General features: G+C 48.6%; 1 protein-coding gene, 1 long non-coding RNA gene and 2 other non-coding genes across 4 annotated transcripts; 1 reads left to right on the top strand and 3 right to left on the bottom strand.

Annotated features, from left to right (window-relative positions):
• Positions 1-14,372: 14,372 nt before the first annotated feature.
• SLIT1 (slit guidance ligand 1) lies at positions 14,373-246,841 on the bottom strand. The gene is made up of 37 exons (XM_029060451.2): positions 246,373-246,841; positions 224,078-224,149; positions 221,666-221,737; positions 215,044-215,115; positions 106,442-106,513; positions 103,174-103,245; positions 100,859-100,930; positions 95,738-95,901; positions 92,041-92,188; positions 88,539-88,610; positions 87,984-88,055; positions 85,263-85,334; positions 83,368-83,511; positions 80,742-80,905; positions 79,867-79,890; positions 79,520-79,664; positions 75,124-75,198; positions 74,811-74,954; positions 74,044-74,187; positions 72,550-72,716; positions 69,804-69,936; positions 66,828-66,896; positions 58,943-59,014; positions 55,046-55,117; positions 54,607-54,678; positions 39,784-39,947; positions 35,572-35,696; positions 34,137-34,234; positions 28,512-28,651; positions 28,014-28,107; positions 26,944-27,081; positions 23,774-24,011; positions 23,300-23,430; positions 21,218-21,372; positions 19,633-19,921; positions 18,226-18,497; positions 14,373-17,302 (listed from the first exon to the last, which is right to left on the bottom strand). The coding sequence occupies exons 1-37, from the start codon at positions 246,555-246,557 to the stop codon at positions 17,061-17,063; spliced, it is 4,656 nt and encodes a 1,551-aa protein (XP_028916284.1). The 5' UTR covers positions 246,558-246,841; the 3' UTR covers positions 14,373-17,060.
• On the bottom strand, positions 110,288-110,425 carry LOC114810649. Its single transcript, XR_003758344.1, has one exon. It is a non-coding gene; the product is annotated as a small nucleolar RNA SNORA7 (small nucleolar RNA).
• LOC114810160 lies at positions 163,944-179,861 on the bottom strand. Its single transcript, XR_003757882.2, has 2 exons — positions 179,781-179,861; positions 163,944-164,317 (listed from the first exon to the last, which is right to left on the bottom strand). It is a non-coding gene; the product is annotated as an uncharacterized LOC114810160 (long non-coding RNA).
• LOC114810925 lies at positions 238,245-238,383 on the top strand. Its single transcript, XR_003758614.1, has one exon. It is a non-coding gene; the product is annotated as a small nucleolar RNA SNORA7 (small nucleolar RNA).
• Positions 246,842-251,498: the final 4,657 nt, after the last annotated feature.

The raw sequence follows: 251,498 nt of genomic DNA, 5'->3' as shown, positions 1-251,498 counted from the left end.
GAGGACTTCTGCATTCAAAGCCAAAATGTGATTTCAGCTCTTAAAGAAATGAAAGCGTATGTGGCTCTGTGTGCATGTGGGTGTGCACATGGGCGAATGCATGCCCTTCCTCAGACGGGCTTGCTAGCGATGAACGAGTCTTGGTTCTACTTGGAAAGTCCATTTTTTACCCATTCCAGTGGCATAATGTAGACATTATTCAGACATTGCAGGATGCCTCTCTGATGGTCTCTTGCAGGGTTTTGGAAACAGACAAAGCTGTGAGCTATTTAAAGGTCAAGCAATGCTCTCTACTGGGGGAAGCATCAAGAGAAGCTGCTGCCATACCAAAAAAATAAAAATCTTATTGGATATGCATACCCCTCCTCCCCCCGCTCAACAATTTTCATTGTAGTTCATAAATGTGGTATTTCACACGGGTTGACATGGAAGCAAAAGAATGCAGATTTTAAGCCTCTGGAAGGCGTGACATTGGCTTTATCTGTGTCTTTTTAATATCGCTTGACACTAGGATGGATACATTTATTTTGAGCCTTTACAAAAGAAGATTAATTTGTTTAAAACCCTGTTCGAGCTCCTTTTCCCTCCCTCTGCCGTCAGAATAGGATTGGGTTGATGGCTTTTGCCATCACTTTACTCTTATAAAAATCCTTCCATCAGAGATGCCTGAAAATGTTTTATATCAACCCACACATATTTTTTTATTGGGACAGAACAGTACTTCGCACATAATAAGCGCTTAACAAATGCCATCTTTACGTTTATTGTTCCATCAAGATAAAACTGACCTTCTCTTTACTCCGAGGAAGTTTTACTGAAGCGTTGAAAGAAGTTTAAAGTACTGCAATCATGTGGAATACTGTGTAGTGTGAATTTCAGAGTTACCAAAGCTTGAAACTGGAGGTGTGAAATGAAGAAACGATCAAATGATCTTTCCCTTTTTGGTATGATTCTGGGGGGAAATTCTTTTTTTAAAAAAATCCCTGGGCTTTTTACTGCCCAAGAGCTTCCTAAGATATTGAGATTTCCAAGTGTATATTTTGACAACCCTTTTTCAAGATTAAGGTGCACAGAAGCTGCAGTGCATTTTGAGTGAGATGTTTTTCTTCTGTCTTTTATTGTGAAATCATGGCTTTAAGAGTGTTCTAATCACCTGAAATGGAAAAGATCCAGGATGAAGTTGAAATTACAGTTTGGATAGCCATTCCGTCAGGTGTGGCGGCCTCTTTGTACACATCCGTGGGAGGATTTTCTGTCTGTGGCAGTGCTGGAATTGGGTGTGTGAAAATTCCAGTTCAGGAGCTAGAAATAACTCCAGTTCCTGAAATGTTTTCCTTTACTGTCATTCAAGCTTCGGTTTCCCAGATTAGCCCTTCTTCTCCATTGCGGACTGCATTTGTAAAAGGTAAAAAATGTATATGTGTGTGTGTGTGTGTGTGTGTGTGAGTGTGTATGCTTGCATGTGTTACTTTTCTAACATTTTAATAGCTCCTCACCCAACAATCCCATGTAATTGTAACAACACTGAAGAATGACTACTGTTTGATGAGAATTATGATTTAGGATATGCCTGGGGTATATCTCCCTTTTGTACTTAGCTGGCTCTCTGACCCATTTCAGCTGGGATATGCACAAGGAATGTATGAAAAAGCTATAACCGCCCCCAAGCCCTTAGCCCCCTCCTCCAGCCTCCGTGCGCTATCGGCCATATCTCCACTGGGGTGCTGCCCTCCTCCGTATCCATCTTTTCAGTGTCTGCCTTCAGTCAGCTCTCCATCCCATAGGAAGGTGTCACTGCCGGCCGGCCACCAGGCTTCCCTTCACCTGCTGGGCAAGAGGGCGACGGGGTCCAGTGGAGTGGCTCGAGAACCACAGCCACGTCGCCAAGGGTCTGAGCACTCGGCTAAGCCCTTGCAGCTTCTGGGGGGATCCTGGGTAAGAAACCCTCCAAGGCTTGCAGGTCACTGTGGTCCTGCCACCGACACCGACTCCGAATGGATCGCGGCAACGTCCACTTCTTTGTTCCACAGCTGTCACCTCCTCTTCTCCCCTTGATTGTGGAGACGGGGATGGGTGGCGGTCTCCAGCCAGAGGTGCGGGAACTTGGGATGGAACTCCAGTGGCTAGAACCCCTATCTCTATCCCTGAATTTCCCAGCTGAGAGACCCACCTTCCCGCATCCAAAATTTCACTCAGCGGGAGTTGAGTAGTCAGCCACTCTGATGTCTTCACTTAAGTAGAGGCTGCTGGGAACTGTGCCAGTTCAGACATGCCTAGAGCAAGCATAATCTCAAGTAGCATCCTCATCTACTAGACTAGATTAAATACCTCAGAGTACATATTGTACCATCGTTCCCAGAGAGAAGTTCTAGAGACTGTGACACGTGTTTTTAAATGGCAGAGGGTTTAGCTATATCCTTGAAGTGTATCACTGTATTCAGTTATAAGTTTCAGTGACGACCATTCAGACGTGCTGAAAATACAAATTCTGGATCGAGCGTAATTGGAGGTTCTCTTTAGTTCAGAATGCACAGGCTTGCTCTGTCTCCTGGCTCATCGAGGCCGAGGTGGTCACTGTTAGGCCTGGGGAGCAGGTCCAGGACGGCCGGGCTCGTGCCCTGACCGTGTCGGCAACACCCGTGGGTGGCGTGTGCGCACACGTGCCCTCGGCCCGTGTTCCGGCTGGCTGGGACTCATGCTGATGCTTCTCATCCAGAGAGAGAACCTCATCCGGGGTCTGGGAGAGATCCATCTGCAAGGTCAGAGCCAGGGCTCGTGCCACCTCCAGCACCCTGCCGTTTTGGGTTGTCTCGGACCCATCGTCATTGGGAGAATTGATCAGGGCTTATTGCTGCAGTGTGAGGTCTGGGTGCATATCAACTTTGGTTTCTTAGCCCACTCTGTGTCCCACTGTCCCTCTGTGGGTGCAGCTGTCGGCAAGAGAGAGTCCTATTTCTGAGTGGGTGAGGACCAAGGGAGGGTGGCCCTGGCCCCCAGGCCTGGTGGGTTTTCATATCCTTATCCTTCTTTCTTATATTTTCTCCCGCCCATCGGCCTTATCTTTCCTCTCACCTGCCTTTTCCTCTCCAGTCTTCGTTTCCTCTCTCTCTCCTTCCCTCCTGTCTCTTTCTTTTCTCCCTCTCTACTTCCTACTCTTCCCCATCCTTTCTCGACCCCTCTCCTCCCCATCCATCCTCATACCTTTTCCCTTTTGTATGTCCCTTTTGGCCACTCTGCTCTTCTTCTTGCATGTTTATATGTGAACCCTATCTGCTGACATCCATTTTTCAAAAAATTAGATGTTTTCCCCCTCTTAATAATGATGGTATTGTTAAACACTGACTGTGCCAAGCACTGTTCTAATCGCTGGGATAGATACAAGGTAATCAGGATGTCCCACATGGGACTCACAGTCTTAATCCCCATTTTACAGATGAGGTAACTGAAGGCAGGAGATGTGAACGCTTCCTTATAAAATCTGCCACTCCTAGCAGCCCTCCAAGTGAACTCTGTCAGCCCTAATCCCGACGAAATCGGAATTCAGATGATCAAAATGATTGACGAGGGTGTTGAGATCAATTTAAGTTGAAGGTAATCCATTGGTACGTGGTGACTACACCTTTTTCTATCTGCCTGTCATCGAGGTTCCATCACACTTGTGACTTCACAGCTTGTTTGTTATTCGAAGAGAGTCCAGGAGTTTCTATAAGAAGGAATTCTTAGTCCCTCTCAAGAAACTTTGGGTGATCTCATTCTCAAACCTACTTCATTCAGTCATATTTATTGAGCGCTTACTGTGTGCAGAGCACTGTACTAAGTGCTTATTAATTGACCCTCTTTCATGGATGGTTGAAAAGAGGACCTTTGTACTGCAGCCCAAATTCTGCCTAGAAAGTGACAACTTTAAAGCTCCTTATTTGTAAATCCTCTTTTTGGCAATCTGGGTTGAGACAAACATCGTTTGGCAGCAAGGGCTTTCTTGAGCCTCTGGGCTCCTATGCCTATTTGAACGGGCCCAATGCGTGAGCAGAGGCATAAGGAATATGATTTTCAGTCTTGGGTCTCAGTAGGAAAACAGGAATGTTCAATTATTGTTCTCCGACTCGAAGAGGTGTGCCACTCGGGCAGGTGAGATAGGAAACACTGGTTCAGATCAGTAAACTCATCTTTTCCTGGGCTTTCCCCCATGAGCTCAAAGGTAAGTTCATCAATGTATTGAATGGAGTTGCAGATTGTATTAGGGAAAATCTTTTGAGCCAAATAATCCAAAAGCTGGCTTTGCTAGCACCTGAATTCTGATATTTGATATTCTCGGATATTTCATTTGAATTTTACCAACACGGGGGCTGGACAAGCAGTTCATCTGCAATCCTGGATATTTTGTGTTTATCGCGGAATCGTGAAGTGTTACGGAATCGGGTTTGCGAATGACCTATTTCTGAATTCCATCCATCTGGAGAGCACATGCTCGATGCTTCCCACATCGCTGAGAGAAAAAGCAAAGAGAACTCTTTGAGTGCAAGTGTTTGGGTGAGGATTCAGAGGACTTTTTGAGGAGACAGAGTAGTTCTTCAGGTCTCCCTCTGATCCCTGGCCTCTAAATGGCAGGACATGCTGTATTTACTAATCTCTGTGAACAGAGCTTCTAGGATGCTCCATGGTGGAACGTACTTGGACAGAAAAATGAACTCCCCTATACCATCACAGCCTAGGTCTCTTCAAGCCCCGGGAACCACTCTCCCCTCAGCGGGAAGCTGGAAAGGTCCAGCCACGATTCTTAAGTGGGAATCTGGTGGCCCCGTTCCTTGGCTTCTGCCCAGGAGGAACTTGTTTCAGGATTGCATCATTACCACTGGGGAGTGCTGCCAGGAGCTGGCTTTCCTGGGATGGCACAGACTCAGCAATGGAGAGATCTCAGGTCACTTTGTCCTTTAGTGGTCAGACTTAGGCGAACTTGTGGAATCATGGAAATCAGCTTGGCAGGCGGCATGTCTACCCAAAGCCCTAGAGCCCCCCAGATGGCACGAAACACTTCTCCCTGTACCTCACCCGAGGTCGTGGATGGGCTCACCGCTCCCTCTCCCCGTCTCCCAGAACAGGAGGTCTCTCCCGTTTCCCCAGAACCAATTCTACCAATTGCCGGATTTTTCTCCTTCGTCCGGTGCTACCTATGTGCCGGGCTTGGTTCCGCACGGCTCCTGCCTGTTCAGTGCGCCATCTATTTATTGGCAGTGTTTGCCAGGATCCTGCAAGCTTTGGGGAGGGAGGAAAAGGGATTTCATAGAAGCTTATGCTTTCTTTGCCAGTTATTAAATAACCTCAGTCCACGCATTTTCCAAACTGCCAGGCAAAATTAAGTTGGTTTTCACAAACTGTGAGCTCAGAAATTGTCTTGATCTACATCTTGGGTTTTGCCTATTTTGGTGGGCGGGAAGGGGGAGAGTAGTTTTATGGCATCGCAGGCTTTATTGTCTACGGATTTGGGATCCACTGTGTTCTCTTCATGCTTGCCCCCCCTTTAGTGTTCCTGAAAAATCCTTGCTGTATTCCTCTTTTCTCTTGAATGCTTTGTCAGTGAAATATGTATATACAATGTTCATATCTGCTATATGTGTATATATGGGTAGTGTGAGAGTACAAGGTGGTGGTTTGTGTAATTGTCTTTATTTTCATGATTCAAGGATAAATTTGTACTCTGTCGAGAGTCATAAAGCCCGAAGGAAGCTGTACATGGATGTTTTGCAAATTAAAATAAGTCTGGTGTTGCCCCTCTCCAGCTCTAAACTTAGTGTATCTTATCCTTGACCCCTCTACTCTTCTTTCCACATCTTCTTTGTTTGCAAATCCATCTATCGCCATATCTAACATTGCCCAGACCTTGAACTCTTTTCCCCTTGCTTATTGCAATTCCTGTTTCCTTGGCTTCTTACAGCTCTGTAGACTCTTTTCAGCCATAAAATGCTGCTGTTCCTCTCACCCATCCTAAAGGCGTGAAAGAATAGCAGACCCGTCTCCGGCCACCTCCAGTGGCCCCTGATTTCAGAAGCCTCCCGAAGGCCTCTCCGTTTTTTTCAAAACTCAATCGATCAATCAATCAGTGGTATTTAATGAGTGCCTACTGTGTGCAGAGCCCTGTACTAAGCACTTCCGCCGACTCTCCCCATCTAACTTGCTGCCTCTCTTCCCTTCATTTCCGCCACTCGTGTACCTCCGCTTCCCTTCGGCCTCCGCCCCCCCCCCCCGGTTTGCCCCCTCCTTAGTACTTTGGGGGGAGGGGGAGGGTGGGTTGGGATGTCACCCCAGTAGCCCTTGCAGATTGGAAGAGTTTCCTGTGTTGTGTCCTCCCTGAACACCTCCCCTTCCAACGATGCTGCGGCTCAGCGTAGACTCTTCTTCCCCATCCGCTCCCCAGTTTCTCCGTCCCTGTTAGTCACCGGATACCTTTTCCTAGTCTGCTCTGTTTTCCTCTCTGGAATCTGTACCCCGCATCTTCTGGTGTTGAACGCTGTAAAGCACATGGTGGCTAGTCTGTGGGAAAGGCAGTATACCGATTGGTTTGCATTGAATTGTGTATGTATACCATAGCGGACGGCGGGGTGGGGAGGGGGATGGAAGTAGAGGCACTGTAGTTTCAGTCTGCTTGTTTTGCCAGTACTGTTGTGTTCTTAGTGATTCTAGAAGTCTATTTTTTAATGACTGTGTCTCAGCAGTTATGACTTCAAAATATATGTGTATATACATATTTATACATGCCACTGTGGAGTTGATTTCGCTGTGTAAATAGTGGAATATTCCTGTTTGAATGCTCCTATCGAAAGTATTTATTTTAAACAATATACATCGACTATGCTATTAGTCAAAAGGGCTGTCACAAAAAGCGTTATTTTTCATGGCAACCAAACACCGCCCCCCTCACCTCCCCAAACGCCTGCTGTCGCATGAAGCCTTTCTCCCCGAAAACCAGCATTGACAGGGAGGCTTGCCATCTTCTATCCTGCTGCTCGCCAGGATCCTTTTCAACCAGCTCGTCGGTCCCTGGAGAGATTGGTGGATCCCTCGGCTGAAGGGGCTCCCCAAAGACTCAGACCTGGCAGAGAAAGAATCTCTGAGACCCTGCTGCCTCCGGCTGCTAGCGTGTATGGGATCCCGGTGGCCCGGGCACGCTCCAGCCCCAGTGGGAGGAGAGGAGTCTGAACGGCAGCCCCCAGGGAAATCTGCTTCAAAATGGCGGCTTTTCCCCACCTCGCTGGGAAATGGAGAGACCAAAATGAAAAGCATTAAGATGATTTTCATATCCCGTTAGGTGGCTTGGTCTCTGTGAAAGACCCCTGCCTCACTCCCCTCCCTACATACAGGACTCAGCCCCCGTCACAATCCCTAAAAGACAGCTTCGTCCTCCTCCTCCTCCTCTTCCTCCTCCTCCTCCCTCCTCCCTCCTCCCCAGTGCCGTGGCGTCTCCCCAGAGGGGGCGAGTGTCTGTGGGGCCTGGTCCAACCCTACCCGTCGCCTGGTGGTTGTGAATTGAGTCCATCTGTTCTAAGATGTTTTCAGCTTTATTTCTCAGGAGTCCCGGTTTGCATAGGGATCACCGGCAGGTTTTAGTGGAACCGATGATCCTGTTCGTTTTCCTCCCTCTCTTCCTCATCTCCAGGCTGGAGTAATATTCCTAAACCCCTCCCCGCCACCCCTTCCCTACCCCCTCCCTCCTGGGGACAGGACATTCTACAGGAGCCTGCAACCCCCGGAGCACAGGAGGGGGCCCATAGGGATCGTATTTGTCGATTTGGGTCACCGTTTGTATATTTCCTTGTGGCGGTCGGTCAGTTGGTCTCCCTGGGCCAAGTGAAGGAGTCACTTGGACCGTACTGCTGGAGAATGTTTTTCTAAGGCCCTCTTTGTAAGCAGACCCGATTTTAAAAATGAAATGTGAATGGTTAATGCAGGTGCCGTGGGTTTTTAGCACTGAGCTAGGTAGACGTTCAGAACTTTTTTAACCTTTGGGAATAAGATAAGGTAGTTTGCTCTCATGTCATGTTTGCAAGAAGTAATATTGTAAATAGGTTTTTTATATTTATTACATGTGCTGTGTGCAGATTAATGTTCTAAGTGATGTTGGTTGGCAGTGTAGTGTTATAGAAGCAGAGCAGAGGATTGAATTTAACGCAGACAGTTCAAGCTTCTAAAAAAGATGGGGTGGGGAGGAGGGGAAAGGGGAAGCCAGCCAGGAGAGCTGTTAGGGAGCTGGGTGGATCTGGAAAACAGCCTCCAGTCTGGGCTTTAACTCTTCTCTCCATCTCATCCGACAACCTTCGAGGCGCTTTCGGGCCGGTGGCCTGAATTGGTCGGTGGTCAGCACACTGGTGGTCTGCAGGACAGTTTTCGATTTTAATGTTCTTTTTAATGTTTCTTTCGCAAGCAATAAGATTCCTGGAATCAATCATGTTTACCGTGTCGGCCACGAGGCCCCCCGCGGTCGCTGGGGAGGTGGAAACCGGGGACGAGGGGCGGGGGAGCGGCGTTATTGCCAAGTCTCTTGCTTTGGCTGGGAGATGGGGTTCTACGTCGAATTTCTGCTTCCCTCTGGATGCACGTTTCCAACTTCCCGCCGGCAGGGATGAGCGTGGGTAGGCGGGGTCAGCAGAGTCAAGGCCCATCCAGTGAGGAGAGCCGGGAATTGCCAGTGGGCGAAAGATCAAAGGGGATCCAAAGCCAGGAGGCGGTTACTCTGAAGGGGGCGGTTTCGAGAAAACGAAAATGGCTCATGAGGAAAAGTATGCCAACGCAGCTGGATCGATGGCATTTGAAACCCACCCCGTGTCCTCCAACCCTCTTCCCTTCTGGTTCTGCGTCGTGACCATCGGTGTAGGTAGAGAGTAGAAGGTGGAGCTTTTCCACCCCCCCACTCCCGTCTTCGTCCTCCCCCTCGACAACAGGACACTTAGCCACAACCCCCATGACCGTCCATGACTTTGCTCGAGAAAAACCATTATGTTTAGTAGCAATGATGTAGATTGTAGTCTTTTTGATATGTCTACTCTTTTGTATTTATATAAACGTGTTGGGGGATTTTTCACTAACGTTTTTTAGCTTGAAGTGTCTCACGACCGTCCCCGTGGGCAGAAGCGGAGCGTTCCTCTGCTCGGTCCGTGAAACCAAGCGATAGGGCAGAAAGCGACCCGCCTTGGATCACTGGGGAGGTGACAGCATTAACGTGAGTTCTGGGAGTCCTTTTCAGATGGAATCTGGCCCTCAGCTCCGGACGTCTTGTAGCTTTCTCTCGCTTCCCTAGTTGAAGGGAACTTTCCTTCCCCATTGCTCTCGCCCCACAACCCCCGCCCCCCGCTCCCCACCCAATTCCGCCTTTTCCCCGCCTTCCCTTCTGGGGACGAGTGTTTTTTGTAAAATGAGCTCCTTAATGACAAGTAGCTTTAGATTGTATTAGCATTAGTTAATCAGGTGAAACCATGGCATTATGTTTCCGTATCCACGATGACAAAATTCAACCTTGGTCTGGACAAAGCTGAGCCCAAGCCGCCTCTTTAGGCCTCGACTGAGGTCTCTGATGGGGGAAGTAGCTGGGATTTGAACCCCAGGGATTGTAACTGAGCTCAGGGGGCTACTATCACTTCCTGGAAACTGAGGTGACATTGAGGTTCTTCGGCTAATCCAGCCCATCTTTCTTTTAGATCCCGGCTCGGAGTCTCGGATTTTCTGGGTGTGGCGGGGGAGGGGAGAGGGACACCGGCATGGATTCCAGGGAGCCTGAGCTTCACCTCTGCTGTTCCCCTAAAGGTCTTTCAGGTTCCTGCTCATTTTGACATTAGTGAGTCTCAAGGTCCCCTGTCTCTCAGATGGGCTTTTTTTCACTGTTCACCCCGCCCTCCCCCTCCAACCCTCCACACCTCCAAGTCCGGTACTGTCTAGATGATTCTAGCCCATGTGAAAGCAATCCCCTGCTACCTGCAGAAAGTTCAGTGATGAGAGAAGCATTGGGAACTGGCGATCTTGAGGACTGGAACCTAGCTCTTGGGCCTGGATTTCCGTTACGTTAGTGGGGATAGGAAAATACTGCATCTTCAATGGATGGAAATTAAATGTATGCTGTGAATTGTTGGTCTGAAGCATTGAAAAAAAAATTCATTAGACAATGTTTACATACCTCACCTGAAGAACCTTTGAGAAAGTGTATATATAAAAAAATTATATTAAGTTGCTTTAAAACAATATGTATAGCTATAAAAGTTGGAGTTAACTTTGAATACGTACCAAGGTTAAATATTGAAATTTTTGTGGAATTTTTTGTGCTTCTGTGTTTTATTTTCCTAATAGACCATGTAAGAAATTGTGTTCTTGTTACTGGTAATGGGGCCCTCACTGAAATCCAAACTTTTTCAGGATTTCCTTGGTCGTTTTCCTTTCTTGTTTGATTTGGGGAGCGGGAGGGAAGGGCTTCTCCATCACTGACATCTATCCTATGAGCTTTCTAAAGGCGCTTATTTTATTGCAGCTTATTAAACATTTCTTTGATATTAAAGCCTGTCTGTATAGTCACTGGGGTGTTGTCGGGACCTTATCCATCAGTGTTATTTATCGAGTGCGTACTGTGTGTGGAGCACTGTCCTAAGCACTTGGGAGAGCACAGTACATCAGAGTTGGTCAACATGTTCCCCTCCCACAGGGAGTTTCCCGTCTAGACCCCAGCATTCAGCTGCCGTGCCTTTCTCCCACAACTTACCCAAGGCCAGAGGAGCCGAAGCTGGAAGAAGCTGAGCAAAGCCAAGCCCGGCCACCCCCTGGGCCACTGGCCACTTAACCGTGACCAAGATCACGGCCGGTCAAGATACAGGGTGGAAAGCTCTGTCCCTGGACCATTTTTGACCAAATTCTTAGGAAAAATCAACTGGCCTAGATGGTTAAATGACACCAGGGACTAAAATCAGGGCACCTAGGCCTGGAAGCCACAGAGCAGCTCTCCCTACTTAGAAGAAAGGGACAATATCGACGCTTTGAAAGCCTCGGAAGGCGATCGCACCGTCCCCCGGATAACCCTAGTCGGGCATAGCGGCCTTGTCCAGGAGACCACCCCCCCATGTCGCCTCCTGCTTCCCTCCCCACACTCTCGCCACCCCCATTCTGACCCTGTTGGAGATTAGTGGGGGGCAGAGTGAAGCCAGGTAGCACATTTTGGAAATAAAACCAAGAGTTCCAGTCATGTGGTGCAGGGCGAAGCTCCCCACAGTTTAGGCCAGAAGTTCTGGTTCCTATTGCTTCTGGATCAGCGGCCAAGTTCCCTGAGTGGTAATTAATCAATGGTGTTTATTGAGCGCTTACTGTACTAAGCACTTGGAAGAATAGAATAGAATAGGTAGACACATCCCTTCCCACAACGAGCTTACAGTCTGGAAGGGAGACAGACATCAATAAAATTAATTTATGGACATGGAAGTAAGTGCTGAGGGGTTGAAACGCTTAACAAGCAGATAGAAGTAGGGCTCTCTCTATCCTTACCCAAACACCTCAAGCCTCACGTGGTGGAAAAGAGCAGCACTAAAGGCCTTGAAAGGCAAATCTCCCTTTGCTACTTCGAGCTGGGCTCTCCTAGTTAATAGTTTTGTGCCGGGATAAAAACAGCATTAGAAATTCCTTCCAAGCAGGCAAGCAAATTAGGACACACTCCAACTCTGAATCGACTAGGACGATTTTGCACAGACTCTCAGATGCACTGCCAGCCCGCGTGGAGGGGAAATTCAGCTCGGCTAATATCTACTTCCTCTCTTCGGGTGCCCTGCAACACACTTATTTCAAAAGATTAAATTGTCTGTTCTAATCGTGGGCCGGTTCTGTTGCACGCTATTGTTGGGGTCATTCAAATGTTGATGGGCATAGCGGTGTCCGTTCGTGTGGAAACATTCCTGAAACTCAAGGTCGGATAAGGCCACGACATCTCCCTTTGCTTGTGGATTCCACTCCCGCCCTCTCCCTGAGTTTTCCCAGATGAGCTTCGATCCAAGATGAGCTTCGGCACTCCAGCGGTAACAATGACATGCTCTGTCCTTTCTGGAAAATGGAGAGGACACTCTGAAAAGGAGCACAATGCCTCAAATTTTTCTCCCTTAGCCACTATGTTGCAAAAGGTTTTTCCAGAGGAGGGATCCAAGCTAATATCCCAGGGTTGTTCTTGAGAATAACAATAATAATAATAATAATTGTGGTATTTGTTAAGCGCTATGTGCCAAGTACTCAAAAACTCCCTCTAGACTAAGCTCGTTGTGAGCAGGGAATGTGTCGGTTTATCATTATAGAGTACTCTCCCAAGTGCGTAATACAGTGCTCTGCACACAGTAAACTCTCAGTAAATACGTTTTACTGAGTGACTGCAGTAGATAGAAGATAATCAGGACGGGCACAGTTCCTGTCCCAAATGGGGCACATAGTGTAAGGGGGAGGGAGAACAGGTATTGAATCCGGCCAGATTTTACAGATGAGGACACTGAGGCCCAGAAAAGTTGGGCCTTGCTGATGGTCCCACAGCTGGCAGGTGGCCGAGTCCGGTTAAGAACCCAGAGCCTGTACTATCCAGTCCTGTGCTCTACCCACTAGTTTCATTTTCTCTACAAGAGTGATCTCAAAGGGCTGATAGGTTGTAAATAAGATGCCTGGAATCAATCACGTTTACCGTGGTGGCCTCAGAGGGCTGATGAGTACCCGTGAACACAGAGACACCAGCTCAGACCGTGAAAGTCTTTAACTTTTAAATGCTCAAAGGGATTGGGTGACTTCCCCCAGTCTCCATCCTTCCCACACCTCAGGTGGGATATTCAACGTTAAAGGAGTAAAGAGGACTCTAGGCAAAGAACGCTCAAGAAGACAATCCCTCCCCGGGCATCTGTCATCCAAGTCTTGGTTGCCTCTGAGTCTGAGCTTTTAAAGCCCTCAATCACCTTGCTCCCTCCTACCTCACCTCGCTACTCTTCTACTACAACCCACCTCATACACTCTGCTCCTTTAATGCCAACTTACTCACTGTTCCTCGATCTCATGCATCTCGCCACTGACCAAATCCTGCCTCTGGTCTGGAATGCTTACCCTCTTCATATCTAACACACAATGACTCTTCCTTCAAAGTCTTATTGAAGTCACATCTCCTCCAAGAGGCCTTCCGTGACTAAGCCCTCTTTTCCTTTTCTTCCACTCCCTTCTGCATCACCCTAACTTCCTCCTTTTATTCATCCGCCTCCAACCTCACGGCACTTACGTACACATTGGTAATTTATTTATATTGTCTTTCTACTTCTCTAGACTGTAAGCTCGTTATGGACAGCGAATGTGTCTGTTATATTGTTATACTCTTTCAAGTGCTCAGTACAGTGCTCTGCACACAGTAAACGCTCAATAAATGATTAAGTCATGTTGGATCTTAAACCACTCAGTTCATATCTCCCCCCTCCTCAAGAACCTCTAGTGGTTGCCCATCCACATCTGCATCAAACAGGAACGCCTTATCATCAGCTTTAAAGCCCTCAATCAGCTCTTCCCCTTCTTACCTCACCTTGCTGACCTCCTAATGCGAACCAGCCTGCCCACTCTGCTCATCTTATGTCAACCTACACTCTGTCCCTTAATCTATCCCACTGCAAACTCCTTGCCCCTATCCTTCCTCGGGCCTGGAACTCCCTCCCCCTTCATATGAGACAGACCACCATGCAGGGAAGCTGCATGGCCTAGGAGCCAGAAGGACCTGGGTTCTAATTCCAGCTCTGCCACTTGTCAGCTGGGTGATGTTGGGCAAGTCACTTCACTTCTCTGTGCCTCAGTTACCTCATCTGTAAAATGGGGATTAGGACTGTGAGCCCCATGTGGGACAGGGAATATGTCCAACCCTTCTATCTACCCCAGGGCTTAGTATGGTGCCTGGCACATAGTAAGTACTTAACGAATACCACAGTTATTATTTCCCCACCTCTAAACCCACCTAAAATCACATCTCCTCCACGAGGCCTTGGCTGACTCCTCCCGCCCTTCACTGTCAACCAGATTTGACTCCGGATCCCTTAAGCATTTTTGATACTCACTCCAGCCCCATGGGCCTTGTGTCAATATCCTTATACTCCGCTATTTCATCTATCTGTGATTTCTTTTAATGCCTTCTCCCCCTGTAGACTGTAAACTTTGGGGCAGGTATCACGTCTACCAACTCTCCTTACGTTGTACTCAACCCCGTGCTTAGCACAGTGCTCTGCACACGGTAAGTGCTGAACAAATACCATGGATAGATTGATTAATCTCCGAGCCGGGGACTCCTCTAGCGAGGACTGACAAAGAAGGGGTGTGCTGTCCCCACAGTCGCTGAGAAAATGACACAACCAATGTAGAGTCTCTGAATGAATAAATGTCATGTTCACATGAAAGACAACATAGACAATATCAAACATCTTCTAAAACAATACTGCCTCTTCTATGGAAAGGACAATCATTGGCTCCCTCACTGGCCCATCACAAACCAGTTTCTTTAAAAGTCAGAACACAAACCAAAGAAAACCCCCAAACGAATCCACTTTCAATGTTGCTGCTGCTGCTTAGCATCTGAAAACAAAAACAAAATAGAACACTGTCGGCTTGCCCTTAACATATAAAAATACTATAACAAAATGAAATACAAATATATATTAGAATCTGTAAGTATTCTGTATAAAGAGATACTTTCAAAGTTAGGCTACAACAGGCAAAAGAAAACAGAAAGTCCAGCCTTTTCCATTTTCTACCACTTTTCCTTTAATAGGTGAATCTGCCCGGGAAGCGCTCTCGGTGCCCCGCTGGGATGTCCAAGCCCCCCACCCGAGGAAGCCTGCCGTGGATCATGGTTGTTGGAGGACTTGCCCCTCTCTTCCCTCGCTCTCCCCTGGGGCGGTTTGGGCCAGAGGGGGTGTTGCTCAGGGGGCCTGAGGCGAAGTACAGTCAGTTGATTGTATTTCTTCAGGCCCTTAACCAAACCGATTGTGAGCTGTGGTGGTGGCCAGCGCCCCGGAACCCCTCTCCTGGTACAGTCCTCTCTGGGCGGGCAGTAGTCAAGGCTAACTCTCGGGAGCCCCGGGCCATCTGGGAGCGGATCCTCTGCTGTTGGGCACAGGGGACCTCAGACCTTCTAATACTTCAGTAGGGTTGAGACCAGGGATAGTGTCTGTCGGCCCCTCAGCGGGATCCCCCCAGGAGCTCTCTGGGGTCGGGGCAGGGAGGAACATCCCTCCTCGAGCTCGGGGCTGCTCGCCCAGGTCTCTGTCGGGTGCACATTCCCCCAGAGACACGGCTAGGAACTGCCTCCTCTCTGTCTCCGAAAGAGAAAATTCCTTATTCAGCGCCCTGTTCTCCAAAGTTTCAGTGGCCTCCAGCCTGTGGCCTGCCCGACTGAGCCCACCCCCAGTTCAGCCAGCCTCCCTGTTGCTAGAAACGGGAGGGCGGAGGCCGGCGTCGGTCAGGCTGAGGTCGAGGTCAGGGTCAGGGCCCAGCCCGGAGACGGTCCACAAAGAAGCAGGTGCGCTCCTGGCTCCTCCCTGGAGCCTCCTTACCCTTCCTTCTCCCTCCCCCCCGGCATCTCTCCCTGACAGACATTTGGCTCCAGCCTAGCCAGGCCTAGGAGAGGAGGAGAGTCCCTGGAAATGAGTTGGGGCTTTGCTCCACTCCCTAGCGCTCTCTCCCCAGCCCGGGGGCCCTCCCCACGGCTGCAGGCTCTGCCCGCCCCAAGCCTCTGCCCCACTGGGGACCGAGGGTTCGGAAGGAAGCCGCCGGCGAGGAGGTTGGGAGGGCCGAGGTGGGCATGGGGGCCCTAGCATCAGGAAAATCCGGGTGAGCTCCAGAGTCACAAAACCACTTCCTTGTCAGAGAGGGTCTGAGGGACAACCCAGCAGCTGCTCCTCATCCTCTGAGCGGCGGCCGAGCCCGCCGTGAACACCCTCCCTTGGCCTGGTGCAGCTGTACACGAAGCATGGGATGGAGGAAAAAAAGCAACCCAAAACACAGATGGATGAAGCTGTCCGCCTTCCCCTCCCCCCTCCCACCCTGAGATGAAACCAAGTGGCCCTCGAGGAGCCTTCGGCCGGCTCCGGGTCGGTTTGCGCCGGGCCGAGGGGGTCCGGGCCCGAGAGGCTCCGGGCCCGAGAGGCTCCACCGTGGTTTCCCACCAGCACCGACCGGGCCGGCTGTAACACTGCGCCACCGCACAGGGTGGGGGAGAGGCAAGGAAGGGGGGGAAGCAACCACAGCGGTGGGTGGGTGGGTTTCCAGCCTGAGCCCATTAGAAAGCACTTAAGGCGGCTGGATGCACATGCCCGACCACATCTATCCCAAGGGAGCTGGAGGGAGGAGAGAAGGCAGAGGACCGGGAGGGCGAGGGGGGTGTCTACGGGAGTAATCCCGCCGCTTACGTCGGCGAACCCCGAGGGTCTCTGGCCAGGGCAGACGGATGAGTGGGAACGAAGGGTCTGGCGGGGAGGGCCCCGGCCCCCGCCCCGGGGTAGCTCGCCGCTCCGGGCGAGGAGGGGCACCAGCGGCCCAGGGGGTTCCGCTCCGGCTTGGGGTCCGGCGGTCAGCTGGGCACGTCTCCCCGCCTCCTGCAGGCTGCTTCCCAGAGGTGTCGGCTGGGCTGGGCTGGCTCCGTCCACCTGTTGGGAGGCCGTCCCGGCTTCGAGGTTCAGCAGGACGTCGCTGGGAGGGTTGGCTTTGGCTCCTCCCCAGATCCCCCAGCGGGACGACCCCAACGTGAAGCTTGATGCTGGGTGCCACCCCCGGCCAGGGTTCCAATAGCACAGGGCAGCTCTCTGGGCAAAGAGGTCTTGCCCTGCCACCAAGCCCCCGGCCCGGCATTCCTTTGCCCGACAAGGACCCCCCTGCCGGGCCGCACCCTTCGACCTCTCCAGCCGGGCCCGCCCTCCCCCGGGCTTCCGCTTGGCCTCTGACATTCGCCGCAGTGGTTGCCCTGACCCCGTATCCCCTTTGCCCCCGGTGCCCCCCACACCCCGTCCCTCCCCGCCCCGGTCCGGTCGGCCCCGTCCGGGCTGGTCCGGGGGCTACATGCAGTGAGCGCAGCCGCACTCGGTGGGCTTCTCCACCTGGTCCACGAAGGAGGAGCCGTCGCTGCACTGGAACGTGACCTTCCTCCGCTTCGGCCGCAGACCCGAGCAGCGGCAGCCCTGGCCCACGCAAGGGCCCCGACACTCCACCCACGACAGCGGGCGGCTGCTCTGGCAGATGGCATAGCCCCTCTGGACCTGGTGGTAGTCCCGGACGGGGTCCCCCCGGCACTCGGACTCTGGATGAGACACCAAGACAAAGCCACGGGGTCACCTCTCCCCTCAGCCCCCCGTCCCCCAGCCTCCGGCGGCAGGGGATGGTGTCAGAAAAAGGCCTCGAGCTGGGCTCTGCACAAGACCCTCTGAGCAAGGGTCCGGCGCCTGCCCGCACCCCTCCCCGCACGCGGCCCCCCTCGCCACTGGGTCTCCCCTCCCCACTGCCGGCCCGACGGGGTCGGGGGACCCCCGGCTGCAGCTCCACGGCATGGGGGAGGGGATGGGGCAAGCTCCCACAGGAGGCTCGAGGCCCAGAGCTTTTCCCGGAAGAGAGAAGACCGAGTGGGGCAGCCCCAAGCCCGTAGATGGGGGCGAGGGGAAGGGAAAGAGCCGGGGTGGGGGGAGCCCCCTTTCTGGAGAATTCTTGTTTGGGCGGCAGGGAGGTGATGCAGCAGATGCCCCTTGGGGCCGGGCATGCCGAAGATGAGCTGCCCAACTCCCGAACGGGGGTCAGAGGTAAGGTGGGCTGGACAAGAGCATCCAGGGTGAGGCAGGAGAAGACGCTGGAGAGCAGGGAGGAGAGAGAAGAGAAGAGGAAAGAGGGAGAAGAGAAGGAGGAGAAAAGAGGGAGAAAAGAAGAGGGACGAGGTAGAAGAGGGACGAGGGAGACGAGAAGAAGAAAAGAGGGAGAAGAGAAGAGAGGAGGAAGAGGGAGGAGAGGAGGGAGAGCAGAAGAGGGAGGGGGGAGAAGAGAGGAGGGAGAAGAGAAGAGGGGAACGGAGGGTAAGAAGGGAGGGGAGGGGGTGCCCCTCCCCCCCAGAGAGTGGAGTGGGGGGGGATTCCGGTGTGTGTGCTTTGTGTGTGTGTGTGTGTGTGTGTATGCATGTGTGCCTGTGTGTAGAGGACCGAGGTTGGCAGAGGGCTGGCTAGGAGGGGGGTCCCCGACCTTGCTCACACAGGTCCCCGGTAAAGCCACTGTCGCACGCGCAGCGCGCGGCCCCATCGGCGGAGACCTGGCAGCGCCCATGCAGGCACCGCAAGGCTGCGCAGGGCTCGGAGGGCGTCCCCTGCTGCGTCCCCTGCTGCGTCCCCTGCTGCGTCGCCTGCTGCGTCTCCGGCTGCGTCCCCGGCTGGTTGCACAGCGCCCCCCGGTAGCCGTCCTGGCACCGGCAGCTGTAGGACAGCGCGTCCAGGGCTGTGCAGGTCCCGTGGGCACATCTGCAGGGCAAGAGCACAAGGTACAGCGTGGGCTCAAGGGGCTTGGCCCGCTGCAGACACCCGCAGCGGACACCCGGAGCAGGGAGGCACCCGAGAGCTGGAGAACCCTAGGGAACTGTGAAGCAGTAAAAATAATGATGAAAATAATCGTGGTATTTGTTAAGCGCTTACTATGTGCCAGACCCTGTCCTGAGCGCTGGGGTGGATACAAGCCAATCGGGTTGGACGCAGCCCCTGTCCCATGTGGGGCTCACAGTCTCAATCTCCACTTGACAGATGAGGGAACCGAGGCCCGGGGAAGTGAAGTGACTTGCTCAAGGTCGCACTGCTGACTGAGGAGGAGAGATCGTGAGCCCCCTGGGGGAGCAGGAGCTGTGTCCAACCCGATGACTTTAATTCTACCCTAGTGCTTTGGAAGGGCCTGGCAGACAGAAAACCCTTAGATACTGCAATTATTATTATCATGTGAGATGGGGAAAGGAGTTCCTCTAGGCTGTAAACTCATTCTGGTCAGGGAATTTATCTGTTATACTGTTCTCTCCCAAGCGCTTAGTACAGCGCTCTGCACACAGTAAGCACTCAACGAATATCATCGACTGAGTTCAGCAGCCGTTTCCCTATAAAACTTGAACCAGACATACTGAGCAGGGAGGATGGAAGGGTGGAGGGACAGAGGAAAGGACAGGGGGAGGAAAGGAGGGAGGGTGGCTTAAGCCTCCTCCTGCCCCCTTGGCCCTTCTTTGTCCCACTCCCAGGCCCCCAGCTTGGCCCTGGATCTAATAGATTCCCATTCCCTTCTGTGTCGTCCCTGCACTAGGGCTCACGCCCTCTATTCACCCCTCCCTCAGCCCCTCGGCCCTTCCGTACCTATCCATAATTTATCCATTTATATCAACATCCATCTCCCCTCTAGACTGTAAGCTCACTGTGGGCAGGGAACGTGTCTACCGACTCTGTTATACTGTACTCTCCCAAGCGCTTAGTAGACTGCCCTGCGTGCAGTGAGTGCGCAATAAATCTGGCTGATGGAATGACCAAACATTCAATGGTTGATTAAGAAGCCCAGGTGGGAGTCTCTGGAGATGGGCCGGAATGGGGCGGGGAGGGAGGGAAGGGCCTCCGGGCCGTGACTCACTTGTGCCCTTGGCAGGGGTCTCCGGTCGGCTGGTCGCAGTGAGGGCCCCCCCACCCCGGCTGGCAGTGGCACACGGGCCCGGGGGCGGCGTTGGGCTGGCAGATGCCGTGGAGACAGTAGAGCTTCCGGCAGGGCTCGCAGCCCGGCACGACGCCCGGCTTCATCTGCGTCTTGGTGAAGTCCTGCAGCTCGTTGTTGATGTACAGGTTCCGGATGCAGCCGTGGAAGCTGGAGCCGTTCAGGATCTGCCACAGGCGGAAGGCCGCCGAGTTCACGTCGACGGGCATCCCTGGAGGAGGAGTGGGTGGGGAGTGAGCCGGGGCCGCCCCCCCAACTCCCGCCCCCAGCCAGGGACGAGGACCGCCCGCTTTGGAGAGCATCCGCTGTGCCCCTTAAACCGTGAGCCCCACGCGGGACAGGCACTGCGTCTGACCCGGTAACTTCTATCTACTCCAGCGGTTAGGACAAATCTGGGCGCGTAGTAAGCGATTAGCAATTAGTAGTTTTTTCATGGTATTCGTTAAGTGCTTACTGTGTGCCAGGCACTCTACTAAGTGCCGGGGGACATACAAGCTAATCGGGTTGGACACGGTCCTTGTCCCACATAGGGCTCGCAGTCTTCATCCCCATTTTATAGATGAGAAAACTGAAGCATGGAGAATAACAATAATAATAACAAAGATAATAATAATGGTACTAATAATGGTACTAATGGTACGAATGGTACTAATATGGTAATAATGGTACTAAATAATGGTAATAATGGTACTAATAATGCTAATAATGGTAATTATAATGGCTAAGTGCTTACTATGTGGCAAGCACTATTCTAAGTGCTGGGATAAATACACGTTCATCAGGATGGACACAGTCCCTGTCCACCCATAGGGCTCACAGCATGGCTTGGTGGAAAGAGCACAGGCTTGGGAGTAGGAGGTCGTGGGTTCTAATCCCAGCTCCGCCACTTGTCAGCTGTGTGACTTTGGGCAAGTCACTTAACTTCTCTGTGCCTCAGTTACCTCATCTGTAAAATGGGGATGAAGACTGTGAGCCCCACGTGGGATGACCTAAGTATCTACCCCAGCGCTTAGAACAGTGCTTGGCACATCGTAAGTGCTTAACAAATACCACTATTATTATTATTATATTATTAATTCCCATTTTAGAGATGAGGTAACTGAGGCCCAGAGAAGTGAAGTGACTTGCCCAAGGTCACACAGCAGACAAGCGGAGGAGCCGGAATTAGAACCCAGGTACTACTGACTCCCAGGCTCGTGTTCTATCCGCTAGCCCACACTGCTTCTTCTAATGGCTATTCATTCAATAGCATTTATTGAGCGCTTACTATGTGCAGAGCACTGGACTAAGCGCTTGGAATGGACAGATCGGTAACAGATAGAGACAGTCCCTGCCCTTTGACGGGCTTACGGTCTAAGCGGGGGAGACAGACAGACAAGAACAATATTCTTGGTTCACGTTATTAAGAAGACATGCTGTCCCTGGGTCCCGGTGTGAATTGATTTAAGAAAGTAGCATCCCTTCCCCTGCCCCTCCCCCCAGCCCTCCTGCCTCCCCGGGGCCTCACCCCCCACGTAGAGCGGGGCCTCGCTGTTGAGGGTGTAGTGCTTGCCAAAGTTGTCCATGGTCATGGGGCTGCCGCCATCGATGGAAAGATTCACCATCTGGTCAAAGGTGACCAGCTCCACCGTGTGGAATTGTCCATCGTTGATGGTCTCGGCACTGGAAAGAGAAAGGGTACCCCCACCCCCAGGCGCGGCGGGGGTCGGGGGTCAGCAGTTTTACCCGTCAGCCCCCACATGGACCAAGCTAGCGGCCTTGCCCCGGTGCTGCCCCATCTTCCAGACGAGGTAAGTGAGAAGAGAAGTGATTTGCCCAAGGTCACACAGCAGACAAGTGGCAGAGCTAGATTAGAAGCCAGGTCCCTCTGATTCCCAGACCCATGATCTATCCACTAGACTAGGCCACTCTCCTCCTAATGCTACTGCCATCACCACTCCTACTAGGGTCATCTGAGGGTGGGTCGGCAGGAGCCCAAGCTGTCTTGAGGCCAAGCCATCAGAGAGCTCACCTCCTCCAGGAGGCCTTCCCAGACTGAGCACACCTTTCCCTCTGCTCCCCCTCCCCTCCCCCCGCCCTCTGTTCTTCCCTCTTCCCCTCCCCTCAGCACTGTGCTCATTTGTATATATTATTTATTACCCTATTTATTTTAATGGGGTGTATTTCTCCTTGATTCTATTTATCTTGATGATGATGTCTTTTTTTGTTTTGTTCTGTTTTGCTTTGCTATCTGTAACCCCCGTTTAGTCTGTGAGCCCATCACTGGGCAGGGATTGTCTCTATTTGTTGCCGAATTGTACATTCCAAGCGCTTAGTACAGTGCTCTGCACATAGTAAGCGCTCAATAAATACTAATGAATGAATGAACGAATGAATGAGCCCAGACCACCGGAGCTCGAGCTGTCTGAACCCAGACTATTACGATCCCGGACCGTCATGAGCCCGGGCCATCAGAGGCGAACCATCATAAGCCCAGGCTGCCTGAGCCCAGACCATCATGAGCCTGGACCATAATAATAATAATAATAATAATAATGGTATTTGTTATGTGTTTAACTTTGTGCCAGGCACCGTATTAAGTGAGAGGGCGGATATAAGCAGATTGTATTGGACAAAGTCCCTGTCCTATATGGGGCTATGGGGCTTTCAGTCTCTATCCCCATTTTACATATGAGGTAACTGAGGCCCAGAGAAGTAGAGTGACTTGCCTAAGATCACACAGCAGACAAGTGGCAGAGCCAGAATTAAAACCCATGATCTTCTGAATCCTAGGACAGTGCTCTATCCACTATGCCATGCTGCTTCTCTAAGCAGCTCATCAGCTCATGAGCCTGAGATGTCTGAACCCAGACCGTCATGATCCCGGACCACTTGAGCCTGGTTCGTCATAAGCCCAGCCCGGCTGAGCCCAGCCTGTCACGAGCCCGGACAGCCATAAGCCCAGGCCGTCTGAGCCTGAACCGACATGACCCCGGACCATACCCTGGACCTTCATGAGCCTGGACTGTCTGAGCCCAGACCGTCATGAGCCTAGGCCGTCTGAGCCTGGACTGTCCCGAGTCCAGACCGTCATGAGGCCGGACCATCATGAGCCCGGGGCGCCTGAGCCCGGATCACTGTGAGTCCAGACCATCATGAGTCCGGGTCATCGGAGCCCAGGCTGCCTGAGCCTGGACCATCGTGATCCTGGACCATCCGAGTCTGGATCACCAGAGCCCGGACCGTCATGAACCCGGGCCGTCTGAGCCCAGGACGTCTGAATCTGGACCGTCATGACCTCGGATCGTCATGAGCCCAAGCCGACTGAGCCCAGACCATCACAAGTCGAGACCATCACGAGCCCGGACCGTCTGAGATCGGACTATCGCGAGCCCGGGCCATCTGAGCCAGGGCTCGCAGGGTTTGGCCCTGGTGAGAGCATACCCCTGGCCGGGGGGGGCAGAAGAAAGGGACCATTGAGCTGGGGAACCCCCTTCGTGGGTGTCCTTCGAGGTCAGGGCGGAGCAGGAAGGGGAAAGCAGAGGAGGTGGAGGAGAAGGAGGAGGAAGGAGAGGAAAAGGAGGAGGAAGAGGAAGAGGAGGGGCGCTACCTGTAGATGGCAGAGCTGGGGTAGCTGCCAGGATCGTAGCTGACCCGCACGTGGCCCTGGTACAACTCCACTGCGATGTGGTCGTTGTCGCCGTTGTAAAGCAGGATCCCGTTGTCTTCCGCCGTGGACACCTGGGCCGCGGGGGGCGACAGCGAGGACGGGAAACACACTGAGCGGCACGGGACTGGCCGCGGGGCTGGCAGCGGGCCGGCACGGAATCGGGTGAGAGGTAGCCGGGGGCTAGTGGGAGGTCGGTCCGGGACCGGGCCAGGGGCTGGCGGGGGACTGGCATGGGACCGGAGGAGAAGGGGGCAGGGATCCGGCACACAAGGACAGCATGGGACCGGGTTGATCGGAGTTGGGCGGCAAGTGCTTCGAGGGCTGCCTCCCTGGCCGGACCCTCCCTCCACCTGCCCTCTCCATCCCCGCTCAGGTGCTGCCCCCCGGGCCCACCGTCCCTCACCAGCCCGGTACCTGCAGCGTGATGTTGGCCCGCGGCCAGTTCTGCAGGTCCGTGAACTGAAGGTAGGTGTCCCGATCCACAAAGTTGACGCTCAGCAACTTCTCGCACTCGGGCCCGCCGAAACCGGGCCGGCACCGGCACACGGGCCGGCTCCCCAGCATGGCGCAGTCGGCTCCGTTCTGGCAGTCGGCCCGCTCGCAGGGGCTCAAGGGCGCCCCGGCCCGGGGAGGCATCTCACACAGCTGCCCGCTGTGGAGAACGGGATGGTTCAAGGGGGCGCCGGAGGGACCGAGGGACAGAGGGTGACAGGCTGGAGGGAGGGAGCCAGGACCGGGGTGACGGGAAAGAGAAGACTCTCCAGCTCTCTCTGCCAAGTTTAAGGAGAGAGAGAGGAACTAATGGCAGAGAAGGGGGCTTACTATGTGCCAAATCACTGTACTAAGCACTGGGGGAAATACAACACGAGAGAAGCAGCATGCCATGGTGGATAGAGCACGGGCCTGGAAGTCAGAAGGCCATGGTTTCTAATTCCAACTCTTCCACTTGTCTGCTGTGTGATTTTGCGCATGTCACTTCACTTCTCTGTGCATCATTTACCTCATCTGTAAAATGGGGATTGAGACTGTGAACCCCACATGGGACAGGGACTGTGCCCAACCCAATTTGCTTGCATCCACCCCAGCGTTTAGTACAGTGCCTGGTACACAGTTAAGCGCTTAACTACCATAATAATAATAATTATTATTATTAAGATAATCAAAAAATTATAGAAATTGGAGGTAATAATACTTGTGGTACTTGTTAAACACTCCTATAAGCCTTCAGGACATCTCTACTTGGATGTCCCACCGACACCTCAAACTTAACACATCCAAAACAGAACTCTTCGTCTTCCCACACAAACCCTGGTCTGCCTCCAGACTTTCCCATCGAGGTAGACAGCATCACCATCCTCCCTCTGTCATTCAATCTGCCAACCTAACCTGTCTCCAAATCCTTTCCTGTCAGTTCTACCTTCATAATATCTCTAGAATCTGCCTCTTCTTCTTCATCCAAACAGTTAATCCAAGCAGTTATTTCCTACCTCTAGTATTGCATCAGCCTCCTTGCTGACCTCCAACACTGATCTACTCAGTATGCCTCAGTCTTGTCTTTCTCGCCACCACCTTGCCCTCATCCTCCCTCTGGCCTGGAACCCCCTCCCCCTTCATATAATAATAATAATAATGTTGGTGTTTATTAAGCGCTTACTATGTGCAGAGCACTGTTCTAAGCGCTGGGGTAGAAACAGGGTAATCAGGTTGTCCCACGTGAGGCTCACGGTCTTAATCCCCATTTTACAGATGAGGTAAATGAGGCACAGAGAAGTTAAGTGACTTGCCCAAGGTCACACAGCTGACAAGTGGCAGAGCTGGGATTCGAACCCACGACCTCTGACTCCCAAGCCCGTGCTCTTTCCATTGAGCCATGCTGCTTCTCAACAGACCGCCATATCCACCATATCCAACAGACCACCACTCTCTCCACCTTCAAAACCCTACAAAAATCGTACCTCTTCCAAGAAGACTTCCCTGACTAACTCCTTTTCCCCACCCTCCCTTCTACATCCCCTATGCACTTGGGTCTGTACTTCTTAAGCAGTTTGATTCTGGGCAGCAACTGTCATTCTTTACTGTTGTACTGTACTTTCTTAAGCACCTAGTACAGTGTTCTGCACACAGTAGGGGCTTAATAAAAATGACTGAATGAACGCTCATCCCACTCCCACAGCACTTATATACATATCACTCTACTCTGTCGGTTCCCCTAGCTCCCCACCTGTAATTTATTTCAATGTCTGTCTCCCCATAACCAAGTGCCTAGTACACCTGTGGCCAGGGAACATATCTACCAATTCTATCACATTGTATTCTCCCAAATAGTGCAGCAATCTGCATACAGTAAGCACCCAATAAATATGATTAATTACAGTGTTCTGCACAAAAAGTGTTCAAGCAGCCCGACTGATAGAAAGAGCATGAGTTCTAATCCTGGCTCCACCACTTGTCTGCTATGTGACCCTGGGCAAGTCACTTAATTTTTATGTCTGTCTTTCACTCTACACTGTCAGCTCCCTATGGGCAGGGAACGTGTCCACCAACTCTGTTCTACTGTTTTTTCCCAAGTGCTTAGTACACTTCGCTGCCCAAAGTAAGTATTCAATAATGAAGCAGCTTGGCTTAGTGGAAAGAGTACGGGCTTGGGAGTCAGAGGATGAGGGTTCTAATTCCGGCTCCCCCACGTGTCTGCTGTGTGACCTTAGGAAAGGAACTTAACTTTTCTGTGCCTCAGTTACCACATCTGTAAAATAGGGATTAAGGCTGTGAGCCCCACGTGGGACAACCTGATTACCCTGTATCTATTCCAATGTTTAGAACAGTGCTTGGCACACAGTAAGCACTTAACAAATACAATTGCCTGATTCTCTGTGCTATGGTTACCTCATCTGTTAAATGGAAATTAAATCCTCCTCCCTCTGACTTAGACTGTGAGTCCCTTGTGGGATAAGGGCTATGCCCAATCTGACCATTCTGTAGCTACCTCAGTGCTTAGTACAGCTGCCCACACCCCCAGACCATCAATTCCCCCAGTAAAATCGGTGGGCAGTGAAGACAGGGGTTTCTCCCAAACCCACCAAAAGCCAGACAAACTTGTAGCTTCCTCTTTCAGAAGCACATATGGGTGTGCAAACCCTCTGCCTGGCTGTGCACTTTGGAGCAGGCAAAAGGATGGATCTGTGGAGGGTTCTTGGAGTGCTCGATCTGGGAGGGAACATGTCTGCTAACTTTGTTGTATTATACTCTCCCAAGTGCTTAAGAGACTGCTCTGCACATAGTAAGTACCCAATAAATACCAATTTTCGGTTGGTGGATTGAGCCAGGCACTGCCATCCCACCGCAGAGAATACTCAAAGGGGTCCAGCCCACCCCAAGCCCCAGGCTCAGTCCCCTTGTCCTTTTTACAGTGAAATTGGTGTTCTTGGGGGCAGGGAGGTTGGAATGAGTTTGTGGGAGGGAAGACTGGTGAGAGGGTGGGGTGGTGACATCCACAAGTTCTGAGCAATGGGGTGGGGGTAGAGGGGCTCTCTGGCACTCCCCCCGCCCCCCCGCTCTTTGGGCTGAGGACAGAGCCCCCGACTCACCTGTAGCCTTCCGGGCACAGACAAGAGTAGCCATTGACTTCGTCCACGCACTGGGCTTGGTTCTGGCAGCGATGGTCTGAGCAGTCGTCATAGTCCACACTGCAGTTGTCTCCCACGTAGCCTGGGGCACACTCGCACCTCCAGACAGAGAACGGACCCTCAGTGAGTGACTCACACTCACACACTCGCATGCTCACTCCCCTGAGCCTGAGCTTTCCTGCCTGGGCCCAACAAGCACTGCCCGGGCACTGAAAACATGCAATCTGGTAGACCAAAGACCAGCCAGCCCACAGGGGAGAAGGGGATGAGGGGACAGTGCAAGGAATCCCCAAGGAATGAAACTGTGAGGAAGCTGAACTGCGCTTGGAGTGTGCTCGGACTGTGTTTGGAGTGTGCTCGTACTGCGCTCCGACTGTGCTCGGACACTCTTCCAGCAGCAGAAGGGCACGGAGAGATGGCAGCTGGCTTTTCTGGTTTGGTGCAGCATGAACCAGTATCCCCCCCCTTCTAGAGGGACCCGGGCTGCCCTCAATTCCTCCCTGTGAAATGTGGAGGGGAAGGCTTTGCTTGTACATGGGGAGTGGGGGCTGACAAGGGGATAGGAAAGGCAGAGGGCTTATTTCAGGGCTGCTGCTCTATAGAGGGCATTTAATTCTAGGATGCCCATGCACGTGTGGGAGATAGAGAGAGTGTGTGTGTTTGTGTGTGCATGTGTACACACGCATCCTCTCTCATCTTGACAACTGACCTCAGAGGATTCCTAAACCCAACTGAGAGTTTACCAGGTCTTGCCCCTGGGGATGGTCCTGCCCTGTTCTTCCCAGTCCTCACCACCTCTTCCGCTACCCCTGCTCTTCTTCAATACTCTCCTTTGCCCCCTCCCCTGCTCGCCCCGTGTCCCTTCCTTTGCTCCCTCCCCCTCCCTTTTCCCTTGCCTCCCTCTTATTCCCACCACCTCCCAAATCTCAGAGAAGCTTGGGGTGTTGACTTTGAGCCAGCTGGAACAGAAAGTCAGGGAGAGGGCAACCCCAGGGCAGGGTAGGGCGGGGCAGGTCAGCAGGAGGACTTACTTGGGCCCCTCAGCCGTGCTCACGCAGCTGGCCCCATGCTGGCAGGGATTTTGCTCTGGGGAACAGAAATCCATCAGCCTCTCACAGGCCTCTCCTGGAATCAAGAAACCAAAGGAAAACAAGGGGGGATGGGAGAAGCAGAAGGAGGAGGAGGAGGAGACCCCCCGGCAGGTTAGCTCCCCTCTGCACCCATGAGATCCACAGGGCAGAGCCAGACCTGCTGTCGCTGCTGCCATCCCCAACTCCAGGATTCCCAGAGGGAAGGGGGAAGGAGATACCCAGCCTGGCAATGAGGGAGAGGCTTCCAACCAGGAGTCCCCACTGTGACCCAGGGAGATGGATCTGGGGTGCCCTCTGCCATCGGGAGTGAGGCCAGGGAGAATGGGTGTGCATGGGTGGTCGTGAGAGACAAATCTGAAGTGCCACCCATCCCCACCCTCCTGAAACACTCCCGCAGGTCCCCCTGGGCCCAGTTGTCCCCCTCCTCCATGTCGCTACCTGTGTAGGGCGGGGGGCACAGGCAGGTGGAGTTCCCGACTCCGTCCACGCACAGGCCGCCGTTCTCACAGTTGTGACCTTGGCAGTCGTCCACGTTCACCCCACAGGTTGGCCCCTCGAACCCCTTGGCACAGGCACACCTATGGGCACAGGAGGAGAGGCAGGCAGGGGAGTGGGCAGGGAGTAAGTGGCTTTTTTACTTTTTAATGGTATTTGTTACATGCTTACTATGTGCCAGGCACTGTACTAAGTGCTGGAATAGATAGAACCTGACCAGGTTGGACCTAATCCATTTCCCACACATGGACTTAATCCCTTAATCACAGTCTTAATCCCTGTTGTATCGATGAGATAACTGAGGCCCAGAGAAATACAGTGACATGACCAAGGTCACTAAGCAGACAAGTGGCAGAGCCAGGAACGGAAGCCAGATCCTCTGACTCCCAGGTCTGTGCTCTTTCTACTAGGCCAAGCTAATGTGGGCAGGAAATGCATCTACCAACTCTGTTATGGTGTACTCTCTCAAGCACTTAGTACAGTGCTTTGCCCACAGTAAATGCTTAATAAACACGATTAATTGTAGCGGCAGCAGAAGTAGTAGTAGCAGAAATGGGAGGTTCAACACACTGTTCTAAGCACTCTACACAGTGCAAAAGAAGCATAAGGCATACTACACACATTCCTTGCCCACAGAGATCTTAAACTCTAAGGTAGGGGTTAGAGAACAAACATATACTTAAAAAAGGGGAAATATGAATGAGTACACTGTACAGTTGATTATGTGTGTGTGTGTGTGTGTATATATATATATATATATATATATGTATATATAAAGTGCTGAGGCTCAGGGTAAATAAATGAATGTCAGGATCAGAGTTGGCTGATGAGTTGCTGTGTGAGCCTGTCTTTTAGACTGTGAGCCTGTCTTTTAGACTGTGAACCCGTCTTTTAGACTGTGAGTCCGTTGTTGGGCAGGGATTGTCCCCATCTGTTGCCGTATTGTACATTCCAAGCGCTTAATACAGTGCTGTGCACACAGTAAGCACTCAATAAATATGATTGAATGAATGATCTGCGGTGTTGGGATTTAATCAGGGAAGGCTTTTTAGAGGAAGTGGAGTTTTAGGAGGGCTCTGAAGGTGTGGAAGACTGTGGGCAATCGGTCAGAATAGCCAGGGAGAAGGTTATTCCAGGCCGGTGGGGCAGTGTGAGGGTGGGGACAGAGGCAGGGGAATGGATAATGAGATACTGCTAGAAGATTGGCTTGGGAAGAAGGAAGAGACTCAACTGGAGGGTAGCAGCAGCTCAGCCTTAGGAGTCTGGGAATCGGAGGACCTGGGTTCTAATCCTGGCTCTACCACTTGCCTGCTGTGTGATCTTGCGCAAGTACTTAACTTCTCTATATCTCAGTTACCTCATCTGTAAAATGGGGATTAAGAGTGTGAGCCCTATGTTGGCCAGAGACTTTGTCAAATCTGACTGTCTTGTATTTACTATAGTACTTAGCATGGCACATAATAAGCACTTAACAAATACCGTATTAAAAAAAAAGATGGGAAGAGTCGGTGAAGCCAATTGTGAGGTTTTGCTCTATGTGGAGGGTTTTGAGGAAAGGAGAGTTGTAGGCAGTGTGATGCTTCAGGGAGGTGATCTGTGCAGCAGATGCTGCCATGGGGAATAGAGGTTGCAAGCGGGAGAGGCTGGAGGCAGGGAGGCTGGGGGCCAAGCGATGGTCTTGTCGTGTTCTAGTTCAGTCAGTCAATTGCATTTATTGAGCGCTTGCTGTGTGGAGAGCACTGTACTAGGCACTTGAGAGAGTACAGTATAGTATAATAATGATCTACAGGGGCAGACACATCCTCTGGAGGAATGTCAGGCAGGGCGATCGGGATGGAGAGAAAGTCAGAGAAGAGTATTCCTTAACACACTAAGGGAATGACCCCATGGAAATAAAGCTGAAAAAGCCATAATCAATCTATGGTATTTATGAAGTGCTTACTCTATGCAGAGCACTGGACTTGGGAAGGTACAGTAGGGTGAGTAGACATGATCCCTTCCCTGAAGGACTGCTGGGTCAGCAGTCAGAACTGGGTTTAGAACCCAGGTCACCTGATTCCCAGGGCAGTGGTCTCTCTCCACTGGACCAACCACAGGGTTAAAGGAAGAATAGACCATGATGTTTCCTGCGGGGAGGGAGGATGGGAGAAGTTAACTGACTTGCCCATGGTCACAGAGCAGAAAGTGGGAGTCGGGATTAGAAACCATGACCTTCTGACTCCCAGGCCCGTGCTCCATACACTACACCGTGCTGCTTCTCAACTATGTGGGAAAGAAGACGAGTTCATGGATCCTCGAAAGCTGCCATCCTTACCTGCCACAGCAGGTAAGTGGCGGAGCCGGGATTAGAATCCACTATTCAGACTCCCAGGTCTGTGCTTTTTCCACTAGAGCCCACTGCAAAGCTGGGCAGGAGGGTCCTGCAGGCTCACGGTGAGGATGAGCTGGGGACACAGAGTCCTGAGCAGGCAGAATCCACCCAGCCCGAAGGAAACACACTTGAGTGAGAGCTGCCAATTACTTCTAGGGCAGAAGCCCAGTTGCCCCTCACCTCCAGGCAGAGTCTGCTCTGCTCACCCTCACCCTGCCATTCAGCTCCAGGGCCCAACTTCCTTCCCCTCCAAAATACTGAGAACTCCCTCCTCCTTCTCCTCTTCCTCCTCCATATCTTCCTTCTCCATCTCCTTCACCTCCTCCTCCTCCAAATGCTCCTCCTTCTCCATTACCTCCTCCAGCTCCTCCTCCTCCTCATCTTCCTTTTTCATCTTATCCTCCATCTCAAACTCCTTCTCCTTCTCCCACTTTCCTCTTCCTTTACCTTGACCTTCATTGACTGAGCCCTCTTTTCTTCTTCTCCCACTTCCTTCTGCAACTAAGCCCTCTTTTCCTCTTCTCCCACTTCCTTCTGCACTGCCCTGACTTGCTCCCTTTATCCATCCCCCTCCCAGCCCCACAGCACTTATATGCACATCTGTAATTTTATTTATTTATATTACTATCTCCCTGTCTATACTGTAAGCTCATTGCGGGCAGGGAATGTGTCTGTTTTATTGTTATATTATATTCTCCCAAGTGCTTAGTATAGTGCTCTGCACACAGTAAGTGCTCAATAAATAAGATTGTCTGACTGATTCTTTCTCAGCTGGCCCCACCTACCTCCTGCTCCAGACCAGCTCTGCCTCTTGCCTCGCCCCTGATCAGCGGGGAGAAAACAATTTATGCTGTGTTTGAGAGACGGGAAGGGAAAATGCTTTGATTGAGCAGGGCTGCAAAACCCCAAAGGAAAATCTATGCCTATTGTCAAGATGTGGGGTTACCAAGGCGACAGGACGAGAGGACTTTTAGTATTTTATTATTTTTTTTTTTACATCTGGTAATTTGGGTCTGAAGAGACAGGGTCTGGTCATTTCTGCCACTTGATTCAACATCCTTTTCCAGGGAACTCATTTTCTCTTTCCCTGCTGGGGATTTATTTTCAGCAACCAATTTGGTTCCCTGGAATGGTGTGCAGTAGAGGGCTTCAGGGAGCAGTTACCAGGTCAGTCTGGACCAGATCCAGCTGGGTCTGAGCCTTGTGGTTTCATCTTTTCTCTAGACTGGAAGCTCCTTGTGAGCATCAGACTTTCAGTCAGTCAGTCAATCGTATTTATTGATAACAACAACAATAATAATAATAATGATAATGATGGGATATTTGTTAAGGTCTTCTATGCCCCAGGCACTGTACTAAACACTGGGGTAGATACCAGGTAATTGGGTTGGACACAGTCCCTGTCCAACATGGTACTCACAAACTAATGGCAAGAGCAGGGGCTTGGGAGTCAGAGGATGTGGACTCTAATCCCGCTTCTCCCACTTTTCTGCTGTGTGACCTTGGGCAAACCACTTCACTTCTCTGTGTCTCAGTTATCTCATCTGTAAAATGGGAATTAAGACTGGGAGCCCCACGTGGAACATCCTGATTACCTTGTATCTACCCCAGCACTTAGAACAGTGTTTTTTACATAGTAAGAGCTTAACAAATACCATTATTATTATTATTATTCATTATATTATTATTATTAATCCCCATTTTACAGATGAGGTAACGGGGATTTTGTCCAACCTGATTTGTTTGTATCCACTTCAGCGCTTAGTATAGTGCCTGGCACATAGTAAGCACTTTACAAATACCACAACTATCATTATTATTCTTATATATGCATCTTTGAGAAGCAGCCTGGCCTAGTGGATAGAGTAGGAGCCTGGGAGGAGGACCTGGGCTCTAATCCTAGCTATGCCACTTGTCTGCTGTTTGAACTTGGGCAAGTCATTTCACTTCTCTGGACCTCGGTTACCTCACCTGTAAAATGGGGATTAAGCCCTTGAGCCCCATGGGGGACAGGGACTGTGTCTAACCCGATCGACTTGTATCTACCTCAGAGCTTAGTACAGTGCCTGGCACATAGATAACACTTAACAAATGCCATATTTAAAAAATCACCTTGGAAATCTATTGCTACCCCCTGTCTGTACTTCATCTTAATGACCATCCCTTCCACTAGACTATACGATTCTTAAGGGCAGGGTTCATGTCTACCAACTCTATTGCATTGTTCATTCATTCATTCAATCGTATTTATTAATAATAATAATGATGGCATTTGTTAAGTGCTTACTATGTGCAAAGCACTGTTTGAAGCACTGGGGGGATACAAGGTGATCAGGTTGTCCCACATGGAGCTCACAGTCTCCATCCCCATTTTACAGATGAGGTAACTAAGGCACAGAGAAGTTAAGTGACTTGCCCAAAGTCACACAGCTGATAAGTGGTGGAGCCAGGATTAGAACCCATGACCTTTGACTCCCAAGCCCGGGCTCTTTCCACTGAGCCACGCTGCTTCTTCTTTATTGAGCGCTTACTAAGCACTTAACTAAGCACTTGGGAGAGTATGATATAACAATAAACGGACACATCCCCTGCCCAGAATGAACTTATAGTCTAGAGGTGGGTAGACAGACATTAATATAAATAATTATAGATATGAACATAAGCACGGTGGGGCCCGGAAGGGGGAAGAACAAGGGGAGTATTGTATACTCCCGAGCACTTAGTACAGTGCTTTGCACATAATAATATATCATGGGTTCTAATCCCCTCTCTGCCACTTGTCTACTGTGTGACGTTGGGCAAATCACTTCACTTCTCTGTGCCTCAGTTCCCTCATCTGAAAAATGGGGATTAAGACTGTGAGCCCCACATGGGACAGGGACTGTGTCCAACTCGGTTTGCTTGTATCCACCGCAGCGCTTATTACAGTGCCTGGCACATACCAAGCGCTTAACAAACACTATTATTAAGTGCTTAGTACACTGCTCTGAACACAGTAAACGCTCAGTAAACACGACTGACTGAATAAACTCTCAATGAATACTACTGATTCACTGAAATGCCCTTCCCAAGCATTCTGTGGAGCTGCCGAGGGCAGGGGTCGAGCCCGGGCAGCTCCACCCTGGGGATACCCACCCCCGGGGGCTCAGAGAGGGGACAGGGAAGGAGGGGACGGGGTCCCTCTTGGCATCACTCACGTGAATCTGGCTCCCTCTCCCTCCAGGGCTTGGCACGTCCCGCTGTTCTCGCAGGGGCTGCTGGAGCAGCTGCTCAGGGAGATCTCGCAGTCTTTGCCCTGGGGAACACCACCAGCACAGGCACCCCCAGCAGCAGCAGGATGAGAGGCAAACCCAGACCGTCTTGGGTGAGGACACACTACGGGCATCTCGGCACCCCCCATGCTCCGAGGACAGGCAGGAGCTGGATCGGACCGGAGCCCGCTTGGAGGTAAGCGTGCCTCGTCACCCCTTAGGTTCCTGTGCTGACCAAGTGCAGCAGAGAACTGAACCCCCAAGACCCTGCCTCCCTTCCAGCAGACACCAGGGACCGGAGCCCGCCTGCCCACCCTCCACTGCCCTGAGCAGGGGACCCCTTGAAGGCAGACTGGCCCCGGCTTTGGGCAGGTAAAGGCTCTTAAGAGGAGATTTTCCCCATGGAACCATGACCTCGAGGAAAATCCGGGGGACTCCAAGCCGAGAGGTAGCTTGCCCTTCTCAAGACACATGGAAAACTGCATCCTCCTCACCCCACCCCTCCTGACCTGGCCACGCCCCTTGCATCTTTCCTACGATGGTCGTGTCACCTGCATCCTTCCTGCTCACCCCTCCTGACTCAGCCACACCCCTGCATCTTTCTGCCCCATCCTTCCTGTGATGACCACACCCCCTGAGAACGAGAGAGAGGTCACCTCTCTTGAGGAGACAGGTTGTCAGGGCTCCCTGCGATAATAGTAATAATAACTGTGTGTTTGTTAAGCATTTACTATGTACCAAGCACCATATTAAATGCTGGGGTAGGTACAAAATAATCACGTCAGCTACAGTCCCCTGTCCCACAGGAGATTCACAGTCTAAGTAGGAGGAAGAATAGTAATTGAATCCCCATTTCCCAAAAGAGGAAACGGAGGCACAAAGAAGTTAACTGGCTTGCCCAGGGTTATGTAACAGGCAAGTGGTGGAGCCAGGATTAGAACCCAGGTCCTCAGACTACCAGTCCTGATCTCTTAGGATAAGTGGCTTCTCCAATCTCCCAAGGTGGGGAGAGAACTTGTGTCTGGCCAGAGCTGATTCAAAACACAGAGAAGCTTACTTCACCAATCCCGACTCCCTCCCTCCCATCCCGAGTCCCCTGGGACGGGAGTCTCTTAAGTCTTGAGACCCCTGGACTCTGATTCCCCTGGGTCCCCAGTTCCCTGAACCCCAAATCTCCTGAACTCTGAGTCCTCAGAGCCCCAAGTCCCCTGAGCCCCAAACCTCCTCAGCCCTACATCCCCTGGGCCTTGTGTCCCTTGGGTCTCTGGTTCCCTGGGTCCCCAGAACCCTGAGCCCCTGAGCCCCAAATCCTCCGAGCCCCAAGTTCTGTGAACACTGAGTCTGCTGGGCCCCAAGCCCCCTTAGCCCCTTCCCCTCTTACCTTGTAGCCACTGGGACAGGTGCACCTGTAGAACTCGAAGGGGTCATCCTGGCAGACCCCCTGGTTTCGGCACGGCTCGGACAGGCAGGGGTTGCACTTGGCTTGCACAGCCAATGTGGGAGGCCCTGAGGGAGAAGGAAGGGGAGACGGGAGAAACATTAGGCGCCTCCTGGGAGCCTTGGTCACGGCAGGTGCCAGGTCCGTGCCTGCAGCCAGAAGCCCGGCTGCCATCTTCAGCCCTGGGTCAAGACAGCCATTGGAAGAGAGCCAGCCGCTTTCACCTTGCCGAGGCCACTGAGGAAAACTCACTCATCCCTTCTCGGGAACAACAGGGCAGCGGGCCCCACTGGTTCCCGGGTGAAGCCACGGGCTACTGACGCTTCAGTCCCTGGACGACCCTGCCAGGATGCAGCGTGTCAGCAAAGGGGGACCTACAGTAGTCTGTGTCCTGCAGTTCAGACCCCCACCCCGTCTGAGCACCGAGGGGTGATCTACTGTCCCGCCTCCTAATTAATTATTGTATGTGTTAAGTGCTTACTATGTACCAGACACTGTACTAAGCACTGGGTGGGTGCAAGCAAATTGGGTAGGACACAGTCCCTGTCCCAGGTGAGGGCTCACTGTCTCAATCCCCATTTTACAGATGAAGTAACTGAGGCAGAGAGAAGTGATTTGACTTGCTCAAGGTCACACAGCAGACAAGTGGCAGAGCTGGGATTAGAACCCATGATCTTCTAGAGAAGCAGCGTGGCTTAGAGAAGCAGCGTGGCTCAGTGGAAAGAGCACGGGCTTGGGAGTCAGGGGTCATGAGTTCGAATCCCAGCTCTGCCACTTGGCAGCTGTGTGACTGTGGGCAAGTCACTTAACTTCTCTGGGCCTCAGTTCCCTCATCTGTAAAATGGGGATTAACTGTGAGCCTCACGTGGGACAACCTGATTACCCTGTATCTACCCCAGCGCTTAGAACAGTGCGTGGCACATAGTAAGCGCTTAACAAATACCAACATTATTCTGACTCCCAGGCCTGTGTTCTATCCAATATACCACGTTGCTTCTCACTACCCCATAATGAGTCCCCGACTCTTCTGTGTGCAGAGCACTGTGCTAAGATTTAACTAGGGGGAAAGTACTTTGAACTTTTGAAGATCCTGGAGAAGCACACCAAGGGACACATGGGCGGGCTCCACTGAGCCAACGCCAGTTCTCAGAACTCGGGTCTGAAGTACCCGAGCATCTGGGAAGCAGCATGGCCTAGTGGAAAGAGCCGGGGCCTGGGTGTCTGAACGTCATGGGTTCTCATCTCAGCTCTGCCATCTGTCTGCTGTGTAGCCTTAGGCAAGTCACTTCTGTTGCCGATTTGTACATTCCAAGCCCTTAGTACAGTGCTCTGCACACAGTAAGGGCTCAATAAATACTATTGAATGAATGAATGAATGAACTTCTCTGGGCTTCAGTTACCTCATCTGTAAAATGGGGATTAAGACCGTGAGCACTATGCAGGACAGGGACTGTGTCCAACCCAATTTGCTTGTATACCCCCCAGCACTTAGTACAGTGACTGCCACATAGTAAGCACTTACCAAACACTATTATTATTATTACTGCCTCTGTGCAGCACCATTCAGGTCTTGGGGAGCTTGCAGAAAAGGAGAAGAGAATTCCAATCTCTTCTTGGGTTAAATCTGCCACTAGACCTAGATGGCCGTGGGGCACTGGACACAGACAAGCTAACCTTGTCTAATTCTATCCTTCTCACTTTACCTCCTTCTCATCTATCTTGCCACTGATCTCTTGCCCACATCCTGCCTCTGGCTTGGAATGCCCTCCCTCCTTATATCTGAAAGACAATGACTCTCCCCACCTTCAAAGCCTTATTAAAGGCACATCACCTGCAAAGGGCTTTCCCTGACTAAGCCCTCCTTTTCTCTTCCCCCACTCCCTTCTGTGTCACTCCTATTTACTCTCTTTATTCATCCCCCCTCCCAGCCCCACAGCACCTCTGTCCAGATCTGTCATTTATTTACTTATAAGTATATAAGTATATTATAAATATACTTATACTATATTACTTATACTTATACTATATTACTATATACTTATACTATATACTATAATATACTTATAAGTATATAAGTATATTATAAATCTGTCTCCCCCTCTAGTCTGTAAGCTCATTGTGGGCAGGGAATGTGTCCGTTTATGTTGTACTGTACTCTCCCAAGAGCTTGTACTAATGCTCTGTACACAGTAAATGCTTAATAAATGCGATTGATTGACTAACAAGTGCCAGACTGACCTAAATCAGGGCTTTGGCGAACTCATGTTCCAACAATCCCTACCTACTCCTCTAGAGTCTCGTTTCTTTTCATCTCCAGACGACCAGCAGTTTCCCCCCTTAGTCCCGCCCCACCCCCTGTCCCGAGAAACTGGCATTTGTGATTAACACCAGACACCCGGCACCATTTCCCCCGGAATCAGGGTCGAAACCCTCACTTTGCCCAACTGAGAGTGCTGGCAGCCGTGCCCCGTTCGGCCTCTCTCAACCCACACAGAGGGACCAAAGAGCAGTCCCGAGTCTCTGCGGCAGGGAAGGAATCTTCCCAGCTGAACTCCAAGTGCCTGCAAATAAGCAGATCCCCAATTCCAGTGGCACTGACTCTGGGCTGACCGTCCACATGGATCCGGCGCCTTCTGGAAAGTCAGAGTCCACCTGTGGTCACAGTGTCGGGCAATCCTACTTCATTCAATCGTATTTATTGAGTGCTTACTGTGTGCAGAGCACCATATTGAGCTCTTGGGAGAGTACACAAGGAGCAGCTTGGCTATGAGGAGCAGCGTGGCTCAGTGGAAAGAGCACGGGCTTGGGAGTCAGGGGTCATGGGTTCGAATCCCAGCTCCACCACTTGTCAGCTGCGGGACTGTGGGCAAGTCACTTTACTTCTCTGTGCCTCGGTTACCTCATCTGTAAAATGGGGATGAAGACTGTGAGCCTCAAGAGGGACAACCTGATTACCCTGTATCTACCCCAGCACTTAGAACAGTGCTCTGCACATAGTAAGCGCTTAACAAATACCAACATTATTATTATTATTATTATTCGTCAGCTGTGTGACTTTGGGACTTCTCTGTGCTTTAGTTACCTCAACTGTAAAATGTGCATGAAGACTGTGAGCCCCATGTAGGGCAACCTAATTATCTTGTATCTACCCCAGTGCTTAGAAAAGTGCTTGGCACATAGTAAGTGCTTAACAAATACCATCATTATTATTACAATACAACAATAAACAGATACAATCCCTGCCCACAAAGAGCTTATAGTCTGGAGGAGAGACAGATGTTAATATAAAAAAATTAAATAAATTACAGATATGTACATAAGTGCTGTGGGACTGGGAGGGGGGAAGAAGAGAGGGAGCAAGTCAGGGTGATGCAGAAGGGAGTGGGAGAAGAGGAAAGGGGGGGCTTAATCAGGGAAGGCCTCCTGGAAGAAATGTGTCTTCAATAAGACTTTGAAGAAGGGGAGAGTAACTGTTGGATTTGAGGAAGGAGAGCGCTTCGGGGCAGTGGGAGGAGGTGGGAGAGGGGTCGGTGGTGAGATGGGTGAGATGGAAGCACAGTTAGCATTAGAGAGTGAAGTGTGCAGGATGGGCTTAGTAGGAAAGTGGCGAGGTGAGGTAGGAGAGGGTTAAGTGAGGGACGGCTTTAGTATCACCCACCGGACTGGCCGATGGGTGATACTAAACAGATCCTCCAAGGTCTCTGAAGTGGGCAAGCCCCCAGCGCCCAGCCCTCAGCAGGAACACCCAACCAGATTTCCTGATAACGTCAGCAGACCCCAAGGGGACCACCCCCTCCGGCCTCGGCAGTCAAAGCCTGAACCCGGCCACTTTTGCAGGGAATGTGAAAGGGGCACGAGCCTACCGACTGTTATATTGTACGCTCCCAAGCACTTACTACAGTGCTCTGCACAAAGTAAGCCATCAAGAAATACGATTGATCGATTTTCCGCATTTGGCTGCGGGCGTCAGACCCAAGCGAAGTTGGGCCCTCGGCCCAAGTAGGGGTATGGGAAGCAGCAAGCATGGCCAGCATACCAACAGAAGAACTAGTGCTCAGCACCAGTGGGCACTCGATTACTGCCGTTGGCAGACCTCGTTCGCCAGGGCTCAGGGGAGGGGGAGGTGCCCACGAGCGACCCTTCTGCTCCACTCACCTTGGCATTCAAACTTCTTGGCGGGAGTGGTGAGGAGCAGCTTGCCCTCCATTTCTGGGGGACCGGCACAGCGGGCGATCCCAGGCTCCTTGTAGCCGGTCTTGACCCAGCTGGACAGCCAACGCAGATGGCAGTTGCAGTAGAGGGGGTTAGCCCCGATGGCTCTAGAACCAAGAGCACAGAGAGGCTGCTGGGTGGCACAGCTCCCACCAAGCAGCACAGTGTTCACCAGGCAGATCAGGCCTCTCACACTGCCTTCCTCCCGGGGCATTGCGGGAGCAGGGCAGGTCTGATGCTTCTGTGCAGGTGGACTTTCCTAGTAATAATAATGATATTAATCATAGTAAAAATAATAATGATATTTGTTAAGTGCTTACTACGTGCCAAGCACTGTTCTAAGTCAGTTAATTAGGTTGGACACAGTTCCACAGGGGGCTCACACTCTTATCCCCATTTTTACATGTGAGGTAATTGAGGCACAGAGAAGTGAAATGAATTGCCCAAAGTCACTTAGCAGACAAGTGGCAGAATTAGGATTGGAACCCAGGACCTTCTGACTCCCAGGCCTGTGCTCTATCCACTAGGCCAGGCTGCTTTCCTCCCCCAGTCAGCCCACGGTGTCTGCTGTGTAACCTTGGGCAAATCACTCGACTTCTCTGTGCCTAGGTTTCCTCATTTTTAAAATGGGGATTAAGACTGTGCGCTCCCTGTGGGACATGGACTGTGTCCAGCCTGATTAGCCTGTACCTACCCCAGAGCTTAGTTCAGTCCCGGGAACATAGTAAGCACTTAACAACTATCATTAAAAAAAATTAATGAGCTAGACGATGGCTTGCCAAGTTGGGTTACTGAATTTTCCTGTGGGTGGGGGTGGAGGACTGGCATCCTGGAAAAGATAACTCCGATTCAAGAAGACTGTGCCAGCAGGAGAAGTTATAACAAGGCAAGTCCAGGGTAACTCATTCAAGGAATAAAAATGAACTGTCCAAATTCAACGTTGGGCAATACTGGCTTGGCCAGGAAGGTGGGTGGAGGGGTTAGAATGGACCAAAAGTTTAAATAATTTTAAAATTTGGATGGAGCTCAGAAAAGAGCAGCAGAAACAGCTATAGGTTTGGAAAAAATCCTCTAGTCTGTATCGTATTTTCCCAAGCGCTTTGTACAGTGCTCTGCACCAAGTAAATGCCATTGATTGACTAGGACCTAAGAAGAAAAACTGAGAGAGAAAAAACTTGATAACAATGTTTAAGTCTCTGAAGAGGATGCCAGTGAGCGGTTGTTTTCTGTTTGTCCTGTGGGTAAAAGGAAATAATCTTAAATTTCAGTGGTAGAGACTTAGGATAGACATGGGCCTTTAATTATTCATTCATTCATTCAATAATATTTACTGAGCGCTTACTATGTGCAGAGCACTGTACTGAGCGCTTGGAATGTACAAATCGGTAACAGATAGAGACCGTCCCTGCCCTTTCACGGGCTTACAGTCTAATTGGGGGAGACGGACAGACAAGAACAACGGCAATAAATAGAATCAAGGGGAAGAACATCTCATTAAAACAATAGCAATAAATAGAATCAGGGTGATGTACATCTCATTAACAAAATAAATAGGGTAATGAAGATATACACAGTTGAGCGGACGAGTACAGTGCTGAGGGGGTGGGACGGGAAAGGGAGAGGAGCAGAGGGAAATGGGGGAGAAGAGGGTTTAGCTGCGGAGAAGTGAAGGGGGGGATAGAGGGAGCAGAGGGAAAAGGGGAACTCAGTCAGGGAAAGCCTCTTGGAGGAGGTGAGCTTTAAATAGGGTTTTGAAGAGGGGAAGAGAATGAGTTTGGCGGAGGTGAGGAGGGAGGGCGTTCCAGGACCGTTGGAGGACGTGGCCCGGGGGTCGACGGCGGGATAGGCGAGAACGGGGGACAGTGAGGAGGTGGGCGGCAGAGGAGCGGAGCGTGCGGGGTAGGCGGTAGAAAGAGAGAAGGGAGGAGAGGTAGGAGGGGGCAAGGTGATGGAGAGCCTCAAAGCCTAGAGTGAGAAGTTTTTGTTTTGTGTGGAGGTGAATAGGCAACCACTGGAGGTTTTTAAGAAGGGGAGTGACATGCCCAGAGCGTTTCTGCAGGAAGATGAGCCGGGCAGCAGAGTGAAGAATAGACTGGAGCGGGGAGAGAGAGGAGGAAGGCAGATCAGGGAGAAGGCTGACACAGTAGTCTAGCCGGGATATTACAAGAGCCTGTAGCAGTAAGGTAGCCGTTTGGGTGGAGAGGAAAGGGCGGATCTTGGCGATATTGTAAAGGTGAGACCGGCAGGTCTCGGTAACGGATCGGATGTGTGGGGTGAACGAGAGTGCCGAGTCAAAGATGACACCGAGGTTGCGGGCCCGAGAGACGGGAAGGATGGTCGTACCATCCACGGTGATAGGGAAGTCAGGGAGAGGACCGGGCTTGGGAGGGAAGATGAGGAGCTCAGTTTGGTCATGTTGAGTTTTAGGTGGTGGGCAGACATCCAGGTAGAGACGTCCTGGAGGCAGAAGGAGACTACAAGGTTGCATGGGGAATTACTCCCCATGCAACCTTGTAGTGGGGCTTAGTGAAAAGAGCCCGGGCTTGGGAGTCAGAGGTCATGGGTTCTAATCCCGGCTCTGCCACTTGTCCCCTGTGTGACTTTGGGCAAGCCACTTCACTTCTCCATGCTTCAGTTACCTCATCCGTAAAATGGAGATTAAGACTGTGACCCCCATGTGGGACAACTTGATTACCTTGTATCTACCCCAGCACTTAGAACAGTGTTTGGCACATAGTAAGCACTTAACAAATACCATCATTATTATTATTATTCAAAAGTATATATTGAGTGCTTACTATGTGCAGAGCACTGTACTAAGGGCTTGGAATGTACAATTTTGTTGAGGGCTATTTCTTTCTCTGGGGTCTCTGCCTATTCGCTGGAAAAGGAACATGGCTAGTGAAAAGAGCATAAGACTCAGGAAATCTGGGTTCTACTGGCTGCCAATGGCCTTCTTTGTGTGACCTTGGGCAAGTCACTTAACTGCTTTGTGTCTCAGTTTCCTCATTTGTAAAATGGGGATTCAATAACTGTTTGTTGGTTGGTTGGTTGGTTGGTTGGTTGGTTGGTTGGTTTTTATGGTGCCAGGCACTGTGCTAAGTACTAGGGAAGGCACAAGTTAGTCAGATTGGACACAGTTCTCATCTCACATGGGGCTCATAGTCTGAATCCTCATTTTACAGATGAGGTAACTGAGGCCCAGAGAAGTGAAGCAACTTGTCCAAAGTCTCATAGCAGATAAGTGGCAGAGGCCAAGATTAGGAGTCGGGTCCTTTTGACTCCCAGGCCCGTGCTCTATCCACTAGACCATGCTGCGTCTCTGTTCTCTATTCTCCCTCCCCTTTATCCTGTAACTAACTACCCAGCCTTTTAGCACGATGATCAGCACATAGAAAACACTTAAATGCCACCACTACTATCATTATTATTATCAGCGTGGCTTAGTGGACAGAGCACAGGCTTGGAAGTCAGAGGACATGGGTTCTAATTCCGGCTCCACCACTTGTCTGCTGTGTGACCTCGGGCCAGCCGCTTAACTTCTCTGTGCCTCAGTTACCTCATCTGTAAAATGGGGATGAAGGCTGTGAGTCCCAAATGGGACAACTGATTACCTTGTATCTGCCCCAGCTCTCAGAAGAGTGCTTGGCACATAGTAAGCGCTTCACAAATACCATCATTATTATATTATTATTATTAATAAAGATCCCTGAACTTCCGGGTTATGCAATATTGCAAGTCATGGGCAGAGGAGGTTGAAGAGGCTTTTCCCTAGGAGATTTTCAAGGAAAAGGTATCCTGAAGTGATTGTTTAACTGGAGTTCGGGGGATGGCTGGAAAATCACACAAGATTTCTTCTGGGCCTCAGAAGGGAAGCAGCATGGTTCAGGGGAAAGGACCCAGGCTTGGGAGTCAGAGGTCATGGGTTCGAATCCCAGCTCTGCCACTTGTCAGCTGTGTAACTGCGGGCAAGTCACTTCACTTCTCTGAGCCTCAGTGACCTCGTCTCTAAAATGGAGATTAAGACTGTGAGCCTCGCGTGGGACAACCTGATTCCCCTGTGTCTATCCCAGCGCTTAGAACAGTGTTCTGCAAATAGTAAGCCCTTAACAAATACCAACATTATTATTTGTCTTCTTCTATGGCTTTGCTGCAGGCCAAAACCAAGACAAAGCTACAGTGCGACGCTATGCCCACTAGAGGGCGCAATGCTCTCACGAATCTCCCGCCTTCCCCACCAAATCCTGGAGGTCCCTTCCTAATTCCCAGGGAGGGAAAAGGGGCCTTACCATGCACATGACCAGCCCCTCGTGCCCTCAGGAATTCCGTACCCTCCTCAGGGCCCTTTAAGGGCCCCCGGTTCGTTGGGTTTGCATCTCTATCAAACAGCAAAATTAACCGCCTTCCATTCTCTGCACTGGAAAAGTGCAGCCCCCAGCTTGCCCAGTCATTCAACTGACTCGACCTGATCCTGACCCTTTGGCCGGATTTCCTGGGAGGCAGGAGGCAGAAGGACCTGGGTTTTAATCTCAGCTCCGCCACCTTTCTGCTGTGTGAACCTGGGCAAGTCACTTCGCTTCCCTGGGCCTCAGTTACCTCACCTGTAAAATGGGGAATGAGACCGTGAGCCCCATGTAGGGCAGGGACTGTGTCCAACCTGATCAATTTGTATCTACCCCAGTGCTCAGTGCAGTGCCCGCCACATAGTAAGCACTTAAATACCATAAAAAGCTTCGATAACAATAGGAACAATAATACCTGTGAAATTTACAATTACTCTCCCCCTTCAAAGCCTTACTGAAGGTATATCTCCTCCAAGAGGCCTTCCGAAGCCATTCCCCATTCTTCCTCATCTCCCACTCCCTTCTGCGTGGCTCTGACTTGCTCCCTTTGTTCTTCCCCACTCCCAGCCCCATGGCACTTATGTACATATCCGTAACTTTATTCGTATTGACATCTCTCCATCCCCCCACCCCCACCCCGGCCAGACTGTAAACTCGTTGTGGGCAGGAAATGTCACTGTTTATTGTTGCACTGTTCTTTCCCAATATTTGGGGGTGGAGGGTGGCATCTGGGTCCAATGGGGAGAGGCTGGTTCTAATGCCAGTCTGTATATGGAGTCAGAAGGGTCAGTTAGCTCTTCCATGTGGAGTGGACTCATTCCCCTCCCTTATCTCTTTAGATTGCGGCCAAAACCCCACCAGTTTACAGAGAAGTCAAGAGAAAATCCAGACACAATATGGCAGATTAGAACCCACACTTCACTGCCAGGATAACAAAAGGCCAGTGACAGGGGTCATGGGATGAGCCTCACCAATCTAGACTGTGGGCAAGAGGCCAGGGCAAATGGTTAATGGAGAATCATTATTCTATAAACACTGCACCTTCTCGAGGTTTCTGGAGCCCATCCAGGGCCATTCTATCGCACCATCTGGAGGGCTTTTAGAGCTTCTCGAGGGGCAATCTACTACACCTCCTGGGGTCGTTTCGGAAGTTTTTTGAGAGGCAGAAGTACCAGTTCACAGGGGATCAGTGTCAAAATTCAGGTTCAGGTTAAACATGCATTAAGCCAAGAGGAAATGAGATTAAATGGAAAAAAATCCCATTTTGGGAAGAAGGTAAGCAGCCAGGATTAGCAGGTCAGTAATCAGTTTAGAAAAAGGAGATGAAGGGTCAAGAGGTTAAAGGGGAAAACGGCACAGAACAGCCACAGTGAACTGCGACCCAGGAAGACTGGGGAGAAGAAAGAAAGGGGAGATATGGCAATGGGGAAAAAAAGGGTAACCGCAAGGGAAACTGAGACCGGAGAGCCCAAATTCCCAGGTAGCAAGGTTACAAACTGAGTTCTGGTTGCAGAGGAAATCACCCAAAGCCCCTGGCTCCCACATGGCAGCTGGGTTTCATAAGCCGGGATCTGGAACAGTCCAATCCCAGCAGGGAAGCAGGCTGACCTCTCGTTCCCGGAGCCCAGTAGGCAAGTCGGTAATTGATTGAGCTGGCAAGACCCTCAACCACAACTTAAGAGTCTCCAGACAGGGAAGGGAGGGAACTGACCAGCTCCGGTGCCGGTTGCTGCCCATCCTGAAAACTGACCCCCATAAGGTTGTGGCATGCTTCCTCTTCCCAGAAGGTAATAAGTCCAGTTGCACTCCAGTGGGTTCTTCTCTCAGTATAGCTAATTAATCTATGGCATTTAAACACATGCTCTGTGGAGATAGTGAAACCCCCACCCAACCAAGTGCTCCATCTTCCAGAGTCCTTCACTCCTCACGTGCGGCTCCCTGCCGCCCCAGCTTGGGAAGACCTATAACGCCCGCCAATGGGACACCACCCTCTGCTCTGGGTTCTTTCTTGAAGAGAGGCTGCTGGATGCATCTTTCAGCGGGATGGGTTTCCTGTCTTCTTCCAAGAAAAGAAGTTCCAGTCCATTCCCCAAGGGCCCCAGACTCGACTCCATGCTCCTGTTTAGGGGGTGTGGGGAGCCAGACGACACCGCCACGGGCTCAGCTCCCTGGCAGCAAAGCAGCAGCCGTAGCTGGCCTGCCCCTCCGAGGGGCCAGAGCGGAAGGGAGAGTTGAGCCGAGGGCCAGGTCAGAAGGTCCTCTCACCCCTCTTACCCCCAGTGCCAGCACCTGTCCACGAGGACGAGCAGCCAGAGATCTGCCAGGTCCATCTAACGACTGTGAGCTCGTAGTAGGCAGGGAATGTATCTGTTACACTGCTACTGTGCTCTCCCAAGTGCTTAATGCAGTGCTTGGCACACAGGAAGTGCTCAAGAAATATGATTGACCGCCTACCTGACGGTATGGCCCCCGCACACCTCCCAGCCCAACACCGACTGCCATCAGCGGCGGTCGAGGGGCCGTGGCCCCGGCACATCCCACGACTGGCCAACTGGGCAGCAGTGGCAACAGCAGGCGGCGACGGTGGCCCGGAGATGAAACGTTCCTTCGGGGCCTTGAACGACCTCCTCAGTGGTGCCCGCTGGCTGGTCCTCCCGGGCTCCTGGGCCGGGGTGAGCTTCCGTCCCATCCCCCCAGTGTGGTGAAGCCGAGTTTGGTGGTGGCCAAAGCAGCAATGCAGGAGGAGGAGGAGATGGACACCAGGGAGGGGAAGGTGCTGTCCTTGGAGCTTTCTATGTATGGAGCAAGCACTGTACATAGCCACTTAATAATAATAATAATGACACTTGTTAAGCACCTACTATGTGCCATGCACTGTTGTAAGAGCTGGGGTAGATTCGAGTTAATCGGGTTGGACACAGTCCTTGCCCTAAATGGGGCTCAAACTCTTATCTCCATTTTATCGATGAGGTAACTGAGGCACAGAGAAGTAAAGCGGCTTGTCATAGGTCACACAACAGACATATGGGGCAAGAAGAACCCAAGTCCTTCTGACTCCCAGGCCCGTGCTCTATCCACTAAGCCACGCTACTTAATAATGTTGGTATTTGTTAAGCGCTTACTATGAGAAGCAGTGTGGCGCAGTGGAAAGAGCACGGGCTTTGGAGTCAGGGCTCATGAGTTCGAATCCCAGCTCTGCCACTTGTCAGCTGTGTGACTGTGGGCAAGTCACTTAACTTCTCTGTGCCTCAGTTCCCTCATCTGTAAAATGGGGATTAAGACTGTGAGCCCTACGTGGGACAACCTGATTCCCCTGTGTCTACCCCAGCACTTAGAACAGTGCTCTGCACATAGTAAGCGCTTAACAAATACCAACAAATACCAACATTATTATGTGCTGTGCCATGAAAATGAGGCCCAAAGAAATTAGCGCTGGGGTAGATACAGGGTAATCAGGTTGTCCCACGTGAGGCTCACAGTTAATCCCCATTTTACAGATGAGGTAACTGAGGCACAGAGAAGTGAAGTGACTTGCCCACGGTCACACAACTGACAAATGGCAGAGCTGAGAGTCGAACCCATGACCTCTGGCTCCGAAGCCCAGGCTCTTTCCACTGAGCCACGCTGCTTCCCTTCACACTACTTGAGCATGCGCAATAGAAAGGACAAAATCCTTACTTCTAAAGGCGCTCTTTCTTTCCCCCTCTTTTCTCCTCTCCCACCCCGATTAGAGTGTAAGCCCGTCAAAGGGCAGGGACTGTCTCTATCTGTTACCGATTTGTACATTCCAACCGCTTAGTACAGTGCTCTGCACATAGTAAGCGCTCAATAAATACTAAATACTACTACTACTACTCTTCTCCCCTTTCCTCTCCTCCCCTTCTTTCCCCCTCCCCCCTCCATCCTCCTTTCTCCCTCCCCCACTCCCCCAGTTCCTCCCAGGTTTGCTTCCATGCTCCAAAAGAGCAGTTGGCCCCCTGCCCTCAGGCCAACAGAGAAGGAGCCAGCAGCCCTTCCTAGTCAGGGTTCTCCAGTGGCAGCAAAGGAGAGGATTGAGGCCATTATAAGGTCTATCGAATTGTACATTCCAAACGCTTAGTACAGTGCTCTGCACATAGTAAGTGCTCAATAAATACGATTGAATGAATGAATGAATTCACCCAAAGCCTTGTTCATGACTGGATTCACGATCGGCTGCACTCCCTGTCCACGAAGCCGTGCCAAGTCTCCAAAGTTTCCAGAGAGCTTCCAGAAGGGGCCGGGCCAGAGGTCAGAAGTCACCTGGCTAGTTAGAAATGTGCACAGTGGCCAAACCTTCCTGCAGCCTCCACACGCTTCCCGAGGCAGAGAACCGGGTGCCTGATCTTTGGGAAAAGTTTGACGTGTTTCAACGGCTGGGGCTGGACTACCAAATGTCAAAATTAACCCAGGTTTGTACATGGTTTGCAAAAATCATTAAGCCATAAAAATTATCTGACAAAACTGGCTTTGCAGAGTGATCTGATGGAAAGAGCTCAGGTCTGGGAGTCAGAGGACCTGGGTGCAAATCCCGGGCTCTGACACTTAATGGCTATGGGATCTTAGGCAAGTCACTTCATTTCTCGGTGCGTCAGTTTCCTCTGGAAATTTAATACCTGTTCTCCCTTCCCCTAAGGCTGTGAGCCCCATCTAGGACAGGGACTGTGTCTGATCTAATATTAATGATAATAGTCATCATCGTAGTATTTGTTAAGCTCTTACCACATAGCAAGCACTATATTAAGCATTGTGTGAGATACAAAATCATCAGGTCCCACACGGGGCTTCCACACGAAATCAAAGGTTAAAAGGTATTGAATCTACCTCAGTGCTTAATAAAATGCTTGGCACAAAGTAAGCACTTAGTATTATCATTGCTGACCTCTCTCATATTTACTAGTCTGAACCCTCTGCCTTTAGGAGAATATAAAGACAAAAGAAGCCCTCCACACCACTTCACCTTACCCCTCCACACTCAAACATAAAACTTCAGCAGCTTCAGCCAGCAGAGCCTTCTTCGCCCATTGATTCCCAGGCAAACCAAACATAATAATAATAATGGCATTTGTTAAGTGCTTATTTTGTGCTGAGCACTGTACTATGTGCTCAGCACTGTACTAAGCACTGGAGAGAACAAGATGGGAGAGGCAGAGTCTGGATCCGCTCTAGTCTCTAGACTGTGAGCTCGTTATGGACAGGGAACGTGCCTGCTACTTCTGTTGGATGGTTCTCTTCCAAGCACTTAGTGCGGTGCTCTGCACATAGTAAGCACTCAATATATATCACTGATTGATTGAAAGTCTACCAAGCCCTGCTGCCTGACTGACCTCAGGCCCAATCTAATTTCTTTGGGGCTCGTTTTCACGGCACAGATAACGGCAATCTGGACAATCCCATGCTGGCTCTTGGAGAATCACAAAATGGAAATCCTTGCACACAATAAGGGCCGTCAGGCTGGCTTAAAAGCAATTAATTGAGAAGTCTGGTTTGCGCAGGGCTCTCTAAAATTACATCCGAATTGATCTTTATTGTCCCACTGATCATTATTTATCACTTTGTTTCTTATAAATTAGATCTGGCCACTGGCCCAATCTCCCCGTTCTTCCACAGACAGTCTGAATTTGCGGAAACAGTAGGGTCGAGGAGAATGCTCAATTTTGCTTTTGACACACAGGGATTAAGTCTCACATCTCTACTTTAATGACCTCTAGGCTGCAGGCAGAACCATCCCATGGTTCCTGCTCCTTTCTCTTCCCTGGATTTTATGTTCGCTTCCAACACGGCTGCAGGGGTAAAATTCACAACCCAAGAAATCCAAACATTGCAGTTCTCAAAGTCATTCATGTGGACCGACAGGCTGTAAATATTATGAATGGAGGCAGCATGCTGCATTTAAGTCTGTCTTGTATCACGCTCAAAATGCACTCTTAAGCTATTCTTTGGTATGGCTGCTGCATTCTACTAGTGAGGAAACTGCAATAATAATAACAGTGTCATTTGTTAAGCGCTTATTATGTGCCAAGCACTGTCCTAAGCTTTGGGGTCGATACAAGAAAATCAGAAAGGACATAGTCCCCGGGATTCATAGTCTAAAGTGGCGGGAAAACAGGTATTGAGTCCCACTTTTGCAGATGAGGAAACTGAGACTCAGAGAAGTTAAGTAACTAGCCTAAGGTCACACAGCAGGTACATGGTAGAGGCAGCACTAGAAGCCAAGTCCACTGACTCCCAGGCTGGGATATAAATTGTCCTTAGTCACAGAGTATATTAAAGACAGCAATCCAAAACAGTGCACTCTCCACTCGCTTTTGTTCTCACTCTTGCTTCTGCTACGGGTTTGCGGATAGCTGCGGGGCCGGGGAGCGACGAAGTGGATTGGGGGGAAAGGCCGCAGACCCAGCATTTAAAACAGTGCTTGGCACATAGTAAGCGCTTAACAAATACCATCATCATCACTAGCTTTTTTGAGGTCAGGGACAGTGCCTTTACGTCAATTGCATGTTCTCAACAAGGGTCCAGTTCAGTCCTCTGCACACAGCAGGGGCTCGGTAATTCCTGGAGATGATGCTGATTTTTTAACAAAAAGCTGGGTCTTGGGACTTCTCTCCCTTTAACAAGGTCAGGTGTTTTTTTAAATGGTATTTGCTGAGCGCTTAAAATGTTTCAGGCAGTTTCCTAAGTGCTGGGGTAGATACAGGGTAATCAGTTGACACAGTCCATGTCACACATGGGACTTAATAATAATAATGTTGGTACTTGTTAAGCGCTTACTGTGTGCAGAGCACTGTTCTAAGTGCTGGGGGAGATACAGAGTAATCAGGTTAACCCACAGGAGGCTCACAGTTAATCCGCATTTTACAGATGAGGTCACTGAGGCACAGAGAAGATAAGTGACTTGCCCACAGTCACACAGCTGACATGTGGCAGAGTCGGGATTCAAACCCATGACCTCTGACTCCCAAGCCCATGCTCTTTCCACTGAGCCACACTGCTTCTCACGGCGTGAGACTTCTTACAGTCAATCCCCATTTTACAGAGGTAACCGAGGCACAGAGAAGTAAAGTGACTTGTCCAAGGTCACGCAGCAGACAAGTGGGGGAGCTGGGATTAGAACCCAGGTCTTTGCTCTATCCACTAGGCCATGTTTACTTCAGTTCTGGGGAGAGACAGATTTCTCAGCTTTTGGTTTCCTTAGAAACCAGAAGCTCGGTATCTATCCCAGTTTTTACAACACTGCTCCACACATAGTAAGCCATAAATACCATAAAAGAAAAGAAACAAACAAAACTGTATGAAAGGGAGATTGGGCCCTAGGAAATCAAGGGGAAGGAAATATCAGGCCCTCCCCACCCCTCTGTTTCGAATCCCCACACCTACTAGGAAGCCAGATGCAGTCTATGGTGTAGGAGCAGCAACTAGGCGAGCTATTCAGCGCTTACTTTGTGCACACACTGTACTAAACACCAGGGTAAGTACAAAATAATCAGGTTAAACACAGTCCCTGCCCCACATGGGGCTCACAGTCTGAGTAGCAGCGTGGTTTAGTGGAAAGAGCCTGGGCTTGGAAGTCAGAGGTTGTGGGTTCTAATCCCAGCTCTGACAATTGTCAGCTGTGTGACTGTGGGCAAGTCACTTGACTTCTCTGTGCCTCAGTTACCTCATCTGTAAAATGGGGATTGAGACTGGGAGACTGGGAGCCTCACGTGGGACAACCTTCAAATTTATCCTTTCCTGCCTTAACTCTGCCCTCTCCTCCGCCAGGCAAAACTTCTTCTCCTCCCTCATCGACACCCATGCCTGTCACCCCCGCCGATTGTTCCGGACCTTTAACTCTCTCCTTAGGCCCCCTGTTCCTCCCCCTCCCCCATCTCTCACCCCCAATGATCTGGCCACCTATTTCCTCACGAAAATCAACACGATCAGGTCTGAGCTCCCCAGAGTCACCCCTCCGCCTCTCCCCTCCCCCCCACCGACCCCCTCCCCTACTTTCCCATCCTTCCCTGCAGTATCCTCAGGAGATCTCCTCCCTCCTCGCAAGTGCCACCCCCTCCACCTGCGCCTCGGACCCCATTCCCTCTCACCTTCTTAAAACCATTGCCCCTGCCCTCCTCCCTTCCTTAACTTCTATTTTTAACCACTCGGTCTCCAATGGCTCCTTCCCCTCTGCCTTCAAACATGCCCACGTCTCCCCCATCCTAAAAAAACCCGCTCTCGACCCCACCTCCCCCTCCAGTTATCGCCCTATCTCCCTACTACCCTTCCTTTCCAAAATCCTAGAACGAGTCGTCTACAATCGATGCTTAGAATTCCTTAACTCCCATTCTCTCCTAGACCCCCTCCGATCTGGCTTCCGTCCCCTCCGCTCTACCGAGACTGCTCTCTCTAAGGTCACCCGTGACCTCCTTCTTGCCAAATCCAATGGCTCCTACTCCATTCTGATCCTCCTTGACCTCTCTGCTGCCTTTGACACTGTCGACCATCCCCTCCTCCTCCATACCTTATCTCACCTCGGCTTCACGGACTCCGTCCTCTCCCGGTTCTCCTCTTACCTCTCTGGCCGGTCATTCTCGGTCTCCTTCGCCGGCGCCTCCTCCCCCTCCCATCCTTTAACTGTCGGAGTTCCTCAAGGGTCAGTTCTAGGCCCTCTTCTGTTCTCCATTTACACTCACTCCCTCGGTGAACTCATTCGCTCTCACGGCTTTGACTACCATCTCTACGCAGATGACACGCAGATCTACATCTCCGCCCCTGTCCTCTCCCCCTCCCTTCAGGCTCGCATCTCCTCCCGCCTCCGGGACGTCTCCACCTGGATGTCGGCCCGCCACCTAAAACTCAACATGAGCGAGACTGAGCTCCTCATCTTCCTTCCCAAACCCGGTCCTCTCCCAGACTTCCCTATCACCGTGGATGGCACGACCGTCCTTCCCGTCTCTCGGGCCCGCGATCTCGGTGTCATCCTTGACTCGTCTCTCTGGTTCACCCCACACATCCTATCCGTTACCGAGACCTGCCGGTCTCACCTTTACGATATCGCCAAGATCCGCCCTTTCCTCTCCACCCAAACGGCTACCTTACTGCTACGGGCTCTTGTAATATCCCGGCGAGACTACTGTGTCAGCCTTCTCTCTGACCTCCCTTCCTCCTCTCTCGCCCCGCTCCGGTCTATTCTTCACTCCGCTGCCCGGCTCATCTTCCCGCAGAAACGATCTGGGCATGTCACTCCCCTTCTTAAACAACTCCAGTGGTTGCCTATCAACCTCCGCTCCAAACAAAAACTCCTCACTCTAGGCTTCGAGGCTCTCCATCACCTTGCCCCTTCCTACCTCTCCTCCCTTCCCTCTTTCTACCGCCCACCCCGCACACTCCGCTCCTCTGCCGCCCACCTCCTCACCGTCCCTCGGTCTCGCCTATCCCGCCATCGACCCCCGGGCCACGTCCTCCCGCGGTCCTGGAACGCCCTCCCTCCTCACCTCCGCCAAACTGATTCCCTTCCCCTCTTCAAAACCCTACTTAAAACTCACCTCCTCCAAGAGGCCTTCCCAGACTGAGCTCCTCTTCTCCCTCTACTCCCTCTACCACCCCCCTTCACCTCTCCGCAGCTTAACCCTCTTTACCCCCTTTCCCTCTGCTCCTCCTCCTCTCCCTTCCCATCCCCACAGCACTGTACTCGTCCGCTCAACTGTATATATTTTCGTTACCCTATTTATTTTGTTAATGAATTGTACATCGCCTCGATTCTATTTAGTTGCCATTGTTTCTATGAGATGTTCTTCCCCTCGACGCTGTTTAGTGCCATTGTTCTCGTCCGTCCGTCTCCCCCGATTAGACTGTAAGCCCGTCAGAGGGCAGGGACTGTCTCTATCTGTTGCCGTCTTGTTCATTCCAAGCGCTTAGTACAGTGCTCTGCACATAGTAAGCGCTCAATAAATACTATTCAATGAATGAATGAATGAATGAATGAACAACCTGATTACCTTGTATCTACCCCAGTGCTTAGAACAGTGCTCGGCACATAGTAAGCGCTTAACAAATACCATCATTATTATTAAGTAGGAGGGAGAACTGCCTCATTTTACTGAGAAGGAAACAAAAACAGTGAAGTGACCTGCCCAAAGTTACGCAGCTCACAAGTGTCAGAGCCCGGGATTGGAACCCAGATCTTCTGACTCCCAGCCCCGGGCTCTTTCCACTCCTGCTTACCTATTTACAGACACACCTCAAGATTCTTGCCTGAGCTGTAAACTGTGCTGCAAAACTGAGGGGCTGGAGAGCAAGGACAGTCTGGTCAGTCAGTCACTGAGTGCTTACTGTGTGCAGAGCACTGTACTAGGTGTTTGGCAGAGTAAATATAATATAACAGACGCATTCCCTGCCCGCAACAAGCAGGTCCGGGGAAGGTACTCACAGGTGGGAGAGAGAGGTGACGTCGGTGAAGATGCCCTCGGGAAGAGTGGAGATATCGTTGCCGTGGAGGGACCTGGGGAGACGGAGAGACAGAGCGGACCATCGATCCCACAAGCCTGGAGAAGTGGAGGTACGGCAGCACCCGCCCCCGGCACACCCCGAAAAAGCCTCGGTATCGAAGACCGCGGATGACTGGTTCAACAAGGAGCCTGAAACGTGGGCTTCCTTCGAGCCGCGCCTCTCGTGACGGCTACCAACCAGCTGGCCTCGGTGGCCGAGGGCCCTTCCAGATGTCGAGTCAAGGCGCAGGCAACAGAGGAGGATTCAGGGTAGGGGCGGGGAATCTTTCTAGTTGGGCCAACAGGGATCTTTTCCTGAGGAGGCAGGCGGGGAGGTTGAGGCTGGCGGGGGTGGGGGGGAGCGGGTGGAAGTGGACTTACAGAAGGCGGAGGGAGCGGAGCCCCTCAAAGGCCAGGGGAGGGATGCACTGCAGGGAATTGTAGCTGAGGATCCTGAGAAGAAAGAAGCCACACTCGGTTATGTCCTTGCAAGCCCCCACCCCATCCTTCGGTCCCTCTCTCCTCCCCGGAGCTGGGGGGGCTTTCCCCTGGACTGTGAGCTTGTTATGGATAGAGAACATGTCTGCTAATTCTGTTGCATTGTACTCTCCCAAGCGCTTAGTAACAATAATACTTATGGCATTTAAGCGCTTACCATGTGCCAGGCACCGTGCTGAGCGCTGGGGTGACTACAAGCAAATCGGGTTGGACACAGTCCCTGTCCCATGTGGGGCTCACAGTCTCAATCCCCATTTTCCAGATGAGGTAACGGTGTCACAGAGAAGGCAAGTGACTTGTCCAAGGTCACATAGCAGACAAGAGAAGCAGCGTGGCTCAGTGGAAAGAGCACGGGCTTTGGAGTCAGGGCTCATGAGTTCGAATCCCAGCTCTGCTACTTGTCGGCTGTGTGACTGTGGGCAAGTCACTTAACTTCTCTGTGCCTCAGTTCCCTCATCTGTAAAATGGGGATTAAGACTGTGAGCCCCACGTGGGACAACCTGATTCCCCTATGTCTACCCCTATGTCTACCCCAGCGCTTAGAACAGTGCTCGGCACATAGTAAGCGCTTAACAAATACCAACATTATTAAATACCAACATTATTACAAGTGGTAGAGTCGGCATTAGAACTCATGACCTTCTGACTCCCAGGCCCTAGCTCTATCCACTATGCCACACTGCTTCTCTACAGTGTTCTTCTGATCATAGTAAGCACTCAATAAATACTATTGATTGATTGAATATAAGCTTCTTGAAGGCAGGGATCGTCTACTGTAATAATAATAATGTTGGTATTTGTTAAGTGCTTACTATGTGCAAAGCACTGTTCTAAGCACTGGGGAGGATACAAGGTGATCAGGTTGTCCCACGTGGGGCTCACAGTCTTAATCCCCATTTTACAAATGAGGGAACCGAGGCCCAGAGAAGTTAAGTGACTTGCCCAAAGTCGCACAGCTGACAAGGAGCGGAGGCGGAATTTGAATCCATGACCTCTGACTCCAAAGCCCGTGCTCTTTCCACTGAGCCATGCTGCTTCTCCTATCATCACCCCCATAGATGCTGAGCTCTTTGAGTATAGGGGCTGTGTTTTTTTTAATGGTATTTGTTAAGCGTTTACTATGTGTCAAACACTGTTCTATGCACTGGGGTAGGTTCAAATTAATTAGGTTGGACACGGTCCCTATCCCACACAGGACTCATGTCTAAGTAGGAGGGAGAACAGCGTGGCTTGGGGGAAAGAGCACAGGCCTGGGAGTCAGAGATCGTGGGTTCTAATCCCAGTTCCGCCACTTGTCGGCTGTGTGACTTTGGCAAGTCACTGTACTTCTCTGTGCTTCAGTTACCTCATATGGAAAATGGGGATTAAGACTGTGAGCCCCACATGGCACAGCCTGATTACCTTGTATCTGTCCCAGCGCTTAGAACGGTCCTCGGCACGTAGTAAGCGCTTAACAAATACCATCATCATCATCATCAACAGATATTGAATACCCATTTTACAGTTAAGGGAACTGAGACACAGAGAAGTTAAAGTGACTTGCCCAAGGTTGCACGGTAAGCAATTGGGAGAGCCGAGATTAGAACCCAGTTCCTCTGACTTCCAACAGGCCATGCTGCTTCTGCGGTTATATATGAATCAACCCCAGGACCTAGCACAGTGCTTGGCCCAGAGGAAGCACTTAATAAATAGCCTAACACACAAAGCTTGCATGTTGTAGGTGCTCACTTGATACCACTGGAGGTGTTAGCAAGGACAGTATTGAGTGAGCAGCTACTGTGCACCGAGCACTGTACTGAACGCTTGGGGATGTGTATCCCGCTCTACAGGAGTTTCCAGGGAAACAGGGAAGATGAGGCACAGGAGATGTCAGAAATAAAGGGACAAAGGGAGTGTCTAACTGCAGCCGCAGGGGGCTTTAGGAAGCAGTTTGGCCTCACGGTTAGAGCACGAACCTAGGAGTTAGAAGGACCTGGGTTCTAATCCCAGTTCCACCTCTTGTCTGCCCTGTGACCTTGAGCAAGTCACCTCATTTCGCCGTGCCTCCATTTCTTCATCTGCAAAAAGGGGATTCAGCCTGTGAGCCCCATGTGGGATGGGGACTGTGTCCAACCTGTTTATCTTGTACCCACCACAGTGCTTAGTACAATACGTGGCACATAATCCACGCTTAACAAATACCATTAAAAAATAAAAAGATGGGGGTGCCGGCCCTCCAAAGAGATCGGCATTTGCTGGCTCCACCGTGGGATCACAGGCATCTCTGAGAGCCCGCTGCCCCATGGTCTGTTTAGACGGTCACCCGGGCCACAGTGGGGCTGGTTTCTGGACCCTGCTACAAGCAGGGGGAAAGAACCCAGTCCAGCCACTGGCTTGTTGGGTCATCCCTGTTTATTTCTCGGGATGTTCCGAGCTTTTGTTTCTTTCCCTGGACCTTCGTGCTACCTCCACTATTCGTTCTGTTGGAGGGCGACACATTTTCACTGTTGCAGGTTGACCATCCTGAGCAAACTGTGTTCATTTTGGTCAACGCTGCGTTTATCGAGGAGAATCGAAATGACTTTGGCTCTTAAAACAACTATTGAACATTCGCCGTTCAATAAATGTCCTCGGCTACATGAGACATTTAGGCTGATGTAACCCTGGACCAACCGACAGTACACAGAAGGCCACAAAGACCCTTCGAAATGAAAAAATGTAGGAAGTCAAAGTGGTGGATAATAATAATACTAATAATAATTGTGATACTTGTTGAGCTCTATGTGCCAAGCACTGTACTTAGCGCTGGGGTAAGTATGGTGCAATCAGATCAGACATAATCCCTGACCCACAGGGGACTCACAGTCTAAGGGGCAGGGAGAACCAATTTTTTTTTTCTTTTTATGGTATTTGTTAAGCAATTACTCTGTGCCAGGCAGTGGGGTAGATACAAGTTAATCAGGTTGCACACAGTCCATGTTCCACATGGGGCTCATGGTCTTCATCCCCATTTGACAGATGAGGTAACTGAGGCCCAGAGAAGTGAAGTGACTTGCCCAAAGTCACACCACAGACGAGTGGCAGAGCCAGGTCCCTCTGACTCCTAAGCCTGTGCTCTTTCCACTAGGCCACGTTGTTTCCTCCATCGTGAATAGCTTGGCAAACCCACCTTAGACACTAAATTCAGGCTACGAACTTCACACTTCAGTCCCGTGGCGGTCAGGAGAGAAGTGGGGAGCGGGGTGTGAGTCTGAGGAACTGGATGGATGTCTTTGTGTTTAAGGTGCGGTCAGGGTGGAAGGGAGACAGGAGGAGAACAACACTGTGGCTTACCAAAACATTTTGGGGGATTAAAAACTTTGGGATTAAAATGAATTTTTAATCAATCCATCTTAATTAATAAACACTGTGAGCAAAGCACTGTACTAAACTTTTGGGAGAATGTAGACCCTTCTAGACTGTACGCTTGTTGTGAATGCACGGAATGCATCTACCAACTCTGTTATATTGTTACAGCACTTAGTGCAGTAAGTGCTTACACATAGTAAGCACACTAGACTGTAAGCTTGTTATAGGCAGGAAATGTCACCGATTATTCTTGCATGGTACTTTCCCAAGTGCTTAGTACAAAGGTCTGCACACTGTAAGTGCTCGATAAATACGACTGACTGAATGAATAAATTGAATGAATCAATAAATACCATTGACTGACTGATTGATGGATGGATTGAGAGAAAAATACAACATGATTTCCGAGCTTGTCATGAACCCTCCCACTCAGCCTTCCATACAGATACTTACAGGGTGGTGAGCTGGCTCATGTTGGTGAAGGAAGAATTGCTTAAAGAACTGATCTTGTTGTTACTCAAGTCCCTGGAAAACAAAAGCACCATTTATCAAAGAAAGAAAACCAGCATATCCATTTCTGCTTGGCATTTCTACCTTTATTCCCCAACCTCTCTATCCCTTTGTAGCTCTTTCTTAATGTCCTGAAATATTCACTCCCTCCTGTTGTCATCCATCTCTTTCTTCTCTCCTGCTTCTGCTCCCTTTAGTATTTCATAATAAAAATTGGAGTATTTGTTAAGGTGGTTCATGTTGGGGTACCTGTTTTGTTTTGTTCCGTTTAGCTTTGCTATCTGTCTCCCCTATTTAGACTGTGAGTCTGTTATTGGGCAGGGGTTGTCTCTATCTGTTGCCAAATTGTACATTTCAAGTGCTTAGTACAGTGCTCTGCACATAGTAAGCACTCAATAAATGGAAGGAAGGAAAGAAGGAAGGAAGGGAGGGAGGGAGGGAGGGAGGGAGGGAGGGAGGGAGGGAACTGCTTTAAGAGCTGATCTGGTTGTTACTCAACACCCTGGAAACCAAAAGCATCATTTATCAAAGAAAGAAAAATATCCACCACTGCTTGGCATTTCTACCTTTCTTCCTCCAACCTCTCTGTCCCTTTCTAACTCTTTTTTAATGCCCTAAAATAGTCATACCTCTGCTGTTGACATCCACCTCTCTCTTCTCTCCTGTTTCTCCTCCCTTTAGAATTTTATAATAAGAATTAGGGTATTTGTTAATATGTGCTTACTATACGCCAAGCACTGTGCTAAGCTCTAGTGTAGATATAGTACAATATAATCCAAACACAGTCCTTGTCCCACAAGGGGCTCACATGCTAAGGGGGAGGGAGAGCAGGTATTGAATCCCCATTTTACAGATGAGGAAACTGAGGCACTGAGGTCACAAAGCAGGCAAGTGGCAGAGCCAGGACTAGAACCCTGCCCTCCTTACTCACAGTCCTTTCCTCTTTCCACTAGGCAGGGTGATTCTCAAGAAGTCTTTTTTTAAATGGCATTTGTTAAGCTCTTACTATGTGCTACGCACCCTTACTAAGTGCTAAGGTAGATACAAGCTAACCAGTTGGACAGAGTCCCTGTGCTACATAGGCTTCACAGTCTTAATCTCCATTTTACAGATGAGGTAACTGAAGCCCAGAGAATAATAATAATAATAATAGTATTTTTTAAGTGCTTACTATGCATCAAGCACTGTTCTAGGCACTGGGGTAATAATAATAATAATAATGATGGCATTTGTTAAGCACTTACTATGTGCAAAGCACTGTTCTAAGATACACGGTAACCAGGTTGGCCCACATGGGGCTCACAGTCTTTACTCACAGTCCTGTGGCTAAAGGGATGGAGAGGAAAGGGCAGGCCTTTGAAATGATGAGTCAGTCAAGTCTATACAGGACATGAGGAAGCCAATTACCCAAACTAATTAGCACTGAGGTAAATTCATCCAGACCTCAACTGATTTATCAAAATTGGTTTTGGTTCTCAAGGGTGGGCCCCCTCCAACTGTGGGGGACGGAGGAAGACAGACTGGAAACTCCAGTGTGAAAAGCTGAAAGGCTGACCGGAGATATGATTGAAGTGGACCAAACCATGAAGCGGGAAGACGCAAAATGGTCGGACACCAAATCCCACATCAGCAGGACAGCAGAATGAGGCGGCACGGGCCCTATTGACGTCTGAAGAGGAGAAGTTCGAAACAAACAAAAGGAAAGCATTTTTCACACAGCGGATGGTGAACATATGGAGCTCATTACCACAGGAAGCTGTGCAGACCCAACACTGTAGGTTCAAGAAGTGTTTGGCTCAATTCCTTGGTGACTAACGGGGAAAAGTCAGAGATGTGGAGGAAAAAGTTAAAATGTCCAGTAATCCATAACCAGCAGGGTGGATCTCAAAGAGAGGATGTCCTGGGTTCTAATTCTGGCTCTGACACTTGCCTACTGTAGGACCTTAGGCAATTTACTTAGCTTCTCTGTGCCTAAGTTACATGATCTTTCCCCTGACTTTCCCATCACTGAAGATAGCAACACCATTCTTCCTTTCTCACAAGCCCGTAACCTTCATGTTATCCATGACTCCTCTCTGTCATTCAACCCACATATTCAATCCATCACTAAATCCTGTCAATCCCACCTTCACAACATAGCTAAAATCTGCCCTTTCCTCCCCATTCAAACTGCTACCATGTTAATACAATCACTCATCCTGTCCTGCCTGGATTACTGCATCCTCCTCCTCCCCTCTCCAGTCCATACCTCACTCTGCTGCCCGGATCATTTTTCTACAAAAATGTTCAGGACATGTCATCCCACTCCAGTGGCTGCCCATCCACCTCTGCATCAAACAAAAACTCTTCACCCTTGGCTTTAAAGCAGTCCATCGCCTTGCCCCTTCCTACCTCACCTTCCTTCTCTCCTTCTACAACCCAGCCCATCCGCTTTGCTCCCGTAGTGCTAACCTTCTCACTGTGCCTCCATCTTGCTTGTCTCACCCACTGACCCCTGGCCCACATCCTACTTCTGGCTTGGGACACCCTCCCTCTCAAATCATACAGACAATTACTCTCCCCTGCTTCAAAGTCTTCAAAGGCAAATCTCCTCCAAAAGGCCTTCCCAGACTAAGCCCCACTTTTCCTCATCTCCTACTCCCTTCTGCATCACCCTTTCCCCCTTTGTCTTTCCCCCCTCGCAGCCCTATAGCATTTATGTACATATCTGCAATTTATTTATTTGTAATGATGTCTTTCTCCCTCCCCTCTAGACTGTAAGCTCATTGTGGGCAGGGAATATCACTGTTTATTCTTGTATTGTACTTTCCCCAGCACTTACTACAGTGTTGTACACAAGGTAAGCGCTCAATAAATACAACTGAATGAATGGACAGAGACTGTGTCTGACCTAATTAACTTGTATCTACCCCAGCACTTAGAACTGTGTTTGACACAGAATAAACACTTAACAAATACTGTAAAAAGGAGGGTTAAGAAGGATGATGATAATTGTAGCATTTCTTAAGCAGTGACTACCTGCCAAGCAAAGTAATAAGCACTGGGATAAATAGAAAATAACCAGACTGGAGACAGTTCCTGCCCCTTATAGGGCTCCCAGTCTAAAGAGGAGAGAAAACAGGACAGAGGGAAGGTCCAGAAGGTGAGTAAAAGACAAAGGAGGGGAAGGTGAGAGGAGAGAAGGATGAGGAAAAGCAGGCAAACTCCCCCTCCCCCTCATCCCCTCCACCCTGGCAAGCAACAATAAACTGAACCCTTTGGTTAAACACAACAAAGGACCGTGATGAATCTCTTGGCAATCCAGGGTAATCCGCCTGCTGTGTGTACACAAAGGAGCAATAAAAATTCCTTAGGGAAGAGGGGAGTCTGGATGGCTCCAGAGGCTCCAATCAATCAAAAGTCTGGGTGGCTGCTGGGACCCTTCCCTGACCATAGCAAACCCAGAGATGGGCTTTCGCCACAACAGCAACGACAGTAGTAAGCGCTTCACAAATACCATTTAAAAAAAAAGACTAATGACAGTAATGATAATAATAATAATAATTGTGGCATTTGTGAAGCACTTACTATGTGTCAAACACTCTTCTAAGCACTCAGATAGTAATAATAACAGAATTTATTAGGCACTTACTATGTGTCAACCACTGTTCTAAGGGCTGGGGCAGATATAAGGTAATTCGGTTGTCCCACATGGGGCTCACGGTCTTAATCCCCATTTTACAAATGAAGTAACTGAGTCACAGAGAAGTGAAGTGACGTCTCAGGTCGCACAGGAGGCAAGTGGCAGAGCCGGGATTAGAACTCACATCCGCTGACTCCCAAGCCCACACTCTTGCCACTAGGCCATGCTGCTTCTCTAGATAGAAGATAAACAGGGGTATTATCAAGATAATCAGGTCGGACATATTCCCTGTCCCACGTAGGGCTCACATTCATTCCTTCACTGAGCGCTCACTGTGTACAAGGTACTTAGAAAGTGCTAGGGAAGAATATAATACCGGATAAATAATACTGGCCCCTGGCACTCAGGGGACTGGACACATGACTCCTCACTATTGGCTTCAAAGCTCTCCATCACCTTGCCCTTTCTTACCTCACCTCCCTTTTCTCCTTCTTCATCCCAGCCCAGCACACTCTGCCCCTCTGGTGCCGCTAACCTCCTCACTGGGCCTCCTTCTCTCCTGTCCCGCCGATGACCCCTGGCCCACATCCTACCTCTGGCCTGGAACGCCCTCCCTCCTCGCATTGGCCAAACAATCACTCTTCTCCCCTTCAAAGCCCTATTGAAGGCTCACCTCCTCCAAGAGGCCTTCCCAAACTAAGCTCCCCTTTTCTTCAGCTCGCCCTCCCTTCCCCTTTGCCTCAACTTGCTCCCTTTGCTCAACCACCCCTCCCCACAGCACTTGTGTCCGTATGTACACCTCTATAACTCTATTTATATTGATGCCTGTTTACTTGTTGTGTATGTATCGATAATTCTATTTATTTATACTGATGCCTGCTTACTTGTTTTGATGTCTGTCTTCCCCTTTCTAAACTGTAAGCCCAGGGACCATCCCTATTTGGGCAGGGACCATCTCTCTTTGTTGCTGAATTGTACTAAGTGCTTAGTACAGTGCTCTGCACACAGTAAGTGCTCAATTAATATGAATGAATGAATGAAATGAATGAAGAGTGCTTATGGCTGATCCATAGCCCCTTTCAGTCTCTGTTCATACTGGGTATGAACAAGCTAAGCCCTCATTTCCCCTACTCCTTCTCCCTTCTGCATCACCTCTGCATTTGGAGACTATTCCCCACTCTAGACTGTGAACTAACTGTGGGCAGGGATTGTCACTGTTTATTATCAGATTGTTCTTTCCCAAGTGCTTAGTACAGTGCCCGGCACGCAGTAAACGCTTAATAAATATGATTGAATGAATTTATGCCTGAATTCACCCCACCCTCAACCCCACAGCACTTACGTACATATGTATAATGTAATTTAATGTCTGTCTCCCCCTCTAGTCTGTAAGCTAGACTGTAAGCGCGAGTAGACTGTAAACCCGTCAAAGGGCAGGGACTGTTTCTATCTGTTACCGATTTGTACATTCCAAGCGCTTAGTACAGTGCTCTGCACATAGTAAGCGCTCAATAAATGCTACCGAATGAATGAATGAAAAGCTCCCTTCTTTAAAAATAGTATTTGCTAAACGCTTACTATGTGTCAGGGACTGTACTAAGTGCGGGGGTACAAGCAAATCAGGTTGGCACCGGTCCATATTCCACATGGGCCTCACAGCCTTAATCCCCCTTTTACAGATGAGTAACTGAGGCACAAAGAAGTGAAGTCACACAGCAGACAAGTGGCAGAGCCGAGATTAGACTTTTGTAGGCAGGGAATGTGCCTACCAACTCTGTTACACTGTACTCTCCCAAGCGCTTAGTACAGTGCTCTGCCTACAGTAAGCACTCACTTAATTGATTATGTTGGTCTAAGAGTGTGTGGGCTGGAAATTAGTTTTGGTATTCTCCTGACCCATGCTGCCGAGAAGCAGCATGACATACTAGATAGAGCACGGGCCTGGGAGTCAGAAGGTCATGGGTTCTAATCCCTATTCCACCACTAGTCTGCTGTGTGACCTTGGGCAAGTCACTTAACTTTTCTGGGCCTACTTCATCTGTAGAAAAAAAAATGGGGATTGAGACTGTGAGCCCTACATGGGACAGGCACTGTGTCCAACTTGTATCCACTCCAGCACTTAGTACAGTGCCGGTCATGAGTTTGACTCCTGGCTCTGCTACTTGTCAGCTGTGTGACTGTGGGCAATTCACTTAACTTCTCTGTGCCTCAGTTACCTCATCTGTAAAATGGGGATTAACTGTGAGCCTCATGTGGGACGACCTGATTACCTTGTATCTACCCCAGCGCTTAGAACAGTGCTCTGCACATAGTAAATGCTTAACAAATACCATCATTATCATTATTATTATTATTGTCCTTCTCTCAGGCAGGAGTTCAACTAGCCCAACCAGGACACATGAGAATCTCTCCGGTTTCTAGAATCTCCAGAGATCCCAGTCTGATCTCTGATCTCGGGAAGCAGCATAGCACAGTGGAGAGGGCTCTGACCTCGGAGTGAGAAAGTCAAGGGATCTAGTCCCAGCTTTGCCACCCGTCTGCTGTGTGACCTTGGGCAAGTCACTTGACTTCTCTAGCCTCAGTAACCTCATCTGTAAAATGGGGATGAAGCCTGTGAGCCCATGCAGGAAAGGGACTGTGTCCAGTCCAATTTGCTTATATCCACCCCAGCACTTAGTACAGTCCCTGGCACATGGAATGTGCTTAACCAATATCACAGTCAATTAGAACCCATGACCTTCTGACCCAGAACATCATGCTCCTTGTGGGCAGGCCTAGCATCTACCAACTCTGATGTACTGTACTTTCCAAATACAATGCTCTGCACACAGTAAGTGCCAATAAATACCACAGATTGATTGCCTTTCTTCAACTCCACTTAAGCATGGACCAAGTAATGCTCCAACTTCTATTTGTTGAGTTCCTCCTACTTCCTATGTATGCTACCCTGCTCTTGGGCCTTCAGAACTCATCGTGGGAGGTTTGGCTCCATCTCCACCGCTCATTTTTCTTTCACCTCCCGCCTTCCTGCCTCTGAGTGGTGGTCAGCCCAGCATACTGGCCCTCGGCCAACTCAGTGACCACGTTCTCCTTCCCTCCAGCCTCAGGGATTAGTGCTAGAATATGCCTGGCCCAACCTCACTCCATGGGCCACTGTATTTCTCCATCCTCCCGGGAGGGATTTGGGGAGGAGCCAGGAGCGGGAGAAGGGGGATGATTCCTCCAATGATAATAACAATAACTGTGGTATTTGTTAAATGCTTACTATGTTCCAGGCACTGTACTAAGCCCTGGGGAGGAGACAAGCAAATCGGGTGGGACGGAGTTCCTGTCCCATGTGAGGCTCAAAGTCTCAATCCCCATTTTACAGATGAGGTAACTGAGGCTCAGTGAAGTGAAGTGACTTGCCCAAGGTCACACAGCAGACAAATGGGCAGAGCTGGGATTAGAACTCATGATCTCTGACTCCCAGGCCCAGGTTCTATCCACTGCACCATGCTGCTCCACAACATGGACCAGTTCCCCCACTGCATCTCTCCTAGACTACTGCCCCCAGCGTGATCTAGTAGATAGAGCACGGGCCTGGGAGTCGGAAAGACCTGGGTTCTAATCCCAGCTCCACCACTTGTCTGCTGTGTAACTTTAGGCAAGTCACTTAACTTCTCTGTGCCTCAGTTCCCTCATCTGTAAAATGGGGATGAAGACTGTGAGCCCGATGAGGGACAACCTGATTACCTTGTATCCACCCCACCATTTAGAACAGTGCCAGCACACAGTAAGTGCTTAACAAATACCATTATTGTTATTATTATTATTATTATTATTAGACACATCTGTACCCCTAACGGCAACTGGCAGACCCCAAGCATGGCATGGTAGGGACAGTAATTCATTCATTTATATAAATGTCTGCCTCCCCTCTAGACTGTAAGCTCACTGTGGGCAGGGAACGTGTTTGTTTTATTATTATATGTACTCTCCCAAGTGCTTAGTACAGTGCTCTGCACACAGTAAGCACTCAATAAATATGATTGACTGACCCTGCATTGCAACACTAAGCCATTCAGACTCTTCTTTTGCCCTCATCTGGATCGGGGTGATCCAAATATTCTAGGAAAGTGTGGGGAGGGGAGGGAGGAAGGAAAGAAGAAGGGGTGGTGTGGGGATGGCCTGGGAAGCAGGGATGGAGAACCCAGGGATACTCACACCAGTTGCAGGTATTTGAAGGTGGAGAGCTGTCCTGGGACTAATGTGAACTGATTTCCGTCCAAATAGCTGAAAGCGAAAAAACACGCAGGTGAATGCAAGCTAGAAAGCAAGAAAATGTTCTCCTCGAGCCACTGGATGCTACTGATTTGGACTTTTATTTGGAGTGACCGTTCACGTCTCTACGTCGTCTGTTTTGTTTCCTCTCTCCTTATATGTCTGTCGCTGGACCCTTCTCCACAAAGGTTAGAGATTGAGTCTAATTCTCACTGGGGAATTCTTTCCCAGCTCTTGTTTCATTCTCTGTGCACTTAAAATAAATAAGACTATTACTACTATTCGTCGTCATCTTATACTGTTGAGTCGTGTCTGACCCATATTGAGGCCATAGACACATCTCTCCGAGAATGCCCAACTTCCATCTGCAGTCGTTCTGGTAGTGGATCCATAGAGTTTTCTTGGTAAAAATCTGGAAGCGGTTTACTGTTGTCTCCTTCCGCGCAATAAACTTGAGTCTCCGCCCTCAACTCTCTCCCACGCCACTGCTACCCAGAACAGGTGAGTTTTGACTTTTAGCTGATTGCCTTCCACTCGGTAGCCAATTCCCAAGCTAGGATTGGAATGGACAGGCCTCTGCTTCACTCTCCCTCCCGTCGTCGTGACTGGTAGAGTACTGGAAACTCTCCAGGTGCCACCCTGAGAGGGGACTTCTAAGATTACTACTTCTTATACCCTTATACCATCTGGCTTCTCTGACCTCTGCCCTTTTCCCCACCCTCTCCAAGTCCCCAAATACTGCTCCCCCAAAGGACTCCACCCAAGTGGTGATGGGGTCCCAAGATGGAAGAAGGGAAAGGGGATCAGAGCAAGATGGCCTGCCAACTCTACTGGACTCTCCCAAGGGTTTAGTTCTGCACCCTGTAAGCGTTCAATAAAATAAAGCAGAGAAACCGCATGGCTTAACGGATAAAGCACTGGCCCGGGGAGTCAGAAGAACCTGGGTTCTAATCCCGCCTCTGCCACTCGTCTGCTGTGCGAACTTGGGCAAGTCATTTCACTTCTCTGTGCCTCAGTTCCCTCATTTGTAAAATGGGGATTAAGACTATAAACCCCAGGTGGAACAAGGTCTGTGTCCAACCTGATTAGCTTGAATAGTAACAATAATAATAACGATGATGGTATTTGCTAAGCACTTATTACGCATCAAACACTGTTCTAAGCGCTGGGGTAGATAACAAGCTAATTAGGTTGGACACAGTCTCTATCCCACATAGGGCTCACAGTCTCGACCCACATTGTACAAATGAAGTAACTGAGGCCCAGAGAAGTAAAGTGACTTGCCCAAGGTCACATAGCAGACAAGTGGCCGAGCTGGGATTAGAGCTCACGACCTTCTGACTCCCAGGCCAGTGTTCCATCTACTACGCCATGATGATCATGACAGAGATGATGATGATGATGATGGCTCCCCCTCCCACCCAGACAGCAGGTCAATCAGTTAATTGTATTTATTGAGCAATTACTGTGTGCAGAGCACTGTACTAAGCGCTAGGGAGAGTACAGTGTGACAGACAGTTTCTGCCTGTAATAAGCTTATAGCTTAGAGGTGAAGAGACAGACATTACTATCAATAAATAATAATAATAATGGTATTTTAAGTGCTTATTATATGCCAAGCACTGTTCTAAGCACTGGGGTAGATAGAAGGTAATCAGGTTGTCCCACCTGGGGGTCAGTCTTAATCCCCATTTTACAGATGAGGCAACTAAGGCACAGAGAAGTTAAATGACTTGCCCAAAGTCACACAGCTAAGTGGCAGAGCAGGGATTAGAAACCATGTCCTCTGATTCCCAAGCCCGTGCTCTTTCCACTAAGCCACACTGCTTTCTTGCTGGTCTCTCTTCAGGGTAATTTAGATTGCGAGTCCCCCGGGGCCAGGTCAAAATGGAATGTTTTGTATGACATCGGGCACTGTGACGGTACTTAGAGAAGAAATTGCATAACGAATGACAACATAGATTCAACGCTGCTGATCTGGAGATTCTTCATCTATTCAAAAGCTGCTGCCTAAGATGGCTCGGAGGGGAAAGGCTTTTTTTTTCCCCAGCAGAGTCGGGAAGGTTGTTTCAGTTGGGACCGGACTTTGGGGGTGGGAGAAGCCCCCCAATGATCCCAGGCTTTGTCTTTCATGTGGCTTATGGCCTCTGCTTCCCTGGCCAGGGGAGCCCGGGGGTCTCTGGGAGACAGCTATATCTGCTCAGAACTTCTCTCTGAAAATGGCTTTTCCAGCCGTCAGGATACCCCAAACTTGGAAGCTATAACAATCACAATCTGTCTCTCCTCCTCCCCTGGCCGCCCGCCTCTTCTCCCTTCCCCAACCCTGATTCCTTTTTTCGCTGAAAAAAAGTCCTCATGGGGCTTGAACTTCTTCCAAAAGATTAGTAGGGAAGACAGAGTTGGGGTTTCCGCCACCTGTGAGCCCCCACTGCCATCCCTTCCCCAGTCTCTGTCTCTACCCTGACTTCACACCATGGAAGCACAGCATCACGGCTCCTCCTGTGGCTGCCCTGGATCGTCTCTTCACCCCACTCCCTGCTGCGTTGGGACCACTGCCATCCTGCTGTGCCCTCACTGTGGACCCTTGAGCTCCAGGGCTGGAAATCATCTCCCACCGTTCCTCCCATCCCACCACACTCCCTGTGGCCCCTTGGCTCTCCTTTCCAAGAATACGAGCCAGCCGCTCCCTCATCACATCAGCCCACCTCCACTCAACCGATTGGCTCAAAACCCAGCTCCCTTGCCCGACTCCTCCACTCGGCCCTCACATTGGTCAGTGGCTCAGTTCTAGAACATTCTCTGGCCTGCAATCTCCCCTCAGCCTCCCCTCTCCCAGCTTCCTTCCCCTGGAATCTCCCACAGGTCCCAGGAAGGGGTGGACCTCAGAGGTGCCTCCAGAGGGTTGCAGGGGGGACTCACAGTTCCGTGACGTTCTTGGGGATGCCCACGGGCAGGGCGCGGAGGTGCTTGTTGCTGCAGCGGACGACCGTGTCCAGGCAGGTGCATTCCTGGGGGCACTGGGGGCGTGGGACGCAGCCCACCTCTTCCTGCCCTGAGAAAACAAAGGCAGGGTCAACCCGGGGAGCGGAGTGAGCCGCTTTGGAGGAACTTCCATCCTGGACTGTCAGCTTCTTGAGGGCAGGGACTCTCCCAACACTTAGTATTCCCAAGCACTCCCCGTCCCAGCCCCACAGCATTTATTATGTACACATCTGTAATTCATTTAGTTATATTAATTTCTGCCTCCCTAAACTGTAAGCTCCTTATGGGCAGGGGATGTACCTTTTATATTGTTATTTTTTAGCCTCCCAGGAGCTTAGTACAGTGTTCTGTACACAGTAAGCACTCAATAAATACCACTGATGACTGATTTACTGAGTGCCCTGCATAGAATGGGCACTCACTGAATGCCACTGATTGATCAATTGCCTCCCCATCCCTTCGTCCTCTCTAACAGATCTTTTTTTATGGTATTTATTAAGCGCTTTCTGTGTGTCAAACACTGTTCTAAGCACTGGGGCACATACATGTTAATTAGGTTGGATACAGTCCCTGTCTCCGTGCACTGCCCTTGATCTTGGATTAGCTCGCTCCATTCAGCCCTCGGTCCCTCAGCACTTATTTACATATGCATATTTTTAAATTTATATTCATGCCCGTCTTCCTTTCTAGATTGTAGGCTAGTGGGCAGGGAACGTGTCTACCAACTCTGTTATGTTGTTATAATTATACTTATAATTATTATAATGGTATTTGTTAAGCACTCACTATGAGCCAAGCACTGTAATAGCCTCTGGGGGAGATACAAGCCATTCAGGTTGCTCACAGTCCCTTTCCCACAGGGGACTCACAGTCTTAATCCCCATTTTACAGATGAGGTAACTGAGGCCCAGAAAAGTTGATGATGATGATGGTGGTGGTGGTATTTGTTAAGCGCTTCCTATGGGCCAAGCACTGTTCTAAGCACTGGGGGAGATACAAGGTTATCACAGTCTTAATCTCCATTTTACAGATGAGGTAACTGAGGCACAGAGAAGTTAAGTGGCTTGCCCAAAGTCACACAGCTAAGTGGCAGAGCCGGGATTAGAACCCATGATCTCTGACTCCCAAGCCCAGCTCTTTCCATTAAGCCAGGCTGCTTCTCTTAGTTAAATGACATGTCCAAGGTCACACAACAGGCAAGTGGCAGAGCCGGACCAAGGTCTTTCGGACTCCTGGGTCTGTGCTCTATCCACTAGACCATGCCACTTCCCAAGTGCTTAGTAATAATAATAATAATAATGATTTTGGTATTTGTTAAGCGCTCACCATGTGCAGAGCACTGTTCTAAGCTCTGGGGTAGATACAGGTGATCAGGTTGTCCCACGTGGGGCTCACAGTTTTAATCCCCATTTTACAGATGAGGTCACTGAGGCACAGAGAAGTGAAGTGACTCGCCCACAGTCACAGAGCTGACAAGTGGCAGAGCTGGGATTCGAACCCATGACCTCTGACTCCGAAGCCCGGGCTCTTTCCACTGAGCCACACTACGGTGTTCTGCACAGAGTAAGCACTTAATAAACAATTGATTGATTGTCCTTCATGGAGCTCACAGTCTAAGTAGGAGGGAGATCTTGCGTGGTCATTGTCCCATCACTTGCGAGCCATTCAATCATTCATTCAATCGTATTTATTGAGTGCTTACTGTTCTAAGTGCTTGGAAAGCACAGAGCACTGTACCAAGTGCTTGGAAAGTATAGTTCAGCAACCAAGAGCCATTTTAACTGTGCACTGTGCTATGCTCTGGGATAGATGCAATATAATCAGGCCAGACATAGCCCCTGTCCTCCACAGGGCTCACAGTCTAAGTAGGAGGGAGAACAGGCAATGAATCTCCATTTTACAGATGAAGGAACTGAGGCACAGAGAAGCTAAATGACTTGCTCAAGACCACATGGCAGGCAAGTGGCAGAGTCGGGATTAGACCCGGTCCCCTGAGTCCCAGGTCCATTAGGCCACGCTGCGCAGCGTGGCTCAGTGGAAAGAGCACGGGCTTTGGAATCAGAGGTCATGAGTTCGAATCCCAGCTCCGCCACTTGTCAGCTGTGTGACTGTGGGCAAGTCACTTAACTTCTCTGTGCCTCAGTTACCTCATCTGTAAAATGGGGATTAAGACTGTGAGCCCCACGTGGGACAACCTGATTCCCTTGTGTCTACCCCAGCACTTAGAACAGTGCTCGGCACATAGTAAGCGCTTAACAAATACCAACATTATTATTATTATTATTCTCCCCGACTCAGTACCGGCAGATGCTCGGTAAGCCTGCGCCGCCCCCTTGGTTTCCCCACCAGCCCGAGGGACCCTCTCCTGTCCATTCCAGACCCGGGTGGCAGGGCCGATCCAGGCTACAGGTGGATCGGACAGCGGCCCGAGCCACCATCTCCCCGAGGGGCCCTTGGCTTAGTGAGTGCAGGTGAAACAGAATCTGATTTGTTCAAACGGAATGAGAACTTTGCAAATCCTATGGACAACAGACTATAAACCTCCCAAGCGCTTAGTACAGTGCTCAGCACACAGTGAGCACTCGATAACTACGACTGAATGAAGAAGGGCCAACTGCCGGCCAGAGGTCTCAGCTGGATGGGTTCTCTTCAGCCCGCCCTCCATCAGGCGCCGGTGAGTTACCTTCCTCACACCTGAAGTCTGGGAAGGCCACGTCCTGCAGGGGGATCTGGCGCAGGAAGTCCGGGTTCTGGCAGCGCGGGTTCCCGGTCACGATCTTCCTCCTGCGCAGCCAGTCCCCGAGCCAGGCCAGCTGGCAGTTGCAGTTGAAGGGATTGGCCAACAGGTTCCTGGGCAAGAGGGGCACATGCGGCCACAGCGTCCTGGTCCTCCGCCACGGGAACGGGGACACCGGGCCCGTCTGCTGGGCTACCACCCCCGAGCCCACCCTTGCCCCCGTCCACTCTCTGTCCCCACTCCCTCACAAACACTCACACACGGAGGCATTTGCACAGCTCCTGGATGCAGGGCCCAGGGTTGCCGGGGGAGGTGGGGGTGGGCGGCGGGGCTGGAGAGAGAGGAGGGAGGAGGGCAGAGAGGGGAGGTGGGCCAGGCGACAGTTGGTGGGGAGGGGGAGAGTGCGGCATCAGCGAAGGGAGAAGGGAAAGGGCAGAGCACAGCCGGGCCAGGCAGCAGCAGGGGTGAGGAGAGTGAAGGAGTAGTAGGATGGCTCCTTGGAGGTGGAGAAAGGAGAAGGGAGTGGGTAGAGCCTGGTACGGCAGGCAGATGGGGGAGCTGAGCAGCAGTTGGATGGCTCTCGGGGGCAGGGGGAGAGGGGTGGGGATGGAGGGAGGGAGGGAGGGAGGAGGGAGAAGGGAGTGGACAGAACACAGTTGGGCCAGGCAGCAGAAGAGGTGGGGGACAGTGAGGAAGTAGTGGGATAGCTCCTCGGGGGTTGTGGGGGCAGGGACAGAAGGGAGAAGGGAGCAGGTAGATTGTGGGTAGAGCAGGGAGATGGGGGAGCAGAGCAGCAGGGGGATGGATGGCTCTCGGTGGGATGGAGAGAGGGAGGAGGGAGAAGGGAACCTCCCCCGATTAGACCGTAAGCCCGTCAAACGGCAGGGACTGTCTCTATCTGTTGCCCACTTGTTCATCCCAAGCGCTTAGTACAGTGCTCTGCACATAGTAAGCGCTCAATAAATACTATTCAATGAAAGGGAACGGGCAGAGTACAGTTAGGCCAAGCAACAGCAAGGGTTGGGGAGAGCAGGGCAGCCTTGGGATGGAGACTGTAAACTTGTTGTGGGCAGGGAATGTGTCTGTTTATTGTTACATTGTACTCTCCCAAGCGCTCTGCACACAGTAAGTGCTCAATGAATACGAAAGAATTAATGAATGGATGGATGACAGGATGGATGGCTCCTGGGGGGACAGAAAACGGAGAAGTGAGCGGGTAGAGAGGGGAGAAGGACCAGGTAGCATTTTGGGAGCAAGGCTGCAGTGGGATGGCTCTCGGGGGGATGGAGGGAGGGAGGAGGGAGAAGGGAGCAGACAGTGCAGTTGGGCCAAGCAGCAACGGGGGGTGAGGGAGGGAGGGGCAGCGGGGTGATGGCTCCCAGGGAAGGGGACGGGCAGAGCGGAAAGACAGGGCCGGGTGGCAGGGGGAGCCTGACTCACAGGGTAGAGAGGGACTGAAGGGTGTCGAAGGCCCCCGGGGAGATGGTGCTGATCTGGTTGTCGTAGAGCGAGAGGAGGCGGACGTTGCGCAGGCCGGTGAAGCTGTCGTTGTGGATGCAGCCGATGCGGTTGTTCCTCAGCATCCTGCAGGGCACAGGGGCCCCCGGGGAGGACCGGGGAAGGAGCCGGGGGACACCGGAGCTTCACAACGATGGCACTGATTACTAGGCCCTAACCACTGTGCTAGGCGCTGGAGGCGACGTGAGAAAATCGGATCACAGTCCCTGTTCCACACGGGGCTCCGAATCTAAGAGGGAGGGAGGGCGGGTATCTTGTCCCCATTTCACGGGTGAGGAAACCTGAGGCCCAGAGAGGTTAAATGATGGCCTCGGTTACACAGCGGTGCAGGGGCAGGGCTGGGATCAGAACCCAGGTATCCTGACTCCCAGTCCCCCGCTGTTTCCACCCAGGCTTCCTGTTCTCGTCCTTCCACCTCCAAGGGCCTGGGTGCTCCACCCAGTCTTTCCCCCTGATGAGACAAGCTGGGGCTCCCATCCTCAGAATGGCTGTGCCCCTCCACCTCCCCCGGACGGCCCTTAATTCCTGCCCTCTCTTCGCAGGGACTCCACAGGATGACAGTTCCTGTCTTCTGGATGCTGCCACCATAGGCCTCCCCAACCCAGCCCCATCCCCACCTCCTCCGTGCCCCAGCACCCCATCCCACACCCCTCCCCGCTCCCTGCCCCAACCCCTTGTGCCGCCCTCACAGGGTCCTCAGGCCCTCCAGCCCCCGGAACATGCCGCTGCGGACAGAGTCCAGCTGGTTGACAGTCAGATGCAGCTCGCTGACCGAGGCCGCCCCCTCGAACGCGCCATCTTCTATCTCGGCCACCTTGTTGTTGCTCAGGTTACTGGAGGGGCAGGAGATGGACACCAGGCCAAGCGCCCCTTTGGTGGGCATTCAGGCTGGCCCATTCCCCTGACCCTCTGCCCTGACCCAGACCCTGGACCGTGGGCTCCATAGTCCCTGGACCCCCACCCCCTGACTCCGCCCGACTCCTCCTCTCCTGGGACACTCACATTTTCTTCAGGTGAGGAAGCTTTTTGAAGATCCCAGTGGCCTCCAGGACTGAAATTTCATTGTTGTTCAATCGTCTGGGTCAGGCAAGGAAGAGACCAAAAGGCAGTGAATGGGGGAAGGGGCAACTCCTCTAGTTTCAGCCCATTTTTAGCATCTTCCCCCGTTTAGACTGTGAGCCCATCATTGGGCGGGGATTGTCTCTATCTGTTGCTGAATTGTCCATTCCAAGGACTTAGTCCAGTGCTCTGCATATAGTAAGCGCTCAATTAATACTATTGAATAAATTAATGAATGAATCTTCTGGGGAAAACTTTTAGAGAATCAGTGTGGCTCAACTGTTTGATCTCCCTAATAATAATAATACTAATTATGGTACTTGTTAGGCACTTGCTATGGGCCAAGTCCTGTTCTAAGCACTGGGGTAGATTCAAGGAAATCAGGTTGTTCACGTGGGGCTCACAGTCTTAATGCCTATTTTACAGATGAGGTAATTGAGGCACAGAGAAGTGGCTAGCCCAAGGTCACACAGCAGACAAGTGGCAGAGCCGGGATTAGAACCCACGACTTCTGACTCCCAAGCCCGGGCTCTAGAGACGAGTCCGTTTTCCCCTCAGAGCTGCAAGTGACAGTTTGACTCTTCCTTCAGGGAGTGAGTGGATGAAACCACTCGCCCTCACAACGCCCCCCATAAGCCAAGGAAAGGGGGAGGGCCTATGTCATGAAAGTGGAAATGGAGGCACTGAAAAATGCAGCGGCTGACCCAACATGGCCCAGTGTCACCCGGCCGACCGGCCGACGGCAGAACCTGGACCAGAACCCACGTTTGCTCATGCTCACAGACTATGCGGCCTCTCTTTGATCCACTGTCCCAGGAGGCAGAGCTAGGAGATAATACTACTAATAATAATATTGGTATTTGTTAAGCGCTGGTGGGCCTGAGCCAGAAACAGAATTGCCAACATAATTAGTGAGTCCTCTTTCTAGGTGCACAAAAGACAATAATAGACTCTGTAAGTTTGTCCTGTAAGTTCGTTAATAGCAATAATGACAGTGTTTGTTAAGCACTTACTATGTGCCAGGCACTGCGTTGTGGGTAGGGGATGTGCCTATCCACACATGCCTAGAATTCCTTAACTCCCATTCTCTCCTAGACCCCCTCCAATCTGGCTTCCGTCCCCTCCACTCTACCGAGACTGCTCTCTCTAAGGTCACCCATGACCTCCTTCTTGCCAAATCCAATGGTTCCTACTCCATTCTGATCCTCCTTGACCTCTCTGCTGCCTTTGACACTGTCGACCATCCCCTCCTCCTCCATACCTTATCTCACCTTAGCTTCACGGACTCTGTCCTCTCCTGGTTCTCCTCTTACCTCTCTGGCCGATCATTCTCGGTCTCCTACGCTGGAGCCTCCTCCCCCTCCCATCCTTTAACTGTTGGAGTTCCTCAAGGGTCAGTTCTTGGCCCTCTTCTGTTCTCCATTTACACTCACTCCCTCGGTGAACTCATCCGCTCTCACGGCTTTGACTACCATCTCTACGAAGATGACACGCAGATCTACATCTCCGCCCCTGTCCTCTCCCCCTCTCTTCAGGCTCGCATCTCCTCCTGCCTCCGGGACGTCTCCACCTGGATGTCGGCCCGCCACCTAAAACTCAACATGAGCAAGACTGAGCTCCTCATCTTCCCTCCCAAGCCCGGTCCGCTCCCAGACTTCTCCGTCACCGTGGATGGCACGACCATCCTTCCCGTTCCGCAGGCCCGCAATCTCGGTGTCATCCTTGACTCGTCCCTCTCGTTCACCCCACACATCCTATCCGTTACCGAGACCTGCCGGTTTCACCTCTACAATATCGCCAAGATCCGCCCTTTCCTCTCCACCCAAACGGCTACCTTACTATTACGGGCTCTCGTTATATCCCGGCTAGACTACTGTGTCAGCCTTCTCTCTGACCTCCCTTCCTCCTCTCTCGCCCCGCTCCGGTCTATTCTTCACTCCGCTGCCCGGCTCATCTTCCCGCAGAAACGATCTGGGCGTGTCACTCCCCTTCTTAAACAACTCCAGTGGTTGCCTATCGACCTCCGCTCCAAACAAAAACTCCTCACTCTAGGCTTCGAGGCTCTCCATCACCTTGCCCCTTCCTACCTCTCCTCCCTTCTCTCTTTCTACCGCCCACCCCGCACGCTCCGCTCCTCTGCCGCCCACCTCCTCGCCGTCCCTCGGTCTCGCCTATCCCGCCGTCGACCCCTGGGTCACGTCCTCCCGCGGTCCTGGAACGCCCTCCCTCCTCACCTCCGCCAAACTGATTCTCTTTCCCTCTTCAAAACCTTACTTAAAAATCACCTCCTCCAAGAGGCCTTCCCAGACTGAGCTCCTCTTCCCCCTCTACTCCCTCTGCCATCCCCCCTTTACCTCTCCGCAGCTAAAGCCTCATTTTCCCCTTTTCCCTCTGCTCCTCCACCTCTCCCTTCCCATCCCCACAGCACTGTACCCGTCCGCTCAACTGTATATATTTTCGTTACCCTATTTATTTTGTTAATGAATTGTACATCGCCTTGATTCTATTTAGTTGCCATTGTTTTTACGAGATGTTCTTCCCCTTGACGCTGTTTAGTGCCATTGTTCTTGTCTGTCCGTCTCCCCCGATTAGACTGTAAGCCCGTCAAACGGCAGGGACTGTCTCTATCTGTTGCCGACTTGTTCATCCCAAGCGCTTAGTACAGTGCTCTGCACATAGTAAGCGCTCAATAAATACTATTGAATGAATGAATGAATGAACTCTGTTGGACTATACTTTCATTCAATAGTATTTATTGAGCGCTTACTATGTGCAGAGCACGGTACCAAGTGCTTGGAATGGACAATTCGGCAACAGATAGAGACAATCCCTGCCCATTGACGGGCTTACGGTCCCAAGATCTTAGTACAGTGCTCTGCACATAGAAAGCGCTCAATCGATACCTTAGATGATGATGAAAAATGGCAGAACAAGTGGACGAGAGGAGGCTTTGGGCTATTTTCCCTGGATTTCAAGCTGCTTCCCAGCAAGGAAAATCCATGGTGGGGAGGGTGGGGCAGGCGGGGCGGGAAGAGGAGAAAACAGTCCAGACACATCTCAGCGTCAGAAAGGATTCACCGTCTCTTAGTAATTGCTTCAGATTATTAGTTAACAATAATAATAGTAATAATAATTGTATTTGTTAACCACTTGCTACATACTATTCTACAGTTGAGGAAACCGAGGCTCAGAGAAGTGAAGTGACTAACCCAAGATTACACAGCAGGTGAGTGCCAGAACCAGGATTAGAACACTGATTTGCCTACGTGCATATTCCCCAGCACTTAATAGAGTGCCTGGCACATAGTAAACACTTAATAAATACCATTATTATTCGTGGCTCAGTGGAAGGAGCACGGGCTTAGGAGTCAGAGGTCATGGGTTCCAATCCCGGCCATGCCACCTGTCAGCTGTGTGACTGTGGGCAAGTCACTTGACTTCTCGGTGCCTCAGTTACCTCATCTGTAAAATGGGGATTAAGACTGTGAGCCTCAGGTGGGACCTGATCACCCTGTACCTATCCCAGTGCTTAGAACAGTGTTCAGCATATAGCAAGCACTTAACAAATACCAACATTATTATTATCACTGCTATTATTATTATTAACCCAGCCCTCCTGACTCCCAAGCCCATGTTCTCAGTGGAAAGATAACGGGCTTGGAGTCAGAGGTCAGGGTTCGAATCCCCGCTCTGCCGCTTGTCAGCTGTGTGACTGTGGGCAAGTCACTTAACTTCTCTGTGCCTGTTACCTCATCTGTAAAATGGGGATTAAGACTGTGAGCCTCATTTGGGACAACCTCTTTACCCTGTCTCTACCCCAGCGCTTAGAATAGTGCTCTGCACATAGTAAGCGCTTTATTATTATTATTAATATTATTCTGATCTTTCCACTAGGCCACGCCGCTTCTCACCCACAGTTGCTATGCATTTTGGGGATTATTATTTAGGGGATTCCCCAAGGTGGTGGCATTGAGGGGATTTGGGGATTGCACTGGGCACCGGGTACGGGGCACTGTGTGGACCATTCCAGCATGCACAGTGTGGACCCAGCTGCACCAGGGCCCTGGTGACTCCCATGGGAACAGAAGCCACACAGCAGGCCTGTTAGTGTTCCAAATGCCCTGGAGCATCTCATCCAAGATGAGATGGGAAGGACTGGGAAGAGTGAGAGGGAAGGAGGAGGAGGAGAGAGAAGGGGAGTGGGGGTAGGGTGGGAGCAGGAGGGGAGTGGAGGATTAGGAGAGGAGGGAAGTAGGGGAATGAGTGCAAGAGAAGAGGAGAGGAGGAGAAAGGGGAGAGGAGAGGAGGGCCAGGTTGAGTTGGCAGGGTGACCCCTCACAGCTCGGCCGTAGACTGCGGGATCCTCTCGGGGATCTTGGTCAGCTTCAGGTTGGAGCACTCCACCACGTTGGACTCGCAGCGACACTTGTTGGGGCAGATCACATCACTGTGACACTCGCTGTTCAGCTGGTAATCCTCCGTACCTGGCCCAAGGGGCGGGGGGTAAGGAGAGACAGATGTGAGGATGGGGCTCGGGAGGATCAGGGCCGGGGAGGGGCCCGGCCCGCCCAGTAGCACAAGCCTCACACACAATCCCGCCGCCTCCACTTCATCCCCTCACTCACATCCCCCTCGCACCCCTCCGGCCCTCCTCTTCCCCCCTGAAAAATGGACCTGGATATTTACCTGGAATAAAGTACTGCTCCTTTGCTGGGGAGAAAAATGTGAAAACACAGTAAGGCGAGAGTCCAGGACTATCCCTCATCAACAGCAACTCCTGAGGGACCCTGGGACCCAGGGCCCAGCCCTTGGGAACATGTAAAAGGAGGACAAAAATCCCCATCCCTGTCTTAAGAAGGTTCCCATCTAATGGGGCCCCCCAGCTCTGTGGCTCAGGATCTCAGGGCTCCCAGAAGCAACAATCAGAGCTCAGTCAGGCAGAGGACAAGCCAGGGCCAGACTCACTCTCTCAACAGCAGAATTAATAATAATGGGGTATTTGTTACCTGCTTATTATGAACCAAGCATTGCGCTAAGCACTGGGGTAGTACAACCTAGTGCCAGTCCTGACCCACTCCAAGATGACTTCTCTGACCATTCCCTCTTTTCCTCTTCTTCCATTCCTATCTGCATCACCCTGACTCGCTTCCTTTATTCACTGCTCCCAACAAGCCCCCAGCACTTATGTACATATCTGCAATTTATTTATTTATATTACTATCTGTATCCCCCTCTAAAGTGTAAGCTCGTTGTGGGCAGGGATTGTGTCGTTATACTGTACTCTCTCAAGCGCTTAGTACACTGCTCTGCGCACAGTAAGCACTCTATAAATACGACTGACTGACATGAGGCTTCCCATCTAAGGAGGTAGGAGAAGAGATTGGATCCCATTTTGCGGCTAAGGTATCTGAGGCCCAGAAGCCATGTGACCTCTCTGCTCCCGACTGACTAGGAATGCTGCTAGACAGGGGCTGGTTAGCAGGTCCAGTGGCGGCTCCCCGAGGGCAGGGCTGCTCTTTCAGCCCCGGGTAGCCCCGAGTGGCAACTGGCCGGCAGGTTACCTGAGCACCGGAACTTCTTGCTCTTGATCTGCCCGATGCGCTTGTTGGCGAGGCGTCGGGGACTGGCACAGCGGGCCCCGCTGGTCTCGATGGGGTTGGTCCGCAGAAAGTCCGCCAGCCACTTGAGGTGACAGTCACAGATGAATGGGTTTTGAGCCAGGTGTCTTTCCAAAATGGGAGCACGTGGAGAGAGCGGAAATGGTGTTATTGGCCCCGTCCCTGACCTTCCTTATTGATGCACTGCATTTTCACAGACCTATAGCATCCTATTGACATGATGCTTTTTCACACAGAATCCTAGGGCTAGGGAAGAGATCTCACTGGCCAACCAGTCCACTCCTCAGTCTCTGGGAAGGTCTACACAGCATGACGAAGTGGATAGAGCACAGGTCTAGGAGAAGGAAAGTCATAGGATCTAATCCTGGCTCTGCCACTTGTCTATTTGACTTTGGGCAAGTCACTTCACCTCTCTGTGCCTCAGTTACCTTATCTAAAAAATGGGGGATTGAGACTGTGAGCTCCACATGGGACAGGGACTGTGACCAATTCAATTTGCTTGTATCCACCCCAGCTCTTAGTACAGCACATAGTAAGCTCTTAACAAATACCACAATTATTATTATTATATTATTATTCTGTCCCAGGCAGAGCCATCCTGTTTTTCAAAGACCCTGATGGAAGGAGGGACCACAGCGACAGGGCCCTGAATTCCCAGCTTTCCAGGACGGAAGCAGTGGAGCGGGGGACGAGGGGAGGTTACGGGTTCAGTTCGGAAGGCTCAGGTTCCCTCTCCTTCCCAATCCCAGTGATCCTGACGAGAGCCAGGTGGAATCGATCTGTTCCGGTCCAGAGCTCTGGCAGGAAGGGTCTCGGTCTCCAGATCGGGAAGGGACCACCTGGCCAGCTGCCCAACCCCCGCATAGAATTCATCACATCTCACATTACCCAGCCTCTCCCCGGGGACCTGGTCCTTCTGAATTCCTGGATCTGGACTCGTTGCTGCTGGACTTCATGGGGATGGGGAAGTCCAGGCCCTCCCCGGCTCCCATATTCCCATACACAGACACACACGCACATCTGGCATGGCGAACACTACCCCAGCAGGGGACAAGGCAGACTGTGGCTTGGGCCAGGGGTGGGGATTGGGCAGGTGAGAATTCGCCACTGGTTCAAGTAAAGGCTCTTGATATGGGTCAAGTCCCTCCTGGCTTCTGGCTGCCAGACCTCTTTTGCTCTTTGGACAGCTGCTCCACACTGAGCAGATGTGCTGGCTGAGTCTCCACACAACGGAGGCCGGAGCTGATGGAGAAGTCACCAGGATTTGGGGTGGGGCCGGGATGGGGGAGAGAGGGGATGCCATTTCCCCTCTAAAGGCATGCCTGACCACTCAAATTGCCCCCCTGCCTCAGCCTGAGCTTTATTTACTCGGTGCTTGCCCAGTTGACTTATGAGCTCTGCTCTGAGTCTCGGGCAGAGCGCAGTCTCCTAAATAATAATTGTGGTATTTGTTAGGTGTTTACTTCATGCCAGGCATTCTACTGCTGGTGTGCATACAAGCAAATAGGGTTGGACGCAATCCCTGTCCCACATAGGACTCACCGTCTTAATCCCCATTTTACAGATGAAGAAACTGAGACACAGAGAAGTGAAGTGAAGGTCACAGAGCAGACAAGTGGCGGAGCCAGGATTAGAACCCGGATCCTTCTGACTCCCAGGTCCACGCTTCTCTAAACCCTAACCCCGCCCCACCCTCCCCCAGGTCCCACTTCCCTGCAGACTGGAAACATCCCCTTTGTTGCCCCCAATCTGAGGCCCCACTAAAGAATTTTTCCCACCCAACCTGCTTTCCTCTGGGTTTGAATGGACAAAGTCAGAATGTTTCCCTGAGGTCCATAATCTCCTCTTGTCTTCGGGGTCTCTCTCTGGTGCTTCAGCCTCGTCACGGATAAATCTCTTAGACACGGTAGGTGATCTGTAGCTGAGTAGGCCCTTCCTACCCTCCAGAAACTTCCGAGGGCTGGGTGAGCTCTAGGCGCGCACCTTTCTGAAGACTGAGAATCTGAGTCCAGATGTGGGCCCATCCCTCCCATCCCTGTGGAAAAGGAGGGCTCAAACCCCAAGAATGGCAGGTCTGCAAGCCCAGGCACAGAACCGCAGGGAAGCAACATGGCCTAGTGGATAGAGCACGGGTGTGAGAGTCAGAAGAACTTGGGTTCTAATCCCGGCTCCCCAATTTATCAGCTAAGCGACCTTGGGCAAGTCACTTCACTTCTCCGTGCTTCAGTTCCTTCATCTGTAAAATGAGGATTAACTCTCTGAGCCCTATGTGGAACAGGGACCGCATCCAATCTGATCAATTTGTATCTACCCCAGGGCTTAGTACAGTGCCTGGTACATAGTAAGTGCTTAACAAATACCAAAAACAACAAAACAAAAAAAGCAAAGCTGCTCAGGGACCAGGTCTGGTTCACTCCTGATCAGTGTCGGGGAGAGGAAGAGCTCAGCCCAAGGCCAAAAGGCTTCTAGGCAAAGGTGGGCAGCTCTCTCCTCGTCACCCTTGGGCCTCTGGGGGGCTGAGGAAAATGGAAAGGAGGTGGAAGAGAGGAGGAGCGGGCCGGCCACTCACAGGGTCTGGATGGCCCGCAGGGAGGTGAAGGTGCCCTTGGCCAGGCTCTGGATCTTGTTGTCATACAGGGAGAGCAGGGACAGGTTCTGGAGGTCCTGGAAGGCGTCGGCCCGGATGCAGTTGATCTTGTTGGCGTTCAGCAGCCTGAGGGGTGGACAGATGAGGATGGACAGACAGAGGGAGAGAGGGCAGGGTGGTAGGAAGGGCGCAATGCCCCTGAGGGAAACTACCCTTCCCCCGATCCCCTTCCTCCCTGACTGCGAACCTCGAGTGGGGCAGAGACTGTGGGCAATCTAACTTGTTTTTACCTCAGTGCTTAGAATGGACTTGACTATAGTAAGTGCTTAACAAATGCCATTACTACAATTAGCATTATTATCAATTACAACACTAATGATAATTATTATTATTATAACATTTATTATAACATAATAAATTGAGAAAGAAGCAGCGTGACTCAGTCGAAAGAGCACGGGCTTGGGAGTCAGAGGTCATGGGTTCGAATCCCAGCTCTGCCGCTTGTCAGCTGTGTGACTGTGGGCAAGTCACTTAACTTCTCTGTGCCTCGGTTACCTCATCTGTAAAATGGGGATCAAGACTGTGACCCTCATGTGGGACAACCTGATTACCCTGTATCTACCCCAGCGATTAGAACAGTGCTCTGCACATAGTAAGCGCTTAACAAATACCAACTTTATTATTATTATTATTAACATATAAGCTCCTTGTGGGCAGGGAACATGTTTACTAACTCTGTTCTATTGTACTCTCCCAAGTGCATAGTATGCACTCAATAATTACCATTGATTGTTTGATAAATAATAGTTATTATTACGGTTTTTACTGAACACTTACAATATCTGCTAAATGCTGAGGTAGATGCAAAGTAATCTGACTGGATATATAGGGGAAGCCCAGCCTAAGGAGGAAGGAGAATAGGTGTTTTCTCCTCATTTGACAGAAGAGAAAATTGAGGCCAAGTGCTACCAAGTGAGTTGGCCAAGGTCACACAGTGGGCAGGTGGCAGGACAGGGAGTAGGACCCTGGCCTCCTGACCCACTGGGCAGCTGAGCTGCCTTCCTAGAGAGGCCCATTCAACTTTTAGAACACCGGGAAGACCTAGGTTGTGACTGAGACTTTCCTGACAGCTGGACTGAGCTTGAAATTCTGCTCCTCTAGCCCCAGTGCCTTTCTGCCCTCATCGTAACTGTCATTGTCCTTGTCTCCTAGTCATTTAGTTGTCACTTCCCTTAGGTGTCTCTGTCTGGGGTCCACTCCATCCCCACCCTAGCTCTCCGAAGGTGAATCCCTGGGGGCCTGGGACTAAGCCTATACTTCGGATTTTGTTTCCAGGGCTCTGGGTCACCCCAATTTGCTCCCTTTATTCATCCCCCCTCCCAGCCCCACAGTGCTTATGTCCATATCTGTCATTTATTCATTTCTACTGATGTCTGTCTTCCCCTCTAGCCTGTAAGCTCCTCATGGGCAGGGAATGTATCTGTTTATTGTTGTATCGTACACTCCCAAGTGCTTAGTACAGTGCTCTGCACATGGTAAGCGCTCAATAAATACAATCAAATGAATGGCCGACTAGTACAGTGCTTACTAAGTCCTTGCTTCATCACCCTGCTCCCGGTCCCACCATTCCCACAGAACACTCAGCAGTGAGGGGATAGACCCTCTCGGCCCAGTGGGGGCAGATCCAGGCCACAACTGACTTGGCAGAACCAGACGCAAGCAGTGGCAGCAACCCCAGCACCAAGCTCTCTTCTACCTTCCCTGAGACCCACCCTGGCCCCTGGGATCCACCGCCATACCCCCACCCCCAGTGGGATCTGCCCTGGGATGAGGCCGGGAACACTGCCCCACGGGAGGGCTGCAGGAATGCTCCTTACAGCAGTTGCAAGGTGAAGAGGCCCCCGAAGACCCCTCTGGGCAGGTCTGTGATCTTGTTTCCATACAGCACCCTAAAAAAGAAGCAGAAGTGGGGATCAGAGGGCACCTGGAGCATCCCCTGACCCCCTCAATTTTCCCACTCCCAGGTTCTAGCAACCGCAAGTGCTCTGCGCCCATCAGACCTCTTCCGTCTCCAGCGGCAGGATTCCCCACCCCGCTCTCTGATCCCCATCACGGGGCACCCATCCAGGACCAGAAACCAAGGGATCAGGTTCTTCCTCTGGGGTTCCCAGGCGCAGGAGTGTTTGGAGCATTCTCTTAGGCTCTCGGAGATGGTGATGACACACAGAGAGCTAAGTAAATCTCTACAACTCAGCCCCCACGCTTCACTCCTCCAGTGCTAACCTTCTTACTGTGCTTCCATCTTGCCTGTCTCACCTCTGACCCCTAGCCCATGTCCTGCCTCTGGCCTGGAACATCCTCCTTCTTCAAATCTGGCAGACAATTACTCTCCCCCCATCAAAGCCTGTTGAAGGCATATCTCAACCAAGAGGCCTTCCCAGACTAAGCCTCACTTTTCCTCATCTCCCACTCCCGTCCGCATCATCCTGACTTGCTCCCTTTGCTCTTTCCCCCTCCCAGCCCCACAGCACTTATGTACATAATGCTAATTTTATTTATCTGTACTGATGTCTGTCTACCCCAATCTAGACTGTAAGCCTGTTGTGGGCAGGGAATGTGACTGCTTATTGCTGTATTGTACTCTCCCAAGCGCTCAGTACAGTGCTCTGCACACAGTAAGCGCTCAATAAATATGAGTGAATGAATGAATGAGAGTCTCCCATGCACCTCAGGCAGGCCCCACCAAATCACCCAGCCAGTCAGTCAACTCTTCAGAGCTGGGGCAGGACCTCCCTCAGTCACCATTCAATCAACCATTCAATCAGTCATATTCATTGAACGCTTACTGTGGACAGAGCACTGAACTAAGCGCTTGGGAGTAGGTAGACACATTTTCCATCCACAAGGAGCTTACAGACTAAACACAGTATTTAGCCCACCAAAAAAAGGGAAGTGGGGCGCCTCTGTGGAATGCTTCCAAATACACACCATTAGACATTGTCACTCTGCCTTCTATCCAACCCCGTCCCACTAACAAGTTGTTTTCTAAGGGTCTTGACATGCTTCTCGCTTTTTGAGCAGAGGTATATCAACAAAAAAAAAACCAAAAAGAAACCCCCAAAACCCCAAAACCCTTACAACACTCACATCCAAACCCCACCTGAGTATGATAAAAAAATCCCCCACCCCACCAAGGCTCCCTGTGATTGTGGCTTTTAACTTGAAAATGTTAATATTTGATTAAGATGTCATTAATTTCATAGTAGTAGCTTGCAAAGGCCTATTGTGTATGTGAAAAGGTTTTTCAATATTGTTATAGATGAGAAACATTAAGGAAAAGTCCCAAACCATTTATTGATAGAGAAGCTTCTTTGTTATTGTCTCCACTGAGCACCTTATACACAAATGGCAGCAACTAATTTGAGTTGGTTCTGTGCCTATCAGAAGTCTTGTATGGTGTGTAATATTCTCTTGTCAAAGTTTAATGTTCTCCATGACACCCATTTTGGCCACAAGGCAACCTTAATCAAAATTGGTGGTCAGCTGGCTTGCCCCAATCTTAGTAAACTATACCTAAAATAGTACTCTAAGGGGAAATATGATCAAAGTGGAAAATTGTACAGCAGAAAGAGGCATATGGTTCATTCCTAGACTTCCCTAAAACTCTTAACTGTTATATTTGCCAGAATGCCTTTCTACTTGTTTTGTTTTGTTGTCTGTCTCCCCCTTTTTAGACTGTGAACCCACTGTTGGGTAGGGATTGTCTCTATTTGTTGCCTAATTGCACTTTCCAAGTGCTTAGTACAGTGCTTTGCACACAATAAGCGCTCAATAAATACAATTGAATGAATGAACATGCAAACACACTCCCTTCTGGACAACCTCCCTCGGCCGGAGCCGGAGAAGGGGGAAGGTGGCAGATGCCAGGCCCTACAACCTCACATTTGCCCACTTGAGGACCCATGGTTGCCCTCTCTGTGGCCCCAGGGTGGCTGGCTTGGGGAAGGTCAGGGGAAATGGGCTGCAGCAATCTCTCGGGGACCCACCGTCAAGGGGGTTCTCTATGATGGGCAGTCGGGGAGAGTTGGTGGGGAAGGACCAAGGATGTTCACCTCTTCCTATACTCAAAACTCATTTAGCTTCATGTCTAGAGAGAATGGAGTAAAGCCATTATTTCTCAGTAGGTTTTTAGATGTTTCTGTTTGGATTTCCTGGATTTCTGCGACACTCAGCATACTCATATTATTGGATCGGCCTTCCCATCCTCCTGCCACCCAGGGATGGTCCTTCAGCCGGGAAGAGGGAGCAGGACTCCTGCTAAGCCCCTCCCCAGCCCCCGCATCCGGAAACCACAAGGCTCCCCTGCTGGTCTGATGGGGGCTCAGAGCAGCAGAGCCCTGCCAGTCTATCCTACCATGGGGATCCACAAGGCACTCTTGCTCTCTGGTTCCCTGGGGGAAGCCGGGCCCAGCCCATCTCCCTGAATGCCCATTTCCACTAAGCCTGGGCTACAGGTAGGATCCCGGGGGTCGGGCCGACTTGGTAGTCCTCAGCCGGCTCCCCTGGCTCCAGCCCGGAGCTCTGGCCTTGTTACTCACAGTGAGTTTAAGGAACGAAGGCCCTGGAAGGCGTCAGGTGCGATCTCTGAGATCTGGTTGTTGCTCAGGTCTCTGGAAGTCCCAAAGGAGGGAGAGAGAGAGAGAGACAGATAGACAGACAGAGAGTTCATGAAATTAATAACAGGGACACATTATCTGTTGGAGTTCTTCGGCAAGTGGCAAAGCCCGGATAAGAACCAATGACCTCTGACTCCCAGGCGCTGGCTCTTTTCACTAGGCTGTGTTGAATAGGACTGAGCACTCCAAGCTCAACAAGGGGGAAAGCTGCAGGGCAGTGAAGCTCGGCATGGCAGGGTAACTCAGCAGGCCAGAGTTGAGACTGGCAAAGGGGTGATGGGGCAGGGGAGAGACAGAGAAGGGCAGGGCTGGGAGAGGGGAAAGAGAGAGCAGGGGTGGGGGTAGAGGGTGGGAGAGAGGACTGAGAAAGGATGGAGGGAGGGGTGAGGCAGAGCAGCAGGAGGAGGGTAAAGGGAGGGGAGGGCGCAGGGGCAGGGCTAGGAGAAATCCCAAGCAAACTGCTCAAATCCTACTTACATCCTTCGCAGTTTTTTATAGGGCGAGAAGGCTCCAGGAGGGATGGACTTGATCCCATTGAGTTCCAGACGTCTGCAAGAGATGACGACATGAGGAGAAATGAGAAGAAGAAATGAGAAGGCCCCCAGGTGAAACTTGCCCCCCAACAGCAGCAGCCTGCCCCAGGATGCGGCACTCAATGGCTGGTGCATGTCAAGAGATGGAGAGAAGCCTCTTCCTCACTCCCTTCACCCCTGCCTTCCCTGCCCGGGCTCCTATGCCCATCAGCAGTGCCTGTGCCCAGCACCCTATCTTCATTCATTCAGTCATATTTATTAAGCGCTTACTGTGCAAAGCACTGTATTAAGCACTTGGGAAAGTACAATATAGCAATAAAGAGTGACAATCCCTGCCCACAACGAGCTCACAGTCTAGACAGGGAGAGACAGACATCAATTCCCTGCCCGGGCACCTACACCCAGCAGCAGTGTCTGTGCCCAGCACCCTGTTTTCCCTACCCAACCACCCACCTCCAGGAGCAGTGTCCATGCCCAGCACCCTATCTTCAATCATTCAGTCGTATTTATTAAGCTCTTACTGTGTGCAGAGCACTGTACTGAACACTTGGGAGAGTACAACAGAACATTAAACACATTTCCTGCCCACAACGAGTTTACAAGCTCATTTCCTCTTCTCTCACTCCTTTCTGATTCACCCTGATTTGTTCCCTTTATTAACCCCTCTCTCAGCCCCACAGCACTTCCGTACACATCCATAATTGATTTATTTCTATTAATATTTGCCTTCCCCTCTACAATATAAGCTCGTTGTGGGCAGGGAACGTATCTGTTAATTCTGCTCCTGTATTGTATTGTCCCAGATGCTGAGGACAGTGCTCAAATTGATTGGCTAATTGATTGGAGAGGTACAGTCTTCTACCGCTTCCATTTAGGATGAATTCAAGTTGCCTGTCGCCGTGGAAGAAAGGCCTCCAAATGCTGACAGTAAAGCCCTCCTGGGCATGTGGGAGAATGGGTGTGTGCAGGTACCAATCAGCTCCTCCTGCCCACTAGCCATTCCCCAGGCGGATGAATCCCCAGGGGTAGACCGTAAGGGGATGCCAGGTTCCGCCTGCTTCGCCTGTCATTCATTCATTCAAAAGTATTTATTGAGCGCTTACTATGTGCAGAGCACTGTACTAAGTGCTTGGAATGTACAAATCGGCACTGTTCCAGCAAGGGGCACTGCAGTCGCCCATCAGTAGCCCCCCACCCCTACTAGAAGGGGCGGCTCACTCCCTTTGTCTAGGCTGGCTTACCAACTCAACGGGGGCTTTAACACTCTAATTGGATTCCCCTAAGAAGATGAAGACTCCCCCTGTTAGTCTCACAGGAGATCCTGGTGAGGAACCTGGTGAAGAGCCCGGAGAGGGCGAGGAGCCAGGGGGGCATCTCGGGCAGCTCTTCTGAGCTCTTTCCGTTAGGCCACACTGCTTCTCCAAGTCATTATCCTTGACTCTTCTCTCTCATTCAACCCACTCATTCAGTCTATTCACTAAATCCTGTTGGTTCACAACACTGCTAAAATCCACCCTTTCCTCTCCATCCAAACTGCTACCCCGTTAATCCTAACACTTACCCTATCACACCTTGATTACTGTATCGGCCTCCTTGCTGACCTCCCTGCCTCTTATCTCTTCCCACTCAGTCTATACTTCTTTCCACTGACTGGATCATTTTTCTAAAAAAATGTTCAGTCCACGTTTCCCTCAAGAACCTCCAGTGATTGCCCATCCACCTCAACATCAAACAGAAACTCCTTAATATTGGCTTTTAAGCAGTCAGTCACCTTGCCCCCTCCTTCCTCACCTCTCTACTCTCCTACTACAATCTGGTCTTCACACTTCACCCCACTAACGACAACCTACTCACTGTACCTCGATCTTGTCTACCTCGTCATCGGCCCCTCGCCCACATCCTGGGAACACCCTCCCTCCCCATATCGAACAATTACTCTCCCTGCCTTCAGAGCCTTATTGAAGGTACATCTCCTCCAAGAGGCCTTCCCTGACTAAGCCCTCTTTTCCTTGTCTTCCACCACCTCTGCATCACCCTGACTTGTTCTCTTTATTCATTCCCCCATCCCAGCCCCACAGCACTTTTATACATATCCATAATCTATTTATTTATATTAATATCTGTCTCCCACCTCTAGACTGTAAACTCAATGTAGGCAGGGAATGTGTTCATTATATTGTTATAGTGTACTCTCCCAAGCGCTTAATACAGTGCTCTGCACATAGTAAGTGCTCAGTAAATACAGTTGATTGATAGATTGATTCAAGTCAGAGGATAGAGGGAACACCTGGATCCCAAGACTTCCCCTCAAAGGTGGTATGCCAGGGCCACTCTCCAATGCCCAGCTCTGACCCCTGCAAAACACAATGTGGATAACAGGCCCTATTTCCCCAGGAGCCCCAAGAATGCTAGATATTGCCATTCCAATTCCACCTTCAGCATGCTTAAATTCCCACTCCGCCATATCGGTGTGTCCATTTTACAGATAGGGAAATTGAGGTACTTATTGGTGGACTAGAACTCCAAACCCTGTCAGATGCATCTGCTGTCCCATCTTTCTGTCTCTTGCACCACTTAACTTAGAGAAGAAGTGCCTCTTTTCAATGGGACCTCAGAACATTCCTGCCCAACCTGTGTTTGACTTTGAGCAAGTCACTTAACTTCTCTGTGCCTCAATTTCCTCATCTGAAAAATGAGAATTAAATCCTACTCCCCTTCTACCTAGACTGTGAGCCCCATGCGGGACAGTGACTGTGTCCAAACTGATTACTCTCTCCGCCTCTAAAGCCATATTGAAGGCACATCTCCTCCAAGAGGTCTTCCTAGACTAAGCCCTCCTTTCCTCTTCCACTCCCTTCTGCGTCACCCCTGACTTGCTTCCTTTATTTATCCCAAATCCCAGCCCCTCAGCACTTATGTGCATATTTGTAATTTAATTATTTATATTCACGTCTGTCTCCCTCTCTAGACTGTAAGCTCACTGTGGGCAGGGAATATGTCTGTTTATTGTTGTATTGTACTCTCCCAAGTGCTTAGTGCAGTGTTCTGCACACAGTAAGCGCTCAATAAATACAACTGAATGTATAACCAGTATCTACTCCAGCACTTACAACAGTGGTTGGCAATTAGTATGCACTTAACAAATACAATTATACAGTCACAGTAACAATAATAATAATCTGATGTAGAACTGGAAATGGGAAAGGGGGGCCAAGCAGAGACAGTCTTCCCAACTGAACTTGTCAAGTGCAGCACAGCACATCTAGAATCCACAGCACCCACCCCTGAGGTGGGGTGAAGAGGGGTTGGGTCCTACCTAAGGAAAGCAGCAACTCCCAAGAGTGACTCTACCCCAGAGAAGAATCTGGGAGACAGTGCCCTGGCAAGCTATGTGATGGTCTTCCCCCAGCTCTGCAATTCCCTCCCTCCCAAGCCCTCATACTCACATCTCTGTCATGGTCTCCGGCAGGTTGGCAGGGATGGCAGTGAGCCCCTTGCCACGACAGTCCACGATGCCATTGCTGCAGGTGCACATGGCAGGGCAGGAGCCCGAGGACAGGGTGCAGATGGATGCTCGGGACGCATCTCCCTGGCCTGAAGAGAGAGACAGAGAAGGAGACAGAGACGGGAATCCAAATTGATAGGTGAGGGGCCAGGGGCTTGCTTGACACACGGCAGTGAACATAATGAGAAGCAGTTGTGGTCTAGTGGAAAGACCACGAGCCTGTGAGGCCAAGGAGCTGGGTTCTAATCCCAAGTCTGCCAATTGCTTGCTGTGTGACCTCGGACAAGTCACTTAGATTTTTCTGTGCAAAATAAGGGATAAATACCTGTTCTCCCTCTTATTTAGACTGTGAGTCTCATGTGGGACAGGGACTGTGCCCACCTGATTAACTTGTATCTACCCCAGCACTTAGAATAGCACTTGACACATAGTCAGCACTTAACAAATATATTAATAACAATAGTAATCCTTGAGGCACATTCACCATGTTAAGGAAGAAAATCAATTTATCAGGGGCATTAATTGAAACCTTACTATGCAGGGCACTGGACTAAGCACTTGGGAGAGTACATAATAATAGAGTTAGCAGACACAATCCCAGCCTACAGGGAACTGGAAAACTAGCCAGGGTGACAGACATTAAAATAAATTACATGTAGAGGAGACAACTGAGTATGAGGTTTTGATGTCTGTCTCTCCCAGCATAGACTGTGAGCCCATTGTAAGCAGGGACTGCCTCTATTTGTTGCTGAATTGTACTTTCCAAGTGCGTAGTACGGTGTTCTGCAAACAGTAAGCGCTCAATAAATAATAATAATAATAATGTAGGTATTCGTTAAGCGCTTACTATGTGCCGAGCACTGTTCTAAGCGCTGGGGTCGACACAGGGGAATCAGGTGGTCCCACGTGGGGCTCACAGTTTTAATCCCCATTTTACAGATGAGGTAACTGAGGCACCGAGAAGTTAAGTGACTTGCCCAAAGTCACACAGCTGACAAGTGGCCGAGCCGGGAGTCGAACCCATGACCTCTGACTCCAAAGCCCGTGCTCTTTCCACTGAGCCACGCCGCTTAAATATGATTGAAAGAATGAATGTAAGTACTGTGGGAATTCAGTGATATCAAGGTGCTTAGGGAATTTGGACATAAGGGCATAGGTGACTCAGAAGAGAGGAAAAATAGGGCAGGGAGATGAAAGACTATTAATTAATCAATCGTCTTTATTTAGAGTTTACTGTGTGCAAAGCACCATACTAAGTGCTTAGGTTATTACAATAAAACGTAGTCACGTTCCCTGCCCATATCGAGTTTACAGTCTAGAGTCTAAAGAGGGGAAGCCTTCTTGAAGAAAATATTTTAATAGGGTTTTGAAGAGAGAGGGGGTATGGGAGGTGGTCTTCTAGTTATTGAAGTGGGAGGGAGTTCCAGGCAGAAAAGAAGATTCATTCATTAATTCATTCAATAGTATTTATTGAGCGCTTACTATGTGCAGAGCACTGTACTAAGCGCTTGGAATGTAAATGAGTTAAGGGTCAACGGTGAAGGGCTTGATCTTGAGGTCCCATAAGGAGGTTGGTGTTAGAGGAGCAAATTAAACCAAAGTGGTCTTTGGAAGGCCAAACGACTTGACTTAGATTAGCGAACTTTGTAAACATAATTAGGAGGACTAATTCTCTGGAGAAGACACTAATGCTAGGAAAAGTCCAGGGAAAACGTGAAAGAGGCAGACCAACAGCTAGACGGATAGAGACCATAACAACAGTAACGGAAGAACCATTAGAAAGGTTGCAGACTATGGCAGAGGACAGGACGTTCTGGAGAAAGTCCATCCATGGAGTCGTTATGAATTGGAAACGACTCGACGGCACTTAATAATAATAGAGTAGCGAAGTGTGTCAGGCTGGGTTTTAATAATAATAATAATAATAATAATAATAATAATGGTATCTGTTAAGCACTTACTAGGTGCCAAGCACTGTTCTAAGCCCTGGGGAAGATACAAGGTCATCAGGTTGTCCCATGTGGGGCTCACAGTCTTAATCCCCATTTTACAGATGAGGTAACTGAGGCACAGAGAAGTTGTGTCTTGCCCAAGTGGTGGAGCCGGGATTAGAACTGATGACGTCTAACTCCGAAGCCCGTGCTCTTTCCACTGAGCCACGCCGTGGAAAGGAACAAGGAGATATTGGAGGGAGAGTCGGCCAAGTGAGGAGGCCGCAGAAGATTCTCTGAAAAAAGTCACTGATTCCACATCAGCCAGTCAGTTGGCATATAAATGAGCCCCCTGTACTGTACCAGATCCTGTGAGGAGTTAAGTAGAGAAAAAATGTGGCTTAGTGGAAAGAGCATGGGCTTGGGAGTCAGAGGTCATGGGTTCTAATCCCGGTTCTACCACTTGTCAGCTGTGTGAGTTCGGGCAAGTCATTTAACTTCAGTTACCTCATCTGTAAAATGGGGATGAAGACTGTGAGCCCCACGTGGGACAACCTGATGACCTTGTAACTCGCCCAGCATTTAGAACAGTGCTTGGCAATAGTAAGCGCTTAACAAATACCAACATTATCATTATTATTATAAAGGAAGGTTAAGACATGGTCATTGCCCTCTAGAAGCTTCCCATCTGCTGGGTACACAATAATAATAGCGATAATAGCGGTATTTTTTAAGCGCTTACTATTTGCCAAACACTGTACTAAGCGCTAGGAAGATACAACAGAATCAGGACAGACTTAGATACTGCCCCACATGTGGCTCACAGTTTAAGTGGGTAATGTTGGCATTTGTTAAGCGCTTACTATGTGCAGAGCACTGTTCTAAGCGCTGGGGTAGACACAGGGGAATCAGGTTGTCCCACGTGGGGCTCACAGTCTTAATCCCCATTTTACAGATGAGGTAACTGAGGCACAGAGAAGCTAAGTGACTTGCCCACAGTCACACAGCTGACAAGTGGCAGATCTGGGATTCGAACTCATGACCTCTGACTCCAAAGCCCATGCTCTTTCCACTGAGCCACGCTGGAGAGCAGGTACTGAATCCTCATTTTCCAAATGAGGAAGTCCAGAGAAATTAAGGAGACACAGCAGGCAAGTGGCAGAGCTGAGGTAAGAACCCATGTCTTCTGATTTTGGCCGCCATGCTCTTTCTGCTAGGCCACGCTGCTTCCCAATTCTACACATAAAGGTGAAGCATAACTAATGGAACTTTCTAAGTCTTATTGAAGGCACTTCTACAAGAGACCATCCCTAAGTCCTCATTTCCTTTTTTCCCACTCCCTGCTGAGTCTCCCCGGTTTGTTCACTTTACTCACCCCCACATCCACTCAGCCCCCTGGCATTTATGTACATATCTGTAATTTATTTATTTATACTAATGCCTGGCATCTATGTACATATCTGTAATTTATTTATTTATACTAATGCCTGTGTCCCCTTCTAGATTGTAAGCTCGTTGTGAACAGGGAATGTGTTGGTTATATCGTTGTACTGTACTCTCCCAAGTGCTTAGTACAAGTGCTCTGTGCCTAGTAAGCGCTCAATAAATATGACTGTTTCGGTAATAAGAAGACGGGTCAGGGCCTTTGGGTTATAGGGGTAAGAGGGCTCCTTGGGGAGAGGGTGCACAGTGCATGTCACCTCTCACCTGAGCAGCTGAACTCGTTCTTCTGGACCTCGGCCACGTTGAGGCTGCGGAGAGCGGCAGGCCCCGCGCACTGGGTGAACAGCCCGATGGTTGGGCGCTGACGCAGCCACTGAGACAGCCAGGAGAGGTGGCAGTCGCAGAAGAGATGGTTGGAGTGCAGGCGGCTGAGGAAAGAGAGGAGGTGGTCACCTCGGGGGCTGGCTTCATACGGGGCCAGGGACCACTGCCCCCATGGCTTTGTTGGACTGTCCTGCTAGTCTCAGGGCCTCCCCCAATCTCTGACAAGATTTCAGAGCTTCCAAGAGGTGCCGGTAAAAGCTAGGCAATTCCCAGAAGGTTAGAAAGGTCCCCAAAGTAGGCATGACCACCATCCCCAACCCAAGTGCCTCCCTGCCACTCCTTATCTCTGGACAGGTACTCCCCTTCATTCAAAGCCTTAGCGAAGACACATTTCCTCCAAGAAGTCTTCCCTGACTAAACCCTCCTTTCCTCCTCTCCCACTCCCTTTGGCATCACCCTGACTTGTTCCCTTTATTCCCTTATGTCCACATCTTCTTCTTATTATTATGGCATTTGTTAAGCTTTTCATTCAATAGTATTTATTGAGCGCTAACTATGTGCAGAGCACTGTACTAAGCGCTTATAATGAACAAGTCGGCAACAGATAGAGACAGTCCCTGCCGTTTGATGGGCTTACAGTCTAATCGGGGGAGACGGACAGACAAAAACAATGGCAATAAATGGAGTTAAGGGGAAGAACATCTCGTAAAAACAATGGCAACTAAATAGAATCAAGGTGATGTACATTTCATTAACAAAATAAATAGGGTAATGAAAATATATACAGTTGCTTTTACTATGTACCAGGCACTGTTCTAAGGGACGCAGTCCCTGTCCCACGTGGGGCTCAAAGTCTCAACCCCCATTTTCCAGATGAGATAACTAAGGTACGGAAAAGTGAAGTGACTTTCCCAAGGTCAGCAGACAAGTGACAAAGCCGGGATTAGAACCAATGACCTTCTGACTCCCAGCCCCGTGCTCTCTCTACTACGCCATGCTGCTCCTCAATCTGTAATTTATTTATTTATATCAACGTCTGTCTCCCCTCAAGACTGTAAGCTCATGGGCAGGGAATGTTTCTCTTATACTGCTCTCTCCCAAGTGAAATCCCTCTCTCTGACCATAACCTTCTCACCCGCCTCATCTCTCACACTCCCTCCCCCTGCAAATCTTCGCTACTGCCCCACAGAGACCTCCGCTCTCTCGATCCCATCCGTCTTTCCAAAAGCATCTCTCCTCACCTTGCCGCCCTGTCCTCACTTCCCACTCTCGACGATCAGGTCTCCGCTCTCAACTCCACTCTCTCTACTCATCTCGACTATCTCGCCCCCCTTTCCCTCCGCTGCTCTCGCTCCACTAACCCACAGCCCTGGATCACCTCCTCCGTCTGCCTCCTACGCTCCTATGCTCGAGCTGCCGAGCGCTGCTGGCGAAAGTCCAAGCACCGAGCCGACCTCACACACTTCAAATTTATCCTTTCCTGCCTTAACTCTCCCCTCTCCTCCGCCAGGCAAAACTTCTTCTCCTCCCTCACCGACACCCATGCTCGTCACCCCCGCCAACTGTTCTGGACCTTTAACTCTCTCCTTAGGCCCCCTGTTCCTCCCCCTCCCCCATCTCTCACCCCCAATGATCTGGCCACCTATTTCCTCACGAAAATCAACACAATCAGGTCTGAGCTCCCCAAAGTCACCTCTCCGCCTCTCCCCTCCCCCCCACAAACCCTCTCCCCTACTTTCCCATCCTTCCCTGCAGTATCCTCAGAGGAGATCTCCTCCCTCCTCGCAAGTGCCACCCCCTCCACCTGCACCTCGGACCCCATTCCCTCTCACCTTATTAAAACCATCGCCCCTGCCCTCCTCCCTTCCTTAACTTCTATTTTTAACCACTCAATCTCCAATGGCTTCTTCCTCTCTGCCTTCAAACGTGTCCACGTCTCCCCCATCCTAAAAAAACCCGCTCTTGACCCCACTTCCCCCTCCAGTTATCACCCTATCTCCCTACTACCCTTCCTTTCCAAAATCCTAGAACGAGTCGTCTACAATCGCTGCTTAGAATTCCTTAACTCCCATTCTCTCCTGGACCCCCTCCGATCTGGCTTCCGTCCCCTCCACTCTACCGAGACTGCTCTCTCTAAGGTCACCCATGACCTCCTTCTTGCCAAATCCAATGGCTCCTACTCCATTCTGATCCTCCTTGACCTCTCTGCTGCCTTTGACACTGTCGACCATCCCCTCCTCCTCCACACCTTATCTCACCTTGGCTTCACGGACTCCGTCCTCTCCCGGTTCTCCTCTTACCTCTCTGGCCGGTCATTCTCGGTCTCCTTCGCTGGCGCCTACTTCCCCTCCCATCCTTTAACTGTCGGAGTTCCTCAAGGGTCAGTTCTTTCATTCATTCATTCATTCATTCAATAGTATTTATTGAGCGCTTACTATGTGCAGAGCACTGTACTAAGCGCTTGGGATGAACAAGTCGGCAACAGATAGAGACAGTCCCTGCCGTTTGACGGGCTTACAGTCTAATCGGGGGAGACGGACAGACAAGAACAATGGCACTAAACAGCGTCAAGGGGAAGAACATCTCATAAAAACAATGGCAACTAAATAGAATCAAGGCGATGTACAATTCATTAACAAAATAAATAGGGTAACGAAAATATATACAGTTGAGCAGACGGGTACAGTGCTGTGGGGATGGGAAGGGAGAGGGGGAGGAGCAGAGGGAAAAGGGGAAAATGAGGCTTTAGCTGCGGAGAGGTAAAGGGGGGATGGCAGAGGGAGTATAGGGGGAAGAGGAGCTCAGTCTGGGAAGGCCTCTTGGAGGAGGTGATTTTTAAGTAAGGTTTTGAAGAGGGAAAGAGAATCAGTTTGGCGGAGGTGAGGAGGGAGGGCGTTCCAGGACCGCGGGAGGACGTGACCCAGGGGTCGACGGCGGGATAGGCGAGACCGAGGGACAGCGAGGAGGTGGGCGGCAGAGGAGCGGAAAGAGAGAAGGGAGGAGAGGTAGGAAGGGGCAAGGTGATGGAGAGCCTTGAAGCCTAGAGTGAGGAGTTTTTGTTTGGAGCGGAGGTCGATAGGCAACCACTGGAGTTGTTTAAGAAGGGGAGTGACATGCCCAGATCGTTTCTGCAGGAAGATGAGCCGGGCAGCGGAGTGAAGAATAGACCGGAGCGGGGCGAGAGAGGAGGAAGGGAGGTCAGAGAGAAGGCTGACACAGTAGTCTAGCCGGGATATAACGAGAGCCCGTAATAGTAAGGTAGCCGTTTGGGTGGAGAGGAAAGGGCGGATCTTGGCCCTCTTCTGTTCTCCATTTACACTCACTCCCTCGGTGAACTCATTCGCTCTCACGGCTTTGACTACCATCTCTACGCAGATGACACGCAGAACTACATCTCTGCCCCTGTCCTCTCCCCCTCCCTTCGGGCTCGCATCTCCTCCTGCCTCCGGGATGTCTCCACCTGGATGTCGGCCCGTCACCTAAAACTCAACATGAGCAAGACTGAGCTCCTCATCTTCCCTCCCAAACCCGGTCCTCTCCCAGACTTCCCTATCACCGTGGATGGCACGACCATCCTTCCCGTCTCTCGGGCCCGCGATCTCGGTGTCATCCTTGACTCGTCTTTCTCGTTCACCCCACACATCCTATCCGTTACCAAGACCTGCCGGTTCCACCTTTATAATATCGCCAAGATCCGCCCTTTCCTCTCCACCCGAACGGCTACCTTACTGCAACGGGCTCTCATTATATCCCGGCGAGACTACTGTGTCGGCCTTCTCTCCGATCTCCCTTCCTCCTCTCTCGCCCCGCTCCGGTCTATTCTTCACTCCGCTGCCCGGCTCATCTTCCCGCAGAAACGATCTGGGCATGTCACTCCCCTTCTTAAACAACTCCAGTGGTTGCCTATCGACCTCCACTCCAAACAAAAACTCCTCACTCTAGTCTTCGAGGCTCTCCATCACCTTGCCCCTTCCTACCTCTCCTCCCTTCTCTCTTTCTACCGCCCACCCCACACGCTCCGCTCCTCTGCCGCCCAACTCCTCACCATCCCTCGGTCTCGCCTATCCCGCCGTCTACCCCCGGGCCACGTCCTCCCGCGGTCCAGGAACGCCCTCCCTCCTCACCTCCGCCAAACTGATTCTCTTCCCCTCTTCAAAACCCTACTTAAAACTCACCTCCTCCAAGAGGCCTTCCCAGACTGAGCTCCTCTTCTCCCTCTACTCCCTCTACCACCCCCTCTTCACCTCTCTGCAGCTTAACCCTCTTTTCCCCCCATTTCCCTCTGCTCCTCCCCCCTCTCTTCCCATCCCCTCAGCACTGGACTCGTCCGCTCAACTGTTTATATTTTCATCACCCTATTTATTTTGTTAATGAAATGTACATCACCTTGATTCTATTTAGTTGCCATTGTTTTTACGAGATGTTCTTCCCCTTGACTCTATTTATCACCATCGTTCTTGTCTGTCCATCTCCCCCGATTAGACCGTAAGCCCGTCAAACGGCAGGGACTGTCTCTATCTGTTGCCGACTTGTTCATTCCAAGCGCTTAGTACAGTGCTCTGCACATAGTAAGCGCTCAATAAATACTATTGAATGAATGAATGAATGAATGCTTAGTCCAGTGCTCTGCACACAGTAAGCACTCAATAAATACAACTGATTGCCTGCCTGAGTCGCGGCAGTTGTTAAGCACTTAATATATGTCAAGCACTCTGCTAAGCACTGGGGTGGATACAATGCGATCAGCTCAGATACAGTAATCCCTTAAGCCTCTTCCACCCCAAAACTCAAAATGAAACCTTGCCATCTTCGACCCCACTCTCCAGGGTTGGCACCACCCCCTTTCTGATCTGAGGGGAGTTTACCCCGATCCCAATCTGAAGATAGGCCAGTCAGTAAGAAACACCCAAAACATAACCTAACCGGGGCTGGGGCGGCCCACGTAGAGAACAGCGGGCACTAACTTGATATTAAAAACTAAATCTGGTTGGCTGCCCTGCTCCCGCCTCACCAGTCCGCCACCCTTTCCGCCCTGCTCACCCATCGACCGGACAAACTCACAAGGTGCGCAGTTTGGGCATGTGGTTGAAGCTGGACACTGGAATGGTGGTGATGTTGTTGTTGTTCAAAGTCCTTTAAGGAGAGAAAGGAAAAAGATTCAGCAACTGGGAGGCACAAGGGCGTTTGGGGCCAGTCCGAAGGCAAGGCGACAGAAACCCGATTCCCATTCCCTGATTCATCTGAAGATGAGAATGAGGGGCCTACAGAAATCCCTGAACTCTAACACTAGAGCTGGTGAAAGTCACAAAAGTGGCCCTATTACTCCTCCAACATCAATAATCCCATCCTATCAATAATACCTATCCTTCCCTATCCTCCCTCCTCTCCATGTCAACTATAAACTTGGCTTTGATACTCCCCTCAGCCCCACAGCACTTAATGTCCATAACCTTATACTCTACTATTTCCTCTATCCATAATTTCATTTCTGTCTCCCCTGTAGACTGTAACCGCCTAGTGGGCAGGGATCACATCTACCAACTCTGTTGAATTCTACTTTCTAAAGTGCTTAATGCAGTGCTCTGCACATAGTACAGGCTCAATAAAAAGCATATTGATTGAATGACTGAATAACAGTAAGATAAAAAGAGCATCACCATATAAGGGAATAGCCAGCAATTCCTCAGCACGTCTTTCCATTATGTGCTTTGGACAGGATTCGATTAGGGGATCAGATTCTTCCGACAATGAGCGTCTAACATGAAGGAAGCATCCTGCACATGGTCTCAGGATCAGTCAAAGAGCAAAACCTCCGGGCAGCATCTGTTAGCTTTTAAAGGTGCCAACCACACAGGGAAGGAACAGATGCCACTGGTGACTCCCTGAACAGAGGTCTGACCTGCTGCTCAAGGCAGGCTTGAGTAAAGTGAAGCTCAGCATGCTCAGTTTCCATGTTTCAACCCTGGCAGAGCCTTCTCTGTGAGCACTCGGGATAGTTCACTCCACTACTCTGGGCGTCAGTAGTCTCCCAAGAAATTGGGCAGTGACTGATATTGTTTTCACGGGCATGCAGCCTGAGGCCATGAAGGACAAGAAGTGCATAAGGTGTGACTTCTGTCCTCCTTGGGGTGGTAACTCGCCACTCGAAAGCCTAAAAACAAATCCCGCTGGATCCCACTTTAGGCTGAGGTGGTAGGAAAGGACCCATAAGCCTGGGTGGTGTTGGTAGCTCAGACGAAGGAAGGGGGAGAAAGGACGAGAAGGAGGAGTAACGGGAGGAGGAGATGAAGAGGTTGAGTGGCCTCCTCTTTCTCCCCCTCTCCAGAGACAGCCACTGAACTTAACCTCCTGGATTGGAATGGGCATTTCTTACACAGCCCAAAGCACTATGTCTGCTTTGATGAAAACGCCCTTCGACATCCCAGTAGGGCCAATTTAGGCACTGCCAGACGTCTCCGGTTGCCAGCCTGACCTGCCACTAGCACCCTCAACAATGGGCACTTCCAGCCACTCCCCCCTTTTATGTTATGGTATTTGCTAAGTGCTTACTTTATTCCAGGCACTGTTCTAAACACAGGGGTAATTGCAAGATAATCAGGTTGGACACAGGCCCTGTCCCACGTAAGACTCACAGTCTTAATCCTCATTTTACAGATGAGGGAACTGGAGCACAGAGAAGTGAAGTGACTTGCCCAAGGTTATGCAGCAGATAAGTGGTGGAGTCAGGAAAGAATCCAGGATTAGACTCCCAGGCCCGTGTTCTATCCACTAGGCCATGCTGCTTCCCCCTGCCATTCAAGATGGTGGGCAGCGTTCATTCATTCATTCATTCAATCGCATTTATTGAGCACTTGCTTTGTGCAGAGCACTGTACTAAGTGCTTGGAAAGTACAATGAGGCAGCCCCGGTGGCATTGGCTGACCACTCCCACGCCCTGGCAGAAGACCCAGGACCAAGCAGTGGCAGAGGACAAAGGTGGATGGCAGCAGTGGAGGAGGAAGAGACCAGTGGGTGACCATAGTTTGGTAAGTCCCCTGCCTTCCTATCCCTTTCTCTCACCCCTCCCCATTTCCTCTTCCCACTCTCCTCATCTTTCTTCTTTTGTCTTCTACTAATATCCCTCCATCACTGTCTCCTTTCTCCTCTCCCTCCCACCAAGTCTAACTTTTTCTTTCCTCTTACTCCCCCTGACCTCTCTCCCTCCTGCCCCCTCTCTTGCCCCTAGCCCTAGCGGCCATACCCCTAACTTGGCCCCGGGAATCTGGTTCCCCCTGACGAGAGAGAGTGAACCGATCCGAGGTTACCCGAGCAGAGTCCCAGACAAATCCCCCCCGGCCGCTGCCCAGGCTAGGCTGCGGCCCCCCGCGACCACTTACAACACCTCCAGGCCCCGGAGGGCTCGGAAGGCCCCGTCCTCGATGCAGCTGATCTGGTTCTTGTCCAACTGTCTGTGGAGCAAAGGGACAAAAGGAGATTCAGGATGGAAGAAGTAGGCTAGGGCATGGGGGATGCCAAGGCTGGGAAGTGCCAACAGGGGTCTGAGCAGGGGAGACTGGAATCACCAGTGACCTTCCCATCTTAGGGGCTGGAACCTCCATCCACCCTTTAAGTGATGCCCACAAGTGCTCCCTGGGCCTCACTACTACCTGCTTGCAACTCGGAATAGAACAACGCGGAAAGGAAAACAAAAATGATGAGCATTTTTTGACCTCTTTTTCCTCCAGAACTTGTTTTATGGTATTTAAGTGCTTACTATGTGCCTGGCACTGTACTAAGCACTGGGATAGATATAAGTTAATCATTTTGGACACTGTTCCAGTCCCACATGGGGCTCACCATCTTAATCCCCACTTTAAAGATGAGGTAACTGAGGTACAGAGATGATAAGTGACTTTCCCAAGGTCTCCGATGCATCCCATATTTGTTCCCCATGGTAAAATTCATTTTGGAGGAGAAAAAAACCAACATCAAAAAACTCTTATGAAATATTTTCTTGTAGCTTGCTACTTTTCAAAATAAGATGGATTTTTCAAATACTGTTCCAGTTCTAATTCATTTCCTATGATCATTTTCCGATAATACGGCTTTCTTCTTTCTGGACCAAGGATGATGTATAGAAGAGAAGGTCTATGTCCAGGTATTATGGTAATAATTATTATGGCTATTAGTTAAGTGCTTACTATGTGTCAAGCACTGTTTTAAGCACTGGGGTAGATACAGGTTAGTCAGGCTGGACACACTCCCTGTCCCACATGGGGCTCAAACTCTAATTACACAGAAGAACAGGTATTGAATCCTCATTTTACAGATGAGGAAACTGAGGTGCAGAGAAGTTAAGTGACTTGTCCAAGGTCACACAGCAGGCAACTGGGAGAGAAGGATTAGAACCAGGTCCTCTGACTTCCAGGCCTGTGCTCTTTCCAGTAATTATTTCTATTTTCAATTTGGGGGTTTTATTTTTTATTTCTCACCAACTATGAAAAATTCAGCAGAGGTTCTGACATTTTGCAGGTGCAGACAGGAGCCTGGAGTTCCCTTCAGAACAGTAACAGTGAAGAGCAGCATGACATAGTTGACAGAGCACAGGCCTGGGCATCAGAAGGTCGTGGGTTCTAATGGCAGTTCTGCCACTTGTCTGCTGTGTGAGAAGCAACGTGGCTCAGTGGAAAGAGCCTGGGCTTCGGAGTCAGAGGTCATGAGTTCGACTCCCGGCTCTGCCACTTGTCAGCTGTGTGACTGTGGGCAAGTCACTTCACTTCTCTGTGCCTCAGTTCCCCCATCTGTAAAACGGGGATTAAAAGTGTGTGAGCCCCACGTGGGACAACCTGATTCCCCTGTATCTCCCCCAGCACTTAGAACAGTGTTCGGCACCTAGGAAGCGCTTAACAAATACCAACATTATTATTATTATTATCTTGGGCAAGTCACTTAACTTATCTGTGTTTCAGTCACCTCATCTGTAAAATGGGGATTAAGACTGTGACCCCGTGGAACATGGATTGTGTCCAACCCAATTAGCTTGCATCTATCCCAGTGCTTAGTACAGTGCCTGGCACATACTAAGTGCTTAACAAATATAATTATTACTGTTATCATTACGATTATTACTAATTGCAAATACAGCCCACCTCGGAGGGCAGCTCAGCTCTGAGCAAGACCACCGCTGACCACTCAAAGTCCTGCCAGGTCTGAAAAGCCACTGTATCTTACAGGGCTTGGAGAGTCTCTTGGCTCCCTGGAGGGGCGGGTGGGCAGGCATTTACCAACTGCACTCAAAAATGCCCAGCCCAGAGACCCACGCGATTCCACATATTTCACTGGGCATGCAGCATAACATGACAACATCACAGCATCACACATGCTCCTTTGTGGAAGTACACTGAGTTCACCCAGACTGAGAGGGCTTCCTTGCGGTGATGAGGGGCAACTCTGAGACCCCACACCTTGCCCCATAGCCAGCCCTATGCCCTTCCAGGATCCCAGGGAGAGGGGAAGGAGGTGAGGGGGTGTGTCACTCCCAAACTGTGGAATTCAGTGGTAGGAGCCACATCAGAGGGAGGAGGAGTACTTAGAAGAAAAAGTGCATAAATTAATGTCTGTCTCCTGTCCTAGACTGTAAGCTCATTATGGGCAGGGAATGTGTCTGCTAATTCTGTTATATTGTACTCTCATTCATTAATTCATTCATTTATTCAGCCGTATTTATTAAGCACTTACTGTGTGTATGCAGAGCACTGTACTAAGCGCTTGGGAGAGTAGAACACAACAATAAACAGACACATTCCCTGTCCTCAGTGAGAGCCTAGTGCAGTTCTCTGCACATCGTAACACTCAATAAAATACACTGATTGATTGATATAAGGCCCAGTGCCTTACCTGTGCTAGATTGGGGGGGGGGGGGGGCTGACTAACTCTCAACCAGTCTGTCCAGCATAAAGCAGGGCGGTGGACCATCCTAGCGGCTCTGCTTCTGTAATGGGGATTCAATGACCCAATCACTCACCGTGGAGTGGTCCGGCAGCCCCATGGTGATCCTGCAGGCCCGGACCCTCTCTGGGTTAGCCTGGGACCCAACCGGGCCATATTTTTATTTGTTTGTGATTATTAATCAAATGAAGAGAATAAAACTACATTGCTTTACCTTTAAAATTTCCCAAAGAGACTGAAAATAGCAATTGTATGTGCTATGCCAATTACCCATATTACATTTTATGTTTTTAAAGACCCCAAATACATTTAAATTTATAAAGAAAATAAGCATAGTGGATATTTTGATTTTTTGCCAAACATCACATGAATTAAAACAAAAACAAAAAACCTTTCCTTGCTTTATAATATCCAGAGGTGTTGTGTCTGGGTCTTGGACTTTTACTTCCCAAAATGGAACTGGATTTTGGGAGCCCAGGGAATGCTAGCCATCCCTTCCTTAAGCCCTCTTTCCCAGGAATGTTGACTGACTCCCCCTTGCACTATGGGTCCCCACCCCAGTGAGACGTCTGTTGGGTGAGAGGTCTGTTTTTGACCCCAAGAAACTGGGTGTAGAGGCCACACCCTGACCCCTCCTGTTTTAGGAAGAGATGAGAACCGCGGTCGGCCCAGCTGCTCTAAAGTCCCCCCGCCTTGCCCCGAGCGGCCCCCACTCACAGGTTTTTCAGGTCAGTGGCTCCTCGGAAGGCTTTCCTGGGCACAGCCTGGATCGCGTTCTCACTGAGGTCCCTGGAGGAGTCAAAGTTGGAAAGGGGAGAGAAAGGTGCGGAGGTTGAGAAGGTCCAAACCAAGTCCCACCAAGTCCCTCCCCGCACCCTCCTCGGTCCAACTGCTCAATCAAGCAGTGTTTGAGCACCTTGTGGGCATGCGGCACTGGATTAGGCACTGGAGACAGCATAATAGTAATAATAATAATGATGGTATTTGTTAAGCGCTTACTATGTGCCAAGCACTGTTCTAAGTGCTGGAGTAGATACAAGGTCATCAGGTTGTCCCACGTGGGGCTCACAGTCTTAATCCCCATTGTACAGATGAGGTAACTGAGGCACAGAGAAGTTAAGTGACTTGCCCAAAGTCACCAATCTGACAAGAGGTGGAGCCGGGGTTTGGGCCCATGACTCCCAAGCCCGTGCTCTTTCCACTAAGCCACAGAAGACACAATTCTCAAGATGCAAATAATGTGATTGTACCGTATCTACCCCCAGTGCTTTGTCCAGCGCTTGGCACATAGGAAGTACTCACCAAATAATTACTGTTATTCATTCCTGCCCTTAAGGAGTTTTCAGCCTAGCTCATTCTCTCCTCGGACAAAGATTATTTTGACTGATGAGGTCACTGGAAATAGGGTGGCCACTAGGGATGGAAGTAAGCTGGAATGCAGCAAGGTCTAGAGACAAGAGCATGGGTTTGGGAGTCAGAGAATGTGGGTTCTAATTCTGGCTCCACCATTTGTCTGTGGTATGACCTTGGGCAAGTCACTTTACTTCTCCGTGTCTCAGTTACCTCATCTGTAAGATGGTGATTAAGACTTTGAATCCCATGTGGGATAGGGACTGAGTCCAATCTGATTACCTTGTATCCACCCCAGAGCATAGAACAGTGCTTGGCACATAGTAAGCAGTTAACAAACACTATTATCATCATCATCATCATCAATGGGGAACTGGTAGAAGAATGAGTGCCAACATTTCCTAGCCCATTTGAATTATTTCAAAGTGGATCTTCTCTCTCTGTCTCTGTCTTTCTTCCTTCCCATACCCCAGATTCTAGTCCTAGTTCTTTCATTCAGTCAGTCATTCAGTCATATTTATTGAGCATTTACTGTGTGCAGAGCACTGTACTAAGCACTTGGGAGAGTATAATATAACAATAAACAGACACATTCCCTGCCCACATGAGCTTACAGTCTAGAGGGAGAGACAGACATGAATATAAATAAATTACAAGTATTCAGCTGGCTCACATGAGGCAAGGCAGGACATGCACTTGGCAATGCATTGCAACCCTGCCCACCCACTCACTTGTTGCGCTGTTGACCCCCATAGGAACATCCTTGGCAAGGAAGAGAAAGCACGAGCGGCACCACCCAAACTACTAGCACTGGGATCAACTCCTCCGTGGCGGATCTCAGTGCTGAAGCCTCAGGATCAAGGCCTATCTGGCATTCCCCACGGGAGAGGGGCCACTGAAAACTGCCCCCATCTCAGCAGAGTCGCTGTCAAAAATAGCAATCTGATGGGTGCAGTCTTGCTAACTGTCCTACTCCTCATGAATTTGGAGAGATTTGGGGGTACCACCACTCCTCTATCTCCTGCCCTGTGCTCCCCCTGGGTGCTGGGAGAGTTTCTCCCCAATTCACCAGGAGGTTAGGGTCCTACCGATGCCCTGTGTTGCCCGAAGATGGCCCAGCTCTACCATGCCTGGCCTTCTCCCCAGGAGGATGAGCAGCTGAGCACCAGCATCCCTGATAGCCAGGCTGCTACCTAACCCCCTGACCTGTACAATCCTGCCAAAGAGGACATAATTATCTCTCCCCACTGACTGCCTGGTAATTATATTCGGGGAATGTAAAGTAATTCCCATGAAGCCTGCCTGCGGTTTGGAGGGCAGACGTAATCAGGGATTTAATTATTTTGCCATTACATCGTACCTTCCGTGTAATTAAACGGCCCAGAGTTACCGCCGGAGTAAAGAGCCCTACCAGGTCGTTAGCATTCTGGTTAACCCTGGGCTCCGTGGCCCCCGCAAGCCATAAGTCAGATTCCTGGCAGATGGAGCCATTCCCCAGATCACTCCTCTGACAACATAATTGTTGTTGATGGTATCTCTGCCCCTCTGCCTGTCGCTTCTCCTCTCAGTAGTCCCCTAAGCACTAAGCTGTGACATTTGAGTTTGAGAACTTCCATAAATCATTCAGAGGGAAGTCGTTCAGTGCAAAATGAGCACTGCCCTTCCTCCCGGCCCTCTTGTCATGTACTGATGAAGACCATGTGGGTCAGTGGAGTCAGCCCTCAGTAGCCCTGGAGCCCAACCCTGGCGGGAGAGACGTTGGAGTGGGTGAAGTAGGGGTCAGGGAAGGGGCGAGCACAGGAGTGAGCCCCACTGGTGTTCTCGAGACAGACTCCTTGGTGGCCTTGGCTGTTGGAAAGGGCTTTATTCACTATTCTGTTCCCCGCTAGTTGTGATCATGCTGAATGCCATGAGCAAGTAGGTGTGTAGGGTGCAACACATTGCAAAGGGCATAAGAAGGTTTTTTTTAATGCAAGGACCCAGTCAAGTGACCACAGCATGGTGACTCCAGCAGTGACTCACAGTGACCCCAACACAGGGATCCCAGCATATTGCCTGTCTTGCACCGGAGCAACATGACCCTGGAAGGCGGTTGCCTGGGTAGCGGCTGCGGTCTTTCCGGCCTGGTTTAACCAGCTGGACCTGTCCACCTCGTGGAACTCCCCCTGTGGTTCTTGGCTCAAAAATCTTCAAAATCTTCACCACTGATGGCACAGCCCCAGTGGGCAGCACCTGATCTAGGATTCGGGTCTCCTGGTTCCCAGAGCTGTGCTCTTTCCAGAGCTGATTAAGTCCCTTTTCCCCCGGCTCCTCCTTCTGTAGTCTGTGCACTTGGATCTGTGACCTGTGGGCATTTCATATTTGCCCTACCCTCAACCTCACAGCACTTATGTACATATCTATAAATAATTCATTTATTCATTCAATTGTATTTATCGAGTGCTTACTGTGTGCAGAGCACTGAACTAAGCACTTGGGAGAGTACAATGTAACTGACACATTCCCTGCCCACAGCAAGCTTACAGCCTATTCATATTTATTAATAAATATATAAAATAAATCAATGAATGGTATTTATTGAGCGCTTACTATGTGCAGAGCAGTGCTGCGGGGCTGGGAGGGGGAATGAAGGGAGCAAGTCAGGGTTGATGCAGAAGTTAGTGGGAGATGAGGAAAAGTGGGGCTTAGTCTGGGAAGACCTCTTGGAGGAGATGGGCCTTCAATAAGACTTTGAAGAGAGGGAGAGTCATTGTCTGTTGGATTTGAGGAGGGAGGGTGTTTCAGGCCAGAGGCAAGATGTGGATGAAGGTTGGCGCCAAGATATGTCTGTCTCCCCCTCCGGACTGTAAGCTCATGGTGGGCAGGGAACATGTCTACCAAGTGCTTAGTTCCATGCTCTGCACACAGTAAACACTCATTAAATTATCTCTGATGATGATGATCCATGAGGGAAAAAAAATTCAGCTGGTGGATATACACACATCTTGTCTTGTCTTATGCCGTCGAGTCATTTCCGACCCATAGCGACACCACGGACACATCTCTTCCAGAACGCCCCGCTCTCCATCTGCAATCGTTTTGGTAGTGCATCCATAGAGTTTTCTTGGTAAAAATCCAGGAGTGGTTTACCATTGTCGCCTTCCACACAGTCAACTCGAATCTCCACCCTCGACTCTCTCCCACGCTGCTGCTGCCCAGCACAGGTGAGTTTTGACTTGAGGCAGATTGCCTTCCCCTCCCTAGCCACTGCCCGAGCTAGGAATGGAATGGAAATGCCTCTGCTTGACTCTCCCTCCTGTAGCCAAGACTGGCAGAGTACTGGAAACTCTCCAGGTGCGATCCTGAGAGGGGTATACACAAGTGACAGCTTCTAAATAGAAAGAACAAAATTAATATTTGCCTAATTAGCTGTTTCTATTCCAGAGATTTCCCTTATTTTCCATAGAATTCTCTTCTCAGCTTTTTCATCCTCTCTTCCCAGCTCTGTTCTGCTTCATCCTATTCCCCAAAATTGATTTTTTTTAAAGATTTTCTCTTTCATCCTTTTCTTTCTTGCTTGATTTTCCTGCCTTAGACTTCGGTTTATTTTTATTGACTTAGCATCCAAATCTCTCTGCACTGCTGTCACAAATTTCAAAGTGATGAACTGCTGCCTCTGTAACCAATAGCACAGTATCTATTCATGTTCAAATCAGGCTCACCACACTGATTTTCTTCCCATTATCAACTGTACTGGCCTTACAACAGCTGCAATTTTTCATCTCCTGGGGTCGGGGGGCCCTGCATATAACAGAGTTGTTTGAACATCCTTGTCTTATCTCCTTTTCTATTCATCCAATCACTGGTGGGAGTCTAGTCCCATTTGTACAGAGCTTTTTTTAAAATAAAAAAATAACCCACAGATTTGGATAGCAAAACACACGCTGACATTGTTTGAAACCAAAAGAAAAAAAAATCAGGCACAGTCCTGTCAAATACTTTCTCTTTCGCCCGACTCATAGCCTAAGCAGTGATTAAAATTCAGAAACATAAGACAGCCTAGCAGTCTCCTCTCCTTAGCCAATACTTGCTTATCTTTCTTAAGAGGACTGAATAATAATAATAATAAGGGTATTTCCTAAGCACTTTTCATATGCCAAGCACTATTCTAAGTGCGGGGGTAGATACCAGATAATCGGTTTGGACATAGTCCCGGTCCCATATGGGGTTTACAGGCTTAATCCCCATTTTGCAAATGAGGGAACTGAGGCACCAAGAACTGAAATGATTTGCTCAAGGTCAAACAGCAGACAACTGGCAGAGCTGGGATTAGAACCCATGTCCTCTGACTCCCAGGCTCGTGTTCTTTCCACTAGGCCATGCTACTATCAGAGCAATTTCACAGTTCTGACCCTTGGTTATGATGTAGTGGAACAGGACTGGTCTGGAAGTTGGAGGAACCGGGTTCGAGTGTGAGCTCTGCAACCGGTCCGCTGAAGCAGCGTGGCACAGAGGAGCAAGCACAAGCCTGGGAGTCAGGAGAGACTCGGCTTCTAGTTCTGGCTCTTCCATTTGCCTGCTGTGTGACCTTGAGCCAGATACTTAATCTCTCTGTACAAAAGCTTCCTCATCTGCAAAATGGGCATAATAAACTTGAGCTTCTACCTACCTCGCGGGGTTGTTGTGAGGGAAAAAATGAGATAAGGACTGTGACAGCACTATGGGAATAAAAGCTCTCTGCAACAACCAACATCATCATCATCACCAATCATATGTATTTAGCACTTACTGTGTACAGAGCACTGTACTAAGCACTTGGGAGACCACAGTATAACAGAGTTGGTAGATATGTTCCCTGCCCACAACAGAGTTTACAGTCTAGAGGACTTTTTAAATTATTATTATTAGTCAGTCAATTGTATTATTATTATCCTCATCATCAATAATTATAATCAGACCAGCTCCCCAAATCTTTGCAACAGGATACCTGCAAATTTGCTATAGTCTGAATTCAGAAGTATTAAGAATCCAGTTCTCGCTTTCTGCAAACATCTTAGACACAGGCTGCGAATTCCCCCAACTTCAAAATTAAAAACGTCTTCCAAAGCCTTAGTCAAACAGGCAGCCCAAGTACACAACTGAGCAGTGCCACTGGGCCAACTAGTCCCAGCGTTGGTTTCAGAGGAAGGGGGTAGGGGCTGCCGCTCTCTAAATCTAAAATTTCCTCTCCTGTCCATAAAGAGAAACCTTAACAACGTCGCTCATTCCATTCTCTTTTCCCGAAATGAAACCGAGAGGGAAAATTCCATTTTCTTTTGGTTTGCTCCCGAGCTGTTTGTCGTTTCTCTTCGAAGACAGGCATACATTTCCCTCTCCTGTTTGAGAGATAAGGCTCTAGCAAATGCCCGCTCCTCACAGCCAGATGAATTAGGGACACAGAGACAAAGCACTCCATGGCAGTGGGAGCAGAATGGACTAGAGGAAAATGGGGATTAAGACTGTGAGCCCTATGGGAGACGGACTGTGTCCAATCTGGTTATCTTGTATCTATCCCCGCGCTCAGTACAGTGCTTGGCACATAGTAGGGCTTAACAAAAAAGAAATGGGAGTTAGGAGAGGCTCAAGTTCTGTTTCTGGCTCTTCCATTTACCTACTGTATAACCGTGAACAAGACACTTAACTTCTCTTGCCTCAATTTTTTCTGAACAATGGGGATAAATACTTACTACCCTTCCCATTTTGACTACAAGTCCCCATGTGTGGCGGAGACTATGTCCAATCTGATGATTTTATATCTATCCCAGGTTTAATAAGTGTTTAATACACAAAAATCATAATTAATATAATCTTGGCTCTGCCACATGTCTGCTTGGGCAAGGCTGGATGAGCTTGGGCAAGTCATTTAACTTCTCTGTGCCTCAATTACCTCCTCTGTAAAATGGGGATTAAGACTGTGAGCCTCATGTGGGACAACCTGATCACCTTGCATCCTCCCCACTGCTTAGAACAGTGCTTGGCATATAGTAAATGTTTAACAGGCATCATTATTATCATTATTATTGCAATCGATTCATAGTATCTACTGAGTGCTTACTCTGTGCCGAGCACTGTACTGGAAGAGTGCAAAACAATTGGTAGACTCTAAGATCCCTGTCTTCCAGGCACCTACTAGCTAGTGGGGGACACACAGGCCCTAAAAAAATTACAGATGGGGTAGCGACCAAGTCTAGAGATAGGCAAACAAGCCTTTCCTTCCACCTAATCAATCAATAATATTTAATAATAATAATGATGGTATTTGTTAAGTGCTTACTATGTGCCAAGCAGTGTTCTAAGCGCTGGGGTAGATACAAGGTCTCAGGTTGTCCCACGTGGGGCTCACAGTCGTAATCCCCATTTTACAGATGAGATAGACACAGAGAAGTTAAGTGACTTGCCCAAAGTCACCCAGCCCACTAGTGGTGGAGCCGGGATTAGAACCCACGACCTCTGACGCCCAAGTAGGCACATTCCCTGCACCCCACGAGCTTACAGTCTAGAGGGGGACCTTAATACAATGTCTCCCTCAGCCCTAGCTGGGCAACTCCACTTAAGCTGACATCATCTCCTCTTTCTCCCCTTCACCTCTCTCTCCTTAGAAGGACGATTCCTAGACTTGGGCAAACACCCTGAATGGAAATGCATTGGCCACCTCTTATTCCCCTCCAGCTTCCTGGTCCCATCCACTGGAGTCCACTAAGCCATTTGGAAACTCCCAGAAGCTCCTCGTCCTCTAGACTTTAAATTTGCTGTGGGTGGGGAACGTGTCTGTTATGTTATTATATTGTACTCTCCCAGGCACTTAGTACAGTGCTCTGCACACTGTAAGTGTTCAATAAATACAACTGACTTCCCAAGCACTCGGTTCAGTGCTCTGCACACTGTAAGCACTCAATAAACAGCAGTATTTGATTGAGTGCCCAGCAGGAAACTGTGACAATCCAGGGGGACGCAGCCTGGCCCCACCAAGAACCAAACATCACCCCACCAAGAACCAAACATCACCCCACCAGCCCTGAGAATAGGTCTCTCCCCACAACACTGCAACTCACGGAAATTTAGCAAGCAAAGGCAAACCATTGAGGAAAATCCTCTAGACTGTAAACTCGTTGAGGCCAGGGAACGTGTCTATTCATTCATTCATTCAATAGTATTTATTGAGCGCTTACTATGTGCAGAGCACTGTACTAAGCGCTTGGGATGAACAAGTCGGCAACAGATAGAGACAGTCCCTGCCGTTTGACGGGCTTACAGTCTAATCGGGGGAGACGGACAGACAAGAACAATGGCAATAAAACAGCGTCGAGGGGAAGAACATCTCGTAAAAACCGATGGCAACTAAATAGAATCGAGGCGATGTACAATTCATTAACAAAATAAATAGGGTAACGAAAATATATACAGTTGAGCGGACGAGTACGGTGCTGTGGGGATGGGAAGGGAGAGGTGAGGGAGCAGAGGGAAAAGGGGAAAATGAGGCTTTAGCTGCGGAGAGGTAAAGGGGGGATGGCAGAGGGAGTAGAGGGGGAAGAGGAGCTCAGTCTGGGAACGCCTCTTGGAGGAGGTGATTTTTAAGTAGGGTTTTGAAGAGGGAAAGAGAATCAGTTTGGCGGAGGTGAGGAGGGAGGGCGTTCCAGGACCGCGGGAGGACGTGACCCAGGGGTCGACAGCGGGATAGGCGAGACCGAGGGACGGTGAGGAGGTGGGCGGCAGAGGAGAGGAGCGTGCGGGGTGGGCGGTAGAAAGAGAGAAGGGAGGAGAGGTAGGAAGGGGCAAGGTGATGGAGAGCCTCGAAGACTAGAGTGAGGAGTTTTTGTTTGGAGCGGAGGTCGATAGGCAACCACTGGAGTTGTTTAAGAAGGGGAGTGACATGCCCAGATCGTTTCTGCGGGAAGATGAGCCGGGCAGCGGAGTGAAGAATAGACCGGAGCGGGGCGAGAGAGGAGGAAGGGAGGTCAGAGAGAAGGCTGACACAGTAGTCTAGCCGGGATATAACGAGAGCCCGTAATAGTAAGGTAGCCGTTTGGGTGGAGAGGAAAGGGCGGATCTTGGCGATGTTGTAGAGGTGAAACCGGCAGGTCTTGGTAACGGATAGGATGTGTGGGGTGAACGAGAGGGACGAGTCAAGGATGACACCGAGATTGCGGGCCCGAGAGACGGGAAGGATGGTCGTGCCATCCACGGTGATAGAGAAGTCTGGGAGAGGACCGGGTTTGGGAGGGAAGATGAGGAGCTCAGTCTTGCTCATGTTGAGTTTTAGGTGGCGGGCCGACATCCAGGTGGAGACATCCTGGAGGCAGGAGGAGATGCGAACTCTGTCATACTGTACTCTCCCAAACGCTTAGATCAGGGTTCTGCACACAATAAGCTCGCAATAAATAGGATCGATTGATTGATTGAGGCAGGTAACAGGTCTACAGGTGTACCAACTCTGTTATACTATACTCTCCCCAAACGCTTAGTTCAGAGCTTTGTACACAGTAAGCGCTCAATGAGTATGATTGATTGAAGGCATTCATTCATTGATTTATTCAATCATTTATTGCTTACTGTGTGCAGAGCACTGTACTAAGCCCTTGGGAAGTACAATTCAGGAACAAATCGAGACAATCCCTGCCCACAATGGGCTCACAGTCTAGAAGGGCAGGGAAAGTGGCTACCAACTCTTTTATACTGTACTCTCCTAAGTGCTTTAGAACAGTGCTTGGCACATAGTAAGCACTTAACAAATACCATCATTATTATTATTATTATAGAGTTCTCTGCACACGGTAAGTGCTCAATAAATAGGCTGACTGAGGGCAGGGAATGTGACTACCAACTTTGTTATACTGTATGCTCCCAAACGCTTACTTCAGTGCTCTGCACACAGTAAGTGCTCAATAAATATGATTGATTGATTGAAATAATAACAATAACTGTAGTATTTGTTAAGTGCTCACTACATGCCAGGCATGGTAGTAAGCCCTAGGGTAGAAAGGGTGGAAGCAACTTGGCTGAGTGGCTTGGGAGTCAGAGGTCATGGGTTCTAATCCCACCTCGGCCACTTGTCAGCTGTGTGACTGTCATTTAACTTCTCTGGGCCTCAGTTCTCATCTGTAAAATGGGGATAAAGACTGTGAGTCCCACGAGGGCCAACCTGAGAACCTTGTATCTACCCCAGCGCTTAGAAGAGTGCTTGGCACATACAAGTGCTTAACAAATTCCAACATTATTATTATTATATAAGGTAATTGGGTTGGCCACTGTCCCTGTTCAACATAGAGCTCACAGTCTTAATCCCTGTTTTACAGATGAGGGAACTGAAGCACAGAGAAGTGAAGTGACTTGCCTAAGTCATACAGCAGAAAAGTGGCAGAACTGGGATTAGAACCCAGGTCTTCTGACTCCCAGGCCCATGCTCTAACCACTAGACCACACATTGGGAGTTTCCTACAGGGGGGTGCAGTCTTCCATAATCCCAAAGAACAGAGGCTAGAGCTAAAGAGGCACCCCAACCCACATACCCCATGTACAAGGTAAGATTTGGGCACCACAAAAATAGGTGTCACCTTGAACCTGACACATCATCGGCTGCTTTGAGAGAAGGCTGGAATGAGAAGAGAAAGAATGCGAGTCTCATGACTTCCTCTGGCTTCAGGCTTGCACCCTGTCTGGCCTCTGGCTCAGGCCTCTGTTCACTGGAAATAAAGGCAGGAGGGAATGGCCAAGCCTCACCCCCTGGTCCAAGAGGCGACTGAGCAGAAGGGTGAGTAGCCTTGGCCCTGGCACCCGGGGTCAAGCCACCACCGGTGGGAGTGGGGGGAGTCCTGGCTGCCCCCTGCCCTAGGCCGGGTGGATGGAGGGCCCACCAGGGCCTAGAGGGAGTTCACCTCACAGATATGTTTGCCTGGCAAAGTCCCTGCAAGAGCCACGCGCCGGCTCGAACCCATGCCCGGTGCCAAGCTGAGGAGAAAAGCCAAGCCAAGCGGTCCAACATCACCATGGCAAACTTTCCCGGGTGGACGGGGAGCCCTCGGGGGGCCGGCAAGCCGACCTGGCTCTCTGCCGCATTCGGCAAGTGTTCCCGGGAGGATGAAGCGGGATGCCGAGAACCCTGGTATTCTCTCTATTAATCCCGAGTTCGCACTCTCACCCAACTGAGCCCCCTTGGCAGGTCTGACTGCGTCTCTGTCTGAGGGGAGTGGGGCCGGGCCCAGCGGGGGATTAGCCGATTGCCAGCCACCCGCCTGACCTCAGTTTTCTCCTCCTGTCATCCCACTTCTAGCAGCTGTCAGAACTATTGGATTTGGGTCTTATTTGTTCCTTTTCCTCGTAAACCCTGGTAAAACAAGCCCTGCTTACTCAAAGTTCCTTCAGCACCCTCTCATTTCCTCCTTCAGCCTCCCTTTTTTTTTCCATGTTATTGTTTTTTCAACACTGTTCTAAACCCTTGGGTAGATACAAGTTAATCAGGCTGGATACAGTCCCTATTCCACAAGGGGCTCACAGTCTAAGTAGGAAGGAGAAAAAGTACTGAATCCCCATTTTGCAGTTACAGAAACTGAGGCACATAGAAGTTAAGTGACTTGCCCAAGGTGGAGCCAGAATTAGAACCAGATCTGGAGAAGCAGTGTCTTAATGGAAAGAGCACGGGCCTGGGAGTCAGAAGGACCTGGGTCCTATTACCGGCTCCACCACGTGTCTGCTGGGTTACTTCGAGAAAGTCCCTTCACTTCTCTGGGCCTCAATTAAAAATGTGAAATGGGGATTAAGACTATGAGACCCCCATGGGACATGGACTATGTTTCAACCTAATTAACTTGTATCTACCCCAGCAGTTAGTAATAATAATAATAATAATAATGGTATTTGTTAAGCACTTACTCTGTGCCAAACACTGTTCTAAGTGCTGGGATAGGCACAACAGTAATCAGGTTGTCCTACGTGGGGCTCACAGTTTTAATCCCCATTTTACAGATGAGGTTGCTGAGGCACAGAGAATTTACGTAGCTTGCCCAAAGTCACACAGCAGACAAGTGGCAGAGCCAGGATTAGAACACCCGTCCTCTGACTCTCAAGCCCGTGCTCTTTCCGCTAAGCCACGCTGTACAGTGTCCGGCACATAGAAAGCACTTAACCAATACCACAAAAAAACAAAAAAACCTCCTCTGGGCCTCAGTTCCCTCATCTGTAAAATGGGGATAAAATACCAGTTCTCCCTCCAATTTAGACTGTAAGCCCCATTTGGTTCAGAGAACTGGTCTGACCTGCTTATCTTGTTCCTACCCCAGCGCTTAGTGTGGTGCTTGATGAGGAGTAAGTACTTAACAAATACTGTTATTATTTTTATTACTGTATAAATGCCCACTCCACTGGGAGCCAAGGCCCCCTGCAACTGTGTGAGTGGGAATCCCAGACTTCCTCATCCCAGGGCTCTGACCAGATCTGGAAACTTCCAGTCAAAGCGGAAGGGACAGGGACTGTGTCTGACCTAATTTCATTGTATCCACCCAAGTGTTCACCATAGCGTTTGGTACATAGTAAATGTTTAACAGCTCACCAGTGGTATTTATTGAGTGCTTACTGTGTGCAGAACACTGTACTAAGCACTTGGGAGAGTACAATACAATAGACTCGGTACATGTGATCTCTAACCTGAAGGAGTTTAGAGTCTAGAGGGGCAAACAGACGTTTAAATTAACTGTAAGCACTTAGGACAGTGCTTTGCACACAGTAAGCACTTAATAAATAGGATTGAATGAATAAATACATTAGAGATAGGTGAAATAGTAGTGTATAAAGATTTTTACATAAGTGCTGAGGAGCTGGAGTATCAAAATTCTTTATATATTTAAATAATATTTAAATAATGGCTTTCTGTACTTTTAGGTCTTTGAAGCTTGCCCCCTCCCAATCTTCATGCCCCCCCCCCCCCCCGCCTCCAGCCCTGTCCCTATTTTGTCCCCATTTCACACCTGGGCTCAGAGGAGAAGTTGGTCTGTTTGGCTTCTGAGGTTTAAGGGAGGTTCATGTGCTGGAAGAATCCAAGCTCAGGGATCCGATCCACCCAGCTTCCTTCAGAGCCACCTGCTCATGCCAGGGGAAATCAAATGGAATTTCTATTGCTCATTAAGTGCCTCCCAGCCAGCTTCAACCCTAGAAGCCTAGTTCCCATAGAGCTGGCTCCAGAACTGATGGTCTCAGCAGGGGAAGTGAGCTGCTTTGTAGATCAAAGACCTTAACCCTTCCCCCGCCCTACAGCCTGCTCCAGAGCAGGAGACAGACAGCTGCTCTTGGATGCAAAATGCATGAGGACACTCTGCTCTCACTTGAATCATCTCAGCTCTGAGGGACTCTGCACACAAGTAACCCTTTAGGGCTTGTGTCATCTGAGGTGCTTTGGAAAGTTTTCAAAGCACCGTCTTCCCCACTGATATTTCTCTTCCTTTTTCACCAACTCCTTTATAAATCAAGGCTGTCAAAGATTTTACAAACTGTACCTCGTCTTTCTGAAAGCCCTATGAGATAAGGGGACATAGTGCCACCAGACCTATGGAGGAGGAAATGGAGGCCCAGGGAGTCTGAAAGAGACTCAGAAAGAACCCAGGAGACCGGTCTCGCCGTCCAGCCCCCTCCTCACCATATCTTTCTTGGCCAGGACTCTCCAAACCTCCCTTTCACCTATACATTCTCCCCAACTCTGCACTTGCCTGCTGTGTGACCCTGAGCAGGTCACTTAATTTCTCTGGGTCTCAGCTTCCTTAGAGAAGCAGCGTGGCTTAGTGGAAAGAGCACGGGTTTGGGAATTAGAGGTTGTGGGTTCTAATCCCCATTCCCCCACTTGTCTGCTGTGTGACCTTGGACAAGTCATTTGACTTCTGTGTGCCTTAGTTATCTCATCTGTAAAATGGAGATTGAGACTGAGCCCCAGATGGGACAACCTGATTACCTTGTATTTATTCCAGCACTTAGAACTGTGCTTGGCACATAGTAAGCACTTAATAAATACCATAATTATTATTATTACCCAAAAAATAGGGACTCGATACCTGTTCTCTCTCCCACTTAGACCATGAATCCCATAAGGGACAGATATTGTGTCCAACTTGATTATCCTGTATCTACCCCAGCTCTCGGTACAGTGTTTGGCACAAAGTAAGCACTGCCAAAATTATTTTTATTAGGCCCTAGGTTTGTAATTACTCTCTTTTGTGCCACTCAGATGTTGGCCCAAAGAGAACTAGGGGTGGTCTCTGACTCTCAGCAGCTGCTCTTTGCACCAACCCAGGTCTGCTGTGTGAGCATGGCAAATCACTTAAGTTCTCTGTGCCTCAGTTACCTCATCTGTAAAAGCGAGCCCCATGTGAGACATAGACTATGTCTAACCTCAGTAACTTGTATCTACCCCAGTGCTTACTACAGGGCCTGGCACACAGTAAGTGCCCCACACAAAGAGGGCAGATTGGACATGTCTGCTCTGGGTCTTCTGCCTCTCCACAGCCCAGGCTGACAGCTGGGACCAAGAGGGAGAAGGTGTGGAGAGTATCCTCAGATTAATGGAGATCGATAAAGCAATCAGCATTCTCATTAGTCCGGGATGGGGCGTGCCAAATGAGTTTTTTCCAGCAGACTCGCCTCCTGGTTTTTGCTGACTCTGCAAGCTGTTCAGCTGGATAGTACAGCACCATGTTCAGCCCTGGGTTCCTCACGGCTTTTGGAAGTGGAAAAAATAATGAGGTTTATCTTCCCCGACTCAACTAAAATACGCTATCAGAGCTGCCTCGGAGAAGTGACTGAGTTGTCTGTCTTCGAGTGAAAGAGAATTGGATTGGATCAGAAGTCTCTCACATGATCTGCCTTTATTCCCCCTGGCTGGGATTCAGGTCACGAGGTGGCCCGACTTGTTTGCCAGAGCCCAGAATGATGGAGATGAAGATGATGGAGATAAGGGAGGAGGAGGCGGAAGAGGAGGAGGAAGAGGAGGAGGGTGATGAGGAGGAGGAAGATGAGGATGAGAAGGGTGAGGATGGGGCGAGGAGGAGGATAAAGACGGGATGAAGAATAGGAGGAGGGTGATGATAGGATGAAGATAAGGATGAGGATAATGAGGAGGATGATGAGGATAAGGATGAGGAGGAGGAGGAGGTTGGGGACAAGGAGGATGAGGATGGGGCAAAGAGGAGCACAAAGATGAGGACCAAGAGAGGGAAGAGGAGGAGGAGGAACTCTCACCTGAGCTCTGTCCCTGGTCCAAAGGCACCACTAACAATCAGCTGGAAGTTGAATGAGGCTAAATAAAGGGTTGCTTCATTTGCTCTATCCTGGTGGTTTCTGGGTTCCAGCCAGACCCCAGAAAGTCAGGTTGGGACTGGTGAAATCCTGGTATTCTTTTGGGGAGCTTCTCTTGACCTCAGTCACCCTGAAAGATCTAGTCCAATCTCAAATCCCACTAGCCACAGCCACAGCCCCAGCTCTGTCCAGACCGGCCCAAGGCCAAGCAATAAATTATAATTGTTGACCGATCGTACTCTCCTAGCACTTAGTAGAGAGCGCTGCACACAGTAAGCACTCAAAAATATACGTGATTGATTTATTGAATGTCTACTGTGTGCAGAGCACCATACTAAGCACTTGGCAGAGTACAATAGAGTTAGGTCCTCCCTTCAAAGTGCTTACATTCAAGCCAGATGCAGTTTAGCTTCACTAGAATCCTCCCGGCTGGGAAACGCGCCCAGGCCAGTGAGGACTGGTGCTAATGCTCTGTCTAGTTCTGATTAGCAGCCACGACCGGACTAGTTCTCACCTAATCAGTCGATGAGAGATATGTATTGAACATCTACTGTGTGCAGAGCACTGTAATAAACCAGACATGATCTGCCAACTCTGTTACGTTGTTCTCTCCCAAGCACTTAGTACAGTGCTCTGCACACAGTAAACAGTAAATAAATATGATTAATTGATCAGCTGTTCTTCACTTTCATTTCTCCTGCCTCAATCCCTTGCTCCTGCTGTTCCCTCTGCCAGGAACTCCATCTTTCAAATCAATCAATGGTACTTGTTCAGCGCTATTTGCGGATCACTGTACTAAGCGCTTGGGAGCATATGATATAACAGTATAACAGGCACATTCCCTGCCCACAATGCGCTTACAATCTACAGGTAAAAGCAGCTTAGTCCCTGGAAGTAGAATGAGTCAATCATTCAATCGATAGTATTTATTGAGTGCTGGCTTTGTGCAGAGCACTGTACTAAGTGCTTGGGAGAATTTAGGCAACAGAATTAGCAGACACATTCCCTGCCCATAATGAACTTATAGTCTTTCTACTGGCTCACAGCTCTCCCCATCTTCCCTCCTATTCCTTCCTATCATCCCAAAGCATGTCAACCACAAGACTTCCTTAGCATCATAGAGAAGCAGCATGGCTCACTGGAAAGAGCCTGGGCTTCGGAGTCAGAGGTCATGGGTTCGACTCTGCCACTTGTCAGCTGTGTGACTGTGGGCAAGTCACTTAACTTCTCTGTGCCTCAGTTATCTCATCTGTAAAATGGGGATTAAGACTGTGAGCCCCAGCTGGGACAACCTGATTCCCCTGTGTCTTAACCAGCGCTTAGAACAGTGCTCTGCACATAGTAAGCGCTTAACAAATACCAACATTATTATTATTATTATTATTGATGTACTCCCACCCATCCTTGATTGTACATTCAATTGTTTAGAATAATAATGGTTTTAATTATGCATTTACTATGAGTTGAGCAAGGGATCAGGATCTGGGGTAGATACAAAATAATCTCCCCACCTTCAAAACTCTCCTAAAATCACATCTCCAAGAGACGCTCCCTGACGAAGCCCTCATTTTCCCTGCACAAAGTACTCTTCACACACTAGGCACTCAATAAATATCATGAATAGATGGAGTCACTGACTGGTTCCCAACCGGGCTTACAGTCCAAGTATTTGTTTTCTTATCCCCATTTTTTAAAAATGCCATTTGTTAAGTGCTTACAATGTGCCAGGCACTTGACTTTGAGAAGGGGTAGATATAAGATACATGGACACAGTCCATGTCCCACCTGGGGCTCAAAGTCTTAATCCCCATTTTACAGATGAGGTAAAGGAGGCAAGTTGAGTGACTTGCCCAAAGTCACAGAGCAGATGAGCGGCACCGCCAGGATTAGAACCCTGGCCTCCTGACTCCCAGGCCTGTTCTCTTTCCACGAGACTACGCCGCTTTTACATGAGGGGAAACTGCAGCACATAGAGGTTAAGTGACTTGGCCAAGGTCACCCAAGAGGCCAGAGGCAAAAATGGGATTACAACCAGAGTCTTCTCATTCCAAGAGCCGTGCTCTTTCCATCCATAAGATGTTTAGTTATTTCATCCCAACATGCTTAGGCTATTACCTAATATACCCTTGTTCTCCTTCTTGCTCCTTCTATTTAATAAATATGGTACTTGTTAAATGCTTACAGTCTAAAGGGGGAGACAGGCATTAATATAAATAAATTACGGACATATACATAGGTCCTATGGTTGGAGGTGGAGAATAAAGGGAGCAAATCAGGGCATCACTGGAGGGAGTGGGAGAAAAGGAAACGTGGGTTTAGTCAGGGAAGGCCTCCTGGAGATGTGCTTTCAATAAGGCTTTGATGGGAGGGAGAGTAATTGCTCGAACTTAATTAATTATAAATGAATAATCAGCAATTAAATGGCAAGCTTATGACAGGTGAAGTATATGAGCTATTGAGTAGCAGGGGACGAGTCAATATGTAAGAGAGAAAACTGGAAAACCCAAAGAGAACCCGATGGGGCTGTGACATCAATCAGCATTCTATATTTGACTTCCTGTCACCTTTTCAACAGTGCCGGGATCCACAGCAGGCTGCCCCACACATTTACAGTGGGAAGCTGTAAAATAGGGACACTGAGATGATGAATGAAAAAGGGGTCAGCTTCTTCGGTTGAGAATTAGCTGTCACAAATGGAGAGACAGTTGCCTTGACATCATCGTTTACCTCAGGACCAAGGACTCGGGCTGAGACCCGGGCATCTACGTCAAAGTCGAAAGCAACTGGAACCAAACTGGAAACCATCCTCCCACTCCTCAGTAGAAGCTAGAGCTCTTCTGGAAGGTAGGAAATAAACTGTGAAAGTTCAGATAGGGGAGGCCGTCTGTCTCTTCAGCGGGTTCAATTGTGGAGCCAAAGGGTCCAACTATCCTTACCAGAATGAAGGTGCCAAAAATGCTAAAAGGGTCTGGGAGGTTCTAATAATAATAATAATAATTCTAGTATTTATTAAGCATTTACTGTGTGCCAAGCACCATACTAAGCCCTGGAGTGGATAAAAGCACATCGGGTCGGACACAGTCCCTGTTCCACACGGGGCTCACAGTCTTAATCCCCGTTTTACAGATGAGGGAACTGAGGCCCAGAGATGTGAAGAGACTTGTCCAAGGTCACACAGCAGGCAAGTGACAGGGCACAGATTGGAACCCATGACCTTCTGAATCTCTCCACAACAACATCTTTTTCAGGGATCTCTGGGGAAATTCCGAATCTCTGGTTTCTACTCTTGGTTCACCCGGACTGAAGCTTAGGCAATGCTAGTGCTTAATTGGAAATAATGCCAGGTTTCCGTTAGGGCAATGACAAGAGGCACTCGAAAATAGCAGAAATTGAAATGCCCTTTGATGTCACATGTGCTATGCCAGGCACGCTGCATCACCTGACATCAAACCCACCGGCCACACTCATTGTTCAGAGATTGGCTGATCTTGCCCAAACCTACAGCATTTCTCGGGTGGATCCCTAACCCTACACTTGCTCCAGAACTCTGGCCCACATGAACATAGCCACTGACCCCCAAATCATGGAGCTCAAAAGCAGGAGACAAGGAAGGAGCTGAAAAAATAATTACCGGACATAAAATGGACCTGGTGTTGGATCCAGGTCCGTTGAACACGGGGCCAACTGCCCACAAGGTTCAGAGACAAGACAGCATTCATTCATTCAATAGTATTTATTGAGCGCTTACTATGTGCAGAGCACTGTACTGAGCGCTTGGAAGGTACAAATCGGTAACAGATAGAGACAGTCCCTGCCCTTTGACGGGCTTACAGTCTAATCGGGGGAGATGGACAGACAAGAACAATAGCAATAAATAGAATCAAGGGACAGCACTGATCTTAGAAGCCATTTACACCATGACAGTAAGAAGTTTCTGTTGGTGCAGAGGTGGATGGGCAGCTATTAGAAATTCTTGAGGATGGAGGAGTCAAGGATTGAAAGGTTTTTTAGGGAAGCAGTATGGCCCTGTGGAAAGAGCATGGGCAATGGGAGGGTCAGAGGAGCTGGGTTCTAATCCCACTTTCACCACATGCCTGCTGTGTGACCTTGGGCAAGTCACTTACCTTCTCTGTGCCTCAGGTGCCCCATCTGCAAAATGGGGACTCGGTACCTCTTCTCCCTCCTACTAAGGCTGTGGGCCCTGGGTGTGACCTGATTACTTTGTATCTACCCCAGCGTTTAGTACGGTGCTTGACAGATAGTATGCGCTTAACAAAAACAATTTAATTTTTCTTTTAAGTTCTTGTAAAAATGAGCCAGGAAGCAGAGTAAAGTAAGGGCTGGTGTGGGGAGGGACAGGATGCAGGGAGGTTGTGAGGAGGCAGGCGCCATAATCAAGGAGAAATATGACAAGGGCCTCAATCAGCTCAGTAGCAGTTTGGATGGCGTGGAAAGGGTGGATGGTAGTGATGTTGTGTAGGTAGAACCAAGAGGATTTGGTGACGGAGTGAATATGTGGGTTGAATGACAGAGATGAGCCAAGAATAAAGCCAAGGTTCTGGGCTTGGGAGACAGGGAGGATTGTGGTACTGTCTTCTGTGATGAGAAAATCACAGGGAGGACAAGGTTTAGGTGGGAAGATCAGTTTTAAAGAACTCGATCAGCTCGCCCCCTCTTACTTTATCTCACTGATTTCAATCAAGCCATCATATTTATTAAAAAATTATAATGACGGCATTTGTTAAGTGCTTACTATGTGCCAAGCAGTGTTCTAAGCTCTGGGGTAGATATAAGGTCATCAGGTTGTCCCACATGGGGCTCACAGTCTTAATCCCCATTTTACAGATGAGGTAACTGAGGCACAGAGAAGTTAAGTGACTTGCCCAAAGTCACAGCTGACAAATGTCTGAACAGGGATTAGAACTCACAACCTCTAACTCCCAAGCCCGTGCTCATTTCACTAAGCCACAGTGCACATTTATTGAGAGCTTACTGTGTGCACAGCACTGTACTGAGCTCCTGGGAGAGTACAATAAGATAGAGTTGGTCGACCATTTCACCACTTTCAAAGCCTTATTAAAATTACATCTTCTCCAACAGTCCTTCCCTATCAAAGCCCTTATTTCCCCTACTCCCTCTCCCTTTCAGGGATGGTCTAGATGGGCAAGACACTACCATCACCACAATAATGATAATAACAATTATAATAATAGTAGTATTTGCTAGTGTTTACTATAATGCCAACTAGTAAGCAGCATGGTTTAGTGGAAAGAGCTTGGGCCTGGGAGTCAGAGGACCTGGGTTCTAATCTAATCTAATCAGAGAAGCAGTGTGGCTCAGTGAAAAGAGCGTGGGCTTCGGAATCAGAGGTCATGGGTTCGACTCCCGGCTCTGCCAGTTGTCAGCTGTGTGACTGTGGGTAAGTCACAACTTCTCTGTGCCTCAGTTACCTCATCTGTAAAATGGGGATTATCTTTGAGCCTCACGTGGGACAAACTGATTACCCTGTATCTGCCCCAGCGCTTAGAACAGTGCTCTGCACATAGTAAGCGCTTAACAAATACCAACATTATTAATCTGGGTCTGCCAAATGCTTGTAGTGTTACCATGGGCAAGTCACAACTTCTCTGTGCCTCAGTTTTGTTTTTTTTAATGGCATTTATTAAGACACTGTAGTAAGTGCTGGGGTAGATATAAGATTATAATAATAATAATAATGTTGGCATTTGTTAAGCACTTACTATGTGCTTAGGCTATGCAGAGCACTAAGGCATCCAATAGAGGGGAAGAGCACAGCTACAGATAGTAGTGGAGCTGATTACAGTGGTCAGCCATGACCTGTCCTCATCCTTACCGGATACTAATAATGCATAGCTTAAGCACGTCTCTTTCGACACAGGCCGAAACCCAAGCACTGGGGAGGACACAAGGTGATCAGGTTGTCCCCCGTGGGGCTCCCAGTCTTCACCCCCATTTTCAGATGAGGTAACTGAGGCCCAGAGAAGTGAAGTGACTTGCCCAAAGTCACAGAGCTGACAAGCTGCGGAGCTGGGGTTTGAACCCGTGATCTCTGACTCCCCAGCTCGTGTTCTTTCCACTGAGCCACACTGCTTCACTAATATTCAGGTTGGGCACAGTCCATGTCCCACATGGGGCTCACAGCCTTAATCTCCATTTTACAGATTAGAATCCAGTTCCTTCTGATTCCCAAGCCCATGCGCTATCCATTAGGTTATGCTGCCTCTCAATTCTTCTACTGTTCTCCAGACTTAGATTGTGAGTAGCATGCAGGACAGGGATTGTGATCAACCTAATTAACTTGTATCTACCACAGCACTTAAAGGAGTGCTTGACATACTTTGGTGGTTTAACAAATACCATTAAAAAAGAAAGTACCGTACTAAGCACTGGGGTAGATAAAAGATAATCAGGTCCCTATTATAAAATGGGGATTAAGACTGTGAGCCCCACATGGGACAACCTTATGTCCTTGTATATACCCCAGCACTTAGAACAGGGCTTGGCACATAGTAAGTGCTTATACCTTCATCATCATCATCATTATTATTATTATTATTAAATCTCAGACATGTGTTTCATGTCTGTGTACGCTAGGACTAGAGATTAGAAGCTAGTACACACTGTCCTGTGAAGACTTTACAGGATTTGAACTAAACCAAGTAAAACCCAGGCAGTGAACTTGGAATTGACCCCAGGTGGCGAGTAAGGATGAGGACAGGTCATGGCTGACCACTGTAATCAGCTCCACTACTATCTGTAGCTGTGCTCTACCCCTCTATTGGATGTCTTAGTGCTCTACATCTTTGCCTGAAAGGGGGATCTTAGCCATGGAGATTGGGAGTTTACTCCATGATATTCCCTTTAAGGTTTCTTCCGCAACAGCTAGGAAGGGAATCAGAATAATTATAATAGTGGTATTTGTTCAGTGCTTACGATGGGCCAATCAATCCATTAATCAATCGTTCTTACCGAGCACCTACTGTGGGCAGAGCACTGTACAAAGCGCTTGGGAGAGTACAATTCAACTTGGCCAGTGCTGGGGTAGGATACAAGCTGATCAGGTTGGTCAAGTGCTGTGGGGCTGGGAGGGGAGACGAATAAAGGGAGCGAGTCAGAGAGACGCAGAAGGGAGTGGGAGAAGAGGAAAGGAGGACTGCGTCAGGAAAGACCTCCAGTACAGTCCACCAGTACCCAGATGGGATAATAATAATAATAATTGTGGTATTTGTTAAGCTATTACTATGCGCCAGGCATCATACTAAGTGCTGGGCGTGGATACAAGCAAATTGGGTTGGACACAGCCCCACTCCCTCAAGGGGCTCACACTCTCGATCCTTATTTAACAGATGAAGGAACTGAGATCCAGAGATGTAAAGTGATTTGCCCAAGGTCACACAGCAAATAGCAGAGCCAGGATTAGAACCTATGACCTTCCGACTCCCAGGCCCGTGCTCTAGGCACTACACCTGATTCAGGGGCTGGGGTAGGGTGGAGGGGGTGTGGATAGGGGAGGTGGAGATGGGCATGGCCGGACCAGGGATGGTTTGGCAACACAAAGTAAAAGGAGGAAGAGCAGGGGGACCAATGGAGAGCCGGTCGGAGAGGAGAGAGACAGAGATGAGGCATGCAGAGGGTTTCCGATTAGACAGATGTGAGCCTGGGGCAGCCTCCATCCCGCAGAAAACGTCTCTTTCGACACAGGCCGAAACCCAAGAATAGGGTGTATTTTGTCCCCCTCCACCTTAGCCTGGGAGATTTTTCATCTGGTTCTGTTTAACAGGTATTCGCTGCTCTTCTCTTCTCTCATGCTTCTGTCAGCAGAATGACTTCTCCCATCTCCTCCTTACTGCCTGCCTTCTTCCTCCTCCCCTCCCCCCAACCCCATCCCTAACAAATCAGAGGAAAGCAGCTGGAATCCCCAAACGATCTGTGTCAGATAAATCCACGTCACCACCTAGGGGCCCAGAGCTTGCCTGGGTCCATTAAGGAGGGTCGGGAAACGGCTTCCAATGGAGTTTAGAAATTAAACAAGCCCGACCAGCTGCAGGTTTCGCTGTTCCTCACACTAGCTCCAGGATCTCTGAGGGAAGTCACCAGGCCTCCGGGTGACAGCTGTGTCCCAACGAGACCACTGTTTTTTAAACGCTTTAGGGCCAAATGAATCTGGGCCACCGCCTGGCTCGTGGGCAGATGGGAAGCAGACCGAAATCAGCTCTTGGCCAGAACTTTTTCTGCGAGAGGGAACAAACGCTGTCGGGCGTTTTCCTGCTGAGATGAGTGTTCGCTGGGATCTTTCCGAGAAAAACCTCATAGGCCCCGGAGCGCAAGGGCCCTCACGCGAGGAAAAGTGAAGTTTGATGTCTGTACACCGCTTGATAGCGAGGGATGCCAAATACTCAATATCAAAGAGATGTGAAATAAAGGAAGGTCAGAAACAGCACCCAGGAGCACACTGGTCTGCCGCCGTGATTCATCGTGTTTCTCGCTCTCCCCGCATCTCCGTGCCAGGGCCAGCTGTGACTCCGACACTGCCAACAAGTCAACGCTGCCCCTGCCAGCCATTTCTCTTTAAGCAAAGACAAGTGGTTTTGGAATGGAAGATGGCCGCTTTGGCTTTCACGTCTGGTGTACCATGAATGGCATCCAACATGATGTGGAGGTGGAGCTGACAATGAGAAATCAGAAAGGATTGTGCCAGCGTATTTCTGCACCTGGGACAGAACTGTGTTTCTATATCCCCCAGAGTCCACGTTCTTTTGCACAGACACACGCATCTCATCCCCTTTGTAATTTCCCTTCAGCAAACTAGGAGGTCGGAGGAGGAACAGCAAGGGGACATTTAGGAAGGGAGATGTAGGTCAGAAATAGCCTGATGTCAAACAACTGGCCAATAAATTACAGCCCTCATAACCTCAGTAAATGGAACGAACGCTGTTCTTTCACCAAGTAGCTGAAGTAACCATCAGTCAAGTCTCTATTAAGCACTATACTAAATGCTGGGTTAGATACATGATAATCAGTTTCGTCAGAGCCCCTGTCCCACTTGGTGCTCACCGTCTAAGAAGGAGAGAAAGCAGGTAATTAATCCCTGATTTTACAAAGGAGGAAACTGAGGTCCAGAGAAGTTAAGTGGCTTATTCAAAGTCACCCAGGAGGCAGGGGGTGGAACTGACATTAGAACCTAGATCCTGTGGGTCCCATTAGGAAATAACTGTGGGGGCACCTTCTGGAGGAGATGGGTTTCCGGTTTGGCTTTCTATTTGGGTTGCAGCGGCTTGGCAGCCAGAGCGTTGCTAGGTTCAGGCAAGGGTTTCATCTTGTGCAGTCGGCCCCGCTGTTACAAAGCCCAGGGACACCCGAACACATGCAGTACAATTCATTCGATAGTATTTACTCAGCGCTTACTGTGTGCAAAGCACAGTACTAAGCGCTTGGGAGAGTACAATATAACGACAGATACATTCCCTGTCCACAACAAGCCCTCAGTCTAGAGGGGGTTCATAGTCTAGAGGGATCCTGCATGGGAGGCAGCTCCTCTAAGGGACAGTGCCCAGCAGCTGCAGGCCTAGGGCTCTGAGCCTTCAGGTCAGAGTGGGCAGAGCCAAGACAGACTGGAACACTGACCCAGGCAGGACTCTACCTTGAGGCCTTCCCATCAGTGTGCCATAATGGTTAGAGCAAGGGCCTGGGAGTCAGAAGGTCCTGGGTTCTAATCCTAGCTCTGCCACTTGTCTGCTGTGTGACCTTGGGCAAATCGCTTCACTTCTCTGGTCCTCAGTTATCTCATCTGTAAAACTGGGATCTAGACTGTGAGCCCGATGCAGGGCAGGGACTGTGTCCAACCTGATTTACTTATATCCAGCCCAGCGCTTAGTACAGTGCCTAGTAGGTGCTTAATAAAGACCATAATTATTATTATTATTATTCCAAACCTCCAGCACTTTACAGAAAATTCACTCTGCCTTGTTCCAATTGGCTCCCTGCAGCCAGGCCCATTTTTTCCTTATGGTATTTGTTAAGCGCTTACTATGTGCCAGGCACTGTTCTAAGCACTAGGGTAGATACAAGATAATCAGGTTGGAGACAGTCCATGTCCCACATGGGGCTCACAGTCTTAATCCCCATTTTACAAACGAGGTAACTGAGGCCCAGAGAAGTGAAGCGATTTGCCCAAGGTCACGCAGCAGACAAGTGGCAGAGCCAGGATTAGAACCCAGTTCCTTCTGACTCCCAGGCCCTTTCTCTATTCACTAATCTCCCACCATAGGGGCTATTAGTCCAGGAACTAATTTCTCAGAGCCTGAAATCATCTGGAGCCTCCCAAAGACAAAGGGGCTTAGTCCTTCACACCAGAGTTAGGCGATAATGGGAGAAAACATTTTTGTATGAATATATGTGTGTTTCCACACAGGGGGATTTGGGCAAGTCTGGGAAGGCTAAAGGCATTAAACACATAAGATGAACCCTCACGAGAAAGCCAGTTTCAACCCTTTGGAAAGTCAATCCACCATCAATCAGTTATTTATTGAGTGCTTACTGCATGCAGAACACTGTAGTAAGCGCTTCAGAGAGTACGATTCAACAGAGTTGGTAGACATATTCCTTACCCCCAAGGTGCTTACAGTCTACAGGGGGAGATATACATTGAAATAAATAAATTTACTGTAGACTTATTGAAGATGTGTAGAGAAGTGCTGTGGGACTGAGGGTGGGGTGAGAAGCAGTGTGGCTTAGTGGATAGAGCACAAGCCTGGGAGTTGGAAGGTCCTGGGTTCTAATCCCGGCTCCACCACATGTCTGCTGTGTGACTTTGGGCAAGTCACTTAACTTCTCTGGGCCTCAGTTACCTCTTCTGTATAATGGGGATTAAGAGTGTGAGCTCTCTATGGGAGAGGGACAGTGCCCAATCTGATTAACTTGTATCTACCCTAGCATATCCCCTCTCAGGGTGGCACCTGGTGAGTTTCCAATACTCTACCAGTCTCGACTATGTGAGGGAGAGTCAAACAAAGACCTACCCATTCCATTCCTAGCTTGGCTGGGAATGGCTGGCTTGGCTGCTTCCTAGAGAAGCAGCGTGGCTCAGTGGAAAGAGCACGGGCTTTGGAGTCAGATGTCATGATTTCAAATCGCAGCTCTGCCACTTGACAGCTCTGTGACTGTGGGCAAGTCACTAAACTTCTCTGTGCCTCAGTTCCCTCATCTGTAAAATGGGGATGAAGACTGTGAGCCCCACGTGGGACAACCTGATTACCCTGTGTCTACCCCAGCGCTTAGAACAGTGCTCTGCACATAGTAAGCGCTTAACAAATACCAACATTATTATTATTATTGGCCTGTGGCTAGGGAGTGGAAGGCAATCTGCTACAAGTCAAAACTGACCCGTGCTGGGCAGCAGCGGCATGGGAGAGAGTCGAGGGCAGAGACTCAAGTTTACTGCGCTGAAGAAGGCAATGGTAAACCACTTCTATATTTTTACGAAGAAAACTCTATGGATATCCTACCAGAACGATTGCAGATGGAGGTGGGGTGTGTCCATGGAGTCGCTATGGGTCTGAAACGACTCAACAGCATGAGACAAGACAAGACCCTAGCATACAGAACAATGCTCAGCACATAGTAAGTGTTTAAAAAGTACTATATCATTAGTTATTATGATAAAGTGCTTAAAAGGTACAGAGCCAAGTGCAAACGTGACACAGGAAGGAGTAAAAGAAATTCGGGCTAAGTCGGGGAAGTCTCATCTGGAGAGAACTCTGCCAAGAAAGAAAAGAGTATAGCTAATTTCACCGCACCTTTGGTCTCAGTACCTGGGCACAAATGTCAATTGACTCCAGTGGTTACTCATTCCCCCCACCCCAAACAGAAACTCTTTACCACTGGCTTTAAAGCCCTCAATCACTTTAACCCCTCCTACCTTATCTCCTTATCTCCGGATTTCCTACTACAAGCCATCCCACACACTTCACTCCTCTAATGCCAACCTACTCACTGTATCTCGATCTGGTCTATCTATAATAGTGGTATTTGTTAAGCGCTTACTATGTGCAGAGCACTGTTCTAAGCGCTGGGGTAGAGACAGGGTAATCAGATTGTCCCACATGGGGCTCACATTTTTAAATCCCCATTTTTACAGATGAGTTAACTGAGGCACCGAGAAGTTAAGTGACTTGCCCAAGGTCACACAGCAGACAAGTGGCGGAGCCGGGATTAGAACCCACGACCTCTGACTCCTAAGCCCCGGCTCTTTCCACTGAGCCACGCTGCTTCTCCCACCACCGACCTCTCACCCTCATTTCCTACCTCTGGACTGGAATGCCCTCCCCTTTCATATCTGACAGATGATCACTTTCCCCAACTTTAAAGTCTTATTAAAAGCACATCTCCTCCAAGAGGCCTTCCCTGACTAAATCCTCATTTCTTCTTCTATTCCCTTCCGCATCACCCTTAGACTTAGATTTTCATCCTTTATTCACCATTTCCTCAGCCCCACAGTACTTACGCTCCCATTGCAGCACCCTGACTTATTCACCATTTATTCACCATTCCCCGTCCCAGCCCGACAGCACTTACGTACATATCTGTAATTTATTTATTTATATTACTGTCTGTCTCCCTCTCTATACTGTAAACTCACTGTGGGCAGGGAATGTGTCTGTTATATTGTTACATAGTACTCTCCCAAATGCTTAATACAGTGCTATGCCCACAGTAAGTGCTCAATAAATACAATTTGATTAATCCAGAATTTATTTATATTAATATCTTTCTCCCCCTCTAGACTGTAAGATCATTGAGGGCAGGGAACGTATCTACCAACTCTGTTATGTTGTACTCTCCCGAGTGTTTAGTACAGTGTTCTGCACCCAGAAAGTGCTCAATAAATACAATTGATTGATTGATTCGCTCAGCCCCAAAGACTCCTGTCAGAACTTTCTGGTTTGTCGCTGGAGATGCTGGAGGCCCAGCAAGGTCAAATGTTTTCCCCGGGTTTGTTCTGCAAGTCAGCACTGAGCCAGTGACAGCAACTTCTCTCAGCTCTTCCCTTTGAGCTGTTAGAATCTGTCTTAGCACAAGCAACTCCATCTTGCGTTACCTTTCTCTAAAGAGGAACTCGCCCTCTTCTGGAGCCCCAGAACCCCTGGGCTCCTTCCCTAAACCGCTGGACCCCTTCCCTGTTCCCTGGGGCCTCTTTTCCCGGAAAGAAATATGCCTATTGGGAAGTTCCAAGCCTGTTGTTGCCCAAGCTGGTGCAATTTGTGGTTACTCTGTGTACTTACCTCTCCACTGCTGAATCACTGGACCAACAGAACAATTTGTTTACGTGTGTATAAAAACCAAAGTAAAACTCTACTCGGGGTCTTGCTAAGGCCCAGAAATGGGGAACGCTTGACCATTCTGCAGAATAAAGATTTGAGACCGACCCAGGCTCTGACTGTCTCACTGACTGGACAGAGCAATGAATGGGCAGAGATTGTCTGCAACAGAGCCATGCCGCACACATCCTCCAGTGCTTCCAGAAAACAAACCAGCTCTACCCAAACTTTCCTGCAGAAACCCTCAGGTAGAAAGACAACCACTAGTGACATTTGGGAAGAGACCAGTTTCTGTTGTAGAGTGCCACTGTAGAAAGCAGCGAGATTTTGTGGAAAGAGCACGGCCCAGGGAATCAGAGGACCTGGATTCTAATTCCGGCTTCACCACCTGTGATCTTGCTGTGTGATCTTGGGCAAGTCGTTTCATTTACTTGTGCCCCAGTTTCCTCAAATGTAAAATGGGGATCCAATACCTGTTCTTGCTCTTACTTAGGCTGTGAGCCCTATGTGGACACAGGGACTATATCCAATCTGATTAGCTTGAATCTACCCCAGCACCTGAAACAGTGCTTGACACATAGTAAAGTGCTTAACAAATGCCATTTTTTAAAAAATCAAGTGGTGTGTGGAGTGTGCATGGGGATAGGGAGGGCAAGGAGGAAGATGGAGAGGAGGAAAGATAAGAGGGGATCTGAGGAGGAGGAGGCTCTATTCACTATTTGAACTTTCAGAAACCGGGCAACTCCTACCCTCCCCTGCAGCAGAGTCTAAGGTGTAAATGAGAAAGCAAATAGTTGTGACTGCCAAGTTAGCACTCTGCTCTCTGGAATTTCCAGACATCTCTCTGGGGCTCAGCCATTACTACCCTAATCTCCTGTTTTGGGGCCAGGCCAGGCTCTGAGACAATTGTCTTGCTGCTTGAGGGTCTCCCTCACTAATGAGTGTGAAGTTTAGGACTCACCAGCCAAGTTTGGATCTTTTTTTTAATTTTTTTTAAGCCCTTACTAAGTGCCAGACACTGTACTAAATGCTGAGGAAGGTACAAGATAATTGGGTTGGACAACGTCCCTGTCCCAAGTAGGGCTCACGGTCTTAATGCCCATTTCACAGATGAGGTAACTGAGGCACTGAGAACTTAAATAACTTGCCCAAGATCACACAGCATTCATTCATTCATTCAATAGTATTTATTGAGCGCTTACTATGTGCAGAGCACTGTACTAAGTGCTTGGAATGAACAAGTCGGCAACAGATAGAGACGGTCCCTGCCGTTTGACAGGCTTATGGTCTAATCGGGGGAGACGGGCAGACGAGAACGATGGCAATAAATAGAGTCGAGGGGAAGAACATCTCGTAAAAACAATGGCAACTAAATAGAATCAAGGCGATGTACATTTCATTAACAAAATAAATAGGGTAATGAAAATATATACAGTTGAGCAGACGAATACAGTGCTGAGGGAGAGGAAGGGAGAGGGGGAGGAGCAGAGGGAAATGGGGGGAAAGGAGGGTTAAGCTGCGGAGAGGTGGGGGGGGGTGGTAGAGGGAGTAGAGGGAGAAGAGGAGCTCAGTCTGGGAACGCCTCTTGGAGGAGGTGAGTTTTAAGTAGGGTTTTGAAGAGGGGAAGAGAATCAGATTGTCAGAGGTGAGGAGGGAGGGCGTTCCGGGACCGCGGGAGGACGTGGCCCGGGGGTCGACGGCGGGACGGGCGAGACCGAGGGACGGAGAGGAGGTGGGAGGCGGAGGAGCGGAGCGTGCGGGGTGGGCGGTAGAAAGAGAGAAGGGAGGAGAGGTAGGAAGGGGCAAGGTGACGTAGAGCCTTGAAGCCTTGAGTGAGGAGTTTTTGTTTGGAGCGGAGGTCGATAGGCAACCACTGGAGGTGTTTAAGAAGGGGAGTGACACGCCCAGAGCGTTTCTTCAGGAAGATGAGCCAGGCAGCGGAGTGAAGAATAGACTGGAGCGGGGCGAGAGAGGAGGAAGGGAGATCAGAGAGAAGGCTGACACGGTAGTCTAGCCGGGATATAACAAGAGCCCGTAGCAGTAAGGTAGCCGTTCGGGTGGAGAGGAAAGGGCGGATCTTGGCGATATTATAAAGGTGAAACCGGCAGGTCTCGGTAACGGATAGGATGTGTGGGGTGAACGAGAGAGACGAGTCAAGGATGACACCGAGATCGCGGGCCCAAGAGACGGGAAGGATGGTCGTGCCATCCACAGTGATAGGGAAGTCTGGGAGAGGACCGGGTTTGGGAGGGAAGATGAGGAGCTCAGTCTTGCTCATGTTGAGTTTTAGGTGGGGGGCGGACATCCAGGTGGAGACGTCCCGGAAGCAGGAGGAGATGCGAGCCTGAATTGAGGGGGAGAGGACGGGGCAGAGATGTAGATCTGCATGTCATCTGCGTAGAGATGGTAGTCGAAGCTGTGAGAGCGAATGAGTTCACCGAGGGAGTGAGTGTAGATGGAGAACAGAAGAGGGCCGAGAACAGACCCTTGAGGAACTCCAACAGTTAAAGGATGGGAGGGGGAGGAGGCGCCGGCGAAGGAGACCGAGAATGACCGGCCAGAGAGGTAAGAGGAGAACCGGGAGAGGACGGAGTCCGTGAAGCCAAGGTGAGATAAGGTATGGAGGAGGAGGGGATGGTCGACAGTGTCAAAGGCAGCAGAGAGGTCAAGGAGGACAAGTAGCAGAGTAGGAATTAGAACCCAGATCCTTCAGACTCCCGGGCCTGTGCTCTATACACTGGGATATGCTACTGCTTAGATTTATTTCCTAAGAAAAAATCTCAGTGCAGCCTGACAGACCAAGCCTGTCTCCTCAGGTGTGAGTTGGGCATGGTAACTGAACAATTAGTCAATGGCATTTATTGATTGCTTACTGCTCTTAGAGCACTGTAACTAAGTGCTTGAGAGAATGCAAAACAATGATAATAATAATAATAATTACTACGTCCCAAGCACTGTTCTAAGTGCTGGGGTACATACAAGGTCATGAGGTTGTCCCATGTGGGGCTCACGGTCTTAATCACCATTTTACAAATGAGGCTCAGAGTAGTTAAGTGACTCGCCCAAAGTCACACAGCTGATAGGTGGCGGAGCCAGGATTAGAACCCATAACCTCCGACTCTCAAGCCAGTGCTCTTTCCACTAAGCCACGCTGCTTTCCCCAACACTAGAGTTCGTAGACACAATTCCTACCTTCAAGGAGTTTTCAGACTATTGGGTATTTAATCCCCACTTCTCAGATGAGGAAAGAGGGTAAATGCCTTGCTCATGGACACAAAGCAGACAAATGATGGAGCTGGGATTAGAACCTAGGTCCCTATTCCCAGGCCTGTGCTCTTTCCATTAGGCCACCCTGCTTCTTCAGATATAGCCACGACTGGCCTAAGAGTCAAAGAGCCCTGGGACTTTGGGGGTCTTGGGTCCAAAGTTTCCACTACCAGAGAGCCCCGAATCCTGATGAGGAATGGAGCAAAAATTAAGAAGCAAGAGAAGTTCCAGGTTTACCACCAGGACCCTGGGGTCACCTCTACATCCTTTCTGGGCTTGGAAGTTTCAAGAGGAAGGTGGCCACTAGCCAGATCAGGAAATTAAAGGAATGGCCATTAAATGGAGCAGATCCACCTCTAAACTCTGGTTTCCCCTCTAGACTGTAAGCTTGTTGTGGGCAAGGAATGTTTCTGCCAACTTTGTTTTTTTGTACTCTATCAGGTGCTTACTACAGTGCTCTGCACATTGTAAGCGTTCAATAAATACCATTGATGACGATGATGATGATGATCCAGAATCTTGTCGAACAGGGGTCCCCCATGGGAGAAGTGAAGATTAGTATACTTGCTCTGAGTTAAGAGGTTGGGAAACAGCTCAGAGTAATCAACCAATCAACAGTACTTACTGAGCACTTATTTTGCACAGAGAACTGAACTAAGCACTTAAACCCTCCTGTTCTATTCACCTAATTATAATAATAATAACTGTGGTACTTTGTTAGGTGCTTACTGTGTGCCAGGCACTGCACTAGGGTAGATAAAAGCTAATCCGGTTGGACTCACATGGGGCTCACAGTCTTATTCCCCATTTTACAGATGAAGGAAATGCGGCACAGAGAAGTGAATCACACAGCAGATGAGTGGCAGAGCTGGGATTAGAACTCAGGTCACTTCTGACTCCCAAGTCACAACTCTATCCTTTAGGCCAGGCTGCTTGGAAGAACATTGTAGCAGCCCCACCTTCCATCCTCTCATGGGGCCCTGGGGCCACTCAACACTATCGCCATTCCTCCCTTCTTTCCTTCTACAGCCCAGCCCTCATACTCTGCTCCTCTGCTGCTAACCTCCTCACTGGGCCTCGTTCTCACCTGTCCCGCCGGCGACCCCTGGCCCACGTCCTACCTCTGGCCTGGGATGCCCTTCCTCCTCACATCCGACAAACTGGCTTTCTTCCCCCCTTCAAAGCCCTACTGAGAGCTCACCTCCTCCAGGAGGCCTTCCCAGCCTGAGCCCCCCTTTTCCTCTACTCCTCCTCCCCTCCACATCGCCCCTACTCGATCTCTCTGCTCTACCCCCTTCCCCATCCCACAGCATTTGTGGATATTTGTACATATTTATTATTCTATTTACTTTATTAATGATGTGTATTTTATGTATATTTGTACATATTTATTATTCTATTTATTTTATTAATGATGCATATATAGCTATAATTCTATTTATCTATTTTGATTCTATTGATGCCTGTCTACTTGTTTTGTTTTGTTGTCTGTCTCCCCTTTTAGACTGTGAGCCCGTAGTTGGGTAGGGATTGTCTCTGTTGCCTAACTGTAATTTCCAAGCGCTTAGTACAGTGCTCTGCACACAGTAAGCACTCAATAAATGCTCATGCCTGGCAACAACTAGTGGGAAGTAGCATCTCTGCTTGAGGAAATCCCTGGCAGCAGCCACCCCTAAAGCCTAGGTTGAGAAGAAAGCCCAGATGGTAGGGATGAGTAGCAAAGAGCCTCTTCTCTTGGGCATGCTGAAAGACTGACTGGAGCCATTGCTTGTGCCAGACTACACCCCAGGGGAGGGTGGATGCTCACAGATAAGTGCCAACTATCATCCTCATTAAAAAGTTATGATGAGCAGTGTCTATTTAGGATGTGGTCTTGTTGTTCATGGCCTAATGGGATTGAGAGTCAGGAGACCCAGGTTCTAGTCTCAACTGTGTCACTGTCCCGCTGTGTGACCTTGAGTAAGTCACTACAAGTCTCTGGGCCTCAGTTCCTTCACCTCTAAAATGGGCTAAAATAATGATTCTCCCCTTTAGATTGTTAGCCCCTTGTGGAATACAGATTGAGTCTGATCTTATTATCTTGAATCTCCCACAGAATTTAGCTCATTGTAAACACTTACGGCAATCAATGCTATGTACTGCAAGTCTACTGTGTATAGAGCACTGTACTAAGTGCTTGGAAGAGAAGAGGAAGCAAAGGTCCCCTGTTTCAAGGGCTTAAAATCTAATATATGAACACATGGAAGAAATCCAGATACTCATAATTGGGTTTCCTGTTAAAGCACTTACTATGTGCCAAGCACTATACTAAGTGTGAGGGTAGATACAAGATAATCATGGGGCTCACAGACTGATAATAATAATAATAATGGTATTTGTTAAGCCCTTGCTATGTACCAGGCACTGTCCTATGTGCTGGGGTGTATACAAGCAAGTTGGGAAGTGGAGTTGGACACAATTTTAATCCCCATTTTTCAGATGAGGGAATTGAAGCCCAGAGAAGTTGAGTTGTCCAAGGTCACACACAGCAGACATGTGGTGGAGCCCGGCTTAGAACATATGACCTTCTGACTCCCGAGCCCATGCTCTATCCACTATGCCATGCTGTTTGAATTTCCATTTTGCAGATGAGGAAACTGAGGCACAGAGCAGTAAAGTGACTTGCCCAAGTTCACACAGCAGACAAGTAGCAGAGCTGGGATTAGAATCCAGCTTCTCTGACACCCAGGGCCATGATCTTCCCACTAAGCTATACTGAATCCCAAACGTTTGCACATGGAGGAAAGAGAAAAAAAATAACAGGGAACATGTGTGAAGTATAGCCCTTTATAGTGGGTGAGATGCTAAATGTGAACAAGGAGAAGGGGTGGGGGGGAGGACAAGGATGATGAGGAGGAAGAGGAGGAGGAGGACAAGGAAGAGAAGGAGGAGGATGGAAAGGAGAAGGAGGAGAAGATAGAGAAGAAAAGGGAGGAAATGGAGGAGGAAGGGGAGGAGGAGAGTGGTAGGTATGTGTGAGCAGAGATGTTTGGAGCCAGATAGTTGGATGCTGACTATTCTTCAGACAGGCATGAAGTTGGCATACATAGTCTGAAATAAAAGAAGAGATTATGTCCCCTAAGAATTCCATTTCTGGGAAGTGACTGTCAACTCTCTTTGGAGAAAGATTGGGTTTGGAAGGCACTTCCCAGCTGAGTTCCCTGACAATGCTGGAGCAGTTTTCAGGAAAGCTGCCTCTGGAGGCTGGCTTCTGTTTCTCTCTGGACTTGTGGCAAGATCTTCTGCCCAGAAGAAAAGGGGTGGCAGGGAAGGAGGAGAAGAAAAGGAGCGTGGCCGAGTGGATAAACCATGGCCTGGGAGTCAGAAGAATCTGGGTTCTAACCCCAGCGCTGCCACTTGTCTGTAGGTGATCTTGAGCAACTCTCTTAACTTCTCTGTGCCTCAGTTACCTCATCTGTAAAATGGGGATTAAGACCATGGTCTTACAGTCTTAAGGCTCTCAGTCTTAATCCCCACTGGGGCATGGACTGTGTCCAACCTGATTAGATTGTATCTACCCCAGTGCTTAATGCAGTGCCTGGCAAGTAGTAAGCGCTTAACAAAAACCATCGAATAAAGAGAAATAGGAGTTGGAATGTGAGAAGATTAGAGATGTTTGGCCCACATTTCTAAGAAGAAGCGGGAAAGAGAGAGCTGTTGCTGAGAGAAGATACTTTTGAAAACTGACATTTCCTGGTTTTCCAGCCCCCTCCTCTTACCCCCAAAATAGTGTTTCTGAAGAAGAGTCCAAGGAATACTAGGGGATCCCCAAGGCTTATGAGGGTCCCCACATCCCCCCACCCTAAATTTTCTTCACCTCACTGTTCAGGCCTGAGCTTTGGGGCAACAGGTTAAGCTTGCCAGGCCTGTGAAATTGAACTGGGCATCGAAGTGGAAAAAACTGAGGAATAAAGATGAGTGAAGGTTCTACTCAACTCCCTCAAATTTCAGGACTGGGGTACTTTCAGTACAACTCTGGCCATGGAGCACTCGCAATGTGCCACATATTGTGTTGGGAGCTACAGGTGTTTCCAAACCGAGATTACCTTTCCTCCCTTTCTTCTTCCCATCTCTCAGCCCCTAGGCTGAGCCAGAGCTACTGGTTCCTTTGAGCGGCAAAGGAGGCAGGCTCTATTCTTCCTGAGGCGGGTGCCGCCAGCCAGCTTTGCTCCTGGCAGGCGCTCAGGAGACACAGACCGTCCGGGACCACCCAGCGCTTCAGCACGGGCAAACAAAATGGCCAACTGTCACCAGGGCCCGGGAGACATGACAGCTTCATTTCTGCTTTCTCTTTCAGAACATAATTTGAGGAGATTTGCACCTCTCTTCAAGCCACACAAACACTGTCCAAAGAGAGCATATGGACATTCACAAACACACACACACAACACACACACACACACAGGAAACCATCCCCGGCCAGAAAATGAACCATGATGTATATACAATCATTTCCCATTAAGCATCCCAAGCTGTACCTTTTTTTTATGGTATTTGTTAAGCTTTCACTAAGTGTCAAACACAGCAGGGCATAGTGGATAAAGCACGGGCCTGGGAGTCAGAAGGTCATGGGTTCTAATCTTAGCTCCACTGCTCATCTGCTGTGTGGCCTTAGGCAAGTCACTTCACTTCTCTGGACCTCAGTTTCCTCATCTGTTAAACGGGGATTGAGATTGTGAGCCCCACATGGGACAGGAATTGTGTTCAACTCAATTTGTTTGCATCCACCCCAGCACTTAGTATAATACTGATGGTATTTGTTAAGCGCTTACTATGTGACAAGCACTATTCTAAGCACTGGGGTAGATACAAGGTAATCAGGTTGTCCCACATGGGACTTACAATCTTAATCCCCATTTTACAGATGAGGTCACTGAGGTCCAGAGAAGTGGAGTAACTCTCCCAAAGTCACACAGCTGACAAGTGGAGGAGCCAGAATTAGAACTCATGACCTCTGACTCCCAAGCCTGTGTTCTTTCCAATATGCCACGCTGCTTCTCTAAGGATAGTGCCTGATACATAGTAAGCACTTAACAAATACCATCATTATTATATCCATAATTTCATTTACTTATATATAAATGTCTGTCTAATGTCTAATCCTGTCTGTCTCTCCCTCTATAATGCATGTTCACGGTGGGCAGGGAATATGTCTGCTATATTATTATATTGAACTCTCTCCAGTGCTTAGTACGGTGCTCTGCACACAGTAAGCGCTCAATAAATATGACTGAAAGACTGACGGATTACTAAGGGCTAATCAGGTTAGACACAGTCCACAGTTTACAAGAGGCTAAGAGTCTTAATCCCCATTTTACAGATGAGAACACCACTAGGCCTTCCCGTTCCGATCCATCCGACCCTCGGCTCCCCAGTGGGACACCCTGGGACTCTAGGACTCGACTCTTAGACTTCACCTCCGGCACAGCAGTCCTGCCAGGCCTATTTTTAACAAATCTTATTGAAGCTGGTTTCCTGCTGACATTTCCACTCCCTCATCATTATCAGCTCTCCAGCTTCCAGCAGCCTGGATTAGAACACTGAGTGGGGTAGGGAGGAGGGGAAGGAGAAAAAGGTAAGGGAGGAAATTCCAGAAGGTTTGTGTTCGTTGCCTCCTGTAGGGGAGAGGGCATAGATGGATGTCCAGAGACATGCATCACCATCACCCAGACGGACAGGAGTGTGAAATTAGAAGGAAGGAACCCATCATATTCAGCTGGTCGTATTAATTGAGCGCTTACTTTGGGCAAAGCACTGTACTAAGCACGGGGAGAGTACACTAGAAGCAGAAGCAGCGTGAGAAGCAGCGTGGCTCACTGGAAAGAGCACGGGCTTTGGAGTCAGAGGTCATGGGTTCGAACCCCGGCTCTACCACTTGTCAGCTGTGTGACTTTGGGCAAGTCACTTAACTTCTCGGTGCCTCAGTTACCTCATCTGTAAAATGGGGATTAAGACTGTGAGCCCCACGTGGGACAACCTGATTCCCCTGTGTCTACCCCAGCGCTTAGAACAGTGCTCGGCACATAGTAAGCGCTTAACAAATACCAACATTATTAAAGAGCATGGGCTCGGGAGTCAGAGGTCGTGGGTTCTAATCCTGGCCCCACCACTTGTCAGCTGTGTGACTCTGGGTAAGTCACTTAACTTCTTGGTGCCTCAGTTACTTCATCTGTAAAATGGGATTAAGACTGTGAGCCCCACATGGGTCAACCTGATAACCTTATATTTACCCCAACACTTAGAACAGTGCTTGGCACATAGTAAGCCCTTAACAAATACCATCACCATCATTACACTACAACAATAAACAGACACATTCCCTGCCCACCACAAGCTTACAATCCTGAGGACAAGCATGAGATCAACAATAAGGGTTTGGTTAATTCTCCTATTTGTTTATAATATTTGTTAAGCACTTACTATGAGCCAGGCACTGTACCAAGTGCTCCTGAAAATCACTCCACTTCTGCAGAAGAGCCATCTATGATAGTGTCAGGAAAACTTTCCTAGAACTGACAGCAGCAGAAAGCCAGTTCCTGAGATATAGAAGCCCAGGGTAGCAGCATGGCCTGGCGGATGTAGTTCGGGCCTGAGAGTCAGAAGGTCATGGGTTCCAATCCTGGCCCTGCAACTTGTCTGTGAGACCTTGGGCAAATCACTGCACTTCTCTGGGCCTCAGTTATCTCATCTGTAAAATGAGGATTAAGACTGTGAGCCCCATTTGGGACAGGGACTGTGTCCAACTTATTTGGGACAGGGACTGTGTCCAACTTGATTACCTTGTATCTACTCCAGGGCTTACAACAGTCCTTAGCATGTAGTAAGTGCTCAACAAATATCATAATAATTACTGTTATTATTATTAACTCTTTTTACCCCGGGACTGGGAGTACCCCAGCTTGAAACCTTGGGGAGCTGGTCTCGGTAGGTTCATTTCTTATGCTCCATGCCCCTTTCCTCTACCAATCAATCAATACATTTACTGAGCCCCTATGTTTGCAGAGCACTGTTTTGAGGGCATAGGAGAATCCAATAGAGTGAGTAAACGTGATCCCTGCCCATAAGGAGTTTTCAATCTAGATATGGGGAGGCAGACAGTAAAATAAATTCTAGGTAGGGGAAGTTACTGCCTATAAAGATATGTACATAAGTGAGGATGAGCAAGGGATAGAGCAATTAAACACCTTATCTTCCCATCCAAACCCTGCCCTCCTCCTGCCTTTCCCATCACTGTAGATGGCACCACCATCCTCCCTGTCTCATAAGCCCATCATCTTAGCATTATCCTTTATTCATCTCACACAACCCACACATTCAATCTGTCACTAAATCCTGTCGGTTCTACCTTCACAACACCGCTAAAATCTACCATTCCCTCTCCATTCAAATTGCTACTATGTTGATCCAACCACTTATCCTACCTCACCTGGACTACTGCATCTGCCTCCTTGCTGACCTCGCTTCTTAATGTCTCTCTTCACTCCAGTCCATATTTCACTCTCCTGCCCGGATCATTTTTCCAAAAACCTTTCAATCCACATTCCCTATTCCTCAAGAACCTGCAGTTGTACTTCCTCTTCCGCATCAAACAGAAACTCCTTTCCATCAGCTTTAAACCCTCAATCAGCTGTCCCACTCCTACCTCACCTCACTGATTTCCTACTACAGACCAAACTGCACACTTTGCTCCTTTTTTTATGGTACTTGTTAAGCATTTATTATGAGCCAGGCGCTGTACTAAGCACTGGGGTATATATGAGCTAATCAGGTTGGACACAGTCCCTATAATAATAATAATGTTGGTATTTGTTAAGCGCTTACTATGTGCAGAGCACTGTTCTAAGCGCTGGGGTAGACACAGGGGAATCAGGTTGTCCCACTTGGGGCTCACAGTCTTCATCCCCATTTTACAGATGAGGTAACAGGCACAGAGAAGTTAAGTGACTTGCGCACAGTCACACAGTTGACAAGTGGCAGAGCCAGGAGTCGAACTCATGACCTCTGACTCCAAAGCCCGTGCTCTTTCCACTGAGCCACACAGGGGCCTCATAGTCTTAATCCCCATTTCACAGATGAGATAACTGAGGCACAGAAAAGTTAAGTGAGTTGACCAAGGCCACAGAGTGGACAAGTGACAGTCGGGATTAGAAGCCAGGTCCTTATGATTCCTAGGCCTGTGCTCTATAAACAAGCCATGCTACTCCTCCAGCTCCAGATAACTCATTGTGTCCCAGTCTTGTCCATCTCACGGCCGACTCCTTGCCCACATCCTCCCTATAGGCCAGACCACCACTCTCCTCACTTCAAAGTCTTAAGGTCACATCTGCTCCAAGAAGCCTTCCCAAATTAAGCTCTCTTTCTCCCATTCCTTCTCCTTTCTGCATCAGCTACGTCCTTGGATCTGCACCCTTTGGGCACTTAGTATTCACACCACCATCAGCCCCACAACATTTATATACATATCGTAATTTATTTATTTATATTAATGTCTGTCACCTCTCTAGACTGTAAGCTCACTGTGGGGAATGTGTCTACCAACTCTGTTGTACTGTACTCTCCCAAGCACTTAGTACAGTACTCTGCACGCAGTAAGCACTCAAAAAACATTATTGGTTGATTGATACAGACTCACCTCTCTGACCACAATGACCTCATCACCTGGAAAATTGAGTTATTTCAGCAGGTGGACACCTAGAATATGTCCCTGGGGACCAGCAACTGAACTAAAATATATATCCAGGACCAATTCATTCAATTGTATTTATTGAGCGCTTACTGTGTGCAGAGAACTGTACTAAGCACTTGGAATGTACAATTCAGCAACAGATAGAGACAATCCCTGCCCAACAATGGGCTCGCAGTTCCAGCTGGGATAAAACCTCCTAGACGCAGTGTGGCCTAGTGGATACATCACAGGCCTGGGAGTCAGAATCTAATCCCAGCTCTGCCACTTGTCTACTGTGTGATCTTGGGCAATTCAGTTAACTTCTCTGGGCCTCAGTTAACCCATCTGTAAAATGGGGATTGAGATTGTTGGCCCCATGTGCGACATGGACTGTGTCTAATTTTGTATCTACCCCAGGGTTTAATAGAGTGCCTGGCACAGTAAGCGCTCAACAGATATCAGTTTGTTGTTTTAGCTCTGTGGAAAGGTCATTTTGCAAGATACCAATCAATCGATCGCATTAATTGAGCACTCACTGTGTGCAAAGCCTTGTGCTAAGTGCTTGGGATAGTACAGTATAACAGAGTTGGTAAAACATTCCCTTCCCACAGTGAGTTTATAGTCTAGAGGGGGAGACAGACATTAATATAAAGTACAGCTATGTACATGAGGTAATGTGGGAGTGAAGGAGGGGTGAATGAAGGGAGCAAATCAGAGTCATGCAGAAGGGAGAGGGAGTAGAAGAAAAGAGGGCTTAGTTGGGGAAGGCTTCTTGGAGGAAATGTGACTTTAATAAGGCTTTGAAGATGGGAAGAGGGGTCATCTGTTGGATACGAAGCAGGATTGCATTCCAGGCAAGAGGCAGAACATGGCCAGCAGTGAGATAGACGAGACTGAGGTACAGTGAATAGGTTGGAATTCAAGGAGCCAAGTGTGCCAGCTGTGTTGTTGTAGGAGACCAGCAAGGTAAGGTAAGAGGGGGCAAGTTGATTGAGTCCTTTTAAAGACATCATCCCCTCCCCTCCCACCAGTCATATCCTGTTTGGGCCTACACTAGCCCTGGATTTTCACCCTGTGGCTGACACCCGATCCAAGGAATGGCAGCTAGCCATTCTCCCAGCTGGTCCAACTCTCCCAAGTTTCAGCGAGCAGCAGAACTGACAACAGCTGAAAGGGACTGAAGCCATCTGGGATTGTCCCATAAAGAAAGCAGCACAGAAGGAATCCAAAATTCCAATCTGGGAAAGCTGGCAGGGGTCGCAGGATCAGGTTAAATAAACTCACGAGGATATTTATATGCATACATATATATGTATATGTGTATACATATACATGCCTACATTTTAAACAGATGTATTTCACATACAGAAAGGTGACTCCCTTTCAGCTCACGCCTCTGTTTTAGACAAATTCATCTCAGTTGTGGTTGGACTGTGCCAAGTTCAGGGAGTGAATAGTTCAAGGGGCACTGCCAGGCAGGAGGCCAAAGGGTGGAGAATTCCATCCTGTCAGAGTGGACTGCTCCTGGGGGTTTTCTGCCATTATGAAATGGAATTTATACATGAAAATCAGGAAAGGAGCCAGCCTTGGGCACTCCAGACATAACTGACAGCTAATTAGAAAGCTCCATTTGTGCCTAACAGTGAAAAGCTATTTAATAATTAAATGCCTTATCTGTATTTAAATTTCTCTGACAACGTAAACTTAAATTATGGCCAGACAGCCAATTCTTCTATTTCTATCACTGCAAAAGACACGATATTTTAAGCGATGCAGGTCCTCTATTGACAATAAATTGTGTTATGCCACCTGATTTGAATCCATGAAGTGCCCAGTGTTTCATTTATATCCTTGGCCTGGGCTTTTGGATTCCCGAAACACAAAGAACTAAGCGCAGAAGCCTTCTTGACATTAATACATCCCTTCTGAGCCTCAGACACTTTGCATAGCAAAAGGAAGCACAAATACTCCGATCTAGAGTTCGTTAATGCAAATTGGCTGGTCACTGGTAAAACCCACGCACTGAATCTGGGTAGGAGCTAAAACACTTAGGTATCGCCTAATCAGTCTGCCAGGAAGAGGGGCCAGGGTGTGAAAGGGGAAGAAAGGAGAAGAAGAAAACACTGCTGATCTGTTAAACAGGCAAAGTCATTCGGTCAGTCGTATTTACTGAACACTTACTGTGTGCAGAGCACTGTACTAAGCACTTGGGAGAGTACAAATAGCAATAAACAGACAGATTCTCTGCCCACAATGAGTTTTCAGTCTAGAAGAGGAGAACAACATTAATATTAATAAATAAATTACAAATATGTACATGAGTGTTGTGGGGCTGGGAAAGGGGATAAATAAATGGAGCCAGTCAGGGTGTCGCAGAAGGGAGTTGAAGAAAAGGAAAAGAGGGCTTAGTCAGGGAAGGCCTCTTGGAGGAGATGTGTCTTTAATAAGGCTTTGAAGTGGGAGAGAGTAACTGTCTGTCAGATAATAATAATGATGGTATTTGTTAAGCACTTACTATATGCCAAGCACTGTTCTAAGCATTGGGGAAGATACAAGGTAACCAGGATGTCCCACATGGGACTCACAGTCTTAATCTCCATTTTACAGATGAGGTAAGTGAGCCACAGAGAAGTTAAGTGGCTTGCAAAATCACACAGCTGACAAGTGACGGAGCAGCATTAGAACCCATAACCTCTGACTCCCAAGCCCATGTTCTTCCTACTGAGCCACGCTGCTTCTCAGATATAAGGAGGGAGGGCATTCCAGGCCAGAGGTAGGCTGTGGACAAGAGGTCGGCGGCGAGATAGATGAGATGGAGGTACAGTGAGAAGGTGAGCCTTAGAGGAGTGAAGTGTGCAGGCTGGGTTGTAGTAGGAGACTAGCGAGGAGAGGTAAGAGGGGGCAAGGTGATGGGCTGCTTTAAAGTGAAAGTTGGAAAAGGCGCCTAGGGGCAAAGGTGCTTAGTGAAATCCCATTTTTATGTAGTACAGATCACCGAGAAGCAGTATGGCTTAGTGGAAAGAGCCCAAGCTTGGGAGTCAGAGGTCGAGGTTTCTCAGCGTAGCTCAGTGGAAGAGCCCGGGCTTGGGAGTCAGAGGTCATGGGTTCGAATCCCGTATCTGCCACTTGGCAGCTGTGTGACTGTGGGCAAGTCACTTCACTTCTCTATGCCTCAGTTACCTCATCTGTAAAATGAGGATGAAGACTGTGAGCCTCACGTGGGACAACCTGATTACCCTGTATCTCCCCCAGCACTTAGAACGGTGCTCTGCACATAGGAAGTGCTTACCAAATACCAACATTAATCCAACTCTGCCACTTGTCAGCTATGTGACCTTGGGCCAGCCACTTAAATTCTCTGTGCCTCAGTTACCTCATCTGTCAAATGGGGATGAAGAATGTGAGCCCTAGGTAGGACAACCTGATTACCTTGTATCTACCCCAGTGCTTAGAACAGTGCTTGGCACACAGTAAGCGCTAAACAAATACCAACATTATTATTATTATGATGATGTCCACTCAGCCTTTTCAGGGGATGACAAGAGAGACTGGTTGTTTCAATTTTTCTTTTTTCCTTTTCGTTATTGTATTTGTTAAGCACTTATGGCATAGTGGATAGAACCTGGGAGTCAGAAGGCCATGGGTCCTAATCCTGGCTTTGCCAACTGTCTGCTGTGTGACCTTGGGCAAATCAATTCACTTCTCTGTGCCTCAGAGACCTCATCTGCAAAATGGAGATGGAAACTGTGAGCCCCACATGGGACAGGGACTGAGTCCAACCTGATGATTTTGTATCTACCTCAGTGCTTAGTACAGTGCCTGGCACAAAGTAAGTGATTAACAAATGCCATAACTATTATCATTATTATTACAATGTGCCAGGCACTGGGGTAGGTACAAGCTAACCAGATTGGACACCGTCCCTGTCCCACGTGGGGCTCACAGTCTTAATCCCCATTTTACAGATGAGGGGACTGAGGCACAGAGAAATTAAGTAACATGCCCAAGGTCACAAAGCAGAAAAGTGGCAGAGGCAGAATTAGAACCTAGGTCCTGTTGGCTTCCAAGCCTGTGTGCTGTCTGCAATTATGCAGGCCCCTCCTCGCCCCCCTCACCTCCCATAAATCCCCCACACCTTCAGATAGCCCCATCTGAAGGTGTCAAATGTCAACATACTGAGTTGGGGGCCAATGGGAAAATCATGTGAAACAGCCTGCACTGGCCCCATCTTCCTAAAGTAAGGGCCGGGAAGTCAGAGAACCTGGGTTCTAATTTTAACTCCACCACTTATCTGCTGATGACCTTGGGCAAGTCACTTTACTTCTCTGCCTCATCTGTAAAATGGAGATTAAGACTGTGAGCCCCATGTGGGACAGGGACTGTGTCCATTCATTCATTCAGTTGCATTTAAGTGCTTACTGTGTGCAGAGCACTGTACTAAGTGTTTGAGAAAGTACAATACACAATAAAGAGTGGCGATCCCTGCCCACAACTGAGCTCACAGTCTAGAGGGGAGGGGATAATCCAACCTGATTATCTTGTGTCTTCCCAAGTGCTTAGTACAGTGCGTGGCACACAGTAAGCACTTAATACAATAAAAAACAAAAACAAATCAAACAAAAACACTCAGGAATGTGCCCTAGAGTACAATACAACAGAGTTGGTAGATACCTTCCCTGCCCACAGTGAGTTTACAGTCTAGAGGGGGAGACACCTATTAATGTAAATTAGAGATATGTACATAAGTGTTATGGGGCTAATGAATGGAGCAAGTCCAAGCGCCAGGGAGACATGGAGAGGAGTGGGAAAAGGGGAAATGACAGCTTAGTCAGGGAAGACCTCTTGGAGGAGACATGCTCTTACTGTACTCTCCCAAGCACTTAGAACAGTGCTCTGCACACAGTAAGTAATAATTATTATCATTATGGTATTTGCTAAGCCCTTACTATATGCCAGAAGCAGAGAAGCAGCGTGGCTCAGTGGAAAGAGCATGGGCTTGGGAGTCAGAGGTCATGAGTTCGAATCCCGGCTCTGCCACTTAATAATAATAATAATAATGTTGGTATTTGTTAAGCGTTTACTATGTGCAGAGCACTGTTCTAAGCGCTGGGGTAGACATAGGGGAATCAGGTTGTCCCACATGGGGCTCACAGTCTTAATCCCCATTTTACAGATGAGGTAACTGAGGCCCAGAGAAGTTAAGTGACTTGCCCACAGTCACACAGCTGACAGGTGGCCGAGCCGGGATTCAAACTCATGATCTCTGACTCCAAAGCCCGTGCTCTTTCCACTGAGCCACGCTGCTTCTCTAACAGCTGTGTGACTTTAGGCAAGTCACTTCACTTCTCTGTGCCTCAGTTACCTCATCTGTAAAATGGGGATTAACTGTGAGCCTCACGTGGGACAACCTGATTACCCTGTATCTACCCCAGCGCTTAGCACAGTGCTCTGCACATAGTAAGCACTTAACAAATACTTACATCATCATCATCATGCCAGGCACTGTACTAAACGCTGGGGATACAAGTTAATCGGGTTGAACAGACTACCTGTTCCAAATGGGGCTCACAATTTCAATGCCCATTTTACAGATGAATAATAATAATAATAATAATGTTGGTATTTGTTAAGCGCTTACTATGTGCAGAGCAGTGTTCTAAGTGCTGGGGGAGATACAGGGTACTCAGGTTGTCCCATGTGAGGCTTACAGTTCATCCCCATTTTGCAGATGATGTAACTGAGGCACAGAAGACAGTGGTGTGGCCAGGATTAGAACCCATGACCTTTCATGGGCTAATAACCCAATCCGGTTATTTTATCCTGTCTAATGTGGTCTTTAGCTGGAGCTGACACTTCCTCGGTAAAGAAGACTATTCCACAGGTTTGCTTCAAATTCCCTTCATTTTGGAAAACAGAGCCTATCTCAAAGCCTCTAGCAGAAGAAGGGTGACATTTACCTTCCCCAGTGAGAAGTTGTTTGCTTTGCCACATTAAGGATCTCTCCCTGTCTCCCTTGATCTCAGACTTTTTGTCCCCCACCTCCTTTTCTTTCTCAGGGCAGAAATGATGAAAAGGACCAGGTCATTGAAATTAACATTTCAAAGTAAATATTAGAATAGTCTTGTCTTGTGATTCCTGAATGCTAAGAATGAGTCAGTGTACAGGGGTGAGTTAAGAAAGAGATTTATATCTGCACCCCCTAAGCTTTTATGCTTGGATCAAGCATCGCTTTTTCCTTATGTGGTAACTTTCTCTTTTCCTGAGTTCTTACAAATCTTTACCTGGCAGACCACTTCTAACCTAGCAATCCTCTGATTCAAATTATTCTCCACCACTGTCCTTCCACTTGGTCAAATCCCACCTCAATTATTGCAAGAGACTCCTCGCTGACCTCCCAACCTCCAGACTCTCTCCTCTCCAGTCTTACTTCACTTCACTGCCCTGATCAATTTTCTATAAAGTCATTTTACATATGGCTCGCCTCTCTTCAAGTGCCTATAATGGTTGCCCATGCATCTCCACATCGAGCAGGAACACATCACCATTGGAATCTCACTGAGAAGCAGCCGAGTGGAAAGAAGTCAGAGGGCTTCGGTTCTAATATTGACTCCACCCCTGGTTTTCTGTGTGACCTTGGGCAAGTCACTTAAATTCTCTGTGCTTCAGGTGTCTTATCTGTAAAATGGGAATTAAGACTGTGGACCCTATTTGGGACAGGGACTGTGTCCAACCTGATCATCTCGAATCCACCTCCATGCTTAGTAGAGTACCTGGAATATAGTAAGTGTTTACCAGATACTTTAAAAAAATTCAAGACACTCAGTAAACTCTCTCCCACTACTTGTCCTTGCTCCTCTCCCACTGGAGAGGAGGACACTGCATCTCTGCACACTGCATCCCTTTAACATCAACATACTCACTGTACCTGGATCTTGCATAACCCACCGTTAACCCCTTGCTTAAGCCCTCCCTCCTGTGTGAAACTCTCTCCCCCTACATATCTGATAGACCAGCACTCTCTCCATCTACAAAGCCCTACTGAATTGATATCTCCTCCAGGAAGTCTTCCCTGACTAATCCATCCCATTTTCCCCCTCGACCTTCCCTGCCTCCCTGGTGCTTCACCCACACACTTAGTCCCACCCCCTAAGCATTTAGATAGTCACCCCACCCCCATCCCACAGCATTTATGTACATATTCTCAAACTCGATTGCTTCCTTTCCGGCACCTAATTTTAATTCTGTCTCCCCCATTAAACTGTAAGCCCCTTGAGGGCAGGGATTGCATCTCACAATTGTCCCACACTCTCCCAAGTGCCTAGTACAGTGCTCTACAATAAGTAAAAGCTCAAAGAACACCACTGACTTGGTTGATTCCACCTTCCTAAGCCAACTTCAGTTTGGAGAGAAGGTATGAGTCTCACTGAACACACCAACTCTCACAGAATGCAAAAGGGCCCAGCAGAACAGATAAAAGAACAAATAGCCAGCATGGCTTAATGGAACGAGCACAGGTTTGAGAGCCAAAGGACGTGGGTTCCAATCCCACCTCTGTCAGTTGTATGCTGTGTGACCTTGGGCAAACCACTTAACTTCTCTGTGCCTCAGTTACCTCATCTGTAAAATGGGGATTAAAAGTTTGAGCCCCAGATGGAACAACCTGATTACCTTGTATCTACCCCAGGACTTAGAACAGTGCTTGGCACATAGTTAGCACTTAACAAATACCATTATTATTATAATCATTCAGGAATTTACAAAGCAAGATGACAATGCTCACACAAAGACACACACACACACACACACACACACACACACACACACGCGACCAGATTTTCACCCAGAGCAGAAAAGGGAGTTGGGGATTGGGGTCAGTGGTCCAAGAACGTGCAGCAGGAAAGGGGGGAGGGGGCTGCTGTGGGATGGACAGAGACTCTAACGAGACCTTTTCCGTGGCCACAGTTAAGTCCTCTCCTGGGACGGATTCCACACTTCATTTGCTTGACTGCACCCTTAGGACTGTACACGCATAAAGATGGGAATGTTTGGCTAGTCTTTCCACCACAGCTGCACATTACCATAAATTAATATAGGATGAAAATTAGCTTGTGCCCCCACGGCTGAGGACTAAAAGAAATTGGAATTCTGGTTTGAGATTCAGGTGGCAGGGAGAAGAGAAATCTGAGATCCCCAAGGCCTCAGCTTTCTTTGTAGGAAGCTGCATGACCAAGTGGAAAGAGCACAAGCCTGAGTGTCAGAGGACATGGGTTCTAATCCGGATCTGCCATGACCTGCTGTGTGGACCTTAGGCGAGTCACTTCACTTCTCTGTGCCTCAGTTCCCTCATCTGCAAAATGGGGATTCAATACCTGTTCTCCCTCTGATGTGAGCTTCATGTGGGATCTGATTATCTTGTAATTATTCCCATGCTCAGTACAGTGTTTGGGACATAGTAAGCACTTAACAAGTATCACGATTATCACCTTTATTATTATTTTACTGTTTTGTTTACTTTCATGGAAATCTATAATACTGCCACACCAAAAAATCAAAATAAAAAAAGTAGAGTGACCTAAAAGAACATAGGCCTGGGAGTCAGAGGATTCTAAACCCTGATCGTGGCTCAGTGGAAAGAGCCTGGGTTTCGCGGAGTCAGAGGTCATGGGTTCGACTCCCGGCTCTGCCACTTGTCAGCTGTGTGACTATGGGCAAGTCACTTAACTTCTCTGTGCCTCAGTTACCTCATTTGTAAAATGGAGATTAACTGTGAGCCTCATGTGGGACAACCTGATTACCCTGTATCTACCCGAGCACTTAGAACAGTGCTCTGCACATAGTAAGCGCTCAACAAATACCAACATTATTATTAATTGCCTGCTGTGTCACCTTGGCCAAGTCACTTAATTTCTTTGTACCTCAGTTTCCTCATCTGTTCAATTGGGAAATAAATACCTGTTCTCTCTCCTATTTAGACTATGAGCTCCTTGTGTGTCCAATCTGATTACCTTTTATCTACCCCAGGGCTTAGTACAGTTCTTGACCCATAGACAGTGTTTAACAATACCACCACCACAAAGTGCTGGCTCCTCCAAGGATTATTTCTATGTCACCTGGCGCCCTAAAGGTGCACCCAGGACCAAAAACACTGTCCTCAGGCTCTCATTCTCCGGAAACCAGAAGACTCCAAAAGCCCAGGGCCTTTCCCTAATAGGACCAGAGGCAAGGGACAACTGAGCTGAAAAGAGAGGAAAGTCTCCAAGCAGCCAAATTGCCTGACAAACCTCTTCTCGACCCTCCTTTCCTCTTCTCCCACTCCCACCTGTGTTGCCCTTACTTGCTCCCTTTACTCATCCTCCAGTCCCAGCCCTGCAGCACTTTTGTGCATATCTGTAGTTTATTTATATTAATGTCTGTCTTTCCCTCTAGACTGTAAACTTGTTGTGGGCAGGTAATGTGTCATATTATATTGAGAAGCAGCATGGTTTAGTGGATAGAGCACGGACCTGGGAATCAGAAGGACCTGGGTTCTAATCCCAGCCCCACCACATCTGCTGTGTGACCTTGGGCAAATCACTTCACTTCATTGGGCCTCAGTTACTTCATCTGTAAAATGGGGATAAGAGTGTGAGCTCCATGTGGGACAGGGACTGTGTCCAATCTGATTAACTTGTTACTTGAAGTTAACAAGTTAACTCAAGTTACCTCAGCACTTCAAACAGTGACTGGCGCACAGAAAATGCTGAACAAGCACCATTATTATTATTACTCTTCCAAACACTGAGTACAGCGCTCTGCACGCAGTAAGCACTCAATAAATATGACTGACTGACTCAACATGACGGCAAGTGACAGCGACGTTCAGAGTGTGGAAATGAAAGAGGCTTGCAGGAGGACTGCCACTGATCCTCCCCTCATATCATTCAACCACATTTATTGAGAGCTTATTGTGTGCAAAGCACTGTACTCAGCGCTTGGGAGAGTACAATACAACAACACACACAATCCTGTCCACAACGAGTTCACAGTCACACCCCTGGGCTGGCTCTGGGGGCCCAAGCCGGGTGCAGCTGGGCGTGCGCAGTGTGCGCTGGGGAAATGGGATACCAATCACTTGGTAGGTTTTACATCCTGAAGAGAGATGGTGAACCTGGCGGGGCTGCCAACTAAGGGCAACCTCTGGGGGTGAGGGGAGCAGCAGCCCCAGGGGCACACTCAGGAGGTACGGCTCTCTGCCCCGAGGCGGGACTCTGCCAGGCTGGAGCAGGGAGAAAGGGGTAATTATGGGGCAGCAACCTGTAATTAAACTCACTGAATGTAAAGTAAAAGTGAAAAACAGGCAAGGCATGTTGTAGACTTGAAACAGTTCCTCGAGCTTGGGGAGCAACCCGGAACAGAACTCTTTTTCCTCACCTGTGGCAGCCTGCCTATCCCAACTCATCTCATTCATGCATTCATTCAACTATTTATTGAGCGCTTACTATGTGCAGAGCACTGGACTAAGCGCTTGGAATGTACAAATCAGTAACAGATAGAGACAGTCCCTGCCTTTTGACGGGCTTACAGTCTAATCGGGGCAGACTCTCCCTCTCTCCCTCAGAGTCTGGGTCCCACCTGATTATCCTGCTTCTATCTCAGTGCTTAGTATAGTGCTTGTCACATAGTAAGCGCTTAAGAAACACCACAGTGGCCTTGTGGTGAGAGTGCAAGCCTGGGAATCAGAGGACCTGGGTTCTAATCCTGGCTCTGTCAAATGCTTGCTGGGTGAACTTGGGCAAATCACTTAATTTCTCTGTGCCTCAGTTTCTTCACAGTAAGATGGGGATTCCACGCCTGTTCCCCTTTCTACTTAGATTGTGAGACCCATGTGGGACAGGGACTGTATTAGACTGTGAGCCCGTCATTGGGCAAGGACTGTCTCTATCTGTTGCCAAATTGTACTTAGTACAGTGCTCTGCACATAGTAAGCACTCAATAAATATTATTGAATGAATGAATGAATGACCTGATTAACCTGTATCTACCCTAGTGTTTAGGGCAGTGCTTAACACATAGTAAGTAAGCACTTAATATAATAATAACAATAAGAATCATGATAATTTAATATTATCTGTTCCTTGCAAGCCCCTGAACCCCATGGACTACACATTCCTCCAACTGCAAAATGGGGATGGTCTGCTCTTTTTTTCTCACTTCTCTTTGGGTGGGAGCTGGATTGTAAATTCTTCCCCTAGGTTGTACACTCCTTGAGGGTCAGAATTATATCTACTAGTGCTATTGAACTCTCCCAAGGGCTTAGTACAGTGTTCTGTACCAGGCTGATGGTCAACAAATTATTTTCATCGAATAGAATAGTCTGCTATGTGACTGTGGGCAAGTCACTTGCCTTCTCTGCACTTCAATTCCCTTATCTGCAAAATGAGGGTTTAAAACCTGTTCTCCCTCCTACTTAAACTATGAGCCCCATGAGGGACCTAACAATCTTGAATTTACCTCCAGCACTTAGTATGGTGCCTGGAACAAGGTAAATGCTTAACTAATGAAATAATAACAATAATAATAATAACAAATTGATAAAGAATCTCTATGTGAGACAAGAACATTTCTTGAGCTTCTAGTGTACTTTCCCAAGCACTTATACAGTGCATCGCACTGCAGTGTGCACTCAGTAAATACCATTCATTCACTGAATCGTATTTATTGAGCACTTACTGGGTGCAGGGCACTGTACTAAGTGCTTGGGAGAGTACAATACAACAATAAACGGACACATTCCCTGCACAGAGAAGCCCATCAAGGCTGAACCTAAGTCTCATTCCCATCCCTCTCCTCTGCTTGTTTGGGGAGTTCACTTTTCTCTCATCAAGGGTCAGGAGACATATGTAGGAGGGAAAAAAAGGTGCAATACTCTTTCCTTCTCTTTTCTCACAAAAGGGGTGAATCTCACTGAGAAAGATCAATGCACCATCCCTCACCCTCACATAAACTACTTGTTGCAGTCCCAGACTCTGGCCAGTAAAAGTTGGAACACCCACTTACAGAGACCCAGGACTGACTGGTTCCCGGGCATCATCTCAGCATCACACCAACATCATCAATCAATCATATTTATCAAGCACTTTATGGGTGCAGGGCACTGTACTAAGTGCTTGGGAGAATACATATTTCAGAGTTGGTAGACATGTTCCCTGCCCATAAAGAGCTTACAGTTTAGAGTGGGAGACAAACATTAATAAAAATAAATTAGGTCTATGTACAAATTTGGGGCTGAGGGAGAGGTGGGTAAAGGGTACAAATCTAAGTGCAGGGGTGACGCAGAAGGGAGTGGGAGAAGCGGAAATGAAGGTTTAGTCAGGGATACCCTCTTGGAGGAGATGGGCTTTTAAAAAGGCCTTAAAGGTGGCGAGAGTGACCATCTGTCAGATACAAATAGGGAGAGGGTTCTAGGCCAGAGGCAGGATGTGGGCGAGAGGTCAGCAGCAAGATAGATGAGACTAAGGTACAGTGAGCAGGCTGGCGTTAGAGGAGCAAAGTGTGTGGGTTGGGTTGTAGTAGGAAGCCAGAAAGGTATGCTCCTTTTCCACCTGAAGCTAAGGGAGTCATTTCCCAGTGGGCACCAGAATACAAGGGTGGGGTGAGACCTTCCTCCCTCCAGTTGACCAGAGCCTCCCCGCCCCAAAATTACGTGGCCACTGCCAATCCTGGCCCTCATTTGGAACGTGGAAATCCTTCTGCAGGTGATGGGGCTGGTGCCTGTGGTGGAGGAGCGAGGGAGCCCCCGCTCGCTAATTAATGCTTTCTAGAATGCAGAGCTGCAGCTGCGCCTCGTGGCTGTTGCAATGGCGAGGGCCCCTCCCCAGGGAGAAGGGGGGCCCAGGTGCTCATTCCCTGTCTCCGGCATCAGGGTGAGGGAGGGAGGGCGAGGACAGACTGAGTTGTACCCGATATGAGATGGAAAGGGCATCTTTGGTGACTGGAATGGGAGAAAGCCATTCCTGGCACTCAGCCCAATGACTGCTCCCTTCCTCCCTTCACCTCACATCCAAGAGCCTAATGTTCTTTTGCAAATTAAGGGAGAGACCTGCGTGGCTGCAGCCCCCTACAGAGAGTCTACAGATTGTGTGGATCGTTTCCAGGAAGAGGGTGGATAGGCTGCCAAATAGAAACTGCAGCCCTAAGAATCCCAACTCTATTGCTATCCCAACTCTATCCCAACTCTCACAAATCCGTAACCTTGGCATTATCCCTGAGTCATCTCTCTCATCCAACCCACATACTCAATCTGTCACCAAATCCTATCGGTTCAACATTCACAACATGGCTAAAATCGATCCTTTTCTCTCCATTCAAACTACTACTATGTTAATCCCAGTACTTACCCTATGCCGCCTTGATTACTGCATCCGCCTCCTTGCTGACCTCCCTGCCTCTCTATCTCTCCCACTCCAGTCCATACTTCACTCTGCTACCCAGATCATTTTTCCAAAAAAAATTCAGTCCATGTTTCCCCACTCCTCAAGAACCTTCAGTGGCTGCCCATCCACCTCTACACCAAAAAGAAACCCCCTACCGCTTTCAAGCACTCAATCATTGAGCCCCCTCCTACCTCGCTTCACTGCTTTCCTATTTCAACCCACCTGGCACAATTCCCTCCTCTAATACCAACCTACTCAATGTACCTTTATCTCATCTAACTCGCACGGACCTCTTGCCCACGTCCTGCCTCTGGACTGGAACTCCCTCCCCCTTCATAGCCGACAGACCAACACTCTCCCTACCTTTAAGGCCTTATTAAAAGCCCATCTTAGTCACGAGGGCTTCTCTGACTGAATCTTCATTTCTGCTTCTCCCACTCCCTTTTGTGTCACCTCTGTACATGGATTTGTGCCCACCCACCCCTCGCTCAGCCTCACAGCGCTTACGTACAAAGACCTAATTTATTTCTATTAATGTTTGTCTCCCACTCCAGACTGTAAGCTCTTCATGGGCAGGGAATAAATAAATAAAATGTTGGTATTTGTTAAGCGCTTACTATGTGCCGAGCACTGTTCTAAGCACTGGGGTAGACACAGGGGAATCAGGTTGTCCCACTTGAGGCTCACAATCTTAATCCCCATTTTACAGATGAGGTAACTGAGGCACCGAGAAGTTAAGTGACTTGCCCAAATTCACACAGGTGACAAGTGGCCAAGCTGGGATTCGAACACATGACCTCTGACTCCAAAGCCCGTGCTCTTTCCACTGAGCCACGCTGCTTCTCACTATGTCTACCAACTCTGAAATATGTATTCAAAGCCTCATTAAAAGCACATCTCCTCCGAGAAGCCTTCCCCAACTATGCCCTCATTTTCTCCTCTCCTACTCTCTTCTACAACACTCTTGCACTTGGATTTGAACCCTTTATTCGCCCCTTCTTCAGCCCCTCAGCACTTAAGTACGTATCTGTAATTTATTTATTTATATTCATGACTGTCTCCTGCTCTATACTGTAAGCTCATTGTAGGGCGGGAATCATTGTAGGGAGGGAACGTGCCTACCAATGCTGCTATACTGTACTCTCCCAAGCACTTAGTACAGAGCTCAGCACATAAAGCTCAGCACACAATAAATGTTCAATAAACATGACAGATCGATTGACTGATTTTTGCCCTAAGCATCTTTGTACTGCACATATGGCATATCTTCCCAACCTAGAGAGTGCCCCATACCTTCCCAATCTAATAATAATAATAATAGTGGTATTTGTTGAGCACTTACTATGTGCTCAGTGGAAAGAGCACGGGCTTGGGAGTCAGAGGTCATGGGTTCGAATCCCACTCTGCCACTTGCAGCTGCGTGACTGTGGGCAAGTCACTTAACTTCTCGGTGCCTCATTTACCTCATCTGTAAAATGGGGATTACGACTGTGAGCCTCATGAGGGACAACCTTATTACCCTGTATCTACTGTATCTGTATCTGTACCCTGTATCTATTGTTGCATTGTACTCTCCCAAGTGCTTAGAACAGTGCTCTGCACATAGTAAGCGCTTAACAGATACCAATATTATTAATAATAATAATGTTGGTATTTGTTAAGCGCTTACTATGTGCCGAGCACTGTTCTAAGTGCTGGGGTAGACATAGGGGAATCAGGTTGTCCCACGTGGGGCTCACAGTCTTGATCCCCATTTTACAGATGAGGGAACTGAGGCACAGAGAAGTTAAGTGACTTGCCCACAGTCACACAGCCGACAAGTGGCAGAGCTGGGATTCGAACTCATGAGCCCTGACTCCAAAGCCCATGCTCTTTCCACTGAGCCACGCTGCTTCTCATATTATTATTATGTGCCAAACACTGTGGTAGATACTCGCTCCTTTTGCTCTACCTCCCTCCCCACCCCACAGCACTTGTGTGAATATGTACATATTTATAACTATAATTCTATTAATTTTTATTAATGATGTGTATATACCTATAATTCTATTTATTTATATTGATGCTATTGATGCTTGTTTACTTGTTTTGATATTTGACTCCCCCTTCTAGACTGTGAGCCCGGGGTGGACAGGGATAGTCTCTATTTGTTGCTGAATTGTACTTTCCAAGCACACAGTGCACACAGCAAGTGCTCAATAAATACAATTGAATGAATGAATGAATACAAGCTAATCAGGTTGGACATGGTCCCTGCCTCATGTGGGGCTCACAGTCTTAATCCCCATTTTACAGATGAGGTAACTGAGGCCCAGAGAAGTGAAGTGACTTGCCCAAGGTCACACAGCAGACAAGTGGGGGAGCCGGGATTAGAACTCATGTCCTCTGACTCTCAGGCCCATGTTCTTTCCACTAGGCCATGCTACTTCAGTGCTCCATACCTTCCTGATCCAGAGAGTGCTCCATACTTAACCCAGAGTGCTCCCTATCTTCTCAATCCAGCAAGAGCATGTGTTTCCAATGCACAGTGGTCCATACCTCACCAATCCAGAGAGTATCCCATACGTTCCCAACTCAGAGATTGCTCCATGCCTAAACCAGAGCCCTCCATATCTCCCCAACCCAGGGAGTGCTCCAAACATTCCCAACACAAAGAGTGCCCCACTCTTGCCTACTTATTCATTCATCCAATCATATTTATTGAGCGCTTATTGTGTGCAGAGCACTGTATTAAGCACTTAAAGAGTGCCATACCCCTGCCTAATGCCCTTCATTCCCCAGCCCAAACTGCCCTTCCCTGGCTCACCATGTCCTTACCTTTCATTCACCTGCTTCCTCACACCCTGCTCCATTCTCCCTCCCTCTAGACTGTACGATCCTTGGGGACAGGGAATATATCCACCAACTCCATTACACTGTACTCTCTGAAGCACTTAGTACAGTGTTCTGCACACAGTAAGTGCTCAATAAATATCAGAGATTAACAGCAGAGTCCTGACGTCTCTGCACCGGAGCCAGTGCTGGATTTAAGAATCATAAATGACGACCGAACAACGTACACAGGAAGCTCATCTACGTAAGATGGGCACAGTTGGACTTGGGATACAATGGAACTTTATGGAGAGAAAGAAAACATCTGTCCATTTCCAAACCCCGGGCATTGGTCCGGCCCATCCCTCGCAGGTCTAGATTTAAGACAACATTGTGCCTGTGCTCAGCGTGGCTGCCAACTCAGGATCTGATCACGGGCACACTTCCCCTGCCATTCTCCAGACCTCCGCTCCACCATCTGGAATACTGAGATAAAACCAGCTACCCCCAGATAATACCATGGCGGACTGAGTCCTCATATGGAAAGCTATCTCCATTTTCATTTTACAACCAGACGTTTCTTTGAATCCATCTCCAGGCTGGCAACGCTGACACATAGAGTACCACGTTCCCAGAGCTGAAGCTTTAAGAGGCTACCTTCCTGATAAGAAAATAACCTTCCTCAGGAAACCCCAACCAGCAGACCAATGCGGAGGGTAAGGCTGGAGAAACTAATTGCTGGAAAACGGTCTAATCTAGTATCTGTTGGTCAAGTCATTTCATCCCCTTCTGCTTCCATTTTTCCATCAGGAAAACAAGGCTTGCAGTAGGGATTTAATGTGACAAAGGTGATATGTGAGTTGAGATAATGCCTGAGCAATCAATCCAACCAGAAAGGTGCTGGCCAAGCAAGCCCAGTTGACAGAGTCTTCGCCCTCCCCGCTATTGTCTGAGACTCTGAGCACATCACCATACCCTGGCCATCCACAAATTGGGAGGTTATGTTCATTAAAAAAACAACAACAACAAACCAGACCAGACCAACTTGATTGCTTTTGTGTTTTTCAATTACAATTGCCAAATGAGTCCACAGAGGGGCTGAGGCAGACGTCTGGGTCTCTGTTAAGCATTTGAGATGGGGCCCCGCAAATTAATCTGGAGGCATTAATTCATGCTGGCTTGGGTACGATGCAACCAGCCCCAGACAGAAGGTGGTGGTCAGGAGCAGCAGTAGGAGTTCAAGGGGAGGATCCTGGGGGGAAGTGCTGGAGGTGGGAGAGGGGGAGGGGAATCAGCACTGGGTTCAATGATCATCCACTACTTTGTAATTCAATCACCAAAGCGTACCCGGGTGGAGGGGAGGGGGCCTTCCCCCTGCAGCAGCTGGAGGGGGATAACAGCATTTCTGAGCATGTACAGTGATCTAAAGAGACAAAGAGGCCAGAGAATATTCAGCCCACATACACCGTAACCATAATTTCCTCGCCGGTCGGGCCTGATGAACGTTTCTAGCCATTTTGAATGCCTCTTATTCTTCCTGCCAAGCTAGGACCTTTGACCTTTTCATAACACCATCTCCTTTCTGGGCAGCGGCTCGAAAATGTCCGGTTTAAGACATTATTAAAGAGCAGAGAGCTCTTTAAAATATTGAGACGATCGATTTTTCCCTAGGGGGAGCGTCTCCTCTGACCTCTGTCGGAGCCCTGGGAATCCCAAAATGCTTTGTTATCCTGAGCTTGTCATCATGGAACCTGAGGACTTGTCTTCTTTACTGGTCTCAGGAATTTTGGTTTAATGGCAATTTGATGACCACTGCTACGTTTCCCGTTTTGAGCAGATGGTTGTTTCCGACCTTCTCGGATTCCTCTCCCTTGATTCTAACTCGACTGCTCTAATCAGATGAAGACTGAAATTGGGTCTAATGGGCTGGAAATGGCAGAATCTCACATTTTTCTGATGGTTGGCTCTGCTTCCAATTCCCCGCTTCACGCAGCTACTCATCGCTCCCTCATTTTATTTGGCTTTTGAAAAGTAATTATCAGTGATTTGTTCAGTTCATTAGCTGGGTCTCTGAACAGCATGGAAAGCCTGCCACCTGGACCTATATTTTCTTCTCCCTGCAAGAGGCAAAGCAGCTTGGCCCAGTGGATAGAGCCCGGGCCTGGGAGTCAGCAGGATCTGGGTTCTAATCCTGACTCTGCCACCTGTCTATGTGACCTGTCTGCTATGTGGGAAAGTCATTTCACTTCTGTGGACCTCAGTTCCTTCATCTGTAAAATGGGGATTCAGACAGTGAGCCCCATGTGAGACATGGACTGTGTCCAACCTGATTAGCTTGCATGACTAAGACCGTGAGCCGAAATAAGACTGTGAGCCCCATCTGGGAGAGGGACTGTGATCAACCTGATTATCTTGTATCTACCCCAGGGCTTAGTACAGTGCCTGGCACATATACACTTAACAAATACCATCATCATCCTCATTATTATTATCATCCAGCCTATTGCTTAGTACAGTGTCTGGCACCTGGAACGCCCTCCCTCCTCATATTCATTCATTCATTCACTCAATAGTATTTATTGAGCGTTTACTATGTGCAGAGCACTGTACTAAGCACTTGGAATGTACAAATCGGCAATAGATACAGTCCCTGCCCTTTGACGGGCTTACAGTCTAATCGGGGGAGACAGGAAGACAAGAACAATGGCAATAAATAGAGTCGGGGGAAGAACATCTCATAAAACAATGGCAAATAAATAGAATCAGGGTGATGTACATCTCATTAAACAAAATAAACAAAACAAATAGGGTGATGAAGATATATACAGTTGAGCAGATGAGTGCAGTGCTGAGGGGGTGGGACGGGAGAGGGGGAGGAGAAGAGGGAAAGGGGGGAGAAGAGGGTTTAGCTGCGGAGAGGTGAAGGGGGGGGTAGAGGGAACAGAGGGAAAAAGGGGGGAGCTCAGTCTGGGAAGGCCTCTTGGAGGACATATCCGACAGACAATGATTCTTCTCCCCTTCAAAGCCTTAATGAAGGCACAACTCCTCCAAGAAGCCTTCCCTAAGACCTCCTTTCCTCTTCTCCCACTCCCTTCTGTGCTTCCTTGACTTGCTCCCTTTATCCCTCCCCACTCCTACTCACCCAACACTTATATATATATCTGTAATTTATTTTTTTCTATTAATGTCTGTCTCCTCCTCTAGATTGTAAGCTCATTGTGGGCAGGGAATGTATCTGTTATTTCACTGTACTCTCCCAAGCATATAGTGCAGTGTTTTGCATACAGTAAGTGCTCAATATGATTGAATGAATGCATGAATGTTCTGTACACAGTAAGCACTTAGTGAATATAATTGACTGACTGATTGACCTACTAAACCCTTAACCCATTCCATTAGAAACAAAAACTGGACAATGAACTACAACCCATCAGGCAGCCTTGAGGAGAATTATACACACACACCCCTCAGAAATAAATGGAGCCCATTTTACTGTATCCTTGTGCCTGGCAAGGGTGGTACTTAAGATGACCAGTCCCAGAGGGAGAGTGTTCAATCAATGTTCAAGGTTTCTTCATTTTTTCTTCTGCAGGTGGGATGTTTTTACAAGAGGGAGGGACAAAAATCAAAGCTGGGCCCAAATCTTACTCCCTATGACAGGTTTAGAAATTAGGTTTCCAATCAATCAGTGGTATTTACTGAGCATTTACTGTATGCAGAGCACTGTATTATGCTCTTGGGAACAAACAAAACAATATAGTTGGTAAGCATGATGCCTGTCCATAATCCAGACCACTGGATCTTCAGTGAAGGAAAAAAGGGAAGTAAAGCTTGAATATGAAACAATCAATTAATGGTATTTATTGAGCACTTGCGGTGTGCAGAGCACTGTACTAAGCAATTGGGAAAGCATAATACAATAGAATTGGTAAACATGTTTCCTGCCCACAAGGATTATGGTCTAGAGGGGGGTATGGACATTAAAATAAATTGTGGATCTGTACATAAATTCATTCATTCATTCAATAGTATTTATTGAGCGCTTACTATGTGCAGAGCACTGTACTTAGCGCTTGGAATGTACAAATCGGTAACAGATAGAGACAGTCCCTGCCCTTTGACGGGCTTACAGTCTAATGTCGTGGGCCTAAGGGTGGGGTAACTACCAAGTGCTTAAAGAGTATGGATCCAAGTGCGTAGGGGATGTAGAAGGGAGGGTGGATAGAGGAAATAAAACACAAACTGGCAAGGCCTCTTGGAGGAGATGTGGGGTTTGGAAGGTGGGGAGAGTGGTGGTCTTTCAAATATGAATGGGGTGGAAGTTTTAGGCCAGAGCGAGGATTAGACTGTAAGCACATTTTGGGCAGGGAACATATCTATCCACTCTGTTATACTGTACTCTTCCAAGCACTCTGTACAGGGCTCTGCACACAGGAAGCACTCAATAAATACGACTGGTTGATTGAATGATGGAGTACGTGGGAAAGAGGTTGGCGGTGAGACAGATGAGATCGAGGTACAGTGAGTAGTCAGCGCTTATTAAATCCTGAATTAATGTTATTCTATGCCATCTGCTTCCCTAACTCTTTACAGGATACGGTTTGTATGTCCTTCTCCCACCCACACCCCCAGAAATAGGATCCAGGTCTGGATTTCTTTCTTCCCTTGACAGAGGGGAAGCTGAGGCCCAGAAAGAGGAAATGTCGGGCTTGGGGGCTCAGCGAGTCAGTGTGCCAGCTGGAGGATGAATAAAGCTTCTTCCCTCTGGAGCTCAGGCCTCTACGCGAGCTCTCCCGGGGTTAGGACAGAACTGTTGGTGAGATTCAACAAGAAAGCCCCATTCTGGGGGCTGGGATGGAATGAAGTGGCTATCTGTTGCCGGTGAAGGGACACAGACTCTGGCAAAGTGTGGGGAACAGATGGGTAGGCTGGTGGGGCTATGAGGTGGCACCCTTCCTTCCTATCCCTCCCTCCCTCCCTCCTTTTCCCTTCCTCCCACCCCCCTCTTTCTCCTTCCTTCCTTCCCCCTCTCCCCCCTAGCCCAACCACAGCATGGCATAGTGAATACAGCATGGTCTGGGAGAAAGCAGGTCATGGGTTCTAATCCCAACTCTGCCACTTGTCTGCTGTGTGACCTTGGGCAAGTCACTTCACTTCTCTGCACCTCAGTTACCTCATCTGTAAAATTCATTCAATCATATTTACTGAGCGTTTACTGTGTGCAGAGCACTGTCCTAAGTGCTTGGATAGTACAATTCAACAACTAATAGCGACAATCTCTCCCCAACAACAGGCTCCCAGTCCAGAAATGGCAGCTGAGACCTTGAACCCCACATGGGACAGGGACTGTGTCCAACTCAAATTGCTTGTATCCACCCCAGTGCTTAGTACAATCCCTGGCACATTTCTCTTAACAAATACCACCATTATTATTCTTACTATTACCAATAGGATTTATTGAGCACTTACTGCATGCAGAGTACTCTACTAAATGCTTGGGAAGAACTTACCATCTAGAGGGGGAGACAGACATTAAGATAAATTAGAGAGAAAGGAAATGGCAGAGAGTATAAGTGCAGTAGGTCTCAGGGTGGGGTGCATTTCAGTCAATCAGTGGTTTTTATTTAACATATACTGCGTGCAGAGCATTATCCTAAGCACTTGGGAGAGTACGATATTATATCAAGCATGGAAGGGGTACAGATCTCTTTCTCTCTCTCTCTCAGACCTGATATGGCCTCTCTCTATTCAGCAGGCTAACCACCCCCAAGCACATGTCTCATTACTGTTTCAATACCAAGGCCATCTTATAGCTTATCAATAATTCACCAGGAAAAACAATAAAGTCAGCTGCCAGGGAGCTGGCAGAGGGATAGGAGGAAGAGAACCAGGAGAAATGGAATGGCCAAGTGGATACAGCAAGGGCCTGGGAGTCAGAAGGACCTGAGTTCTAATCCTGATTCTGCCACTTGTCTGTTGCATGACCTTGGGCAAGTTACTCCATTTCTCTGTGCCTCAACTGCAAAATGGAGATTGAGCCTGTGAGCCCCAAGTGGGACATGGACTGTGTCCAACTTGATTAGCTTGTATCTACCCCAGCATTTGGAACAGCGCCTGGCACATAGTAAATGCTTAATAAATACTAATAGAAAAAAAAAGGGAGGAGAGTGTCAGTGAAGACAAGGTTAAATAATGTTTCCAGGAGAAGGGGGTGGTTATAAATGTCAAAGGCTGCTGAGAAGTGGAGGAGGATTAGCATGGAGTAGAGGCCATTTGATTTGTCAAGAAAGAAGTCATTGGTGACCTTAGAGAGGGCAGTTTCCAGGGAGTGAAGGGGGTGGAAGCCAGATTGGATGGAGTCAAGAAAAAATTGGAGAAGAGGAAGTGGAGGGAGCTGGAGTAGAAAACTCGCTCAAAGAATTTTGAGAAAAATGGTAGGGGGGAGATGGTGTGATAACTGGAGGGAATAGTGGGGTCAAGGGAGGGTTTTTTTTCAGATAAGGGATTCAAGAGCATGTTCGAAAGAAGTGGGGAAGAAGCAATTAGAAAGTGAATGGTGGAAGATGGCAGTCAGGGAGGTGCAAAGGGATGAGGTCAGAAGCGCTGATGGAGGACAGAGACTTTGAAAGGAGGTGGGAAATCTCCTCTTGAGATACTTCTGGAAAGGATGGGAGAGTCAAAGAGGGCAGAGGAGGAGAGAGGGACTGTAGCAGAGCAGGGGGGGATTTTAGGGAGATGATACCTGTTGGTTTCAATTTTATCATTAAAGTATGTGGCCAAGTCATTAGGGGCAAGGGATTGGGGGGTTGGAGGGGGAGTCAGGGGGACAAAGGGTTTGAGGAAGAAGTTAAACATCTGAAACAGCTGGCACAGGCACTGGGTAGGGGAGTCAATAAGAATGGAAAAATAATGTTGTCAGGTGGAGAAGAGGGCAGAGTTAAAGCAGGTGAGGAAGAATTTGTGGAGGATGAAGGTGGCCTGGTGTCTAGATTTCCGCCAGCAGTGCTCCAGAACTCATGCACAGGAACTGAGGAAGCAGACTGTGGAGGTGATCCAGGGCTACAGGTTAGTGATAGAAGATTTGTAGGGGGATAGGGGAGTGATGGAATAAAAGGATGAGGAAAGGATGAGAAGGGAGCAGATGGGCAGCAGGAACATTAAGAGAAGTCAAATGAGACCCAGGAAAGCACTGGGTCCTTGAAGCCAAGGCTAGATAAATGATCAAGGAGGAAAAGATGTTCAACCATATCCAAACCTGCAGAAAGGCCAAGGAGAATTAAAATGAAGAAAAAACTATTAGTTTTGCACAATAGGCAAATACACATCATAACTTAGCATGCGCCACCACCCTACTCTATTCTTCTCCAAAACTCCGCCACTCTTTAATTTTAATGTTGGTATTTGTTAAGCGCTTACTATGTGCCGAGCACTGTTCTAAGCGCTGGGGTAGACACAGGGGAATCAGGTTGTCCCACGTGGGGCTCACAGTCTTAATCCCCATTTTGCAGATGAGGGAACTGAGGCACCGAGAAGTTAAGTGACTTGCCCAAAGTCACACAGCTGACAAGTGCCGAGCCGGGATTCGAACCCATGACCTCTGACTCCAAAGCCCTTGCTCTTTTCACTGAGCCACGCTGCTTCTCAATTTTATCAGTCTTGGACTTTTTCCCCACGTTCTTCTACATATTCTGACTCAGGAAGTCAGGGGTTAACTCCCACCCACCACCGCTTCCCCCTGATTCTGACTATCTGCATTGTGTGCGTGTATGTAAGATGCACAGAAAGTATTATAGCAAAGACAAGCTTTGAGCCTCTAGTCGGTTGCTATGAGACAAAGGATGCCCAGCTGGAGTTGTGATGGGGGGGAGTGGGAGGAGGAAGGAAGGGAGGGAGGGGGAGAGAGAGAGAGAGAGAACGAGACTCAGAGAGAAAGAGGACAGTGAGTAGACAGGAACACATATAAGTGAGATAAAGAGATAGAATAAACTCAAATAAGTGTGTTTGCTATGGTGAATCTAGGAGGGAGAAGAGATTTCATTTAAGATTATATCCAAAGGATCTCTTACTCCATCACATCTGTGCTAGCAGTAAAAGAGGTATGTGCTCCATGTAGTACTTTCTCTCTTCCTTTCCTCATAGGAGGTCTCCCGAAACACTGCAGGAGGACCAAAGTTGTATCAAAGCCTCACTTGATGATGATCATAAGTCAGAAGCTGCTGGGGTCTGAAACTGGATCCTTGCTCGCTGCTGTGAGCCATCTCTCCTGGGTCCAAGGAGCTTCACTACTCAGGACTAAAAGAGAGGGGTTCAGCAGAGTAAATCCTCCCCCTTGATACCTCATTTTTTGACTCGATCCCAAGGGAAAGGGAGAGGGATAAAGAGGAGACATTTCAGGTAGCTCCCTCTCTGTGTGTACAGGACAGCATACTCTCTCCTGATCCCTGTATTGGGTTTCCTGAAGAGGAAAGTCTCTGTGGGGATAGGGGGAGGGGGTACACCCGATTCCCTCCTATGGGTAAGAAAGCTGAGTCCAGGAAGGCCCTTCCCCCACCTTGGCAGCTCTGTGTCTCCAGGGGGCCACCCTTGAGGCCAGAATGAGGCCCCAGTTAGAGCCGAAGTCAATTTCCCCTGGGACCACCCTGGCTTTCTGCAAATATTTGCTTTTTCTCAGGTTCTATCTTATAGGCCCTGGAAGGTCAGAGGTCAGCACCTGCTCCCTGACTTGAGGGGAGTTAGTAGGAAGAAGGGGAATTGGGCACAAACAGGAAGGGATCCCCTCGCTGGCTGTTCCCTCTATGCAGGAAGAGAGAAGTATTATTGCAGGACAAGAGCTGGAGGGCCAGAATCCTTGTTTGAGGAGAATAAAAAACAACTCCAGGAGTAGGGCCTGGTGGGCATTCGCTGGGTGCCAACTCCTTTTTTCCCTTAGTGTGACCATCAGGGCTAACTAATACCCAGGGGTCACCCTTGCTGGCCTGAGCAATAACGAGGGAGAGGAAATCAAAGGAAAAGGAGGATGACGAGAGAGAAAAGAGAGGGAGAAAGAGCTAAAGAGAGTCCCATAAGGTGATGCAGTGCCACCTTTAAATAGACCAAACTAGAGGAGCCAGAGTGGCTGCAACCAGATCCAATCAGTAGCCACGTAGACTGAATTTCCCTACAGCCTCCGGGGTAAGGGCGAGGAAGCACATTTAATTGACTCACTGATATGCCCCCTCCACCCCCACCTCCCCATGGTTCCAGTGCCACTTATCTCCATCCAGACACACCTTATGCTGGGATATGGGTGAGTGGCAAACATTTTGCAAAGAAACAATCTAAAGCACGGGAGAGGAAATCTCTTGGCCAGCAAAGGTCAGGTGGGGTTAGAATTTGAACGAAGTACACCTGACCCCTGGACCCGAGTTCAAGTCAGCAGATCCTGTTATTTCTCTAATGGCATCTTCTTCATTCCCCATCAGCTTGGGCTAAAAATTCACAACTATGGATCAATGGTATTCAATAATATTAAACACTTACTGGGTGCAAAGTACTGGGGGAGTTCAACGGGGGAGACAGACATTAAAATTAATTCATTCATTCAACATTCCATCACCCTTGCAGTTAGATCTATACTCTTTAAGCACTTGATATTCACCCACCCTCAGCCCCATAGCACTTACGTACATATCTGTAATTTATTTTAATGTTTTTCTCCCCTTCTAGACTGTAAGCTCCTTGTGGAAGGAAATGTGTGTGACTACCAACTCTGCTATACTGCACTCTCCCCAGTGCTTAGTACAGTGTTCTACACACAGTAAGTGCTCAATATATGTAATTGGTTGCTTGATCAGTAAATTACAGATAAGGGAAATGCCAGAGTATAAGGATAAGGATATAAGTGCGGTAGAGATGAGGGAGTGGTATCAAAGTTCTTAAGGGCTATAGAGCCAAGAGCATAGGTGGAGCAGAAGAGTGGGCAACAGGGTGGAGAAATGAGGAGTTAGCTAGGGAAAGCCTCTTGGAGGAGATGGGATTCTAGGAAGACTTTGAAAATGAGGAAAGTGATGTCTGTCAGTTATGAATGGAGAGGGAATTCCAGGCCAGAGGGGAGGATGTGGGCGAGGGGTCGGGGTGTGAAAAACAAGATTGAGGTAGACTGGGTAGATTGCTGTTAGCGGAGTGAAGTGAGGGGGCTGGGTTGTGTAGATCAGCAAGGTAAATTTGGGTGGGAAGGGTTCTATACCCCTTAAACACTTTGATAGCACATCCTCAGCACCACAACCCTCCCCCTTTCCTAACTTGCTCTGACGGGGCTTAAACCAAACCTGCAGAGAGGACTTTGCCTATCTAACCAGGTTCAATTAATCAATCAATGGTTTTTATTGAGCACTTACTGTGTGTAGAGCACTGTACTAAGCACTTAGCACTGTACTGAACATTTAGCACTGTACAGGATGAGTAACAATGCTGCCCAAAAAGAAGAACAGTGAATAATCTGTTTTTAGTATCTGTGAACTTCCTGGGGAAGAAGAATTGGCACCCTGGGAAAATGATGTGAATTTCACGAGTTAGAAGCATATTATTTTCCCTAAGGGTGGACTGGATTTTCCTCAGACCCTTTCATTTTTGAAAAGAAAGGTCACCAGATTCAGTTGTTCCTAATCAGTTTAAAATACCGGAATAAAATCACGTTGTGTGGCCTGGATCAAAGACAAGTTTTAACCCAGTATGAAGGAGTTTATTAGACCGGGCTGTAACTCCTAATGTCAATGCTTCCTCACTTTCCAACACAAATCATTCAAGCTGTTCCATCATGATGAGGACTAAAACATCTGATTACCAGATTTCTACTATAGCATGGTCTAACCTGGGAGAAAATGGTCAAGTTGAAGAGTAATCATCTCTTCTACAGGCAGACCATGGAGATCACTCAGAAGACAACCAACCTTCCTAATTTTTCCACCCCTCAGCGTGGATCAACTCTACTGAACTCTTTCAAGTGCTTATTCCAGTGCTCTGCATAGGGTAAATGCTCAATAAATACCACTGACTGATTCCAAGGGTCTTGTCCACCAAAAGACTTTCCTCAAACATCCCTCTGACTTCCCTTCGCTCTGTGGTGGCTAAGTGGCATAACCCTGATTCTGGAAGGAGTGTCAAGTCCCTCATCTGCTCACTCAACTTTGGGAAAACAGGAAAGGGCGACCCCACAAGCAGAGGGTAGGAATTTGGTGAGGTAATGATATGAAGCGACTCAAGATTTGAGGTGTTGAAGGGTGAATACCTTAAAGAAACAACATGGCCTAATGGAAAGAACAGGGGCCTGGGAGTCAGAGGACCTGGGTTCTAAATGTGGTTCCACCACTTACCTGCTGCATAACCTTAGACAAGTCACTTAAGTTCTCTGTGCCTCAGTTCCTTCATCTGCAAAATGGGGATTCAATACCCAATCTCTTTCCTACTCAGACTGTGCACCCCATGTAGGACCTGTTTATCTTGTATCTGTACTTAAGCGCTTGACACAGAATAAGCACTTAAGTACCACAAAAAGTAAAAAGTACCAGAGTCAGTGACCTAGGGCATGCTAGGCACAGCCCGCTGAGCTCGGTGTCCAAAGTTTGGCACCAGGTTTTGGGAGGTGCCACCCAGGGCACTAACAAAATCCCCTCCTTCCTCAAATCTGGCAATTAGTCTTCCCTGTTTCAAAGATTTACTGATGGCACATCTCCCCCAAGAGGCCTTCCCTGACTAAGCCATTAGGCAAGACACTTCACTTCTCTGTGCCTCAGTTACCTCATCCATAAAATGGGGACTGAGACTGTGAGCCCCACTTTGGACAGGGACCATGTCCAACGTGATTTACTTGCATCTGCCCCAGCACTTAGTAGAGTGCCTGGCACTTAGTAAGACTTAACAAATACCATCATTGTGATAGACTGTGAGACCATTATTGGGCAGGGACTGTCTCTGTTGCCAAATTGTACATTCCAAGCGCTTAGTACAGTGCTCTGCACATAGTAAGCACTCAATAAATACTACTGAATGAATGATTATCTGTTATATTGCTATATTGTAATAATAATAATAATGTTGGTATTTGTTAAGCGCTTACTATGTGCCAAGCACTGTTCTAAGCGCTGGGGTAGACACAGGGGAATCAGGTTGTCCCACGTGGGGCTCACAGTCTTAATCCCCATTTTACAGATGAGGGAACTGAGGCACAGAGAAGTTAAGTGACTCGCCCACAGTCACACAGCCGACAAGTGGCAGAGCTGGGATTCGAACTCATGAGCCCTGACTCCAAAGCCCGTGCTCTTTCCACTGAGCCACGCTGCTTCTCTGACTCTTGTACTCTCCCAAGCACTTAGTACAGCGCTCTGCACACAGTAAACAATCAATAAATATGACTGGCTGTCTGACTACAGTGCTTGGCACACAGTAAGCGCTTCCCAAAGCCACAAAAACCAAAAAATACCAGAGTCGGTGCCCTAGTTGGGCACACCACGCTGAGTTCCATGTCCAAGGCTTGGCACCATGTTCTGAGAGGTGCCACCGGGGATATTCTGACCACCTGACCATGCTCCCTCCCTCCCCACCCTGCCCCTTTCCCCTCTGATGCCAAGCCCGGCACCAGGCACCGAGTGAGCGATGAATAAATACCACCGTTCCAAGAGAGGGGCTATACCGTGGTCCCAGATGAGGAGCCCGGCTGCCAAGCCATGCTCGGGCAGGGAACAGGCTTTCACTTTCTGTGGAGCTGTCCATCTGGGGCCCATCAGCCAGAGGCTAATCCCCTCTTTAAATTCTGCAGCCGTCTGCCCCCCACACACACAAACATCGCCATTCAAGCAGCTAATTCAAACAAATTCTGCCTGCTCTCTGAAAGCCCGGGGTGGAGGTGAAAATTCAAACAGGGCCCTCTTCCAGGACAGAGAAACCTCCCAAATCTAGAATGATAGGGGTGGAAGAGAAGACAGGGAGGCAAGATTCAATCAGGGCTTTATTCCAACTCATACCCTTTGCCAAACAGCATCACCTATTGCCCGGGGATGGAGAGAATTTGGGCTAGTATGGTGGAGGAAGACAAGTCCCACAGCCAGGAATGCCTACATAATAATAATAGTATTTGTTAAGCGCTTACCATGTGCCAGACACTGTACCCAGCGCTGGGGTGGATACAAGCAAATCGTGTTGGACACAGTCCGTGTCCTGGATAGAGCTCACAGTCTTAATCCCCAATGTACAGATGAGGTAACAAGCACAGAGAAATGAAGGAAATGAAGTGACCTGCCCAAAAGCCACACAGCAGACAAGTGGTGGAGCCGAGATTAGAACCCATTACCTTCTGACTCCAGGCCCGAGCTGCTTCCCTCATGGCCCAGACGCCAGTGACTGGGGTATTGGGTGGTGTCCGCTGGAGAAAAGGGGATGGCAAGTTTGTAGTTTATGTGGGCAGATGGGCAGAGACCACCCCAAGGGGTCAGTTCAAAATCTTCCTCTTTGTATCTGCACTGTGGGAGGAGGCACTAGCTATGTGTCCTTCCAGGAATGGAGATACCAGCTTCCCACTCTCATTCTGGGTTAATCAATCAATCAGTGGGATTTACGAAGCACTTACTCTGTGTAGACCACTGTACTAAGCACCTGGGAAAATACCACAGAACTGACAGACATGACCCCTGCCTACAAGAAACTTAAAGTCTAGAAGGGGGCCAGCCGAGCAGAGTTGTCCTGAAGGTAGGAGGAAAAATAGCCAAGGACTAGGGGCTCAAAGGCAGTGCAACAAAATAACAGAGGTTGGCTATCCAAAAGTGGATCAGTCCTAGGCCAAAGGTCAGGGTCCCCAGCTCACCCCACACACACACACACACACACACTGTCCAATGGACTCCGTCACGCAAGGTGTTGTTGGGAGGGCTCAAATATTGACCCCCTTCCCATCCCTTCCCCACTCCGTTGAGGCCTTTCAGCTGAAAATTTTGTGGCTGGAGAGGGGGAAAGGACAGCTTTTGCAAAAAAAGGTAGGTAATAATACTAATAATTTATTATTATTAAATACTAATAATTCCTTTCTGATATCCCTCTTCCTGTCTTTTCCCACTTCAGGCTATACTTCACTCTGCTGCCCGGATTATCTTTCTACAGAAACGCTCTGAGCACGTGACCCTCCTCCTCAAAAATCTCCAGTAGTTGCCAATCAACCTTTGCATGAAGCAAAAAATCCTCACTCTTGGCTTCAAAGCTGTCCATCACCTTGCCCCCTTCTACTTCACCTCCCTCCTCTCCAACTGCCCACCCCGCACAATCCACTCCTCTGGTGTCGCTAACCTCCTCACTGGGCCTTGTTCTCACCTGTCCGACTGTCGACCCCTGGCCCACGTCCTACCTCTGGCCTGGAATGCCCTCCCTCCTCACATCCACCAAATGAGCTCTCTTCCCCCCTTCAAAGCCCTACTGAGAGCCCACCTCCTTCAGGAGGCCTTCCCAGACTGAGCCCTCTTTTTCCTCTGCTCCTCCTGCCCTCCCCATTCCCCCTACTCTCTCTCTTTACCCCCTTCCCCTCCCCACAACACTTGTGTATATTTGTACATATTTATTATCCTATTTATTTTATTAATTTATTTTATTAATGATGTGCATATATCTATAATTCTAGTTATCTAGTTTGATGGTATTGACACCTGTCTACTTGTTTTGTTTTGTTGTCTGTCTCCCCCTTCTAGTCCTTGAGCCTGTTGTTGGGTAGGGATTGTCTCTATCTGTTGCCAAATTTTACTTTCCAAGAGTTTAGTACAGTGCTGTGCACACAGTAAGCACTCAATAAATACAATTGAATGAATTGAATGAATGAATTAATAATAATGGTATTTGTTAAGGGTTACTAGGTGCCAAGCAGTACTGGGGTAGATACAAGGTAATCAGGTTGGACACAGTCCCTGTCCCACATGGGGCTCCCAGTCTCAATCCCCATTTTACAAATGAGGGAACTGAGGCACAGAGCAGTGAAGTGCTGTTATGAGCGGGGATTGTCTCTCTTGATGAATTGTATTTTCCAAGCGCTTAGTATGGCGCTCTGCACACCGTAAGTGCTCAATAAATACGACTGAAGTGACTTGCCTCTTCTCCTCCCCACGGACATACAGCAGACAAGTGGCGGAGTGGGGATTAGAACCCGGAGTGGGGAATAGCACCCATGACCTTCTGACTCCCAAGCCCGTGCTCTATCCACTAAACCATGCTGCTTCCCACTACGCCATGCTGCTTTGTGAGGGGTGGTGTGGGGGGGGGGTGTTTGTCTTTCTATTTAATCTGTACTGATTTATCACCCACCTCATGTCCTTTCAATTTTTGTATATCTGTCCATTTATTCCTTTTCTCCCCTATTAGACTAGTGGAAAGAGTCCAGGTCTGGGAGTCAAAGGACCTTGGTTCTAATCCCTGCTCTACCACTTGCCTACTGTATGACCTTGGACAAGTCATAACTTCTCTGCGCATTGTTTCCTCATTTGTAAAATAAGGACAAAATACCCTAGACTAGTGAGCCCCATGTGAGAAGGATTGTGTCTGACCCAATTATCTTGTAACTAACCCAGCACTTAGTAGAGTGCTTGGCATACAGTAAGCACTTAATACCACAATTATTATTATGTTGTTGCTATTGCCTCATGTGTCAGCAGGAGCACAAATTAAGAACTAGAAGAATCCGGTGCATTACAACTGAGCTCATGCTCAACAGAATGATGTTGCAATACATAAATATCATCAATATACTCTTTCCTAGGATTCAAAGCATTTTTAAGTATCAGAACATGTATCCCTGATGCCTCTTCTCCCCACCCAACGTCTCAGATACGACTGAAGCTTGGTGTGTATGTGTGTACATTTTTTTCATATGTATTCACAGATATAAAAAATATATCCCCAGACATCTATGGCCACTTGATGAACTTCCCCCAAACCCTTGTGTCAACCCAATTAACTCCATTTCACAGGGGGAAATTAAGTCACTGGGCGTAATGATTTGCATGGGATCAAAGAGAAGCCCCAAAGGCTTAATTATTTGATTTCTCTCTTTCTACAACTATATCCTTTGCCCCTTTGGCCTCAGGGCAGAGTAACCATTAAACATCTTTGAGCCGAAATCTCGGCTTGGCTCGCTGGCTGCGGGGAGGGGGACAGGACAAGAGCACTAAGGCCTCACTTCCATGGAACAGGTGGGTCTGGCAGGAGTTGTGGAGGGGGGATCTGGGGGCCCAAGAAGGAGGCTTCCCTCCCCAACAGTCTCTGAATCCGGGCCCAATCCCACATTTACTCCTAAACGGCTCATCTTCAAACAGGATGGGAAGCTCCACTCCTTCTGGGGCTGTGTCTGCTCCAGCCCTAATAATTAATCATAATTACGGTATTTGTTAAGCGCTTACCATGTGCCAGACCCTGTTCTAAGCATTGGGGTGGACGGAAGACTCCAGTCCTCATAATAATCATAATGATGGTATTTGCTAAGTGCTTACTATGTACCAGGCTCTGTTCTAAGCGCTGGGGTGGATATGAGATAATTGGGTGGGAAGCAGTCCATGTCCCACATGGGGCTCACAGTCTTAAACCCCATTTTACAGATGAGGTAACTGAGGCTTGGAGAAGTGAAGTCAGTCGATCATATTTATTGAGCGCTTACTGTGTGCAGAGCACTGGACTAAGCACTTGACAGTGCAACAGAACAACAGTAAGCAGACACAAGGGTGCCTAAGGTCACACAGCAGACAAGTGATGGAGCAGGGTTTAGAACCCATGACCTTCTGACTACTAGGCCCGTGCTCTAACCATTAGGCCATGTTGCTTCTCTACCCACTAGCTCCATCTCCAGCTCCCCCTTCTCCCCTGCCTCCGCCCCCAGCCCGGCTCACCTCCTCTGGCTGCAGCCCCAGTCCCCCTGCAGACACTGGGAACTGCAGCAGCCTGACAGATGACTGAGGGGGTCCTGAGGACGCCCGGTTCATTCTGTCGCCTTTATTGTGCCTGACCTAAAACCAAATACCCAGGCCCCTGTCTCCCTGGTGACACCTGAAGGCCTCTGTTTCCTAGCAACCAGGAATAATGGCTCCTGGGAAAAGCACATACAGTTTGGTAAAGGGCAGCATTTTCTCTCTGAGCTCCTGGGTATCACGGGGCCCGGGGAGGGGGGAGCCCCCAGCAAGAGCAGGCTGGGCCTGGCGAGAAATTCAAGTGGCCCAGTGTATTCAGTCTTTAAGTGCCCACGGGCCCACTGGCACTTTCTTGCTACAGTTCACTCTCCCAGGCTGAGGAAGCCATCTTCCCCACCTGTGGAGTTATTAGCTGCCTCTTAAGGGGACAAAAGCCTCTTTCAGAACCTTCCCCTTTCTCTGCTCCTCTCCACTCCCCCCGCAGAATTTCCCTCCCGGGGCTGCATTTAGTCACTCAATCTTTTTCTGCTCTGGCCACTGAACATTCCCCTTTGGGGACAGGACAGCCCCATTCTCTTCCCCTCGGTTTCATGCCTGTTCCTCCGGTGAAGGTTGTGGGAGACAGACAGAGCAGCCATCCAGCTGGGATTGGAGGGAGGAAGAAGGGGGCTGTCAGGTGAAGCCATTCCAATCCTGTGGATTGATTGCAGAGAGCCACTTCCCTCCTCCTCCCACCGCAGCTGGCCACCTTCACAAACCCTGGGAACTTCAAGAGGCTGACAGACAGGAACTCATATTTCATTCTGCCCTCTTCACTGAGGTTTGATTTGCCATTTTGCCGCCAACAGGCACTAAACTTAGTTCCGCCCCATCGCTTCTCTCTTCTCCCACGTCCACGGCGCTCCCGGGTCCAGCTCGCTTCTGAGCCCCCGCAGTCAAACAAGGAATCCCACCTTACAGGTCCCCGCTTGTCAGTGGGTCAGGGACAGTCAGTTGGTCAATCGTACCTACTGAGCACTTACTGTGTGCAGAGCACTGTACTAAGCACTTGGGAGAGTACAATAGAGCACTATAATGCATACAATCCTTGCCCACAACGAGCTTACAGTCTAGAAGGGGAGACAGACATTAATATACACTACAGATATGTACATAAGTGCTGTGGGGCTGGGAGAGGAAATGAATAAAGGGAGCTAGTCAGGGTGACACACAAGGGAGTGAGAGAAGAGGAAAGGAGGGCTTAGTCAGGGAAGGCCTCTTAGAGGAGATGTCCCTTCTATAAAGCTTTGAAGGGCAGGGAGAGTCAATGTCTGTAGGATATGAAGAGGAAGGGCATTCCAGACCGGAGGCAGGATGTGGGTGAGAGGTCAGCGGCAAGATAGACGAGATTTGAGGTACAGCAAGAAGCTTAGGGTCTGTTTATTTGTATTGATGTCTTTCTCCCCTTCCTCTAGATGTTTAGCTCACTGTAGGCAGGGATTGCCACTCTTTATTGTTGCACTTTCCCAAGTACTCAGTAGGGTGTTCTGCACACAGTAAGTTCTTAATAAATATGACAACGAATGAAAGGAGTGAAGTGTGTCATGAACAAAATACATACAGGAGCTCTGGATTAGTAACAGAAAAGTTTTTCATTTCTAAACATTTTTGCTCATGAAAAGTTGCCGTCCTAACAGAATGGGGGTATATGGGGAGGGGGGAGGTCAGGGGAGCAATCTGCCTCCACTCCTTCCCCACCCAAATGCCAGCGGCCCAACCCAGCACCTCATCTTAGTCCCCTTCTTACCCCCGTATGAGCAAGCCCAGGGATCAAAGCAACTCTGTTTAGAGGCCCGAGCTGGGGTTTCAAGGAAAGGCGCTCTGCAGAGATTGGGGTTGGGGAAGGCAACCGAAAGCAAGTAATAATATTAATAATTGTGAACTCTGTTAAGTCAGGAAGGCCTTGCTCTCAGATGTCAGGGCTCAGATGGTGGTTTGGATAGCACAGTGTTATTATCAGAGAAGCAAACCCTGAGCTGGGGCCAGGCATCTGAAATCTTTGGTTTGCTCCTGACACAAATCAATCCATCAATCAATCCTTCAGTAGTAGTTATTGAGCGCTTGGGAGAGTACAGTTCGAGATGTGATCCCTGCTGTCACAGAGCTTACAATGTAGACGGGGAGAAAAACTGTAAGCTCACCATGGGGAGGGAACATGTCTACCAACTCTTGTTATATTGCTCTCTCCCAATCGCTTAGTACATTGCTTTGCCCACCGTGATCACTCAATAAATGCAACTGATTGACAGACACTGAAATGACAGATACATCCTGCTCACCTTCCCACTAAACTGCTGTTCCCCAAAACTCCATTCATAAGAGAAGACTTTGCATCATCAGTTCCACCCTCCCTACCTGAACGATGCCCTTTTAAAACCTAAAGGAGTGCAAGGCATTTAGACATTTTGTGACTAATAATGATGATAATGGTATTTGTTAATTGCTCACTATGTGTCCAGTACTGTGCTGATATCTGGTAGATAAAATATGATCATATCAGACAAAAATTCCTTTCTGATATGGAAGGTCAAAAGGGCAGGGAGAACAGGTATTTAATCCCCACTTTATGGATGATGAAACTGACACACAGAAGTCAAGGGACTTGCCCAATGTCACATAGCAGGTAAATGGCAGCTCTCCCAACTCCCAGTTCTATGCTCTTTCCAATAAGCCACATTGCTTCTCTGTGCCTCAGTTTCCTCCTCTGTAAAGTGGGGATTCAATGCCTGTTCTCCTTCCCCCTGAGAGTGTGAGCCCCATGTGGAACCTGATTATCTTGTATCTACTCCAATGCTTAGCATAGTACTTGACACCTAGTTAGTGCTTAACAAAAACTAAAATTATTATTATTAGCCCATTGTTTAAAACAATGCTTGGCACATGATAAGCACTTAAGCAGTACAATTATGATAATTTTTATTTTCAGTAACCCTCAAAGCCTCCTCCCCTTTCTCCAGAAAGTTTTGTGGGAGGCAGCGTTCCTTGTCCCTGTACTAGCAAGCAGGGAGAGGATGCTCAGAGGAGGAATTTGACTTGTTCACGGCCAGTAGATTATGGGTAGTAGAAGGAACGGAAAGGGGAAGGGCACCTTGGAAGGAACAGGAAGGAACCTGAGGGAAGGTTAGTCAGAGGCTTTTCTAAGGGGAGTTGGGAGAGGTTGGATATAGAAGACAATCAGAGTCAAGAGGGTCAAAATGCCATCAGGGGAAGAGCAGGAAAAAATAAACTGAAGGCAGAAACCAGAGGGGGTGCAAAGCCTCACTGTGAACAGGGTCACTTCCTACTCTCCTTCCTCGCCACATAAACCCTGAATGGCCTTTCTCCATCTGTTTGCAGGCTGAGCCTGAAGTCTACTTCTGTGGGCCTTAGTTTCCTCATCTGTAAAACAGGGGTAAGGCACCCGCTCTCCCTCCCTCTTAGACCATGAACACCCATAGGGGACCAGAACCCGATCCTATCTGATTCTTAGTATCTACTCCAGCAATTGGTACAGAGGAAGTGCTTAATAAACTCTAGAATTACAATTTGGACTATTCTTAATAAGATAACCTGAAAAGCCCCCATGAAACTACCTTTGTAATATCCCAAGTCCCACTTTCCAGAAAACTCAAGGTGGGGAGAGCTGCAGTTACAATGTCACCCTGAGGCCCAGTAAAAATTAATCTGGCTTTTCCTGTCGTTCAAAAACAGCACACACCAAATGGAATGGAAACGCCTGAGGGAGGGATGATGGGGAAGCAGCCAAAAAAATACTCTAACCCACACGGTGGGTTGTTTAATGATTCAACCCTTTGCCAGTTGATGGTGGAGTTTAGTTCGAGGACACGGAGAGGGGATGGCATCTGCATCTGGGCCTGGCAATGATGACAAACAAAGAATGGCTACTAATTAACAAAGGCAAATTGATCCTCCTCTTCCTCCACTAGAACCCACTTCAGTCCCTAATTGACAGCTCTCTTACTGTCCACGAACACACATTCATTCACCCCACACTGCTTCAGAAGAATAAAGGCCGAGGTTACCAGATTCGAAAGCTTTAAGGATTTAAAGTCATAAATCCAGAAAACCTGAATCCTCTTCGGTTCCCCTTCAGGTCACGTGTGTTGTCACATGTGAAGGACAGAAAGGAACACCCCAAAAGATGCCACCACACTTCAGAATTCTGGGGGCCCCTGTCTCTGTCCTCCCCTCGGATGGCAACTGTTACAAAAGAGGAGATGGACACTTTTGGAAGGCAGAGGAAGCAGCCTTCTTTTCGCCGATTTAACTGTGTTGCTGTGCTGCGTTCGGCAATGACTGCTGCTCAAAACAAGCAGGAGAGAGAGGGTGGTTAAGACCTGCCACTTGGTCCATGTCATGAGGATGTTACCCAGAAGCAGAACTGCAGGAAAATCAAGATGGAAAAATAGGGGCTTTGGCTGGATTAGCTGCAGTTCCATATAAGCCTCAAATCGGTGGTCAGATCTGACTACGTGATTTTCTTCCTTTCTAATGGGTTTTTTTTCCCTTCTAGGCAACAAAAAGACATTATGTTGCATGGAGGGAACCAAGGCATTTGCAAATGATAAAATGGAGATTTTAATAGATGTTTTAATAGAGTTTCAGTTCTTCAGTAGCATCAATACGGAAACACTATCTGGTTTTAGCAGATGATCCTGACCTTCTCCACAATAAGGAAGTTAGCCCCCTCCATTTTCTTTAATGGTATTTGTTAGGTGCTTATTATATGCCAGACTGTACTAAGCACTGGAGTAGATAAAAGCTTATCAAGTTGAACACAGCTTCTGTCTTACATGGGGCTCACAGTCTTAATCCCCATTTTACAGATGAGGTGACCGAGGCCCAGAGAAGTAAAGTGATTGCCCAAGGTCACACTGCAGGAGAGTGGCAGAGTGTCTGCTTCTGGGGTGTCGTCTGCAGGGGCCACCTCATGAGAGATGAGGGATTTGGTTCGTTGGCACACCTCCTGGCAGGTGGACCTTGCCAGTGCCCATGGGGGCAGAAGTGGTCAACCAGGCCTGAGAATTCTGTAGTGTGGTGGCATCTTTTGGGGTGCTCCTTTCTGTCCTTCACGTGCGACAACGCACGTGACCTGAAGGGGAACCGAAGAGGATCCAGGTTTTCTGGATTTATGACTTTAAATCCTTAAAGCTTTCGAATCTGGTAACCTCGGCCTTTATTCTTCTGAAGCAGTGTGAGGTGAATGAATGTGTGTTCGTGGACAGTTAGAGGGCTGTCAATTAGGGACTGAAGTGGGTTCTAGTGGAGGAAGAGGAGGATCAATTTGCCTTTGTTAATTAGTGGCCATTCTAATTCCCTCAACCATTAGAACCCAGGTGGTTCTGACTCCCTGGCTCATGCTCTTCCCAATATGCCACGGTCCTTCCTCCAAAAGCCTGGATGGTCTCCCCATGCCCACCTCTTCCCTCAGCCTGGATGGTCTTTCCCTATATCCATCATTTCCCCGTGCCTGGGAGATCTCTCCCCTACTGCTTCCCCAGCTGGCCATCTATCCCATATCTGCCATTTCACCAGCTTGGACCATCTCCCTTATCCCATGATTCCCTCCAGCCTGGGCAAGCCCCCCAGCCATGCTCACTTACTTTCCCCAGCCTGGACAGTCTGTCCCATGCCCACCTTTTCCCAGTCAGCTCTCTGTCCCCTTCCAATCACAACCAGTTTAGCCCAGCTAGGTTATCACCATCTGTTTTCCCGCAACCACTTTATGCCCAAACCCCTTTCCCCCACCCAAGCCACCTCCCCTCCCCCGCCTCCTTCGATGGCCATCTCTCTCCACCTCTCCAGGGTCCGCCCACCTGTTTCCGCTCTTCCATTCAGCCCATAAGAAGTTGTGGAAACTTCAGGAAGCCTGCCAGCCACTCAAAAGCCTTGGAAATAATGATCCCAACCAACCCATCCTCACATACACAGATTTGAGACGTCGAACCAGCCGGCAGATCTGTGACACCCGCCTGCCTGAAGAGCAGCGACCTCTCCTTCATCACCACGTTTTCACTCAGTTCTGTCGTGAACAGATGCTTTCACTAGCCAATTTGGCTAGAACGCAACGAAGGAACATTCTGACAGTGCAAGCCCAGCCCTGGGTGCCAAATTATTGAAGACACTATTTGAGCCCATGCGTGTGGCAAGCTTTCTTTGATTAACATGAGGTTTTGCGAGAATACAATCCTCACATTATCAGAAGAACTGGGTGCGTATCTGTACGGGTAGAGTACGGGCCTGGGAGTCGGAAGGACCTGGGTTCTAATCTCTGCTCAGCACACACTTGTCTGCTGTGTGACCTTGGGCAAATCGCTTCACTTCCCTCAGTTACCTCAAATGTAAAATGGGGATTAAAACTGAGAGTTCAATGTGGGACAGGGACTGTAGCCAACCTAATTACCTTTTATCTACCCCAGCGCTTAGTAAAGTGGTTGGCACATAGTAAGTGTTTTTAACACCAAATTATTATTATTACACCAACATATGACTACAAACCTATATATATGAATATAGATATGTCTGTTCAGATGTCCTTTGGTTTGAACTTAGAGAAGAAATATGGCCTAGTGGAAAGAGCACGGGCTTGTGAGTCAGAGGCCCTGGATTCTAATCCCGGCTATGCCACTTACTTGCTGTGTGGCCTTGGGCAAATCACTTAACTTCTCAAAACCTGTTGTCCCTCTTACTCAGATTGTGATTCCCATGTGGGTCCTTGTATCTACATCAGCACTTAGTGCAGTGCTTGCCACATAGAAAGTGCTTAACAAATGCCACAGTGATTATTATTATTTGGAGACAACACTGTCGGTTGTGAGGCTGTATCAGTGGGTGTGAATGTCACACTGAAACTCTCTTGTACAGTAACACACTGGCACAGTTTGTCAAGGAGAATTCAAACGGGCACATTTCCTGGACCCCAGCCACTTAAAGGGTGAGCCCTGCTCAGTGACCAGTGATTATTAAGAAGAGAAAGGTATATACTACCACCAGCAAGGTACAGGCTTGATCGAGGCGGACGAAATTCTAAAATTTCAGATGCCAAAGTTAAACCTGCAAGCAACCATACCCTGCAATTAGTGAATCACAGGGAGTTTGTCAGCTAGATTTTGTTGGAACAAAATCTGAAATAAGTGGGAGTTCACTTGTTGAAAAATGAGCTCAAAAATATTCTTGGCACAGATTGCAAGTTCAGAGTCTGGTTGCCAGTGATTAAATGCTACGAACGTTATTGCTCTTCATTTTTGTCCTTTGGTTTCCTCCCACCAGCATTAGTGATAGCTGCCTAGTTCTCTCTGTCCTTCTGTTCCAAGTAAGATATTCTCTATCAAGCATGTCCTCTCGGTGTACCCGTCCTGCTGATATGGAATTGAATAACAAGATCTGCCCAAACAACTGCTGAAGCATATTCCAGTTCAATACTTGGTAGCGGAGATGCCCATTTTTAATTTTGAGAATGGGGGACAGAAAAGGGGCAAGGATTTTAAGGTAGGGGAGGAGAGGTTGGGAGGGGACCAGCTTCAAAGAGCTCATAGGAGAGAGAGCCATCATTTGGGGTCTTTGTAGCCGGACTGGAAATGGTCAGATCTTGTCAGATTTGTGGGATAAGCAAGGCTGGGAGCCTGGCTCAGAAAGCTGTGGGAATCGTTGCCCCCTGCATTCCCATCCCTCCAGTGATTCAATTGCACTTATTGAGCACTTACTGTGTGCAAAGCACTATACTAAGTGCTTGGGAGAGTACAATATAACAACAGAGACACATTAGTGCCCATAACGAGTTCACAGTCTAGAGGGGAGACAGACATTAATATAAATAGATAGATGGATAAATAAATAAATTATATATGTATATATATATATATATATGTTGTGGGGATGGGAGGGAGGATTAATGAAGGAACAAGTAAGAGTGATGCAGAAGGGAGTGGGAGAAGAGAAGGGTTTAGTCAGGGAAGGCTTCTTGGGGGAGATGTGCTTTCAATAAGATTTTGAAGTGGGAGAGAGCAATTATCTGATATGAAGAGGGAGGGTAATCCAGACCACAGGTAGGATGTGGGCGAGAGGTCAGTGGTGAGATAGACAAGATCGAGGTATAGTGAGAAGGTTAGCATCATGTGCCTGTGATGGTGGGCAGCTGTGATTGGTGGAGGTCTGGAGGACCAGAGAAGGATCTCCAATATTGAAGATGGAGAAGTAGCATGTCCTAATGGAAAGAGCATAGGTCAGAGGTTCAGAGGTCTGTGTTCTAATCCCAGCTTCAACACTTGTCTGCTGTGTAAACTTGGGCAAGTCACTTCACTTCTCTGGGCCTCAGTTACCTCATCTGTAAAATTAGGCTTAAAACTATGAACCCCATGTGGGGCAGGGACTGGGTCCAACCTGAATAGGTTGTTTCTACCCCAGCGCTTAGTTCAGTGCCTGGCACATAGTAAGTACATAACCAGAACCAGAAAAAAAATTGAGAAAGGTAACTTTTCCTAAAGCTGCAAGGGCCCTGCACATGAGAGCCTGCCTAAAGCAAGCAGGTTCCAGGTGCTTCTTGCCTAGGGAATGGTGAACTCTTCTCCAACACCTTGAGCAGGGATAAGCTGGGAAGTTTTCCCCTCTGACCTGCCACCCATCAGAAAAATCAATGGAGAAAATCTGTAAGAATCAATTTTTAATTTAAAAAAAACCCCAACTCCAGACCCTTCCGTCTCACTTTCCACCCTACTGACCTCTGAGTCCACCATTTTTTTTACAGTATTTGTAAGTGCTTATTATGTGCTAGGCAGGCAGTGCTGGGGTAGATACATGATAATCAGTTTGGACATAGCCCATGTCTTCCATGGGGCTTATAGTCTAAATCTCCATTTTACAGATGAGGGCACTGAGGCATCGAGCTGTTAAGGGACTTGTCCGAGGTCACACAGCAGAGAAGTGGCAGAGCCAGGATAAGAACCCAGGTCCTCTGACTCTCGGGCCCAGGCTCTTTCCACTAGGCCCTGTTGCTTCCTGTGACTCAGAGATAGTCGAGAACAAGCTGTGAATTGTTATGGTCCCTCAAACAATCAAAAAGATGAAGACTGTGTATATGGCATTGAGTCGAGGCCAATAAAATGCCCTCAGTCAATCAAGAAGGAAGGTAAAAGATCCAAGCGTGGAAACTTCTGACTACTTACAGGCTACTTGGAATCAACTGATCAATCGAAATTTATTTATTGAGCACTTACTGGGTGCAGAGCACTGTACCAAGCACTTGGGAGAGTACAATATAACAGAATTTGTAGGCTATTTCCCTAACCACTGCAAACTTACAGTCTAGAGTCAGGGTTTCCTAAAGAAATGTTCAAGGGAAAGGCATCAAAATCTGCACAGATCTTTACTCGGTGTGCTGAGAAAATGCCGTGGGACTTCAAGAGTGACCATCATAACCATAGTTTTCAAGAAGGAAGGTGAAAGACCTAAGTGTGGCCACCTCCAGCAGCATATAAATAGTATAAGCATACTTGGAATCAATCAATTAATCATATTTATTGAGCACTTATGGTCTACAGTACTAAGCACTTAGGAAAGTACAATATAACAGAATAGGCAGTAATAATAATTGTCATTACTATTGTATAACTACTGGAGGCAAGTTAATCAGGTTGGACTCAGTCCCTGTCCCACATGGGGCTCACACTCTTAACCCCCATTATACAGATGAGGGAACTGAGGTACAGAGAAGTGAAGTGACTTGCCCAAGGTCACAAAGCAGACAAGTGGTAGAGCCAGGATTAGAACCCAGGTCCTCCCAGGCCCGTGCTGTATCCACTATTCTCTCCCCACAGTGAGCCTACAGTCTAGAGGGGGAGACAAACATTAATATAAGTATACTTATTTATTTGTTGGAAATATAAATTAAATATATATATTTATAAATGTAAATATAAATTATTGGAAAGTTCAGGTGTTGTCAAACACCCGCGGCAAGTAAGATTGGAAGTCTGGCTCAGAAGGCTGTGGAGGCCATTGCTCCTGTCGCCTGAGTGGTGGGGCATCTATCACTGATACTCATAAGCGCTTAGTACAGTGCTCTTCACAGAGTCAATGCTCAACAAATACTACTGTCTGATTAACTGACTGATTTTCTATGCAGAGGCAGATCTGTCATCAGGCTGCCCTTGGGTGCTTGGCTTATTGCCTCCCTTTAAAGATAAATGTCTTCCCTCCCAAACATGACCACGTCAATCCTGAACAGGCTCATTTCTGGACCGTCAAGGTCATATAAGGCATCCCCCTGCCCTGTGCCCTACAAACTGCTTTGTGGTTTGCTCAGTACAAATACCCTAAATTGTTAATAAAAAAGGTGTTAAGGTTTTGAGTTTGTTTTCGGGTTTGTTTTCTTCTTGAAAGATTGCCAACCCTCCCCACACACTTGCCACTCCAGGCAGAGGCTTAGCAATCAACCAGAGGTATTTGTTGAGCGCTTACTGAGTGCAGAGCACAGTACTAAACACTTGGGAGAGTACAATACAACAGAATTAGTGGATGTGTTCCCTGTCCATAATAAGCTTACAGAAATAGAGGGTTTATAGGGAAATTCACCACTGAAGCTGTTCTACTCTAGTCCATGCTGCCCTGCTGAGAGATAAAAGAAAAGGGATGAGGAGACTAGTGTTAGAATACATTTCTGATATTCAGCCAGTTCTTCTTTGAAGAACCCAGTGTTAATCAACTCTCCCCACCCCAAATTTACCCTGCTGATCTCCTACTACAATCCAACATACTCACTTTGCTCCCCTAATACCAATCTACTCTCTGTACCTCAGTCTTGTCTATCTCACTGCCGACCCCTTGCCCACATATTCCCACTGGCCTGGATCTCCCCCGACCCCGCTTCATAGCCAACACAGACCACCACTCTCTCCATCTTCAAAGCCTTTCCTTCAGACTGTAAACTCCTTCAATCAATCCATTAATCAATGACATTTATTAAGCACTGAACCAAGAGCTTTGGAGAGTACAGTACAACAGAATTAACCAATACATTCCCTGCCCATAACGAACTTAAAGTCTAGAGGTAGATTCGAATTGGTGGAGTTGGGTGGGGAGGCTTTTTGTCAAATTAGCTCCTTAGCAGGTTGAGCTATGCTTAAGAATTTAGGACTCCTTGTGAGCAGGGAACATGTCTACCAACTCTGTTACACTGTACTCTCCCAAGCCCTTAGTAGAACACTCTGCACATAGTAAGCACTCAATAAATACAACTGATCGATTGAAATCACACCTCCAAGAGGCCTTCCCCAAATAAGCCCTCACTTCTCTGCCTAAGACCTCCCTTCTGCCTCACCTATGCACTTGAGGCTGTTCCTCTTAAGCACTTTGATAGTCATCCATCCCCCCAGCCCCATGGCATATATATATATATATATATATACATATCTCCATCTGCAAATTATTTTATTGTCTCCCTCTCTAGTGATGATGATGATTATGGTATTTGTTAAGCACTTACTATGTGCCAATCACTGTACTAAGCGCTGGGGTAGATACAAGGTGATCAGGTTGTCCCATGTGGGGCTCACAGTCTAACCCCCATTTTTACAGATGAGGTAACTGAGGCAAAGAGAAGTTAAGAGGTTTGCCCAAGGTCACATAGCAGACAAGTGGTGGAGGCCGAATTAGAAGCCCCGACCTCTGACTCCCAAGCCCGTGCTCTATCCACTAAGCCACGCTGATCTAGTCTGTAAGCTGTTTGTGGTAAGGGACCTTCCATACCTACTGTTTTGTATTGTGCTTTCCCAAGTGCTTAATACAATGCTCTGAACACAATAAGTGCTCAATAAATTCCATTGATTGACTGATTACTCACCATATCTAATGGCATACGCATGCAGACAACCATTTCTTCCACCACCAGGTCCCCCTGTATCCAGGCAGGCTTGTGTTGTCAGAAGAATACTCCCTCGTTCTCCCTTTGCATTCAAGCCAAAGCAAGTGGTGAAAACACAAGCATTGGCAGAACTGAATGTGCTGATACTGTACTGTGCTGTGTGACTGTGGGCAAGTCACTTCACTTCTCTGTGCCTCAGTTCCCTCATCTGTAAAATGGGGATTAAGACTGTGAGCCCCACGTGGGACAACCTGATTCCCCTGTGTTTACCCCAGCGCTTAGAACAGTGCTCTGCACATAGTAAGCGCTTAACAAATACCAACATTATTATTATTATTATTACTGACTTCCACCACGCTGCACTGTGCTCTATCCGGAAAGACAGACGTTGCCGGAAGATCATTCCCCAATTCCTCAACTACATTCTATCCAAATGCCTCAATTCCAAATCGACAGTGGAAAGGACTGTATCACAACACTTTTTCAACTCAACAAGTTCTGAACATTCTTGAAAAGCTCTGAGCCAGGTCATCCGGCTGCCGGTGGTGTTAAACTATAGTTTAAACACATGAGGAAAATACAGATTAGACAGGAGAATCAACTGTACCACAACACCTTTCCAACTCAAGCTCTGAGCATATGTAGCCTAGTGAAGAGAGCACAGGCCCGGGAGTCAAACGGACCTAGGTTCTAATTCCAGCTCTACCACGTCTGCTGTGTGACCTTGGGCAAGTCACTTAACGTCTCTGGGCCTCAGTTCCTCATCTATAAAATGGGGATTAAGAGTTTGAGTCCAATGTAGGATAGGGACTTTGTCCAACCTGATTAACTTGCATCTACCCCAGTGTTTAGAACACTGCTTGGAACACAGTAAGCACTTAAAGAGTACCATAATTATTATTATTATTGAAAGGCTCTAAGCCCAGTCATCCTGCTGCCGGTGGTGTTAAACTACACTTCTAATACATGAGGAAAACACACATTAGACAGGAGAATCGACTCTACCACAAAACTTTTCCAACTCAACAAGCTCTGAGAATTTTGGAAAAGCCCTGAGCCAGTTCATCCTGCTGACGGTGATGTTAAACTACACTTATAAGACATGAGGAAAACACACATTAGACAAGAGAATGAACTGTACCACAGCACTTTTTCAACTCAACAAGCTCTGAGCATTATTGAAAATATCTGGTCCAGGTCATCCAGATGCTAGTGGTGTTAGACTACACTTCTAATGCACCAGAAAGCCCTTCCAACTCAACGAACCGTAAGCAGTCTTTGAAACAATCAGACATCCAGCAGCTGCTGCTCATGAATAATGACTATGCTCCTGAGGCCCATGGTGATGATTATGAATCATTTTACAGAGTCAGCATAACACTATGAGCCTGAAGACTATCAGTAAAACATATCGGTCTGCACAGGGAAACCCAATACGCAACCAAAGATCCTGAGTGCTAAGAGAGACCTGAATGCTGTCATCAAATTCTTCTCCCTGGGTAGTGAATTCCAAAAATACACAAATCAGATCAAGAAAAAGAAAACTGAATCAAGAAAAAAGCCAAAGTATGCCATGGGGCGTTAAGTTTTACACCAAGTTAAAATTCTAGTAGTACCCAGTCTTTGATGCGCCTGCGAGTCCTGAACATATCACAGAAGGAGCACTCCGCTTCTTGAGCAGATTTCTCAAATCCCCTAGGAGCCAGATTTTTCAAACAGAAAGTCAGGATCACCAACAGGAAAGTCCTGGGTGGCAATGCTCATGGCAACACACCTTCAGAGATAAGACAGGGCAAGACAAAAGATGACAGCAGGATACCCAACCACGTGCCTATGCAAGAGGAGAGGGCAAGATACTAGTTTCTAAAGACTGTAAAGTCCCTACTCAAAGAATGAAGCTCAGCATCAGATAGTCCAGCAATCAGGAGAGGGGCAGCTCTGGGAAGATCAGAATTCCAAGAGGCAAATTCAAAAAGAGCAAATGGAACAGAATATGATGCATATTTGCAGATGGCCAAGGACTGTCAACTTGCTGTGGGCAGAGAATGTGTTCTACCAACTCTGTTACATTGCTCTCTCCCAAGCGCTTAAGACAGTGCTCTGCACACAGTAAGCTCTTAGTAAATATGACTGACTGACTATAGCTTTCCTGGCACCAAGTGGAGAATGGACTATTGACTGCCCAATGGTCTTTTTGGCCATGATCAATAACAACCTCTCCAAATCCAAAAGACACTTCCATATATACCAGGCCACCATTTTCCCCATCTTCAAGGCCTTATTAAAGTCACATCTCCTCCAACAGGCCTTCCTTTATTAATCCCTCTTTTCCCAGGCTCCTTCTCCCTTCTGTGTTGTCTGAACACTTGCATCTGTGACTTTTGGGCAATTGATATTCACACCACCCTCAACCCCACAGCTCTTATGTACATATTTATAAATTACATATTATAAATTATTGATATCAATGTCTGTCTCCCCCTCTAGACTGTAAGATCATTGTAGGCAGGGAATGTATCTTCCAACTCTGATGTACTATACTATCTCAAGCTCTCAGTACTGCTTTCTGCACCAATATACATGCATATATAATAATAATAACAATAATGATGGTATGTGTTAAGTGCTTACTATGCGCCAAGCACTGTTCTAAGCTCTGGAGGGGATGCAAGATAATCAGGTTGTCCCATGTGGGGCTCACGGTCTTAATCCCCATTTTACAGATGAAGCCACTGAGGCACAGAGAAGTTAAGTGACTTGCCCAGAGTCACCCAGGTGACTAGTGGCAGAGCTGGGATTAGACCCCATGACCTCTGACTCCCAAGCTTGTGCTCCTGCCACTAAGCCACCCTGCTTCTCTGTTTATCATATACAGAAAATATATGTACAGAAAAAACACAGAAAAATGGCCCTTGCACATCCATTCCACTATGAACAGGTGGTGCTTTTTAGCAAGAGAGTTCAGGCTCCAGTACTGGATAGGAGCCAAAGAGAGGCTGCAATCAGTTGTTTAAATGGCCAAACAGTAATCTTCATCCCTTCCCAAAAGGATTAAGCTGTCTAATTCTATGTCCAATTGACTGTGAAAGATGCTATTTTTAAAAAATCAATAACTAATTTAGTTGCAATGCTTCTGCCACTCATTATGAGATAGTTGCTCAGGACTAGCTTATAATGATTTTTTTCTTCTTCTTTGTTCACGACAAATTGAGTTACTGAAGGGAAGAGTTGATTTTGAAAGTGTCAAGTGGAAGATATAAGGAAATGATTTTCCCATTTTATTTGTTTTTGGGTATTACCTCAAAAATGCAAGGTTGACTACTAATTGAAGAGAGAGCCAAGAAGGTAAAAGAGAAAACAGCGCCAGGTGCTGTAAACACTAAACATAACAACATGACAAGTGATGACCTTTTTGTGTGTCCAAAGTGGCCGGGACCATATGTCCTTCATTGTGCTTTTCAGCCAAAAGCAGACTCCTGGGTGAATTTCCCTGGCAGCGGTATCTTCTTTGAATAGGAAAGAGACAACCTGATTCCCCTGTGTTTACCCCAGCGCTTAGAACAGTGCTCTGCACATAGTAAGCGCTTAACAAATACCAACATTATTATTATTAGTAGTAGTAGTATAGAGTATTTATACTCAGCTAATTAGACCTTCCAAAAGACTATGTTCCAGCCTTTCAGATTTCCATAGTTTTGCGTCAGAAAAGAGGAAAAATTATCTCCCCTTTTAAATATGTTTGTAATTGACAGAGCTGCCCCAGCATGAAAAAAATGTCATTTTTCTTCCCCTCTCCGGGCTTCCTTGTGTCCTGCTAACCCTCCTTGCTTGAATGATCAGAGAAGATGAAACTAAAAGCAGCATTTAAATCACATTTTATACCCCAGGCAACTAAGCAGCTCAAAAGTACTTCCCTTAATCAACTCATTCACCTTCCAATAACCTTGTGGCAGTGGAATGACTGAGGCAATCAGTCATTCAGTCAATCAATGGTCTTTACTGAGGGCTTGCTGTGGGCAGAGTGCTGTATTAAGTGCTTGGGAGAGTACAATACAACATAGTTGGTAGACGCAATCCCTTCCCGCAAGGAGCTTATAATCACTTCCCATCCAGCAAGCATATGGTTTCCTCAGTACCAGTCAACTCTTCACAGGCAATTGAATGTTTCTGTGACCTCAGGAGCCACCCCGTGACTCTGTCCTTTTCCTCAGCACCCCCCCCTTCTCTGTCAACTTGACTCGCTCCCTTTGCTCTTCCTCCCCTCCCCGCCCCCCAGCAGTATGTAAATATGTACATTTCTATAATTCTATTTATTCTTATTGATGCCTGTTTACTTGTTTTGATGTGTATATATCTATAATTCTATTTATTTATATTGATGCCTGTTTACTTGTTTTAATCTCTATATATCTATAATTCTATTTATATTGATGCCTATTAACCTGTTTTGTTGTCTATCTCCCCACGTCTAGACTGCCCAGTGTGGGCAGGGATTGTCTCTCTTGATTGCTGAAGTGTACTTTCCAAGTGCTTAGCATAGTGTTCTGCATACAGGAAGCGCTAAATAAATACCATTGAATGAATAAAAACATCTGATGACAGTGAAACAATTGGTGACTATTTCCCTTACAGCGAACCAGTGATGGATTTTCTTTTAGGAAGAGAAGCAGCATGGCCTAGGGGATAAAGCATGGGTCTGGGAGACAGAAGGACCTGGGTTCTAATCCAGGCTCCGCCATTTGTCTAATGTGTGACCTTGGGCAAATCACTTCACTTCCCTGTGCCTCAGTTACCTCATCTGTAAAATGGAGATTAAGATTGTGAGCCTTTTGAGAGACAGACATGTGTCCAATCTGAGTAATTTATATCTACCCCAGCTGTGCAATGCATTTAGCGTCGAGTAATTTGTACCTACCCCCACACTAAATACTGTGTGTGGCACATAATAAGCTCTTAAATATCATTAAAAAATAAGTTATATGTGGAAGTCAGAAAGCCCAAAGAAATCCTGCTCTCCAAGTTGTGGGTTTTTTTTCCTGAGGACAGAGACTCTTACCTCTTTCCAGTATTGCTTTTGAAATACCAGAATACATCCTGAGCAGTGCAGAAGTAAGTAGCTCTCATAGATGAGTCAAAGCATGTGGCAGAAATCAATCAATCAGTAGTATTTATGAAACTCCTACTGCATTAAGAATAAGAGTAGTATGTGTTAAGCCCTTACTCTGTCCTAGGCACTGTAATACATGCTGGGGTAGATACAAGGTAAGCAGACTGTACACAGTCTCTGTCCCACACTGTACTTATAGTCTAAGGGAAAGGAGAACACATATTTAATCCCCATTTCACAGAGAAGGAAACTGAGGTACAGAAAATTTAAGTGAATTGCCCTAGGTCATGTATCAAGCAAGTGACAGAGCCTGATTTCAAACCAGGTTCCCAGGACTGAGCTCCTTCCCCTAGATGATGCTGCAGAGCAGTGTACTAAATGCTTTTAGTAGGCATGATCCCTGCCCTCAAGGACCTTACAATCTAACAGGAGAAACAGAGACTAAAATAAACAACAGGACAGGGAAAGAGAGGGCACAGGGGTAGAGAGCAAGGGCGAGAATGCCCTGGGGGGTTCAAATGCAAAACCCCGAGTTAGAATCTTCGATGTCACTTTCCCATCTTTCACTCTTAAGTAAATCATCCATCAATCAATAGTATTTACGGAGCTTTTATTTTGTGCAGGGCATTGTACTCAGTGCTTGAGGGAGCATATTAGACATAGAAGGCTGAACCTCCACCCTCGTGGAGTTTACAATTAAGTTGAGCATTCATTCATTCAATCATATTTATTGAGTGCTTACTGTGCAGAGCACTGGGCTAAGCTCTTAGAAAGTATAATACAGCAATAAAGAGAGACAATCCCTGCCCACATCAGGCTCACAGTCGGGAGTTGGAGGAGGAGGAGACAGACATCACTACAAGTAAACAGGCATCAATATAATAAATATAATTATAGATATATAAATATATAGATAAGCACTTATGGGGAGGGGAGAGAGGGGAAGAGCAAAGGGAGAGAGTCAGAGTGAGGCGGAAGGGAGGGGGAGCTGAGGAGCAAAGTGCTAAGCAGCCTCTCTTGACAACCCCAGGCGTCAACACAGACTGGGCCATCCCAGCTGCTTTCTGGGACCACCTCCGTCCCCCACCTTCGAGGATGGGTGGGTTAACCAGACCACTAAGGGCAATGCCCCATGAGGATCCTTTGAAAAGGAAGGGCAGATTTCCACTGGACAGAGAAATGGCTTCTTATAGGTCTCTTTCCAGTTTGGGAAGTGGCATATCCTTCTGATTTAGGGGATCTTGGTGGCAAAGGGCTGACGGACCATTTATCTCCTTCATTTCTCTGGATGGTCAGGGGAGCTAAGTACCCCGGGCACAACCTGAACCCTAACCTTAAAGGCCTTGCCCCTGAGGGCCAAATTCTACTATTACCCAGCTATCCTAAGACTCCTGACAGATTTCCAGCCCTCCACCCCAGGCCTTTTAACTGGGCAAAGGTGTAGGGGGTGGGGGGGGACTGAACCTCCAGTGGTTGCCCATCCAACTCCACATCAAACAGAAACTCCTCCCCACTGACTTTAAAAAACTCAAACAGTTCGCCTGCTCCTTCCTTGCCTCACTGATTTCCTTCTGCTACCCAGCCTGCACATTTTGTTCCTCTGGCGCCAGCTTACTCACTGTGCTTCAACTTCATCTATCTGGCCACTGACCCTTTTCCCACACCCTCCCTCTGACTTGGAGATCCCTCGCCTCTCCATATACCACTCTCTCCACCTTCAAAGGCCTATTAAAATCACATCTCCTCCAAGAGGCCCTCACTAATTTAGTCATCTTTAGCTTTACTCTCCCTTCAGCGCTAAGCATCTGGATTTGTACCCTTTAAGCACTTCATATTCACTCACCTCCTCACCCCACATAATGGATAGAGCACAGGCCTGGGAGTCAGAAGGTCATGGGTTCTAATCCCAGCTCCGACATTTGGGCAGGTCACTTCACTTCTTTATGCCTTAGTTATCTAATCTGCAAAATGGGGATTGAGACTGGGAGCCTCATGTGGGAGAGGCAATTTGCTTCTTGATTTGCTTGTATCCACCCTAGTGCTTAGTGCAGTGCCTGGCCCACAGTAAGTACTTAATAGTAGTAATGATGGCATTTGTTAAGCGCTTACTATGTGCAAAGCACTGTACTAAGCATTGGAGAGGATACAAAGTAATCAGGTTGTCCCACATGGGGCTCACAGTCTTAATCCCCATTTTATAGATGAGGTAACTGAGGCACAAAGAAGTTAAGTGACTTGCCCGAAGTCATACAGCTGACAGGCGGCGGAGCCAGGATTTGAACCCATGACCCCTGACTCCCAAGCCCGTGCTCTTTCCACTGAGCGATGCTGCTTCTCTGCTTAACAAATACCACAGTTATTGTTATTATTATTCCTAATTTATTTTACTGTCTGTCTCCCATTACTAGACTGTTAGCTCTTGGTGGGCAGAGATTGTGTACCAATTCTGCCATCTGGTACTCTCCCAAGGGCTTAATACAGTGTTCCAAACACAGTTAAGGCCTCAATAAATATCATTTACTGATTGATTCAATCCTGGCTTTGAGTTTAATGCTTTGTCCCATCCAGGGACTTCTCTTGCCTTTCCCAGCCACCAGGCTCCCAAACTTCACTCTCTCCCCTTGACAGGGCTCTGACATGCCAAAGTGGCTCCTCCCTCACAGTTTTTCCTCTTCTCTCCCCACCCACCCCTCAGCCCCCCAGAAGCCAGAGTATTTTAGGCCATTTGCGGCAGAAGAGAATCACCTCATCTCCATGCCAAGCAGGGGTGTCAGACTGTGCTCATTTATCTGATTCCAGCTTTTCTGTGCTATGTTTTCCTAGGGAACCATCCCAGCTCTAACCATCTCATTCATTTCCATGAGTTTTCCTCTAGCTGCCTCAGGGCCACACTGACTCTTTGTTATCCTGCTCCAGACTGGGAGCCCCACGTGGGACAGGGACTGTCTAATCTGATTTGCTTGTTATCACCCCAGCACTTAGTAAAGTGCCTGACACATAGTTAGCAACCAAACTTCTACCACATGAATACAATTATTCAACCTATTCCACCTGGAAGCAGCGAGGCTCAGTGGAAAGAGCTTGGGATTCAGAGTCAGAGGTCATGGGTTCGATTCCCAGCTCTGCCACTTGTCAGCTGTGTGATTGTGGGCAAGTCACTTAACTTCTCTGTGCCTCAGTGACCTCATCTGTAAAATGGGGAATAAGTGTGAGCTTCATGTGGGACAACCTGATTACCCTGTATCTACCCCAGTGCTTAGAACAGTGCCCTGCACATAGTAAGCACTTAACAAATACCAACATTATTATTATTATTACTGCATCAGTCTGCTTGCTGACCTCTCAGCCTCCTGTCTCTCCCCACTCCCCACTTCACTCTGCTGCCCTGATCATTTTTCCACAAAAACATCCAGGACACGTCACACTGCTTCTCAAAAAACTCCAATGGTTACCATTCCACCTCCTCACCATTAGCTTTAAAGCACTCTACCACCTTGCCCCTTTCTACCTCAGCTCGCTTAACAAATACCAACATTATTATTACTCTCCTTCTACAACCCAGCCCATACACTCCACTCCTCTAATGCCAACCTTCTCACTGTGTCACTGGGTCTCAATCTCACCTATCCCACCACCAACCCCTAGCCCATATCCTGCCTCCAGCCTGGAACACTCTCCCTCCTCAAATCTGACAATTACTCTCCCCCCTTTTCAAATCCTTATTGAGGGTACATCTCTTCCAAAAAGCCTTCCCAGACTAAGCCCCTCCTTTCCTCTTCTCCCACTCCCTTCTACATCACCCTGACTTGCTTCCTTTCTTCTTCCCCCCTCCCAGCCCCAAAGCACTTATATACATATCTGTAATTTATTTGTATTGATATCTGTCTCCCCCGCTTTAGACTGTGAGCTCATTATGGGCAGGGAGTGTATCTGTTTATTGTTGTGATGTACTCCCCCAAGCACTCAGTACAGTGTTCTCCACACGGTAAGCATTCAGTAAATACAAATGAGTGAATAAATGAAAGCATTTAACAAATACCACAGGAATTACTATCGACGAGACCAAAGCTGCTTCCCAATGGTGAAGCTTAAATTCACATTGAGAAATCTGGATTCCCTTTCTCCTTCCCCCTGCTCCCTTCCCGTTCTTTCCTAGAACCTTAGACAAACTAGTAGGGCTCACCCAATGGGAATTCTCATCTCAGTCTGTACAGCACAAGTGGGTCCCATGGGACTCCTTCACTCTCTGGTAAACAAACGTTTCCTCCTTGTTGGTATTCAATGAAAACCTTCCATTCCCACCCTGCTCCCTGCTTAGCCTTGTTCCTCTGTGGACAACAGGGCCTTTGTCAGGGAGGAGGAGGAAGTGGAGTGCTTGGCCCCAAGGAGAATTTCCTCAGCATGGCTTTCTGAGGGTGCTCTGCATACAGTAAGCGCTTAATAAATACGACTGACTGACTGAGAGGGACCGGACGGGACGGTGGAGAGATGGAGGAGAGGCTTTCCTCCATACAGGAGCACCTGGAACCAGACCCTCCTGGGCAAACTCCAACCAGTCAGTCAGTCATATTTATTGAGCACTTACTGTGTGCAGAGCACTGTATTAAGTGCTTGGGAGAGTACAGTATAACAGAATATTATTTATTATAATTTATTTATATTAATGCCTGTCTCCCCCTCTAGACTTTAAGCTCATTGTGGACAGGGAATGTGTCTGTTTATTGTTTTATTGTACTCTCCAAGTACTTAGTACAGTGCTTTGCACAGAGTAAGTGCTCAATAAATATGATTGACAAAATAATAATAATAATAATAATGATAATGTTGGTATTTGTTAAGTGCTTACTATGTGCTGAGCGCTGTTCTAAGCACTGGGGTAGACACAGGGTCATAAGGTTGTCCCACATGGGGCTCACAGTCTTAATCCCCATTTTACAGATGAGGTAACTGAGGCACCGAGAAGTGAAGTGACTTGCCCAAAATCACACAGCTGACAAGTGGCCAAGCCAGGATTCAAACCCATGACCTCTGACTCCAAAGCCCATACTCTTTCCACTGAGCCACGCTGCTTCTCTAACACACACATTTTCTGCCTACAATAGGCTTACAGTCTAGTCAGTCCCTCAATCATATTTATTGAGTGCTAAGTGCTTGGGAGAGTAGTTTTGTTTTGTTGTCTGTCTCCCCCCACTTCTGGACTGTGAGCCCGTTGTTGGGTAGGGATTGTCCCTATCTGTTGCCTAATAGTACTTTTCAAGTTCAAATTTCCAACTTTCAAGCGGGAGCCTCAGGTCAGAGATCACTGAGGACCCGGGCCAGGCCCTTGGCCCCAAATGGTCCAAACTTTAATTCATGGCCTAAGTTCCCAGATGGCTAGACAACTTTATGAAAATGAACTCATCCGTTTCACTCTGCACACAGTGTTCTGCACACAGTGAGAGCTCAATAAATAAATATGATTGAATGAATGAATGAGAGTACAATATAACAATATAACAACACACATTCCCTGCCCACAGAGACCTTACATTCTAGATAAGAAGGATTCTGGGTCTTCACTAGTAAGGCAGCAGTGACTCCCTTAGGGCCCAGTCCTCAAGCCACTCCCCCAGGTCTGACTTCAAGAGGCTCGAAGGGGTCAACTTTCAAGCAGGAGCCTCAGGTCAGAGGTCACTGAGGACTGGGCCGGGCCCCTGGCCCCAAATGGCCCAAACTTTAATTCATGGCCTAAGTTCAAAGATGGCTAGACAACTTTATGAAAATGAACTCATCCGTTTCACTCTAAGCTTTTTGTGGGCAGGGAAGGTATCTATAATTTTGTTGTGTTGTACTCTTTCTAGCACTTGGGACAGTGCTCTGTACATAGTATGTGCGCAGTAAATACCATTGATGGATTTGGTTTGTGACACAGGCAGACGACACATCTATTAGTGTGGATGGGAGTTTCTAGCAATTGCTGTTTGACGGGAAGCAAGCAGCCTTCTCCCTCTGCTCCTGTAATAATAATTATGGTATTGGTTAAGTGCTTACTATGTGTCAAGCATTGTTCTACATGCTGGGTAGAGAGGGCCAAACCAAATCACAGGCTACCCGGGGTCAGGAAGGGGTGTCAACTGGGGCCTTCATTATGGTGACCATAATTTGGGAGAGCTCAAAACAAGAGAGGAGGGATGGGGCCAAAAGCAAGGCAAGGAAATGTCCCAAGGGCTCTACAAATAGTAAGTGTTCAATAAATACCATCGACTGACTGAACCACTGACGGAGAAAAGTAACACAACTGCAGAGGAGGAGATGAGAGGAAGAAAAGGAAGAGGAAGGAAGAGAAGGCTGAGGAGTCTCCTTCCACCCTTGGCCTGCTTTGGCCACCCCCAGAGCTGGCCAGTGGCCTCCCACCACCCTTGCCAGAAGCAGGACCTTAACATATGTGGTGAATTAGCATTCCTGGTGGTGGACAGTGTCCCCAAATATGTGCCTGTCCCCCCACTGCAACACATCTGGTCCCTTTAGCCTGAGCTGCTATTTGGGTATGTTCCAAGTTCTGAGCCAGCAGGAGGGTTTTCCAGCCCAGACCAAAAGTCTGGGGTTGTGAAGAAAATGACTTTTTACCTGTTTCTTCAATCTTGGGGGAGCGGTGAGACCCCAAATTTGGTGCTCCTGGTTATGCTGTACTCTTCCAAGTGCTTAGTACAGTGGTTTGCACATAGTGAGCCCTCAATAAATATGATTGAATAAATGAATGAAGGTGTTGTCACACTCAGTTGGTGCCATGTTTTTTCCTATAGATTCACCCTTCCTCGACTTTACCCCCTTCCAGTTTTTCCCCTTCTTTCTTATCTTGATCATTTTCCTTTTCATCTTTCCTGTTCACATGTTCTGGGTGGCTGGAGAGAGCCCATTACCAGAAAGGGGTCATGGCAGGTCTGGGGATCAGAAACCAGCGGGTGGGAAAATGGACTGTGCCTAATCTGACTAGCTAATATCTAGCTGGTATATAGAAGCAGCATAGCCTAATGGCAAGAGCTCGGGATTGGGAATCAAAGGTTATGGGTTCTAATCCCAGCTCCACACCATTTGTCTGCTCTGGGACCTTGGGCAAATCACTTTTCTGTGCCTCAGTTACCTCATCTGTAAAATGGGGATTGAGACTATGAGCCCCATATGGGATGGGAATGTGTCCAATCTGATTACCTCGTATCTACCCCAGAACTCTGCGGTGAATTCTCTGTCAAACAGACAGACCAAAAAAAAAAAAGAGAGAGAAGGCTGGACTGAGGCCCAAGGATGAGAACCCAAGAAAGAAGAAATACTTGTATTTGGTCTTTTTCCAAAAGCAATCTCTTTAAGCCAAACACGGACAAAGGTAATTTCAGAGAAGAAAATAGGCACAGAACCCCAGTGCTGCTGTGCCTTACGTGGCATCACTGGCAGAAAGCAGAAATTGATTATAAATGCTTGGGACTTTGCAATGCTCGGGAATGAGGTTTCTCTAAGGAACTAGCTGTCCCCATTCTCAGCATTTTAAATCTCAGCATTTGAGCTGCATTCACCTCACATTTTTCCTACTGTGGTTCTGTTTGTGGCCCAAGTTTGTCCATTCCGAAACCACCTGTGTCCATCACCCTCCTGGAGCTCAAATTAAAACTCAAAATCCTTCCTGCTCCTCCCACGAGGCCCTGCTGTTTTTCCAGCATGGACTAGTGGATAGAGCATGGGCCCAGGAGTCAGATGGACCTGGATTCTAATCCCAGTTCCGCCACTTGTCTGCTGTGTGACCTTGGGCAAGTCACTTCACTCCTCTGGGCCTCAGTTACCTCATCCGTAAAATGAGGATTAAAGCTGTGAGCCCTACGGGGGACATGGACTGTGTCCAACCTGATGATCTTGTATCTACCCCAGCAGACAGCACAGTGCCCGGTACACAGAAATGGCTTAACAAAAACTATAAATACCATACTGCCTAGCTTTGTATCTCTTAGACTTCAGCAAGGATTCACCCCCATCACAAGCATCAGATTTCACTGTCAATGCAACCTTGGCTGCCTGAGCAAAGGGCTGGAGGGATAATCCTCCCAGGCCCCCAACTGTTCAGATTAAGAAAAAGATGAAAAAGGTTCCTAGGTGAACTATGTCAGAGGGATTTGCTTCTCCTTCCTCCTTATCCTAGCTCCTCTTCCACTGCACCCCAGCTCACATTCTTGGCCTACTGGATAGAGCATGGGTTTGGAGTGCTCTGCACATAGTAAGCGCTCAATAAATACTATTGAATGAAGTCAGAAGGAGTTCTTATTCCGGCTCTGGCACTTGCCTGCTGTGTGACCTTGAGTAAATCACTTCTCCTGGCCTCAGTTACCTCATCTGTAAAATGGAGATTATGACCGTGAGACTCATGTAATAATAATAATAATGTTGGCATTTAAGCCCTATGTGCAGAGCACTGTTCTAAGCGCTGGGGTAGACACAGGGCACTTAGTACAGTGCTCTGCACATAGTAAGCGCTCAATAAATACTATTGAATGAATGAATGAAAGGTTGTCCCACGTGGGGCTCACAGTCTTCATCCCCATTTTACAGATGAGGGAACTGAGGCACAGAGAAGTGAAGTGACTTGTCCACAGTCACACAGCTGACAAGTGGCAGAGCTGGGATTCAAACTCATTACCTCTGACTCCAAAGCTCATGCTCTTTCCACTGAGCCACGCTGCTTCTCTGTGGGACATGGACTTTGTCCAATTTAGTTTGTTTCTACCCCAGCGCTTAGAACAGTGTTTGACACACAGAATTATTTTGTTAATGAAATGTACATCGCCTTGATTCTATTTAGTTGCCATTGTTCTTACGAGATGTTCTTCCCCTTGATTCTATTTATTGCCATTGTTCTTGTCTGCCTGTCTCCCCCGATTAGACTGTAAGCCCATCTAAGGGCAGGGACTGTCTCTATCTGTTGCCGACTTGTTCATTCCAAGCACTTAGTACAGTGCTCTGCACATAGTAAGTGCTCAATAAATACTATTGAATGAATTGAATGAATGAAAATATCATTATTGTTATTCTTTGCTCCTCTCATGATAACTTGCTCACTGTACCACTTTCTCATCTCTCCTGCGGCCAACCCCTTCTCCACACCCTCCACCCCATCAGAAGCTGTCTCGTCAGTCACATCCAGCAGACAGCTGCTCTCCCCATTTTCAAAACTCTTCTGAAATCACATCTTCTCTCCTGATTAATCTCTCCATTTACCAACTCTGTTATATTGTATTCTCCCAAGCACTCAGTACAGAGCTCTGCACACAGTAAGCGCTCAATAAATACGACTGATTGATTCCCACCCTATACCCCCCCACTCTCAGGAAACAGTGTGACCTAGAGGAAAGAATATGGGCCTAGAGGTCAGAGAAACTGGATTCTAATCCCCCTTTTGTATTATTAATATTATTACGTTTTTAAGTGTTTACTATGTGGCAAACACTGTTCTAAGCACCAAGTAGACTCAAGTTAATCAGGTTGGAAACAGTCCCTGTCCCACGTGGGGCTCACAGTTTAAATAGGAGGGAAAACAGGCTTCTTGCCTCCTGTGTGACCTTAGGGAAGTCACCTTACTTCTCTGTGCTTCCATTTTCTCATCTGTAAAATGGAGATGAAATTCCTGTTCTCCCTTAGACTGAGAACCCCATATGAGACAGAGACTGTGTGTAATTTGATAGGGTTGTATCTACCTCAGTGATTGGCATATAAATATTAATAATAATCATAATTCTGGTATTTATTAGGTGCTTATTATGTGCTAGGCACTATCCTAAGCGCTGGAGTGTATACAAGCAAATCAGGTTGGACATAGGCCTTGTCCCATAGGGGGCTCACTGTCTTAATCCCCATTTTACAGGTGAGGTCACTGAGGCACAGAGAAGCCAAGTGACTTGCCCAAGGTCACACAGCAGACTAGTGGCGGAGCCGGGAATAGAACCCATGACCTTCTGACTCCCAGGCCGGTGCTGTATCCACTGTGCCATGCTGCTAACCAATATCATTATTATTACTGTCACTTCAGATTTCCTGGGCAAGTCACTTAACTTCTCTGTGCCTCAGTTCCCTCATCTGTAAAATGGGGATTAAGACTGTGAGCCCCATGTGGGACAACCTGATTCCCCTATGTCTACCCCAGCGCTTAGAACAGTGCTCGGCACATAGTAAGCGCTTAACAAATACCAACATTATTATTATTGTCACCTAGACCCTGACTCCCCATAGCACCTCCGTACATATCTTTGAACTCTGTCCATTCCCCTTTCCTGTGATTTTTCTTAGTGTCTGTCTCCTCACTCAGACTGTAAGCTCCTTGAGGGCAAGGATCATGTCTTCTCATTCTTACTCCCCCAGTGCTTAGTACAATGCTCTGCAAACAATACATGCTCAATAAATACTATGGATTGATTCAACTCTCCACCCTTGCTGCTTCTAGGAGCCATCATTCATTCATTCATTCAACCATATTTATTGAGCACTTACTATGTGCAGAGCACTGTACTAAGCACTTGGAAAGTACAATTCAGCAACAAATAGAGACAATCCCTACCCAACAACGGGCTCACAGTCCATCAGGCACCACTGGCCCTCTTGAATCTATCACTTGTCTGCTGTGTGACTTTAGGCAAGTCACTTAGCTTCTCTGTGCCTCAGTGACCTCATCGGTAAAATGGGTAGGGAGACTGCGAGCACCGCGTGGGAAAAGGACTGTGTCCAACCCGATTTACTTGTATCCACTCTACTGCTTAGTACAGTGCCTAGCATGTAGTAAGCACTTAATAAATACCATTATTTCCAACTCTGTTGTCCTCTCCCAAGCACTTAGTACAGTGCTCTGTTCACAGTAAGTGTTCAATAAATATGACTGATGGACTGATTGATCGAAAGGGGGAGAATCCAGAAAGGGCCATGTGGGCTGGGCAAGCACGGGGAGGAGGTGGGCGGCAGGGAGAGAGGATGTGGGTTTGGCTCCGTTCCCTCCAGAGCTGGGGGAGACTGGAGGCACTGCAGAATGAGCACGGGTGGAGCAGAATGCAGACCAGTTTAAGGCCAGGAAGGTGAGCACTGGAGGAGCCGCCCCGGGAGAGTAGCGGGGTCACCTTCCCGCCGGGGTCATTTTCCTTGAAGGGAAGAAAGATCCTTTTTAACGGCTCTTCATTTCACCAGAGACAGCGTTCTTCTGTTTATATTGGGGGTAGGGGAAAGGAAAGAGGGGGGGAAAAAAAAAACCTTTGTTCTTCAGTCGAGAACTGACAGTTTAATTAAACCCATCTTGAGACTGGGTCACGGGGTCAGGCAGTCTTCAACAGAGCTTCGGCAAAATATCAGATCAGTGCCATTTCAACCAGCAGGGCCCAGTTAATGAGCTAGCCTGCTCCTTCCAGTAGTGTTATAAATAAGAGAGAGAACCACCTTGGGTTGCCTTCCTGACTCTTGATTCCCTCTCTCACACCCCCCCACCCTTTCCAGAGCTTGGCAAAGACACAGAAAGACAGAGGTCTGGCTCATCCAGGACACATGTTAGCTTAATGATCCAAAAAACTGGGAATTCAGCTCTGAGGAGAGGCTTCTGCTAGAATCACAGTGGGGCCAAATGTCGGGGTTCTAGTCTGAATGGTGCCTTCCGAGAGTGGGCTCAGACCCAGGCCAATACCCAAATGGGCCCGGGTCTAGGGGAGAGAGCAGTCAACCATGTACAAAGCTGGGCTTTGCAGGTGCCCGGCTGTCCCTTTGGGCTCCTGAGACTTTTAGTCCCAGATGTCCCAGGTCTTCCAAGCACGTGTAGCAGTACAGCGTGCATGCTCTTACTAGAGGCCATGGTCCACCCCATCCCGGGGAAGACTAATAATAATTGTGGTATTTATTAAGCCCTTACTATGAGCCAAGCCCCGTACAAAGCACTGGGGTAAATATAAGGTAATCAGGTCCCATATGGGGCTCACAATCATGGTAGGTGGGACAGGTAATGAATCCCCATTTTGCAGATGAGGGAGCTTGGGCACAGCGATATCCAGTGACTTGCCCAAGGTCACACAGCAGGTATGTGGAGGAACCGGAATTAGAATCCACATCCTCTGACTCACAGGCCCATGTTCTTTCTACTAGGCCACGCTGTTTCCCTGATATAGGATGGCATTAGCAACCCACACGGGCTGGATCCCCAAAAACTAGAGGCTAAGACAGACCTATGCAGAGCTCTGGCTTAATAATAAAAATATTCAGTAATAATTGTGATACACGTAAAGTGCTTATTATGTGCTAGGCATTATACTAAGTGCTGGGGTAGATATGAGATTATCAGTTCAGTCACGATACTTGTCCCCCACAGGGGGTTCCCAGCCTTCAGGGAAGAGAGAACAGGTATCTTATCCTCATTTTACAGGTGTGAAACTGAAGGTCAGAGAAGTTAAGTGACTTGACCAAGGTCACCCAACAGGCAAGTGGCATAACCTAAATTAGAACGAAGATCCCCTGACTCCCAGGTCCCTGTGCTTTCCACTAGACCAACGAAGGTCCCCTGACTCCCAGGTCCCTGTGCTTTCCACTAGACCCCACTGCATCTCAGGTTTCTGCTTGTTGTGGGCAGGAATTATGTCTACCAACTCTGCTGTACTGTATCTCCCAAGTACTTAGTACAGTGCTCTGCACACAGTAAGTGCTCAGTAAATACAACTGATTGATTGCTACCTGGTTCTTCTGGGTTAAAGAGCTGATAAAATTACAAAGGTAATGCATCCTAAGGCGGCTAGCAGGATCAAAGAGGGACAAAGACTCTTCCCACCTTCAAGGCCTTATTGCAGGCACATCATCTCCAAGAAGCCTTCCCTAACTAGACCTCATTTCCTCTTTTCCCACTCTATCTACGTCATCCTGATTTGCTCCCTTTATTCAACCCTCCCTCAGCCCCACATCACTTGTATCTGTAATTTATTTAAATTAAATGTCTGTCTCCCCCTCTAGACTGTGAGCTCGTCGTGGGCTGGGAATGTGTTTACCAACTCTGTTGGGTTGTACTCTCCCAAGAGCCTAGTACAGAGCCAAATACCAGTGATTGACTGGTTTTCAAGGAAGAGAAGACAGGAACAATTGAAACTGAGGAGAGCACCTGGCAGTCTAAAGACCTTTGCCATTTCCTCCTCCCCACCCCCACCTCTAGGATGGGAGTTTAGATTACGTTTCAATTAGGCTGGTGGCAATTTAGAAAGCAATCCAGAAAGTAATCCGTGAGATTTATAACACACACCCTCTAACCCTTACTCGAACTCTTGTCCAGATAAATGAAATCTATCTGCTGCCACTGACAGGTCCTTTGCTCGGCTAGAGTGTAACGGGAGACGGTCAAATGATGCTGCTGAGTCTCTCCAATCTACCCAGCCTCCCCTGGGGCAGACAATACTTAGGACTGGAGAACCAGACTCCGCACTGGGGCTCAGGTAAGCAAGCTCATTATCTCTCCCTCTCGGCCACCACGGACCATTCATCCTCTGGCATGACCACCCTCTCCATCCTAGAAGCCCTCTCCAGATACTATTCACGGTCATCTACTGCCCCCCAGGTCCCATCTCCAACTTCTTGAACCATTTTGATTCCTTTCTCACATTCCTTCTCTTTCTTGATCCCTACATTGATCCTTAAGGACTTCGATATCCACAGAGATGTTCCTGACAATGCTCTTCAACTCCACTGACCTCCTGCTCCACCCCACCTCTCCTGCTCACCAACTTGGACACATGCTTGATCTCATCATCTCTAGTCACGGTACAATCTCTACCCTCACCAATTCTGAAATCCCTCCATCTTACCATATCCTCCTCAGGTATCTTTTCTCCCACACCCCTCCTCCCCATAAATCTGTCCTGTTCCTCCACAGAACCTCCGATCTTTAACCCCATCCAATTTTCTCAAGTCATCGTGCCCATCAAGTCATCATGCCCCGCTTAGCCTCCATACCCAAACTACCTTCCTCTGATAAACCAAATTGATGCCCCCAACTCCACCCTCTCTACTAAACTCAGCTACCCTCACTCCCCTATCCCTTCATTGATCTCATGCCAATAATCCACAGCCCTGGATCACTTCCACAGTCTGCTTCCTTCACTCCTGTGCACGAGCCACAGAACACTGCTGGAGGAAATCTAGATACCACCCACCTCAAGTTCATCCTTGCTTGCCCTCTCCTTTGCCGGGCAAAATTATTTCTCTATCCTTACTGACACCCATATGGGACTGGAAGTCAGGAGACTTGCGTTCTCATCCCAGTTCTGCCATTGGCTCATTGTGGGGTCTTGGGGCTAACCTCTCTGAGCTTCAGTTTTCTCATCTGAAAATGGGGATAAGTTGCCTGTTTTCCCCACCTCTTACATTGTGATTATGAGCCCCATGAGGTTCAAGGGCAGTTGCTCATTGTAGGCAGGGAATGTGTTTGTTTATTGCTTTATTGTCCTCTCCCAAGTGCCTAGTACAGTGCTCTGCACACAGTAAGCACTCAGTAAATATGATTGAGTGAATGAATCATATTCCTCTTTCTCTACACTAGCACTTAGCACATAGGAAGCACTAAACAAATACCACAATGAATCAATGGTACTTATTGAGCGCTTACTGTGTGCAGAGAACTGTATTAAGCGCTTGGGAGAATTCAATACAACAGAGTTGGTAGACATGGTTCCTGTCCACAAAAAGCTTACATTCTAGAAGGGGAAAAACCACAAACAACTCCCCACTCCAAAAACCACTACCACTCCAAGGTGAAGAGACTGGCTGGTGTCAAATTAACAAATCAATTATCCCCACCTTCGAAAGATGTCTCGGAAACCTGATTTCTTCAGGTTAACCTGGGTTGTTTTATCTGGGAGACTGATGGACAGTTGCACAGATTTTTTTCTTCTCCCTTCCCCATGATCATCTACAGTCCTGGACTGAGAGAAGGAATGCTTCTTTCCCAGCCCAGATGAATCTTGATTATAGGAAAGAGGAAACCTTTGGGAGCAAGGAATTTGGCCGCATTCCCTATCCCCGGGCAGGGAAAATCCCTAAACAACAGCATCAGGTTCTCAGCAAATGCGTGTATACACACACGCAAACCCTGACAGAGCAGCAGTGACTGCTCTCAGCTCAAAGACTCACTCCAGGATGTCCAACGCCAGCAACTTCCTCAGACCTTCTTTCAGAGCTGGCACCGGGGCACGAGAAGAAGTGGCTGCCCCTTCACAAGATTCTACCTTGGCCTCTAAGGGGGACCCAGGAACCACATCAATGCAAATTCAGAATCAACCCACAGTCACTGTACAAAGTGAGCCTGTCTCCACCCACAAGCCAAATAGACTCTCTTGTCCACCAACTCAGTCAGAAAGCCGGACTGCGACGCAAGTGGAGGGGAGAAAATTGCTTCCATGGGGTGAACATTTTAGGGAGGCAGTGAGAGGAAAATAGGGAGAATAGGAGGGAGGGAGAAAGGGAAAGAGCACATCCAGGCCAGGAGAAGAAAGATATCTAAGCCAACAGTCTTAGCTGTATGTAATGTGACTCACTAGGAGAAACAATGTTAAATGATGTGGTAGCACTGTTAAGTAAGCACTTAAGAAGTACCATAAGTATTTACAAGTGCCACTCTTAAGTGCTTACTTTTTGCCAAGCACTAGAGAAGGTACAAGATGGTTGGACACAGTGTTGCAGTGTAAGTAGGAGGGAAAACAGAAATGATGCCCATTTTACAAATGAGGAAATGGGGGGACAGTGAAGTGACTCGCCAAGATCACAAAGAAGACAAGTGGCAGAGTGGGCACTAGAAGTCAGGTCCCCTGACACCCAGGCCCATGCTTTTTTTTTTTTAATGGTATTTGTTAAGCACTTACTATGGGCCAGGCATCATACTAATCACTGGGGATATACAAGCAAATCAGGTTGGACACAGTTCCTGTCCCACACAGGGCTTCCAGTCTTAATTCTCATTTTACAGAATGGGGTAAAGAGTAATGAAGTGACTTGTCCGAGGTCACACGACAGACATGTGATAGAGCTGGGACTAAAACCCAGGTCCTTCTGACTGCCAGGCCCATGCTCTATCCAAGAGGATGCTGCTTCTCCTTGTAAAGTCAACACTTGTGTCTCTCTCCCTGCCCTGAGGTCACCTCCCGTCGGAGTCCCTCCCCTCAGAGAAGGCAAACATTGGCCTTAGGCTACTAAACAGATTTCTCTCCAAACTCCCAGCTATGACTAAAACAAAAGATCGGCTACAGATACCCAGTAGCGTTTCCACTTCAGTCCAATGAATACTAATTAGCAGTTAATAATAGCATCTTTCCCTCCGGGAGAGATCCAAGGCAGGTCTGGATCTTCCCTTCTCTCTTTCTACCACCCACCCCGCACGCTCCGCTCCTCCGCCGCCCACCTCCTCACCGTCCCTCGGTCTCGCCTATCCCGCCGTCGACCCCCGGGCCACGTCCTCCCGCAGTCCTGGAACGCCCTCCCTCCTCACCTCTGCCAAACTGATTCTCTTCCTCTCTTCAAAACCCTACTTAAAACTCACCTCCTCCAGGAGGCCTTCCCAGACTGAGCTCCTCTTCTCCCTCTGCCACCCCCGCTTTACCTCTCCACAGCTAAACCCTCTTTGTCCCCTTTTCCCTCTGCTCCTCCACCTCTCCCTTCCCTTCCCCACAGCACTGTACTCGTCCACTCAACTGTATATATTTCCATTGCCCTATTTATTTTGTTAATGAATTGTACATCGCCTTGATTCTATTTAGTTGCCATTGTTTTTACAAGGTGTTCTTCCCCTTGACTCTATTTATTGCCATTGTTCTTGTCTGTCCATCTCCCCCGATTAGACTGTAAGCCCGTCAAACGGCAGGGACTGTATCTGTTGCCAACTTGTTCATCCCAAGCGCTTAGTACAGTGCTCTGCACATAGTAAGCGCTCAATAAATACTATTGAATGAATGAAAGGTCTGCTTCTTTCCATCCTCTCTCTTCCTCCAGTCTCAGGGAAGGGAAGCAGAATTTGGCCAGAACTCACAGAACCTCTGAAATGAGGGGAGAAGACTTCTTATAATATAATAATTATGGTAATCATTTAGCGCTATGTGTCAAGCACTGTTCTTCTAGGATCTGGGCCGCTGGCCTCACTACTTTTGGGGGGCAAATCTCCAGGCCCTCCTCCAATGAGACCTGCAGCAGGAAGCCTGATTAAACTTGGTACGTTCCACTTCTAGCCATTGCCTTTTCATTCATTCATTCTTTCATTCAATAGTATTTACTGGGTGCCTACTGTGTAGTGAGCACTGTACTAAGCACTGGGGAGAGTACAATACAACAACAAGCAGATACATTTCTTGCCCAAAATGAGCTTAAAATCAAGAAGGGTGCCATGAGACCCATTCTACCCCTTCGAAATAAGTCAAACCTGGTAAAAAAAAAAATAGAAAGCCAGTTTAACAATGAAAAGCCAGAAGTTGCCATCGGAGCCATGATTTTTGTGCAGTGCGAGTAATGTATTTTTCCTGCCACTTCACTCCTGCAGCTTGGGGCTATGACTGACCACTGAATAGCACCTCAAATATTAAATCAGTAACTCAGATCTAAAGTTGGACAAAGAGAACTATTAATTGTGCAAAAAAATAGAAGAGATGCTCTTTCATGGTTAATGAAACTCAATTCTTCCCTTTGCACCAGCAAATGCATATTCTCCAGGTGTGGAGGGGAAGGGAAACTTCCTCTTTCCCTTCGCCAATTCTCCTCTTCAGGGAGATGTTCGCCTTTCTCAAATGGGCTGCGGAATGAACCACCCAGATCTCAGCAGCCAGCAGTGGCCATGGCACTTCCAGCCAATTGGGACTCCAGGGCTACCCCAGAGTGCCCTGGCTCAGCCCCTGCCCGCACCCACTGGGACTGAAAAGACGCAGTGTGGTACCCGAGGACAACCAACTGCTCCATTGAGGATGGGAAGGATGACACTCCCAGCCATCGGAAGGTCCAAAGCGGGGCCCGTTCATCCCCATCGCCCCATGATGGCCTAAAGCTCTTTCAGGGTGAGTTTTGTAAAAAAAAGAAAAAACCACAGAGAGGGAGTTCTCTATTGCCCAGGGCTTGGTTCACACCACCATGTTGAGGAATGTTGTCACAATGGTCAGCCATACTCATCTCAGTCTGGGGCATCCAATGGCACCCCTGTGGCCCCCCATCCTCAGGTGGAGGCCCAAGAAGAGGAAGATCATGGTACTCACAGCCTTGAGAGGGCCTGGTTGTTCTGGAACAGCAGCTCTGGCAACACATGCAGCTGGTTCCGGTTCAGTCGACTAGAAAACAGAAAAGGAAAGAAAGAAAAGAATATTTTACATTGCATATTAAAAAAATCATATTTATTGAGTGCTTACTGTGTGCACAGCATTGTACTAAGCACTTGGAAAAGTACAATTCAACAACAAATAGAGACAATCCTTACCCAACAACGGGCTCTCAGTCTCCGGGATTTCCTTCACTCACAAAGCAAAGGATAAACTTACCGATTTCTTCCAGCTCTTTCTACCCATCTAATCCCAGCTATTTTTTTTTAATTTTATGGTATTTGTTAAGCACTTACTATGTGTCAAACACTGTTCTAAGCACTGGGGTAGGTACAGTATGTGTTAATTAGGTTAGACACAATCCCTGCCCAACGTAGGGCTCACAGTCTAAGTATGAGGGAGAACAGAGATTGAATCCCCATTTAGGATACTGAAGCACAGAAAGGGGAAGTGATTTGCCCAAGGTCCCATAGTAAGCAACTGGCAGAGCCAAGATTAGAACCCAGGTCCTCTGACTCCCAGGCATGAACTGTTTCCAGTAGGCCACGCTGCTTTGCGGATGGCAAGGTCCTTGAAGGCAAGGGAACATGTCTTCTAATTCTATCATACTCTTGGAACAGTGCTCTACCCATAGTAGGTGCTCAATAAATGCTACCGAATGACTAATTAATAAGCATGTTAGACAGCTAGGTCACAGTCAAAGCTGTGTGCTTTAAAATCCTTTCACACAGGACAGACTAAAAGGCTGGCCGATCATTCATGGGAAGGAAAGAACAGAAGAACTCAGATCTCCAAACTAGAACAGATGTGGCAGCACCGAGCTTTAACCAATGCCATGCCACTGTCTTCCTTCCAACCGGACTCGATCTTGACTTGGGTAAGACTCTGGGCATCAGGTTTGGCTGGGACTACTGAGAACTTTCCCAAGCGATCCTTGCATCCTGGCCTAAATGTCTCAATCAATCAATTGGACTTATTGAGTGCTTACTATGTACAGGGTACCCTACTAAGCATTTGGGAGAATAGATTAATAATAATAATCATGGTATTTGTTACGTGCTTATCTGCGTGCCAGGCACTATACTAAGGGCTGGGGTGGATACAAGCAGATCCAGTTGGACGCAGTCCCTGTCCCGTGTGGGGCTCACAGTCTCAATCCCCATTTTCCAAATGAGGTAACTGAGGCCCAGAGAAGTGAAGTGACTTGCCCAAGGTCACACAGCAGACGAGTGGCGGAGCTAGGAAGAGAAGCTATGACTTCCCGAGTCCCAGATCCACGCTCTATCCACTACGCCATGCTGCTTCTCCTCCATTCTCCCTAGATTGCTCTGAATTCAGAAAGGTTGTTTTGAGTCCTATCAATCAATCAATCACTGATATTTATTGAGCACCTACAGTGTGCTCAGCACTGTACTTAGCGCTTGGGAAAATCCAATGAAGCTGGTAGACACGATCCCTGCCCACGAGGAACTTCCAGCCTACACTTAAGCACTTACCTAAACCCACCCTCAGCACTCCAGTCTATATGTCTATTCAAATGATCAGTTATCACTTTCGATCACTCTAATTGTAGATACTCTTGTCTGTCTCCCCACTTAGACTGTAAGATCCTTATGGGCAAGAGCCTGTCACTTCTTTGTTTTGTACTTTCCAAGCAATTAGTGCAGTGCAGTGCAGTGCTCGATGATAAGTGCTGTTACTACTAGTAGCAATTTCATGTCATGCAGCTGAGGGCCCATAAATCTCCCAAAGCCAAAGCCTTGGCCCTTCTTGATCAGAGTAAAGCGCTGCTCCATCCCGTCTGCCCCGTCAGTCTCTTGTAGGAACTGAAGCCAAAAGCAACCGCGGAAACTCGCGCATTTGGCTTCACCATCGGAGAAGATGAAGGGCCATTCAGGGAGAGCATGGCCGCCCCAAAATATAGGTTATAACTGCATGTAGATGCTAGCCAATCAAGCCTCCATATCCTGGACAATCCACTGATTCAAGGGGCTGACGGGGATTACAAAGGACGAAAATAAAGACTTCTAAAGCATAAACTGTTTGGAAGCAGAGACTCCAGCCCTGCTCTGCTTTCCTGTCCCCTAGAAATGTTCCCGTAAATCATTCAAGTTCTAAATTGGACCACGGTCAGGAAAGAAGATGGAAACTGGGAAGGGATCGTGTCTACCAGCTCTCTTGAATTTTACTCTCCCAAGCCCTTAGAACAGCGCTCTGCACACACTAAGCACTCAAGAAATACCATTGACATTGATTAACAAGAGGGAGAAAGAGGGAATTTAGGGCAAGAGGGAGCCCTATTTACTGAGATGTGGCTTCAAATGAGCCAGCTGAAAAAGAAGTCCAACTGAACTGGACAAATCCACCAAAAAGAGTTGCAGCTTCCTCAAGGGGCATCGTGTGAACTCTGATCTCGATGGATCGGAAAAACGAGGCTCAACCAGACGGAATGTCGGAAACAACGCCGACGGAGCTAGGGAGAGGGAGGGAACGGGGAGTCGGTGCCTCCAGGGCGCTTAGCACAGGCTGCTATTCACCCACCATTCATACCAACAAATTCCTCCCATGCCAACCCGAAAGAGAAGCCTACTGATTTATCCTCCCCCTTTCAAAAGCTGCCGGCTAGCCACCGAAGAGCCGGAGCCACTGCCGCCCTGCAGGAGCCCACGCCGGCCCTGGGAGCCAAGCCAACCCCTTTCTTCCCACAGAAGCTCAGCGGCTACTTCCCAGTATAGAACGCACAGGCCAGTGGCGGCAGCAAAGGGAGAAAGAGCCCAGGAGAATTTCCGAGACTCCAGTACACGGCTGGGAAGCCAGGTGGGATGGACCCAGTGCGTTCTCAATGCACAGAGCCCTGAACTCAGCGCTTGGGTGAGTACAAAAAAAAAATCAATTAATGGTATGCACTGAACACAGCAGGGTGGCTCAGCGGAAAGAGCCTGGGCTTGGGAGTCAGAGGTCATTGGATCGAATCCCGGCTCTGCCACTTGTCAGCTGTGTGACTGTGGGCAAGTCACTTAACTTCTCTGTGCCTCAGTTACCTCATTTGTAAAATGGGGATTAACTGTGAGCCTCACATGGGACAACCCGATTACCCTGTATCTACCCCAGTGCTTAGAAAAGTGCTCTGCACATAGTAAGCACTTAAATACCAACATTATTATTATTACTAATAATAATAATAATAACTGTAAGCAGAGCACTGTATTTAAATGTACTCTCCCAAGTGCTTAGTAAAGTGCTCTGCAAGTAGTAAGCACTCAATAAATATGATTGAATTGAATGGGTACTTGGGAGAGTACAATCAGTGCTACTTATTAAGCACTTATTGTGTATAATTTTTACCCATAAGGAGTTGGCAGAGTGGAAAGAGCACAGGCTTGGGAGTCAGAGGTTGTGGGTTCTAATCTCGACTCTGCTACTGATCAGCTGTGTGACTTTGGGCAAGTCACTTGACTTCTCTGGGCTTCAGCTTCCTCATCTGTAAAATGGGGATTAAGACTGTGAGCCCCATGTGGGACAACCTGATTACCTTGCATCTACCCCAGCACTTAGAACAGTGTTTGGCACATAGTAAGCGCTTAACAAATGCCATTAATATGCTATAATAATAATAATGGCATTTGTTAAGCGCTTACTATGTGCCAGGCACTGTACTAAATGCTGGAGTGGATGCAAGCAAATTGAGTTGGACTCAATCCCTGTCTCTTGTGGGGCTCACAGTCTCAATCTCCATTTTACAGATGAGGTCACTGAGGCCCAGAGAAATGAAGTGACTTGCCCAAGGTCACTGTACTAAGCACTGGGGAGAATATGATAGAATGGTATTACTGAGCGCTTAAGGGATTCAGAGCAATTGGGAGAGCAGAATAGAGTAGAGTTGGTAGACACATTCCCATGACAAGAAGATTAGAGTTGAGAGGGGGAGACAGACATTAAAATAAATTACAGCTATATAAGAGTTGTGGGGCTCAGTTTGGAGTAAATAGTATGTGTTGTACTCTCCCAAGTGCTGAGTACAGTGTTCTGCACACAGTAAGCTTTCAGTGAATATGACTGACTGGTTTGTAGGCACCAGCCCTGCCTGCAAGGAGCTTACAGTTTAGCGGGGCAGGCTGCATCTTGAAAAGAGTACAGGCCTGGGAGTCAGAAGGCCATGGGTTCTAATCCTGGCTCTGGCACTTGTCTGCTGTGTGACCTTGGGCAAGTCACTTTGCTTCTCTGTGCCTCAGTTACCTCATCTGTAAAATGGAGATTGAGGCTGTAAGCCCCACGTGGGACAGGGACTGTGTCCAACATGATTTGCTTGTATCCAACCCAGTACTTAATACAGTGCCTGGCCATAGGAAGGACATGGGCGAGGGGTCAGCAGAGAAACAGGAAAGATCGAGGCACAGTGAGAAGGGTGGCATTAGAGGAGTGAAGTGTTTGGGCTGGGTTGTAGGAGAGTAGTGAGGTGAGGTAGGAGGGGGCAAGGTGATAGACTGCTTTAAAGCCAGTGGTAAGGAGGTTTTTTTTAATGCAGAGGCAGATGGGCAACCACTGGAGTTTTTCGAGGAGTGGGATGACATGTCCCGGACATTTTTGTAGAAAAATGATCTGGACAGCAAAGCAGACAGTAGGCTAGGAGATCAGCAAGGAGGCTGATGCAGTCATCCAGGTGGGGTAGGATGAGTGATTGCCCAGCACTCAGAACAGTGCTTGGCACATAGTAAGCACTTAACAAATACCATTATTATTATTATTAACATGGTAGCAGTTTGGATGGAGAGAAAAGGGCGGATTTTAGCAATGTTGTTAAGTTGGGACCGACTGGATTTAGTGATAGATTGACCACATGAGTTGAATAACAGAGAGGAGTCAAGGAAAACACCAAGGTTATGGGCTTGTGAGACAGGAAGTATAGCAGTGCTGTCTAAAGTGATGGGAAAGTCAGAGGGGGGTCAGGGTTTGGGTGGGAAGATAAGAAGTTCAGTTTGGGACATGTTAAGCTCAAGGTGATGGGAGGACTTCCAAGTAGAGATGTCTTGAAGGTAAGAGGAAATGCAAGACTGCCCTCCACTCCAAGGACCAACAAACATCTACCCACGATGACCAGCGCAGCAAGGCCTGCCGGGTCTGAACAACTTTTCAGAACATCAGGCAGCACCTCGGGCAGGGCTTGCTCTGGCCAGGAGAGAGAAACATGAGCTCCTTGGTGGCAGAGATCATGTTTCCAGCTCTACTGAGCTATCCCAAGTTCTTAGTACAGTGCTCTGCAAACATTAAGAGTGCAAAACTACATTCAATTGATTGACTGATGATGCCAAAATCTTCTAAAGTGATCAGTCTTGATCCTGTCCAACTCCTGCCTCTATAATTGGGTCTGGTTTAAGAACCAATAGCATTGAAAGAGAAGGAGGGAAGAGGTGGAGTGTGGGAGACTGAAGAAAAAGGGAGGAGGGGGAGAAAAACAAGGAGGGGGGAGGGAGAGAAAGGAGGAAAAATAGGGAAGGGAGACAGGGAGAGTCAAAGGGAAAGGAGACATCGGCTGAGTTGTACGTTTTTGGCAAACTTCGGGTCATGCTGGGCTGGAGAAAGTTGATCAACACGGAGGTAGGGAAGCGCACCGGGAAGAAGAGTGCTGAGAGCCACAGAAGCAGCCAGTGCCAGTCCATTGCCACCATTTCTGGCAGTGCCAACCCTGGGCATGGCTTATCTGGAAGCTTCCCTGTAAGCAGAGCACCAAACTCTTTAAGGGACCCTCTCACAATCCTGAGGAGAATCATGGAGGGAAGTTTGGTTTGGGGGTAGGAGGATTGGATTCTCTAACCCCGGGTTGGGAAACTAAGGCCCAGTGAAGATCATACAGGAAATCAGCAGCCGAGCCCAAACACCTTCTCCCCTCTTCATTCTCACAAGCACATTTCACATGGCTCCCTGGATCTGTCAGCGAACCTTTAGTCCAGGGCATGGATGAAACTAAGGCTTTAAGGAAAAAAGCAGGGGGAGCAGAAGAGCTCATTCCCTCCATGTGCTTCTGTTTGCTCAGCTTTTTGCTCCGGGTGGGAGCTTTAGAGGCCTTCTCTGCAGAAGCTTCCCAAGAAAGCTGGGTCACAGAACCTTACCCTACCCCAAAGCCACAGTGGAAATGGTGTTCGGTGAACTCCCACTGAGTGCAGATTAGTGCAGAGACAAAGCACAGAGGTCAACAGGGAGGAGCAGCCTTCCCCGTTCCCTAGCCCCCGACCTGACCGAGATTTGAAAACCTGACCTTGCTGGCGACCCTAGCGACAGGCCTATGACCTGTGACCCATGACCTTAGGTCATCCTGTTTCCTTATGAGTGCTAAAAGCACCACCCAGAGTGTGGTCTCAGCGCTCTAAAGTTCCTCTCTCCGATTCCCTTTGGGGGCCCCTGATCACAATGGTTTGGAGGTGGAGATGAGACCCCGGGCTACCATGCAGCAGGGGACAGACAGCAATAGAGAGGGTCCCTCGATTCTGTGAGGAGCTTCTTCACATCGGGACTGCTCTGCTCCCTACGCTCTTCCCTCCCTCCCTCACATCGCATGGATACTCACAGTCTTTCCAGCTCTTTCATGTCATCAAATGCTCCTCGCTCTATGACTCCAATCTGGTTTTCCATCAGCTGCCTAGTGAAGCAAAGAGACAAAGGCTGCTATAGGGCAAGGGGGGCTCTGGAGCAGGAAGGAAGGGGGGCTCGGGAGAAGGAAGGAAGGGGGGGCTCTGGAGCAGGAAGGAAGCGGGGACTCTGGAGCAGGAAAGGCCAGGAGATAGTGGACACCCTAATTGCAGGCAATGAAGGAAGAAGTAGTTAAGTAGACTGCCCTGGATTAGTGGATAAAAGCACGGGTCTGGGAGTCAGTAGGACCTGGGTTCTAATCCAGATCTACCACTTGTCTGCTATGTGACCTTGGGCAAGTTGCTTCACTTCTCTGTGCCTCAGTTATCCCATCTGTAAAATGGGGGAATTAAGACTGTGAGCACCTTGTGGGGATAGGGACTGTGTCTAACCTGATTAGCTTGTACCTGCCCCAGCACTTAAAACAGTGTTTGACACATAGTAAGCACTTTACAAATACCATCACCATCATCAGTATTACTATTATTATTATTAAGGGGGGGGAAGGTGGGGATGGGTAGAAGGGGTCATCTCAGGGGCAGAAAGCTCTGCTCCATCTTGATCCATTTCCCACTGGGTCCAACATGACTGAGACACGTGCCTCCAACCGACAGAGGGTGATGAGGAAGAGCTCAATCACATCCTCAGGCATCCTAGTCAATGAAAATGGAAAGAACTGGTCTGGAGATGACCTCAGTGCCAGCTCCCGACCAGAACCCACCTAAACCTTCCCAATCCCCCATATCTATTCCTAACAGTAGTAATAATATGCATAATTATGCTGATGATGGTAAACCACGTTAGTACAATCACTCATCCTACCCCAACTGGATTACTGCATCAGCCTCCTTTCTGACCTTCCAACCTACTGTCTCTCCCCACTTCAGTCTATACTTCACTTTGCTGCCTGGATTATCTTGCTACAGAAACACTCTGGGTATGTCACCTCCCTCCTCAAAAATCTCCAGTGGTTGCTTATCAACCTCTGTATCAAACAAAAACTCCTCACTATTGGCTTCAAAGCTCTCCATCACCTTGCCCCCTCTTACCTCACCTCCCTTCTCTCCTTCTACAGCCCACCCCGTACACTCCACTCCTCTGCCGCTAACCTCTTCACTGCGCCTCATTCTCACCTGTCCCGCCATCGACCCCTGGCCCACATTATATCTCTGACCTGGAATGCTCTCACTCCTCAAATCTGCCAACCACACTTCCCCCCTTCAGAGCCCTACTGAAGGCTCACCTCATTCCAAGAGGCCTTCCCAGACTAAGCCCCCCTTTTCCTCAGTTCCCCCTCCGCTTCCCGTCACCTCGACTCACTTCCTTTGCTCTACCCCCCTCCCTGCCCTTTGTGTATATATGTACATATCTATAATTCTATTTATTTATATTATCGCCTGTTTACTAGTTTTGATGGGCATATAGCTATAATTCTATTCATTTATATTGATTCCTGTTTACTTGCTTTGATGTCTGTCTCGCCCGTTCTAGACTGTGAGCCCAGTGTGGGCAGGGATTGTCTCTCTTTATTGCTGAATTGTACTTTCCAAGCACTTAATAGAGTGCTCTGCACACAATAAATGCTCAATAAATATGATTGAATGACTTAATGAACTAATGAATGAATACCAAGCAATTGCTGGGGTAAATACAAGCTGTCCCTGTCCCACATGGGGCTAACAGTCTAAGGGAGAGGAATAACGGGTATTGACTCCCCATTTTACAGATGAGGAAACTGAGGCACAGAGAAATTAAGTGACTTGCCCAAGGTCACCCAGCAGGCAACTGTCATAGCCAGGATTAGGCATTGTACTAAGGGCTGGGGTAGATACAAGATAATCAGGATGGACACAGTCCACATCCCACATGGGGCTCGCAGTCTTAATCGCCATTTCACAGATGAGGTAAATGAAGCACAGAAAAGCGAAGTAACCTGACTGCAGAGAAGTGGCGGAACAGGGATTAGAGCCCAGGTCCTCTGACTCCCAGCCCCATGCTCTTTCCATTAGGCCATGCTGCTTCTCCTCCCCATCTTCCTCCTCCTTTCCCATATCTTCCCCCTCCCCCTTTGGCCTTTCTATCCCACTCATCCCCCAGGGGGTATTTTCCTGATACCCAGACCGCCCACTATGGAGACCACCATTCTTGAAGAGTGATATCGGGGACATTCCCTCTCCTTGCTGAACTCCAAAAGGGTAAAATATCTTGAAAGCACCCAGCCAAGGCCTCCCTAAGCCGAAATCACTTTCTTCCAGCTCCAGGAAGAGAGGGGCAGAGGGACCTCATGAAAAAGCAAGGACAGGGAGGGAGGGAGACAGGGAGGAAGAGAAGGAAACAGGAAGACACTCACAGCACCCGAAGCTGTTTCAGGCCCGCAAAGTCGTTCTTGCTGATCCGGGTGATGTTGTTCCCATTGAGCTCTCTACAGGTGGAAAAAGAGAAGAAATTATTGTGGAACTTTTTAAGTGCTTACTGTGGCCCATCGGCTGTACTAAGCTCTGGGACAGATACAAGATCATCAGGTCAAACACGGTCCCTGATACACATGGGACTCACATTCTAAGGGGCAGGGAAAAACCAGCATTGAATCCCCATTTTACAGACGGAGAAGCTGAGACAGAAAGTTAAGTGTCTTGCCCAAAGTCACCCAGCAGGAAAAGGGAAGAGCTGAGATAAGAACCCAGGTCTCCTGACTCTGTCAGTAAATCATATTTATTGAGCACTTACTGTGCACTGAGCACTGTTCTTTAAGAGCTTGGAAGAGTATAGTATAACACAACAGGCACGTTCTCTGCCCACAACAAGCTTAGAGTCTAGAGGAGGAGACATTAATTTAAATAAATAATTTACAGATATGTACATAAGTGCTGTGGGGCTGGGGGGGGGGGTGATGAATGAAGGGAGCAAGTCAGGGTAGTGTAGAAAACAGAGGGAGAAGAAGGAAGGAGGGCGTAGTCAGGGAAGACCTCTTGAAGGAGATGTGCCTTAAATAAGGCTTTGAAGCAGGGGAGAGTAATCGCCTATCGGATTTGAGGAGGGAGGGCTTTCCAGCCAGAGGGAAGATGTGGGCGAGGGGAAGCTAGAGAGATAGAATAGATCAAGGTACAGTGAGAAGGTTAGCATTAGAGGAGCAAAGTGTGTGAGCTGGGTGTAGAAGTAGAGTATCGAGGTGACGTAGGAGGGGACCAGGCGATTGAGTGCTTTAAAGCTAATGGTGAGGAGTTTCTGTTTGGTATGGAGGCGGATGGGCAATGACTGAGGATAAAATAAGGGGAAGACCCATGAAGAAGCAGCACATGAAGAAGCAGCATGGCCTAGTGGATAGAGGTCTCACTGCTTCCCCATCCTTTGCTAAGCAGCAGCTTTGAAGAGGCTTTAGCTCAGAGTCCCTCACTAATAGTAATAATAATGTTGGTATTTGTTAAGCGCTTACTATGTGCAGAGCACTGTTCTAAGCACTGGGGTAGATACAGGGTCATCAGGTTGTCCCACGTGAGGCTCACAGTTAATCCTCATTTTACAGATGAGGTCATTCATTCATTCAATAGTATTTATTGAGCGCTTACTATGTGCAGAGCACTGTACTAAGCGCTTGGATTGAACAAGTCGGCAACAGATAGAGACAGTCCCTGCCGTTTGACGGGCTTACAGTCTAATCAGAAAAGGTAACTGAGGCACAAAGAAGTTAAGTGACTTGCCCACAGTCACACAGCTGACAAGAGTCACACAGCTGACAAGTGGCAGAGCTGGGATTTGAACCCATGACCTCTGACTCCCAAGCCCAGGCTCTTCCCACTGAGCCCCAACTATCAACGTCACCCTTGCTCCACGACATTTCAGGAACAAAAGGGTGGGCAAGTGTCATGGGACAAGTCTTGGGACAGGACAATTCAGGGGTGAGGTGAGGCAGATGGGGATAAACCAGGTAGGAACCAGGTAGCCCAAGGGCCCAACAGCCCCCTCTGCCACGGGCCAAACACTTTTCAAAAGTTCCTGACCAGCAGCCCCAGGCGTACTGCCCCTGTGGGGGGTGTGGGGGAGTCCCATCTTACTGCATCATCCTGGGTAAGTCACTTCCCCTCTCTGTGCTGCTGATTCTCATTCCCAGCTGCTGCAGAGGTGGACCCCAGCCTCGGGGATGGGAACGGCAACCGATCCCAGGCATTCGGGGTGGCCAAACTTGTTCTTTCCCCTCTCCCTCACCAGGGTAACCAGGGGACGAGAAGTGGTCTCTTTGCAGCCCCAAACACTGAGAACTCACCCCGCCCCAAAGGGCCCCACCCGGTGATGAATGATGTTTTTAAATCAAAGGATCATTTTGAGGGTGGGGAGCCCTCTGCACTTCTGCCCTCAAACAAAACTGAGGCCCTGAGAAGGAGGGGCTGTGTACATAGGGCAGGCTGCCAGGGGGCTAGAGAGACAGCCCCCTGCAACAAAGCCACTGGAGGAGGTGAAAGGAAACGGGGAAGCCAGGGGGATTAGGAAAAGCCCACACACAGTCCGGGCCCTCCCTCAAGTTTGTACCACTCACAAGAGTAGTTTGGACACTTATCACTGCCTCTCGCCCCTCCACTGCCCTCCTCTTTAGCCCCCAGAGGCCTCGCTTAGAGGGGGCAGCCAGACCTCGCTGAAGTCCTGGGGGTAGGGTCACTGGGGCAGAACCTCACTGAGCCAGAGGTCAGAACCGGGGTTGGGGTGGGGGGGCAACAGGGGAGGGCACAAGTGAGGAGGGGGAAGAGAGGAGGAGGAAGAGGGAAGGAAGGAGAAGGGACAGGAAGGGGGAGGATAGGAGGAGAAGGTAGGAAGAAGGAGGAAAGGGGAAGAAGAGGAGGGGAGGAGGAGTGGGGAAGAGAAGGAGGAAAGGGGAAGAAAGGGAGAAAGAGAAGGATGGGGAAGGAAGGGGTAGGAAGAGAAGGGGGGAGAGGGAAGGGATAGAAAAGAGCGAGAGGAAAGGAGGGGGAAGGAGAGGAAAAGGAGGAGGAGTGGGGAAATAGGGGTAGGAAGAGGAAGAAGAGGGAGAGGAGGGGATGGGGGGTAGGAAAGAGGAGGAGGGTGGAGGAGGAGGAGGGTGGAGGAGGAGGAGGATGAAGAAAGGAAGAGGGGGAAGAAGTGGAAAGATCAGATAGAGAGAGGAAGGGGTCAGTCAGCCCTATCTTTAGAGAATTTTGAGTACGAAGAAGTGATAAAGGTTCCATACAACTCCTCTCCCATAGGATTAGAGAATTAATCTATTCCTCCTGCTCTACCCAGCCCCAGCAAAGGAGGATGGGGAGACAGTACCTAGCAGGACTCAAGGAGCTAGACTAGTTCTCCCAGGACACAGGTCAGTCACTGGGAAAACCCTTGGAGAGGAGGAAAGGAGAGAAGCAGGCAGTGGGTTGGGGGCCAGGGAACGAAAGGAGAGGTGGACGAAAGGAGCGAAAATGGAGACCATCAATCCCCATCCCCAAGGTAAAGCAAAATGGCAGAGAAAAACACCAGAAGACAGCACCACTTACTATTATGATTATTAATAATAATATATTTGTTAAGTGCATTCTATGGGCCAAGGACTAGGGTAGATACAAGATAATCAAGTCAGACCAAACCCCTGCCCCTCATGGATCTATATGGGAGGGAGAACAGGTATTTAGTACCCATTTTAGAGATCAGAGAGCTGAGGCCCAGAGAAGTTAAGTGACTTCCCCAAGGTCACACAGCAGGCAAGTGGTGGAGCCAGTACTAGCCATGCTCTTTCCACTAAGCTGTGCTGCTTCCATTATAGCCTGGTTCCCAAAAAAAAAATACTGAAAACCTTACCCCCGCTCACCACTCGCTGAATTCCTGCACACTTCCCCCAGAGAGGCCTGGGTTCGAGTGCCAAAGGGACTGTGAGAAAAAGGACCTGCCTCAGTCTTGGAGAGCTGGGTTTGCTTTAGGTGGGCCACTGCAGGCTCAATCCCAAGACCACCCTAGAGTAAAAACAAGAGGGAGTCTGGGATGAGCCAAGATCCGGCTAATCTCAGGCACCTCCAGAAGCAGTCTCACCCTGCTCCAAATTCTCCCTTCGGGGCCAGTTGAAAACTAACTTGACCTGCAAAGCTGGAGGCTGGTCACTCAGTGTTTAGCTCCATGCCAGACTACCCATGCATAGGCTTTGGGCCCAGTGGATCTCCTTCATTCAGCACTTAGAACGGTGCTCGGCATATAAAAGCACTTAACAAATACCATCATTTTTCATTCGTTCATATTTATTGAACAACTTACTATGTGCAAAGCACTGTACTAAGCGCTTGGAACACAGTGTGCCCACAACAAGCTTACAGTCTAGAGGGGGAGACAGACATTAATATAAATAACTTCCTGATATTAAGTACCTGCCACCTGCTAAACACAGAGGCAATTCCTGGCTCTTATATACTGAATCTTATGCTTCAAGGCATTTGCCGAATGTCCCTCCCTTAATGGTGCCCCCATTTCACAGAAGGGAAGAATAAGGTCTAAAAAGCCCCACTGCTCCACCTCTATTGCCCGCTGCCCATCCAAGCGGACACTCAAAGACCGTTAGGTTGAGGTGGTTCAGAGTCCTTTGAATCACCTCATCCTTCAAGTCCCAGTCACAGTCACGGCTACAGAGGAACTAGTCTGTTTCATCTGGTTCTTTTCTTCAACGCCTGGGGAACCACCATCAGAGTCATGAAAGGCAGGGTACAAGGAGAAGACCAGAAAAGTGACACTGACGGCAAAGTAAATAGAATCCCTTGGAAACAAAGCTGGGTCCCGGTTGGGGAAGGCTCTCAGGAGGCTGTGCCTCCACCACTGGTTGCCCCCTCTCTACCAGGACTCTCTACCTGCCCCCTCTCTTCCCTCAGAGTCCTGGGCCGCCACCCTTGATGGACAGGAGAGAGAGAGGGGAAAAAGAGAGGGATGGAGGCAGAGGCCTGCTTGTGGAAACAGACATCTCAGAAGGAGGAATAAAGCTCCCAGAGGCTAAAGTTTGCAGCTCGGAGGGAAATTATGGTGATTTTGACTGAGAAAAAGACAGTGGGCTACTCTGTCAAATTCCCAAATGTGTATTCTTTCCAAGCACTTGGTACAGTGCTCAGTACATTCATTCAATAGTATTTATTGAGGGGTTACTATGTGCATAGTAAGTGCTATAACAAAAACTATTAAAAAACCAAAAACAAACCAAAAAACTTCATCAGATCAGGGGCTCAGAGATCTGAGAGGCACATTTGGGAAGGAAGGGTGAGGGGGGAAGAAAAGTAAACAGAGCTTTAAGACCCTGCAGGGACACTAAGGGACCAAGCGGCCAAGCCAGCATGGTGGCCAACAGGGTCCAATTTATAAGCTCAAAGCTTCGATAGAGAGTGGGCCCAGATGGCACAGAGACGCCAGGGTTTTGTAAAGCTTATGTTTTTCCAACAGGAAGCCCTTCTGCTGGCAGCCCTGAGGTTACCATGGTGATCCAAAAACCGCAACGCCCCGCAGGCAGCTGTTGGCCGAAGCCACAAGAGACGCAAGAGACCCCACAAGAGATTGTGACACGCGGCATGGCCTCAGAGAGACAATGAGGCGGGCGAGGCACCTCGGGGTCCCAGGTGGTGAACTCACCTCCGACCTCTCACCTGTGTCCTGCCTCTAGCCTGGAATGCCCTCCCTCTTCTTATCCGACAGACAATTACTCTCCCCTGCTTCAAAGCCTTATTGAAGGCCCATCTTCTCCAAGAGGCCTTCCCTGACTAACCCCTCCTTTCCTCTTCTCCCACTCCCTTCTGCATCACCCTGACTTGCTCCCTTTCATCCTCCCTCCTGGCCCCACAGCACTCATGTACAATATCTGTAATTACCTCCCCCTCTCTCCCCTTCTAGACTGTAAGATCACTGTGGGCATGGAAGGTGTCTGTTTATTGCTAAATAGTGCTCTCCCAAGCTCTTAGTACAGTGCTCTACACACAGTAAGCACTCATAAAATATGACTGAGTGACTAAAGGACAGTTAATCTAGTCACCGCCCTTCTAGGAAACAGCATAGTGGCAAGAGCACGGGCCTGGAAGCCAGAGGATATGAGTTCTAATAATAATAATAATAATGTTGGTATTTATTAAGCGCTTACTATGTGCCGAGCACTGTTCTAAGCGCTGGGGTGCCTCTTGCCTTCTGTGTGACCTCGGGCAACTCATGTTAGTTTTCTGTGTTCCAGTCTCCTCACAACCAAAATGGTTTTTCAATACTTGTTCTCCCTCCCACTTAGAACTATAAGCCCCATGTGGGACTGTCTCCACCCCGATTATGTTTTATCTAGTCCAGGGTTTAGAACTGTGTTTGATACATAATAAGGGCTTAACAAATTCTATTAAATAAAAAAGAAATTTACAATCTGAGAGACCCAGAAAAAACTCTGAACAGAGGCCTGAAAGTTCTTGTTACCCATATTATGCTTCATGAGAAGGTTAATCTGAGGGTGCTTCGTGGAGAAAGTGAGTTGGAAAAAAAAATCAGGATAGTCTAGTGGAAAGAGCACAAGCCTGGGAGTCAGAGGACCTGGGTTCTAATCCTAGATTTGACATTTGTTTGCTGTGTCACCTTGGGCAAGTCACTCCATTTTTCTGTGCCACAGTTTCCTCAGCTGTAAAATGGGGATTAAGTCCTTCTCCTTCCTACTTATGCTGTGAGTCCCTGTGGAACAGGGATTGTCTGACCTGATTATCTTGTCTCTACCTCAAAATTTAATTCAGTGGTATGATAGCTCTGGTGCTGCCTGGAACTGCAGGATTATACCACTTAACTTTAGATTTAAAAAATCCTTCCTTAGATTGTAACCTCTTTGAGAATAACAGTAATAATAATAAACAACATGGGCCTGGGAATCAGAGTCCTAATCCCAGCTCCACCACTTGCCTGCTGTGTGGCCTTGAGCCAATCACTTCCCTTTTCTGTGTCTCAGTTTCTTCATCTGTAAAATGGAGATTCAGTTCCTGTTCTTCCTGCCCCTCAGATTGTGAGCCCTGTGGGGAGAGGGACTATTCCCAACCTGATTATCTCTTATCTGCCCCAGAGCTTGGCACATAGTAAGCGCTTAATAAATGCCATAATTATTATAGTAGTGGCATTTTTTAAGCATTTACCATGGTTCAAACACTGCCAAGTGTTGGGGTAGATACAATTCAATCAGATCAGATATGGTCCCTAGCGACATGGAGTGTGTCTTGCTCATGTTATGCTTTCCCAAGCACTTAGTACAGGACACTCCGTAGGTGCTCAAAAAATGCCACTGAAGCTGATGAAGCTTCTCCCTAGTAACAGCATAACCATCTACTCTGGAGCGGAGGAATCATCCGTCCTCTGGCCCTGCTAATGGGCTCCTCCATGAACCAGGAGCCCCTGGTGCTCAACCAATGGAGCAGCGTGGCCTAGTGGATAGAGTCCGGGCCTGGGAGTCAGTAGGATCTGGGTTCTAGTCCCAGATCCACCACTTGTCTGCCGTGTGACCCTGGGCAAGTCACTTCACTGGGCCTCAGTTACCTTATCTGTAAAATAGGGATTAAGACCGTGAACCCCACATGGGTCAGGGACTGCGTCCAATCTGATTAGCTTGAATCTACCCCAGTGCTTAACATAGTAATTGCTTAACAAATACCATAAGAAAAGAAAGTGGAGCCAGTGGAGGCACTGAAGAGCATATGTCCTGGTTCAGAGAGCAGGAGGAGAGGGAGAAAGCAACACCACAAACAGCAGCCACTGTTGAAGCATCATCCGTGGCCATTTGGTTTTTGGCCCGACTTCCTTACCAAACCCTTTTATCCCCTGCCTTTCCCTGGGACCCCCACCCAAAGGAAAAGAAACCAATTCCCCCACTTTTCCCACCCCCTCTCTCCCGCACCTTGCTCAATCAAACAAGTCAATGGTATTTACTGAGTGCTTTTTGTATGTATAACACTGTAATAAGCGCTTGGGAGAGTACAGTGGAGTAAGTAGACAGGATCCCTGCCTTAAGGTGCTTAAGAGAGAGAGAGAGAAAAAAAAGAGAAAGAGACAGAGAGAGACTAAAATAAATTACAGGTTCAGGAAGCATTGGAGTATAAGGACAGTACATTAAGTGGTGTAGGACTGGGGAGACAATCAAATGCTGACCCAAATGCATAGATGACATAGAAGGGAGGGAGATTAGGGTGGGGAGAAGAGAGGTTAGGAAGGGAAGACACCCTAAATATGAGATTTGAGTGGGGCTTTGAATCAATCAATGGTATTTATTGATCGCTTACTATGTGCATAGCACTGAAGTAAATGCTTGGGAGAGTAATAATAATAATAATATTGGTATTTTTTAAGTGCTTACTATGTGCAGAGCACTGTTCTAAGCGCTGGGGGAGATACAGAGTAATCAGGTCGTCCCACGTGAGGCTCACAGTTAATCCCCACTTTACAGATGAAGTAACTGAGGCACAGAGAAGTTAAGTGACTTGCTCACAGTCACACAGCTGACAAGTGGCAGAGCCGGGAGTCGAACCCATGACCTCTGACTCTGAAGCCCAGGCTCTTTCCACTGAGCCACGCTGTTACACTACAACAGAATTAGCAGACACATTCTCTGCCCCTAGGGAGTTTACAGTCTAGAGGCGAGCTTCCAATGTAGAGGGAGAGGAGTGAAGAAGGAGAGGGAGGTGGTCTGTCAGATGTGAAGGAAGAACTGACAGCATTTGGTGACACACGCATCCATCTCCTTGTCCAGTATTCACAAGGACCATCATTGACCACCCTAGATGGAACACACAGAGGAAAAATTAATACTAGTGGTATTTGTAGTGTCTGGCACATAATAAGCTTTTAACAAATATCATAATTGTTATGTTTATACTAAGCACTGAGGTAGATTCAAGTTTCCCATTCCCCAAGTAGAGGAGCCAAGGCCAGCCACATGTCCATCTAGGGAATAATTATAACTGTGGTATTTGTTAAGCACTTACTATGTGCCAGGCACTGTACTAAGCACTGGGATGAATACAAGCAAATCAGGTTGGACACGGTCCCTGTCCCATGTGGGGCTCACAGTCTTAATCCCCATTTTCCAGACGACGGCACTGAGGCCCAGAGAAGTGAAGTGACTTGCTCCAAGTCACACAACAGACAAGTGGCAGAGTCGGAATTAGAACCCAGGTCTTTCTGACTCCCAGGCCCGTGCTCTATCCACTAGGCCAAGCTGCTTCCCATCAGGGGCAGTCTCCAGCACAGCCCCGAGACCTCGGCTCTCGCCCAGCATCTGCTCTGGGTAATAAGTATTTGTAAGGAAATAATTACAGCATTTGGGAAGAAAATCCCATTAAGCCGGCATCCCGTCGTGCTGCTAATGCCTGCGTGGAACTGGAGGCGGCTGCTTGGCAAATATCCTGTCTGATCAGAATAATAACGTCAGCCAAACCCGTGCTCTCCCTTCAACTCCTCCTCTCCCTGGACCCCCAAGCCAGATCCGAAATCAATAAGCTCCCCTCCGGGATGAGGGAAGGCCTTCCAAGTATGGCGTAGTGGATAGGGCATGGATCTGGGAGTCAGAAGGTCATGGGTTCTAAACCCAGCTCCACCATTCGCCTGCTGTGTGACCCTGAGCAAGTCACTTCACTTCTCTGGGCCTCAGTTAACTCATCTATAAAATGGAGATTGAGACTATGAGTCCCACGTGGGAGAGGGACTGTGTCCAACCTGATTTGCTTGAATCCACCCCAGTGGTTAGTACAGTGCTTGGCACTTAATAAGTGCTTAAAAAATACCATGATTATTATTATTATTATTCCAAGGCCCATCCCCAAGCAGGATGCTGGTCCATCCACCCCTGCTAGCCTGGAAACCTTCCTGCTCTGTGTTGGAAATTTACCAGGAGTTTGGGATGCTCAGAGCATATAGATCACCCACTGGGGGTGAAAGAAACTGGGGCATCTAATACTGGAAGAGTTTCGGGGAGAAGCAGCGAAATCTTGTGGATAGGGCACGTGGGTCTGGGTGTCAGAAGGACCTGGGTACTAATCCCAGCTCCACCACTTATCTCCTGTGTGACCTCGGGCAAGTCACTTCACTTCTTTGTGCCTCAGTTACCTCATCTGTTAAATGGGGATGAAGACTGTGAGCCCCATGTGGGACAGGGACTGTCCAATCTGACTAGCTTGAATCCACCCCAGCGCTTGGAACTTTGCCTGGCACATATTAAGCACTTTAAAATTTCATTTAAAAAAAGAGGTCTCTTGTATTCCCTTCCTGGCTCTCTGACCCTCTCTGCCAAGGATGCCTGCCTCTCTCCCTCCTATTTATACACTCTCTTCTCCCACTACAGTCCAGCTCACTCTTCAAAGATAACACACTCAACGGCTCACTCTCTTCTCCCACCCCCAACCTGCTGCTAATACCATCCCTCCTCCCTGGAACACCCTCCCCTTTTAAATCCGACAGACCCCTGTTCTCCCATCTTCCAAGATCTTCTGAGATCATATCATCTCCAGAAAGCCTTCCTTAATTAATCTCTCATCTTTCCACCCTATTTTTATGGTATTTGTTAAGCACTTACTATGTGCCAGGCACAGTACTAAGCGCTAAGGATAGATACAAGCTAGTCAGTTTGGACTCAGTCCATACCCCATATGGGGCTCATAGTCTTAATCCACATTTCACAGATGAGGTAACTGAGGCACAGAGAAGTGAAGTGACTTACCTAAGGTCACAGAGAAGGCAAGTGGTGGAGTTAGGATTAGAACCCAGGTCCTTCTGATTGCCAGGTCTGTGCTCTATCCACTAGGCTATGCTGCTTCTATTCATCTCTGCAGCTGCTGATCTCCACGAAGCCCCGGCTACCGTAGGGTCTTTGGCCTGAGCTTCCATAGATGGGTCCATCCCTAGCCCACTGGGATGAGAGCCATTTCCCCTTCTCACCCCATGTGGGTGCCTGCCAAGTTGGAGGGGGAGGACAGGGCCAAGTCTCCCAAAAAGAAAGAGACTTTCCTCTGGTCCATCGGGCCTCCTCCACTGAGAGACCCAAACCTGCTGGAGTCATTACCTTCTTGACCTACACAAAAATCACATGATTCTTCCCAGGCCTGGGACCTGGTGCTTGCAGACCCGCAGGGCAGCAGCGGGGAAGAGAAAGGGCACCCACCCCAACAATTATCTAAAATATGGCATTGATTAAGCACTCACTAGACACTGAGCGTTGTCCCGGATTCAAGGGGATCAGGGTAGACGCTTCCCTGACCCCACCCAGGATCCCAATCTATTTTACCCACATTTAACAGAGGAAGAAACCGAGGCCCAGAGACATTGGTTAACTTGTCCAGGGTCACCCAGGAGGCCAGTGGCAAAGATCTGTGCTCTCTCCTCTAGGCTAATGGGGTCCCGGCAAGCACAGACTGAGCAGGGTGACTGATATGGCTGGAGTACCAGGCCTGGGTCTGGGAGTCAGAAGGAACTGTGTTCTAATCCCAGCTCCACCCTTGTCTCCTGGGTGACCTTGAGCAAGTCACTTCACTGGGCCTCGGTTACCTCATCTGAAAAATGGGGATGAAGACTGCGAGCCCCGTATGGGACTGTGCCCAACCTGATTAGCTTGTACCTACCCGGGCGCTTAGTACAGTGGCTGTAGATAGCAAGTGTAGACTGTATGCTCATTGTGGGCAGGGAATGTGTCTGTTATATTGTTGTATGGTACTCTCCCAGGTGCTTGGTATAGTGCTCTGCACACAGTAAGCACTCAATAAATATGATTGACTGACTGATAAAAACAGAAAACCTCCACATGGCCAGGTTTCTGGGAGTCTCTTGGGATTTGCAAGAAAGATAAACTCTCTTCCGACAGATCTCAGCCTTCTGGACAAGCATGGCTCAATGTCTTGGTGGAAAGAGTGTGATCTTCTGGAAAGAGCACAGGCCTATGACTCAAAGGCAGACGATCAAGTGATCAAAATGTTGATCAAAGACAACGGCAGAGACTCAACTTTTTATTGAGTGGAAGAAGGCAATGGTAAACCACTCCTGTATCTTTACCAAGAAATCTCTATGGATACACACACCAGAACAACTTTGTGACAAGAGATGGGGCATTCTAAAGAGGATGCGTCCATGGAGTTGTTATGGTTCAGAAATGACTTGGTGGCATTTGAAGAAGATTTGTTAGGCAGTTACTAAATGCCAGGCACTATATTGAGCACTGAGGTACTTACAAGCTAATCAGGTTGGACACAGTCCAAGTTCCACGTTGGACTCACAATCCCAATTCCCCATTTTACAGATGAGGAAACTGAGGCACAGAGTAGTTACGTGACTTGCTCGAAGTCACACAGCAAAGACAAGTGGTAGAGTTGGGATTAGAACCCAGGCCCTTCTGACTTTCAGGCCTGTGCTCTTTCCACTAGACCTCTCCGCTTGTCAACTCTTCCCCCTTGATCCTTCTGGAACCCCTTCCCCACAAAAATCCACCAGGTCCCAGGTCTCCCCATCCTCAAAGCCTCCCCTAAATTCCCCCTCCTTTGGGAAGCCTTCCTGCCTCCTGTCATGTCACTTCACCCTCAGCCAAGGCATTTTTCTACTTTATTCCAGTTCTCACCACTTAGATACCTAGACCTATTTATTTGTTCAATTACTTTATCCTTTTTGTGTGTGTGGAATTTATTAAGCACTTACTATGTGCCAGGCATTGTATTAAGCACTAGGGTAGATACAAGCTAATCAGGTTGGACACAGACCACGTCCCATGTGGGGCTCACAGTCTTAATCCCCATTTTATAGACAAGGTAACTGAGGCACAGAGAAGTGAAGTGCCTTGTTCAAGGTCACACAGAAGACAAGTGGCAGATGCAGGACTGGAACCCGTGCTCTTTCCACTAGGCCACGCTGCTTCTCATACAGGCATCCTGATGCATCTGTTATACTGCCTGCTAAATTCTTCTTCCTGCTCCCACTATTTGTAAATCATTTTTGTCTTTCCCCGCACCCATTACATTATAAACTCCTAGTGGGCATCAATTGTGTGTCTACCTTCTGTTGCACTCTCAGTCAGTCAATCGTATTTATTGAGCACTTTCTGTGCACAAAGCACTGTACTAAGCACTTGGGAGAGTACAATACAACAATAAACAGACACATTCCTGGCCCACACGCTCTCCAGAGCATTTAGTGCAATGCTGTGCCACTTTATCTTGTCTTATGCCGTTGACTCATTTCTGACCCATAGCGACACCACAGACACATCTCTCCCAGAACTTCTCGCTCTCCATCTGCAATCATTCTGGTGGTGTATCCATAGAGTTTTCTCGGTCAAAGTATGGAAGTAGTTTACCATTGCCGCCTTCCGCTCAGTAAACTCGATTCTCCGCCCTCGACTCTCTCCCATACCACTGCTGCCCAGCATGGGTGAGTTTTGACTTGCAGTTTGCCTTCCACTCAGTAGCCACTGGCCAAGCTAGGAATGAAATGGGGATGCCTCTGTTTGACTCTCCCTCCCATAGCTGAGACTGGTAGAGGACTGGAAGCTCTCCAGATGCGACCCTGAGAGGGACTGTGCACCTAATAGGGGTTTAATAAGTGTCACTGACGATTATGATGATAATAATGATCTGCTGGATTGTAAGATCCTTTAGGAGCGGGTCATATTTATTTATTCTAATGTACTCTGCCAATTAATCATCATTAGTATTTATTGAGCATTTGCTGTGTGCAGAGCAATCAGACAATGCTATTTATTGAGTGCTTACTATATGCAGAGCACTCTTCTAAACACTCCGTAGAGTAAAAGAGAATTAGCATAAACATTTCCTGCCCATAATAAGCTTACCATCTAGAGGGGGAGAACTGTACTGAGTGTTTGGGAGAGTACAAAGCAACAGAGTTGGTGGACACATTCCCTGACACCTGGAGCTTAAAATCCAGAGTGGAGACATTAAAACAAATAAATTATGGATATGTATATAAGTGCTTTGGGGCTGAAGGTTGGGTGCATGTCAAGAACTTAGTGAATAAAGATCCAAATGCATAGACCGGTGGAGGCAGTAGGGGAAAAGAGGGTTTGACCAGAGAAGGCCTCTTGGAAGAGATGTGATTTTAATAAGGCTTTGAAATAATAATTATTATGGTATTTGTTAAGCACTTATTATGTGCCAGGCACTGTAAATCAAAGCAAATCGGGTCGGACACCGTCCCTGCCGTCCATGAGGCTCACAGCTTCAATCCCCATTTTACAGATGAGGCTACTGAGGCACAGAGAAGTGAAATGTCTTGCCCAAGGTCACACAGCAGACAAATGGCAGAGCCAGGATTAGAACCCATGACCTTCTGACTCCCAGGCCAGTGCTCTATCCACTACACCATGTTATGTCTACGGGAAAAGTGGAGAGAGTGGTGGTTTTTCAGATATGAAGGGGTAGGAAGTTCCAGGCTAGAGGCAGGACGTGGGCAAGGGGTCAGCAGCGAGATAGACAAGACAGTGGTACAGTAAGCTGGCACTAGAGGAGTAAAATGTACAGACTGGGTCCTAGTAGGAAATCAGCGAGGTAACGTAGATGGCCTTCCTCAGGATCACACCTGGAGAGTTTCCAATACTCTATCAGTTTTGGCTATGGGAGGTAGAGTCAAGCAGAGGCCTACCCAATCCATTCCTAGCTTGCCCAGTGGCTAGCGAGTGGAAGGCAACCTGCTACAAGACAAAACTCACCCGTTCTGGGCAGCAGCAGCATAGGAGAGAGTCAAGGGCAGAGACTCAAGTTTACTGTGCGGAAGGAGGCAATGGTAAACCGCTTCTAGATTTTTACCAAGAAAAAACTCTATGGATCCACTACCAGAAGGATTGCAGATGGAGGTGGGGCGTTCTGGGAGAGTTGTGTCAAGCAGCATGGCTCAGTGGAAAGAGCACGGGCTTGGGAGTCAGAGGATGTGGGTTCTAATCTCCCTTCCACCACTTGTGTGTTTGGGACTTTGGGCAAGCCACTTAGCTTCTCTGGATCTCAGTTACCACATCTGTAAAATAGGGAATAAGATTGTAAGCCCCAGGTGGGACAACCTCAATACCTTATATTTACCCCAGCGCTTAGAAGAATGTTTGGCACATAGTAAGTGCTTAACAAATACTATAATTATTATTATTATTATGGTGCAAAGACGACTCAACAGCATAAGACAAGACAGGGTAAGTGGGGGCAAGCTGATTGAATGCTTTAGGATTTCTGTTTAATGAGGAGGTGGATGGGCAACCTGTCTAACCTGGATTTGCTTGTATCTACCCCAGAGCTTAGTACAGTGCCTGGAACATAGTAAGCGCTTAACAAATACCACCTTTATTATCACTATTATTGAGGAGTGGGTAGATATGGGTTGAACAATTTTTTTAAAAAAATGATCTGGACGGCAGAGTGAATTATGGACTGGACAAGGCAGAGGCAGGAGGCAGGGAGGTCAATGAGGAGGCTGACACAATAGTCAAGGCAGAACGGGATAACTGCTTGAACCAGCAAAATAGCTGTTTGGATGAGCAAGCAAGGGCAGATATTAGCAATGTTGTGAAGATGGAGCCGACAGGATTTGGTGACAGAGAGGTAAATAAAGGGTGCAAATCCAAGCGCAAGGGTGGTGTAGAAGCGATTGGGAAAAGAGGAAATGAGGGCCTAGTCAGGGAAGGCCTGTTGGAGGAGATGTGCTTTTAATAAGGGTTTGAAGATGGGGAGAGTGATCATCTGTATATGGCTTCTCTGGCCCTTCCCAACCACCTTTCCTGGCTCACTCCCTAAGTGGCCAGGGATTTCTGGGCTGCTGCGTCTCAGGGAACATTCCCTTCTTCCCACCCATTTCCTGACTTCATGTTAAAAGTCACACATCACCAACCCTGCATTATATCTGTAATGTATTTATATTAATGTCTGTCTCCCCCTCTAGACTGTAAGCTCACTATGGGCAGGGAAATGTGTCTGTTTTTTGTTATATTGTACTCTCCCAAACACTTAGTACAGTGTTCTGCACTCAATATATGCTCAATAAATACAACTGAATGAATAGTTCATGCTCTCCACCTGAAAAATCGCCCGAAATTGAAATCTCCCCAACAAGAGATTCCCAGCAGCGACCCAGAGAGGGGGAAGGAACACCAACAGGGCAACAGCCACCACCACCTCTCTTATTTCATTTGGTCGCCACCTATAAACTCAGCTACCCGCTCTCCCACTCAAGGGGCCCAGAGCCCAAGACCGGCAATGAGCCCAAACCTTTTGCAGCTTGGCTCCAGGCCCTCGGCTTTCCCGCATATGTCAGGCACTGACATCTCTTTGGGCAAGCCCCATAACAGAGCCAAACTAGGCCCTCCTCTCGCCAAGCATTGCTCTCATTGGCTTCCAAGTACTAGAGCTCTTATAAGACATTCCAAGGCACAGCTTGTTCCAGTGGGACGACCAAGAATGATCCATCATTTCCTGATTTCTTAGGGGCAAGGGATTAGGCCCGCTCAGTTGGCAGGCTGGCCAATAACTGCAAGACCAAGTCACCGGAGGGCCCCCAATGATGGCAATAAAATAACCACAGTGAAGGTGCCTTGGAGGTCAAATTAATTAGTGTGCGCATCTTTCGCCTCGGTAGAACTGAGGGGGCTTGAACGCTATGCCCAGGAGGGCAGAGGAAAATCCACAGGGTGGGAGTGAAGAACACCGGATCCCAGGGCCGGAGAGCAAGAAGGCAGCAGCCATCACTCGCCTGCATCTTCGGGACCATGGTGACAGAAAGAAGAGCCCCAGAAACAGATTTTTTTTATGGTATTTGTTAAGCGCTATATGCCAAATACCACTCTGAGGTGGATACAAGTTAATCAGGCCAGATGCAGTTCCTATCCCATGTAGGACTCCCAATCTAAGTAGAAGGCATCACAGGTATAGAATCACCATTTTGTAGTTGAAGAAACTGAGGCACAGAGATGTGAAGTGACTTGCCCAAGGTCATGCAGCAGATAAGTGGTGGAACCAGGATTGGAAACCAAGGCCTCTGGCTCCCAGACCCCCAGAGAGTAAATGAACCAGAAACAGAGTGCGTTCCCGGCTGCCATAACTGCAGGGAGAAGGACCTGAGATGATGCGGTGAGGGGGCTGGGGAGAGGAGGCGGCACAGAGAGCAGCAGCTCTGCCCACTTTGACCATCACTCCGGTGACTCTCTACTGCTCCTGCAATAGGGTTGGTAAAATGGGGCTCAGATCTACTTCAATCAACTGTACTTACTATTTACCATGTGCAGAGTGCTGTACTAAGCACTTGAGAGAGTCCAATACAGCAGAGGTGGTAGCTACGGTCCCTGACCACAGTGAGCTTGCAGTCCACTCACGCTGATCCCCTCATCCTCACCTTCTAGATGTAAGCTCTCCATGGGCAGGGAATGTGTCTGCTTTTTGTTATATTCTACTCTCCTAAGTACTTAGTACAGTGCTTTGCATACAGAAAGTGCTCAATAAATGTGATTAAATGAATGGATGAACTGACCCAGCTGAGTGGAGGGAAGGAAATCTTCCAGGAACGAAGGGTGGGTGGGAAGTTGCAGAAAGCACTTTCCTTTCATTCATTCAATAGTATTTACTGAGCGCTTACTATGTGCAGAGCACTGTACTAAGCACTTGGAATGTACAATTCGGCAACAGATAGAGACAACCCCTACCCATTGACGGGCTTACAGTCTAATCGGGGGAGACAGACAGACAAAAACAATAGCAATAAATAGAATCAAGGGGAGGTACACCTCATTAACAAAATAAATAGGGTAATAAAAATAAATACAAATGAGCAGAGGAGCACAGTGCTGAGGGGAGGGGAAGGGAGAGGGAGATCCTTGCAGTCTGCCCCTTTCAGAGGATTTCTGGGTAAGTGTGAGTATGATGTGAGCTCGTTGTCAGCAGGGATTGTCACTGATTATTGTTGTATTGTACTTTCCTTTACACTTAGTACAGTGCTTTGCACATGGTAGGCGCTTAATAAATACAACTGAATGAATGAAATACGACTGAATTAATGAATGTGGGGCCCCAGGCTAGGGGACACCTGCTTGGCTGAAGGGTACTAGAGTGGGGAGAGCCACACATCTGCGTGCTGCAATCTCATTTCCGTCCAAATTTTTCTAAAATTAACCACCTAAAGCTGAAAGGCAAGTGCCCTGAGGAAGATGGGAACCAACATTCATTCATTCATTCATATTTATTGAAGCACTTACTGTGTGCAGATCACTGTACTAAGCGCTTGGACACAGAAGCTACCCACCTACCCCCCTCTACTGTGAGCCAGAAAGTCATGGGTTCTAATTCTGACTTCACCATTTGGCTGCTGTGTGACATTGGGCAAGTCATTTTACTTCTCTTGCCTCAGTTACCTCATCTGTAAACTGGGTATTGAGACTGTGAGCCCCACATGGGATGGGGACTGTGTCCAACCCGATCTGCTTGTATCCACCTGAGCGCTTAGTACAGTGTCTGGTATACCATAAGTACTTAACAAATACTACAATTATTATTAATATAATCACTGGGTGGGCAGGCTGCAGCCAGATTGGATGTGAGCTACCACCAATGTGAGCTAGTACAGTGCTCTGCACAAAGTAAGAGTTCAATAAATACGATTGAATGAAGAAATGAGACCCTGCCCAAGCCACTCCAAACCCTGTTCCCAGTTCATATTTGATCTACTCCAGAAAGTGAATTATTCAGCATCAATCACTGGAATTTATCAAGCACTTACTGTGTGCATAGCACTGTACTAAGCCCTTGGGAGAGTACAATACAACAGAGTTGGTAGGCACATTCCCTGCCCACAACCGTCATGAGGAGCTGCTTGGATCCCTGCTGCTCCATCCCCTAAGCAGTGCAGCTTAATGGATAGAGCACGGGTCTGGGAGTCAGAAGGCCCCGGATTCTAATTCCAGCTCTGCCACATGTCTGCTCTGTGACCTTGGACAAGTCACTTCACTTTTTTGAGCCTCTGTTACCTCATCTGTAAAATGGGGATTAAGAGTGTGAGCCCCATGTGGGACAGGGACCGTATCCACCCTGATTAACTTGTATCTACCCCAGCACTTGGCACATAGTAGGCACTTAACAAGTACCAGAATTATTAATTCTTGTCCCCAGGCTGCAGCAGAGCCTCCTTTCCTATAAGTCTCCCCTGAAATCCACCTTTTATTTCCCCAAGGGGGAGAGGGGGAGCGGGGAGAGCATCATGGAATCATAAAGTTCCCTGGCCACATGGGCTGCCATAGAAACTAGCCAGAGGACAAAGGAGAGATGCACAGCTGCAGTCTATAAAGATTTCACAGCCTTCGAAGACGCTGCTGCCTCAGTCTCTGATAGTGCCTGACACTCATATTGATTAGCAAGATACACGTGGAAAATTACCACTGTTATTTTAAGTCCAGAGTTCGCTTTTTCCCGGGGCCTCCAGAGTCTCCTATTTCCATCATCTCTCTTTCTTTCCGGTCCATCTACTAGAAATACAACCTCTCCTCTTTCCGGCCCCTGCCCCTCCCGGTCCCTTGAGCCTTCTCTCAGAGTAGCCCCAGGTACAGTAGCTTTCCCCATGCAAAGCCAAAAAGTATGAGAGAGAGAGAGAGAGAGAGAGACCATTTTCTTATCTGCTCAAGGATGATTAATTCCCAGGTCTCTTTAGGGCTTGCAGTCTCCACCTTCATCCCTCAATTGCAAAACTTCATTTTTCATGGCACCTTCTTCGCTAACTCCAACCTTCTCCACTCTTACAGGGTCAGTAACTGAAGGGAATTCAACTGAAAGTGATCCCTGGGGGTAAGAAGAAGGGGGTGGGGAGAGTTTCTGCTACGAATTGGAAAAGGAAAAAGATAGGCAGAGATTAAGAACTACAAAATAAACGTTCTATTGCTAGATGAGAATACAGGGAGAGAAATAGGCAAGGCAGGGCCAGGAAAGGGTCCTTATCAGTCAAGGATATTTATAGAGTGCTAACTGGATGTAGCATACTCTATTAAGTGCTTGGGAAAGTACAACAGAGGTGGTACGGTTTACAGGCAGAGGCATTAAAATAAATTACAAATGGGAGAAATAGTAGAGTATAAGGATTTGGACCTAAGTGCTGTGGGGCTGGGGTAAGAAGCCAAGTGCTTAAGCAGTACATAGCCAATTGCCAAGGTGATACAGAGGAGAGGGAGGATAGAGAAAATAAGGGCTTAGTCAAAAGGAAATGTGATTTTTAGGAAGGTTTTGAAGATACGGAGAGTGATAGGTTCTCAGATATGAGGGAGGAGGGAGGGTGGGCAGAGCACCGTACTAAGCACTTGGGAGGATACAATACAATGGAGTTGGTCCATATAATCCCTGCCCCCAAAAAGCTTATTTTTTAAGTGGACAAAGCACAGGACTGGGTAAGTCAGAAGACCCAGGTCCTAGTGTCATTTCTGCCACTTGCCTGCTATGTGATCTTGGGCAACTCACTTAACCTCTCCACACCTCAATTTCATCTGTAAAATGGGGATTAAATTCCCACTCTCCACCCTCTTTAACTGGGAGCCCCATGTGTGGCCTGTTTCCAATCTGATTATCTTGTATCTATCCCTGTTTAGCATTGACTTAATAAGGACCCTTATAATCCTTGTGAAGAGCTGACCACCAGGGGATTTCATCCAGTTGGGAACCCCCGGAGCCATAGAACAGATTGGAGATAAAGAATGATTTACTGAAGGTTCACCCAGAATCCAGAGGAACTCCGGCTTTTTGCCTAGACTCGAAAGACCATCTCTCCTTTTCCCTTCTTCCCCAATCCTCTTACTCCTTTCATTCAACTCCCTCTCTTCCCCCCAATTTACAACACCTGCCAGGGCTACAAATTAAGGAAGTTTACACAGTCACCAGAAACAGCTGTCAGCAAGATAACCGAGGGGAAACCTCTCTGCTCACCTCTCGCTAACTTCCTTGTGGAAAGTTTGACCAAGGAGACAGATATTTTCAGACTCAGCACTCTGCATCTAACCTGCAAGGAGCCATTTAAGTGAGCTAAAAATTTTCCAAAATACCCGCCCTCTGAAACTGGGGGAGAGAAAACTACCGGGGTGCTAAGAAATCATCGCAGCTTCCTAAAAAATCCAACATGCAATCTTCCCTCCAAGGAGGCTAGAACTGTGAGTGCAAGATCTACAAACACACACATACCACCTTAGTGATGTGTACAGAAGGTGTTCAGAAATGCAGAGAGCAACACAATGAATTTACATAAACACACAGACTGTCTATAGAGATAGAACACAGATTGCACAGAAATATAAACACATGCTTTCAGTGCACACATTTAAGCACACACTCGTTCTCCCCCAACAAGGCTCAGGCAGCGCTATGAACGACACATGGCGTTTTTAAGAATTCAAGATTGAAGGTGGGGGTGAAAGAAATGATGTTCTCATGACTTAAAATGGACAATCTCTCTAACCTTGGGACTCTCCTTCCAAGAGTCTGCTCCACCAAAAAAACCAAAAAACCCTTGTCACAGCTCCCCCTCTTTTTTAATGTTAAGTGTTTCCTATGTTCCAGGTACTATACTAAGCCCTGGGGTAGATACAAGATAATCAGGTTGGACACAGTCCATGTCCTACCCAGGTCTCACAGTCTTAATCCCCATGTTACAGATGAGGTAACAGGCACAGGGAAATTAAGTGACTTGTTCAGGGTCACGCAACAAATAACTGGCAGAGCCCGAATTAAAATCCAGGTCCTTCTGACTCCCACACCTGTGCTCTCTCCACTAGGTCATACTGTGTGGCTTAGTGGAAAGAGCACGGGCTGGGAAGTCAGAGGATGTGGGTTCTAATCCCAGTTTTGCCACTTATCTGCTGCGTGACCTTGGACAAGCCGCTTAACCTCTCTGTGCCCCAGTCCCGTCATCTGTAAAACGGGGATGAAGACTGTGAGCCCCACGTGGGACAACCCGATTCCCTTGCATCTACCCCAGCGGCGAGAACAGTGCTTGGCCCATAGGAAGCGCTTAACAAATAGCATTATTATTCTCCAAGTACACTGTCTGCATTTGGATTTTGCCAGGGTCTCCCCCTCTCCCCTGAACTAGGGGCAGTTGGGATTCAAGCCCCCAACTCCAAATCTGGCTACGGGCCACTGTGACAGAGCCCGATCCCGATCTGGCTTTAGAGGGCAGAGGAGGGAAGAGGGAAAACCAACGTGTGGCTTGCCAGGGAGATAAGGCAGCACCAGGGAAAACAAAAGGGAAGAGAGAGCGACTAAAAGCCTCAGCCGGATTCCGGGTTCCAGTGTCCAGGGGTCCCCCAGCCCCCCAAAGGGGGGGATTGTCTAGCAAAAGAGGTGCGGGCAACCCTTCCGGGGACGTTGGCAGGGCCGAGTCGACAGAATCAGCATGCACCTTCAAGGCAGAACGTGCTCTGCAAATTAAAGAGAGCAGTCCACCGGGAGCGGGGGGGACGTGGGAGGGGGATGGGGAAGGGGGGTTCGCGACCCCCAAGAGGGCATTTTAGACCGAGCTCCCAGAAGCTCCCGAGGGCGGCGTTCCTCGTCCAAGCAATCACCTCTCCGCCTTCGCCCGGTTCTCCCACCGCCCCCATCCCGGGGTTGAGAGAGGAGGGGTGCTGAATTGGGGTGGGTGGGGTCTGCGGGGCGTCGGGAGGTGCGAAGGGGCAGCGGTGGCCGTACTTACAGCCTCTCGGTGGCGCGGGGGATGTTTTTGGGCACGGCCCTGAGGCCGGTGCCGTGGCAGTCCACGGTGGTCCCCGTGCAGGTGCAGAGGGCCGGGCATCCTCGGGCCTCCGGGGGGAAGGCGGCCTGCCAGGCCAGGACCCACAGGGCGGCCCGGAGCCCCCCGAAGGGCCGCTTCACGCCCATGGTGCCCCCGCCGCCCCCGCCGACCGCTGCTTGGGGCCCTGCCCTCCTGCCACCATGCCAGCCCCCGCCGGCTGGGCAAGCCAGAGCCCCGGGCAAGGCCGGCCCGACGCCGGGGGGCGGGCAGAAGACCGGCCCCTGGACTGCAGGGAGGGTCGCGGCCACTCGCTGGACGCAGGTTTCCCTCCGGAACGCAGCTCGGACGCCTAGTCCTCCCTCTCCCTCTCTCTCCTCAAATGAGGAGCGGATAGGAGGAGGAAAACGGGAAAGGCACGCTCACACGCACTCACTGACACACTGACACACACACCCACTCCCAGCCATCAATCTCCGGCGGCAGGCTCAGCCCTGACTCCTCCCCGCTCTGCTCCCCTCCCCAGCATCCCCCTCCCCAGCATCTCCTCCCCTCCTTATCGTTCCCTCCCCATTATCCCCCCTCCCCATCATCCTCCTCCCCATCACCCCTCTCCCCCCTTATCATCCCCTCCCCATTATCCCCCCTCCCTATCACCCCCCTCCCCAAGACCTCCTCCCTTCCCCATCACCCCCTTCCCCTCCTTATCATCCCCTCCCCATTATCCTCCTCCCCATCATCCCCCTCCCCATCATCCCGGTCCCCGTAACCCCTCCCTTCCCATAACCATCTCTCCCCATCATCCCGGTCCCCATAACCCCCCCTTCCCATAACCATCTCTCCCCATCACCCCCAACGTCCCCCTCCCCACCACCTCCTGTCCCCCTAACCCCCCCTTCCCATTACCATCTCTCCCCATCATCCCCCTCCCCACCACCTCCTGCCCCCATCATCCCCCTCCCCATCACTCTCCTCCCCTGCCCATCATCCCCTTCCCCTTCATCTCCCTCCCTATCACCCTTCTCCCCTGTACATCACACCCCTCCCTGTCATCCCCCTCCCCAACACCCTTCTCCCCTGTCCATCACCCCCCACCCCATCAGTCCCCTCCCCATCATCCCCCTCCCCATCACCCTCCTCCCCTGCTCATCATCCCCTTCCCCATCGCCCCGCCATCATCCCCATCATCCCCCTCCCCATCATCCCCTTTCCATTTTCTTCCCTCCCCCTTACCCCCTTCCAGCTTCTCCCCCAGCCCCGTGGGAAGGATGGGGGGGAAAGGGGTACTGTACAATTACACACTGTGAGCCCTATTTATTCATTTAATCAATCATATTTATTGAGCGCTTACTGTGTGCTGGAATAAGCGCTTGGGAAAGTACAGTGTGGCTTAGTGGAAAGAGCAGAGGTTTGGGAGTCAGAGGTTGTGGGTTCTAATCCCAGCTCCGTCGCTTGTCTGCTGTGTGACCTTGGGCAAGCCGCTTCACTTCTCTGAGCCTCAGTGACCTCTCTGTAAAATGGGGATCAGAAATAAGAATAATAATTATAATAATTGTTTTATTTGTTAAGCACTTACTATTCATTCATTCAATAGTATTTATTGAGCGCTTACTATGTGCAGAGCACTGTACTAAGCGCTTGGGATGAACAAGTCGGCAACAGATAGAGACAGTCCCTGCCGTTTGACGGGCTTACGGTCTAATCGGGGGAGACGGACAGACAAGAACGATGGCAATAAATAGAGTCGAGGGGAAGAACATCTCGTAAAAACAATGGCAACTAAATAGAATCGAGGCGATGTACAATTCATTAACAAAATAAATAGGGAAACGAAAATATATACAGTTGAGCGGACGAGTACAGTGCTGTGGGGATGGGAAGGGAGAGGTGGAGGAGCAGAGGGAAAAGGGGAAAAAGAGGGTTAAGCTGCGGAGAGGTAAAGGGGGGATGGCAGAGGGAGTAGAGGGAGAAGAGGAGCTCAGTCTGGGAACGCCTCTTGGAGGAGGTGAGTTTTAAGTAGGGTTTTGAAGAGGGAAAGAGAATCAGTTTGGCGGAGGTGAGGAGGGAGGGTGTTCCAGGACCGCGGGAGGATGTGACCCAGGGGTCGACGGTGGGATAGGCGAGACCGAGGGACGGTGAGGAGGTGGGCGGCAGAGGAGCGGAGCGTGCGGGGTGGGTGGTAGAAAGATAGAAGGGAGGAGAGGTAGGAAGGGGCAAGGTGATGGAGAGCCTTGAAGCCAAGCACTGTTCTGAGCGCTGGGATAGATACAAGGTAATTGGGTTGCCCCACGTGGGGCTCACAGCCTTAATCCCCATTTTACAGATTAGGTAACTGAGGCACAGCGAAGTTAAGTGACTTTCCCAAGGTCGCACAGCGGACAAATGGCGGAACCAGGATTAGAACCCACGTCTTCTGACTCCCAAGCCCAAGCTCTTTCCACTAAGCCACAATTAAGACTGTGAGCCCCACGTGGGACAACTTGATTACCTTGTATCAACCCCAGTGCTTAGAACAATGATCGACACATAGAAAGCGCTTAATAAATACCATAATTATTTATTAATTTATTATAATATAATAATATTATTATTACAATATAGTAGTAAAGAGAGACAATCCCTCCCCACAACAAGCCCACAGTTTAGAGGAGGGGAGATGGACATCAGTACAAATAATAATAATGATAGCATCTTTTAAGTGCTTACTATGTGCCAGGCTCTGCACTAAGTGCTGGGGTGGATACAAGCAAATCGAGTTGGACACAGTCCCTGTCTCCTGTGGGGCTCACAGTCTCAGCCCCCATTTTACAGATGAGATAACTGAGGCACAGAGAAGTGAAGTAACGTGCCCAAGGTCACACAGCAGACAATTGGCAGAGCTGGGATTAGAACCCATGACCCTCTGACTCCCAAGCCTGTGCTCTATGCACTCCGCAGATTTCCCAAGAAATCTTTTCAACTTGATTTGGGAAAATGCACACCCACTGGGGTTTCTGAAGCTGGAACATCTCACCCCTGCCATCTTTTAATAATGAGGGTATTTGTCTAAACGTTCCCCAGGAACCTCACCGTGGACTTCCGGCTCCTGCCCCAGGACCCTCCAGGGCCTGCAAACCCAGACTTTCTATCTGATCCTGGGAATCTGGAGGCCTCAGACAACAAAGACTGTTGTGTAGTTTTGAATCCATCCCTATCACCTGCCCATCCAATCCCATCCCTGCACACCTTATCAAAACATACTCTCAAAGAGGCATGTCGTAGTGACTAGAACATGGGCCTGAGAGTCAGAAGGACCTGGATTCTAGTTCCCACTCTGCCACTTGTCTGCTACATTCATTCATTCATTCAATAGTATTTATTGAGCACTTACTATGTGCAGAGCACTGTACTAAGTGCTTGGGATGTACAAATCGGTAACAGATAGAGACAGTCCCTGCCCATTGACGGGCTTACAGTCTAATCGGGGGAGACAGACAGACAAAAACAATAGCAATAAATAGAATCAAGGGGATGAACATCTCATTAAAACAATACCAAATAAATAGAATCAAGGTGATGTACATCTCATTAACAAAATAAATAAGGTAATGAAAATACATACAGTTGAGCGGATGAGTACAGTGCTGAGGGGAGGGGAAGGGAGAGGGGGAGGAGCAGAGGGAAAAGGGGGAAAAGAGGGCTTAGCTGAGGGGAGGTGAGGGGGGGTAGAAGGGGAGCAGAAGGAGCAGAGGGAAAAGGGGAAGCTCAGTCTGGGAAGGCCTCTTGGAGGAGGTAAGCTCTAAGTAGGATTTTGAAGAGGGGAAGAGAGTTAATTTGGCAGAGGTGAGGAGCGAGGGCATTCCAGGATCACGGGAGGGCGTGGCCCAGAGGTCGACGGCGGGATAGGCGAGAAAGGGGGACGGTGAGGAGGTGGGCGGCAGAGGAGCGGAGCGTGCGGGGTGGGCAGTAGAGAGAAGGGAGGAGAGGTAGGAGGGGGCAAGGTGATGGAGAACCTCGAAGCCTAGAGTGAGAGGTTTTTGTTTCGTAAGGAGGTCGATGGGTAACCACTGGAGGTTTTTAAGAAGGGGAGTGACATGCCCAGAGCATTTCTACAGGAAGATGAGCCGGGTAGCAGAGTGAAGAATAGACTGGAGCGGGGAGAGACAGGAGGAAGGGAGATCAGAGAGAAGGCTGAAACAATAATCCAGCTGGGATATTACGAGAGCCTGGAACAGTAAGATAGCTGTTTGGGTGGAGAGGAAAGGACGGATCTTGGCGATATTACAAAGGTGAGACCGGCAGGTTTCGGTGACAGATTGGATGTGTGGGGTGAATGAGAGAGCCGAGTCGAAGATGACACCGAGGTTGCGGGCCTGAGAGACGGGAAGGATGGTCATACCATCCACGGTGATAGGGAAGTCAGGAAGAGGACAGGGCTTGGGAGGGAAGATGAGGAGCTCAGTTTTGGACATGTTGAGTTTTAGGTGGTGGGCAGACATCCAGGTAGAGATGTCTTGGAGGCAGGAGGAAATACGAGACTGAAGGGAGGGGGAGAGGAAGGGGCAGAGATGTAGATCTGTGTGTCATCTGCATAGAGATGATAGTCGAAGCCGTGAGAGCGAATGAGTTCCCCGAGGGAGGGAGTGTAGATGGAGAACAGAAGAGGGTCAAGAACTGACCCTTGAGGAACCCCAACAGTTAGAGGATGGGAGGGGGAGGGGGAGCCCGCGAAGGAGACGGAGAATGAACGGCCAGAGAGATAAGAGGAGAACCGGGAGAGGACGGAGTCCGTGAAGCCAAGGTGAGATAAGGTGTGGAGGAGAAGGGGATGGTCGACAGTGTCAAAGGCAGCTGAGAGGTCAAGGAGGATTAGGATAGAGTAGGAGCCATTGGATTTGGCAAGAAGGAGGTCATGGGTGACCTTAGAGAGAGCAGTCTCGGTAGAGTGGAGGAGTGCTACATGACCTTGGGCAAGTCGCTTAACTGCTTTGTGCCTCAGTTCCCTCATCTGTAAAATGGGGATTAAGACTGTGAGCCCTATGTGGGACAGGGACTAGGTCCAGCCTGATGAATTTGTATCTACCCCAGTGCTTAGTACAGCGCCTGGTACA

Source organism: Ornithorhynchus anatinus, chromosome 3 (genome assembly GCF_004115215.2).
Source record: "Ornithorhynchus anatinus isolate Pmale09 chromosome 3, mOrnAna1.pri.v4, whole genome shotgun sequence".
NCBI lineage: Eukaryota > Metazoa > Chordata > Mammalia > Monotremata > Ornithorhynchidae > Ornithorhynchus > Ornithorhynchus anatinus.
Note: the sequence above shows the minus strand (reverse complement) of the source record. Positions and strands in the feature narration are given on the sequence as shown.

Coding starts and splice junctions, on each gene's coding strand:
- SLIT1 (XM_029060451.2), bottom strand. CDS start 246,557: ATGGGCGTGAAGCGGCCCTTCGGGGGGCTCCGGGCCGCCCTGTGGGTC. Junction 224,150..246,372: donor CCCCGCGCCACCGAGAGGCT/GTAAGTACGGCC, acceptor TTCCACCTGTAG/AGAGCTCAATGGGAACAACA. Junction 39,948..54,606: donor GTCACCTCTCTCTCCCACCT/GTGAGTACCTTC, acceptor TCTTGGTTCTAG/AGCCATCGGGGCTAACCCCC.